The sequence below is a fragment of the Anastrepha ludens genome, chromosome 2, assembly GCF_028408465.1.
Source record: "Anastrepha ludens isolate Willacy chromosome 2, idAnaLude1.1, whole genome shotgun sequence".
Lineage (NCBI taxonomy): Eukaryota > Metazoa > Arthropoda > Insecta > Diptera > Tephritidae > Anastrepha > Anastrepha ludens.
The window spans coordinates 124,920,726-125,209,083 of NC_071498.1; the positions used below are offsets into that span (position 1 = coordinate 124,920,726).

At 38.3% G+C, this 288,358-nt stretch overlaps 1 protein-coding gene and 1 long non-coding RNA gene across 2 annotated transcripts; both read right to left on the reverse strand.

The window, feature by feature from the left end:
• Positions 1–55,488: 55,488 nt before the first annotated feature.
• LOC128855266 (uncharacterized) lies at positions 55,489–214,177 on the reverse strand. Its single transcript, XR_008453705.1, has 3 exons — positions 214,118–214,177; positions 153,385–153,524; positions 55,489–55,767 (listed from the first exon to the last, which is right to left on the reverse strand). It is a non-coding gene; the product is annotated as an uncharacterized LOC128855266 (long non-coding RNA).
• Positions 214,178–278,015: 63,838 nt separating this feature from the next.
• On the reverse strand, positions 278,016–279,038 carry LOC128854846 (piggyBac transposable element-derived protein 3-like). Its single transcript, XM_054089275.1, has one exon. The coding sequence runs from the start codon at positions 279,036–279,038 to the stop codon at positions 278,016–278,018; it is 1,023 nt and encodes a 340-aa protein (XP_053945250.1).
• Positions 279,039–288,358: the final 9,320 nt, after the last annotated feature.

Sequence of the window (288,358 nt, forward strand, 5' to 3'; positions counted from 1 at the left end):
TCAAATCTTTTCAACAGGACAAATGATAATTACTTTATAATAACTCTAAATTAAAAAACCCTAAGCTAAAGACTCGAGCGGCCAGGGTAGCCATTTCATTCTACATGCCTGTGAAAATTAAAATTAATCAAAATAATCAAAAATAACTGAACGAATACCTAATTTTTTTCTCGAGTTTTCAGTAAAAAGGTATTCTAACTAGGTTGCACAAGTTACCATGAGGTTCACCTCCAAGCCGCCAATAAATCTATTCTTATTAGTTCAAGTCCCTATAGTGATCATCACTGATGGTGTCATTCGTTTGTAAATATGTATTAACTCAAACTTCTGAAATAATCATCATTGAAAGATTGGTGAAATATTTCCTCCACTGAACCCTCACCATCACTTTTCAGTCTATCCCAATCGAAATCCACTGAGTTAATGCTTAAATATTTAGTAATTTCGGAAAATGTGTCTACAATTCGATAGCCGACACTCGTTGGGTCGAAACTTCTTTTCTATATCGAGCTCACGACGATATTGCTTTGGCTTCCATATTTCGATATGGACAATTGTGAACCATGTACAATTATACAATTGGCGTTATTTTTTGAAGAATTAATGGAAGAAGGACAAGAGACGCGTCAAATTCTATGGAGCTGCCAGAGTTACGGTAAGTTAAATAAATATTATAGAAATTAACATTTAATTTCCATTTCACAGCAACGCACCAAATACCGGCTGATCAAGGAAGAATTTAGGCCAGTTCCAAATGAAATTAAATTAAGTGAAGGTATGAAAAACATATACACCTCTCTAATCCTGCGACTAACAGCAACACTGGGAATATTAACTGAAATTATTGATATAGAGATGAATATATTCAGACTTCAGATACACAGAGACTCAAAATGGCGGGAAGAAAATCACAAATTGATTCGTAGACACGGAAGCACAGAACATTGTTTCACTTAGCAAATAAGCCTGGTGCTTTTAAGCTGTGAATAATTTTACATTAGTAAGAGCTGGGAAAACAAGAGTATTCGTTTTTTTTATTAAATTTATTGAAGTGAATGCAAACAGCTGACCAACACAAGCAATAGCATATGAAGATGTGCGACGATAAAAGTATTTCAAAAAACCCGCCCTGATGTGGGAAGCATTTAGATTATTTCAGGTCTCATTATTTTTATCCAAAATACGGCTCTTAATAATTATATGTGAAAAATTACATCATTTAAATGGCACCATGAACTGGCCGCCGTAGCCGAATGAGTTGGTGCGTGACTACCAGTCGGAATTCAGAGAGAACGTGGGTTCGAATCTTGGTGAAGCACAAAAAATAAAGAAAAAGTCTTTTCAAACAGGGGTCGCCTCTCGACAGGCAATGACAAAACTCCGAGTGTATTTTTGCCATGAAAAAGCTACTCATAAAAAATATCTGCCATTCGAAGTTGGTTTGAAACTGTAGGTCCCTCCATTTGAGGAACAACATCAAGACGGACGCCGCAAATAAGAGGAGGTTTTTCGGCCAAACACCCACAAAAGATGAACGCGCCAATTTATATATAAAAGGTGCACGTTCACAGCTAAAGTCCATCAAGCAATCGCCGTCGATTTATGAATGTCTAATTGTTAATAACGTCCATATATCGGTGTTGAAGAACGTCCAGATTTTGGTCTTTGGTCTGCCAGTCCTTTTTCAATCCCCGATATAACCAGTTCCTTGAAATTTTTTCACCAACCTTTGAATTGTCGAGTCGACGATTCGAACGATTCTTTGCACCAAAAAAATCACAAAGGATTGTTGTAATTATTGTCATTTAGGCGATACTTTTGAAAAGCCCTTACGTAGATAATCAAAAATGGAACTCGCGATTTTAAAAATATATTCAGATAATATAATCATAAAGGGTCTTTCGAATTTAACTAAATCCTCTGAAGTGTCACTGGCGGGAACCCGACGTCGGCTCACAAAAATTATTTTTCTGTATCGAACAGCATTTTTGTCATCAAAAAAATTAGGAAACCTTCATTTTTTTAACTCTAAGCAAAAATTCCAAATTCCAATAGCAGAGTTATAATTTTCTAAAACTCCGCACAGTGCGACTCAGCGGCTTGCAGCCGCAGCTCTATTAGCTATTTACTCATTCCCTCTGTGTTTCATATGCCAGTTTTGTAGGCATTACAAGTGACAATTAAATGCCAACTACTGGGTTCATTTATGACACCAGTAGCCACAGAGGTTTCAATAGTTATGCATAGTCTAACAACAACAACAAGTTTATAATCACGCCAACATTTGGCTACACTTCTGCAATTTGCTTATTGACCACCGATTTTCTATTTATTTTTTTTCCTGAATTTTTATTTCGACGAATTTCACACAATTGTGGCCGCAGGGCATTTCAATCGAATGCAAATGCACACAGATGTCCACGCACAAGTGAAATGTACCGCGCGCATGTAAGGAAGTAAAAATGTACCTGTTTTTGCCCCACTCAACCTTCGCTTCTAATCAATCAGGAATTGTAGAAAAGTGGAGTATAGGAAAAGTGCTGAAAAAACTACGTTATTCAGCAGCAGCTGAAATAGAAGAAAGAAAAAATCTAAGTGGAAGGTAAAATGTAAAAAGGAACAACCAAATCGGAATACGCAACAAAAATCTGTCTACAACAAAGCGTAAAGCTGCAAAGAACCGTTTGATGGATGCCACTCACTGTCGCCGCCGTTGCCGCTCCTGCTGCTGGCACTTATGTGTAAGTAATCGTACTTGCCATGTAAGTAATTTTAAGACGACGATGATGAATCTGTGGCCGAAATCTGAGTCTCCCAAGAGGCCAAGCAACAGCGCAGCAATTCTCATGTCCCGCAGTCATCTGTGTTGCTGTTTTAATCGTTTACATGTGACACACATGTCCTTGCTACATGTTCACACACATACGGCCATGCATGCATGTATGTGTGTGTTTTGCAGCGTCTTGTCAAATCAAAGCGATTGACAAAGCAGGGAGTGAAAAGACATTTTTTTCTTTTTGCGTTTTTTGCTTGTTTAAATGAGTAAGGACGGGAAAGAGTGATAAGGCGGATGTGAGTAAGAAATGAATGAAAAAAAATAGTGAATCGTTAACAACGTCAATATATGTTGGCTCATCTTTGTACTCGACTCTCGCTTTTCCCATCAACACATCCTGCACACGCAGTCACGGAATTTTTTTTCATGCACATCCTTCCGCTTCAAGCTACAATAATCCACAAATACAACAAAGGCAGCTCATCAAAAAAATTGCAAGTTCAAAGCTTGATTGTGTGAAGCAGCGTTCTAGCACATACACACACACACACTCACAAGGATCCAAGTGCATTTTTTTGGGTTAACCTATACGCCCTGTATAACGTGCGAGGCTAGTTAGTTGCCACAAATGCTGGCTGCCGGCTGTTAGCTGCTTGCAATTGCGGAAAATTCACGGCCGTTTTAGCGCTCGTGGCTTATATCGGTTCTATTTGGTGCCAGTGTGGCTCTTAAGGCTGCTGTAGGCCAGTGACAGCTTATGGCAAGCATGTGAGCGACATGTGGCAATTGCACAAATGGCTTGCTTTAGTAAAGTTCTATGATTTTTTGGATTTTTTTTTATTTTTTTAGAATCTCGGGGTTTTCTTCTTTTGAATTTATTTTTTTTTTTGCCACTTTGTGCTATTTGCACACTTCGAAAGCGTTGCGTAATGACTCAAAGGAATCACAAATTGGTTGGGCTCCTGTTGTGCGGCAAGAATATTTCCTTTTATTTTTCTTTTTTTTGTGTCTTTTTTTTTGTTTTTGCCTGTGCTCACTTCTCAATGTCACCACACGAATTCATTGCTTCCATTTTCCTTGTATGTATTTCACTTTGCCGCTACTTCGATTTATTTTGCATCGCTTTGCTTTGTTTATTGCGCTGTCATATTTTGCAAACGTCATGAAATTTTGATGCTCATCAACAAAGCAACTGCATCAATGATGGAAAAAAGCATCCGGTACAAATCAAGACGAACAAACAAGATGTTATTATGAGAACAGAAAAAATAGAAATGGAATTCAGAAATCGTCAAAACGAGTTGGCAGGAAGAGATAGCAGAAAATACTGCTACTCCTGTTGTTGGTATTGCTACTGTAAAAATAAAAAGCGCCAAGGGCAAAGGAAGACAATCAAGGAAAAGTTGGTTTCGAAGAAATGGCATAAAATCCCTGAAACGGATAAAAATTAGTAGAAGAAGAAGAACAACTTCGCACCACCCCGTCTTGTGCATTTGAATCAACTTTAGGTCAGCAGTGATTGTTATTATTGTTGGCGATAAAGCACACGTGGAGGATGTTATTTAGTCCTGCTTATGAGAAGACCTTTAATAAACGACCTAGGAATTAAATGATGGTCAGCTAGGATTATTTTGCATTTGTGCATCAGCACAGGTCATTGCTCAAGTTTTTCTCTTGCGGTTTCGTTTTCGACCCTGAAAAATTTTGCAGATTTTAATCAAATAAATATCCAGTTTTGTCATGTAAACGTTCAACCTTTCTAAATATTATAGTTCTTACTTGCAATATAAACTACTTGCCGTTACAAGATCCCAAAAGTACTCAGAAATGCTTAGAGGTAGGCAGATTGTCACAGTTGGGTTGAATTTTTCGCCCTTGTTTACGGCACTGGTCTATAAGGAGAGTGGATGCTACTTTATTTACTAGTTGGCCAATGTGACCTGGCGCGTAGGTAGGTAGGTTAGTTTGCAAGAGTACCCTAGGTGCACTACAAGTAGCACTTACGAGCTGTTTTGATACCATAATGTGGACCATTACTTGACGCGTAATTCTAAGCCAATCTATCACCAGTTTAGCGGTTACCAGATTGGTAATCAGAAAACTTTATTTTGTATTTTTACTGACTTATTTGCCTTCCTTTCTGAATAGAAGATAGGGTATCCACAAAATATTCAAATTACCAATTAGTGTTTTTGATTTCATTGTGGAAGTATCATCTTGATTTGTACGTTTATATCCCTAGCTCGAAAACTGTGGAGCAAATGTAGAAGTTACAAGCCTAAGGAAGATCTGGAGAGCTCCATGACTATGCTAACCAGATACTCTATAACATGGAGCCGCTTCTAATCTGATGAACTGGCCCCTTTTGCAGCCGTTCGCTCCGAGACGGAGGCTGAGAACTTCAGGAGCCTTTATAACAAGCATTAATTGTATAAATATATGCCCCTCCGGAGCTACCCTTCTTGTTAGCTCTGACCATGCCTCCTAGGCAGATTAGATGCTTCGCCTTCTGCTATGATTGCTCAGGTTACCAGGGTGTACTACGTGGAGGTGAGAGTAAGAATTGTGGTTATGGAATGCTGAAAGCTACTTCCTCAGTTTTATAACACCTCTCTAAATCGCGAGGGTGTGTCGCTACCAAAATACAGCGAATATGAATCAAACCTGACTTCTAATACGAATTTTAGTTATAATTCAACTCCAGAGCCACCTAGCGGGCAAGGTTCCTCCCTTGCATCCATAAATGCAACAAAGAAATAATCAAGGTAACCGTTCTAAAGTTTTAAGGTTATTATAATTAGAACAGGGATACAACAAGGAAGTTTAGACTATCACGAAAATCGACTTTCGTAACCCCTGCGACGTTTACTTCTTTCAAGAAAGCCCAAATAACCCAATAAAGAGATTCTTCTCTTCACAGACATTTCAAAAAGGGTACTGGAAAAGAATTTGACATTTTCTCTCAGTAATTCTCAGTGAGAGAAGCTTACAGACTTCTAGATATCTCTAGCCATTTTTGACGCTTCCACAGCAAAGCGCTAAACTTCACTATATTCCGTATATTGTGATCTGGAGGTGAGGAAGCAGGCAAAGAAAAGAGTTTGAGATAGGACTGAGTTTGAGAATAGGAAGGACCAGCGGAATCCAGTTCACGCATACAAGTCACACTGAGTTTGCTGGTTTTGCAAGTTGAAGAGTTCGCTAGAGCAGCTACTTACAAAAGATGAACTAATTTGAACCCTTAAAGAGTATGGCTTTCACTTTGGACAGCACTGGTCGAATTAAGAACTTGAAAATTGAAAATTGATATTTGAATAGGTCGAGCCAAGGAGCACCAAGGGATTGTATTTAAAGCTCTGGAAAGTGGGTATATAGTCAAGGATGGAAGGAGAAAAATATCAGAGAAAGAGATAGAAAAGGATAGAGAGACAGAGACTAAAGTAGTTAGTTCGGTGAGAATTTCCCAGATTCTTTGGCAAATCTGTAAATATCCTCCAGTTTTAGAGAACGAATTCTCACTACATCGGAACCCAAAATTCGTAGCCTTGCTTTAGCAAAGGCAGGACACTCACAGGAAAAGTGCTCAGTGCTATCCGCCTCCTCCAAGCATGGCAGGCACACTGTATCTTCAATGATTCCAATGGTGGTCATATGCTGGCCCCATGTGTTGTGTTCTGTTATGATACTGACCTTCAACCAAATGTACTTCCTTCTAAGTTTTAGTAGAAAGTTTGACAGTTTTCTGTTCGGACTTGTCACAAAACACTTTGCAGTTCTGCAAGGTTCTACATCAGACCATCGCTCTTTATGCAGATTGCCTACATAATTACTAATCCAATTCATGATTCCTGTGGAACTGATTCCGATTATTGGCTCTGGCCCTTGTGGGGGAACCGCTGATGCACGGTTGGCCAATATAGCGAAAATTTGGTTTCCATGAACACCGGAGTGTCCTGGAATCCATATAAGTACAAGCATGTTCTGTCTTGAGGTTTGACAGCCTGACTGTCACTGAAAACTCCAATCTGTTTCCCGCTCCATCTCCTCTCGATTATCCATTCGGCTACTTTCAGGATAGCAAAAATTTTCGTTTGGAAAACAGTGGCCATTTCCTCCTTAGCATAGTGATACCTATTACTATCGTTTAAGTGCCATCGAGCTCCAGACCCAATTTCATTCTTAGACCCAGCGTTAAAGAAAATATCCGTCAAACTTCCCTGAGTGCATTCTGGATTGACCCATGGCTATGACATTTCTCTGGCATCAAATTTCCAAATGAAAATATGGGTATCTGGTCGTCTTTAGGTGCCAAAAACAGTGGATACTGCTCAGATAGCAACTTAAAGATTTCTCTGTGTGCCGAAATTCCGTCTTCGTGCCAGAAACCATATTTATGGAGTCTACACATTGCTTTTATTGCTTCCTGTTGTATCTTAAGATCCAGGGGGAGCAGATCAAGCATAGCATTTAGGGCATCGCCAGAGTTTGTACTCGTGGCACCCGTGATGCATAAACATACGCTTCTGTATAGTTCCCGGAGTGTGAATTTAACCATTGTCCGTCGCCACCAGACCACAGAGGCGTAAGTGATGATTGGTCTGATAAGTGCTGTGTACATCCACAGGACCATAGCAGGTTTCAGACCACAGGTTTTACCAAAGGCTTTGCGGCATTGCTGAAAATTCCTTAATGCGCGATTCACCTCCAGTAAAACGTGTGTCTCCCAAGTCAGCTTCTTATCCAAGATTACTCGTAGATATTAGTTTAGAATTTACTGACGCTCCCAAAAAGAAAATATTGCTCCTGGTGAGGCTGTATTAATTCAATGTGACTGTAGGAGCTCCAAATTGCCGTTTGGTAGATTGCGCTAAAGATTTCTAGACAATCTGATTCGCCAAAAGGCCTGGATGGTTTAAGCACTTTTAGGTAAAGGACTGTGGGAATTTTTTTTGCCCATCAAGTGGACCTTCACAAACTTTATTTTAAGAACAGAAATAAAATGTTTTGATTAATTAACTCATGATAGCTGTGATAATCAGGCTGTTTTTTTATTTTTAATTTTATTTAATCTATGAAAATGTTTAACAGTTTCGAGTTCTTAGCCATTTGTGCCTACAATAATATATTGATTCAGATAACACTTCTGTGGGCATTAAAGCTATAGAAAATTTCAAACAAAACGATCTGCAATCATCTCTGCAGCGATCTCTCTGCACTCATTTCCAAGTGAAAAAATGATAAACTTAGGCTTTAGGTGGCTCATAGGTATTCACATAGATCGTAATCTATAGCAGGAGTCCGTCTGTTGAGACAGAATGACGTTTATGTTTAGCGCTCACCATTGATCGAGATGTTTTCTCCAGTAGCATTTTGAAAGGGAATTAGCCAAAAAGGCCACTTCTCTAAAATCCGATTGTCACTCTCTGAGTACGAATCGCTCCCTCGACAATCACTTCTAGGTTTTCCGATCTCCAGCACCAGTGCAGTTTTGCTTGTTAACAGATGTAAATGCGTTTCGTCGGAGGAGATGATTTTGGCTCTTTTTCCATAAAAGCATTGTTTGGGCTACAAACATTGACTTTGGGAAATGAGTTTGCAATAGTTTCCAACGCTGCTCAAGCATAAGTGATTCATTTTATTCCGCGGATTTGAGATACTGACTTACTGTAAAGATTTCAAGTGGCAAAGAGTTGCCACCGTCCAAATAACCACCCTGTACTGTTTAGAGACCTCTTTGCATTGCTCAACACTTGACGTCCATTTTGGTTTCCTCTATATTCATTCTTCCTTCTCCTATTCCTTTGCAAATATAATTTGTCTGGCTAGGTTTGGATGTATGTATTTTTCTTTTCTTCTATTCTCAAGTTTTGCCTTATTTGCCCTTTTTTCCTATATTTGGGTTTTGCTCACCTTATTTGCTTTGCGCTCGTATTTGCAGTCTTTGTTCACTCAGCGCCTAAATGCCCTGTTTTTGTTCTCTTTCTTGTTGGAACTTCTCTTTCTCAAATGCATATTTAACTCACTCATATGATTACGTGGAAGCAGAAATGCTGCAGTAAATATTTGCATAGCCGGAAAAAGTGGCAAATTGTCTCAAATCGGATATCCGTTTTACACATTTGTGAGGCCTGCAAGCAAACAATGGAAATACTGAAGACAATACCAATGATATTGTTGAAGTTGTTTTTCGTCGCCTCGGCAAGAACTTACTTATGCTAGTAATCAGCTCGGCACACTAATGGATGATTGAAACTGCATTTCGCAAAAAGCACTTTGCATTTTGCACTTTTAAGATGTGTGCATTTAAAGCGTAAAAAGTGTGAAAATAATGAAGGTCAGTGAAAAGGAACGACCCACACCACTGCAACTTCAAAGGTGATCCAGGTAGGCTACATAGCAGTTTTTGTATTACAAAGATATTTGTTCAATTAAAAAATTTGTGTCAATGCAATTATTGCAGTATAATTGGATGTAAAATTTACTGTCTCCAATGTCAAAGGATTGCCTCTGCTTATCTATTAAATATTCTGCTATTTACACTCTTTAAACGCGATTTAGGTCGACTTCAAAAAAGAATTCCCACTTCCTTTTTCCTTAACGCTAATGGCAAACTAATTTTTATCGGTAAATTAATTCTCCAGATATTGAAAACTAATTCTGGGAACATTACGGATAATAAAAAAGAAGTTACTGGAGTACAGTGTTGTAGTGCTAAGTTAAATAAAGGTGGGGTTGAGATAGTAGCATACGTCGATTTCTTGGCCCCAATGGTATCGGGACCCTTTACCTCGGACACTCAGTCGCTGGACTGCCAGTTGCGTTCTCAGATTTAACTCTGACAAAACGAAGCTGATCCTCTTTATCAGTTAATATGAACCACCACACTTTAGACTTACCAGATTAAATAACCACGTTCTCCCGCTTTCATCGGAGGTTAGGTATCTGGGAATGATACTTGACTCTAAACTCCATTGGAAGCTACACATTGAAAATTGGATAAAGAAGCGTAGTATTTCTTTTTATTCCTGCAAATCTATGTTCGGCCAAAAATGGAGACTTAATTCAAACGTCGTTCTTTAGATGTACACTTCAACTAAAGTACTATATATATTGGCATCACTGGATCATTTGGAACTTGTCCCAGTGCTGCCGTTAAAGTTGTTTTGCATTTTTTTCCGTCGACTTTCACGTAACTTACATCCCTGCGCAAAGTGCAATCAGATTGAAGGAGGATGCGCATCTGGAGACAATCTCTCAAGGGATATTGGTGGCATTTTTATGCAGCTCACACCATATTTCTCTCAAATTCCTATGATCTCTCTGGAGCTCGAGGGTCATGTCAAGGCAATTTCTTTATCTGCTTGGATTAATACGAAGATGGAATTGGCAGTCAGAATGGTGGTTTTCTCTATAACTGCGAAATACTGGCAGTGTTTTTCAGGCACAAGTATTTGCGATCCTACAGGCAGGCAGAATGCTTAGCAAATGTGGGATCCAGGGAGATATTAACATTTTTTCCTATAGTCAAGCTGCGATCAAGACGCTGACGATACCATTACGCAGATACAAACTGGTCATCTCCTGTAAGGAGGAAATCAAATATCTTGGATGTGCAATGTTTCTCTGATTTGAGTGCCAGGATTTAGGAACTCAGAGGGAAATGAAATTATCATTGTTACCCCTCTGGCTGTTGCTAAAGGGGAATTGCACAACTTATTTCTCAGAAACGCGGGAAGGAAATGGAATTACATAAATAAATACGATGAATTCAATTGATAGCGTTTGTTATCAGTTGTGAGCAAACGCGACCTCAAATTTTCAGATGGCTTTCTTATAAGAAATACCTTCACAAAATTGAAATAACATGAAACGAAAAATTCACACACGTCGATTGTGAGCTTATATTGCGTGAATTCGGTGGATTATTTCTAGTGTCGCAGCTTCAATAAGGTGACCAGAATATTCGGTTAATCTGTGGCCAATAGTAGCATTTTCATGATGAAGAGTCGTCATAATACTTTTAAAGCTTTTGTTTGTTTTACCTGAGGGATTTTTTTCCGAGTTTCTATGTGCACGCAAGACTTCAGACTAGAATTTAAGGTAATGCTTCCAAAGCGAAAGGAATGGTAGTTAAATTTACTATTCAAGGAAGATACCACCGCATTTTGCATCGCTGAATTCAATCTGGGCTCTGACGCCGCATGGGGAATTAGAATGCCATTCTTCGAGCTGAGGACCTCGAGATAGGGGAAGTTTAGCTCAGAAATCATTCACAACAACTATCAGAAGAAGGTAATTTTTTCAGATAGTCAAACAGACACCTTAGCAATAAAGTCACTAAAAAATCGCCAGAAAGTACAAAGAAGAATTAAATGCTTTATTTAGCGCGCACGACAAACATCACTCTCATCTGGGTACCTGGCCATAGGAACATAGAAGGAAATGAAAAAGCTGATGAGCTATCTCGCCTCTACAGTATCAGAAGTAGTAGCAGTGGTCTGCCCCCGAAGCGTCTAAAAAGGGCAGATTTTTTCACAATTTTAGAAGCAGGCTATTGACAGATGGAGCTACAACGATACCTGCGAAATAGCGAAGGAAATGTGGTCAGGTTACAATAAGTCCAGTACTGACGACCTGTTACGAAAGCCAAGAACAGACATGAATAACGGTTAAATTGAAAGAAATAGCAGAAAGAAAATATACGACATATGTAGATTTATAGTCAAATTAGGATGGTTTGAATAAATACCGGCAGTGGTTCTACTAGAAGTGTACTAAATTTCCTCCTTTTGTGCTAATTGAGCCTGGGATATGTCACTCAGACAGCGCCTCTACCAACTAACCAAACAATTAAGACACATTGAACAGGCAGAGCAGTAGAAACGCAAGAGGCTGTCCGTGCTTTTGGGGTAGATAATATCAAACCCTATAAACGAGGATTTAGTTTAAATAAAGTTTAAAGAAGAAAATTAAAAACGGATTACCTTTTTTAAAGCACAAGTAAAAATAATAAAATTTAAGAAGTTACATACGTCCAGCAGCGTCAAAAATGCGCTGAAAGAAAAACTGTTTTTAGACATAACAATTGAAATAAATATAAAAAAAAAAAATTTTACATTGTTTATTAGTACTTAAACTTTATAAAAAAATGTATTTTAATTTTTCTTTACAAAAATTAGTATATAAGAAATTACGTGCGCAAACTACAATGAAAAAAAAATTGATCCACGGTCTGTATCATGCCTCCTTAAAATGTTGATGGATCTGTAAAAAGTAAAAAAATCTTGTAAGATAAAGTTTTAGTTATAGCCTGTCGAGCCGGTTCGAATTTTCTTCGAGAAAATAGTAGTAGGACTCCCCATATCCAATTGTTATTCCAAGTAATCTTTTCATTCTTAATAAACTCTCTGTTCCGTCATTTAAAGTACATAGATCAACATTGGTAGACATTTCAACTACTGTCCGACTACATGAACTACATTTGAGTGCAATCTTCCAAATCTTCAAGTTAAGACTCCCTTAGCTTATCGACCCTACACATAGGTACTCTCATAATGTTTTATGTTCCTATACATAATTTAGAATATCAAAAGAACCGACAGGCTGAAGGCTCCGAAAGTAACGGCTAGCTGCTTAAAAACTTTGTATCTATGGGGAACTTTTACAATCGACTTTCACAAAATACGCCTAAAACTATACATACATCGATTTTTTGAAAATTCTGGACGGATGTAACCCCTTTAAATAATCAAATCAGCGACTTTACCGCAATTTCCTGTTCAAGGAGCTCTGATTTTTACAAAACTCTTTAAGTTTATTCTCAGCAGCCCAAACGTTTTTTCGTTCTAGGGAAACCATCACCTTCTTTGATTTTCAAGGACTCATCCTCAATTACTTTCAGAAAAATTAATTAAGACTTTTTTAGCTGCGAGCTTCATTTTTGTACAGTTGTATTCCCAAATTTCACTGCTAAGAACTGCCACTAAATTAAGTAAATTTAATTAGTTTGCGGCCAAAGTACAAACACAAGGATGATTTGCGAAGCGAAGCGAAAATACGCCGCATAAACCGACACTTTAACAGCTTAGCAAAAGTCAATACGCAGAGAAGGAAGCAGGTGAGGCTAATCAAATTGCAAATTATGCGAAGTATGACAAAGCAGCCCACAACCACAAGCCACTAGCGAAAGGATGTAAGGAATGCGCACTTTGTGTGGCAGCGCGTGAGTACATGGGTAGCTTTGTATGTCTTTGTAAAAGGAGAAAGATAGCGCTGTAGTAGTATTAGTAACATACCAATGACCGGAAAGGTGAATGTAAGTATTTGTGTGAACCACTTGAATTCGGCGAATTGATTAAGAATTCGGATATTACGAGTGTACATTCGCATTAGTATGCGAATAAGGCCTCAAATTTGTTGATTATGGTCAAAGAAGTGTAGGCGTTGAGCGGGAATGGAGCGACGAAGACCGAATTGAGCATTGTGAGCACGCTGAGTGGAATTAAAAGTTAGCTTGAAATGTTCAAGTGCCAATCGATAAGCGCCACAAAGAAAGCAAACATATTCACATACATATGACAAAAACACTATTTGTTGTGGAAGAGCAAATATTCCTTACCATTGGCGGACGGTGAATGAATTGTGGCCAAAGCTTTAGTTTGCTTTGGCTTTAACTTTGCAACGCTAACTTTGACATGTGCACACATATACAAACATATTTTGTGGCTGCTACAAAACCGCCAAAGTAAAACAGTCAAAATACTTGAAAATAAATTTACAATTTGAAACTGAAATAGAAGCGAAGAAATAAGAGTTCACATCGCAAAAAAAAAAGCAGGAATAAAACATAGCTAAAAACACACAGCACAATTTCAAAACTTTGCTAGAGCATAACGAAAAACCCATCAGATTATGATATCAAAATAAGCGTAAGGCGTGGTAGCGTAATGGCAGCAATGGTGGGTATGCGTATGAATCACTCATACGCACTGTATGCCCGTAGAGTGCAAATGTATGCGAATGAAATGATGGCAGCAGGCGTGGGCGGATGAGCAGGCTAGCGACCAGTCCGGGATATTAGAGTAAGTGCATGTCATGCATGGTCGAACACAGAGCAGAGCATTTTCATCACGCTCACAATGGCCAGCGGGTGGTCGCCGCATACAAGGCACCCAAGGCAAAGGTTGCAAGGGAGACAGGGTAGAAGTGAGTGTACAAATCAGAAAAATTCTGCTATGAGCATTTCAAATTTCCAAAGTCGGCAACGATTGTGAAAAAAAATTTACTTAAACTTTTTAGTACTTCATCCTCATAGTTTTTGTTAGCGATATTTTTTGTGTTTTAAGTTTTTTTTTCTTTGTTTTTTTGCAATACGTCTTTTAACGAATTCTTTTTACTCCGTCACTTTTTCATGTACGCAACTAACTTAGAAATTTTCCGACAGAAGAAATTTTTGGAGAATTGAAACTAAGCGAAGATCGAAACGAAGTAAAAACTAACTTTTCCACAAAAGTAGTGCAAGAAAAAAGACAAAAAAGTTCTAGTAAAAAAAAAAAATTATAAAAAAAAAAAATTAAGAACTAAACTAAAACTAAACGAACTGCGTTTGTAGAAACTAAGCACACAGTGAAATATGAAATAAAAGTTGTTTGAAGAGGGAATGTAAAAAAAAAACAAAAAACAAGCAGACCATGCGAGCAAAGAAATGGAAATGGTAGCTGCATGAGGCAAAGTGCAACTCAACAAAGAGTTGCAGGAGGAATTAGAGCGGACAAGAGCTTAGAATTGCAGTGATGGCGTTGAAAGGGTAGACCAGTGGTATTGTTGTCGTTGGAAGTGCTTGCATTGTGGCTGACGACCATTGCAAGTGCCTGGTATTATTTGAGTATTGGCGCAGAGGGCGGCTAAGGTGAGTTAACTGTAGTTGAAGCGGTGATTGCCGACCCATTGTCGACACTCTCCCCTTCCTTCCGCTGTGAATTATAATCAGCAACACAGTCAACTTGCAGCAAAGTTGCAACAACAATAGAAAAAACTGTAGCAGTAGCCACACTACGCACACTACAGCAGCGCATAGTGATTAAAAATGAAAGATTTTTGTATAAAAATTATATAGGGTTATTCAATAGGTGCGCTTCAACTTTTTTCCGATAGAGAGGGCGAAAGACGCATTATTTTTTATTTTTCGCTTGCCATTTGTAAACTTCATTAGTATACATTTCATCATGGAACGCTACACACTTGAGCAACGATTGCAAATCGTGCAAATTTTTTATGAAAATAATCGTTCTGTTGCTGCTACTTTAAGAGCATTACGGCCATTTTATGGTCCATTTAACAAGCCGTCCCGATTTGGGGTTATGTGAAGTCATTGGTCTAAAGTAACAAGCCGGCGACGATTTGTGAGCTCAGAGCCAATATTGAACGCGAAATTGCTGGAATTTCGTCCGATTTATGCAAAAGAGTGGTCGAAAATTGGGTTCAACGATTGGACTTCGTAAAACGTGCACGCGGTGGTCATGCAAAAGAAATCGAATTTCATACTTAAATGTATATATTCAAACTCGATAAAAAAAACAAAAATTAGTTAAAAAAGTCAAACCGTTTGTGTTTTATTCAAAAAAGTTCAAAAGTTGAAGCGCACTTACTGAAAACCCCTATATATAAGTGTAAAGAAATTGGTTAGTATAAAATACAAAGAATTTATTCGTCATTGAATTTTATTTCATTGCCTTCAAAGTAGTTCCCGAAACAGCCTCATGTAGTAATTTGAATGTTGGAAAGAGGAGGGAGAAAGTATTGCCAGTGTCATATCGGCTGAAGATGTTGGTTACTCGATGGTAATTGCTGAGCTCTTGCACATACAATGTTTTAGTCTTTTAAAACAAATCGTTTGTCGTAGTGCATCTATGGGTGTTCTCCACAAATATGGATCTTCTTTTTGACAAATTTGTACACATAAACGCCCCCAACGTCTGATGTTTTCTTTCGTTGTTTTTGAATACTGGCAATCCTTTTAACACGTTGACCTTTTTCCTCGGCTGGCGGAAAGCGATAGTTCTCTAAGTAACCGATAACGTAAAATTATCAGCGATCAATTCCTGTTCCTCTTTCAAGAAGTAACCGGACAAAAAATATCATTTACGGAATTTCGGAGATGATTGATAAATATCCTCACACAGCGAGTAGATGAACAAACATAACTTCGGGGAAAAAATGGTTCAGAAATTATACAAAAGGAAGTGATGGTTCATAAATTCAGGAAATAATGTTCTGGTTGCTATGATCAATTGAAAATTATTTAGGTCTGAGAAAGCCAAAAATTTAACAAAAAAAAATTTGTCATTTTGTTACATGTCCAACAAATTCCTACCACACTTTAACTATACTTTTTTCCTTTCTGTTCGTATTTTCGGTTTATCAGTGAAGTAGTGCTTCGTCACTGAATCTTGCCATCGACCAATCGTTTTTTCGAAAGATACGCTAATCAGAATTTAGAATATTTTATAAAGTATCTGAAAAAATGATCAGTAAAGCAGTAATGACAATAGATTTACGTGATTCTGCTCACATATTTAAGTACATTTAACCTTTTACTATTGTATATTTGTTGAACTTTTATAAAAATATAACACATTGTTTACCAAATAAATCAATGTTTCAAACTTAGTACCTCCAAATATTTAAAAAAATTTAGAATAAAATTTTCAACTTTGTACTTAGCATCCACGCCATTTCTTCTATTGTAGTTTTCAGAATCATATTTTCAACTTCATTAACCAGATGCCTTTTAATATCAACCAGAAGCAGTAACGAGATGAGCAACGGTCGTTCCCAAGGCAGTCGGTTCTACGTTACCGGAACGAACTGGATTTATATACGGCCAAGAACTGTCATTCCAGCAGCATTCCCCGTATTTGTAAGGGTAATATTTATGTTGCTACAACAACAACAACAACAATTGATGATGTAAGTTTTTTAATTTGTATGTTTTTTAACATGAAAAAGCTCCTCATAAAAAATATCTGCCGTTCGGAGTCGGCTTAAAACTGTAGGTCCCTCCATTTGTGGAACAACATCAAGACGCACACCACAAATAGGAGGAGGAGCTCGGTCAAACACCCAGAAATATATATATATGCAAATGCACCAGTAACGATAAGGTTCAAAAAATTTTCATTTTCAAGCCGTTGCAGCAGCTGAGAACACATATTCACTCTCTACTGAAGGTTGGCGACGGAAAGTCTATGCGTAACCCATTTTCCCTGCTTTGAAACCTTTCCCAACTGAACCAGGTGCCTATTCCATGCGAGTAATTTAACCTCTGAGCAATCATATCGACTGTCAAATTTGGCTCAGCTACCACGAGTTCGAGCAAGGCGTCGCAGTTACCACTTCGGAATTTTGAAAACCACTTTTGCGCATTCCTTACACTCACGGTGTCCTCTCCATGAACAGCGTTTATTACTGCAGCAGCAGTTGTTGCATTTTTACCACTTTTACAAAAAAATACAAAATATGCCTCTTATATGCGTTCGAAGATTCCATTTTATTTTTTAACAACCCTTGCTTCTATCCGCGACTAAAATCACTTGTTGAATGTACAATATATCCAAGAAAATATGTATAAATAGTTCCGTTATATTCCGCGAATACTTTTTTGTTTGCAAAAATCGTACAAAAGTGAAATTTTGGGTAAAATACGCACGAACTTATGGACTGACCTGATATTTTCATAAAATATATTCCATAAATTACATTTATGTCCACATTTTGACCACAGTGCGACCGCCAACCTCGTTCTATCCATTCGTTGGTACATGTAAAATGCATTTGCCATTCCTTGCAATAAATCACAAAGTGGAAAAGTGGAAAGTTGAATTGCATAGCAAAAGCAAGTAATTCAAGTCTCGATACCTCGAAAGGATTCACGCTGCTCAACGAACTGTGGGAAATGTGAAAGTTGCGCCAAAAAAAAAAGAAGACATATCTAAATGGTACTTGTGTGTGTGTGTGAAGCTGTGTGCACCCAAAGCTTTGACCGGTGCTGACCGCAGACCGAGATTGAGCTACATTTGGACGGCTTGGCATTGCTGCCGTCCAAGTGAAAGCACAAAAAGCACTTTTTAACTAACTAATACATACAAACAATCACATACATACACACGCATATATGTACATTTACATATGAGCTCCGACATTCGTTTGTGCTAGCGCATACATTCGCTTCAGCCAGCTGTCAGCGCTGCCACAAAGACAATGCGCCACCAACATTTATGAAAATAACAACTCTATTTTAGTTGTGCACCGTTCAGCGGCGCATTTAGATAAAACTGGACAGTAATTTATTGTGAACAAAATTTGTTTGCGCGCTGACCAGTCGAGTGTGTTCGTGTGTTTTCATCTTCTCTGATTCATTTTTTTTTTTTGTCTGCCGAAATTCTGCTGCGTCGAGATAAAGAAGTTTTTCGTGAGTGACTGCGGTTTTTGTGCAGATAATATGGCTTCTTGCCGCTTTTGCGGGCACCAGCCAGCTATCACTGCATCAATGACGTTACCAAAGTTTTGTGTTATAATAAATTTGTTTGGGGCTAAGAGTTCATTGGCAGGATTTTTGAAAATGGTCAGTGAAAGAAAAATGCTATTTGTTTGGCTTTCAAATGCGTGGGTGGTTGAAGTGGATTAGTTAGTGAAAGGACTAAAGTTTTCAGTTTGGTTTGGCATTCTTTTCGTATTTTTAAGGCTTGATTATCAAATATAAACATTTATTTAAAATTCACGAATTGTGAGATGGAGTTCTTCTTGATAAAAGAGGAACGCGTGGTAATGTTTTACAAATGAATGAACTAACAGTTATATAGTCACTTCGCATAACAGCAGAACTTATGGAAAATTATTTTCTGGTGTACACTGAGCTTTGAACCCGGGATTCACAGAATGATAGTCTCACTCAAATCTATTCAGCTGCGACATATTTTTTATATACTCTTACAGTTATAATCCATGGTTCTCAAAAGGCAAATTGTTGGTTGTTACTGCTCGAGTCTAAATGTCTTTACAGATCTTCGCATCATAAAACTTAACGCGCCTTCCTACAGCAAATACGGAAACCATGCGACAAAACGATACAACATCAACATTTGAACCAGTTTTTATTATTTTTCAGTTTTGAGTTTGCATTATTTCTTAATAACAGTCTAATACAAATCCCACCTTAAGCTCATGAGCATCATTGTTGGCGTGATGGTCCAGGTTAAACACTGGTGTCCCTCAATAACTTCGAGTCGGAGTCTTGCGTCTTTGCAGACATCCTACACTTTTTCAGTCCAAAGGTCTTGACCTCGTCGTCAACAGTGTCCCTCCAAGTTTTGCTTGAGCGACGCCTTTTATAAGACACATACAGACAATTCAAGATATATTTAGCAATTTCTTATGGGTCCATCTTCAGAACATGACCAGCCCACTACCAGCAGACATGATAAGTCCAAAATATTTGAAGGACGCCACCCGCTCAAAAGTGTAACTGCCGATCAAAATGGCAAATTTACACACATATGTAACTTTTCCAAAACACAGATATTTTATTCTTGATTCATTTATGCGGAGACCCAAACCTCTAACTGCATTCTCAAGTTTTAGAAAATCCATTTTCAAAGCTGCTGCATTTCTGCATATTAGATCAATGACATCCGCAAATTCTAAATGATTCCGAAGATGTTACCACTAAGGAAGGATCTAAGAATCGTAGCAGGTACCCTATCTGGGCACTGTCTAATAGGAAGAAATGCCAGTAGATTAGGAACACCATCGAATAACTATTGTAGAAACTATCAGGATGGAGAAGAGGTAGAGACAGTCGAACATTTTCTATACGGGGGTTTGGTTCTGTTTAGAAGATGGTTGAAATTTGCCGGTCTCGCTTTTCTGAAAAATATTGTGGACGTTGCGAACCTTCAACTAGCTAGTATAGGCAGCTTTTTAAAGGTCATACAATGACTTAGAGGAGGCCAAGTAGAGCAAGGATAGGACAGTTTTGGTGACCCAAGTGCTTCAAAAAGTTACAGCCACTTCACCTAACCTAATCTACCACTATGGTGCCGTTCAGTGGTATACCGGACATTCGCATAATCTGCTTCAGAGCAAACACGAATAAAGTTGAGGCAAGTGGATCACCTTGATTCATCTCCGTGAGAGTGACCAAAGAGCCGGATAGTTGACTTAAGGTTTTTACGCGGTTTTTGCTTTTTTAAGTCTCATTTTAACCAGTCTAACATGCTTTGGCGGCCGCCGTAGCCGAATGGGTTGGTGCGTGATTACCATTCAGAATCCACAGAGAGAACGTTGGTTCCAGTCTCGGTGAAACCAAAATTAATAAACACATTTTTCTAATAGCGGTCACCCCTCGTCAGGCAATGGCAAACCTCCGAGTGTATTTCTGCCATGACAAAGCTCCTCATAAAAATTATCTGCCGTTCGGAATCGGCTTAAAACTGTAGGTCCCTCCATTTGTGGAACAACATCAAGACACATACCACAAATAGGAGGAAGAGCTCGGCCAAACACCCAAATAGGGTGTACGCGCCAATTATATAATATACAATATATATATATACCTATATATATATACTAGGGATCAAAATAAGAAACTTTGCCGAAGAAACCATACCTCTAAAACGAATTCTGATGTCCCCCAATTTAAAAATATCACCATTTTTGGCCTTTACATAAAAATAAACGTTGTTCAGATCAATACCATCCAATTCCGGCCATAAGAAATTATTAATCATCTCTCGATAGAGCAATCCATTCATTCATAATACCTGTTATTGGAAAACCCTATGCATAAAAGGCGTTACACAGTTTTCGTCCGTCAACAGGATCAAATCATACAGTGATTGAATTTTTACTTTTGGAACGTAAAGAACGTCTAAAAACAGCAACAATACCAGAAATTGTAAAAAAAATACAGGACATCGTATTGAAAAATCATGGAGTGACTGAAAAAGATTTAGCAGAAGCCCTAGGCATCTTATTGAACAGTGTAAGCAATATTTTCACTGAATTATTGGGTTTCAGAAAGCTGTGTGCTCAATGGGGGCCGCATGCGCTGACAATAGAATAAAAACACAATCGAATGCGAATTTCTCAGCAACATTTAGAGCGTTTTCGCAAGAATAAAGTGGATTTTGTGCATCCGTTCATCACTGTCGATATAACCTGGGTCTATTTCCATGATCTTGAATCGAAAAAAGAGGATAAAAATTGGTGTGAACCTACCGAAAAGAGTTCCTGTCCAGAAATCGGCCAAGAAGTTGGCGACATCAGTTTTTGGGGATACGAAAAGATTTTTGTTCAGGGGTACAGTCAAACTAGTAAAACAGTAAATTCTGTATATTTGAGTAACCTTTTCGATCAGCTGAAGTAAAAAATTCATTTTGCAAAAGAAAGAAAATCTTTTTCATCAGGACAACGAACCGAGTCACAAGAGCATTTTGACAACGACTAAAATCCATGAATTAAAGTTCGAATTGTCGGAGCATCCACGGTATTCACCAGATTTGGCCCTTGGCGACTTTCATCTGTTTCGAGACATAAAAAAATGTATGCGTGGAAATTTTTTTTATCAACTGTTGGGGTCACAACAGCTGTGGAAGCGTATTTTGCAACACTTCCAGATCCTATCTTCAGGGTTGGAATTCATAAATTGTAATCTCGTTGGGACAGGTGCATTGATATTGAAATCGACTGTACTGAATAATAAAGTTTATTTCAAACCATAAATTGTTTTTTTCTTATCGAACCGCAAAACTTATTGAACAATCTCGAACATAGTTTTTTTGGCATAATGAATTATCTCGCTTTGCTTGCAGAGAAGTAAGTCTACCGCTGTATCTACTTCTATTTGCACTAAGAATCTGATAAAAAAACAACTTATTTCTCTTCGCGAAAATATTAATTTTTCTCGAACCTTTCATTTTCCGTTGAGAGCACAAAATATTTATTTATTTATCTAAAACATAACTAAACGCCATATTCCTAACCTAATATATAACCAGCACAAGTGTTGCAATATTTAATAAATGCTTGGAAGCTGAGTTTAACAAGGAATACTTGTATACTATCTACCACTACACATGCACCTGAATAGGTAAGTAATAAATATTAGACATCTAAAATGAAGCCAGTTTAATTTTCTCACTTTTCATTAGAAATAAGTTTGCACAATAAATTCAAGTTTATGTGTTGGCATTAAAGCCATTTTTCATCATACGAGTGCATACCTTTGTACATACAACCAATCCAAGAGCAGTGTGTGTGCACTTTCGTTCAACTACACGTAATTTCCGTAAATTGACGCTAACTTAGCGTGTGGTACATACAAAATATCTACGCTAGCCTTATGTTCGTTAGAAGTATTTAAGGCGAAACAACGCTGTACGGAATATGGCAACAGACACTGGTGGTCAAGACAAGTGGATAAAAATAGGCAAGCAGTAAAATACGCATATCTGAAATAAGCAGGAACAGCGACAATGAAATAATATTATAATATATCCGTTTCTCTAATCTGCCATTGCCTGCCGAGGGGTGACCGCTATTAGAGAAAACTTGTTCTTCATTTTGGTGTTTCACCGAGACTCGAACTTACGTTCTCTCTGAAATTCGAATGGTAGTCATGCACCAGCCCATTCGGATACGGCCGGCGGAGAGTACCATATAAGTAGTATTATAAGTAAAGGAAAAATTCAACTAAACATATAGTACACAGGCTTTAATTTATTTTTAAGGGAGCAAAACAATAACACAAATCAGAAATACTGTTCACATAATTTTTTTTTTATTATCCGTTAGATAATTTCGTGGTATTTATTGGGTATGGGACTAAGTTACCGCCCTCGTAAAACAGGTGTCGCTACTGATACTATTTTTGTGTTCGCTCTAGTAATACACTGGTGATTTGAAGATGTATATGAGGTCTCGATCGCTGTAGTTGGCATTCGTCTGAAGCGTAAAGATCCTTTTTTATCTGACGTCAAAAATGTCTGCGTTCGTCCCGAAAAACAGCATTTGTACAAAGTTAAACTTCATTATTTTCTTTTAAAGAAAGTGAAGCTGAAACGTGTCGTATATTGATCAATATTTACGATAATCACGCTCCAGCAGACACAACTTGTAGAGAGTAGTTTCGACGCTTCCAAAGTGGCAATTTTGACATGAGTGATAAAGATCACGAAGGAGCACCGCAAAAATGCGATTTGAAGAGACTCAACTATCACAACAATTGGATAAAGACTCATGTCGAACCCTTGATGATATATCTAGGAAGTTGTATGTTGACAGCTCAACCGTCGGGTAACGTTTGCACGCGATAGGAAAGGTCCAGAAAACAGATTTCTGGGTGCCAGAGGGATATTGAGAGACGTTTGGTGACGTGTGAGAAACTTCTTGAACGGCAGAAAAGAAAAGATTTTCTGCATCGCATCGTCACTGGCGATGTAAGCTGGACCTATTATGATAATCCCAAGCGTCAAAGATGTTGGAGCCTACCAGGTGAACGAGGTCCATCGACAGTGCATCTGGTGGGGTCAGAAAGGCGACATCTATTATGAACTCCTTAAATCATATGAAACCATCACTGGCGATCGTTACCGACTGCAGCTAATGCATTTGAGTCGAGCTCTCAATGAAAAGCGGCCGGAATGGTTAAATCGTTCCAGAAATATTAAATAAGAGGGACTGAATTGGGTAATCTTGCTCCAACCGCCATGTTCCCCAGACATTGCAGCTTCAGATTACCATTTGTTCTGATCAATGCAGTCAACCCTTATTGGATAGCGGTTGAGTTCTTACGAGAGCATCGAAAACTGGCTCAATGAATGAATCAAGTCAAAAGAATTCGAACTGTTCGTCAGAGGTATCCGTATGCTGCCTGAAAGATACTTTACGCTTCCAATGGCACATACGTCACGTAATGTCATGTATTATTTAATTGTTTAAACAATTCGTAACTTTGGCGAAGGAAGGACGGAAACTGATTCCCGTACCCAATATTATGTGATTGTGAAATCCGGTATATGTCTGGCCATTCGATCAGTTCAATTTTTGACTACTTTTTCCAATAAATCTAACCGTATGGTGTCAATGGAGGCTTGAATATTGTGATAAATCAATTTTTAAGTGCGCTAAATGCAAGTGGCGCCATCTTGTTTGAACAAATGCCATCGATATTTAGCTGAACCATTTTTGGAAATGGTTCGATTGAAATAAGGATCGATGATGCCGCTAGTGCCTTATGAAATTCGCGAGCTGATTTATTTATTTTTATTTGTCAAGGTAAATTGCCACCATTGGGAAGCGTAGTTCTGGTTTCAAAGAGTTAAAAATGACTTGCCAAACCTCATTGAATAGAAATGTGAACACAGTTTGCTATTCTCAGCTATCACACCATAGTGTTTCTCAATAAATGCGTTTATCATTATCTGCTCATACATAATCCTCTAATCAGCGTGCTGCATTGGTGCATTCACATATGAGTCTTAAATTTTCTTAAAGGAAAAAAAATCCAGTAATTTGCTGATAAATTGATAATTTTACCACTGTTTATTCTAGTCATTGACGAACTAATTGGTTTTTTCTTTTAAATACCAGTTTCAGAACTAAAATGTTTCCACACTAGTTTCACTTTTCCCAGCAGGATACTTATGATAGGTGAGTATACCCGTATGCGTATGTGCTAAAGTGGGTCGGGGGGCGAAATGGCATATTAATTATAGGCAATAGGAATTTTTTCTATTTTTTTAATGTTACGAAAAAGTTATTGCTAATGCATCAAATCCACGGTACACTGATAAATAATGGAGACATTCTTTTAATTAAATATTCTTGAGGTATTATGAAGCCATAGAGTGTGCTGAGCCGCGTGGAAGAAAGTATATTTCTACAATGTTAGTTATGATTATATCTAAACTGTCCTAATTTATTAGCAAATACTTATCAAGCTTTATGGTGAGTAGCCACACCATCATAGGGAATATATATATAATTGGGTGTTTGGCCGAGCTCCTCCTCCTATTTGTGGTGTGCGTCTTGATGTTGTTCCACAAATGGAGGGATCTACAGTTTCAAGCCGACTCCGAACGGCAGATATTTTTATGAGGAGCTTTTTCAAGGCAGAAATACACTCGGAGGTTTGCCATTGCCTGCCGAGGGGCGACCGCTATCAGAAAAATGTTTTTATTAATTTTGGCTTCACCGAGATTCGAACCTACGTTCTCTCTGAGTTCCGAATGATAGTCACGTACCAACCCATTCGGCTACGGGGCCGCCATCATGGGGAATAGTCCACTATAAAATATTAAGCGTATTCTACGCCGAGCTGAACTTCTACAAAGAAAGTTTTGCAGCTGCTTTTCTTCCTGCTTATATCTTCAGCACCAACTTCTTGGTTCCTAACCTGACAGTCGTAATTATTTACTTGAATCCACTGATGAAAAAATTGCTTTCTACTGCATAAAAGCAGCTATCGCAGCTCAGTGGTTTTTCGCTTCACTAAATTCAAATCCTTCCGGCTTTGATAATCTCAGAAGTATTAAAACGTGGAATGATCCAAGGAGATTTTTAATTGCAATCGTCTCTCAGCGTATATTTCTGTCATGAAAAACTTAGAGCATAAAATACATAAAATGCGCGCCACTTATGAGAAAAAAGTTCAGATGTCCAATTTCAAATACGAAAATAGCTGCAGCCCAAATTTGTTTAATGTTGTCTAACGAATCACAAATGCGAAGAGTTTTTTTTATTAAACTGGCTATTATTAAAAGATATTAAAAAAATTTGACGTTTGTTCCAAACTCCACTGCACAAAGAATAGAGCTCAACCATAAAGTTGAACAAGTAAGTTTATTGAACTACTAGAACTAGAAATAAGAAAAAATTACCTACGGAGGCGAAAAGGGGCACTGCTATCTTCCATGCGTAAAACTTCCTCCTTTGATAATGCTTTAGAGCTGTATTTCCAGTGAAGTACCCAACCAATATATTTCGGTGCTAAAGAACGTTTAATTTATTTATAATATTTAAAGTAATTTATTTAGGTTTCAGACCGAAAAACTTGAAAATTTAACACAATGTAAAAATACTACGTTTAAGTGAAAGGAAACCCCGAAGGAGTTTTCGGCTTGTACTATTGCGAAATTGTGGAAACTTTTTCAGAGCATACATATTACAAATTATAATGTACGGCTTGCCTGCTTAAGAATTTTCGGTTTTTTATCGTTGGTTTTCCTTCAACTTCATTATTGACGAAACAACCCTGGTCGGGTTTTCAAAAGCTGCAGCATATATTGTACCTTAAATTGCGTGCGCTCCCCATGCCCAAAATTCCAAAAAAAATTGAGTATTCATCTGCAACCGTCAATCCGGCGTCAGTCTGCCCCTTCTTCTCTGTGTATGGCACTTTCCAAAGAGTATTTATTGGGATGGATAATTAGCCCGTAATGTGTGACCTGCATATCTCAGTCTGTTGATGAGTATTGTGGTTATTACAGACGGGTGCATATGCAGTGTTTCGAGTTCATGATTGTGGCGCTTCCGCCGTTGGCCTTTATCAATGATTTTCCGCAGAACTCTCCTTTCAACGATCAGCAGCTTCTGTTTACCCGCTTCTCTAAGTGATCAGCTTTAACTACCGTTTAGCAAAGTGGGAATAATAACTGAGCGATACAGTGAAAGATTTACGTTCTACTGTCTAGAAGGCGGCTCTTTAGGTGTTTGCAAAAAGAGGAATAGCAGTGGCTCACCATAAAGAATCTATAACGAACTTCTGCAGAAATTTTGTTATCATAATTATTGCTTACTCCCAGGGGCTTAAATTCCTTGACTACTTCGAAACCGTAATCACCGATTTTGGATACTTAACTCACATTGTGTCTGACAGAGCTCGTAGGAGTTAAATAAAAGTGCTTTAATTTCGGCTTCATGAATTCTAAGCCCACATTTTTTGTTGCTCTTTCTATACTTTCGAGCGCTTGTTTTTCCTTACCCTGCTTCAATAGATTTCGTGTCATGTGAGTGGGTAGTCGTGAAAAAAATCGACCCGCCTTAATATGTCGCTAGCATCGCGCTGCTTGCTTTTTGTGTGATGCAGCGGCATGCAACTTCTTCGGCTGCGTGCGAGAATTCGAAAATATTTTCCATTACTCTATTGCATTCATTCAAGCGTAATGTGAACTCGCGTGTGGCAAGCAACATCAACAATAGCAAAAACGGCAACCACCAGTGGTAGCAATCAACCAGTAGTCACATGAGAAAACAATAAAAACATCAGGTGCAATGTTGGATAATAATTTTGATATTTTAAGTGCATGTTGCATGTAGCGGTTGCATGTTGCTGCATGAATATGATAGGATTTTTACATTCCAGTCAGCTGTGTCTCGCGTTTGGTATGTAGACGAAATGAGAAGAAGTGCTAGAAAGTGCACCGCAAAACAGAAAAAAAGGAAAAACAAAAGTGACACAGATAAGGCGGAAGCTAACGGCACATATCATATATTCGCATATATTATATATGTTTGTGCATATGTGTGTATGCACTAAAAGGTGTCACTATGTGTATTTGTTGGTTTAACATCAGTAATATTTGCGCAAATTGCAGCTTTGTCACAAATGGCATGTGAAAACAGTTGCAATTTGCCACATGGACATCTAACTTGCCACAGGAGTTGTGGTATAGGAGTACCAAAACATTGTCGTAATGAAAAATCAGTGAACTCCCTCTGAGCATTTCGTCGTTCGCTGTTCGGTATCCCGCGTTGTCCACAAAACCCGCCACACAGCTCGTAAGTGTGTGTGCGTGTCTGTGCACGACATATGAAACTAGCAGCTGAGACACATCGGTGGCCAGTGACTTCTGTTTGCTTCCTGGTATCTGACTCTCAAACGTTCGCCGCCTCCAGGGGCCTTTTAAGCGCGCGAGCAAACAAGCCATGGAGACTTGTAAAGCGTTTAATCAAATATTAATGCGTAACCAACCAGCCACCAAACTATTTTGGCCTCACCAGTGCCTTACTTGTGATTTGCCATAAGTTCGGCCGCAGCCAAGAGTCATCAAAACGCTAATCACGTAGGAAAATATATTATTTCCCAACTGTTGCAACTAGTAGTCATTTGTTTTTCAAGCAGTACTCGTTGGCAAGCGGATTACTTTTATTTCCTAGGCATCGTAGTGGGCATTTGAAAAAATCAAGTTACCTCAAAATCAAGCATATCTAATATTGATATCTAATGAAGGCGAAGTAGGATGCGGTAAGAGCGCGTCTGACGGGTAAACTTAACTGGAGGAAGAGATATTCTTTATTTGTAGAAAGAAGTTATAAATTAAACTTTTCCAATTTACCCAATATTATATAATTTGTGTCTTAAACAGCATTATAACAACGAGATTCCTTCTCACTTTGGAAATCAGCTAAAATCATTCCGATTAAGAAATCTAAACGCGACTTCAGACTCATCGCAATACTACCCGTTTTGTCCAAAGTACTTGGGCGTATAAGGCATTCACAAATAAACTCTTTTCTGAGTCGAACTCATCTAATCAATCGCTATCAATTAGGTTTTAGATCCAACAGAAGCTATATAATGGCAATAATTAGAGTATCGGAGGGCATCAGACTCAACATTGATAACGATCGGGTAACTTTATTAATACTTCTGGATCATTCCAAAGCTATTGACTCTGTTTACTATGAACTTCTAGCATTGAAACTTAGCAACTTGTTTAACTGCTCATATAGTAAATAGCATAACATTTAATGAACTAGGTGAAGTCCAAAATAAAAAAAGACTGAGCCAAAATTGAACCGACAGCAGCTTTTTTCTGATAAATTCGAATTTATTTATACAAAATAGTCCTTTCTGGCCTCGATATACTATTTTGCGCGATCTAAAAGCTTTTCGAAAGAGTGTTTCAGGTCATTGACCGAAATCCGGAATGCCCTTCAAGATGTCCAAGCCTCTTGGATGGCCTCTATGGACGCAAAACGTTTTCCTATCATAGCCAAATGAAATTTTCCGAAGAGATAGAAGTTACTGAGAGCCATATCAGGCGCATACGGTGAGTGATTGATGGTTAAAATGAGATTTCTAGTCAAAAAATCAGTCACGAGAGTGGATCGATGAGATGATGAATTATCATGCAATAAGCGCCAACTTCCTCCTTCAGGTATTCAGTACGCATTCGACCAATGGCACGAACTCTTTGAGGACAATTTTTTTGGAATCCTAAAAACAAACGAGCATCGACTTGAAACACCACGTTTTATCACCAGTTACAATGTTGTAAAGGAAGTTCTCGTCTTTTCTCGCCTCTTTAATGAGGTCTTTTGAATGTTGAAATCTGAGCAATTTTTGGTCCTCAGTTAATTTTTGCGGAATGAGACGTGCATAGACCTCTCGTAAGCCCAAATGATCAGTTAAAATGCGATAAATCGATGTTTTGGAGATACTCAACTCCGATTCTATGAATTTCAACGATGATTTCGGTTCATTCTTGATAAATTTGTGAACAATTTCGATAGAGTTTTTGTAGATTACAGATTTTGGACGGCCCGTATGTTCATTGTCATTTATATCCTCACAACTATCTCTGAAACGTGTAAACCACTAAACTTTTTTCATCAGTTTAAATATTTCGGTAAACGTTTTACCAATTTTAAAACAAAAGTTGATATTAGATCTTTGTTCAAAATTCATTTTTGTACCGATGACACAAACATACTGACATTTAAGACGCAATAACTTCGCTTCCATTGAACTGAATGTCACCAAGCTTTCACTGCAAGTCAGCTAGAGATGTAACTTCCAACGCAGTAACTCATTAAAAAGATGGAGCCTTCAAAAGCATTTTCATGAGACCAGTTTGGTTTATTTTGGGCTTCACTTTGTATGTATATACGTATATACTTCAGTAATCGCTCGCAAGTTGTTTGTGCCGGTGACATTGTGTCTAACTACCCATAACTAAAGCAGTATAGTGAAATTGAACAACAATGTTATAAAATTTGTTAACACTGCTAGAAATCTAGTATTCATTTTTAATAGAACTCTTTCGTGGAATAGCCACATTTACTGTGCAATATGCAAGCTCTTAGTATGATTCGTTCATTGTGGGCTATTCAACACTTCAACCCAGTGAAAATTCTAACGATTTTAGCTAAAACATTTCTGCTACCAACCCCATTTAATGTATTGTATGAATTGTATGCCAATCATCAGGTCATTAACACTCGTGAGCCCAAATACCTTGTCGTCAATTCGCTAGATCGGCCCGATGAGTTAACCTGCTTAGTACGAAATGCAGTTGCCTGTGTCTGAACGTCAGTTCTTTGTTTTTGCTGTTCGTCTTAGGAACGAGTCGGAGCACATGTCACTTTAAAAATCAGTTGCCATCAACATGTATACGAGTCTGTTCTTCTAAAGCTTTCATGTTGCTCGCCTCTACTTCGACTTTTTTACAACCTTTTTTTCCTTCTCATAAACCTTTTTTCCTAAAACGCCTTTATTGTTAGTGTTATTTTGAAGTCCAAACATTGTTAAGCCACTTAGGGTTGTGTGCAACAAATAAATAAATATTGTAAATAAAAGAGTAAAATAAATAAATTGCACAGTCTACAGACATATTCAACTTGTTTCCTCATGGAGTCTGTCTGTCAAAGGCTTTTATGGCTGGCATATTAGAATGATTTTAAAACTTCAATTCTGGCGCAACTAACATTATACTATGTTCCCACGGCACGTAATTCACTCTCTAAGTAATTTGCGAAATACTCCGGTACCAAAGTGCTCTCCTTCTTATTTTTTGCTTTTTATTATTATTACACAGGCCGACAAAATTTAACCAACATTCAGACCCAGAAACCAGACTATATATTTCCGAAGGTTTATGATGCGCTGAATCCAAATCTGGCCTCAGAATTGCTCTATTAGTTTGAGTTTTCGAGATATCCTAACCTAAAAGTGCAAAAAACCCCATTTTTGCCCATATTTGAGGTTATGTAGCCTTGCAGATGTTTTCTTTCACCAAAATTAAAGGATGGCATCTTTAAATACAATCCTTCTTTTTTCAAATGGCGTTTTGTTTGCTCAAATATCATTTTTTTTCGCAGAGATATCGCATTTTGAAATTTTCATGTTTCGAAATTTTCCTACACCTGAAAATCGATTAAGATAACATAGACATGATATAGTCGCTTACTAATTTTCTTGGGTTTGAGGGCCTGAAATATATGGATTAATAGTATGTAAATTTGGAGTTTGTGGGAAAGCCTGCTTGCGGTTATGTGGGTTAGCCTGCTCGCGGTATGATAGGGGTGGTTTCTAGGGGTTAGGGCTGTGTGTGACTCGGTACCCAAAGGTTAGATAGTGTAGGGATGTGGTGAGTCAGCACACTTATGGTGTGAGACAAAATTTTAAGAAAAATAAGACTCAATTCAAGAAAATTAGTAATCGAATATATCATGTCTATGTTATCTTAATCGATTTTCAGGTGTAGGAAAATTTCGAAACATGAAAATTTCAAAATGCGATATCTCTGCGAAAAAAAATGATATTTGAGCAAACAAAACGCCATTTGAAAAAAGAAGGATTGTATTTAAAGATGCCATCCTTTAATTTTGGTGAAAGAAAACATCTGCAAGGCTACATAACCTCAAATATGGGCAAAAATGGGGTTTTTTGCACTTTTAGGTTAGGATATCTCGAAAACTCAAACTAATAAATTAATTTTAGTTATCAATCCGAATTTTGCATGGACAGAGAAGCAGATATTAGTTTAAATTATTTCGGATACTTTTCCTTGTAGACTAGTGTTATTTGTGATGTACACAAGTCACTCTCAGTTATTGGCAAAACAAACTCAAGTCGCATGGGCTGAAAATATGCAGGAAAATCAGAGAGATCACGCACTGCGAATTTTCCACCAATTCAACACTAACGAGCAGATTACCGATCCTGCTGGATGACAGCAAACTAAACGAGGGCTCCGTGTTTAAGTACTTGGACTTCATTGTAACAAATACCGGTGAAGTCAGTGAAGACGTGCAGCAAAGGGTATGCTCATCATGGTTAGAATGGAAAGCTTGGATCGGCCATCTAAAAGTCAAAATCTATAAACGGCTGTCAGTCTCATCCAGTTATATGGAGCCGAATGCTTGCCTCTAAAAGAAAACTGGTATGAACGGAAGAAAACTGCAAATAGCTGAAATGAAAATGCAGAGATGGCCATCATCGCGACTCATGCGAAAACTATATTTAAACTTCATCAGCACGCGGCTGTCTGACTCTCTGAACAATTGAGTTCGAGTTATCAAAATATTCTCAAGTTCATGTAAACTTTTCGAAAAAGATCTGTATTTTCTTCTATGCTTTCTAAGCTTTCAGGGATTTATGATAACCTCAGAATTTTTAGATGATGCGGTAACTGCAATAGCTGCCACTGATCCTCTGAGAGGTGGAAGAGTTCCTCAGAAGATATTTTGGTCTCCTCTACAACTCTCTGCAGTGTAGTGTTTAGCAAATTCTTCGATGCATTACATTTTTTCACACTGTCTTGCTGTGCTTTCATTATTAAAATTCAAGGTTTTCTAGTTATTCCACGTTTTTTAACTTTATTTTGGTTCTCTCTTTAATTTCTGTTTGACAGCTAATTTCAATAAATTTCCCATACAAATTAGAAAAGGAAATTTGTTCACAATTCAACGATACCCTTCCTTTCTCAACTATTGTTGGCGCTACTACGCAGTTTGAATTCGATCGCAGCGGTCTTTTGTAGGCAGTGTCTTTGTATTTAGTCTAACCAGTTTTAGTAACACAACCGAAGGGAAATTTATTAGTTGTATTTTGCACAAACTCTTAATAAGAAAAAATAATAAAATATTTGCTTCCCATCAACTGGTTTAATTTCATTCATTTCAGACTGTTCCTCATTTGCAGGAATAGTTTCGGTTTTTAACCAATTAAATATTTCACTCATAGGCGGAAATACTTGTGTGCATACAAGTATGCATATGTGGGTATGTCTGTAGGTAAATTTCTATGTGATGAGTCTTTTTGGGTGGGTTAGTTAACGCATTTAAAGAATTGATATGCACCACATTTGCCGCACTTGTCATCAACCAGACAAATGGAGAATAGTGCTACAAGGCAGGAATGAAAAAAGGCTCTCACAGCAACATTTCATGGGAGGGTTTTAGGGATCACAACGTGTCTCTTTGTTATCTTTTTGATGTTTATTTAACTTTTTTGCATTCTCGGTGGCTGCCATAATCGAATAAGTTGGTATGTGACTACCATTCGCTAGAGCATGGGTTCGAAACTCCGTGCACTAAAACGTCAAATTGTATAATTTTTTTTTCTCATAGAGGTCACAACACGGCAGGCGATGGCAAACCTCCGTGTGTATTTCTGCCATGAAAAAGCTCCTCATGAAAACCCATTTGCTATTAGGAGGAGGCATAAATCTATAATTTGCTCAATTTCTGGAAAAATATTAACACTACGCCACAATAGTAGGAGGAGCTCAGCCAGATACCAAAATAGCTCTTTCTGCAAAAATCCTAGGTGAATACAGGACTCTGCACGTTCTCTTTGTGGGTTAGCTGAGTAAGCTTTCTGACACACTAAAATCACTCTTTTGAGGAGTTCTATGGAAACAACTTTTTCATATATCTTAAGAAGACTCTGTTTCTCTGTGCTTTCTGGCATCCTTTTCGGAACCTCGCGAGGAGGATCAGCGTACTACCTAAGTAGTCCTAATTGTGCACCTTGCGAGCTTCGATCGCTCACTGGGTACAGTCGAGTCATACAAGTCCCCTGTGCCCGATGTTATTAAATGTTGTCCTATTTGTTGTCTGTTCATATCTTTACTGTGGTTGTCTTTGCATTTGCAGGCGTCTCTTCGTTTGCCATTTGCCCTTTGTGACCGTAAAATGGGTGACATTCTAAATGGTGGCAAAAGGCGTTAGAGCATAGTGGGTTGGGGGCACTCAAGAACAATCACCTACTACAATTTTATTACAGAAGTTAGGAAACAATTACACTTAGATACATATGTGTTACATTTGTGAGTATGTGTGTGTGTGTACGTGTGCTTCTGGTGTGAGTACTGTTTGTTCATTTAATAATAAGTGTCAATTTCAAATGAAATTGTCCATAATTTATTCATAGTGATTTTATTTGACAAGTGAATTATTCATTACAAATTATCACTTTGTATTAAAAAAAGAGGAAATATATATGAAAATGGGGAGCTTTCTGGGATTATGTATCAGTTACTTTAAAGAAACAGTTGTCCTAAGCTACATAAAGTTTTAGAATAAATTTCGTATACGCAAATGAAGAAACTAATTAGGAAATGACTCTTAAGGCAAATTGTAGAGAAAACGCTTTCTATTATAAACGAAATACGTAAACCCGACTTGGTGCCCTTGGATAATGTAAAGGTAACGTAATGTACAGGCGGGTTACTCATTTTATGTCAGAGGTCAAAAACAAACATAAGTAGGTAGGCAGAAGTGGCAGTCGGTCTGTAGACCAACTCACTTAGACCGTTGCCGATCCATTGTGATACCATAGTAGCAGATTTTCTGCTACTCCTCTTGAAAACATTTTGCTTCAAATGCAAACCCATTGATCTGGCTGAAACTTATATCCCTAAGGTCATCAGTACCAATCAAGAACGACGAGTCAAAATATCTAAACCCAGTCGCATGTCATGCAGAACTGTTCAAAGAAGCTCTACAAGATGCCTTATTATTCTTGCAGCTTCTACAATAGTCGAAATGAGATACACTCAATCTTTGAGCTTGTCAGCTAAGGAGACAGTGTCCTGTGATGAAAGCAACTAGCATAGAGACTTTTTCCTTGGCCGATTAAATAGCGCCTTTGAGCCACTGGCGTCCTATCCTCGCCAAATGCTTTTTGGAACGTTACATGTCAGACTGTCAACCAATCACGTGTTGGCTGAAGTGACAATTCTACTTGCACGATGGAGCTTGTAAGTTGAGAGGAATATACCAGCAATCTCCTTACCAAAAAGGAGGCGAGTAGCTCACAGGTATGTCATTATGCCCTGATACAAATGAGTGTGGAAACATTTCGTCATCTCGAGAAGAGACGCCCTGCTATTGTGAGTGCAATTAGTTATGGAATGAGTGGCAACCAAGTGATGTAATCGCCACTTGGCTATCAAAACAAAGTTTAGACTTCTCTAAAGGCAGTCTCATTTCTGCCTAACCAGATCGCTACCTCATTAATGACAAGAATTTTAGCTTGATTAGGAAGATGAGCCAAAACGCTTACTTTTGGCTTTTTACAGTATTACAATACTGAAATTTTATTACTACATAATTTATGAAAGTATGGTTTATTCAAACAGTCAACATGGTTGTTTGGACCCAGAGTGAGTGTTATGGCCGAGTGTCTAATATATAAATCTCGCTATTGATTGGATCCCGAAAGTTCCTGGGCCTATAGGAAAAACGCAAATTCTACCAGAAAGTTCCTGAAAGGACAATAACTGCGATCTGGGGAAGAGAAGAAATTATGGAGGGAATACTTCGCGAACTTCTCAAACAGTGACAGCTGCGAATGTCACAGAAAATATCAAGATTCCGATACCCCAATCGTTGACGACACAACTGCTAACCTGCTACCCTACCATGACGAGGTGAGAATAGCGACAACGCGGCTAAAGAACAACAAACGGACTGCTGGCTTCATCAGTTTCTATGTAAAATATGATCGGATGAAAGCATGACTGCCGCCCAATCCACAAGAGGGATTATTGTGCCAATTATTGTGGATTGGACTTCTAAATATCGCGTATAAGGTGAAAGGAGCGTATTTAGTGAAAGGCTAAAGTCGGCCTTCAACCAACTGATTGGACCTTATACATGTGGCTTTAGCCTTGGTAAGTCCACCATCAGATATTCACAATATGCTAAGTCATGTAAAAAACCCATGAAATGAGTTTTTCTCGAAATGAGTTTTTCTCGAAACGATTTTTTTCAATACGGTGACAATGATTTCTCGAAGACTAATGAACCGATTTCAATTTTTTTTTTCAAAATGTTTGTTATCGCATTGGCTATTGTTGTACCTAGCCGATTTTCAAAATTTTGAAAATAACTAAGTTTTTGGGCCTGTTGGAAATCAAAAAAATGGTGAAAAACACACAACGCAATTAAAATCACCACCATTTTGTCAAAAACAAAAAAAAAAAACGGCTACGTACAACGATAGATTAATAAAATTTAGTGTGGATTAACACAATTTTTGGGTTTGGATTTCAGATGATTATTCATTGCTGTATCGCTGCCACCAGATAACGTCAGTTTTTTAACTCGTTACGTTTACTTCCATAAATTTGTCAATTTTTAATATTTGTTAATAAAAATTTACATCAACATAGTTTGATAGATATTTAATAAATTGATTTTTGCCCGATTAGCGAACAATCATTCCTACTTACAAAAAAAAAATTCCCAAAAATCTACTATTTTTAGACTCTGCACAGTGGCGCTCCCCCTGAACACCGATAAAAAAAGTCAGTCTGGAAATCTAACAGAGAACCTCTCTTGGCAACAAATTCTACATTGGACTAAGTAGGCAATTTAGTAGTAAAGTCCTCTCTCGACGAACAATACTACCACTTTATAAGGCTCTCTTCATGCCCGTCCTAACGTATATCGCAGAAGCTTGGACGATGACAAGACCCGATGAAGCGTCCCTTGGAGTGTTTGAGAGAAATATTCTGCGCAAGGTTTTTGAACCTTTTCACATTGGGGACGGCGAATAAGGCAGGCGATGGAACGATGAACTGTATGAGCTTTACGACGACATAGACTTAGCGCAGCAAATAAAAGTCCAGCGGCTTCATTGGCCGGTCATTTAGTCCGAATGGAGACAAAACGCTCCGGCTCTGAAAGTATTCGATGCGGTACCAGCTGGTGGTAGCAGAGGAAAATCAGGTGAAGAAGGACTTGCCTTCACTTGGTGTGTCCATTTGGCACTGGTTAGCACAAGAAAGAAACGACTGGCGCGCTTTGTTAAACTCGGCCAAAATCACGTAAGCGATTATCGCGCCAATTAAGAAGAATAAGAAGAAGAAGAGTTATAGGATAGATCCAAATCCTGTCGCTTTGACGCGATGCTTGATGGAAATTCAAACATGAAATTGAAAATTAACGGATTTAAAAATACAGACAGCTTAAGTCATATAAACGCAGAATTCCCATCAAAGCCTTTTCATAATCCCACTAAAAAGATATTAACCTATAAATAATAATGCGTTATACTTTTTTTTCAAGACGGGCAATTAAAAATTCAATTCGCAAGTGATTGCAACAAACTGTTAAGTTAATCACAACGAGTAGTTGTTACTCAGTAAGCCGTTTGTCAGAGAGTTGCACAAAAACATAACACGCATGAAAACGTCACTAAGTAACGAGTAATAAAGTCGCATGTTCGATGTGAGCCGCTCTAACCCAAATTACATAAATGGCGTAATCAAACTGTCACACAAAGAATAACAAACGTCAATTAAGTGTTTGATCATTAGGGTTTTTATTAATTTTATAAATAAGTTATATAAACTTTAATGGTTTTCTCTTTAATGAAATGACTTACACAAACACGTGCACAAAAAAATATGAACAAATTTACATAAACAAAAAAACCTAAAAATAAATTCATTCGCATAAGCAACGGAGAAGTGGTGAGGATGAGATAATGGCAAATATTTTTTGTATGGATGTGTATGTGCAAAAGTATGAATGTGTGTGAGTGCGCAAAATAGTACAAATACGTAATTAATTGAAAATAAGCAATTATTTATCAGCGCTTTGACATTAATTATTATTTGTTATAACTTCTTGTTGTAATTTTATACATTTATTTAAGAATTTTTTTTTATTTTTTTTTTTATAAATTTTTTTACTTCACAAACATAAATTGGAATTTTTTCAGACACATCTCTGACTCTCTGGCGACAAATTGATTTGCATAAACAGTAATGAAATTTATGCGATTTTCAAATTCAATGCATTCGTACGGCGGATAGGGGAAATACGCTCAGAAAAATCAGGAAATAATTAAGTTGATATATTGTACCGTAAGCCCGATGCAAATTTAATTCACGGTAGCAGAGGAATAAAAAATAAGTGGATGAATGTTTATTTATTCCATAAGTACGTATGCATGTAAAGGGTCTTTCAAGAGTGACGCCGAGATGACTGCAGTGAATAATTCGTAGACGGTACCTTTTTTGTATGGAATTTTTGACATTTGTTAAGTAGGCAGATGCACAGTTTTATATCATACGATTAAAATTGTTGTTATAATATACAACGCGTTAAAATTGTTGAAACCTATCATGAATAAGGGGTGTATTAATTGTCCGAATGGGTCAACAATTCCAAGGGTGGTGAAAAAATTTCAAGTAACTGTTTCTATCGAGGATGGAAAAAGGACTGACAGACCAAAGAAAAGAGAATATTGCTGCTGTAGAGCAAAGTTCTGCTGAATAACCTTTAACATCGGTATCTCGACGTCGTCGATTCTCAACGATTAGACATTCATGAATCGACTGTTTGGCGAATTTTACTTGTAGACGTGCAGCTCATGGTGGACATTTAGATGAGCTAATTTTTCATATATAATAATAATATTAAGAGCCGGATTTTGAATAAAATTAGTGAAAACTGAAAGAATCTGAATTTTTACATATTTTATTTTAAAACAACATCTAAGTGCGTCTTTTGAAATACCCTTTACTTGTTAATTGTCCATCTGGTAGTTATTTTGGCAGCCCCAATTCGCATCTATCTGACACTAATCGCTTCAAATATAAATTTGGTGAATCAGTTTGCGGTAGGAGTGTTGGAATTTTTAAATTTTATTTATTTATTTATATACTTTTAACCACGCAATATTTCATAACACAGTATTCGTATAGACTATTATAAAAATTATATTATATACTTATATATACAAATATAGGGTGGGCCATGTAAAATTTGCTTTTTGAATCGGCTATAAAAAAAAACTTATCAATATTTTTTTCAAACTTTTTTTTTATTTTGAAGATTGAACATTGCCATTTATGAATGAAAAATAATATCGTTCAACTGACTGCCATGACTGGCTTTACAGTAGGCAATTTGATCAACCCAATTTTTAAGCACATTTTCGATTGTTTGGGCTCCAATTTCATGAATGGCAACTTCGATTTCGTGTTTTAAAGCATCAATCGTCTCTGGATGGTTCGCATAGCATTTGTCCTTAACGGCTCCCCACAAAAAATAGTTCAATAGGCTTACATCACAGCTCCGAGGCGGCCAATTGATATCGGAATTCAAAAACGGTAGTCAAAAGTTCGAGTGTAACTTTGGCAGTGTGACAAGTTTCACCGTCCTGTTGAAACCAAATGTCGTCCATGTCATCCTCTTCAATTTTTGGAAACAAAAACTCGTTGAACATGTCACGGTAACGCTCGCCATTTACTGTAACCACGGAAGAAGAAGAAGACTCACCACTTTGGAAATCGGTTTTCAATATTTCCCAATTTTGTTCAAGCGTATAGCGTCCCATTTCGTAAATGTCAAACTTTTAAGTAAATTATGAACACATTTGTCATGTCATTTGTGTTACCATTCTCAAAAAAATAGGTGGTTCAAAAAGCTAACGCTATATGACCCACCCTGTACAAGTAACTAATATTTTGTTAAAGAAAAGTCAATCTAACAGTAAAGGTCCAGCGCTATTCTTTCATAGCTCTTAGAACGGGAGAGTAGAAAACATAAAACGAATAAAAACTTGTTCCAGGAGGAAAAACACCGTCATTGCAACGGCTTCTAATAGGAATATTAAAATCAGTACGCTCAAGTAAATGAGGAAAATCGATTGCACCCCTTAAGAAGTCAAGCATGAGTGTGACCGAAATAATAGTTAACCCACTATCTAACGATTTTAAGTTAGTCAGTAGGCATCTGTTTAGGTTTAGGTTTACGTTTTACTGGCCCGGCCGAAGCTACGCAGAGACCATTTTAGTCCATAGCGATACCAGATCAAAGTTCTATTTAGTGAAAATATGCATCACTCAAGATGCGTGTATTGTTCACGAATTTTAGGAGTCGCTCAATCTCCAGTTCAGGGATAGCTTCTAGCCTTTCAAAGCTGAGAGCACCCAGGTAGCATTGTCTAGTTTTTGTGAGAGCCGGACAGTAGCATAGTAGATGCTCCAGAGTTTCTCTTGTACCCGGCTCATTACATTTTCTGCAAACATCGTTAAGGGTTATATTTAGCTTGTATGCATGTGATGCAACTAGGCCGTGCCCTATTAGTATGCCACCAATAGTTCTGCGTTCCTTCTATCAAATGATATAACCGATGTAGTATACTTGTCATCATATACGTGTTTACATATGATCCTGGAAACCTTGCAATTCGTTAAGCTAAGCCCTTTGCCTTTCTTAGCATGCATTCCCGAATTATTTTTGAATTTTGCGGAGGGGGTTTAAGTAGCTGACTTATTTGATCCCCTGCAAGTCTCGCGCCTTTTTAGCTATTCCATCCACTGTCTCGTTTCCCTAATAAGCAAAACGACAAAATCCATCTTCTATAGGCAAAAAAAATGTTCTTCCAAGCGTTCATCGTTTCAACGTGGCCACCATCCAGCCTTCGTAATGGTTTGGTGGGAAGTGTCTTGTAAAGGCGTTACATCTCTTCATTCATGTGAAAAAGGGGTTAAGGCCGGGGTGAAAGTGTAACAGGATCCGCTCCAGCCAATAAGGCAAAAACCTCCCAACAGTGGCTAAAAAACAATATTCTTTAGTTCATAGCCGCAGAAGATAGGCCTTCTGGAATTCCAAAGCTTTACGGCAAAACAAGGGGCCTGCGGCCAAAGATGTTAACGTTATAAGATAATAATAGTGCCAATGATCACCTACGCCTCTTTGGTCTGGTGGCCAAAAGTAGACCAAATTAAGACTCAGATGACACTTAACAAGGAAAACAGAATAGCCGATCTGGCAAGGGTCAGTGGACACATTCCACTCCAACTTGTAGCCAACCGGTCAGCAGCTAGTGCAGCCCTAAGGCTTCCTGAACTACTATTTTATCTTAAAGAATATTGCATTCTTCAATGCAGGGCATGTAAGACGTCTAGGTTCAATCATGAACTCTTCGTGCTTAACGGTAAGCGACAGGATGGAAATAAAACACCAAGAATACAACAATTAAATATCTTTAAAACAGGTGTGGTTTACTGATGTGTCCAGAATCAGCAGTGGCACAATGCAGCTTAAATTACTTGGGAAGTTATAGATCCAAACCTTCTGATATGAGTTAGGAGTAAAGCAGTTTTAGGACTTGTTAAGAGAGGGGGGTGGAGGGGTCTTTCTTTTGCTTATTTTGGATGACATGGGGGGTAGGGGAGTCTAGATGATGATTACGTCATCAGTAGTTATTTACTTTTTTACACGAATGGCAACCCTCACATTTTCTATGCTTGAAAACGAAACGTATTTTCGGGGATTCCCGCAAATATGCACGCATACGCGATTTGGGGAATTGCCGCGCGCTGTTCACTGTTGTCTAATCATCACTAGTGTCTAAATTTCTTCTGTTAGTGTATTGTTTTGTTCGGATACAACGTATCTCAACATTTGTGTTACCCTTGATTCCATTAGCCAAAGTTTAACGTTTAAATAAGATGTCGTTTCAAATAGACAAATCCAAGTTATACAAAAAATTGTTTGAAAGTTTTAAAAAATCTCATACAAGTACAAAAGTATAAAATGTACAAAAGTTAGTTAACGAAGTGTGGTGAAATTATAAATTACAAGCAAAGTCCGACAAGGAACTAGATATCACTGTATCTAAGAGAATTGAAAAAGAATTGCAAGCGGCAACTAAGAATAAATCCAATCTACTACATTCTTTTTCCAAGGTGAGTGACGAAATCATTTTAGGTACCTATGAGTACTAGAAATATTAGAAATTTATGCGAATTTTGCAATTTCCCTCTGGGGGAAGTTGATACACTTAAGGGGGGAAGCTGGTCTATAGCGCAAAAAATGGGCATATTTTATGAATTTATTTTGACTCAACAAAGGAATCAATCGAAAATCTGTGGAATAGGTTTAATAATATAGCTTCCATGGTACAAATACAAAATTTTTCGTCTGAATTAATTTCAAAATGGCCGCTGTCCAGCAGTTCTCCTAAGGCGCCTTTTTTTCTCCATTGCCGAAGATTTTTTTAGTTTCTATATAACAACAGAAAGAGACGTACGTAGGATTTTTTCGATATTTTATTTTTTCGCGAAATGGTGCACGTTTGAACAAAAAGTTACAATTTTCACTATAAAGAACGACATAAAATTGTTGAATAAAAAAAAAATCTATGTAATATAAATAAAAAATCCTACGTACGTCTCCGGAGAAAGGTATTTTGAATGTATTGTCAAAATTTCGTAAGAATCGGTAAAGATTTGTTCTAGTTATGTCTTCGGCCAGTTTAAAAAAAGTGATTTCGAGAAAAACGCGTTTAAAGTTGTAAGTAGCGTTCGGGGCATACCTGCGAGGCACTGCCGTCGAATGAAAAATTTGGGCATTTAGACATTTTTGCTGGCATCCCTCATTTGGTATATTATTTCTAAGACCCTAAAGCACCTTTTAAGACAAAAAAAATTTTTTCGATTTTTTCAAAATTCTAGACCAGCTTCCCCCCTTAAATGACGGGCTATGGCTTTAAATAATCTTTCAATGCAGTTTTTATTGCATACTTTGTATTTATGTAGCTTAATAAGAGAATCTTTAGCAAAACCAATAGAAAGTTTGTACTTTTAGGCAACGACTACCTGTAAACCTGCAGAAAAAACACAAATTATACAGCCAGCTTCAAATATTAAAAAACAGGAAGAAGAGAAAATAAATCCCGGTAATGAATCACAACAGCAATGTGAAAATAATGAAAATGCAGATAAACAGAGAACACTTTAAGCGACATGATCTCGATGTATTGTTTTTAGCTACCAATGCTCCTGGAAGAAGTGCGTACAACAGAGTAGAGCGCAGAATGGCTCCTCTTAGTCGGGAACTGGCTGGTTTAATATTGCCTCATGACCATTTTGGGTCTCATTTGGATGAACGTGGCGTTACAATTGATGAACATTTAGAAAGATCTAATTTCGAATTTGCAGGAAACGTATTAGCTGAAATATGGAGTTCAATGGAAATTGATGGCTATAATGTTACTGTAAAATATGTTGGGGCAGGTCAACAAGATGTTCCTGATTTTCTAGACATTAAATGGTATGCAGAACATGTGCGTGAAAGTCAATACTTGCTTCAAATTGTAAAATGTAGAAATACAGAATGCTGTCGTCCAAGAAGTGGCCCATTCAGATTACTAGATAACAAGTTTCTTCCACCACCTGTAAAAGTAAAACAAACAGTTGATGACTTGGTTTTGGATGAAGGAGGGCAATTTCTTGATCTTCCAGTCAATTTAGCTCTACGCTTAAGTGCTTCATTCAAAGATTTCCTGCAAATGCCCCACGATTATTTTTGTCCGACGGTAAAATTGATGCTATCAAGTCGAACATGCAAAACGTGTGGTCTTTATCATGCTTCCATCAAGTCACTAAATCGTCACATCGAGAAGATCCACAAAAAAGCAAACACGCACACTGATAGGAAAGTTAGACCTGTAAGAGTCGCTGCTCGTTTAGAGCACCATGATGTTGAATGGCTCGATGAGAACGACGTAGACATTCCAAAATCGGATGAAAGTGAGCAGATTCACAACACTGAGCAGCAATCCAAGCAATCCAATGTCATCGGAAACTTAGAATCATGGATTCGGGTTTCATGGACTGAAGACTGTTAATTTCAATTTAATATGTGTACCAAAAATTTAAATAATAATAATTGTAATAAATCTGCTTACGTAATACTTGAATGGCCCCAAAGCGAAGCATTCCAGGATGTCTGAATGTGCGCTGGGCTTGGGGCCCGCCACGTAAAAGTCGTTCTCCAATGAAAACGACAACAAAGACTCAAAAAAAGTTCACTCAACTAAGATATCAATAACATTAAATGGCATACGAGCATAGTGAGTAATATAGCAGAGACCAGTACTGCCCCCAAAAAGACTAGTTCTATGAAAACGACAACAAAGCCTAAAAAAATGTTCCCTAAGCTAAGATTTCAACACCATTTAATGGCATACGAGCATAGTGAGTAATATATATATATAATATAGTAATATATATAATAATATAGAGACCAGTACTGCCCCCAAAAATACTAGTTCTATGCTGATACTAAACCTTTTCGATATTCAAGTATGTACTGCAAGGTATGCAAATATATTATATCTCAATTCAATCAACCATTTAAAATGTTGAAATTAATAATCGATTTAAAGGCCAACATTTAATATCGAGTCACTAATTAATTACGCAACTTACACAACTTACACAAAAGTAACCCTCAAGCACAGTTATATTTGTACAATTTATTAATTACAAAACATACAAATATACCAGTCAGTTCACTGTAAACACAGCTGAATACACACACGCTTTTGGTGATTTTTATCCTCCAAAAACAAATGTGACTTTATTTCATAGCGAGCGTTGCAGTCGGAGCGATGGAAGTAAATATGTCAGGATATGCTGAATAATCACATACATACAATACATACACATATATATCATTATATGTATGTGTCTGCATGTGTCCGCACTACTTAAGCCGCCGCAGGTTATGTAAATAAACACAAACAGATAAAAAAAACATGTTAGTGAAGATCTGGCGGCACATTCCACACGCGCCGACAGTCAGCAACCCAATCATTAGACGCCAATGAAGCATACAGCTCTGCCAACTACATACAATTTGCCAAGTAGATTGAAAGATAACCGAGTATTTGAGTATCTTTTGTGTATCTTTTGCCACTGAGTCAAGTATCACATTGCCTAGCTGCCTCCTGTGCATACATTTAATACTCGCATACATATACCTACAAATATTTCTAATTTATGCCGCCTTCGTTGTCTGCTCGCTATACTTCGCCCCGCTGGGCATTTCTTGAGAGCTGTTACATAAATACATATGTACATGCATACATACACATAAACAGCCATGTATTAGTACTTCGTCGCGACTCACTATAAGCGAAAAGCCAGCTGGGCGTGTGCGTGACGGGTTGCCTAGGCGTATGGACGTGTGGTCGTGTGGGCGGAGATCTCTGACGTCTGGTAAACCACGCACGTGGTGTCTTAATCCGCCATTATGCTGTGCCTGTGGTTGGAAAAGTTGTGGAGTCTATGATTTTGTTTTTTTTCTTTCTTCAAATTAACTCCTTTCCTTTTATGGCAGCTGTCAGACAATGAAGAATACTCTCATAATCCTTCTAAACGTTTCAGCGGCGCAAAAGTTTCTTTTTTAGTTTGCGCGCCTTAAAATAATTCTATAGTTTTACTGAAGTAAATAAATCAAGTGGAAAATCAAATGGAAAAGTTTTATTAACTACTGCAAAGGTTTCACTAACCAAGGCAACTCCATTTCTAATTACATCTACGTCGCTTCCTTCTTCCTACGCTTCTTTGTGAGGCTTCTCAGCGCTTTTCGTAGCGGCACTACTTCACACAGCGTACCATAGATGATGCCGGTTCGGTTTTTGGCTTATTTTACGTATATGTATGTATGTATGCATGTATTGTTCAGTTATGTAAACTCTTTGTAAAGATTAGTGCACCCGAATAGCACCGCAACAAATAAAGCACATAGAACTTGTGGTGTATATTTACTTTTATCTCATTGTTTGCAATTCCCTTGGGTATAGGTAATAATTTCTGGAACAACATCAAGGCACACACCGCAAATTGGAGAAGGAGCTCACCAGCAAACACCCAGCAAAGGACGTAAGAGCCAATTATATTTATATACACAAGGTGAAGTCCCAAATAAACAAGAGCTAAAATAGAAACGACAGGAGCTTTGTTCTGATAACTTTGAGTTTATGTATTCAAAATGGCGACTATACACTGGCCTCGATACACTGGCTTGCGCGATCTAAACGCTTTTCGGAAGAATGTTTCAGGTCATTTACCTGTCCTTCAGGATGTCGGTAGAAGCCTTTTGGATGGCCTCTATGGACGCAAAATGTTTTCCTCTCATGACCAAATGCAATTTTCCAAATAGGTGGAAGTCAAAGGGAGCCATATCAGTCGAATACGGTGACTGATTGATGGTTAATATGCGATTTCTAGTCAAAAAATCAGTCACAAAGGGAAATCGATGAGATGGTGCATTATCATGCAATAAACACCAGCTTCCTCCTTCGGGGTATTCAGGGTGAATTCGAGGAATGCGATGCAACAAGCGCTTCAAAACGCCAAGATAGGAAATTGCATTGACGGTTTGAGCCATTGGCATGAACTCCTCGTGGACATTTCCCTTGGAATCGCAAAAAAACAATGGGTATCGACTTGATTTCGGACTTTTCCAAACGCGATTTCTTTGGTGGCTGGACTGGGGCCTTCCATTCGGCACTTTGACAATGAGATTCAGGTTCATGTTGGAAATACTACATTTCACCACCAGTTACAATGTTGTAATGCAATGAGGTGTTTCAAATTTTGAATTCTCAGAAATTTTCGACCTCAGTCAACTTGTGCGGAATGAGACGTGCATATACCTCTCGTAAGCGCAAATGATCAGTTAAAATGCGACAAATCGATGTTTTGGATATACTCCGATTCCATGAATTTCAACGATGATTTCGGTTCATTCTTGATAAATTTACGAACGATTTCGATGGAGTTTTTGGTGATTACTCATTTTGGGTATATAAACATACGGGCTTTATTCTCTGAAACGTGTAAACCACTCATGAACTCTGGCACGAGATAGACAATAATCGTCATCGACTTTTTTCATCAATTGAAATGTTTCGGTAAGCGGCTTACCGATTTTAAAACAAAATTTGATATGAGCTCTTTGTTCGAAATTAATTTTTGTACCGATGACACAAACATACTGACACTTTAGACGCAATAAATTCGCTTCCAGCGAACCGAATGTCAATAAACTTTCATTGGAAGTCAGCTAGGGACGTAACTTCCAACGCACAAACTCATTAAAAAGATGGCGCCATCAAGAACATTTTTATGACACCAGTCTTGTTTATTTTGGACATCACCGAGTATATGTACATATTTAGGTAACAATTTTCCAGCATCTGTTTGTATTATTTACGCATGAAAAGTATGCAGTTGCCTGTTGGTAACTACAATTCCATAATTTATTTAACTTAGCAAAGCATTTTGAGAAACCAACTCCAACACAAGTAAGAAAGTAAAAGTCAATGAACGAATAGCATTAAAAAGTTTTCTAAGTTTATTGACTCCTCATTTATCTCAGATAAGATTGGGTAAGCGAAAAAAGGTATACAGATATTTTAGTTATTTGGTTTTATTCTATTGCTCAACACAAAATACAAAAAAGTTTTCACACGTTTCATGGTAAAGCAAAAAAATAAAAAATAAAAATATATATGTATAGAGAATTCGCGCTACTTCACTGTACTAAATAGCTTGTTGGCTACAGCCTGAAGTCTACATGGCATGGAGTCAACCAATTTTTTGTCTATTTTCCGGGTTAATTTGGTACCACTCTTCAAGTATCGCCTTATTAACCCTTCTGTTACATTCAAAAAAACTTACACATGTGATATTCGGGTCACGAAATGACCTCACCTGTGTTTTGCTTAGATATCAGTATAAAAGTTTATAATTTTAATAGAAGTTTTTAAAATTCATTAGTTTTATTGATTATTAAGCTATTATATATACATATTTAAATACATTAGATACATTTTTTTTAATTTGAATGCTCCAAACAATAGGTTTTTGAAACCGTAACCGTTGAACGATGTTGTGGACACACAGGTTTTTTGCAAACCGTGCAGCTTTCGTACGTTTTGCGACGAATTGAGTTAGGGCAAACTGCACAGGTGGCTCGCTGACTAGGTTTTCTTTTTTTCGGAACAGTTCCTACCGAAGTGCTTGGTTGCTCTGCGTCCGCTCTCATATTGCGTACAATATCTGCTGACGGTTGAGTTCTTGGTAGCGTTTTTCTGCGTTCAATTGGTGAATGAACAAGGTCTAAGCCAAGATTTTCGAGGAAAAGTCTACGTTTATATGTATTTGCAGCATTCCGCGAAGGATTAATTTCTGTCCATAATACAAAGGCATTCAACGCTGAGATATCTACGATGTTTGCAAAAATTGCTACAGGCCAACGATTAGTTTGCCTCTTGCATGTATATGTTTCTACAAGTTGAGTATCCACTCCAGATTTTGTAGAGTTGTAGAAGTTGATGATATCTGGCAACTTTTTTGGATGGTTTTCCATAACGCTTTTATCATGGTGCAAGTTACTTAAAACAGTAACCATCTTATATTTTTTGGGTATTTATTGCACAAGGGTAACTGATCCGTTAAAGAAATGTCGACTGCTTAGCACTGGTAGACTCCTTAACTCCAATTTAGTACCACAAACCGATAAAAATCGTTTATTACTCCTTACGGTGCCTACCAAAGTAATTCCTTTCTTCAATAACTCCAGTGCCAAATCCCGAGTAGTAAAAAAGTTGTCGGTTGTAATATTCCGCCCTTCATACCCACTAACGAGATCCAACACAATGCGCTGGCCTTGGTTCCGTTCCGGTGTAGCGGAAGCTGACTCCTACCCTAAATACATTTGGAAATTAAGGCAAAATTTTGTACATACATCCGCAGCTACCCATACTTTCATTCCATATTTGTTGGTTTACTTAACACGTAAACTAAAAAGGTGCATCTGCCCCTAAAAGTAATTAAACGCTCGTCTACTGTATGGAACAAAAAGTAGCGGTAAATTAGCCACCCACGTCTCATGCAAATCGCGAATTGGAGCAAGTTTCTCGTTCATTCCTTGAGCCCTTCGATTGTCTCTGTCATCGAACCTCAAAACACGATTAATTTCAAGAAACCTGCCAAATGACATTGTTGCACGGAATAATGGTCAGCCGTGCACTTCATCCCAGAGGCTTCGAATACTTTCTCCGTGTGAACGATATACTAATGTAAAAAAATACATTTATGTCTTCATTTTAGCCATAAATAAGGAAAATTATATTGATTTGAGTACCCAAATATGCATCGAGTTCTATCTCATCTATTTTTTTAAATCCAGCTCCAATTTTTTTTTCGCCCTCTATATTGCTGAATTGTATTATAATTTGCTTTAGTTGGTACGTAAAGCATTGATCGAATGATTCCTTGATAGTAGAAATACGATGTACTGAATATGCAGTAACTCCCTGTCTTCCGTGGATTATATTTTCTATTCTGGCCCTGCCACTATTGTGCCCAACTGGTTCCATTTACCACTCAATAGCTCTATCCTATATATACTTCATCGTTATCAGAATCTAAATATTCGTCAGAAGATCCTTCTGATTCAAATTGTTCCACTATATAATCTTAATCCCGATCTTCACTACACTCATCAAAATCCTCATCATTGTCAATAATATGCTCTATTTGGCTTTGAGTCAGACGATTTGGCCTCTAAACCAAATTTTCATAAATAAACACACCAATAATAATTAAATATTATAATAAAAATACTTACAGAAGCTTGGAATCTTTCCATTTGTATAAGAATTTAACAAATACAAGCTTTTGCAGCAAATACCTAACCACAAAAGAGGCGCGAAATATACACTTTATATGTAAAACAGCTGAGGGTCACCGAATGACCCGAAGGTGCGCGCACGTAAGTTTTGATGTTACCACCTGTTTATTAAATCAAAATAATTTTGTTTATGCTTTTTCTATTTGTTTTATGTCAATACACAAAGTCATGAAAGGAAATTGTGAAATGTTGTTAATAATAGCAGATATGATGACATTCAACAAAAAAAGGTCATGAAATGACCGAAATGTAACAGAAGGGTTAAGATCCGATTTTTTATGGATGTCATATTTTCTTATATTTGTCTACAAAACTGACCAGTTGACTTGTGCTTAGGGTCGTTGGTAAAAGCGATAGTCTTATTCAATTTTGAATTTTCTAGCGCTTTGAACCAAATTTTCTTCCAGAAGTTTTATATAATCATTTTTGTTCATTTGTATTTTCCTCGTGCCATATAAAATACTTGCCTCATTGTCCAAATAAGTTTACTTTTACCTCGTCTGAAAGAATTACGGTCCTCCAAAATGTTGGGATCCTATTGAGATGGTCACTCACAAACTGCAATCTCTTACTTTTATTCCTTGCATGTACGAATGGTTTATTATGGGCTATTCTATCATTTAAATTTGCTACCCTCAGTATTTTTTCGACCAGTTTCTTGATGACAAGTCTTACCTAAATCCTATTTTGCCGTTTCAGCTAACTTTGGAGCGCTTTTTGCTGAATTTTTCTTCACTTGGCGCACTAACCACTGACCCTCTTTCTCTGTGAAAGTTTTATTTGAAGTCTCTCGTCACTTGCTAACCACACGATTTTCATCCATGAAGCGTTTAATACGGTGCTGAACTTTTGATGAACTTAAATGTACAATTTCAGCTATTTTACGACATTTCTTTTTTGCAATGCTTCAAAACTAACTCACGCTTTTCTATCGAAGTACGCCGTCCCATTGATAAAAAACCAGCGTACATAAAATTTAATATTGCTTTATGTAAAACTTACTCTGGAAGTGAGATTGAAATAAAGCTAAATAAAAAATATGCCTGAGTACTCTGTTTTTCCGTTTTTGCAAAATATTGTGAAATACTCGTAAATTACACCTGACCAGCAATCGAATCTGTATGAAATAAGGTGGTGTGACTGTACGTAAGTTTATACGACTTATTATATATATATGTAATTTGCGCCTACACCCGCTTTTGTGTGTTCGGCCGAGCTGCTCCTCCTATTTGTAGTGTGCGTCCTGATGTTGTTCCACAAATGGAGCGACCTACAGTCTCAAGCAGACTCCGAACGGCAAATATTTTTTATGAGGAGCTTTTTCATGGCAGAAATACACTCAGAGGTTTGCCTTTGCCTGCCGAGGAGCGACCGCTATTAGAAAAAACGTTTTCTTAATTTTAGGTGTTTCACCGAGATTCGAATCTACATTCTCTCTGTGAATCCCGAATGGTAGTCACGCACCAACCCATTCGACTACGGCGGCCGCGACTTATTGCATCTAATAAAAAGTACAGAAATAATGATAAAATTAAATAAATTTGAGTGAAAACGAATGATGCCGCTGGGTTATTAAAAATGTATTTCTACGTGTCTGACTACTTCAAAAATATTTGAGCAAACTGCATCAAATGCATATCAGATTTAGAAGGTCTCAGCTTCACTTGTTGATTCCACCTGCGCCGTTAAGCTTGAGAGAGAAACGACTGGCGCGCTTTGTTAAACACGGCCAAAATTGATTAACCGGGAATGTTGGCAGACCTCGCGCAAGTATACGGAAAATTCTATTAACAATTAGGACCTCAGTGATTCTGTACGTAGCACCAATCTGGGAAAATACAAGGCAATCATGCCTTCAACACGTGCATGTCATATAGAACCTTCCCGCTTTTAGAATGGATAGTACATATCGAACTGTCTCAAATGAGGCAATGGTGCCCATCGACCTTCTCGAGATGAATCGGTTATATAACACAATTGCTCTCTCGAATGAGAGAAATCCGTGAAAGGTAGGTGAACTTTTGAAATGATTCCAAACATTTCGAGGTGGATTGAGCGAGAAATCGATTTCTATATCCAGCATTTGCTTACTGAACGCGGTTGCTTCAAAGCATACCTACACAGGTTCCATCTAGAGAGCGACCCTTACAGCCCGCTGTACCCCGAAGAACACGAAATAACAAGGCATATCCTTTTTCAATTCCCACGGCCCATTAATGAGCGAAATATTCCGGAAATAGTGTTTGATGAAAACATAACTAAGTCAAATTGTATCCCACATTGAATGTGCGAAAACGAAGAAAGCTGGAAACCGATATGTGCAGTGACCGCAAATAACATGAACATCCTTCAATACGCAGAATACCGAGGTAGGTCCGTATCAAGAGCCCGTTAACGAAATGTATTGCAAAAACTCGGACTCGAACAGAACAGACGATTGAGTAATAATGCGTTAATAACGGCGCCCCGAGGTACTACAAAACGGCGAGGTTTTAGGAGAGGTACCGTCAGACATGAGGAGGTTTAGTTGGATTTAAGTCCTACACCATCGCTTCGACTAAAGGCACTCAAAAAAAGTCAGTCCCTGCCATCTGCCTGGTCTGAGCGTTCGCAAGTATATCCGCTTCTGTGCTTATGTAGCTGTGTGTATTTTTTGCTCTTTGTGATACCTTTCCTCATTAAAACAGTCGAATTGAATGAGCAGTCAGATCATTATGACGAGCTTCTCTCTGACAAATGCAATAAATTAAGGATTTTAAATTGCGAGAAATTGGAAAATATTGAACTTCCAATGAATGTGCGCCGCAATCATATTAAAATGGATGAAATGTATGATTAACAGGCGATAGAGGAGCATCAAAAGAGAGCGCACACATACACACACAAAGCAACCTAAAAGCGCACATTCATTGGAGGGACAATCGAATTATGTGCGCTGGGAACCAGGAGGCTGCTGGTCGTCTCCTTGTGACAAAGTCGAAGCTTTTCTTGCATGTTTGTATGCATGTATGTATGTATGTGTGTGTGTACTTGCCTTGATGGCGTGTGGCTACGGGGGTTTCTTTACGCCACATGCAACATAAATGAATTTTACGAGTGGCTTTTATTTTTACGACCCCATTTATATGTGTGCGTGTGTGTGTGTAGGTATACATATATTTAAGTATGTATGTGCTTATGATGATGTGACTTCAACTACAACAACACCAGAAATACTTGTACTATGTACAATATGTGGCAGTCAGCTCACACCTTGCTCCAATAAAGTTAATGAGATACTATCGTCACTGGTAAAAAATATATAAAATGGAAGTAAAAAAAACACGGTGCTTATCACGTGTAGCGGCTGAGTGTATTGTTGTTGTTACTCCTGCGATTGCCATGCGAAGTACGCGACCGCTTTCATTTAATAAAAAAATTATTATTTGACGCTGATTGCTTTTGTTGTTGTTCCATCTTCTTGACATTTTATCTCGCAGATATTTTGTTGAATTTTACAACTTTTCAACGTATTGGCGCTTGCAGAGCAAAAAAGTGTGCGGGAGCATGGAAATAATTGTGCCAAGTGTTTTTAATATTCGCATCACAAAATTACAAAAGCAACGACCGCAGCAAAAATTATGAAAATTATATGGCCAACAACAACAAACTGGTACATATACATACACACAAATCTATTACTGTGGGGAAGATGTAAGGGGATTGACAATTGCCGCTTACAATTGGCTGAAGCCACCGTTGTAACGGTGGTAATATTTGTTGTTCTTTTTAACTACTCGCGGCAACAACAACAAGTACTTTATATTCATAAATCGGCAGTGTTGAGCGGAAAATTTAATATTCCCAAACTTTTAATTTTATGTGAGAACTTTTCGGTATGACAAATTAAAAAAAGATTTATTATAAATTTTTTGACTGAAAATTTGAAAATAAAACTCAACACAATACAATAACTGAATTCAACTTGGGCTCATAAAAATCTGGTATTGCAAATTCGCCCCAGCAAATCATTACCTACAGCAGAAACTCCAAATGTATGAGTATGTAGGGTGTCTAAATAGGATCATAACAATTTGGTATTTAAATATGAACAGAATTTTAAATTTATTGCATAGCTCGGCATTATCGAAACGAAATTATCTAATTCGATTTTTGTAACTGTGAAGTTTACGGGCGAGCAATCTTCGAAAATTATAAATAAGAAAAAATTACTGCGAATACTCTGAGTACATGGCCGCGTTAAAATTGAAGAATGGCAAAATAAAAAAACACAGATTCTTCTTCTCCACGATTGGTGCGATAACCGCTTAAGCGATTTTGATCGATTTTAGCAAATCACGTCAATCGTTTATTTCTCGTCCTAACCGGCGCCAGTTGGACTGAATAAGCGCAGTGAAGAGGTGTTCTTATTTCAGCATTTACTCTACAGCTATGATGCTTTTACGAGGTTAAGGCTTGAACATCTTGGCTTACGGTTTTAATGTACGCCTAAAGAGCTTGTGGTCATATCGGTATTGACTTATACGAGAACATCAGCCAGCCGGCCAAAAATTTATCCGCATTCTCCTTCACAATGTCCTTCTCTGCCTGATCTTTTCAATGCATGGGGGGGACTTTCTCTTCCTCTGCTACCACCAGCTGCTACCGCAATGAATCATTTCAGAGCCGGAGCATTTGTTTCCATTTGGATAGCATGACACATTTCGTATTTGCTCCAACATAAACTATCTTTTGCGCTTAACTGAGGATATATACCGGAGATCGTCATGAACAACTCGACGGATAAGACCTTCAGCAACATTAAGCTCCCTCGGAAGGGCTCTCATTGATTTGGAAGGGTTTTAGTCAATGATTGCTGATGATTGTTGAATCAATTCTGTAGATCGGACAGTCTCAGAACGTTCTTCGATTTTCTTGCGTTTTGCAACAGATTCTACATCGTCGTCTGATACTTCCAATTTACGGCGAACCTTATGAATGAATGAACGGGCACACTTAAGAAAATTAGAGATTTCTAGATCGACGACAATAACTGCATGTATCTTCATTTCTTGAGTTAAGCTGTAGTCTGTCATGTCTTAGCTGAAAATGAGCAAAAAAAAAAAACTCAATAATGGTTGCGCGAAGTTATAACCACATCTTTACATGTCCTCCACTACCGTGCGCTCGCTGTAAATTTCTAAATATTACCCTCAACGTATATTTTTTCACAAACCTTGTTGCTGTTTTGTTTGAGTTTTTTTTTTTTTCTTCTTTAAATAGAGAAAGAAGTCTACATAGCTGTTTTATTATTTCATGTAAAAATTTGTTGACTACTACTTACTGACCTAAAAACCAAACCAAAACCAGTTCTACAAAATTTGATTTGAATAAAAATCACCATGCACATCCAAAAATTCTGTTTGTTGTCCTTTCCGCTGAAGGCATTTAAAAAACAAAAAACTAGTCAGTTGCTTTTCGTACTAAATACTCTTTCATACCCTCATAATAAATCGCCAAAGTATGGGCTTTTCGGCCGCTAGAGTGGTGTTACCCTTTAAAGGCTTAAAATAGTCACTTTTATTTTTCAAATTCGAAATTTTTTTAATTTAACAATTCTGCACTTAATAAAGTCACACACACTGCTGACCTGAACTCCAATGAGTTGCGCCGCAAAAACAACATAAATGGGAAACGTAAAGAGCAGGGAAAAAAATTCACATCATTTACATTTCGTTGAGCTGTCTTAAACCTTGACCCACTACGAGCATGGACAGCAGTGTTTTTCATATGCAAATGGAAAAACTCAAAATCAGCAAGAACTCAATAGAAAACTGAAAATTCTGCGAATAATTAAACTCACCTGCTGCGTCGAGTAGCACACGAGAGAAACTATATTACGGCACACGCAGGCACAAAACCTCAAAGTGAACTGTCAGTCAGCAATAGTATATGTATATGTGCAGAGTATTTGCAATAGCTCACTCCCTACAGGGCGGACGTGTGATTGCGTACGTGTTGGGCCGTCTTTAATGATGCACAGCAGTTGTCGGTCGTTTCCCCAAATCCCTTAGCCGACAAATGATTTGTATTTGGTTCAGAAGTCCTCTGCTTTGTCCTCTCTTTGCTGTTCTTGTTTGCTTGTTAATGGTTCACATCCACCTTCAGGTAGACAGCTTAGGCTCCGTTCATGCGATTGGACATAACTGTAAGTAGAAAAGCAAAATTCAAATGCACTAGTGAGTTGCAATGCAATCTAAGTTCTTTTCTTTATTCATGAGAAATCATTGCAAAATACTCAGCTAAAAATGTGTTGTGCGTTGCACAGATTGTTTACTTTTTTGCAAGCTTAATTAAGCAATAAGCCAGCAGCAATAGACCGATTTAAGAGTGTGCATTGTGTTATGGTGTTTATGGCGGGGGTAGAGGTGCACTTTCAGGCTTGGCTAAATAGCTGTTGAATCTCTTCTCATTCTTATCTCAGATTATGCAACACATAACAGCCCTCTGAGGTAGGCTTTCTATTTGCATACATACACACACAGACACATACATACATACATGTATACATGCCGATAAGCACACTTCACATTGCTGAGATTGTGGCAAACACGTCGAGCGGGATCTGCTCGAATTACCGGCTAAGAGCTTAGATAAGAGACAGACATGAGTGAGATAGGTGCGTGAGGTAGAAAAAAATCATTGCAAGCAAGTGAAAAAGATTCTGAATTTGAGTGTTATCTACCTTTGTATACATGAAGAACATTTGTTGTCATATGAGGCGTCAAATAAGACTCAATTTCCAGCGCTAAGCTTACTTGAAATTTTCTTTCTTTATTTAAGCAGCCCGCAAAAAAAAACTATAGGGCCTCAACGTTGTGAGCAGTAGTGACATCTTTCTTTTTTTTTCTTAATGCTTATTATTATTTTAAGCAAAAGTATACTTATACCTAACAAAAACCATACAAGTACAAATTTAAAATTTTACACAAAACTTAGAAAAACTCCGCAAACTTTTCATTCCAATTCGATGATTCTTATTTACAATTTCTAGAAAGATATTTTTGGTAAGCAGTTTTAAAACTTATTAAATATTACGAGAGTCAATTCTGGTACAGTCAGAGGGACAGACCTACAAGCGCGTATCAACGTGATATTTAGTTAGTGTGATATCATCTCTTGGAATAACACACACCACGTTTCAGCCAGATCGGTATATTTCTTTGCGTTTGGCATTCATTTGAATTGAGGAAGTCGAGTGATTTTCCATTAGCACAACGCGCTTCCCATCAACACGCACGCCTCGGCAGTTGTGGACGCAAAATTATGGAAATAGTGTTCCACCTCGTTTCACATCCCCATATTTCCCAGACTTCGATACCTTGGGCCCCTCGGAACGCTAGGACTACTAGTTGTTCCCTAATTTGACGAAATGGCTGGGGGAAAAAAGATTTTATTCAAACGAGGAGATTATTGCAGAAACGAATTTTAAGACTTGGGCAAATGTTATTATTCGAAAGGGATCAACAAACTAGAATAGCGTTCGACAAAGTTTATAAGTCTACAAGGAGACTATATCGAAAACAAAAAAAAAATTTACTTCAAAAAACTAACTAGTTTTAAATTTTGCACGAATTTTTCGAACGATCCTCTTAGCATAATAAATGCAAATTGGAAGTTACTAAAAAATCATGCTGATTTCTTATAATTTTTTTTCTCAGACGCTGTTGTGCATTACGGAACTCGATGAAAGGAAAAAATTGTCAAAAATTAATGAGAATTTCGATAATTTCTGATAAAATAGTTTAACATTTTTGTGAAAATTTATCAATGAGAATTTCTGATTAAAAAGTTTGAAATTTTTGCAAAAATTCGTCCGATTTTCCCAAATATTGTTCAAAATTTTGAACCTCAGTTAATATGCCTTTTCGTATAAAATTAACTATGTTTTTATAAGAAAATAATTGAAATAAAAGTAAGCATATACGAAATGTTAGGGTGCTATAGATATTTTGCGGGCTGCATATGAAAAGAAAACATTTTTTCTTTTTATTTAGTTAGGCCGAGCTCCTTTCCGTTTTTGCGGTGTGCGTCTTGATGTTTTTCATCAAATGGAGGGACCTACATTTTGTCGCTGTCTCTAAACGGCAGATTGTTTTTTATGAGAAACTTTCTAACTCGGACCCTACCAACTAGTAGTCTCAACTCTTTAGGCAAGCAATGGAAACCCGCCGAGTGTATTTCTGCCAAGAAAGAACTCCTCATAAAAAACATCTGCTTTTTGGGCATACAACTTTTCTTTTGCTTTTTTCATAAGGAAGCATAACTTGGCCCAGGTTAATTTATCCTACCGTCAAAGTAAACACCTTGGAATGTTTCGATGAAACTAAATACCTTGGCGTAGTGTTTGGTGAAAGTGTTTCTTTTAATAGACTCACTTCTTTGTAAGGAGTAAAGCCTCTAAACTTATAGAGCCATATAGTTCTCAAATGTAATTCCTGTCTAATCAGATGCCCATGAATAGGGTGAGCCGTGTTCATAAAGTTTTTCTCAAATTTCCATTTTGTGATTTAAACTTTTCAGATCCCATGCCATTTCTGAAATCTTAAGCCTCTCTATAGCCGCAAATCCGCAAAAGTGTTGTTAGTAACAAGTAAGGACTTATTAGAACGCATTGGATTTAGCCTTGCATTACTAACGTTTGGGTGTAATCCATCCACTTAGCTTAGTTTCTTACATAATTTAAATGTTTAAAGAAAATCATCGAAAATTTAAGATGTAATCGTTATTCGCATATTACTGAACGTTTTGAGCTACATAAAAATTTGATATGAAAAGCAAATATTTTCCGAAAAACTTTTTTAAAAAGTGATTGGGTGTAATACACCCAGTGTTGCACTTTTATGGGTACTTAACATCCATCGTTAGCAAATTAAGGTGTATTTTTATACGCGAATGAAATGAAAGACGACTTGCCATCAAATCTTTTGCCGGCTACAAGTCGTCCGGACCAGATGGCATGTATCCTGTCATGCGGAAAGAAGGCGCAGAGTCAGTGGCATCAGTCTTGAAGAAAATCTTCTCTGCATGCCTGGCACTGGCCTATATACCACGTTCTTGGACAAGCCCCAAAAGCTTTAGACCCATCAGCATGATTTCTTTTATGCTAAAAAGTCTCGAACGACTGGTGAAATTGCGCATACGTCAGAAGTCGGTGAAGGTTCGAATCAGGCTTGAGGTCTTTTGTACTGATGTATGAAGAAGGGACCATCTTGGCTCCTTGACTACACAAGATCTACTCAGATTTCTTTAGAGATCGGATGGACTAAAAGAAAATTAAAAAGGGAATCCGAAAAAAACGGTATTTTTCCTTCCGCGGGTTTAGTGCTGTTTAATATTCGAATTAATATTATATTTAAAGTATTTTGAAATTGTATTGTAGTTGGTCTAAATAAGAGAGTTACTGTTTTTATTGGTTAGCACTTTGAAAGAAGCAGACGACGTTAGTGGAAAACAACAATGATAGTGATGACTGAGGCGAAGAAATATTCAATAATGATGAGTCTGGTACAGAGTCCTATCCCATTGCAGAAGATGGAACTATTTAACTAAATAAATTATTCCCAACTAAACGAACGCCAGTGGAAAATATGATATATACGTAAAATATACGTAAATCGCTTGAAATAATCATCTTCACAAAATGTTGTGAACTTTTCTTTCATTTCTTTCATTTTTTGGGCCTGATTGTGAAATAGACAAATATTAATATTTATTTTAAAGGTACAAGTAAAATAAGAAGATTTCAAATCTGCACTTATCACAAACAAAAATGAAGTGAATGTCTTATTTGTTTTGTTATTCAAGTATCTTGCTGGTCTGCACAAAGCTTTTCCTGTTAATATTCGAAATATAAGGGCATCGAATGGTCTCCGACTAGAAATATTTGCGGTTACAATGAGCTATAACTGTTTGCAACTCTCAAAGAAGAGCGCCTGGAATGGGACGATAGGCATGACAAAGTGATTTTTCTGAATGACAACGCCAGGCCACACGTTGCTAAATCAGTTCAGAAATATTTAGAGGGATTGAATTGGGAAATCTTGCCCCACCCGCCGTACTCCCCAGGCATTGTGCCTTTGGGTTACCATCTGTTCCGATCAATGCAGTCAGCCCTTATTGGAGAGCGGTTCACTCAACGAATGGATCAAGTCAAAAGAACTCGAATTTTTCGTCAGAGGCATCCGTATGCCGCCTGAGAGATGGAGTAAGGTTGTAGCTTCCAATGGCATATACTTCACAATTCATTGTTTAAATAATTCGTAACTTTGGCTAACAAATAACGGAAACTTATTCCCATACCCAATACAAAAACGTTCGCTTTTTATTAATCCTTCCTTGATAAACCATTTTTAAAACTTTCGGTTGGGCACACGGGCTTGGGATATTTTCGTCCTCTTGGAGGATTCTTTTTAATAGTTTATACCCAGAAATCGATAGAAAATTAAATTTTAAGAAAGCTACTTGGAAGCTCAAGCTTTAGTTATAATAGAAATATATTAAATTCACGTCCAAAGTCGAAAAAGCCAATACTCTTCGAAATTGCGTTCCATTTCATGGTAGCAATATGGGAACAAAATACGTCGTTTATGCTATGGAGATTTTAATGCCATAATCAATGCTGTATCGCTTGACTTTCCTTTTGAATCTCTTAAATTATCTCTGTTTTTAATATTATAAATTATTTGCAATCGTTTTAAGTGATTTTGTACTCTATATAGTCTGTGAGTTAGTTAGCTAAACTATAGTCTTAATAAAAATTAAATGAATTAATTCATAGAAAATCAAAGTATATCTGTGTTAAACAGAGCTCCACAAAATTTAATGAATGCAGTCCCAACCGAATGAATCTCCGTCCTACGCTTTCAATTTTAGAAGTCTGATAATTAAGTACTAATAGGACTATGAATAAGTTCGTGCGGTTTTTTTTCGAAATTTGAAACTTTATTGACGTAAAATGGTTACAAATTTAATATTCAAAATATTGTCCATCGCTTACTACTACTTTTTCCCATCTTTCTGGCAATTCACGGATTCCCTTTGTGAAAAATTCGGTCGGTTTTGCCGCAATCCACGAATCGATCCATTTTTTGACTTCATCGTAATTACGGAAGTGCTGGTCAGCCAGGCCATGTTGCATCGATCGGAAGAGATAGTAATCGGATGGCGCAAGGTCTGGACTATACGGCGGGTGGGGTAGGACATCCCATTTGAGCGTTTCTAAGTATGTTTTGACCACTTGTGCAACATGTGGCCGAGCATTGTCATGTTGCAAAATAACTTTGTCGTGTCTATCGGCGTATTGCGGCCGTTTTTCTCGCAGTGCTCGGCTCAAACGCATCAATTGTCGTCGGTAGACATCCCCCGTAATCGTTTCATTCGGTTTCAGTAGCTCATAATACACAACACCCAGCTGGTCCCACCAGATACACAGCATAACCTTCAGGCCATGAATATTCTGCGCCGACGTCGATGTTGAAGCATGGCCAGGGTATCCATACGTTGCCCGACGTTTTGGATTGTCGTAATGGACCCACTTTTCATCGCCAGTCACAATTCGATGCAAAAAACCCTTTCTTTTGTGCCGTTGAAGCAGTTGTTCGCATGCCATAAAACGGCGTTCAACGTCTCTTGGCTTCAATTCATACGGCACCCAATGGCCTACCTTTCGGATCATTCCCATGGCTTTTAAACGTTTGGAAATGGTTGATTGATCAACTCCCAAAGTTTTTGCAACCTCTTCTTGCGTTTGAGCCGGATCTTGATCGAGCAATTCCTCCAATTCGGTATCCATGAACTTTGGCGGCGCACCCTCGCGTTCTTCGTCTTCCAAGCCAAAATCACCACTTTTAAAGCGTGCAAACCACTTCTGGCACGTTCGCTCAGATAGAGCATGCTCACCATAAACTTCCACCAAGATACGATGACTTTCGGCTGCTTTTTTCTTCATATTAAAATAATGAAGAAGAATTCCCCGCAAAAACACATTATTTGGCACGAAATTCGACATTTTCAAGTGTGGTAAAAATATTGTTGTTTACGCTTCAAATAAAAAACTTATACTGACGTTTGTGCCTTACGACAGTAGCTCTCCAATGAATGTTTGGAAATGTGGATCGATGGAATAATAATCAAGTTACGCCATCTGTTGTAAAACCGCACGAACTTATTCATAGTCCTATTATTAATCTCCAATCTGTGTTCAGATATCATTTACTTTGCCATCCTTGTACAATTTTATTTATTAAAACAACAAAAAAATCATTAGTTGGAAAATAATTTGCAAGCCAAAAAGCAACAAAAACGAGTTTTAATGTGCTAAAGTAATAGAATCCTTTCAGGGCTAATGCGTTTCAAACTTCGTGGCATTCTGTGCTAGCACATAAAAATGTGGCAATATTTCTTATGCAATTTATGTGCAGTGTTGGAAGTTAAATGGCGCACGAAATTGCAAAAGCGAAAATTTTTTCCGCTTTGCCTCAAAATTGCCTTGGACTCAATGCAAAGTTTTTATTTGTAGTGCGCCACAAAAAATGTGTGTATGTGCAAATACCTGTGACTACGTATGTGTGTGGTAGTATTTAGAATAAATATGTACGCATAATGAGTGACTACACTAACTACCACTAACTTGCACGCTGCATCACCTTGCGCCAGTTGTACTACACTCACTTGGCCTAATGTCATTCCGGCACCGCAACTCAATTAAATCCATTAGCATTTTTAGCCACAAAATGAGAGGCAACACACAACGGCACACAACTGGCAGAAAAAGTAGATGTATCTCATTCGTGGATGTGTGTGTGTGTTTGTGTTTGCAGTGCACTTCCTTTGGCTAAGGTTAGATGACACATAAAGATGTGTAGCGCCACTAGAAGCTGACTGCCGCCAAAGGGACTGCTGTCGTTAATGTCGCTGCGGCGCTCTATATGCCACTAAGGCGGCAACAGTGTCGCAACAGCGCGAGTAACAATTACTGTGACTATTTGAATTATGCAAATGCAACGCTGTGTTCACCCGACCCCACCGAGCATGTGTGTGTGTGTGCACGCATGTTATGCCAGCGAATGTGTTGCAGCTACAGACAATGTCATCAACGTTTTTACCACTGTGTTGCACCACATGCTTTACATTCTTTCTCCATTCAATGTGTTTGCTTCTTTTTTTTTGTCTTCTGTGTTCTCTGTCTTGAATTTCTTTACCTTTTGCCGCCTGCCTTCGGAGTTGTTTGTCTTGAGCGACAGCGACATCCGCGTGTGTCTTCGTTCGTTTGGTTTCCTAATTTCACTGTTCTTGCTTGGTTTGTGCTGTATGGGTGTGCCGGTTACAATGTGTTCTTGCAACACGCCAACATGTTCGCGAAATCTTAATTACCCTTAGAATTTGCATTTTACGACTCCTTGAATGCATGGCGTTGCTGCGGCATGCGGCATTGCAAGTTGTTCGTAATATTTGCTTTTAATACGCAAGAGGCAGCATTTGGGCGAGTGCATAGAGGCTTTGGTGCTGAATCAGCTTGGCACTTTAACTAGTTTTAGGGAACGTTCGTGTCTTTAAAATATACTTAAAAACTAACAAGCAGTCCATATAAAGGGTGGGACACCCTGTCGTTAGGATCGACCCTCGAACTAAAGAATGGACTCGAAAAATATTCGTTGGGCAACAATCGTTATAACATCAAATTTATTTAAGCTATCAAAACAATTTGGATTTTATTTTTATTGGGTGAACGTGAGTGGACGTGGGTGAACCTGGAGAAAAGTGTCAGAAGGAGGGGGTGGAAGTTTTTGGCTGTGGGTGTACTATGTTAAACAAAGAAATCATATACAAGAAATACTCCTCTCATTAGGCGATCGACATTAGTTCTTGCTACGGTATCTGCTGCTCCCTGCCAATTCAATTTAAATTGCTACTCAATTTTAATTTTTCTTTTTAGTTTTAGCAATTTTCTTTTAACAACTGCCCAATTTTTTCCACTGGGGCAGTTTGGTGGGTTAGGGTTCTTTTGAACAATATTTACCCCGTGATTTTCACACCAGTTCATAGCAGGACGGCTATAGTAATGCTATGCTAAATCCGATCAGAACAGAACTGAACCTTTATGTTGTTTTATGAATGACAACAAACGTTTTTGCAAACACCCCTTCTTACAAATTTTTTGACTTTTAATGCCCATGGTAATGAATATTATTTTCATACTACACTGGCTTGGTTTGGCTTGGGAAACCAAACATTTTTTGGGGCACTTGCACAGAATTTATAGCTTAAAAGCACCTGGAACTCCTACCCTCTTCGTTGTAGTATAAAATCCTGAATCTCTTTAAAGTCTGCTTTGACGTAACTTTTGTCATCCGTAATTACCCAGTCATATTTATGAATATCTTGAGTGTGGTCACTCTTACTTGATTTGTCACTTGAATGGGGTTCCACATGATCGAAAGCTTTCACTTTTACACACTTCTTGGACGTTCTTTCGTAAGAACCGGAGTCAGTTGGAAACACCAAGTGAAATCAAGTCCTTATCCACCTGATTTTTCCAACGCAGAGGAAACCTTCCTCTTACTCTGCTACAACCAGCTGGTACCACATCGAATACTTGCGGAGCTTGTATTCAATTGGACGATATGACTGAGCCAACGAACTCGCTGGATGTTTATTCGCTGCCCCATGTCTATATCGTTGTAAGCCTTATACAGCTCATTATTCCATCTGCGGTACTCGCCGCCGCTAACGTGCAAATGTGCAAAAATCTTCAACAGAATCTTTCTCTCAAACACTCCAAGGAATGCCTCATCGGTTGTTGTCATCGTCCAAGCTTCTGCGCCACACGATTGGAGCTGAATCTTTTTGGGTATTTAGACATTTTGTTGAAGTTTATTGGAACTGCGATATGCTTAATGGAACTTGAGCTACTTATCGGTCCAGGCTTTGCAAAACCCAATAAGTGGGATCAATAGTGTAGCTATAGTTCGAGCATAATCTTGAATTGACGAAACGTAAGCCATGGAATAAACATATGACTGTTATAAGCATCAACCGAAGTCCAATATGTATCTCCCGTTAGGAGGACCAAATCGTTTTTTTTGTGCGACATCTGCCGGCATCACATTGGCTACCTGCGGTCTTCTCTAGCACATTTGGATCACAAGTCAACAATGCTTCCGCTCACGTCAGAGACAGAGAGACGATGGGATTACATTTATTAAAACTCACTGTAAATTCAAATTCCTTCTTCGATCTTCTCCTTCTAGATTAGTGCGATAACCGCTTAAGCCATGTTGACCAAGTTGAACAAAACGTACAAGCCATTTCTGTCTCCAACCACTGTTTTATTATGGGCAAATGGCTTAAAACTGTTTTACGGCCAATCTTTAGTTCCGCGGCAATGCTACGACTACTACCGGTCGACTTCGATTATTTCTGTGATATTATCGACATTATCGATAATTTCTTTAGCATCAAAAATACCTGAATGGGATTCACAATTTTAGCGACTTGAATGAAGCAAACAAAAAACACCAATGCCACCTTGACAACCTGCATAAACTTTACTTTTGATCGATACTTTCCGAGATATCGATCACTACAGCCCTCTACAGAGAAAATAATGGATTTTTTCCTCCCAATTAACTTCTATCCCGAAATTATTCTTTACCCAAGACAGGTAAAGGTATTCAAAATGGACGAAATCGGTTTTTGACCACGCCGATAAAAACGATGAACCAAAAAAGAGAAAAATAAAAGTAAAGCAATTAAAATTTTGAAAAATGGGCGTCAGACACCAACTTTTGGTAAAAGCGCGCATATCGATAACGCCTTAATAAAACTCGCCCACACTTGGTGTGCGTGTTGCTCCTCACCTCAATTATGTTAGATCCGACTTAAATATTATGTTATTTGGATCGGACCATAACCACGTCCATTTCTTATAGGTTGCAAGCCACAATAACTCACTGCTTTTGAGTTTGATTGATTATTAACTGCCAGCCCAAAGTAAATTTTACTAAAACGAGTCGGGTAAGATGCCCTTTTTTTCTTTGTTGACTCCACTCGGAAGTCGTACACGGTTCTGGGCTGTAGGGGTTGCGTCGTCCCATATGATATTGACATCTGCTAGTTCGATCAACATCAACCTTCTCCAAGTGTTCTTTGGCCAACCGTGACCTATGCTCCCTTGCGTGTTCCAGTTCAGTACCATTCTCGTGATGCTATCTGTTGGTTTGTCAAGCGTGTGAGCTATCCATAGCCCCTTTCTGCATTTGATTTTCCTCAGGCTGGGTTCCTCATTCGCTGTGATGTTGCTGATGGAATTGTTTTTCCTAAAATTATTTATCAGTGCAACCTTGAACCAGGATTACTTCTAAAAACCATATTAAGATTTATGCGCTTGTAATTGAACCGATCGCATCAGAAAATACAGCAGCTGATTCGTGAATGTTTCCATGCAAATGCGTTTTTTTTTTTGGTTTTATGTATTAACTTTTTTTGTTTGGTTACTTAGTTGTTGAAAAACACAAGCCAATTTTTCATTCAAGATTCATAAGGAAAAGCTTAAAAGTTTCCACTTCCGATTGCCCGCATTCATGCAGAAAATAACAGTGCATTTGACGCCATTAAAATCAGCCGCACTGCCATTGCACGTCTGCCACCAATTTCGTCTGTGTTGCAAGCACTCCTTTGAGTGCCATGGGTAACCACATCCGCGAAGTTTTCCAGTTCTTAGTCTCGCTGCGTTTGCTGCCGCCGTTGGTGAAGAGTCACTACGATCATGAGAAGGCAATTCTTCACGAAGAGTTTTGCTAGAAATATGGCCATTGTGCAAAATTGTGTTGATAAACTAAGAATATTTATCTGCAACTTCAACTAGAAGAACTACTGCAAGTATGTTTTCCTGTGTTTTTTTCCTTAACTCTATTAGTGTGGTACCTCCAATGCAGCAAACCTCCTAACGCTCTATGAAGAAAGTGTAGGTGTGTATGTTGCTTGCGATTTATGGCTGTTGTTGTGGTTAGTCAATAAAAATTCTCAAACTTTTTCGCGACTCACAAAACTTATGACACTTTATTTGTTGATATTTTATTTCTTTTGTTTCCACGATTTTTCTTACCTATGCAGATACCACAACAGCGGGTTTGAAACATTGTTGATGCCCCTATTTTTAAAGGCCCACTTGACTTCGCGTTTATACCTTGCAACAGTTCACAGTGTGTTTGTGTGTGCCATTAAATTAATATCAGTTCACTTCGGAAAGAATTTATGATTTTGTTTTTCATGGAACTAGGCGACAATACTAGCGTTGCCACATCCGTAGTAACACCTGTATGCTGCAAACAACAAAACTCAAGTAATCCCGATAAAAGCCAAAAGCTAAAAGAACAAAAACCCATGACATGGCGCCTTTTGTCCGTTGCGGTTGCAGCAGTCGATTGTACTGGGGTATCAAAGAGAAAAACAAAATCAGATACAAGAACCAACAAAATGCCAAAAAATAAAAATAAAATATGGCAAGTTGAGAGGCAACCACCAAGCCACAACATTAAGCGCCCACACATCCACATAAACATTTATGCATACATGTGCATCTGTGTTCAGATATTTGTGACATGGCAAAATGACAAAGCTTTGTGCTTTTATGGCAACGGGTGGAGTGTGATTCGTGGCCGCCTAACCGGCAGGTGTTGCTGCTTTAGCCATATTTGCTGCGCATTTATTGCGTAAATATAACTTTATGCGTTTTTTATTGCATAGAATTCCCTCATAAATACAAGTGCAGTCAAGTTTGCCACAAAAATAGAAGTAGCAGGAACGGAAATCTCAAAAATTGTGCGCCAACTTCAGTGGCGCACTCCAATGCACGAGTACTTTGGCAAAGAAGAAGAAATGCTCTTAGCAAGCAAGTCAGAGAAATTGCAACATCGTTAGACAAACAGGCTTAACAACAACAACAAAAATGTCACATATTGTCTTTTGAGCGGCAGCAAGCAGCGGCAAGTTGCAAGCAAGAAGCGTCGCCATTTGTATGAGCGCACATACATACATACACGTGGTGTGCATAGGCATAGATGGAATAACTCTGCGCATGGTAATATTTTTTCACTAGATGGAATAACTCTGCGCATAGTAATATTTTTTCACTCATATACAACTGTTAACTTCTTTCGTTGCTCGCTTTACTTCTAAGTGACATTTAGGAGTGACATTCCTCATTAATTTTAACACCGCTTCGCACCTTCTTTGAGAGTGCACTCCACTGTATAGGCACACACATATACCCACTCATCCAAAAACAGTAAAACTGTCCGAAAAAAGTGCCTTATGAATGTAAACCTATAGATTTTATATGCCAGTGTTGCTGTGATAATAAAGCAGCAGGACCCGATGTAATCTTCGCAGAAATTATAAAGTGAAAAAATGTATTATTCAAAATTAAAATTTTTAATTACTGTGTAAGTCCCACAAGATTGGCTTCAATTAATTTCATCATAACATTGCCAAAGAAATCGACCGACAAAAAATGTAACTTTCTTAAACATAGAAAAATAAAAATTTAAAAATGGAAAGATGGCGAATTCTTTGCAGCTTCTTAGGCGTTCTAGGCGAAAACTTTTTATCTGGTAACTCTGACAAGCTCAAGGGTTGTTTAAAAAATCCGTGAAAAAATAAAAACTACTTAATTGTTTGAGATGAACCTTTTCTTATTTTTTGACTTAGTCCGTTTTAGACATATAATGTTCTTGTTTGTTGATCCCTTCCCTATTAAAGGGTTTGCCCAAGTCTTAAAAATACTCATTCCTTTCTGCAATCACCTTCTTGGTTGAATTAAATATTTTTCCCACCAGCGATTTCTTCAAATTGGGAAACAAATCGTAGTGCGAGCGATCCGAAGGAACCAAGTCTGGAGAATAGGGGAGATGTTAAATAAGTTGGAACCATATTTCAATTAATTTGCGATCAAAACTACTGATACGTGAGCTGGTGCGTTGCTGTGATGGAAAAGGGAAATCACTCGACTTTCTCGATTGAAACGAATGCCAACCACAAAGAAATATACCAACCTGTCTCAAACTTGGAGTGTGTCCTTCCAAGAGATGCTACTAACTAAGAGATGCTAACATTACTGACTCGAGGTAATGCCGAGTCTCACAGCATGCAAACCTCGCGGATAGTGTCCTGTGAAGACAAACACAAAACTCGAGAACTGAGATTTTGTCAACCCCGGAAGATTCTTCGAACGCCTCCGATCCACACGAAGACAAAAACTTTTCTCGACCTTATAAGTTTGTGTACTTTTCAAAATTAAACCGCAAGTGGTTAATCCTCTCGCAATGTCGCTATGACCAGATACCCAGATGAGCTCTATATCAAAGAAGCCAGGCATTCCTTGACCAGTTATTACACAAGTGAGTAGCCAATTAGCTGCTTCTTTGATTTCAGCTACCACTACTCGGAAAACACTACAGTAGTTCAGTAAACTGAACTTGATTCTGAACTTGAGTCTGATGTGGGAGCTCCTGGCAGAATACACCACCGCTAAGCCTTCCATCGAACCTTGAGCCAACTCCTGTCTCCAAATTCTGCACACCGCCCATTCCTCTCTTGATGTTATGAGAGTGGCGAATGTTCCGCTTGGTCTAAGCAAGGCTGTACATTGAGTCGCCGGCAAGGGATGAACCTTAAGTTTCTAATGATACTTCAGTATCCGTAAGTGAGATCCAGCCTGTAGCGAGAGTCCCTCAGTCGAATTACGGCACTTGGAGCGGCAGTTTTGCCTGCTATGTTTACAGGTACTACGTTTAACATTGCAGACCTTTTAACTCTATCTCTAGTTAATTCACCGATGTCATCCTCTTCAGTGAGTTCTACCAGACAAAAAAATTGGCTTTATAAAGGTATTACAGAGCCAAAATACAACTCTGGGTGAGAGGCTCCATGTTTTGCCAATATTGCCTATAGAGGCGATGGCAAAGCCCCGAGTGTATTTCTGCCATGTAAAAGCTCCCCATAAAAATATTTATCGTTTGGAGTCGGCTTGAAACTGTAGGTCCCTCCATTTGTGGAACAACATCAAGGCGCATGCCATAAATAGATCGAGGAGCTCGGCCAAACAGAGTATCTACAAACTTTCCTCTAACAATTACTTCCACATCATCCGCGTAAGCAATCACCCTACACCTCCTTATCACCAGCTCTTTCGGCACTACTCTTATGAAGGGAGTTAAACTATCAAAACCTTTACCCAAAATAAAAGTTAAAAATCCGAGTACAGTGCAAAAATAGATTATTAGGGAACAACTAGGTAATTGACTGACTGATACGTATAAACGCTCACCAAAGGTTAATTCGCAATTACTACTTTGGGCAACGCGTCCCGAGGGAAAGTCTTTGGCCGGAGATAAAAACGAGGTTATGCATTGCGGCAGACCTAATTTAATTTGAGCCGCATCCACAATCATGGTGGGAGGCTCATCATGTCGACAGATTTTTCCTAGACTAGAGCCATCAAAATTCCCTTGCGATGCTACTTCTACTGTATTTTCATCTGCATCGCAATTTACCAAGCTTTTTTTTTTAAGAACACATCGACCGAAGTCACCTTTCATGGTGGTGCTGCTGTGCGAAGGTAATTATGAAGTGTGGCAGATCTCAGAATCTGTCCAAGTGAAGGTAAGGAGTGAAGTTCCTTCACAACCAGCGAATGCAGAGATGCGTTTATTGATTGAAAGGGCATCTAGCTATTTAAAACGCACTTCCACAGCTCACTAGCCCGCATCCACTTAAGTGTCGCTGCACGCAATGCGAGCACTAAAATGTGCTTTATAATAGGTCTATTTATAAGTTCGTGCGGTTTTACAACAGATGGCGTAACTTGATTATTATTCCATCGATCCACATTTCCAAACATTCATTGGAGAGCTACTGTCGTAAGGCACAAACGTCAGTATAAGTTTTTTATTTGAAGCGTAAACAACAATATTTTTACCACACTTGAAAATGTCGAATTTCGTGCCAAATAATGTGTTTTTGCGGGGAATTCTTCTTCATTATTTTAATATGAAGAAAAAAGCAGCCGAAAGTCATCGTATCTTGGTGGAAGTTTATGGTGAGCATGCTCTATCTGAGCGAACGTGCCAGAAGTGGTTTGCACGCTTTAAAAGTGGTGATTTTGGCTTGGAAGACGAAGAACGCGAGGGTGCGCCGCCAAAGTTCATGGATACCGAATTGGAGGAATTGCTCGATCAAGATCCGGCTCAAACGCAAGAAGAGGTTGCAAAAACTTTGGGAGTTGATCAATCAACCATTTCCAAACGTTTAAAAGCCATGGGAATGATCCGAAAGGTAGGCCATTGGGTGCCGTATGAATTGAAGCCAAGAGACGTTGAACGCCGTTTTATGGCATGCGAACAACTGCTTCAACGGCACAAAAGAAAGGGTTTTTTGCATCGAATTGTGACTGGCGATGAAAAGTGGGTCCATTACGACAATCCAAAACGTCGGGCAACGTATGGATACCCTGGCCATGCTTCAACATCGACGTCGGCGCAGAATATTCATGGCCTGAAGGTTATGCTGTGTATCTGGTGGGACCAGCTGGGTGTTGTGTATTATGAGCTACTGAAACCGAATGAAACGATTACGGGGGATGTCTACCGACGACAATTGATGCGTTTGAGCCGAGCACTGCGAGAAAAACGGCCGCAATACGCCGATAGACACGACAAAGTTATTTTGCAACATGACAATGCTCGGCCACATGTTGCACAAGTGGTCAAAACATACTTAGAAACGCTCAAATGGGATGTCCTACCCCACCCGCCGTATAGTCCAGACCTTGCGCCATCCGATTACTATCTCTTCCGATCGATGCAACATGGCCTGGCTGACCAGCACTTCCGTAATTACGATGAAGTCAAAAAATGGATCGATTCGTGGATTGCGGCAAAACCGACCGAATTTTTCACAAAGGGAATCCGTGAATTGCCAGAAAGATGGGAAAAAGTAGTAGTAAGCGATGGACAATATTTTGAATATTAAATTTGTAACCATTTTACGTCAATAAAGTTTCAAATTTCGAAAAAAAAACCGCACGAACTTATTCATAGTCCATTAGTTGCCTCGATGTTTTATTTATGTTTCTTAACTTCAGCATGAGAATTTTATCAAAGTATGAAAATATATCAAAAAAGTTCAGCTCTGGTACATTGCGAGGGTATCTGCTCTACTCCATTCGTTGGTCATGCGTGTGAAAGTGCGTGCGTGTGTATGGGTATGTGCATGTGTCACTCTTTTGCCTGCATTTCATTCTTAATAGTTTATGTTACTTTTTTCTAATTTTTCTTCTCCCTTTTTCACTTTTTTCTCTTCACTTGTCACGTTAGCGAAGTCTCATTGCCTTGGTATGCTTCTCAGCTCATACGCTCGCTCTTAGCCAAGCTTTCCTGCGGTGCCGCCTCTATGCTCAGCTTAATTCTTGGCAGCATCACTTAGCGAATTCTTTACTCCCCGCACTTAATACGCGTCAAATTGCTTGCTTTTTATTGTTGCTCATGCCACAACTTTATTCCATTCGCTTTTCCTTTTTCCCTGGAATTTTCTTGTTCACTTTTGTGCTTTCTTTTTTTTTAACTTTTTTTATCTTGCAGCCATTTTTTCATGTGCTCCATCTTAATTTCTTATTTTTGTATTTAACTCCAACTCGCATAAAGTTTGTTCGTTTCTGCATTTCTGATTTAGTTCAAAAGTTTGACTTAAAAACATTTCTCTCATATGCGCTCTCCGCGCGCTTTCGTTCCTACGGCTTCGCAGTTTGAACGTCACTTACCGCGCCGCAACTTCTGTTTCCTCTGCACGGCCTTTTAAACTGCGTTACATGCGCACACTGCCACATTCTTTATTCACATTCTCCTGCCTGAGCCCACTCCCGCTGACTTTATAAATATATCAAGTGAAATGTTAACGGTTTTATCTCTTCGTGTTTGAGCAAGGGTTTGCTTTTTTTAATCTGATTTTTTTTAAGGTTTTTTAATTTTTTTTTGCTCTTTGTTTCTGTTCTTTTTTTGTTGTGCGCCGCCTTTCCGTTTTGCCGTTTGCTTCTCTCTTACTCTTTCCTCTCTTCAACACACTTACCCTACTATTCATTGCTATAATTTATTTCTGAAAATAATGCCCATTAAAAAGTTCAGCCAACCAAGTCACCCTTCGCCACTCAGTACAGCGCCAGCGCAGCGTGGAGCGTATTCGTTTCGTTATGAATGCTGTCGTGGCAGCGGTCGTAGGAGTCGCCCGGTGCAATGTAGGCAGCGTGTGTTGCATTTTTAATTACATGCCACAAATAATAGTGTAAATTGCGGATGAGCGTTGGACGACGAGCGATGTGTTATGAGCGGTGGCGGTGACTAGCGGGGTCAAGATAATTCACTAAGCTATAATACCGTAAAGTTTCCTTTACATGCTGAGGGATATACAAAGAAATGTGAATTAAAATAAAGTGAAAAAAACTTTACAAATATGGTTTTATTTTACAGATAAAAATACAACTTCAGATAACTTGCTGAGATGCATGAAGTGGACTAGATAAATGTTATAAATAGAAGTAGTAACAAAAGAGAATTCCAGAGTCCCCTTTGGCGTTCTTCTTTCGTCGGCATCTAACTGGAACAGGTGATTTAAGATGTCTGCCTCATGTAATGGATTATGAGGCTGAGACTGGCGTCTTAACTGGAACCATTCCGTCTATATGAAAAGATTTCAAATTTAACTTCATATTACATTCAAAGCATGGAAGGTGTTTCCATTTTCATTCAAATGGAGGTGTAGATAAACAAATTTAAAAGCTAGAACCCTATTAAACTATCAACATAACCATCTATAACCGAACAAAATTTTTTTGAAAATCGTCGAGAGTTAGTAATTTCTGAAGACGGTATCTCTTCGCGGCATAAGTGAACGATTATTTCTTTCTAATAATGAGAAAGGAACCATGGCGTAACTGTGTGTCTTCTCTCCTAATAAACTGATAAGCCGTTTCGGTGACATATTCTGGTCACATGGGTCGCCCGTTCATAGAGGTAGAGTAGGTGGAGCTCTTCAAAAGTAAAGTCCATGAAACGAACCCACTGAACCCACGAAGTCACTGGGTTTCCGCACTAAAAGAAAATATCAGTCGCAAAGTTAATGGAAATCCCACATCCGTTCTACAGCGCTTGGCACGGGGTGCGGAGGTCAGATTCCAAGGCTGTAACTAATGTAACGGTCAAGATTTGGAGGAAGTAATTGGAAGAAAATAAAATCCGCTCTGTTCTTCTTTGAATGAATAATTATTGAAATAAAGTTTTTTGATTAGGAATTCTTTTTTAATTTAGCTTTCCTAATTCTACCCTGTAGTTCAAATTTTCTTCTTTCTGATTGGCGGAATAACCGTTTACACGATTTTGGTCGAGCTAACCGGGGCTAGATGGAAACATCAAGGGGAGCCAAGCCCTTGTCCACATGATCTTACCAACATAGAGGATGCTTTTCCCTTCCTCTGCTACCACCAGCTGATGCCGCATCGAATACTTTCAGAGTCGGAGCGTTTATACTCGCTCGGAAGATATGACCCAGCCAACGTAGCCGCTGGATCTTTATTCGCTGCACTATGTCTATGTCGTCGTTCAAATCACTACTGCTAAACAAAAGTTCTTAGCCCAAAGATAAGATCTGGCAATAACGAAAAGCAATCTCTAAAATGGCAAATAGGAATATTTAGAGATAATCAGATTTCGATACCAGCAAGTCTAAATTAACTTTGGCTTCCCTTAAAAAAATTTTGGTGTTTTGAATTTTAAAAGGAAGAATTTCAGTTCTACATCCATGTTCAAAATAATAGCACCGCAAAATTTTTTTTTCCTTGTTCATTCCACTCGGGAGCATAGAGCCTCGACAAAACTCAGTCCTGCGTTATTTTTGTTAATCTATTTTGCTTTCTGACAGGGTAGGTAATTAGCCTGCCGCTACCAGGCCTAAGTAGTGGGATTGCCCACCTATCGTTGCTTAAGCATAACACCTTCTAACTGTTTAGAGCGCCATCTGTGTTCCATATTTTTCTGCCAGAAGAATGGTTGAGGGCTTCGCTAAATTTGGTGTTTCTGCGCTATTACCGCGATTGTCCACTTCCTCTTGCTGGCGCCACTGATGCAATGTGTAACTGTGTTTTTTTCTTTGTTTTTCGCTAATTTTAGCAGCCACAAATCATGCGCTGACTTTTATGCAGGAGTAAGGATTGGAAAGATACGGTTTTTGGGTTTGAGGAACGAAATTTTTTTTTTCATGCCACTTTTTTCGGCAAGGGTTTGCCTTTGACTGTCGAGGAGCGGGAATATTAAAAAAAACTTGTTCTACCAATTGGTGTTTCATCCCTGGGATTTCTAAACAGAACAGCTGCAACGGATTCGTCTCTACGGTCGTTAGATTATAAAGTTTGGACTATTTTTTTTTCATAAATAGTTAATACCGTGACAAAAAATTACACAATTTTTAAACTTGGCATATTAAAAAAAATGTTTAATTTCATACAAATTTTAAACTTTTTAGTATGAATTTTTTGAAATTTCTGTGTGTACAATTTTGTGACCAGTTATTGTGTTAGTTTAAAGTAACTAAAAGTTCGCGTTGATTTTTTTACAATTTTTAGTTATTGACAGTGTTTTGTATTTTCTTCCATATAACAAATACTCGAAATTGCGTTTGCACGACTTAATGCCTTATGATCAAAGTAACCATCAGCAACATATAATTTTTGGTAAGTTTTCTATTTTTTTTTTTATCTTAGCAAGAAAAAAAGCAAAACAGTTAATGTCTTATTTTCGTTTTCTTTTTCTAGGTGCTGTTTGTTTAGAAAGCCTAAGCTCTTACTTAGAAGCAATTTTTTCAATTGTGACACCATTCACGGCCGCTAAAAGACTAAAGTCCTTCCAACAAAATTTCTCCCTATCTTAACTCGAAATAATATTTCTTTTTTCAAAATCTCCACAAAATATCGCAACATCAGTAAACATCCGCTTTTTCAAATGACCAATTCTCAGTAATGAAAAGTACCAACAGGAGCGTAAAGTACTGCAATTCATCCAATTCTCAACACTTTTCATGACAGCTGCTAATCTCTTCGAATTCCGACGCCATCAACACCACTACACTCCTTCACTTTACAATCGCTATCTCCATCATCATCTCGAGCTTCAGTGTGCGGTTGTATGTGTGTGTGTGTGTGCCTGCGAGCAAACTTTATCTAAGTAAATATTAGCAGCAAAAATTTTAGATTACAAAATCATAGAAAATGCTATAGAAAATACAAATACAAACATTTAGTCGTATTGAAAGTGAAGGAGAAAAAATGTAAGCATTAAAGAGAAAAGAGGGAAGGGAAGGTAGATAGAATGAGAGGCGAGCAGAACAGCGTACAAGTGGAATACTGAATGACAGCATGGAATTGATAAAAATCTAGTAAATAACTGAAATGAATGCGGTCTGACATCCGTTGGGCAACAACATCCCGCCAACAACAGCAACAGCGACAACAACAAAAACAAAAAGAAATATATGCAGTAGCAGTTGCAACATTAACAACAACATCATTCATTCAATAAGTGCTCGGCGCTCCACAGCTTATTCACAAAAGCTGCAATGCCCCTTGTCCTTCCATCGTCCCAGCAACCTAGCGTCCACTTGCCTCGGTCTCTAACGAACGGATGTCATACCTCGCAGCGTATTCGTAACATTTCTGTGACACAAATCCATCGCAATGAATTGGCCAAAGCGAACCTGAAGTTATGTAAACTTGCCACAATGCACAAGTTAAACGTGGGTATGAGCTCGTGAATGCATACATACATACCTACATACACACACATATACATACATACATATGTATATCCATTGTGCCAATTGCTGTTGCTGAAATGAAATCACTCACCGCAATGGACAGCGCAGCAGATGAAAACTCCCAACAACATCGCCCCGATCTCTACCTTTCCGTTGCTTGGCTCTTGGCGTTCATGATGTTCGCTGTGGCTGTTGTTGTTGTTGACACTGCTGTCTCACTGTTTGCAATTGACGTTGTTGTTTAATGCTTTTTAGATGAGAAGCAAACAACAATGGGCAGCAACAAAAACAATGTGGTATTCAAAATAGCTCGAAAGTGAAATGTAGAATTTGGAATGTGGAATGTAACGCTGCAAAAACGTGAGGTAGGAGTAGCACAGCTGCGATAGTTCATATAAACCTATGCACATGTATATGTGTGCATTTGTGTGTATGTACGTATCCCGGTCAACAAAAATCCACTAGGAGTAAATAAATAATTGTAATTTGCCCGAAAACTTTGTTGCTGACATTCAATGTTTTGCTCAACTTTTTGGAAAAATATATTCATTCATATACCACTTTGCTCAAAAAGTTTCCGGTATATGTTCATCGTCATTATTCATAGCACAAAAGCTCATTGCGAGCCTCGTAGCTTCCTCCACAATTCTTCTCCATGCATCTCGGGCCATAGCCAGACTTCGATAGTTGGTCACTCCTATGCTTCTTAGATTGTCCTCAACTTTGTCTCACCATCGCTTCCGCGGCTGTCCTCTTCGCTTTTCAATAAGCATGCGTGAATCTAGAATTTCTTTCATCTATATTATCATTCTCCAAACGTATTCTCGGCATCGGACGCGCTGCTACTTGGCAAATTGCAAAACGTTTACCCCTTTAGGAATTTCTCTGGCTCGCTGTTATATCTGATGCGTTAGAGCCCACGTTTTTCTCGTACTGGACCCAGTATTCTTCTTATTATTCTTATGTCCTATATCCTTAATTGTGTAATTGTATCTGCTTTCAGTGTCCACGCTTCACACCGAAGCGTTGCTACTGGTCGAATATACTATATATATTTTGACTTTCGTTTCCCGAAATATATTCAGTGACTTCAAAAAAAATAAATTTATTGCTCGATAGTGATTTTATCGCCTTCAAAGTACTCCACATCAAATTTGACGCAATCATGCCAGCGTTTGGTCCAGCTCTCGAAACATTTCAGTATATCATCAGAGCCGTCTTCGACTTTTCCATTACTTCTACTTTCGTGTGTTAAAACGCGTTCCCCGAGGAGGTTTTTTGAATCGATCAAACAGAAAAAACCCCTCAGTGAACCATATCAGCAAAATTCGATGTCTGTTGGATGTTGGATGGTATTCATTTCATTCTTGGTCAAAAATTGATGGATGTTAATGACACTGTGCGACGGTGAGTTATCAGTGTGCAAAACGAGTTGGTTGCCACAAATCTTTTCTTTTTTGGTGAATAGCTTCACGTTAACGTCTGACAGGGCGCAAATAATATTCCCTATCAGGTGTCTGACCTTTTGGAAAATATTCCGTTTTAGTCGATAAAACCGGTGAGTCTCGCTTTCTTTTTTACCTGACACCACTCACTCGCCTGATGCCTAGATTTCGTGGCATACTCGAAAATCCACGTCTGCGTTTGATGAATTTCGGGTCGGATTCAGCCTTGGAAATCATGTCTTCGTCGATATGAACGCGGTCCGATTTTTGAATGAAATTCAGGTTTATTGGAACCAACTTTGAAAACTAAAATTCTGAACTACAATGTCCTTTAGGAATCCATGAGCAAAGATCGAATCCTCTGCCATTTTTTTCAAGATTAATTTTTGGATTACTAAGGAACTTTTCTTTAATTTTATTGATGTTTTCGATGTCGAAGACCAGTCACTACTTACGTGATACTCGATGGACTCAAAACCTATTCTGAAGCCTTCATGCCACTCGTAAACACTGAGTGTCATAATCGAAAGACTTTCCCAACACATCTAAGGCTTTTGCACCATTCAATCCAATTTTAAGGCAAAATTGAATACAAACTCGTTGCTACTAATTCAGATTAATTTTTAAAACTGTAGAAAATCGAAAACACGTGCAGAGGTAGATTTACTCAAGCTGACGTAACTTTTACAAATGTCAAACAATGGCAATAAAGTTTTAGTTGGAATATTTATCACAGATGTGGCAACTTAACTAGAAAAAAAAATAGAATTAAATTAATTTGACTTAGAGAGTCACCGGTTGTTAGGATAAATTTTTGATCAAGGTCGTACATACAAACAAAAACAAGTATATTCATGTGAATGCAAAAGAACCTCCACAATTATTGTATATAGACAAATTTTGCTTTGGCCCAATAAACTCGCAAAGTGTATGGAATTTCGTAATTTTAAATGTTTCATTTCGACCCTGATAAAGCAAGCGAATCCGTTAGACTAGGAGTAAATAGAAAGGTTAAGAAATCTGGATTTGGCGTTAAACTATTCATTTATTTATTTTATTTATCAAGCCAATGAATATAATAAATTTTTACAGGCTAAGTAGACATATTTTACGGTTAATAGGCGTTAAAAAAAGGACAAATAAAACATTTATATATCTAAAAATTTCAACAGCCGATCTTTTGAACATGAAGAACTTATCTCAATAAATTTAGAAATTTTATTAAACTTAATTCGGGCTCTAGTAATAGGAGTATCTCGCGCATAAAGACATTTTGATAGATCAACATGGAAAAACTCCGAACTACGAAGAGCTCGGGAAGAAGTATTAAAAAAAATCGTCTCAAGAAGCACGAAACAGTCAACAGAGCCTCGGATCAAATCGAAAATTAAAGACAGAGATAAGATTATTCTCCTGTTCTGCAATAATTTAAAGCTAATCAATAAGCATAGCACTTCATAGGTAGTGAAAGGATCCTAGAGGTGTAAATTACGCCACGCGAATTGTAGCAGGATAAATCGGAGCTTTGACGCCTTACAAAAGCAAGAATGACGTAGGAATTGATGAAAATAAAATTGATGTGCTATAAACAATTATCGACACACTAGCTATTAAAATTATCTAAATCAGTTTGCATCAATTCAAGTTCGAGAAAGCAATTGATTGCCCAATAAATTTTTAACATATTCTACATAATGCAGGAATCTTTCTGACGATTAGCAAGAGCAAATATCATTCATAAATAAAACAAAAAAAGCAGGCCAGAATAATACTTTGCGGAATGCCAGCAAGCAACGAACAACGAACAACTAACATTGTCGACGATTGAGCAAGTAAGACGCGATTCAACTCAAAATGTGTGGAAGCCAAATCAGACTATTTTTTAAATTAAAATTACATAAAAAAACCGATCGAAAGTCTTAGGAAACGGTGTTAACATGGTACCCTGTTTGGAATGCAGCGATACAATCATCCAAAAAGGAAGCTAAATTAGACACTGTCGAGCGAAGGATCCGAAAAGAAGCGTTGCTGCTCCGCACATACCATATTTTTCACAGCAAAAAAACGAAAAAAAAAACGCTGCAAAGAAAGCGTTGGTCGAGCTTCTCCTCTTATTTGTGGCGTCCGTCTTGATGTTGTCTCTGTTTGGCTGTTATTTGTTATGAGGAGCTTTTTCATGGCAGAAATACTTTCGGAAATTTGCCACATTTGCCATTTCGGTGTTTGATGCGCGAAGATTCAAACCTACGCACTTTCAAATGGTAGTAATGCACCAACTCACTCAGCTACGGCGACCGCCATATGAAGGGTTTTTCAATTGGCGCGGGTCGATTTTGGTGACCTGTGGCAGCCATTTTGTTTTGGTGACATCTGTCAAATCTTTCGTTTATTATTCAGTTGTTTATGCCAAATCATCATGGCAAGTTACACGATTGAACAGCACGTTCAAATGATAAAACTTTATTATCAAAATGAGTGTTCATTAACGCAAACTTTGCGCGCATTGCGCCCATTTTTCGGTAGACGTGGTGGCCCTTGAAAGTCGACTCTTCAACGTTTGGTGGCCAAATTTGAGACGACCGGGTCAGTAAATAATCAGCCAACACCCGTACGTTCAAGGAACGCAAGATCAGCCGAGAACATTTCCGCGGTCCGTGAAAGTGTACAGCAGAACCCGAGGCATTCTATTCCTCGCCGTGCTCAAGAACTTGGCCTTTCGCAGACTTCAACTTGGCGAATTTTGCGTCGGGTCTTGGGCCTACGCCCGTACAAGATCCAACTGACCAAGGAGCTCAAAGTTGATAACCATAGACAACGCCGTTTGTTCGCTGACTGGGCTTCGAATCGTTTGGAAGAGAACCCCAGTTTTGGGCGAAAAATCATCTTCAGTGTCGAGGCGCATTTTTGAATGAATGGCTGTGTTAACAAACAAAATTGCCGTATATGGGACGACACCAATCCACACGAGGTTCACCAGGTGATAATGCATCCTCAAAAAGTTACCGTTTGGTGTGGATTTTGGGCCGACGGCGTCATTGGTCCATACTTTTTTGAAAACGACGTTGGTGAGGCGGTCACCGTCAACAGCGAACGCTACACAACGATGATAACCAATTTCTTATGGCCCATATTGAACCATATGGACCTAGACGATATGTGGCAGGACGGCGCTACGTGCCACACAGCAAACGCCATTTTGTTCCATTTCAACATCTACCCGCCCTTATTGAAAAACCCTGTACATAATTTTTATTACCATTCTTGAAAATAGGTGAATTTTTAGGCGTCAATCAAAGTACGTCAAGTTGACGTCAAGTTGACGATTTGTTAATGATTAACTACAGAAGATATTCTAAAGAATCGCACTGCTTGAACAAAAACTGTGTCCCTTCCATACTGGTAGGTCACGGTTACCACAACCAGACTTAATTTCCGTGTATTTCAGAATTTCAAAATAAAAATTAAATTACCTTACGGGGCCCTTGCACTCCAGGACCCACCATTCTAGAAATTCGAAGCATAATTAGTTCTAACCATCGCTAACCATATGATCCCGTAAACTTAGAATTGGATCAGTGAAATTCAAAGAATGCAATGCACAACGGACAAATCTGTTCTTTAATTTTATTTTCGAAACCTGATCTAATATATTAAAAAAACACTGTAAAATTTGTAACAGTTGGTCTCCCTTTCAGGAAGCCATGTTGATCTACAGGGAATCAACGGTTAACTGCAAAATCAATTTTATATTTCGCAAAAAGTTCAAATAATTGTGAAACCCTTGCAATATTATTTTTAATGTAATTAATGATTGTTACTGTCCAGGCTCCTATGAACCCTCCCCGTCCAAGGGATTTATTGAACTGTAATAAAAGAAGGCAGACAATCGCAGAGTAGTTTCCAAAGATACGAAGATACGTAAGAAATACTTGAGACAGACATCTATAAACAAAGATTTAAGTTCTCTGGAAAAAGTAAAAATATTTATAACTATGAGTGATGGAGTTTGATAACTAAACTACTTTTGAAATAAGCTTTCTCAAATGCAATCTAATAATGGATAGCACCTATTAGATCTAACTTTTCAAGAAGATAACAAGTAAATTAAAATACCGATTACTTAGTTAAATTTTTCATATTTTCATTTTCATATTTTTTTCGACCAGCGCATACCTTAAACTATTTAAATTCCAACTGCTTTATGGCCAGCTGGGTGCATCATTACATTCAAATATTATACTCTTGATTACCACGTTACGCCTACAAAATACAAATACCAGACTTTGTTTACAAAGCTGTAAAATAATTATTGTTTACTGTCTGAGCATTGGAGTGACAAAGTACTTATGTACATAAATGGCTTTAAATACGAATACGAAATAATTAAATCGCTTGCCATGAGTTGAAATTTATCAACTTAAATATGAAAGTTTTAAACTACTTAAGGTCAGACAAGGCAATAAACAATGACGTCGCCGAGCCGAGGATTGCAGAGGGCATCTTAGCAACATTACTTTGAGTTTCCGTAACACGTAACTCGTCATAAGATTTCTTGATAAATTTGGCTTGTGTGGTTTTTAGTACACGATTAAATTAGGAAATCAGAAAAGTAAAGGATGATTTTTTAAAGCTATAGGAAAGTTTTTCAAAAAAAAAAACGTTAAATTCAGAAAAATGCATGAAATTTTTATTTAAGTCGATAGTACAGTAGGTACATATAATTTAATGTTTGAAAATATTTCATGTTGACCGCGACTGCGCTTCAAATGGTCCATCCGCTTAGTCCAATTTTGGCATACTCTTTCCAATGTTTCGGCCGGTATCTCACATATAAATGCTTTAATGTTGTCTTCCAATGCGTTAATTGAAGCAGGCTTGTCTGAATAGACATGAGCTTTAACATATCCCCACAACAAATAATCTAAAGGCGTTATATCGCACGATCTGGGTGGCCAATTGACAGGTCCCGAACGTGAAATAAAATGTTCACCGAACTCCCTCTCAAGAAGTCCATTGTTACGCGTGCTGTGTGGCATGTGGCGTCGTCTTGCTGAAACCACATATCATGCAAGTCAAGCTCTTGCATTTTGAGCAAAAAAAAGTTGGATATCATTTCACGGTAGCGCTCACCATTCATAGTTACGTTACGATTCGTAGCATCTTTGAAGAAGTACGGAATGATACCTCCAGCCCATAAACCGCACCAAACTGTGACCTTCTTCTGGCTGATCTTCACTCCAAAATCGACTATTCACAATTCTGCTTATTTATGTACCCTTTGATCCAAAAATGAGCTTCGTCGCTGAACACAATTTTTCGACTTTAAACTTTCTTAACAGAACACGCATTTTTATAATAAAATTCAATGATTTGCAAGCGTTGTTCGTTTATAAGACGATTCATGGTTAAATTATAGACCAAACTGAAGATGTTTGACAGTGAAACAAAACAAGAAACGTGCGTCAGCTGTTTAAACCAACTGTTTAAAAAGATAATAGCTAAAAAATCACACGTTAGTAAGCAAAAGGGGACCGAAGCCCTCCAGCCAGCTATTTAAAATTTACGGTTTGGTGTTTACGGATGGCAGAATTACGGCGCAGTTGCGGCCAAAATATGAAAGGGATTATCTCTAAAAATTAAATTAAATGCCAACCAATTTGAGTTGTTGTTGTTTTGTTTAAATTTAAAGTCCGATACCTCTAAATTGACCATGATCTCTAAAATTACACTAATCTGCATCAATCACATGCAGTCATTTGCTTGAGAAATTCTCTTGTTATCCGGGAGTCTAAATTCAACGTCCGCTATCAAATAATTAGCAAAGTGTTAAGACCTAGACGAAGTGTAGCACATAGCTGCTTACCTTTTCCAAAGAATACTCAGTACATTACCTCTAACTAGTAAATTCTTTATTTATTATTTCAAAAAATATTGAGTGCCTCATTCATCGAGCAGTCCACTAATAAAACTTGTATCTACTTGATTTTTGGCTGTCATAAAACCAACGCATTACTGCACTTCCATCCCTATCTGCACAAAGAAAATACAAAAAAACAGTTATTTATTGTATATGTTCGTTTTCCGACTGCATTTGTGACTTCCAGTTTAAAAATGGCCCAAAGTGCATAAAGATAAATATTCAAAAGCAGTGGTGCACCTCAACGTTATTACCTCAAAAGTCATTTATATTTATTAGCAGACGTCCGAAAATTGTAAATGTGAAAGTACCAAATGCGGCAAATGTGAATTTGTGAATGCACAAAATCGTGCAGCTTTGAGCGTTTGTGTGTGCAACTGCACGAACAGTAGATCTGAAAAAGATGACCAGAGTAACCAAAACTATACGTCAATGCAAGGATGACTTTTCGTGCAAGAGTTAAAGTCTAATTTCGAAAAAATACCAAAAATAGTTATATTATTTTTTAGAATATGCGAGAATTCAAAACTTTCTGCTAAGTCCAGCTTAACCCCAAACTATAGTTCAGGGTGCGTATGGTAGTTGAGGACAAGTTGAGAGTAAATCTAGTTCGAACTCGCATTAAATAAATAAATCCCTAATAGAACCAGTCGAAATTAGCCAGATTCAGAGGGATTGAAGCAAAACTACATTCAAACGTTGGAAAAAAATATCAGCAGTACTAAAGAAAATAGCAGGAGAGAAGGAATTTTATGGAATATTTGGATGGAATGAAATATTTCAAAATGACCATAAAATTTCTTTAAAAACCTAGATACTACGCCATGTCGCACCAAGAACGAGTACTGGGATTTGGGGGAACAAGTACCGTTGCTGAATGCCAAAATAAATACCTTTTGTAAAAAACTAAAAAAAAATTTTTGCCCCAAACAATTTTTTTCTTATAGCCTGTGGCTCGACTAGACTCTTTCAAGTGTTCTTTGGCTGACCGCGACCTTTGCTTCTTTGCAGGTTCCAGTCCAGTGCCATTCTTGTGATGCTATCTGGTGGTTTTCTAAGCGTGTGACCTATCCATTGCCACTTTCTGCGTTTGATTTTCCCTAGGATGGGTTCCTCATTCGCTGGTCTCCACAGCGCGATGCCGCTGATGGAATTGTTGTTCTTAATATTATTTATCAGTGCAACCTTGAACCAAGTTTACTTCTAAAAACCATATTAAGATTTATACGCTCCTCATCTGTTCTGCTCCACTGCCGCATTGTTGCTGTTGGTACTCAGCCAGAATATTCTACAGATGATGCGGTGGCGTTTGTTGACGAAAGTCCTTGTGTTAAAGGTATTGGAGACGAGGCATGTTTCACTTCAGTACAACTGTACATACTTCATACATGAGCTGAATATTCGCAGTTTAGTGCGCTTAGAGATTTACGAAATCGCCCGTATGCCGCCTCCGCTTTCTTTAGCCTTCAGTTGACATCTTCATCTGCAACAGACGGCGTTGTGATAGTGCAGCCGAGGTAGCAGGAGCTTTCGACTCATTTCTGCGAAAAGTGTTGGCTTGGTCAGTAAGGGCGTCCCTTAAGGAGCGTTCGATACAGTGAAGTCTGCCTTGTATGATCGCGGCTGGAATTTTGTAGATGGTGTTCGGCTAGATTGATCCTCGGAAGTTGCCGCATTCGCGCAAATCGCCTTTCTTGGGCAGCTTCACGATGATGCCTTTTGTCCACGACAGAGCCAGCTTTTCATTATCTCAGACGGTGGTGATGTGGAGATGCAGTATTTCCGCTGAAATTCGTGGGTCGGCAATCAGTAGTTCTGACTTTGTTGAGCTTCAGCTTTTTGATTGCATCCTTGATCTTTGCCAGACTGGGACAGGATTTTGCTATTTTGCTGCTGGTTGTTATGCCCCTAAACAGGCAAGTAGGTTTATTTTTGGACGCACTTTTCAAACGACCCTCGTATAATATTTGGAGATATTTACTGCATATGCACTACGTATAAAAACTGTATTCATGTAAACGACCGCAAGTAGCGTCCATACATATTAAGTAACGGAAAACAAAACAGTGTCTATTTTGCGCTAATAATTAGAGACCAGAAACGTTTTCAGTATATATACAGTTATGTGCACATGTGTCTATAAGCGCGCATGTATGCATGTCTATGTGCTCGAGTATCCGAATGGTGATAAATCATGGCAGTAAAACCTACTTGAAAATTCTTTTAATAAACTCTCAATAATTTTCATCATAAATTTCAGCACGCAACGTCGCATCAACACCCTTCCCTTGTTATAACCATAGTTTACAGCACGCCAACAGAATTAGCAGCAACAACAACAAATATTGAAAACATTAATTTCTGCTAACGAAGCCAGCACTAGCAAAGCAAATAGTTTTGAAAGTATCGCATGACTTGAAACGGTTGGCAGGAGAGAGGTTGGCGGTCAACACATTTCCTTTGCCGGTGGCGGGGTACGATAGCACAAAGCGAACAAATAGATGTGTGCTGGTGGAGAAGGTTACTGATGGCTTGCAGCATAATTAGAAGATTTACAATTATCGATTTGAAAAAAAAGCAAAATTGATAAAATATGAAAAATATTTTTTTTTTTTTTAATTTTATCTATGTAGTTTTCATGTTCTCGTTTGCCATCATGTAGCTGTTGTTCCTGTTTTTTGGTTCAAGTGAGAGGAGCATACCAATGCACTCATTCACCAACTCGCCCCGCAAGTAAACATTTTTTAAGTGATTTTCAATTTATGAGAAAACGCTGTGCATTAATTGCAAAGTTGTAACACCGCGGCGAAAGTTGGGCTAGTGTTGAACATGGCTGATTGAGTGTGGGTGCAGTGTTCGAGTTAGTGTTTGTGTTACTTGTTGGCAGCAGTGATGGGCACACGGGGGTATGGGGTTGTGGCAGAGGGAGCTCTTTGATTTTGCTATCGTGCACTTTGAACTTTCTACCGCTAATAAGAAAATCAAAGGCCACAGCAGTAGCAACAACATCGAATTCATCAGTCACTGCAACACCAATAACAGCAACAACAACTGAAGCACAAGCACTAACACGCTACAGCTGAGGCTGTGCAGAAATTGGCTGAGTACTTTGAAGTCTTGGCAAAGTTTTTGTTGCAGCAAATTAAAACAACAAAAATGTGCAAATGGGAAAGTAAACACGCTGTGCCAGGAAGTGAAGAGAAGGGCATAAAGCCAGCGAGTGTGGCAAAAAAGTTCTTTAACAGAAATAAAAAATTAAAGTGCAGTATTTAAAAAAAAAGTAAATAACGAAAAAAAATTATAAAATTTTATATTAAACAAATGCCGTTTGAGTGTTTACGAATGTTAACAGGGAAAAGTGGAAAATACAGAAGCAACTAAAGGTTGCAGCTAACCAGCTATGCCACAGCAACAAAGACCAAGTAGAGCGATCAACTGCTGCCGAGAAGTCAGTACTGAAGGGCTAAAACGAATATACAGTGCTGGGAAAAATAATAGAAACGACTTACTGAGAATTTTATATATATTGTACTAGCGTTGGTTTAGCAGATTTGCTTTGATTTGTAAGGTAAAACTGATAAGGCTGGTTTTGTTGAAAACCAAATAGTTTTGATGCTGGATGTACTACACATTAAGCATAAAATTTTAACGAAAAAAACTAACAAGAAAGCTTTCTAAAAACTGTTGGGAAACGCTAGGATGCAAGAGGGCATTAGAATAAAAGGCTGCCCTTGTGAGGGACCTACTTGGACAAATAATCAAAATTCGTCCGTTGTGATATCAAAACAGAACCAAACTGGTGGAGAAAAGAATTTGAGGGGCTTTGGACTCGAGGTTGATGACCAACAGTGGCTAATTACATTCGTATTAACCGCTTCAAGCTGCTGATGAATTTCCCCAAATGTCTAAATCTTTGCCCGACGAGAGCAGGGCAAATGAGAAGAATGTGCTGAGATGATTCCACCTAATCTTCTAGGCAACTTCTGCAGAAAGGACTTGAAGAAAGAAAGATCTTAGGGAATGATGAGTCTAAAGGTATAATCCAAAGCGAAAGTGATATTCTTCATTGGCCGTTCAAAACTAGCACAAATTCTTTTTAGGCAACATTTTGGAGATGTTTCTTTGTAAAGGCAAAAACATGAAGCACAGAATGAGTTCAGAATAGACTTCGACCAACTGGCTGGTTGTTTTGTTAAAAATGTCGGAGTATAATTTTTTCCGGATTTGATTCCTTATTAATATCCTTTATCTTTGCCGAAACTTAATAAGAAATGTAAAGTAACTTTCAAGAGCTTTCAGAAGCATACTACAGACACCAAGCAGCATTTTTTTCTTTCCTTGGTCACGCTCGTGAGCGTAGGACCTCGATACGACTTTCTGGACTAATTTCATACGGCCATGCCATTTTAAAGGAAACAAAGTTGTGAGATTTTTTCAATTTATTTTGTGTTCAAGAATATAATATTTATTTGAAAATATACACTGATATTTTTTCCAAATATTCATAGAGGCTGTCGAGTAAATTTTTTTGATTACTCTGTTTATTAATATTGTTGAATTTTTTTAAATGTAGTATACAATTATAACGTTTAATTTAAATGGTTTCGCTTCAGGCATGGACAAAAAACTAAAAAACAGCAGAAAAGAATGGCCTTGAAAAATACTACTAATATTAAAAAAAATTAAGCCCGACACAGCATATTTTGTCAATAGAAACTTAAAATTGTATACCAATTCGTTCCAACTTCAGTTTGTCTTTGCCAGCTCTTGATCTCTTGCCTTGGTCTGTCTCTGCTTCGGTTTCGTTGCGGGCTCCAATCGATTGAATTATGGGTGATGCCATTCGACGCTCTTCTTAAAATGTGACTAAGTTTCCTCCGGTTTCTTATAAAGATTTTCGTTCATGTTGAAATTTGGTTTGTGTTAGTTGGATGTGGTATTGGGCCAGAAAGTTAGAAGCCTACGCACAGGCAAGGTTAACAAAAATTTGTAATCGCTATAAGTCTGTGGCTGCACGATTACATATTTCTTTGCCATACAGTAGGGTCGACTTGATATTTGAGTCGAAGACTTGAATTTTGGTGTTACGAGTGAGGACAAAGATTTTTAGACAGCTTTCGGAGAGCAAAAGGCCTGTTTTGCTTTGTTCATGCGACTTATTATGCCTTCTTTTGAGCCTCCGCTTGAAGATAAAATGCTGCCCAAGTAGCAACATAAGCTGACTACTTCGAGCTCAGTACTGTCGATTTCAAATTTTTGAGTTGTGTTCAAGACGAGTTAAGCGCATCACTTTAGCTTTGACGATATTTATTTCCTGGAATGGTTGTATGAAATTATATGACTTTTTTTTTTTTAATTCAAATTTATGTCAGTATATTTTGTTTAAATTTCTCAATATTTGCTTGATATAATATATTTTGACGCAGAAATCAACATAAGCCGTATTCGACTCGACAAGTGTGAGCGAGTGCTGAATAGATGAAGCAACCGGCATAAATAAACATGCATTGGCAGTATTGAAAAAAGGATGCCACAAAATGACATTTGTTGGGGAATCTTTAATTGATTTTTATAAGGAAACTTGCCTAATATTGCGAAAAATGAGAGCTGTCATCGTTAAATAATCCGGTTTATATAAGTTGTACGAGACAAAACCCCCCGAATCTTGCTCAATAACTTTATTGAGGCTTTCACATGCAAAGTTTTCATAAAGCAAGCAGAGACCAAACATAGCAAACAGAGAAGTGGGAAGTCGGCCGTAGTTATTCTTAATTATGATGCCAAATAGTTTTTTGACTACTCTTCAAACCATTCACAATAAAATAAGTGCCGACATGTCCCGACCTGTTAAATTTTTTATTAAAAATTATCACAACTCTGCTTAGTTTAAAGATATTTCGATTCAAAAAAGGTTCATTTTTACTCAAGACGAGCCGCATCTTCTTAATTTTTCCATTTACGCAAATTAAAAGCATCCTGGGAAAGGACGTCCCTGGGCTGTGGGAATAGACTGCACAATTTCGCACTTGGATACTACTTCAGTATGGAATTAAACTGCTTCCACATAACTTAAATTCAAATTTACTATGAATTAATACATGAAAATCACCTTACATTGAATAACGACTTTGAATCTATGTAAAATTAGAAAATCTGAAAAACTTGAAGCTGATCAATTTATATAAAAATTTCAACAAAATAGTCCGCTCCTACACTTGAGGTATGTAGATATGTATTTATGCACACATACACGTACATTTGTATGAATTTAAATATCTATGTATTCAAATTGATGCAGCCAGCCACGAGTGGAAGCCCAATCAGCATGGATGAAGACGTACTGATGAGCTGATATAACTGCAAGCGAGGCAAATGAAGCATCTAAAGCAGCACTCGACGTAAACGGAGCGAAAACATACAAAGGGAGCTTTAAGGGATGGAGGTGGAGGAAAACTTCGAAAGTAGAAGTAAATGCGGAAAAATTCTATCAAAGAAATGAAGAAAAATAAATTGGTAATGAATTGTATATAAAAGCATAAGGAAATTAAGAAAGAATTGCAAAAGGAGCGGTGCATAAATATTCAATGTTGTACAGTGAAAGCACGGAGGTAGATGGAGCGGGACAAGTACGAAAGGAAAAAATCAATATGCAGATTAAAACATATTTAATGAGGATTATGAATTGAGCAATTAAATATGAGCAAAGGGCAAAAGAATGCAGCAGTCAAGTAAAAAAAATTGCATGAAAAAGAAATTTTATGTAAATTGAATAAAACTTGGAATTAATTTTAGAGGAGAGGAATTCTCATAGTGAATAATAAAATACGGTGAACTGTAAATAGATTGATGAGTTGCATGCTACGTTATTTTAAAAGTTCGATGGCTAACACTAAACTGCTAGACTTCGAATTTTAAATTGATATAAAATAACGAAAAAAATTTAATTGGGCAATCTTTGATATTTTTGGTCCTCAAATCGCTTGCCGGCAGCACTTGGGGCAGAGGCAAAGAATTGTTGCTATCGACATTTAAGGCAATTGGCCGGCCGGTTCTAAGCTATGTTTCGCATGTCAGGTCACCTGGAACCAGGAAACACGCATTGGATAAAGCTCTGACATGCCAAAACACTGTGATTCGGACATCGACGGGTTGCCACCTGATGTCCCTAATACGAGTACAGCACCTTCATCACGAGGTCCATATGCTACCTGTACAGGAGCATAACAAGCTGCTCAGTAAGCAATTTTTGTTAGGGTGCTACCGCAAGTTTCACCCTTGCAGACACTTGATTGCCTCCCAGGCACGTCAGGAGACACCTAAAAACTACGCTGACAAGATCCAGGACAAAACTAACAGACATTTACTGGGCCAGACAGTGTTAAGATAGACAATAAACGACATTCATTGGGAAATTGTTACCACCTTCATAAGCTCTTGCCCAGAAAATGCCGTAATTGGATTCCAACCACCACCCATTGCAGATGAAGAGCTCCAGCTTCCCAGTGAGACCCGCGTAGCACTGGCACAATTACGTTCTGGATATCGAAGTAGGTTAAACTCCTAATTATCCAGAATTAACCCTAACATACCAAACATATGTCCGTACGACACTAACCAACTTTTCACATGCCCTTTAAAACCTACTCTCATTTAACACCCCTCTCTCTCTGGACCGAACCTGTCGAAACAGCATGTTTCCTGGGCCTATCTTTAGATGAGCCAGACGAAGACGATCGATGATATACCCTAAACTGACGGAGCTTGTATTACTGCTACAACAACAACAACAATTGTTTTCAATGAATGGAATGGCTGTTCTTCTCTCTTTAGCCCAAATATGGGAGTTTTGATAAATGATGTAACCATTAAGCGAAAAATAGGCCTGACCTCTGAACACCATAAGTTAGCTTGAGCGCGCGATGAACACAACTCTACAACTTGTAAACGTAAATCATTCCATGATGAAATGTGAATATATGAAAAAAATTATGTATTTAGTTTGACAACAGTCAGGCGTGATCTATCAAAAAACCCTGATCACCCTTTACACTTTATATTGTACTTTCGTTTGAAAAAGAGCGAGTGGATTTATATTGCGACAGCTGGTCTCTCAATAAACGGGGTCAAAGCTGATCCTTGTAGTATAAGAACTTGCCGCCAAGAGAGCTCGTAAGCCTCATAGGAGGGATCTCATTTTAGTCACATTCAGCCGGTTACTCTGATTTTAGGATATAATGAAGCCTGAGTGAAGTTAGTAAAGGTTATACAAAAGCAGTACTAAGGTGGATATCGAATCTGCAAGGCTTCAATGACGGATTTGCTGTCGCTGCATATGACATGTTTTTTGCTGGTTTGGGAGGCAAACATTACTGCTTCATGCAGTGCAGCTACTGTGTGTGTGTAGAAGAAGCTATGAGAAGCGCTTTCAAATGCAGGCTAAGTTGGAGGCGTTGCTCGACGTCATTATACACATCGCACAGCTGCTTACATATCTTTTTTACTCTCCTAACACAAGGTTCTCAATTTCAGTTGCGCTTAAAGTGACACTTTTCTTAAATTTTTATGTTTAATTATTCTAATCTAAATACTTCAAATAGAAATATAAAAGTCACAGTCATACAAGCCCAGTAAGCGATCGTATCCCATTAAATCGGGTATCACATTAAAATATTCAGAAATTTGCTGAAAAAAAAGTCTCCTACGAAAGATTTCAAAACCCATTATATCTATTTATGTATCAACATATATTTCCGCAAATGTAGGACAAATAGCGTTTTTACTTCACCTCGCACCTACAAAGCTCATTTCTGTGCGATGCACATTTCCGAATTTTTTTAGCTGAGCTAAGTAGCTCGTTACAGCGATTTTATCTCAGTAAAGATTTATAAAATAAAAATTCACTCACATGCACAAACACAAATCAAATACATATACATACGTAGTATATCTATGAGAAGTTTTTAGCCAATTTTTCTACTAGGCATATATGTGCCTACATACACATATACGCACATATAAATACACACATATGTTTGAGTTGGCGTGCGTGTTTGTGTTTATGTTGTGAAATGGATTAAAAAGCTTTTTATTAACCTTATCAAAGGAGATGGCAAAAACTTATGGGAATCAACGTGGCAAAGGGCAGGATAGAGAAATTCGAAAAGGATGCAGAGGGTGAACAACATTAGCCACAATAGCAAGGCCTCAGCACTGCCCTACTTCGAAGCAGCCACATCTTCGTTGAACCGTTTGTTTGATGAGCGCAACTTTTCCGCTTTCACATAAATAATTTTTGCGCTTTTAAATTATTGTTTGTTGACTTTCTCTTTTACGATGAGGCAGAAAACTTACTTGTCAGCGCGCGTTTCCGTTAAAGCGCGCTTTTCAATCGCAGCGTGGGTGAGTGCCATTTTCATTACGGCTTTTTTATATACGCGCCGTAGTGCAAAACTTTGTGCAAATAACGGTTGATTGCAATAGCCTAATGGTATCGAGATATATATTTTTATATAATATTTTTTTCTCCTCATTACTTACTTCAAGAGCATAGGATCTCTACAAGGCTTCTCTAATGTACGCAGTTAGCTGCTATCGGCTTAGCATTGCCCCAGCTTGTATTTATGGAAGATAAGTCATGCCGAAAAGATCTTTTCCAGATTTTCTTTGGCCGGCTGTGACTTCTGCTTCTTTGGGGATTCCAATCTAGGGCCATTCTTCTGATGCTTTAGGACAGTTTTGAAGATCTTGGCCTATCCAACTCAATTTTTTACGTGTTAGCTGGCGTAAGATGGGCTCTACGTTCATTTTTCTCCAAAGTTCTACGTTACTTATTATGTTGGGCCAGAATATTCCGCATTCAAACTGGATAAAAATGCAAAGTGGATAAGTCTGGTGGTGAACGAGGACAAAACGAAGACAAACAAATCAGCTTATCGACACTCACGTCATTGTTGACAGTTATGATTTCGAGGTTGTAAAAGATTTCGTTAACTTAGGAACCAGCATTAACACCGATGACAAAGTCAGCATAGAAATCCAACGTAGAATCTCCCTTGCCAAAAAGTAATACTTTGGACTAAGTAGGTAACTGAGCAGTAAAGTCCTCTCTCGACGAACAAAATTAACACTCTACAAGGCGCTCATCATGCGCGTCCTAACGTCCATCAGGCCATTGCCTTGTTTTATCTGATGTTGACGCCTGCTTCTGCTCAACTGTCCGCTGCTATATTGCAGCCCAGTTGGCAGAAGCTAATAAAAAAATATAAATTATAATAAATATATTTTTTTCTGCAAAATTTTTTTTATTACTAAATATCTCAATGTTTTTTCGACATAGCTTTAAATTAGAGAATTGCATTTTTTTATTTCAAAGTAGGGAAAATCGGCGATGCTTCCGCAGAATTTCTTATTTAAAATTACAAGTAGAATACTTGTTATACAGTTATATTTTTAAGTAATCAGTTGACCCACCCTAATATAAATACATACAATAGTGCAGAAAATTGTTTTGTAAAATCATCGAACCCTTATTAGAGAAGTTGCTGAGGATATTGGCATCATATTTGTATCATCTACTTCTGTCCTCTGTTTCGGGCAAGATGCGGAAAAACGTTCGGGATTGTCAAAGAAAATGCATGGCCTTTACATCTAAATATTTGACCTGCTCGATTCTCGTCGCTCGTGGGAGACATTCATGCTTTAGCCAAAATAGTCCCGGAATTGGCCCCCTGCGACTTTTGCCTGTTCTCAGAAGAGAAGAAACCAATGAAGGGGCAGATACTTGTAACGGTGGAGGAGATAAATACTGCGTAGCTGGAAGAGCTCAAAGCAATACCAAAGCGCTTTTTCTTCTGAAGTGCTTCGAGAATTGGAAAAAGAGTTGGCACACGTTTATTATATCGAGGGGACTAAATAGATATTTATGAATAAATACTCGACTATATTTTTCTAAATAAATAAAAAGACGTCTTACTTTTTGAATACACCTGGTGAATAGTAAAATTTTAGGCTAATGAGTGTCCGGAGCACCAGACGATTTGACAGAAGAGTGATTTTTGATAGGTTTTCGTGTTTTAACTTAATACGATTTTTGTCTTATGCCGCCAAAAGACATATTATATTGTGCACAGCCTGCTGACGTACCTTATATTTTAAAAATTTTTTAGAACTCTGGCAAATTTAGAGGTTTATAGTTCCAAAATTATATGAACGCATTGCAATATCATCAGGATACTGTACCCTTTTCCCGCCTAGGTTAGGACACTCACAAATAATATGTTCTGAATTGTCAGCGTCCATTTCACAGAATCGGCCGAGGATGGTCTCAGAGAGACCAATTTTGTTTAAGTGATAACACATGTTGCAGTGACCTGTAAACTAACCAGTTCAAAATTTTAGGTCTAGTCTGGTGACCGAAAGTAGATTATCAAAAATTCCTCTACTCGACGTCATTCCGCCAGTTTTTAACGAATTTGTTCTCTACCCACTTTCCGAGAAAATCGTTAATGCAACCTTTTGTAAGTTCACAGAAAGGCTCAAGACCTATTAGAGGCATGTTTGCCCCTTTTTTAGCTAGATGGTTCGCTGTTTCATTGCTCGCATATCCATTATGTCCGGGAACTCGATCTATGTAGTAACACCGTGTTGAAGTTCTCTAACATTTTTAAAATCTTCAAGCAGTCATCTATCATATTTTAAATGATTACAGTGGCAAAAAGGTTTTCAAAGCCGTCTGACTATATGAAAGTATGCAAATATATGCTCCCTTCAATACCCTACACATTTTCTTTTCGGACACTTTTTATGTTGTTATGGTTTTGAAGGTCACCTTTATAACTATTAGTATTGTTGATATTCAGCAGCGCCACTGGTAACTCGTTTCTTGGGTTTTATTCAGTTTTTCCAGAAATCGAAATTCGTAACTAATGCAAGAAGCTCTCACGCTTTGTTTGTTTTCGATTCTCCAAAAATAAATCGGATGTGTGATGAGTTGACATAATATATGGGTGACATCAGCCAGTAACCTTATCAAATACTACAAAGATTCGTTCGGTACCAAAACAATAAAGGATCCAAACAAAAGCGCACAGTACGTATGTAGGTAGGTGAAATGCTAGTGTCACCCTCCAAGGCGCAATAAAGCGCCGTTTGGATAACATCATTTAGGTTGGTGCACTGCCGCAGGCAGTCGAAGAAAGGAGCACCAAGTGACCTCACTCGTCAAACTGCCAGACCAGGACATTTACAAAGAAAATGATTAATAATTTCCATCTTCGAAGGGCCTTTCAGCTTCTGCAATAGGAATTAAATTTAAATTAAATTAAATTAAACCTAGCTTTTCTGCGTGTGTGCCCATCATCCTATGACCACAGCCACGAGTTTAGAAACTAAATGGCGTGGGAATTGGAAATTGTAATGAGGCCTAAGAGTTTTCGAAATACCACCAATTGAATACAATAAAACCAATTTAGCCCACCTCTTCCTGGCAAGTTCATCAGCAACTTCATTTCCCTCTATGTTCCTATGTTCTGGAACACAGATCAGAGAAATATTAACTGCATACACAAGGAATTTGATCTGCTCCTTACAGGAGGTGACCAGTTTGGGTCTGCACCTGAGCCTTGATGGCGGCTTGACTAAGCATGATATATGCCTGTAGGATTGCAAAGACTTCTGTCTGAAAAACACTAAAAGTATTTGGCAAGTTTAAAAAATTATCTACATATTTTCTGAAAATTTAAGAAATTATTAAGAAATTATTTAAGAAGTTATCTATTAAGAAATTATCTATTGGCTGCTTTAGAGGAAATTCCTGCTCTGACTCCCGTTCCATTTTGGAGCCGTCAGTGAAGATAAATATACCATCTTTGGTACAGATTTCCCCGTTACTCGAATCTTGCCTATTTGGAAATCTTGCTCTGGCACGACCCTCAAGCTCCAACTTCTTCTACTAACTTCTTAAAAACACTGCCATGTCCCATGAGCGATTGCATCCAGCGACCACAGTACGTTAGCCTCGAACAGTAATTCTGATTTTAGTAATTCTACTAAAATTATTACCTCAATTTGAATGTCCTTTCATAAATCATAACACTGTGCGACAGTGATTTTATACTTTTATGGAGACCTAGTACAACTTGTAGGTATAGTAAAACTGAGAAAAATGGTATAGGAGAAATTTCCAATACACCCCCAAAATCTCGTTTTATGGCCATAAAACAGTTTTTCAGTAGGTTGATGTGAAGAATCACTCCTAACTTCGCCAATTTCCATCCGATTTCGAATTTGTTTTCTTAGTTCGAAAGAACAAGAACAAGCCTTTTTGACAGTGTGTTGACAATTTTTCTGAAAAGACAACTGACGAGACTGTAGACGGAAGTATTTGGAATTTTTTTATTTTTTCTCTATTTTTTCAACTTTGCCATAACTTTTACGATATTATCCGATTTGGAGGATTTTTTTTAGTACACTACTGTTATAGTAAATTTAATTTTGCATCAAATGAGTTATATTTGACTGTAATTGAATTAAAATTAAAAGAGTTGTGTGAGTTTTAAGATTTTATTTTATTTTTTTTCTAATTTGGTATGTAGGTATAACTTACGCTAAATGGGAATAAGGACGTGTTTTGATGCGTTATTATAGATACGTAATATTTATTGAAGTATATATGTATACATAAGAGTACACTGTACTGCATACAACAGAACTGGTTAGAACTTACGAAAATATCTGACATATTATAGCACTTTTTTTTTTCAATAGAAATATGGAAAAGCTCCCAAGTGTACCAAAGTTCACACTGTACATTGATTAACAAAAGAAGTATAATTTAACCTTATTAAAACGTCAAAGTTTTATTGTTTGTTTCATTGAAATTCAAGAGATATAAATCAAAACGTTGCCACAAAAGTCGAATTTCTCAATATTCTCCGATGATGTGGCATCATCAGCCTTATCATAAACCAGATGATTGTTATTTTTATAAAACGGACGTAAACGGTCATCATTATAAAACTCGAAAGCACATAAAGTATGCTGATGTTGCAACTGTTAAGAACCCTGTAGTCTTGGACGATATGATTGACTCAACTGCAGGAACTGAAGGAAGTTCAATGATGAAGTGCTGATGATGATCAAACTGATAACAATAAACCTGATGGTTCTAAGTCTTCAGACTTGTATCAAATTCAGATTTTCAGGATCTTTCTCGTGATTTACTTCTATCGGGAAGACAATCTGAAACGCTCGCTTCTCGATTTAAACAATGGAATTTAGTTGATGACGACTTCAGATGAATGATGATGATCGAATTTCTTACAGAGAAGTATTCAAAACTGATGAAGAGAATGACAAATGTACCGTACCATACTAAACTCCAAAGGGCCGTTTCCAATGCATTTTTAAGTTTGGAACCAGTTCCGTTGTGTACTGCACCGTACCGCACCGTACCTTACCGTACAATGCTGCACTGCACAATACTCCAATAAATATTATATTTTTATAATGACACTTGTTATCATTTTCATGCTTCGATGCCTACATATCAAATTAGTTAAAAAAAAAAATATAATCTTAAAACTCACACAACTCTATTAATTTTAATTCAATTACAAATAAATATAGCTCATTCGACGCAAAATTAAATTTACTATAACAGTAGTGTACTAAAAAAAATCCTCAATATCGGATAATATCGTAAAAATTATGTCAAAGTTGAAAAAATAGAGAAAAAATAAAAAAATTCCAAATACTTCCGTCTACAGTCTCGTCAGTTGTCATTTCAGAAAAATTGTCAACACACTGTCAAAAAGGCTTGTTTTTGTTCTTTCGAACTAAAAAAACAAATTCGAAATCGGATGGAAATTGGCGAAGTTAGGAGTGATTCTTCACATCAACCTACTGAAAAACGGTTTTATGGCCATAAAATGAGATTTTGGGGGTGTATTGGAAATTTCTCCTATACCATTTTGTTTAGTTTTTCTATAGCCATAAGTTGTGCTAGGTCTCCATAAAAGTATAGATATTAAATTTTTTTTTTTGTCACACAGTGTAATTTTAAATTAAGCTTTATTTATTCAGTAGCCAGAAGGATGATTTGTATTGCTGCACTTAATAAATAATAAATAAAATAAAAGGTATCCCAAAAATGTTGTTTTAAAAACTGCCCAGCAGGAAATGAAGGAGGATGCCCTTATACTGCAATGAATTTGCGATTTTATAAGGCTTACGAAGCCGTTGTTTCATCAGATTGTGGCTTATTTAATAAAGTGGGGGAATCGAGTCGGAGTTTTCCTTTCATTTGTATACGTTTTTAGGATAATTGTGGCAAGGCTGTTGGTAAATGTTTTAAAAAGAGTCTTAAATATTGTAGATAACTAATTAAGAAATGTAAAAGCTATATCATTAAATAATCACCCTAAAATCTAGCTTCAAAAAAGTGTTACTGGCGCGAGCTTTGTCACAAATCCAACTGAAGCTGCTTGCAGTGGAAGTACACCGAACTGTAACACCACTTCACATCTACATATTTAAATAATTCTCTTATATTCACTGTGAAGTTGACGCAAAGTGCGGGGTTGTGACGGAAAATGGCCTAAGGGGGCGAGTAATGGAAGGCAGGAAGTTCTGCTGCTCTGACTGTTTGCATATCATTGACATTATAAGCGTTTGAGAAAATCAACAATAACAAAAAACAGTTAGCTAGCTCTTTACAAGCATAACAGAAAGGCAGAGTACACGTACATATGTTGACATATGTACTCATATCAGTGTGTTTGTTTGTTTGTTTGTATATATAAACACTTGAGCGCTTGATTTTGTTAAAAGAGCAAAAGCCAAGATCTCTGTTCTGTTATTTTTTGCCCCAAGTGCAAACATAAACAAAGCTTGTTCGGCCTCATAACTACATTTCTACATACATTTGCATATTTTACAGACAAGCTAACATGTGAGAATACACAGGCACTGGCTTTTAGGCCTCTCAGCGGCAACTTGGTTTAATATTTTACAAATTTTTGCTTATCTTTCAGTTTGCTACTTTACATTTCTTTATTTTTTTTTGTTTTGCCATAGCTTTTTGCTGCGGAAATGCCAAGTCAAGTTGTACAGTTTATCATCGCTGCTGTTCTGTTTTTTCTCTTTTTTTTGTGTGTTTTTGTTGTTGCGCGCTCTCGGAAATAACTTATGCTGAAATGCTCCAGCCACATCAGCATGACACAATTCGTTGACTTTTCTGTCATTTTGACTTTTTTGTTTGTTTCCAAGTAAGTTTATACATTTTCATGTCTGCGTATGTGTTTGTACTTTTGCCGCCGCGGCGTCATATCCTTTTGCTGACACCACTTTTCATAAATGTGCATTTATCTTTCCTGATTGCGCGTGATTGCCAAACAGATTTGCCATCATTAAATGTGGCAAAGGCATGCTGATAGGGTGGCACTCCGCTTCCATCTCTGAGCATCGTTGGAAAACACAAAAAAAAAAAAAGCGCTGCTTGTTTCGTTTTATTTACTTTGTAATTATACACTTATTGTTTTTGTTTTTAATTACAAGAGTTTTTGTTGTTTTATATCATACTACTATCTTTTAACGCACTCACCTCTACAAGTGTTCTTTACAAATCTCTACATTACTCATACGCCATGTACGACAGTGAGGCAGCATTCAGAGGAGTAGTTGATTTGGGTAGTTCAGGAAATCAAAATTGAAGACCCGCGCACTTAGCAGAGTGTCTCACTTTACTTATAGAAGCGTAGTCATCGTGATAAAATTCACAATGTAAGTTTATGTAGGTCTAAAGAGCGAAACTCACGCAGCTTTAGCAAGACAACGGGTGGCCTATATAATAATAATATTTACACTGAAATCCCTGTTAATTTGCAATTTTTATAATTTTTTTAATTATTATTGTTTTCCATATGTATATATGTATAAGTACATCTCAGCGTCCTCAACAACCGCGCATTTACGTCACCTTTTTCTGACCTGAATTAGAAGCGAAGCGAGTGAGCTCTTCTGATCAAAAAACCTGGAAACGCTTTCATAGCTGAGCATTGACGTTGACACTTATATGTAATTATAAAGCAGAAAAGGGCTTCACTTACTAGGAAATTAGCAACTAACAGAGGATCTCTTTGCCAACAAATCCTTTGGTCTAAGTAGACAACTGAGAAGTTAAGTTGGCTCTCGATAAATAAAAGCCTTTCTATGAATCGCTTTATAGCATACTGCTTTGAAGCTTGGTTGATAAAAAACATACGATCACACGGCATATGGAGTGTTCAAGAAAAACTGGTTCTGCGGCCAAAAATTCAGAGTGCTTTGCGGGTCAATCAATGGGTTGAATGAGCTTAGCATAATAGTAGGGCAGCAAATTTAAAGCAAGCTTCTCTACTGGACAGATCTTGGCGTAGGAATACTTATATAAAAACACTCTAGACATGAAAATATTCACGGAGGCATAGGAAGGTCTTTCTCTTCTTGAAAATTCAAGAAACAAGTCATGAAGGACTTAGCTTCACTTGGCGCCTCTCATTGGTGCCGACTAGGTGGGAGTAAGAGAATATCGGGGTATTTTCTTGAATTCGTCCAAAACTGCTTAGAGGGTTTGCGCACCAATAAGGAAAACTAAGTTGAAGAGATTTTGTTTTAATTACGAGTTTTATTTTTCTACTTTACTCTCCGCTGCGGCCCTGCTAAGTACCGCTAAAGTTAGAAGCAAACTTAATAGTTTTTATGCTCAAAGAAATGCATTCGCTCGTTAAGACTACTTGGGTTTAGTCATCGCTAATTTGTTATGCCGGACAACTTTATCTTTTTTCTTTTTATTTTCGGAAGATATTGACGGTATAAACTATGTGTTTCGGAGTGGTTTCTGGAGCTTAGTCCGATAGTCTTTGTCGGAATAAACTATGTTTTTCGGAATAGCTTTTGGAGCGCAGTCCGATAGCCATCCGAGATATTCATTTTTTTAAGCAAGCTTTTTTTAACATTTTTCCTTTAAGTTTAGGACCATAGAGAGGACACACTTCATAAAAAATTCCTCTTTGTGCTACCATCTATTAGCGATACAAACATGGTATATACTCACGAAAGATATTAGTGTATGCTGAACAAAGGAGTAGTAATCATTTTCCTAAATTTCTTCTAAATAAATAAGTAATAAAAACTTTGCTTTTGAAATTGTCAAAAAGTGGCCACTTGATATGACCTTTTCATATGTTCAATATGTATCAACCATCAGGAAGAATACCCTCTGTGAGAGAGGGTATATGGGCGAAAATTATATGGTCTGAGAATGGAGTCCACGAATGCAAGCTGGTGCACATTTCCTTGGATATTATGAAGTAAATCTTACCGAGGGGGGAACCTCTAATCTTTTCCGCCAACTTTGGTGTAATGACTTATCTGAGGTTTTTTTGTTTTGTTTTCGTTGGTCAATTAAAAAAAAAAATAAATAATTGGCGCGTACACTTCTGTTAGGTGTTTGGCCGAGCTCCTCCTCCTATTTGTGGTGTACGTCTTGATGTTGTTCCACAAATGGAGGGACCTACAGTTTCAAGCCGACTCCGAACGGCAGATATTTTTATGAGGAGCTTTTTCATGGCAGAAATACACTCGGAGGTTTGCCATTGCCTGCCGAGGGGCGACCGCTATTAGAAAAATGTTTTTATTAGTTTTGCTTTCACCGAGATTCGAACCAACGACCTCTCTGTAAATTCCGAATGGTAATCACGCACAAACCCATTCGGCTACGGCGGCCGCCTCGTTGGTCAATTAGATTATTAAAAAAATATTTCTAAACAGGAAGCAACCGCATGCTTTGGTTCTACTGAAAATTTGTAGATAGTAAAAACCTGTCACTAAAGATCATAAAAATTATGAAATATAAGTGATCGAACAAAGACAATCTTAAGAAAGTCCAAATGCGATCTTGAGTCGCAGGCCTTAAAACAATGTGAAAGGCAAAGGAATAGAATACTTATAAGAATAAGCTTTTTGCCAAGCTACTAACATTTCAGAATACTACACCTGTGATTTATATTTATATGCATATGTGATTTCTAAGACTGGTAAAACCGCAGCTCGTGAGTTTTGTGAGTGTCCTTGCCGGACAATGTCCATTGCGCATCCAAGTGTTGCGACTTGGTATTGCCTCGAGACTGTTTTGCAGTAACTGTCTGGAGCATTAGAGGGAATCATCTCAGTACCTTCTTCTCAGCTGTTTTGCTCTCGCTAAGTTGAGATTTAGACCTCTCGGCTATCACTAATTTTTTGCACCTGCGTATATAGCAGATTTCGATATTCCACATCTGATGAATTTTTTCAATAGCTTGCAGCATATTTAATTAGCCATCATTCGATCGCCACCTTTTTTGCTTTTCCCCTCTGTTTTCCTCTGTGTGACATCACAAAGGACTAAGTGAACTCTTGCATGCGATTAAAATACCCTATAAGACCCCTCTAATTTCTAAATACGAATACAAAGAAAACTTAATAGAAATTGCTATAAATTTATACGCCAAAATTCATACGCGTCCCATCTTCCAACCAGAACCCATTATGAGTATATTTTTTGTAGTGACTTCGATGTCACGAGTGGGTTTAAGCTTAAAATATTTCGTAAATTCAGAATGAAATAAAGTAATAAATAATCAAACATAAAAAAAATGTAAATAAATCAGCACGCAATTAAATTATCTACTATTTTTGCAGCAATTCTCATATTTTTTTAAGCTTTTGAAAATAATTATACTATACACAATTTATGGATGCGGTCAGCAACCACAAAAACAAAAAATAAATAGTGTGAGTATTACGGTGTGAAAACACATAAATGTAGTTAGATATTTATTTATAACAGCAAAAGGAATGTTCCTATTTTTTTATTTTTTCATTTATTAATTCTTTAAGTTTTTTTATCTTTGACTACGTAAATATAATACAACATAAACTTTGTTTAATCTCTAAAAGTTATATATTAATTCAAGTTTGATACTTTTCCAACTCCTTTTCTCTGAGGAACGTTTCCCTCGCACTTTCGTTGGACTCTCAACTGTGATAAAATCAATTTGTAGTACGCCTGATAGGTTATTTTCGAACGAAAATATATACATACGACGATATACTTACGTATTAGAGCAATCCACAATTAAGTCCAAACAAACAAACAACCTGGATTAATGGCATTGTTTATTGGCACTTATATATATTTGCCATCTCAATATACAGGTGGCAGGCTCATATGACATAGATAGGACACGGAGTGGGGAGTTCAATCACGTTGACTATTTTTTACAGTATATAATGGTTCTGTGAAAGCTTCACTCAAGTCGAAAGTTCACGTTCCTTCTGCATAAGTGGTGCCGATTCGTTCCTCCGAGTGTGATATGCATTTGACCTGCATAAAGAACGGAAAGGGCTAATTATCTTGACATTGTGCTGAATGGGAAGATATACTGGAGTCTGACAGTTGCAGATGAGGCATTGAAAGCAGCGGCAGCGATGTACTTCTGCTGTAAGTCAATTGGGAGAAAATGGTAAAAGGAACCCGAATAATTCACTCGCTCTATACATCAGTAGTTCGATCAATTATTTACTATGGCATTGTGGTGTGTTGGTGTGCCTTTGAGAAGGATCTGAGTATTAATGAGTTGAAAAATTTCATAGGTTCACATCAGTTCTTATAATCAGTGCAATGACAGTCACGCTATCGAAGGAATGGTATTCGACCCGCAACTTCTTTTCAGTAAATCTGCGGGTTACATATGATGCTAGGGGACAAACACTAGTTATGGTCACGAGAAGATTCTCACCGATATTTCGGAGCTTCCTAGACTGGTAGACTATGCACTATGCTCCCACCACAAAGCTTACGGTCCTCCTTCCCTCCGACTGGAAGAGTGGAAACTGGGCGTAATAAAACAGGGACAGTCTATCCATGGACACACAGATGGCGTAAAGCTCAAGTGTAAGGTAAGCGGAGGTGTTTATACCGATTTTCTGGGGATCTTCTTTAGTTTTCGGCTCCTCTACCATTCCAGTGGTTTTCAGGTTGAACTGTTGGCAACATAATAGTCGTGAGATGGTACAGTACGGCAGGGTACCGGGAAATTGATGTCTACATTTCCACTGATGGTCAGGTGGTAATAAAATGTCTCACAAAGTAATCGATAATCTCGAAAGCACCCTTGAGATGTGGCAAATCTCTAAATGAGGTGGCTGACTAATTTTCCGCAAATGTAACGCGGATAATTGTAGGACCGATGAACTGGCGAGACCCGGCAGCTAACTGACTAATCCGACATTTGTACACCACCACAAATTTGTTAACTAATTATTTATGAGAAGTGTTTAAGAATAACAAATGGAAGATGGCGTAACGAGGTCACTTGCTAAACATAGAGTAGCTTTGCATACTGATTTCTGTTACATTGGGGCGCTGTCTTATAGGCAAATACACTCAAAGACTAGGCATGCAAACACACGACTTCTGCTGAAGTTTTCTAGCGAAGAAGAGGAAGGGATAACCTCGTATATTCTGTGTCACTGTCCTGCTTTATTCAGACGAATGATTGGAAATGTCTTAGCTTTGTGGAAACCAGGTATTTTCTAAAATTTTTCAAAAGTTTCCATAGGTGTTAGGGAGATCAGAACAAGTTCCTCATGTGGCATCATGTGGCTTATGAGCTTTGATGGTTTTAACGGAGCGATGTTCGAGTACCTTTAGAAGTTCGTTGCGGAAGACGTGCAGCTATCTATATAATACCCAATCCAAGGAATAGCGGCTAAGCTTAGCTTGATGCCCTCTTAACATAAGCCACTGATAGGTTAAGTTAGGATAGCCGGGTTGCTTGACAAGACACTGGGTGACCTTAAAGCCTATTGTGATATCTGCATTTGACCTACTAAGTTGCTTAAACCAATTAGATCTTCTTAAGAAGGTAAGTAATGAGAAGTTTTGCAAATTCCCCAGGTATTCGAAGAAAAAATCGCCAACATATTTCTCAACACAGCTTCTTTGAAGTGTAGACCATTCACAGAGGAGGGGGTGTTTTACTTAACTGGAAATGTGCTGTTGGCATAACTTTAGTAGTTAAAGCGCTATATTAGTAGCAACTTGGGAAGCTTGAACCTTTGGGCATGGCTTCCAAAATGTTCCTGGGAATAACCTCTTTAAAAAATTGCGAGAAAAATGCATGAGAGTTTGTCATATTGGGTTAGCTCAATACGAAGTTACATTGCAACCGGGTTCCGGAGTCAAAGAACAACAACGGCTTAAGAAGGGTGTCAAACTTAAATAAGTTGTTTATTAAATATGGAAAGTTAATGGAAAGTCCCACAAATAAGAATGACCTCTAAACCCGGAAAAAGTGCCAAGGAAGAGGAGTCCTATCACCCTACCAGCTTATTGTCCACTTCTTCTAAAGTTATACATAGAATCCTTTTTTCTCAAAATCATGTCGTCCATTTCTAAATCATCAACTTGGCTTCAAAAAGACACGTGCCATCGAACAGGTACACGGGCTCGTAATTAGCGTTCACAAAGCTTTTGAGCAGAAGAAGTATTGCACAGCCGCATTTCTCGACGTATCTCAAGCCTTTGACTACGTTTGTCATAACAGATTTCTTCGCAAAATAGAAGACACTCTACCCATTAATTATTACACTTTTACCAAATCCTTCCTCAAATACCGATATTTCTTTCTTAAGCAAAATGAAGAACCCTCTGAACTCTGCGTAAGTTTAACTGGTGAACTACAAGGCAGTATAATGAGCCCAATCCTAGACTTCCTCTACACGCACAATTTACCAGTTACTGAGGAGACTATCGTCGGAAGTTTTGCACATGCACCCCATTTCTCGCAATTGACTCTAACTCCTAGAAGGCTTCACTTACACTCCAAAAGGTTTTCATAATTTAATTCAATGGCTAAAAGATTAGAAAATAAAACCCAATGAAAAAAAATCAGTTCAAGTGACTTACACTCAATCGAAGCAATTGTCCTCTCATGAAATGCAATAGTGTATTCATACCCCAAAATAATTTTACAAAATATCCTGGTATGCACCTCAACAGCAAGTTTACATGGCAAACTCATATTTTCACTAAACGTAAGGCACTTTGATTAAAATTTCGAAATCTATACTAACTACTATACAAAACACCAAAAATTTCAATGGGTACCGATGTGCACTTAAGCTTCGCGATATGCAGGTAAGACGACAGGTATTGTATTAGTACAGCGTTTTGAGTGCGGTTAGGTTAAATATGTCAAACTTTCCAATGCAAGCGTCAGATTAGAAGGGCCCAAGGGACGAAATACCCTATGACGAGAAAGTACCGGAAGTGTTTAAACAAAACAAAACAGAGTAAAATTTCAGACTAATTTATTTTATATCCTTCAAAATATGACCCGTCTGAAGCAACACCCAATTGCCAACGTTTAACTCAGTTCTCCATGCACCCCTGGTAGGCCGACGAAGGGATGGCCTTCAGCTCCTTCATCGCATTCTCTTTGATCTCCTCTATCGACTGAAATCTCCTTCCATGAAGTGGTAACTTTAACTTGGGTAACAAAAAGAAGTCGCACAGGGTTATATCAAGGGAATACGGTGCTTTCACGATGGTATTTACTTGGTGTTTTGGCTCGGTGTGATGGCGCGTTATCATCATTCAAAATCCAAGAATTGTTTGCCCACATTTCCGGCAGTTTGCAACGTACAGCATCTTGCAAATGATCCAATGGCGCTAAGAAGTGGCAGATGTGTGTCTTACAGTCCTACCAACATAAGGAAAAAACATGGACCAGTTCCCACGTGCGCGGTTCGTTTAAATTAAACATTCTCGGTACTTTTTGAGCATAGGATATAAATAACAATCTTCGTATTACAACTAGAGCTTAGTGATTCAACTTAATTTTTTTTTTTTTTGAAATTGGATTACCTGTAGAAACGCTAAATTTTAACTCAATGCACTGGAGTGAAAAAAAACACAAAATACAGATATATGCGCACGAAATTCATAAGTTGAGAATAAAGAGGTCGCTAATACATACATACACAGTACACGCATATCCACATAGTTCCTATTACTCACTTGCACTGCAGTTAATGGCCAAAGTGATATTTGACTAGCCATAAACGATGTTGTAAGAGTCATCAGAAACACCTGCAACTAGCAAACAGCAACAACAGCAAACACTTAACACGAACGTTAGCAGGCAATTCGTTAGGTAGTGTTGCTTTGTCATTGGCACAAAAACAACAATAAAACCACACACACATCTAAAAACGTATGCTCCATCAGCTACACAAGAGAAGTAACTCATATTTCGTGTTAGTGGAACGATTATGAAGCTGCAATGCTGAAAGCGAGATAGAAGAACAGGAGTAGGCGATGACAATGTGAAAAATCAAAACATAAAACAGTTGAAGAGTGGATACATGCAGAGTGCCTTCAATTTCTTTCGCTTGGCATGTAAGTGTCAGCAGCAGCAGCAGCAGGAGGTGAGAGCGCGGTGGCCTGACGATTGTGGTCAGCAGTCATCAGCATTAAGTGCCACCGACAGTTGCACTAATCAGCCATATATCCCCACACTCTTAAGTTTCACTAACTCACAAACACGCACGCCACTTAACGCCCGCATACACTCACACGCACGCACACACACGCACTTACAAGTACCATCCTCCATACTGCGTTCACTTTCACAAATACGGTTGCATATGACTTACTCGTTGCGGCCACTTAAGTTGTCATTAGGTGCTCAGGCATGAACGGACTGCAAATGACCTTCACACACAACACAGCCCCGTAATAGTGATGGCAGCAACAACAACATTCGAAACATTTTCATAGATAAACATCATGTTAATCTCTTTGGCAAGTGGCGGCGAATGAGTTTTTTGTTTTTGTTTTGGCATTTACTTGTGGCAAATCGCACAAGTTAAGTTCAAACGTAGTGTGCCTATGGGGCGTATACATTACCAGTAAAGTAGCGACCAGCAGGCGGGTGTTCTCACACAAGAAAAGCGATGATGCTGATGGTGCTTCTGATGGTGATAATGGTGATGGCCTCAAGTGCGGTAGTGGCAACGAAGTGAAGTGAAAAGAAATCAACATAAGTAGCACAAGAAGAGGCATTAAGTATCATTATAACAAAAACAACAGCAACAGCAACAACAATAACAATAACAGCAGCAACCACAAATGAATCGAAGAAGGTAAATTGGTGTGCTAGAAACTGTGGAAAGAGTGTGCGAAAAAATCTACTTTCTGCAACTGTCAGTACAACTGAAGTGGATAAGCATTGCTGTTGAGCCTTCCTATGAGTATTTGTATGCATACCTGGGTGTATGAGTGCGCGCACGTTTTTGTGGCCTGGCAAGTCGTTGAAGAGCCTCCAGCAACTATTAATGAAAGTGATTTTCGCCATTCTTGATGCCCTCACTCGCTCACCTCTCAGCCCTTTGCTAGCCAAATCTGCCATTGCTAAGCAGCCGTGCAAACCTCCTACAACTAACACTCTCGCTATGCGTCTACTAAAACTCAACCCAGCCTTTTCGCAAAGTAAGCACAACAAAAAATATAGGAAAATAAGAAATAGTAGAAAAGCAAAGGCGGAGGAGGAGGAGGAGAAGGGTGTGTGCGTCTACATATAAATATGGTTTCGTTTATGACCAAATGAAATAATGCAAATTGCCCTACAAAAAAATATTAGTCGACCCTTGGTACAACTATCAGACCTCGCTTGAAATGAAGTCCTTTGTTAGCCTTTTATTGGAACCGTAAAATGTTTATTACACTACTTCTGCTTGTTTTTATACGTATTTTGTGTACCCCGTGTAACTTGCCACATATGTGAATATGTATGTGTGTGCCGAAAAGCTCTAGAAGTAAATATGTTGCTTGCTTGCACATATGCGCACACATAAATGGATTGCATGACTGGCAATTCGGTGGAGTCTTTCCTTTTGAAAGATCCTGCGTTGTTATTGATGCTTCGTTTGCCATTTTTTGTTTGCATTATTAAGTCTATGATAATGCGTTATAGGCGGGCCTTGTTTTTCCTAGAACTTCGCATGTGTGCAAGTATGTGTGAACTACGCTTGCAAATGTGTTAACCAAGTGTCCCCACGCAGTTGGTTTTTTGCGAAGAGAAAATAAGTGCGTTCACATATGTCTACATAAAATATTTGTTTATATAAAAAATGCAAGAAGTCGGAGGGTTTCCGTCTATATTTTGCTCCCAGTAATGAAAACACAGAAAATTAATATCGAAAATGGACTCATTATTTTTCAAAATATTCCTCTTGGATGCAAACACACTTCCGCATTCGCTTGAACCAATTTTCAAAGCAGCTTTGCCACTCAGAAGTGCATATCTACAAATACATTTTGTCAAAAAAATATTGGGAATTGTTCATTTAAAAACGCGCGTTACACATACAAGTATTTATACCTACTTTTTTTTTTCGCTGGACTATTGATACACCTGTCCTCTATAGCGCCGCAGAGTTTGTACGTGATTTGTCAATTAGCTTGTTTTCGGCAATTAATTATATCAGTCAACCGCAGGTGTGCTCTGCGATTTTCACTATGGATAAAAATATCGAACAAAGAAATTTTCCTGAATGGGATTTTGAGTGCCGAATCGTTAAAAATATTGCAAAAAGCCTATGGCGATTGTGTTTTATCAAATACACGGGTCTACGAGTGGTATAAGGCTCTTGCAGAGGGTTGAAAAGTTGTGGAAGGGTTGCCCCCATTTGGTTGCCCAGCAACATCTTCAGCTGATGAAAACGTCAAAAAAATCAAGGTAATGGTGCTGAAAAAAAAGTGTTGAAAAATGTTGACCCTGCTTTGTTTTTGATGTTTCGGAATGAAAAAAATCACTAGGTGCCAAATCAGGGTTGTGAGGTGGGTAACCCATGAATTTCAACGTTTGAGTGCTCAGAAAATCTCTTGTGCGAGTCCAAACGTGAAAATTCGCATTGCTTTGGGGAAAGATGATTCGTCCTCAGTGGCTGGTAATTATCCTAAAACTTCTGATTTCTGGCAAACAACTGGTTGTGTATCATTCAGCACTGACTGCTCTTAACTGTTCTAGTTGTGAGATGACCAAAAAAAATAGGCTAGTAGCAAAGCTCTCTCTTATCGTACCGCAAAACGTGTTGAAAATCGAGTAATAAAATAAATTAATTAATAAAAAATAGCTTCAATGATTCTATGAAATAGAGAAAAAAGTCCTTAAAAGGGTTGCTGTTGTTGTTGTTGTTGTTGTTGAAGTGGTTGAGGAGCTCTAGTGAAATAATCCTAATTAGTGACCAGCACCGTTTTACTACCACTGTCGTGTGATGATGTCTTTTGTTTTTTTTTTTTTTTGCTCTAAGTCAGAGGTCCAGGTATAGCAGCAAATTCTTTATCTCGATGTCTGAGATCTCATTAATTTGCTGTAAGAAAGCCTTACCGAAGGAGCGAAGTCGTGCCCTAGCTAGCCCGGGACATTCACATAAGTAGTGAAAAGGGCTGTCCTTCTCCCCAAGCTGAGTTTGGGATCTCAGAAAGCACCTAGGTATTTTGCCTGTTGGGTTAACGTAAGACTAACGCCGTTTAGTTTTGGGGGTATCTTGGTTTCCCTAGTGAATAGCGTCAGTTCAGTTTTGCTCAGGTGGCAGTATGTGGCCCAATTGCTGAGTAATACCCTTCAAAAGGGTTTTACTGTTTTCCTTTTTTTGCGCACCCCAAAAAAATTCAAATTTGTACATGGTGGCGCAAAATTATTCACCCTGTCGGAATATTTGTAATTTTTGCGAATGGCGTCGTATGTCGATCACATTTGAGTCTTGTGAAGTAGACAGCTGCAGTTTACAAACATATAAGCAATGAAGTGCGTAAAGGTCAACTTAAAGATTTCCATATCCCAAAATAATTTTTTTTCACAGTTATTCAAAAGCAAAATTGGATGATGTGCAACTATAACGAAATTAAAAATTTACGGAAGTCACTGTAACCGATAAGGCATTTTGAACACCTGTTGATACACAACGACTTCGATAGAAAGCAGACAATTTGTGTTTCAACGATTAGGAATTTGACAGTTACCCGGCAGCTTTGTGGCATGCTTAGTTCGAAAATTTGTTTTCAAGTGTGGTTCACGTGCCTCCCATAACAAAAGATATATTTGATTTGCATATTATTGATATATTTGAAAATACTTCGGATAAGAATTCGATAAGATTCCATTTATGGAACAACTTCAAGACGGACACCACAAATAGGAAGCGGAGCTCGGTCAAACACCTAAAAGAAGTGTACACCTTAATTATTTATTTTATATTTAATTTGGTTAGAACATCCATTGTACAAAATGCAAGTAAAAACACTTTTCTTTACCAAAACAAAGCCAAGAACAATACTAGAACTAAAGGAAGGACTAGACAAGAAGTGGTGTGACATTCAATTGCATTCCAATCTATTTCTAATAAATCCAAGACCTAAGTGATATTATTTTAATTTAAGTGATGGAATGGTATTACACTAATGCGAAAGGGTTTCCTGCATACACTTTTTTATTATAAGTTAAATTAAGAAACGATATAATGTAGAAAAAAATTCCAATAGGAGATTAACTAAATAATTCTCGGTAAATTTACTGATCAGACCTTTCTAAGACTTTTGACAAGGTCAACCACTCAATTTTAATCTTCAACTTGGATGAAATTGAAATATAAAAAAGGTGAGCCAAGAAGCACATAAAGATTGGTGACTCCTAAAACATTCAAGCTAAAAAGTCTATTGTAATCGAAGCTCTGGAAAGTAAAACTTCCATAATTTTCTATTTCACTTCATTTTTTTTTTGTTTCAAATGGATAAGATACGACTTTCATGCTGTAATTAGGTTTTCCTAAGACAGTTTGCATTTTGAGTCCATTGCTCTTCATCTCTTTATTAATGGCATATCTAAATGTTTTAAATTCTGAGAATTTATTTCATTTGCGAATTTCTTTCTTTTTAGGTTTATATGCTAAATGTAATAAAATTTCCTTTCAAATTCAAATCCTTAGAATTTTTTTTTTCTGCTTTGAAAAAATGTTTGTTAAGTAGTTTTTTTATTAGGGGTTTTCAGTAAGAGCGCTTCAACTTTTGAACTTTTTTGAATAAAACACAAACAGTTTGACTTTTTTAACACATTTTTTTTTATAATCGAGTTTGAACATATACATTTAAGTATGAAGTTCGATTTCTTTTGCATGACCACCGCGTGCACGTTTTACGAAGTCCAATCGTTGAACCCAATTTTCGACCACTCTTTTGCATAAATCGGCCGAAATTCCAGCAATTTCGCGTTCAATATTGGCTCTGAGCTCACAAATCGTCGCCGGCTTGTTACTGTAGACCAATGACTTCACATAACTCCAAAACGGGACGGCTTGTTAAATGGACCGTAAAATGGCCGTAATGCTCTTAAAGTAGCAGCAACAGAACGATTATTTTCATAAAAAATTTGCACGATTTGCAATCGTTGCTCAAGTGTGTAGCGTTCCATGATGAAATGTATACTAATAAAATTTACAAATGACAAGCGAAAAATAAAAAATATTGCGTCGTTCGCCCTCCCTATCGGAAAAAAGTTGAAGCGCACCTATTGAATAACCCTATACAATGGACTTGAAAATTCAGAGTATGTACGCTGAAGATACTCGGCGACCATAAATACAGAAGTTGTGCGTTTTGTTATTCTAGCGAAGGCCTCTAATTTTGCACCATTTTCAGCGGGAATGATACTACCCATGTAAACAGAAGTATCTAGCAGCTGTTTGTAGAACGATTTTTCACAGCTTTCGTTTTCTCGCGATTTATTTCCAAAACTGCACTCAATCATGCGTAGATTAGATCGTCACTTTTTTCGTTTCGGTGTGTTTGACGGAGGGAACACAGATATCAGCAGTATATGCAAGGTATTCAATATGCTAATGGAAGTTCCATTAAATACCTCTTCTTTTCCATCAATACAGCTTTTAAGTATATCACACTTTTTATTCAGAAAAATTTAAAGCATTGCCCTTTAGATTGCAACTTTCGAATAGCTCCAAAATCTCGTCGATTTTTTCGCTAATGGTGATGACAATTATTGCTATCACGCCGATCACTGTGCGCTTAGTGCCGGTTTAGTTTCAGTAACAAAGTAATTCCGGAGTAACACATTTTTCGACTTGAATCCCAATCTTCGTGATGGGGCTGCCACCTTAGGTATAGCTTGCGAGGAACATCATTTCCAAGTTCCAATGAAGATAGACGCTGCGATATGGAATTAATGCAGAATGCTTCCTAATAATATAATTATGGGCGTTGTGGATTTTTTGAAGGACTTGCCATACCCCAAAGCTAGATCACCTAAGCACATTATTCCCATCCGCTACTTATTCGGGGCTGCTTATTTGTAAATAAATACTTATTCACAGCTACACTTCATATCTGAAGGCCGTATCACTATTCGCAACCTATGACCCATCCGATAGCTTTCAGCTCAGCTTCCGCAAAACTTCACTATTTCGCAATATCGGTATTGGGTATTTTCTTTCAAATGAAGACAAATTTGTTGAGCATTCGGCGATAAGCCCTTGTTCTGTAGCTCAGTTTTTCATGCAGGACATATTTTTTAACTCAAATGTAAGGATCTTGTGATTTCGTGTGGCTTTTCGTTCTATAAAACGGTAACAAGTGCTAAAAAAATTCAGATACAAACATGAAAATGGCATATGGCAGAATCAGTTGCCAGGACGTTCTTACTTTTTTGTTTTTGCACGGCATTGTGTATAAAATTAATTTTATGTCAGTCCCATTAATTTTTGTGTAGATTAATTTAGGCTTAATTTTTTCAAGTTTTTTAACCTTTTCCCAAGACGATATATAAGCAAACCAAGCTTCTATTTTACCACTACTACTTCGTTTAATTTTTCTCAATACTTCAACTTAAATTTTTCTGTTTCTAGCATCGGTCATCTTCCAGTTGGCAGAAACTGTATATCGTAGTTTCACATGTACATCTCAATTCCATTTGAGGCTCGTAAAAAGCAACAACCTGAAACGAACCACACACCGGCGCCACACACACGCACGCTCCTTCCTTCCTTCCTGGTACTGATATGCGCGTATTGCGCATCATTGTGGAAGCCAAGGCGTGTAAATAAAAACGAATCGAGTGCACACACAATGTGTAACCGCAACAGAAAAAAAACAAAAACAAAAAAAAAAAAAACCACTACCACAACACGACAAATACTTACTTATACTTTGTTGGTTTGCGATACTTCAAAGCGCGACATAAAAATTTGAAAATAAACAAGACTCTGAGGGTGGCCAGGGCTTGCGTAGATTTTATGGTCCCCTATTTGCACCACCAGCTTGGGCTGGCATGACTTGGTGTTTGCGCGCTTTTACACTAAACGAACCAGCTAACTGCAACCACCGCACTAATACAAACATACGCCAGTATTTGGCCTGTGTGGAGGCTAACAAAAAGGCAGCATTCATTAAAAACCAATCTTTCGTTTTATATTTGCGTTCTTGAATGCTACTGTTTAATGCCGGCCGTCAGAAATACCAAAAATTTTAAGTATAAAATTTTAATTTCTAAAGGCGTAGATTATAGATTATTGAATGTGTTTTCTATTAGAACAGCCCCGCTTGCTGTTTTGGTAGCGACTGTTAAATCGGTTAGGCACCACGTTCGTAGAGAGTTCATAGGTACTTAGCTGAAATGGTTGAAGTACCAGTCTGACTCTCCCTAACATCGGCTCTCTAGCCGTTGTGATACTATTTTGAGACCTCCAACTGGCAGACGTCTACAACCAACCAGAGCTATTGATGTAATTTAGGTTGAGCCCAGGGCTGTCGAAGAAAGGAGCACCCACGGAATTTAATCGTTTAGCTGCCAAAATCAATGCTCTCGTTCTCTGAAAAGTCTCTACAGTTTCTGCTATGAGATTTAAATTGTAAACCCAGCTTTTCAGCACAAGTGCCGATCGTTCAATGATCGCAAATCAGAGATACGAGTATGGAAATTAAATGGCGTCGACTCCCCCGAACTTTCTGCGTCACGAGTCTATTGTATCGAAGCCACAGGGTTTTCGAAATAGAATTCGAAAACGTGGACCTCCTCCGTACATCGATTTTTCGAGAAATATGTGTGCAATTCCCTTTTAACAACAGTCAAGGGGGTGCCGTTTTCTGATTAAAAGGCCTCTGAGGCCAATTCAGTCGACGCCTTCCTGGAAAGCTCATCAGAAATTTCATTTCCTCTACGTTCCTATATCCTGGAACCGAGATCAGAGAGGTATTACCTACCCACGCAAGAGATTTACTTCTACAGGATCTACTTCTTAAAAGAGTTCACCAACTTGGATCTGCTCCATGGAATCGTCAGAGCCTTGATCGCAACTTGACTATCGCAAATAATGTTATTATCTCCCTCGCTACCACGTTCTGTAAGCATACTGGATACCTGAATGATCGCAAAGACTTCTGCCTAAAAACATTAGCAGTATTCGTCACTTTAAGGATATACATAAATTGGGTGATTTAGAGAAAACCTCTGCTCCAACTACCGATTCCATTTTGAAGTTGTGTGTGGAGAGAGAAATACCAGCTTCGGTGCAGATTTCTCCCTTATTCGAATCCAGCCTATTTGGAAAGACTGCTTTGGTACGACCCTCAAACTCCAGTGGTGGGTAAAGGGATCTATTCAAAGTTCTGAGAAATGCGGTGTTAAGTGCTCAAAAATTGCTACCATCCTCCTTGAGAGATTGCCTCCAGAGGTCAACTTCCTTTAACCTAATTGCACTTTGAGCAACGGTGGAGATAACGTAGAAGTCGATGGGAAGAAAATGCAAAACGACATTAAGGACAGCACTGGGACAAGCTCTACATGTTCCGCTGATGACAATGCATTCAGTCCCTTCAACCTTTCCCAATTTAGTGAGCTACGTCAAAATTGGCAAAACCACTACGTTTACATCCAAAGAACAACCTGTGGCTTGTGTCCCAATATTTTTCCGAACATAGATTTGCAGTAGTGGATAGCTATACTGGCCTTTTTCACCTGATTTTCAACGTGTAGCTTACAACCGAGTTTGGAGTCAAGTAACACTCCAAAATACTTAACTTCCGATTAAAGTGAGGAGGTTGTAGCGAGATTTATATTTTAGCTGAAAGCAAACACTAAGAGGGTGCCATAAGTACTAATCTCTGGCGTAAACTCAGCAGTATTTATTTAATCGAATATGCTTGATTTTTTAGTGCGATGATTGACGTATTGGGAGTAGTTACTTAACGTTCTTGAGCCACTTCGAGCGCGAGGTCTTATTGATTATTCAGTCATTGAAACTTCTATGGTACGCCAGAACGTTTAAGAAACGCTGCCTACAAAAGTACGCAAAGGAACCCAAGGCAGTCAATTCCTCGCCGTGCAGAATAAGTCGGGCCTTTACTAACTTTAATTTGACGAATTTTGCGTTAAACTTAGATTTACATCCGTACAATGTTTAACTCAATTAGGAGGTAGCAATGGATTGCCATGCACAACGACATTTGTTCGCTGACTCGACTGCGGAGTGTTTGGTAGAGAACCTGCAATTTGGCTGAGGTGCGATGTCGGATGTGTGATTTTATTAATTATAAAAGATAACACCAATCGATACAACGTTCCCTAGGTGGGAATTCACTATCAAAGGCAAATACTATATGTAGATGATTATAACCAATTTTGAAGAAGAAGTTAATACTTTGCTATGTGATTCGAATTCGATCTTCGAATTAGATGTTTATGTAGTGACATTTGATAAATAAGTATTTGAGAGGAAATTAAAAGAGTTAAAAAGATATTTTCAGCGTAGTTTGAGAAGTCAAAATTGGTCAAGATTTTGTTAATTTATTCAAATTTCCCTTACAGCTCGGTGCTCATTACTCAAAACGGTTTCCACATTTTTCCATTCTCAGTTTTCAAACCAGAATTATCGATACTTCTCATGCAGCTAAAAAAACACCCGATACATAGTTATGAAATAACATTTGGAGGTTTGGTATTTATTAACTGGTATTCAAACAATTGTTAGGTGGAGTGGTGCTCGATTATTGCTTTTCTTGGAAAAAATAGTGTTATAAAAAATTCATCAAATCAGACCAGGTTAAAAAGTTTTGCATATCTTCTAGTATAGAAACTGGGCATATCTTTCTGATAATAATTTTTTTAGTTATAAAACATACATATATATATATATATATATATACAATATAATTGGCGCGTATACCCTTTTTGGGTGTGCGTCTTGATGTTGTTCCACAAATGAAGGGACCTACAGTTTAGAGCCAATTCTGAACGGCAGATATTTTTTATGAGACGCTTTTCCATGGCAGAAATGCACTCGGAGGTTTGCCATTGCCTGCCGAGGGGCGACCGCTATTAGAAATAACTTTTTCTTTTTTTTTTTTGATCTTTCAACGAGATTCGAACCGACGTTCTCTCTCTGAATTCCGAATGGTAGTCACGCACCAACCCATTCGGCCACGGCGGCCGCCTTAATATAAAACATAAACAAATCAAATTTAAAAAAAAAACAAATCAGGTAATATTTTACATTTCACCCACTAAACAAATCGATGTGGCAGCTGGCCAATCTATGTCATTTTTTTCGTCTTCTTTTTAAGTGAGACCTGATCTCGATACTATGGCCACAGCTTAATTCAGGACGTTACACAGTGCGGCAGCATCTTTTGACTCTCAAGTTTCGAACTTTTGCGTACGCTCTATTTTACTGATTTTGTGTTTTTCTATTCTCCTGGTCGCTTTGATTACCATACGTTTCTATGTTTTATGATTCTGTCGCAAGCCACTTTTTAATGGCGAACCATAAACTCCCTGCGACATTATTCGCTTCACCTACTTTGCTAGGCTCTACGCACACTCACACACGTTCTTTTGGTACCTTTCGTAACTAACGGTTTACAGTTCTTAACGTTGCCCTGTAACAACCTGAAGCACTTCAACGGAGTGGAGCATTAAAACGAGGCATTGATATTTGAGTTTGGGCAGCGTCAATAGTGCCGCATATATTCGCATAACGAATAAAAATCATTAGTAAAAAGAATAAATGCAAGAGAAAATATTGAAGAGCTTGGAAAAAGAAAAAAAGAAATAAGCCAAAAGGCGATTATGGACAAATTGTTTGGGATGAGTAAAAGTAAACTTTGCGACATTAAAGTACTCTAAATTGATTCCATGAATATTCTTGGCTGCAGCTTTGTGCTTACCTACGAATTTGTGTAATAAATATAAACAAAAAGCCGAAATTTGCACTCGCACACAAACACTCAAACTTCCAAGGCAAGCGAACAAATCGAAAAGGAGAACCCAGTAGAAATAATAAAACTGGCAATAGCGGCAATGAGATGACAACACGAGGGACTAAAGTAGATTTGCGGAATATAATTAAGACGCCATTGACTTTTTTCTTCAATTTGTATGCCACGCGGAAAGCAAACACATTTTAACAATTTTAAAATTCTTCGAAACGGAATTCGAATAAGGCCACCCACTCACCGACTTGCTGAGCTGAGTTTGTAGTATTCAATGTAAAGACTAATCTACAGGGTGGTCCAAGCACTAGCATTATTTCGTTCAACATTGAAATCTTTTTCCTGCTGAATAATGTGGAAGTATATTAGGTAAATCCATAACTCGTATCAACTAAGCAGTGCGCCTAGCGAAAAGAAGTTTTGCCCGAAATGAAACAAGAAATCTTGTGGAAAAAGTTAGAGCGTCTGGCTTTTTCTGCGGACGGCGATCAGTAATGAGCAACCCAGTACACGAACCGAGAGCAGAAACCCCCTGAAACGTAGTAAGTGTAACTCTTAAATGCTCGTCTCACTTTGCAATTACTGGAGCGATCAGATCATGTCTAACGGGGGATTTCAACATGATCATTTTATAAAATAAGCCGATTCTCAGAGTGCCCTGACACTGAAAGAGCTGGCACTCTGGAAAGAGCTGAAGTTTTGGACATATGTACACTAATTCAGCGAGACGAAAATTATCAGTACATTGGATTACATCTGTCTAATGAATATCTTCGAAAGAAAATCTAAGACTTTGTTTCCCACTACAGAGGAGTGGATGGAGGTACTAAGATATTAGCTGTCCAGGCAGCTTTGGAAAACACTAAGTGAGATATGGAACAGTGAGTCTCAAGACGAACTCAAACAGCCAATAAGTCGATATCGAGGAACGATATTACAACTTTCCAATGCCCCATTGGCCACAAAGTACTGAAGGCTTTTCATAACGCATAAGCCCCAATACGCCATTAGGAGAGGAACGCCGGTAACTGGTGTATCTAAAAGGCAAAACGCGGTTCCACCTTGATGAAATGCTTTTGAGTCTTTGACTTTGTGGCTTAGTAGTCACGGGGTGGAATCAGCCGAGAATGGACGAAGTGTTAGTGGTAGCATACCCAACATACCACTAGGGGTTTACTAAACCATTCTAGACAAACTGTGAATCTCGAAGCAGCTGGAAGAAAATATGTATTTGAGTAATGTAAGTAAGACGAAGGTGGCTCAAGATTGGCTAATAGCAAGCCTTCCTAACTAGCCGCTCGATTTGTGATCCCTCTCAAGCATGCTCTGCAGTCGTCTTGACTATAACGTGCTTACTGCAATTAAATAAAATATTAACGCAAAGCTTTATAGTACTGAGAACGCTCCGAAAACTATCATCATGGAGTTAAGGGGTAACACCACTGTAGAAATTTCAAAAAATTGATTTTTTTTTTATAAGCTTAAAAAATTCTTTGAACCTTTTAAAATATAGAACAAAAAGTTTTATACGTTACCGAAGTTTATTTCATAAATATTTTAAGCTTTAAACCAAGCGTTAGTGACTGCTACCTAACGACTTCTCCAAATTTCCAAACTTTAAACGCGTTTTTCTCAAAACACGTTTTGTGAAATTGGCACGCAGCATAACTCAAACAATGTTAAATATTTTTATTCAGGTTTTTCACTACGTCTATATAATAACCTTCTTAAGAGAAGAGCGTAGGGGATTTTCGATAGATTAATTTAAACGATTGTTATAATTATTTAAGTGCCGTTTTTTTTAGTCCAAAATAGAGTTTTTTCTTTCAAATGCTTGCTAATTCCACAAAAATAAATATTTTTTAAATCCCCTACGTGTTTCTCTAGCTATTCTTATCTAGATTAAGAAAAAAAAATGTTTCTTTGTTCCAGATTAAAATTTGCACCCTCTGTGCTACGTGCCGCGGAGCTCCTTCAAGAGAAACCACATAACAAAAATGTCTCCAATGCCGCCATTTTGTAAAATTTTTCGATCAAACTTTGTAGTTTTGTATTTTAGTATATAAGTAATAACTTCCCAAAACAGAGTGATTGTTTTCCCTTTCCTTCTATACAAAAAAATTCTTTAAAAATCGTGTTTATTTTACGCGTGTACAGTAGTGTTACCCCTTAAGACCACAATGGATAAAGAAAAATCGGCTAATGTACATTCTGTCGAAAAAATATCGGGAATTGTTCATTTAAAAATCGCGCATTACACAACAGAGTATGTCTAAATTTTTTTTGGTGGAATGTTGGTACAACTCTCCTCTATAGCGTCGCAGAGTTTGAGCGTGATTTGTCAATTAGCTTGTTTTTGGCATTTAATTACAATATATCAGTCAACCGCAGGTGTGCTCTGCGATTTTCACTATGGATAAAAATATCGAACAAAAAATTAGTCTTAAATTTTGTGTTTTGAACGGGATTTCGCCTATGACGGGTGTGCTTTATCACACACATGAAAAATACGGGTCTACGAGTGGTATAAGACTTTTGCAGATGGCAGAGAAGTCGTGGAAGATTTGCCCCTATTTCGTCGCCAATCAACGTCTTCAGCGGATGAAAACGTTAACAAAATCAAGGAAATGGTGCTGGACAACCATCATTTAAGTTCGACGGAGGTAGCTCGTGACCTTAGCGTGTCTCACGAATCAATTCGTAACCTTTCACACCATCAATTAGGCATGAGACGCGTGGCTACTCGACTCGTTCCAAGAGAGTCGAACTTCTTTCTTTTCCAACGTTTATCCAGCGCATCATAACATATGACGAGACGTGGGCAAATGAGTTTGACTTGCGGCTGAATGGTGCTATCCATATGAGCCGAAACCCGAAAAACCACGTCAGAGTCGGTCAAAAGGGAAAGTCATGGTACTCGTTTTCTTTGATTATAATGATGCTGTGCACTCGGAATCCCTTCTAAACGGTTCTACGATAAATAGAGAATATTATTTGGAGAGAATATACGTAGGAAACGGCCCAGTTTGTGGAAAGAAAACTCAAAGATCTTGCACTATCATAACGAATCGCCTCAAAAGGTTCATATTGTAAACACTTTTTTGATTGAAAACTCGATAAATATCATCGAACACCCACCGTATTCACCGGATTTAGCCTCTGTGACATTTTCCTTTTCCCAAAACTTAAATTGCCACTCTGCGGACGCCGCTTTCGAGTCGATAGAGGCCATTAAGGAGAATTTGCTGAAGAAGCTGAAGATGATCTCTTCGAACGCGTTTAAAAGGTGCTTTGATAACTGGACTAATCGTTGGCATATATATATTGCTTCGAATGTAGCCCGACCCCTCGGGATGTATCGGTAGTTGTAATTGAAGACCCAAACGCGGGTAGAGTTTTGGCGCGATTTGGAATTGCCTTACATACCGATGCTAGACCCAAAAGCATAATGGAAACACAGGCCTCGTCTCACCAAGGTGGCTAGTGTGCCCATTCTACACTGCCAAATAGTACTGTAAATTCTTTTGGCGTTTCGGGGCGTTGATCACCACATTAATTGGGCCCACTATGCTTTTGAGTTCTGTGTGTCTGTTCCAAGACCGACGATGGTAGTAGTCAACGCAAAACACAGCGAACGTTGCATTATGTTGTGTGACCCACAGGATTAGTTTTGAACGCCATCTCAATTACGGAAGTCAAATTAAAATCAAAGTATTCAAAATTTGACGCCATTGTTTCTACTGCACTTTGATTATATTTGAATTTATTCGACAAAGGGAAAACATGTAAGTTAAAAGCAAATCTAGTGAATACTTAGAATATGCAGAAAAATCATGCAGACCACTCCCGGGTCAATGACGATCGGAGTCTTTCGCCACTTGCGTAGACTTCTTTACACAAAATTATGGTCCAATGATTTTGTGTATATAAAGAAAATTATACGGATTTATTCTTTTCCACTTCCATTGATAAGAGAAAACGCCTTATGTGCGAAGTCCAGCGAAAGGTCGCTATTTGCAAGGGCAGTGGTGTACATATATAGTCTAAATCAAGGTGGATTTAATAAGGTGACAGCATTCACCCAGCTGAATTTTTCGCCGTAGGTATGGCTTACGTCAAAATGATATGCTTTGTTTGTATGTATTGGTATGTTTACATTCGTATGTTTACATTTGCTTGCTGATTTTGACATGATGCTTGCACCAAACGCAACAACAAATACATGTAGGGTTTTACTTATATGTGTTTGCTGTCACCTGTAATAAATTCGCCTTGGTCTAAATCGAGACGGTTGTCATATGAGAAAACTGCAAACCTAATGAGAATTTCAGCACCAAAGCAATTTTTTTTATACTTCTAAAAACCGACTAACCGATTTTTTCACACGGCGCTGAAAAGCACATTTCCTGTCTTAATTGAAATTTTCAAAAATTGGGCGAAATAGTGAGAGACTACAGAAATTGTGTAAGACTACAATAAAGACATTTAGCAGGCTTTTTTTTGACAGCCAACAGGTTGGAGTAATATTATTTCACCTAACTTTCGTTAGAGGTTAGCTTAGCTTTTCCTTTTCCTCTTATTTTGCGATCTGTGATACAAATTCTCATTTTCGGCGTTAACTGCTGACTTTTTTCATTTCCCACAAAATACTTGTGTTTGGACCACCCTGTATAAGAGTGAGAATGACTGGTATGAAACTTGTATTTGCTATGAATAGGATGAGGTGAACTGTAAATAGGTTGACAGCTTATTATTTTGCGCATTTAAATCAGTACATTAAGTAAGACAGCCGACTGTCCAGCGTTTTAGTCAAAGAGAGTGTCGCAGATTGGTATTGTGAAGGGAATTCTTAAATGCCTTACTTGCCGACGGTATATGGGGAAATTAAAAATAGCAGAGAAAAATAGCACAAACCATTGCATGTTCACCCGAACCCTCTTACTAATGTAATCGCACACAAAAGCGGCATATTAAAGCTAGAATGAAGAGATCATCCCGCATTTGATGAAGATACATAAATATGTACATATGTACGTAGATCAAAAAGATTCCATTCATAAGGCTAACAAGAAGCTAAAGTTTACGTATACGTGATTCAGTACATAAAACCGTGAATTTATAAAAAAAATTAACTTAATCGAGCCGCCAGTTGTTTAAAAAATATGTTGAATAGCTTAAGTTCAGTCAGGATAAAAAAAGTAAGTTGGTAATCAAGGCTAAACTGTATATCCTTCCCTTTAGAAGAGCAACAAATTTGCTCCTAAACCTGGATAGGGAGAACTTGTGAACTTCCTCAGGGTACTTTATCTGACATTGAAGTTTTCGATATTATTTCAGCAAACTAGGATTAGTTGGAACAAGTGGGTACAGTTTTCACAAACTGGATAAAGAAACTACAGAGAACTTTCTCTATGAATGTGTAGCTCTCGCAAGGCGAAGATTCGAGCTATAACTCCATTGGTGATATGGAACAAAAAGCCTAAAGAGGTACTCAAATCGATGCGAAGCCTCCAATTATAGGTTTGCGATCAAGGGCAATATACAACATCGCTGGTCGCAGTACCTTTTTAGCCCAATATGAGTAATAACAAAAATATAAGCTACTACCGATTAACGAACACTTGCCAAGTAGTGAAAACAAAAAAAGTTTCTTGAATCCAGCATTGCATTGCTTTTCAAAGCGTCCTACCTGAAAGTATGCCAAATGGTTCGACCTCGCCATAAGACGTGCAAAACACAAGCAGCCTACTCAGCTAAAAGTGCTTTGTAATTCCATTGAGTTTCAAAACATTGCGTCCAAACTATGCAGAATATAATAAAAAATATACCTATCAGAAGATTTATAATTTTATAAATGTCATCGTACGTCAATTATATTTGACACTTGAGAAGTGAGCAACTGCAATATACAAACCGACAAGTTATAGAACGCGTAATTATCATTTTTTTGTATGTAAAAGGCGATTTTCAAATTTTATCTTTTTAAACAATTGGTTTAAACAGCGTTTCGTGTTTTGTTGTACTGTCAAACATCTTCAGTTTTGTTTATAATTTAACCTTGAATCGTCTTACAAACGAACAACGCTTGCAAATCATTGAATTTTATTATAAAAATGCGTGTTCTGTTAAGAAAGTTTAATATCCCCTTTTTTATCAAAAAATTGGATCAATTTTGGATCAATGGGTCGATTTTGGAGTGAAGATCAGCCAGAAGAATTGCAAGAGCTACCAATGTATCCAGAAAAGGTCACAGTTTGGTGAGATTTATGGGCTGGAGGTATCATTGAACCGTACTTCTTCAAAGATGCTGCGAATCGTAATGTAACTGTGAGGGGTGAGCGCTACCGTGAAATGATATCCAACTTTTTTTTGCCCAAAATGCAAGAGCTTGACTTGCATAACATATGGTTTCAGCAAGACGGTGCCACATGCCACACAGCACGCGTGTCAATGGACTTGTTGAGAGGCGAGTTCGCTGAACATTTTATTTCACGTTCGGGACCTGTCAATTGGCCACCCAGATCATACGATATAACGCCTTTAGATTATTTTTTGTGGGGCTATGTTAAAGCTCATGTCTATTCAGACAGCATTGGAAGACAACATTAAAGCATTTATATGTGATATACCGGCCGAAACATTGGAAAGAGTATGCCAAAATTGGACTAAGCGGATGGACCATTTGAAACGCAGTCGCGGTCAGCATTTGCATGAAATAATCTTCAAACATTAAATTATATGGACTCTACTATCGCTTTAAATAAAAATTTCATGAATTTTTCTGAATTTTACGTGTATTTTTTTGAGAAGCTTTCCTATAGCTCTTCAAAAATCACCCTTTAGTAACAAATTTGTTTAAAAACAGAATTGGATGATTAATTTTGCGCCACCTTATACTTGTCACTTGTGAGCTAAATGGCTGTAAGCAAAGTCGCTGGATCATCGCTAAATTGTTCTTGCTTTCCCATACAAATTTTTCACTTGGCGAGCAGCGGAATTCTCTAGCGAGTGGAGAATTGGTGAATCGAAAACGGCAAATGTATGTGGCAGAAGGCTTTTCGTGGTTTAGTTTCTGTTTCTCCTTTGCTAGTGTAAGTTAATATAAAAAAAATTTTAAATGAACAAATGTATTGATAAGTGAACATTCAAGCTGGACAGTTCCCTCAAGCTCAGAAATTACGCGTTTGCATTCTAAAGAAAACATATATTTTTTCGAGTAAATTAAGCTAAGTCCAGCAACAGCTACATTAACACAAATTTGTACTTTAAATTTCCTAAGTTAAATTAGGCTTTGAAAGCTATCACCAACTGTCACCTGCTATCATCTTTCTTCTTATTAAATTTTGTTCAATTGTATTTCATTGTTCCTTTGTTTGAAAGAGATTCATTACATTCGCTGACCCTTGGCATTATGCAAGCTTACCTACGAAAAATAGTTCATATCATCACTATTATTGACAAACAAAAACACAATTTCTCCCAACTAGAAATTTCCGAATGAAATCAAATTCCTTCATTTCGACAAAACAAACAGTCACTTGCAACATACAAACATTTGTAATCTGGTATGTGCCTGTGGAAATCCAGCACCAAACAAACTGCTTTAAGCTGGCATGCGAAATTTTACAATGATAAAATCCAACATTTTCTACAACCCAACCGAGTACACATACATAAATACTCATAGATATGCCTGGGCACTACTCGCATTCAGCCATTTGTCCATTCAACCTTTTAAACACTTGTCCAACACAATCGTCCTTTTTCCGAAAACTGACAGTTCTCCACTTTTCATTTTGTTGGCCATCAATCGATTCTTGGGCGCAAATAAAGATATCTGTATTAGTGGCATTGTACGAGTATGTGTGCGTATATTTGTTAGGTGAAGATGTTCTGCTCCTTTCAGCACCATCTACTACGTGCAACTTATTAAATTCACAAACGAATATTACCTCTGATCCCTTTCAATTATCTGCACGTCAAAAGGATACGAGTGTAACTGAACACTGATTTGAATTTAATTTAAACTTATGGGAGTACAAAAACGAATACAACTGTTAAAAGTGAACGAGATGGTGAAAATGAGAATAGAAGTGTAAAATAGATTCGTATAGCTTAATACACAGAGAAAAATAATCGAAAGAATAGAAGGTATTAGAGACGGCGGTAAGGCCACACGAGGTCCTAATCTGCTATGTACAATGTCTTAAAAGATATTGTGTTCTGAGAAAAAGTGTCTGAAACTGGACTTAGGAATCAAATTCAAGCAAACAAACTCTGCTTCATTTCCTGATTTCATAAGTTGAGCTAAAAACTAGAACAGCTACTAACGACAGGTGAATTAGTCTGGGTATCTAATCAAAGAGCATTCAGTATAGTCTCCTGAACATCAATTCATTTGTTCCAAAGAGATTCCAATTTATGAATTCCATCCCTAAAGTGAGAATCTGGAAGAGCCGAGAAATACTATTCTACAGCTGTTATGGCATCGTCATCTGATGACAAACGCTTTCCACGTATGAATTTTTTAGGAAGTCGCAAATAGATGGAAGTCGCTAGGGGCCAAATCTGGAGAATACAATGGATGGTCCAAAAATTCTAACTTTAGTTCAAAGATTTAAAAAATAATCATTTTTTTCTTTTGCAAACTGGGTCTTCTTTCACGAACTTATTCCCTTAGCTGATCTATTTATTTTGTTGTTTAAACAATAATGTAAGTAGTCTGCAAGTAGTACCCAAACAAAACTTTTTACACATATAAAAAAACTGACGAACACGAACTCGTTTCGGAACCGAAGAACTAGGTTTACACCATTCTCTAGCCTCTTGTTTTGATGAATGATGGTGATAGACCCTAGTCTTATCCATAATGATGAATTGGTGCCCGAAACCCACTTTACCCTTTCAAAAACCCTCTAAATGTTGCTGAGAAACTCGCATTCGAATGTGTTTTTGTTTCATTATTGGCAAATGCGACACCGAGTATACACAGGTTTCTGAAACCCAATATTTCAGTCAAAATATTGCTAACACTATCCAATGGGATGCCTAGGGCTTCTGCTAAATCTCCTTCAGTCACTCGACGATTTTCCCATACGTTATCTTGTATTTTTCTATGATTTCTGGTGGTGTTGCTGTTTTTAGATGTCCCTGACGTGGAACGTCTTCACGGCTTGTACAACCGCATTGAAATACCGCAACCCATCTTTCTCTTGATGACAAAGAGTCCTTATACAAGTTAATTTACCCGGTCACGGTTGTTTTAAAAAAAAACAATTTTTATCCGGTGAACGGTCTTTATTTGTTGAAACTTAATTTACAACTGACTTAAAAATTATTCTTAGTTCTAATACTAAAGCTAAGCCCGTGTGCCAGCAACGTGACCCATTCTTTGCTGAATAGGCGTTTCCCACGGAAACGCCAATCGCTGCTCTGGTATCTCTTCAAAAGCGTTGCGCGTGTGGAGTGTTGGGTTACCGTCATACTTTGGTTGAGGTGTGTGAACTGTTGCATTAGTTAAAACGTTGCGCATGTGGGGTGTTGGGTTACTATCATATTTTGGTTGAGGTGTGTGAACTGTTGCGTTAGCTCCTCCCTCCTCAAGTGCGGACGTCCCTGTTCGCATCTCCGTAGATTCAGGAGTACCAAGGGCGTTTGGTTTATTACAATTCCTTTGAAAGTCCTTCGGCTTTCTTTTTCCGGAAATTTTAAGTGCGATTAGTATGACAGCTATTATTATGGATATTGTGAGTGCTGTATTGGAGGTTAAACCCACTTTATTGATTTTGTTGATCGTCTCCAGCTTCTTCAAATTTTGTATTTGGAGACCTTTCATCATCTGCAAGGATAATATTTCTTCGAATGGCGTCTTCGGGTTTCGTTTTTGTAGAACAGGTGGAAGAGGTTGTAAATTACTCATTTCATGTACGTAGCATTTTTTGTTTTGCACGTTGATAGTGGAGTTGTGGTGTTGGATTATAAATGTTCCATTCAGTTCTATTGATTTGCCATCTATTTCGATTAAACCATTATAATTGTTCAAAAATAGTATTCCGGGTTGTACTTCTTCTAGGTTGCTAATGTGGTCAGCGTTGATAAGCGTGCAATTTGGGCGTCTACTATTTATAAGATTACTAATACAGCTATTATTATTTATTTCTATAAAATCTTTTTCATTACAAATTGTTATTTTATTATATGCTCTACATTCCTTTTTTAGTCCGTATATTTTCGTTTTACATTTTATTATTTTTTCATAATCAATTTTATTAATTTTATTTTCCTTTTTTACTCCTTTGAGTATTATTTTTTCACAAGTTTCTTTATTAGTAGTAGGTAAGCTTAGAATATAAATTATAGAAGTGCCATTTGAGGCTATTCTAATATCGGTAAATTCTAGTTCTTCTTCAATATTAATGTAAGGTATTTCTTCTTTTCCAATAATTTTTTCAATTGTGCTTATTTCTAGATTCGACAATATAAATGAATTAACAATATTTGATTTTGCCCAATGTAAGGCGTATTCAATATTAATAAGCTCTTCCTTAATTAATTGTAATTTATATTTAATTTTAAGACCTAGTTCTAATTTTACATTTTCATTATTTTTTAAGCTTTTAAGTATTTCATTTGTGTTATTACTTGCTTCATTTATTTTATCTAAACATTTTTTGTTTATTATTACTTGTCTATCGTTATTTTCTAGTAGATTTCCAATATTTTTATTAATTATTTCTAAGTCATGGTGGTCTGGGTTACCAGCAATCCATTTCCATGCTGTGCCTATAAAATCTAATGAACGTTTAGTTTTAATTCGAGGGGTGAGTTTTGAAAGAAGTGTGCGAATTTGGATTATCTCGTGGTTAAGGAAAGGATGTAATGGATGGTTGATTTGGATATTTTGTGCGATAGTATTTTCAAGTTCTTTCGTTAAGTTGTCGTACTGTCTCGTGTCTATTATATGAATAATTTTAAATGTTCCTTCCTGTATTCTTGCTGTTCCGTCCTTCAAGGTTATAAGCTGTGCGTTCGTATAATCTAGGATTTGTGTTTCTGCGTAAGCCATGGCGGCAAGGGTACTGTAAAAAGGTTGTAATTATGGACCTATAGTTATTTATCTAATTTTTAAATTTGTATCGTTGGCCTATGGCATTTATAACGATTTTTCTTATTATCTAATGATCGAACGCCTATGGCATTTTACTCGATTTTTCCTATTATCTAATGATCGAACGCCTATGGCATTTTACTCGATTTTTCCTATTATCTAATGATCGAACGCCTATGGCATTTTACTCGATTTTTCCTATTATCTAATGATCGAACGCCTATGGCATTTTACTCGATTTTCTTATTCACTAAAGATTACATTAATTATTTTCAAATTGAATCTAATCATATTAAAATTCCTTTGATTTTAATTGTATCAAAATTAATTCAATTTAATAGAACTAAATTTGGTTTCATTTCTTGAAATTAATTTAATTCGATGGATGGGAATTTAAATTAATATGAAGAAATTCAGTTCAAGCTTTAATTTTCTATAATTAAAATATATTTTTTTCTTTGTCCTTTTCTTTTTCTTTTTCTTTTTTTTTTTTCCTGTTTTTTTTTCTTTTGGTGATTTTTCTTCTTGTTATGAAGCCTGGTGAACCAAGTACGCTTTGGGTGGTAAGGCTAACTTCTAATATTACTTTTGTGAACAGTTCGGCCTGATTGGGTTTTGACTGTAGTCCTATTATTTTCTGCAACTATTTCCTTCTTGTATCTTGATGATAGTTTAGAGCCTAATCTTTTATTTATTTTGACAAATATCTCTTCACCTACGGAGTAATCTTTCGTTTTTTTTCTGTTTTTATTGTGATAGCCAAGGTCCTTTATTTGCTTCTTTGTAAGTAATTCTATATTTTGTTGTCTATGTCTTTCTAACTCTTGGGGGTCTGTGGTAACTCTGGTACCGAAAAATGTTTCTAAGGGTTTTTTCTTGGTGGTTGAATGAATTGTCGAGTTGTATTCTTTAACAGATTTAAAAAGTAGTTCTTCGAAAGTCAGACTATTGTTGTCGGATTTTAAGCATCTCATAATTTCAGAGAGAGTAGAGTGAAATCTCTCCACTTGTCCGTTTGTCGTGCTAGCGTAAGGCGGTGTAACATATACTTCGATGTTCATTTGATCCTTCAATAGTGATGAAATTGAGGCGGAGTTCAGTGATTTCTCATTGTCAATTACAACAAGTTTGGGAATTCCAAATGCAATCATTAGCTCACGTATTGGATCCTTTATGTGCTCTACTGCTCGGGATGGGATTATTTTTACTTGTGCGTATTTGGAATATTTGTCAACAGAAGTGAGAATGAACCTTTTTTCTGTGGAGTAAATGTCTATATGGACGATTTCTCCAGGGTTTTGTGGAATCGGGGTGGCTTGGATTTCTGGCTTTGGGGGGTGTCTATCGTATTTTTGCTGAAGGCAAGTTGAGCACTGTTTGACCTTTTTCTCTATTTTGGAGTTCATGCTAGGGAAATAGTATTTTTTTAGAATTTGAGTTTTATTCTCACGGCTATTTCTATGAGCTCGTTGGTGCTCAGTTAGTATTATTTCTTCTTGTTCGGTTTCGTTTGTGATATCCTGTAATAAAGTTTGTGTAAAACGGATTTTAATGTTTCTGAAATGTAGTGGATACATTTCTTGAATTTTACCCATAATATTTTCTGTTGTGTAGAGTCCGTTAACAAGAGCTGGGTCTAAACGTTGTTTAAAAATGTCTATTAAGTCCTGGGTGGAATAGTGAGTTTTGGTTATAGTATGTCTGTGAAAACTGGGGAAAGGCAGTTCAAAAGTGTAGTTGTTTTCATGTCCGATTAATAAAAATAACTGATTCTTAAATGCGTTTATTGGGGCTTCTGTAGCAGGTATGAGGATATGAGCAGAGCTTTCGTCACTATGGTCGGTTGTCGTGAGGGTATTTACCTCAGATTTAGGTGGTCTTGAAAGAGCGTCTGCAACGACATTAGTTTTGCCAGGTTTATAGTAGATTTCATAGTTATACTCTTCTAAAATGCATTTCCATCTTTTCATTTTTGCGTTATGATTTTTATTGCTTAAAGCAAACGTAAGGGGTTGGTGGTCGGTGTAAATTATTACTTTGGCTGAACCGTAGAGATAATTCCGTAGCGTGTTCAATGCCCAAATTATCGCCAACATTTCCTTCTCATTGGCGGCGTAATTCTCTTCTGTCTTTGATAAGGATCTAGATATGAACGTAATAGGTTTACCGGATTGTTCTAAAACAGCACCTAACGCGTAGTTTGATGCGTCGGTTGTCAGATGGAATTCCTTTTTGAAATCTGGGTATGTGAGTATAACTTCCTCAGATATTAATGAAGTTTTAATTTGGTGGAAAGCTTGCTTGGCATTATTATTCAGCGTGATTAACTTTTTACTGGAGCTAGTTTTTGAAGCTCGTCCGTCTTCTCCTCTAAGGAGTGAAGTCAGTGGTCTTGCTAATTTAGCGTAGTCTCGTATAAATCGTCGGTAGTAACCTGATAATCCAAGAAATGATCTCAGATCTTTCAACGTCCTGGGGTAAGGGAAATCCTGGATGGCTTTTACTTTATTAGGATTTGTCTTAATACCACTACGTGATATTACTACTCCTAGAAACTCTACTTCGTCCTTAAAAAATTCACACTTATCCAACTGTACTTTCATTCGAGCGTTTTCGAGTGTTCGGAAAATGGTTTCTAAGTTCTCTAAGTGGCTACGTTCGTCCTTACCAAGTACTATTATGTCGTCTATATAGACATAACAGATTTTTCCAATGTGATCCCTAAGTATGTCATCAAGGGCACGCTGGAAAATGGCTGGTGCATTTTTCAAGCCGAATGGGAGTCTTGTAAATTCATACTTCCCATTATTGACTGAAAAAGCTGTCTTTTCCATGTCGGATTCCTTCAAAGGAATTTGGTGGAAGCCGCTTTTGAGGTCGAGAACAGAGAAAAATTGGCTACTTCCTAGTTGCGAGATTATTTCATTTATTTCAGGTATAGGGTATTTGTCCGCTACTGTCACTGCGTTCAATTTTCGGTAATCGATAACAAGTCTATATTTTTTCTGTCCGGAGGCGTCTAGTTTTTTGGGTACTACCCAAATAGGTGAATTGTATGCAGATCTTGATCGTCTAATGATTCCATCTCTTAGTAAGGTTTCAATCTCTTGGGTTACAAAGTCTCTCATAGCTAAAGGATAGGGATAATATTTGGAATAAATTGGGCTGTCCGAAAGAGTTTTAATTTCCCCAACTACTGTGGTGGTATAGGTAAGCTTTGCATTGGGTTCCGAAAATAATTTGGAATATTTTCTTGTTAAATAATTTATGTCATTTTTCTGCTGCAATGTCATGTGTTCAGTCCTAATATCAATTTTATTAACGTCCGCTGAGAATTTTTGTTTAATTTTAATAACTGTATTGTTACCAATTTTTAGTGTATTATCGTGGATATTTATAATAGCAGACAAGTCTCTTAGACTATCGTTACCAAGAATTCCGTGGAAAGAATTTAATGTTGGGAGTAGGAAGAATTTTAAATTTGTATCATTTTTCCCGAAAAGATTTACCAAGGTGTGATGGGTGATTTCTATTTTTCCGGCTATGGAGTTTGCGAAGAAGGGTTGTTCATTAAGAAGAGGCTTTAAAACAAGATTTGGCTGAATATAATTCTTACTAGAACCAGTATCTAGTAATATCTTAATGATTTTTCCGTTCTTCGTCCGACACTCTATGTACGGTAACGAAGAACACGTCATTCTAAAAAATGTATATCCGTAAAGTCAGCTGAGGTTTCATGTTCCTGAGACAACTGCGGATTATATCCATGATTCAATGCCGTCTCATATTCGTCCATTGTAGGTATACATTCTTGTTCGTATCCTTCCTGTTGGACTTCCTATTGTTGCCGTTCACTTTCAATATGAAAGTTCCTCTGAAACTTGTATGGTATTTGATGAGAAGTGTTGGATGGCCTCTTTTCAGCTGGTTTACTTGGTCCTGGTCTATTCATGTAATTAATTGCCTTAGATTGCATGGAACGATCAATTTCCATGGGTTCCGGTCTCGGTAATGGTTTTGGAGCTATTGGGCGAGGGGGTGTGAATGTATTTCTGACCTGAGGGTAAGGTTGAGAAAGCCATGGTTGAGTTGGCGGTTGAAAGGATGTAGGATACTGTTGAGAAGTTCGTTGTGTATTCCAACCAAATTGAACAGGAGAAGTCCTTTGGTAGTACTGTGACATATTTCTGGGTGCTAGAGGTGGAGGGGTTTGTTGTGGGTAATATGGTCGAGGAACATGGTAGGATGCTCGCGTATTTAGAGGCATATTCCTTTGTCCATTTAACTTTACAGGTGTTGGAGGTGCCTGTCTGTTTGACCTATTATGAGGGGAAAAGTTTACTTGGTTTTCGAGGATTTCACATAGATGAAGTGAATGTGGGAGGTCCTTTGGTTCCTTTACCGCTAGAAGCCTTGGCATATCGCCGTTGAGTCCATTTATGAAGGCATCTCGAGCTTTTTCTCTATACATGTTCGTTAAGACTCTTATAGCTTCTGGGCTCTCCTCCATACAAGATATTTTATTCAATATCAAGGACAGGTGGGAATAAACTAGTTGATAAAAATCCCGAATCTGTAAACGTCCCTGAACCAAACTACAAAGTTGGTACTCGAGAGTTTTTAGATCTCGTTTATCAGCATAGTGCCAAGTTAAACAGGAGCGAATAGCCGTCCAATTTAATGGAATATTGTAAGATTCCAAAACTTCGCCTGCATGACCTACAATTTTGTTCCTTATTGTCATAAGTATCCCGAAATATCTCGGAGTCCCCTGATACTGACCATAGTACTCTAAAAGTCTCTCTATACTTTTTTTCCAGGAGCTAAACTCACTTGGATTTCCTGAAAATTCTCTTATTGTCCTAGCTATTTCTGGGACACGGTCCGAATCTGTGGTTCCTTGTGCAACTACGGGTTCGTCCCTCAAATTAAGGAATTCATAGTTAGGGTTCACTATATTGTTCACTAGCTTCTGTCCTTCACTTTCAAAAATATTTTTTACTACCCTACGGATTGTCTCTTCTAATCCTGTCATTGCACTGCTGCTGGCCGCGGTGCCAGTGTTCAGCACGGAAGGTCGGAGTATCGAGGATATGTTGTCGTCAGGCATTTTGGATTTCTTTTTTTTAAATAAAATTTCTCTTGATTTTTTTTTTTTTCACTTTTTGTTTAGTTGCGTTAATTTTCTTACAAAATTTCTCTTTTTAGAATTTTTTCCTTATATAAAGTTTCTCTTGATTTTTTCTTCGCTTTTGTTGCGTTAATTTTCTTACAAAATTTCTCTTTTTGGAATTTTTTTCTTATATAAAATTTCTCTTGATTTTTTCTTCACTTTTTGTTTAACTACATTGATTTTCTTAAAAAATTTCTCTTTTTGGAATTTTTTTTTCTTATATGAAATTTCTCTTGATTTTTCTTCACTTGTTGTTTAACTACATTGATTTTCTTAAACTTACAAACTATATTAAACTTAAAGACTTACACAAATAAATAGATCTCCATCCTGTGAGGTGACGGGCAGGACTTATCCGTTTTGTTCTGAGGGTTCTTCCCGCGATGACTCCGGGTCCTGTATCCGCACACGCTTTGTGTCCACCGACTGAAGCGTTCCTCCAGGTTGTGGCTGCCCAGTCGCCTACTGCTATTTTTGGTGCTGAAGTGTTGAAGATTGTTCCGCCACTGCTTGAGGGGCCTTTAGAACTGTATTCTTTTTTTCACTCGCGTCGAAGGATATTCCGCCACTACTTAGGGGCCTTGGAATTTTTCTTCGTTTTAGCACTTGCGACTGGGCCCCACGTTGGGCGCCAGTTAATTTACCCGGTCACGGTTGTTTTAAAAAAAAACAATTTTTATCCGGTGAACGGTCTTTATTTGTTGAAACTTAATTTACAACTGACTTAAAAATTATTCTTAGTTCTAATACTAAAGCTAAGCCCGTGTGCCAGCAACGTGACCCATTCTTTGCTGAATAGGCGTTTCCCACGGAAACGCCAATCGCTGCTCTGGTATCTCTTCAAAAGCGTTGCGCGTGTGGAGTGTTGGGTTACCGTCATACTTTGGTTGAGGTGTGTGAACTGTTGCATTAGTTAAAACGTTGCGCATGTGGGGTGTTGGGTTACTATCATATTTTGGTTGAGGTGTGTGAACTGTTGCGTTAGCTTACACTTTTAACATTCGTTCCTAAATTTTCTTTGCTTTTAAACCTTAAAATAATAAAAATTCTATCACTGCACGATACCTGATTTTTTCCATTGTAGAAAGTACTGTGATATGTCAGTACTAAATGCTTATAAACAAAGAATGAAATGACTGATTGAAACGAAACTTCACATATGTTCATAGAAGAGTGTAAAAACATAACATATCGAAAAAAATGTAGGTTAGTATCAGCAACCTTGTAATGTCTTTATATGCTAAGAACTACTTTTCCGGTAACTGAACAGTGACGAACTGTCGCAGAACCCTAAACGATATGACAGAGCAGTTCGCTTTTAAGCAGGTATTGTTTAATGCGAGGCAACAAGAAGACAGATGAGTTGGAAACATTTTGGAATTCTGGTAGTTCTTACTGGTAGAAGATTCGCATTCATTTGGTATAATAAAACATTTTACTCTAACCTATGTAAGCTGACAGACTATTTAACTGGTACCTAAGTCTATACTAAAGAAACACGGTATGCTGATATCTTAAGTACAAGGTGAAGTCCAAAATAAACAAAACTGTCGTCATAAAATATTTTTTGATGCTACCATCTTTTTGATGAGTTAGTGCGTTGGAAGCTACATCCCTAGCTGAGTGAGTGAAAGCTTGGTGACATTCGGTTCAGTGGAAGCGAAGTTATTGCGTCTAAAGTGTCAGTATGTTTGTGTCATCGGTACCAAAATGAGTTTCGAACAACGAGCTAATATCAAATTTTGTTTTAAAATCGGTAAAACGTTTACTAAAATATTTGAATTGATGAAAAAAGTTGATGGCAATAATTGTATATCTCGTGCCAGAGTTCATGAGTGGTTTACACGTTTCAGAGATGGTTGTGAGCACATAATTGAGAATGAACATACGTGCCGCCCAAAAGCAATAGTTTCCGAAAACTTCATCGAAATTTTCGTATATTTATTAAAAATGAACCGAAATCACTGTGCACGTTTCATTCCGCACAAGTTAACTGAGGATAAAAAATTACTCAGAATTCAACATGCGAAACAACTCATCGAAGAGGCGAGATAAGACGAGAACTTCCTTTACAGCATTGCAACTGGTGACGAAACCTGGAGTTTTTAACATGAACCTGAAACTAAGCCTCAAAGTGCCGATTGGAAGGCCCCAGACAAGCCACCACCCAAAAAATCGCGTTTGGAGAGGTCAGAAATGAAGTCGATGCTCATTTGTTTTTACAATTTCAAGAGAATTGTCCCCAAGGAGTTGCGCGTTTTGGAGCGTTTGTTGCATCGGACTCATCGAACTCGCCCTGAATACCGCGAAGGAGGAAGCGGGCGGTTATTGCATGATAACGCACCATCTCATCGATCCGCTCTTGCCATTGATTTTTTGACTAAAAATCTCATTTTAGCCATCAATCGCTCACCGTATTCGCCTGATATGGCTTCCTGTGACTCCACATATTCGGAAAATTGTATTTGGCCATGAAAGGAAAACGTTTTACGTCCATAGAAGCCATCTAAAAGGCTTGTTCTGACATCCTGAAGGACATTCCGGTCAATGACCTGAAACACTTTTTCGAAAAGCTTTCAGATCGCGCAAAACAGTACATCGAGGCTAGAGGGGACTATTTTGAATAAATAAACTCAAAGTTATCAGAACAAAGCTCTTGTCGTTTCTATTTTAGTTCAATCTTGCTTATTTTCAACTTCATCTTGAATATTGCTCTTGAACCAACTCAAAAATAATGTTTCTTCACTAACCTGGCTGGAATAGGTGTAGCAGAAATATAAATATTAGACAAATAGTTTGAGAAGACAGTCTTTTAATTGGTTATACCATTTAACTGACCACTATTTTATGCTGGATATATATAATTGACGCATACCTCAACCCTTCGGTGTTTGGCTTAGTTTCTTCGTTAATTTGTGGTACGCGTTTTGACGATATTCAGCAAATGGAGGGATCTAGAGCGACTGTTAGGCAAGGCAAATGGTTATTACACTTGTAAGTGGCGCCTTAGTGACAAAAATAAAGTTGCGGCGTTTTCAGTACCGCGCAGGGAGTGACAGTTTATACAAAAACAAAAAAACCGTGCTTATGTTGCTTTCCGCAAAAGATTTATTTATCATAATATTAGTCATTTAAGTGGGATCTTTCGCGCTTACCTTGCGCAGAATTCATGCAGAATCCATTTTAGCCTTCTCGCGGTGTTCGGCAATAAAGGCTAAAAGTTCCTCCGTCAGATTCTCTAATTTGACGTCCTGTAGTCTTTCTAGGATTTTGAAAACTGATCGCTTGTTGTTGTTGCACCTTTCTGAAGCACTAATATGCTTTCGGGAGTAGTTACTATCCACGGTAGTGATTATGTTAGAAGGATGAGAACCAGTAACCATTGACTGAACCAGTAACCATTGACTGAACCACGATGCCACCGACATTGTTAGAGGTGTTACTGCTTACGGAGTTCACATGTCAATTGTAGTGATAGATCCAGCTTGTCTTTTGGCAGGGCAGCCGTTGAATGTCATTACCAAATTGTCTTGAGATAGGGTTGGGATTATTAATTTGGTGGGAGTAATAATCCTCGCTGCCATAGGCGCGGTCCCTGAAGGGACGAAAGAAATCTAGGCCCTGGATTAGCCATAGGCTTCACACCGCGCTGTATGTGTTTGACCTTTCCTGCCGCAAGACCTGAACTTCACGAAAAATTGGGTCTTACTTTGATTATGCTTTTATTATCCGAAGCTTTTGTTCATTTAGTATTTCTTAATCGGGAAAGCTGAAACGTCGACCATGGCAGTACCCTCTAAAAACAGTAAAAAATAAAAATTAAGAAATGTTTGGTGTTCCGTATACGCAAAGTAGTCATCGAAGCTGAGCCAACCTAATGGAAATTATTTACTCCACTGCTTCCACCGCTGCCTGAGGCGAATATTATGCTAATTCCTTCAAGTTGTGCATGTTCGGTCTCAGGGCCACGAAGTCTCACGCTGAGCTAATATTTTTTCACTGTGTACCATCACCAAACGGTCGATAAGTGAAACATATACATATATAAAAGCTCTAGTACTCAAAACCTCATCAGCACACTCACTCACACATGCACGCATACATTCTTACATACCTCATCGATATATTTATTGCTTGATAACGAATGGGCTTGTAATAGAAATCGTCGGCAAGCCTTCAACATCACTTTCGATCGAAAGGTAAATTTAAGTCATAAAATTCTAACCTGACCAGGAGGTTAATGCAGCAAGGTCGCTACCACAATCAAATCCATGACAAACGAATACTTAATTTGTGCGTAAGCCTACCTACACCGACAGGTATGTACGCATACACATATACTTACAAATAATTTCATCTGCTTATTCGTTAATACAAACATTTGGTCACTAATACACATCTCGATCTACCTCGGGTATTAAGTAAAATATTCTACTTGACATGTAATTCCAAAATTTTTATAGCCATGAATGAATCATCAAAGGAAAGTGTGTATGCCGCTTCAAGATATCAGGATTTGGACATCAAGCAACAATAACAATGTTACCATCACTGTGCGACTTAAAGGCCGAGACCAACAGCACGGACTGATGAAGAGTAACAGGCTGCAATCGAGAAGGCAGGCAGAGCAGGAAGGCAGCAGTCAGTCAGTCAGTCAGTCAGGCAGTCAATCAGTCAGCACAACATGTTGTCAGCAATAAAAGTAGCAACAACACGTACCACAAACAGCAATAAATAAGACATCATTTAGTCTCGTCAGTTGATACAAAATTTCATACTTAATATCAACACAAGCAGTGCATGAAAAATAGAATTATATGCCCAGTGCGTCCTTGTGATGGCACTGAGCGATGTGTCAGTCATTTAGTGTGTCAGTCAATCACGTAGAGTCTGTGCAAAGAACCAAACAGGTCGGTAGACTGTCATGCAGCCAGCTGAGACTGATGTCAGACAGACCGAAATCAACATCAAAATGACAGCCAATGTGGCTAACAAGTTGGTTTGTATGACTGAGAGCTAACATGACTAGGTGTACTTGATGTGTTTGTGTGTCGGTGATGGAGTGAGCGTGTGAATATGAGTGCACATTTCGAATCTTGAAAAATCTATAAATCGAAATCAGGCAGCAGTCTTCCTATTGGCTTCATAAGCCAACACACACACACACACACACACTCAAGTAATCATATTTCAAAAGCTACTTAATTTTTGGAAAATATTACAAACAAATATTATGGAGATTGTCGGCTGTCTATTTTGTAATTATTGCTTGTGTGCGTTATTGCTTATTTCTCTCTTTGTGTGCGTGGAAGTACATCAAACCACAAACCGTAAATGGAAAAAACATCGCCAACACAAATAAAGGCTTGTTGCAAGCAGCAATCAGCAGTAAAACAGAAAGTAGAAGTGCGCTTTGCGTTATTACTTGCTTGCTAGGCTACGGAGAATTTCATTAGTCTTCTACAGATAAATCTAGTTTAATGAGCTAAAAACGAGCAGTACAGCGCATCTCTCGAACATCCAAATATAACTTTATTTTCGCGGAAGGCAGCATTAGCTTCGTTCAATCGGGAGCACGAAGTCGGTATAATTCTCAAGTTATAGGGAAAGAATATGTAATCCACGGAAACCGTTCTTATTAAAATACTTTTTATTCCTTTCAAGGAATGTGCGCACTTTCTGGTTAGTTTTGCTGAAGTAGTGCTTCATAGAATTCAATGAGGATAGAACAGCAAGAAAAATAATTTCCATGCAGAGAAAACGCAGAAATTGTTGAATTCTGATTAAAAATTTTCTGGGCGGCGCAAAGGTAAAGGGTATTTCAAAAGTCGCACCCTAATGTTGTTTGAAAAAAAAAAAAAATTCAATTAGAATCTCTCAGGTTTCACTATTTTTTTGGTTTTCAAAATAGAGCTCTTAACAATCATATTTGAGAAATGGCATCATTTAAATGTCCACTGTGAGCACATCTGTACTCTTTCATACGAGGAGTCAAATTTTGAAGGATTCGCGCTCACACTATACCGCATTGAGTTCAGCAATATCGATCCAAATATTGTGTTTCAGCTTTGGAATCGTTGTTGGCTTATTCATGTCTAATGAATTTAGGTCTCATCATATAGATGACCAGTTTATGTCACCATTACTTACTTCCTATGTCGGTTTTTGCCGAATCTAAAGCAGTGCGCCATCTACCTCAGTTTGCTGCTTGCTGGCGCCAGTTGGTGGTACTGAGTGCAGTCAGGTTATGTTCCACTTAATCTCTCCAACAAATATCAGGTCTACCTCTTCCTTGTCGTCTACCAGTCGGTTCCCTCTCGAAGGAGCAAGAGCAGCCGCTGTATTTTATTACGCTTCACTTTGTCCACATCTCAGTATAGCTCATACAGCTCGCTGTTCCATCGTATACTGACGCGAAGAAAACCAAAGATGTTTCGGGGAATTTTTCTCTCAAACACTCCTAGTGCCCTCTCATCAATTACCGTCAAAGTTCAAGTTCTTGCACGATATTCAAGAATGGGGATGATTGGCGAATAAGGTATCATTCACATAACACTCGATTGCTTCACCTGATGAGAAATTTCAAGGCATCAAATGCGTAGTGAATTGGCGCTTTATTATTGTATGTCTTGCATCTCGAAAATCGATAATCGTTTTTTTTATGTAATAAATTATTCTCAATTTTTGGCATTGAAGCGCAACTCATGCGTAAATAATTTGCAATGTCTTCTCGGCCACTTTGAAAATGTTTAAATCTCATACAAAACATTTATGCACAATAAATATTATTCAACTCTCTCAATAAGCTTCTGTCGTACTTCGTTTGCTTACTTCACTTCCTATTGCAAAACCTAATATTTAGTAGAAAAATTGTAACGTTTTGGCCATACTAATTAATACACCTAATCGTTCGAATGAGGCGACAATACAAAGGTTGGTGAAAAAATGTCAAGAAACTGGGTTCATCGAGGAGAGACGACTGGCAGAGTAAAGACTAAAAACTCGACGTTTTGTTGAGAAAATTACTGTTGTAGCATAAAATTTTGCTAAATAACCTTAAGCATTGGGTTATGGACGTTTTGAACAATTAGGCATTCATGAAAAGACTTTTTTGTGGATTTTACCTGTAAACCAGTGAAAGAATATACATTTTTAAAGGTTTTTTTGTTTTTTTTTCCTTTATGTTTTTTTTTTTTGTTTTGTGAATGAAACTACGAAAAATCACAAAATCTAACAAATCACTTAATTAAAGAGACGAGAAATTCAAAAGTGTAAACTAACAAGCATTTGTCAATTATGGATATGTGAAAACTAAATTTTCCTTTTTTGGCACACAGACTACACTGCGCTTTAGACAAAAGGATATACACAAATAGTTTGTGCACTTTCAAACTTTCAATTAAAGCTATGTAAATATTTTGAAGAATACAAGCAAAAATAAAAGCTAACAAGCGAAGTATTGATAACAATAAATATTGTAACACTCTAATTGTAAAAATAGCCGCAAGCATGGCAAAATTTAATAAAAGTGTGTGCGTGACTAGTAATTCTATGGCCAGCAGGAAAAACTTGAAGTTACAAAACAAAATTTTGATTCGAAAATTTTATAATAGTAACATTTCAGCGTAAACAAAGTAATCGGGTATAGAATATAAAGCAGCAACTTCGTGGGCGAATAGCAAGTGACTTGAAGAATCATCTTAGATTACTTGATTTCCTTCGTCCAGCAAAGTCTTGGGCAAAGAACCACTTTTTTTTATTTTTTTTATAATATAGCACCAATAAGATAGTAAGGCATAGCCGAGTAAAGTGAACATATATAGAATTAATTGGTTATTAGCAACTTTTCTTAGCGGATCCCATACCCATAGATAAAAGAAATACAGATACAAATTGGTTGAGAATATAGGTGTTAAAAAAGGAGCTCTTCAAGTGGGAGAGGGGGATTTTTTCTTTTCTATCTAGTCTGTTAGGTAATTTGCACTATAAATTATTAAAATAAATAAATAAATTCTCATCAAGCTTGAAGCAACAGCAACAGTTTACTAGCAAAAGATACAAAAACTTAGATATCTTTACCGACTGTTTACATGGAAGGAGCATACAGCGAGCCCCATCGAAAACCTCTGAAGGTGAAAAATAAAAAATGTTTAAAAAAGTAAGAAGATTAATTAGATTTATACACCTTTTTTATAGGGAAAGATCATAGGGAGTCCCATTAAAAATATCTTAAGGCAAAAAGCAAAAAAGAGTTTTCGAATAGATTCCAGCCTACCAATGTAGATTTTAAATTAGCATTGGTATTCAAAAACAAATAATAATAATTGGCGCATACACTTTTAGGTATTCGACAGAGCTCCTCCTCCTATTTGTGGTATGTGTCTTAATGTTGTTCCACAAATGGAGTAACCTACTGTTTTAAGCCGAATCCTAATCGCAAATGTTTTTTATGAAGCGTTTTTTCATGGCAGAAATACACTCACAGGCTTACCATTGGCTGTCGAATGCGACCGCTGTTTGAAAAAACTGTTTGCATTATTTTGCTGTTTCATGCATGGATATTTGAACTTACGCTTCACCGAATGTTAGTCACGTCCAACCCACTCGGCTACGGCCGCCGCCTGGTTGGTCTTACTAAAGTTATAAATAACGATTTAGTGACGTACCCGTTAGAGTTAGAAAGGGTTATACGGACAAATCACACACCGAGGAAGCTGCACAGGTAGGTATCTGCGGACCGAGGAAAAGATACTCGGAAGTACTGGGTAAATATACAAGAGAAAAAAAAATGCAGTGGCTTTAGCCTTAAAAGCAACTATAACAGCAGATTCCAAGCTATGCTTACTAATAGCCAGGCAGCAATCAATGCTCTCAACCCTTTCCGGGTTACATCAAAACTCGTGTTGGAATGTGTTGGTAAGCTGAATAGTTAGAGCTCATTGTAATTACAGGGAATATAATGGAAAATAATTTGGCCCTTTGTAGCATAGGAAAGGGTAACTTCTACTCTCTTATTCAGCCAGTAGAGGAAATGCAAAGAAGATCTTCCGGGTTTATCAATGAGAGGTAGGTTTAACATAAACCCATTTACAGATTGTATGGAATTAGGGCTACCTTTCCAAGCGGGTTGGATTGGAAGGAGGAAAGAGTATACACTAGGCCGGGTCGATTTGTTGGAAGGCAAAAAAATCGCCCATTGCTCTGCGAAAATCATATTCTAGGGATCAAAATAAGAAGCTTTACCGAAGGAACCATGCCTCTAAAACGAATTCTGATGTCCCCCAATTTGGGTGTAACTTTTTAGTTTCTTTTCTCATGTAAAGGCCAAAAATGGTGATATTTTGAAATGATTGTATGGGGAACCCCCCAGGGGAGTTCCAGGGGGTGTGCCACTGGCATGGGTGGATCGGCCGTCCAAAGTTAGTGGGGGTCGGTCATACATTTGGACTCGATTGGAGCACTCTAAATGCGTCAAAGTGGGATTTTTCGTTCCACCCAAATTGGGGGACATCAGAATTCGTTTTAGAGGTATGGTTCCTTCGGCAAAGTTTCTTATTTTGATTCTTGGAATACGATTTTCACAGAGCAATGAGCGATTTTTAAATCGACCCGCCCTAGTATACACGTACATAGGTACCTCTGATTTCCCCGACGGATCTAATATAGAATCTAGAGTTAGAGCAGGGATTTTGTCTAGATCAGGCAATATTTCAGTCCCTTTTAAGCTGCCAAAGTAAGCAAAAATCTTGCAGGCATGCAAAATGCTCAGGGATTACTGTTGGGAGGAAGACATAAATATCCTTTTCCATAGTGCAACTGCGATTAAGGCCCTGTCGCCACCATGTTGCAGCTCTCTTCCGGTCATTTTCTGTAAGAAGTTTCGGCGTGCAGGAATCATTTCTCTTATTAGAGTTCCAGGACATAGGAAGATAAAGGAAATTAAATTTCCAATGAGCTTGCCAGAAAAGAGTTGATAGAATCGGTTTCAGTTGTCCCCATCACAGACATCGGTGTCCCCTTGGCAGTTGCACAATTTCTTTATTAAAAAAGCGTAAGACAGATGGAGTTCTATCTTATCCCGTGATATATCAAAAACACTTTGGCCTCAGTATGACATAAGCGGGGCGCTTAAAGTGCTGGCGCTTCATAAAAATCGATTTACTCTTCGGTGGCAGCATAAAACTGTAAGCCCCTCCATTTGTGGATCAACACCACGACGCCCGCCGCAAATAGAAGGGGAGCTCGGCGACAAATCCAGTACAAGGTGTAGCCGCCATATATGTACTATATATAAGTGCGTTTCCAGCATCATTAAGGGTGGCCTTAAAATGAATGCTAAAGTGAAATTTTAGATTATTCGTGTGACAAGTAGCGGTTATCTGAACTCTCAGTCTATCAGACGAGAAGTATGGATTAATTAAAACTTCCCAGTGCATCACGTTTCAAAACTTAAGAGCTTCCAGCATTGACAAAAACAAGTAATTTTCACTAGTCCAGGCTCAGAAATCACTAAAGGAATAACATTTCGGAAAAGGTAGCAGAGTACCTGCTGCCTTTTTTTTAATTAATAACGGCAAACATTATATTGCAGCCACATAAACTCAAAACTCACGACAACATCGTCACTGGCCATATACAAAACCAATAACAACAAGAGCAGTTAGCAAGTTTCGCCTAATAAATGGCCGCCGGCGCTGTTGTGTGCCAATCCAGGGAAGTAACTATGTTCTGGTGGCAGTTATTTAGTTATAAACCCATAAAATTTCATGCAGCAAAGGCAAGAGTAGGTACCTCGAAGCGCTTAGATAGCAGATAGTGAAGGTGGCCGAACAAAGCCAGCTGCAACAACGGATGATGCCCGCACCTGATAACAGCAGCACAACGACTAGCTTAGCGAGGAGTTGAAATATAACGTCAAAGTGGGCGAGTACATTCCTACATACATATACATATACATAGTAATGGACAATGGAAAGTAACCAAGGCAAGATTTCAAGTTTCTCATGTTTCCGTTTAATAAATTTTATGTCATCGCACTTTTGAGAGCACTGAAACGGGTGCAAACTGGAGTATGATGGTGGCAACATGGTTGCGCCCTAAAATCCAAGGAATGAAATGACATAAAATCTCCACTAATCCTGCTTGTACGATCCAACATTCAACGGCCAAATGAACTGAAAGGGAACAGAAGAGCACAAGTTAGGGACGCCTACATTCTACTGTCATCTATCAATGCTGCTGTCAGTTATGGAGTTACCAGATTTGCGTTTGCTCTATCACTTTTGCCTCGCCCGAACTGGCTATGTCTCAATAGTTGTGTGTTTCACTTGGATATACATATATTTTTTTTTTGTTGACTACTCAACAGTGTAGTTGCTTGTCAGCTTTCCTGTCTGGGTATCTTAAGCTGCCCGGCCGGCTAGCTGGCTGTCTGACAGTCGGGTCGACTGGTGAACTGCCTATAGCAAATACAATATGTTTTTGCAATGCAGCACATGCCACATTTATGGTCGTCGCCCTATAATACAGAAGGAGAACTAGCCATGTGCTCGTTGAAATTATAGGCAGTGGTTTCAAGCGAATCACGTCGTAAAAAGCTGAAATATGTTTGTTGCGAAAGCATGAGTGACAGCCAAAAACAAGCTTAATATATGACGCTTCAGATAGCAGCGCGAGTGCGCTTTTTCACTCGCCCCATTCCAACAAAACAAGGCGCTTTTTTTCCCATCCCTATAAGTGGTTCACTTGAACTTTTTGAGTTTATGATTTTGCTGGTGATATGCGAGATGCGTTATTAACAAATTTTTATGTAAGTTGTTGATGAGGCATAAAGAAGTAAAGAGTGAAACCAAAATGCATAGGGGAGGTTATGCAGCGTCGTATAAAAAATTCTAAATTGGGAGTGACGAAAGATCTGGGGCGAGTGCTCATTAGTGGTGGGTAATGAAGAACAGGAAGTATTTTGATAAGCCATAGAGAACGGGGTACGACTGCAGAGTTCTGGGTGGCTCGACAAACGAGTGCTGTATTTGTCACTGAATCGCTTAGCTCTTCCCGTACTGAAGTTATCATCGTTTTGTTGCGTATTAGCTCGTTGCTAGAGTAAATCGGGTATCCGCAATATCTTTGCTTGAGACCTCTCTATGATATTAATGTTCGTTTTCCCCTTAGCTGAATGCCGTTAGTCCAAACGGATTTAGTTACGGCTTTGTACAGAAGCAGTTTGTTTTCTAAAGGCAGCATTGAAATGTGTCACCCAAAATACTGTTGTGACTAGTAGACATAATAACGGTATACTCATCATAAATTGCAGTCTGAACTATTCTTGAGAGTGGTCGATCCGCAGTAAATATTGTGTACAATTAGGGGCCAAGAACACTTCCTTGTGGGACACCTGCAGGGATCGTAGCCAAATCCGTGAATTGGTTTCTCAATTTGATTTGGAAGTACCCGTTATTAAGCGTAACTCCTCTTAGTAACTGTGCGGCAATTTTTGCTCTAACTTATACAGTAAATCGGGATGCCAAATCGAATGCCTGTAAACCATCGAGGAAAGCCGTAGTACAACAATTTGTTTCTTCTAAAGCCTTGCGTGTGGTGTTATAGATTCGGTGAACTTGTTCCGTTGATGCGTGCTCTTGGCGAAAGCCAAACTAATGACCGGGTATTATTAATTGGCTAAAGTCGCGCCAAAAAAAACGTTTGAAACTTCAAGCTTTCAAAAACTTTTGATAACGTTGGGAAAAGACCAATCTGTCTGCAAGAAGGAACAGCTTCTAATGGTTTACTAGGCTTGGAGATTAGGATAATTTTAGCGATATTGAAGTGATTTGGAACATAACTGATTTGTAGAATGTTGTTGAAGAGCTGCGTGATATATTTTAAGCTTACGTCAGAGCTTTGGATCTACTAAAGTAAAGAGGCGTGTATAGGCGTATATAGAGGAAAACAGTAGCAAAATCTACATGGAAGTGAAACTCCGCTTTCCATAAAATCCACTCTAAAGTATTTAAAAATCTTAGCTAATTTTGCGAATTAGTATTACGCAGATTAGATAAGCTCTCATTATAAGGTTTACCCAAGGAACTCAATCCAGGCCCAAACAACGATTAGCAATTGCACAGAAGATAAGCAATCCACTATTTCTGGGAAGTTACAGCAATGGCAGACAATATTTCACGCTCAGTCTCAATTTGGCCTTCAGAGCTTAGTGCCTTATGAAAACCGCCGACTGGTTAGGCATACCCTTCCAGTTCTTTTAAAAGATAGTTGAAGACAATTTAGCGCAATAAAAAGGCAACAATCGAAGTAAATAGGACTCAATCAGACCCTGTAGGATTTTGGACTATTCTCTGCAATTAGATGAGAGTTCCATGACCTCACCAGTTATGACGGTCTTGTATTAGGTATTGCATTACCACGAATATTACTGCACCCCCTATAAACTAACGTAACTCTGTATCATAAATTAAATTTGTGACTCACTCCTAGTGCTGCCTTACAATCTAAGATGTCGCTATGACAGAGTTACCAGCATTTATTGCTCTATGTGTGTTCGAAAAGATTGTGGTTTTGAGATTGCACCTACTTTAGCAGCCTTTCACTTAGCAATGGTTTGTTAAGGCTGCTTACCTTATAGATTTGTTGCTTGATATTAATGCCCGTTGAGTAGGTTTTCCCCTCTTATTTACAGTTCTTACGGCTCATGCTATTGCCGTTTAATTATAGTCACGCCAAGAGGGAAAAAAACATATATATCAGTATATAATTTTCAAAGTTACTATGCGGTATATCTTATAGTACAGTAATCTCAGTACGAGGCGACCAGTTTTGTAATTATTACATAGGTGTTTAAAATTAATTGCCTTCCTATTTCATAAGTTATTTGAGAGATCCCCGCCTTTTGCACCCAAGTCACAAATTCCACTGGTCCAGTTCAAGCGTTTCCTTTCAACATAATCCATAATTAATACTTACTTTCACGCAAAACTACCGAGATAGACCTCTTTGTTCTATGGCCTCTAAAGATGCATTCGAACTCATTTATGTCGAAGAAAGTAGCCAACGAAAATTGTTCTTTGTTGAGAGCAACCGCTACTTTGTGCACGAGGATAATATATAATATTAAATAAAATAAAATATAAGGTGTTCCGACCAAATAAGGAGCCTTTCCCTGTTCATCACCATGTAACGAAAGCGCATTCTGTCATCACATAAATGAGCACACACAATTTGCTGAGAAATTTGTATCTTCTCTTGCAATTAACTTGGGTGTCAGGAGGCACTAGACAAGTGATGGCAAGTCACAGAAACCACTGAAGAGAAAAAGTGTTTGCTCGAAGAAATATTTGTTAAGTTCCTAACATTTCTTAATCTCCTAATATTTTCTTAAATTATCTCAAAGTGATATTGAATAATGTCGAGTAGATTTTGCAAGAGACTTTAGAGATACATCTAGGCGGCACTTTTGAAACACCCTTTGTATATTCGTATATAATTGGTGAAAAACTTTTTCTGTTTCGTACCCGGTGTTTCGATGAACGTTCATAATTTGAGGAATGCGGGAAGAGAGAGTCGGGATTGGAGGAGGATTGCTGATCAAGCTTACACAACAACTCATTAGGCTACGTCGGCCGCTTGGGAAGTGGTGAGTTCATTTATCAGACTATAAGGGAAAGCGAAAGCTCCTGTCTCAGAAAGAGCGCACAAGCATTTTAATACGCAATGGTACCTTACACCATTGGGCAAGCAAAAAAAATAGAATACCTAAGCAGTTTAATAAGGCCAATTGCAGGCCCCAGCTATTTTGAAGACTTCACGTTAATTCAGCAGTTCCTCTCCGGGCAGTCTGCACCAAAATGACTTTGAACATGATTTAGTTTTCTACCTACTACTCCCAACTATGATACCAAGGATAGTGGTGGCTATTCACTCACTAAAGGCAACTAAATAAAAGTTTCAAAAAATATATTGATTAAAAAGTTAAGTTACTCTAATCATTTGGACATTCACTCACAATATTGCAAAAGCCAATGGCATTCTAACTTGACTTATTGTTTGACTTGATATCCTCTATTAAAGTTTTTCACAACTTCGGCGAACAACAGTGCGTATGAGTGATATTTTTTGTGAAGTGTTTGATATTTGTCTACGTATAGCTTTTGAGTATTTTCTCAATTATTCTATCGCTTAATATTTATTAATGAGAAACGTAGCACTCAGCAGAGGAGAGGAACTAGAGAACGGTGCAGCTGTTGAAGCAAGAAAACGAGCACGAAAGAAGTCTGGGGCAGAACATGGAAGAAAAGGAGTGCAAAAGTAATTTGCAAGTAGGAGAAGCATGAAAGTGAGAGTGACGCTTTCGCAAGTCTAAACTTATTTAGTAAAATTCTGTAACGAATACGAAGTGACAAGCTGAAACTAAAATCTATGGCCACGCAATATTTTTGGCAAAGTGCCAAACCAGATGAGTTGAACATTTTAAGAGCGATTCAATGATCAGCGGAAATCTAATTACCGAAAAGTTCAAAGTCCAGCTTATCGATCAACAAATTTTGGCAAACTAGCGCTCATGCCTTAATTAAAAGTCATGCATCTGAGTTTAAAATGCATGAGGGCAAAATACCAATATGAAATTCACGCCTATCGTGCGAACAATTTCTTTCATGACCAAAATATTTTCAATACGCGATTTACACACCTCATATTGTAAAGGGTATTTTGTTAGCTAAGTATTCAAGAAGATGCCAAAATGTCAATTCGTTGTCCCTCTCAATTTACTACGTTAGGTCCTTAGAACACTTGCAAAATTTTACGCAAAGATCTTGGCTTGCGTGCCTATAAAATAAAGTTCGTGCAAGAATGGAAGCCAAATGACCGTTGTTTGCGTCGCCTTTTTACTGATTTGGATTATTTCATGGAAAGAACAGTCAAAACGGATTGATCAAATGGGACATATAACTCGTAGCCGCGGTGGATATATACCGGATATCATATTCAAAAAATAAATGCCATAAGATTATATTCTCTTCCTCTTGATTAGCGCGATAGCCGCTTATACGATTTTGGCAAGAGCGCCAGTCATTTTTCTCGCAGTAAACGGCGGTATTAGCAAGCACCAAGAAATTATCTACTAGATTATAATACAAAAATTTTAATTCCAACACTATATCTGTTTTGCAGCTCAAGCTCTTCAAAAACACCCGTTTCTTTCACCACGCAAACTATAGAAAAAAGAAGAAAGGAAAATGAATGCTTCAAAAAGAAAAATATTTCTGATCGCACTGACAATTTGAGCTACGAAAAAGCTGGTCAGGTGAAACGTATTAAGAGAAATAATAACAAGGAAAAAAGCAGAAAAATTGCTAGTGTAAAAAGGAAACTGTTGTTGTGCTGTCCACATCCATATGCAGACGCATCTATTCCCTCCGGTTCAACTTTTCGCAGAAGTACATGAGAATGCAGGATATTCATCTTGAGATGAACGAAAAAAATTAAAAAGAACCAAAACTCATAGCAAAAGTGATGGAATGAAGGCAACAAAAGAGATAAAATAATTGAAAATATTTTAGTTATTTCTTAAAGGAAATAAATTAAAATATAGGCTCAGTTGAAATTGACTAGAATAATTGAATTCATTTTAAAACCTTTTCTTTGAAGTCATGATTCATGTAGCAAATCGTTAATTTATTCCATGCAGAGATGTTGAAGGGTTGAAGTCGCTTTTGGAGGGAAAATTTTGTTTTTGAATAACTTTTCTATAAAAAAAATAAGAAAATAAACTGTTTCGAGTGAATTTGCTCAATGTAACGCACTTATCAGTTTGTAAACTGCAGCTGTCTGGTTTGCACGTGTCAAATATGATTGACATACGTCTTCCGAAAGGGTGATTAATCTTGCGCCACCTTGTCTAAGGAGCTCTGTACAACACGCGTGCGAGATGCGGGTGTGATACTTGAACACCTCAAATAAGCTGTAGATCCTGTCGGTCTACAAGTTAGCCATGTAAGCCAATCAATCATAGATGAAATTCGGAGCACACATTTCATTTAACGATATGGAAAGAACACTGTAAGGAAAGAACAAAGAACTAGATCCCTCATCCATCTAACTTGGCCTTCCACTAGTATAGTTGTTGGCATCAGGCACTACCTAATAATAACAGATGGGAAATGTATGGGATTCCCTTCTTGTAACTTCTGACGCAGCTGTAGCGAGGAGGAACGCCTCCTCTATTACTGCCCCAATCTTGCTAAAATGCGATACTGCCTTCTGACCTCATACTTTCTTGGATGTCTAGTAAATGTGAAATCGGCAGTCATTCACAGTATTTTATCGGTTATCTGAGAGACGAAGAAGTTTCACCACAATGGGAATTAAAGGAGGACTTGAATCAAAACTAGTGGCGTCATAGATGCCCTCCAGTACTAAGTGCGCTCCCTTTACACCGTCATGAATGGTAGCAACCACCGTAAGCTAACCTACAAGGTACAGCCTGCGCTACAAATAGGACTCAAACTACTCCGGAAAAATTGATTGAAAACAAGGGGAAGCACATCTTTTAATAAATACTTTATACGAAGCTTCATCGAAAATCAATGTAAATGTAATAATACTGAGATGAAATAATAGTTAGAAACTGTTAGATTAGTATTCGTGGAGCAGCCTGATACAAACCCGCGTCGATTTAGAAAATTAAACCCAACTGAGGAAAAGTTATAATTTCTTGTTCCAGTACTTATTACAGTATAAAGTAAATATTTAGCAGCTGCTAGTATAAATGATAAATTGAAAATATTATTTTCAACTGCATAAGTCGCATACGATCGCGATAAACATTTGGTGAAATATTGCGGCTGCGAATAGACCTTGAACTCTAAGAAACATTTACAATTACTCCAACTCACCTGTATGAAATTTAACTGATGAAATCTTGGTTTGATTCTCTACTCAGGATTGTTAGTGCTTATTGTTATTGAAGTCCCAGGAAATGAGTCGCCGCTAAGGCGGCCGCGGGCAGTTATGTGTAGCACAGTTGATACTGAATCTGTAAAGAAAGTAGATAATAAAGTGTTTAATATTTTCCAGTATCCAAAAGTAGATATTTAGACACATCGAAACGGCAAAGTATTTATGCGAGACAGATATAAAGAAGGATGGCAAATGGAGGGCAAATGAGAACTAGTGTACATTTCGGATGGTATGCGTGTGTGTCGAAAAATTGGGACTATTTGTGCGAGAAACCCTGTGTGGCTTCAATTGACTACATAGTTTTATGTGAATGCGTATATTTATAATTACTCAGATACTGGATTCCAGTTCAAGGCAATATGCCAGATCAACTGAGAGTACGAATAGCTATTCTAGAAAATAATAATATTATAGCTAGAAAGCCTAACCTGATTCTTAATTGTGATGAATCGGGTAACGAAATGTAACGAATTGGGCTTTCGAAGACTTTCGCAGCAGCAAACCTAAATGTAGATAGAGCTCTAGCTCCATGTCAGCTTGAAATCGAGTAGTATTGTAATGAAGCGCAGGATTCAAAGCTTGTGATCTAAAGCTCGAAAATGTAGGGTATTTTCAAGAATTTTTTTACAATCAAAAAATGAAAAAGATAATTGAATTTGTTAGCTTTTTTATTTAACTTCTTTTACATACAAAAATGAAAAAAAAATTTTAATTTTAATAATTTTAAAAAGGACGCTGAAATTGACTGAACGGTATTGCCGATTTTGACTCTTCTATTTATGATATTTAAAATACAAAAACCAAAAAAATTATTAATCAGTAAAACTGCAGCTAGGTGCCGAACTAAAATAAAAAATAAATTTAAAAAATGGCGCGGGTTTGAATTTCACACTCTAAAGAACAGGTTTTTTACAGTTTTTTTAATCTGAAGAGTAGTTAAAATAATAATATCGAAATACTAGGAATATCCTTCCAAAAATTTTACACTATATTCTTAAAAGCCTATATTTTGGAAATATCAAAAAAAAAAAACGATTTTTGGAAAATTCTAGACCACTGGGACTCTTTAACAGAGGTTTCGTGGTAAATGTTAGTTCAATACATCATTAGCTATGGAGCTCTACTCTTATGAACTCAATCAGTTATGACCTTTAGAATAAAAGTTCCAAAGAAAAAAATTATGTTTGATATTTATTTTATTAAAAAAAAAATTCTTATTAAAAGTTGACTTTTATTCTTCAGTCAAATAGTAACAGCTTAAACCTGACTTTTGTTTTTTTTCGACAAAAATAAAAGGCTTTGCTACAGTCTGTGTCAGAATAAAAGAACCGGCCTTTCCCTTTTCTTGTAACTTCAATATATATTTCTTTCTGCTTTTTGCTGCATAATAGTTCCACTCAAGGGCTACGACGCCAGTGTTAACTCTGGTTAGTGTCCTTTGAAACTTTCCCGTAAACGCAACCAAACAAAAATGAGTGAGAAGTACGCGCAGCGTTTTGAGGCTGTATTTTTATGCACGCATTCGAAAGGGCAGAAATTATCTTACGTCGCGGATGCATAAGTACATAATTAAAAAATCTAAAAAGTTTGTTGTGATGTGGAATCAGTAGCATAAGGTATACAAAAATGTTGATGATTTTTCCGAGCGCGGCTTTAAGCGAGTGATGACAAAAAAACATAATAAAATGATCGTCCATTTTTAGGCGGGACCCTTCTTTGCGACTACGCCAAGCATTATCAGTTCTTGCTAAAAGGGAATAGATGTGAGTACTAACACCATCAAACGTCGACTGAAGGAGGCGAACATATCCTACCGTCCCACATAATCAAAACCTCTGCTCTCAGAAAACACATAGAGAAGCAATAAAACAAGTAAATGGCGTTACAGTAATGGATTGGCCTTCCCGGCCCCCAGACGCCAACCCCATTTAAAATATGTGGTGAATTATGAAAATGCATCTTGTCGGAAGGCCAGTCCACGATTTAAAGCAGCTCGTGCGTCAAACTTCGCTACGCAGAAAAGCTGGGTCAAAGCTTGCCGAGAAGATGCCAGGCTATACTCGACAACGATGAAGACTACACGTTTTATTGAGTAATTGCGACTCGTAGTTTTGTATATAATTTCATGTAAAAAAATTTTAAATACATCTTTTATACTTCATGAATAATCGCGGTTCTTTTTTATGAACTAAAAATAAATAACAAAAAATCCGTCAGTCCAATTTAAGTAATTAGGATAAAGTACCAATCGATGCGCCTAGATCCCTACATTTAACTAAAAAGTAGATGCAAATTTTTATAGAATACCCCTACAACAATATTTTGTGTATTATTGTACTTTTTTACTTTTGACTTGCCTTTTTAACAGACTTAAGTCGAGTATAGTGATTGGTGCCCTTTAAAAAATGCTAAATATTGCCGTTTTCATTATATTTTTAAAGGTCATCCTTAACGGGAATAAAAAAAAAAAAAAAATAATAATTGGCGCGTACACTTCTGTTAGGTGTTTGGCCGAGCTCCTCCTCCTATTTGTGGTGTGCGTCTTGATGTTGTTCCACAAATGGAGGGACCTACAGTTTCAAGCCGACTCCGAACGGCAGATATTTTTATGAGGAGCTTTTTCATGGCAGAAATACACTCGTAGATTTGACACTGCCTGCCGAGGGGCGACCGCTATTAGAAAAATGTTTTTAGTAATTTTGCTTTCACCGAGATTCGAACCAACGACCTCCCTGTGAATTCCGAATGGTAATCACGCACCAACCCATTCGGCTACGGCGGCCGCCTTAGCGGGAATACGACTCGATATTAGAAACAGGAGTATTCGTTTAGATGCTATGTGCATATTTCCGTGCCTGATCGGCCCGTTTGTTCTTAAGAACGTCGGTAGAAGTCGCTTGGTTGACCTGTACTTCTATAATCCGGTTTCCTCACATTCGAAAGAGATTTTTTCCAAATACCAAATCTGGCGAATACGAAGAGTGTTCAGATGTTTAAAAATAATTTTAAAAAAATTTTATTCAAAAATGTGTCCACCTGCAAATACGTTAATTTAGTGGCCTTAAGAATTCATTCTTCATGCCAAAAATTTTATTCAGAATTTCTGTGTACCCTTGCTGAATTCAGGCACAGTTTTGATGGAATTTTCATTGAACCGCTTTCGGTTGGTCAACTTGTTGCTTAGACCTATAGCGGAGAAGATGAATGAGAGCATTATAATTTTTTTATTATATAAGTTTTGAATTTTTTTGTAATTTTTTTTTTACTTTTCTCCTATTTATTTGTTTTTTTATAAACTATTATTCATAGTTTGGCCAAAACCATGAAAGTCCAACTTTCGAACTTTTTTCAAAATTTTTTGTAGCAGCATTCAATAAATTTGGGTCTTAATTTTAAAATTTTAAATTCTTATCTGTAGTAAAATTTTGAGTAGTATGCAGTTTTATAGTCCATTGAGTTTCGGTACAATAATATTGAAGTTTTAAGCGACTAAAATATCTCCTAATCAAAAATTTGTTTCATGGCAGCTCATGCGTTTGTTTTCTTATAAGTGCAATGTATAAACACAGCAGTTAAATATTTTTGGTTTTTTGCAAATGGTCTTCCGCATTTTGTTCCACAAGAAAATCATTTTTATATGGCATGGAGTACAAGAGTTAGTCAGAGAAAAAGAGTGTCTAAAATCAAAGCGAATTTTTAGCTGCTTAAAACTTTATTTTTTTTATTGAAATTTCATGAGACATATTATTGCATAGCCGAAAATATTTTAAGGGCACAAGTTAAGACGTTGAAATTTTGTATGAAAATTTGCTGAAGTTTTCGAAAATTTTAAAATAAATTCATTTGTATAACTTCGGTTAAGAAATTAGGATTACTAATAAAAAAGAAACCACCAAAAAATTCTAGAAAACCTTGAAAAAATACAAAAATTATCATAAACTTTGTTATGCGCGTAACTGTATGTAAGTGCAACATATTTTGAATAGCCCAGCCTAATTCATTTCAAGAATAAAAGCCTGTTTGAAATCCCTGTAAAATTGTACGGCCCACCTGCTTGATTTGTTGTTGAAAACTGAAAAGGGTACTTGGCTTTCTTTAATAAAGTACGGTTTCAAGTTACTTCCCCCGCTTGAGGTATTGGGACTACACTGCATATACGCAATCACACGCAGTGGTTTTTTTTTTTTTTCTAAAAAGAATGAACGAATGCGATTAGTGCCGAATTTGGCTATTTTTGAAAAGAAAAGCAAGATAAGCTAAAATTTTTATTGGGACGAATTTTTTTGTACGTTAAAGATCAACTGTATAATTTGGCAAAATTAACAAAAATGCTAATTTTGGGTTTCCTTAAGTTGAGGAAATCTTTTCACATGAGATGCGCGTTCCGCTTCGAAAACTTTAATTACCAGCTTATTCGCAAAAGCCATGGTGGAATGTGTAGTTATCAGTAACAACTCAAATATTTTGATTAAGATTTAAAATAAGTTTATTACACAAAATTTTTGCCACTTAAGATGTCATTTTCTCTAAATGAAACCCAAAATGTTGACAAGTTTTTTTGACTTATTTATATATGTTTTTAGTTTCGCTTATTTTTTCATAAAAATATAATTTATTCTATAGTAAATATCAAACCAATCGAAGTCTCAAACTTTGTACAAGATTTATGGAAATTCGAAAAATTTCCATTAAAATTTCTAACTTTTTAAACAAAATTAAAAAAGGAATATATCAAGTATGCAGGATTATAGTAAGCTTGTTTAGAATGGCTCAAATGACGTTGCTTTTTTTTTTTGTTTAGAGAAAAAAATTGTGAAAAATCAACCATAATTCTGAGCTGTTTGAAACTCGCACTTTATTACACTAAAATTCAATGCGTACCCGAATAATTTTTTAAAAATCTTAAAAATCTTTTTGGAATTTCGTTGGAAATTTATCGAGTTTTTATAAACCTTGCAAGAAATTTTAAACTTGAATTATGGTATTGTTTATAAGATGAAGCATATTTTTATAAAAAAATAATTTAAACTAAAAACTAAACACATAAATTGTCAAAATGTTTCTACTAATTTTTGTATGACTACGACTACTTTTGTTGAGTGCCAGTCAGTAAAGGTGACTTGGGAAATACCAATGACCATTCTAGTTTTCGATACAAGCAAGCATTCAGTGCTCCTCACTTTTGCTCGAACGCAACACATCTAGAGCAAGTCAGTTGCACGAAAATCAACCAAGCCCAGCTGAGCAAAAGCACAGGTATGCTACAATTGTGGCAAGCCATACATAAGCCACGTCACTACTGTCATATAGCAATGTTGCTGTCCAAGCAATTTTAGCTCAAATTGACTTTGCCCTTACATGAACGCTGCCACTTGCAGTACAACGCAGAAATAGCACTGAGAAGAATAGAAAATAAGAACATGTGGAGAATGCATACGAAGTAAAGTATGTGGCATAAGCAAAAGAGATATTGCAGAAAAGGCCAACGGTGGTAGCGTGAAATGGAGCAGATCGAAATTCGACTCGAGTTGTGTGTGTGTGTCTGCAAGTATTAAGATGTACAAATAGCGTAAAATGTGTGCTCGTCCGTTTAGCAGTTCGCTTTGTATGCAACTATTTCATGTGTGAAATGGACCTCGCACAGACACACACGCACACACACATGCACATTTCAACTGAAACACTTACACGACTTACCATTTTCCGCATTGTTGACTCACAAAAGCTAACACCAACTACAACTAAAGCTATATTGTATTACAGACTCATTGAAAGCAAACTGAAAAAAAGAAGATTTTTCAAATGATAGCCTCGGCGATTTAGTTTTTGCTTTTGCTTTGCTCAGATATGAGAGGCGGAGTGCACAACTCAAGCGGCTAGCGATTGTCATTACATGCCACTGCACACACAACGCACTTTAATGCTTTTCATGTGTTCTTTTCTCAACCCGAAGCGGCTTATGTCAAATGCAACGGCCTCATTTTGGCAGAAAAAGAGCACAAGAAAAGTACGCACAGATTAAATTTATCACACCTTTAGAACAAGTAGTTCGATGAGTACAAACTTTCTTGTTCTTCACTTGGCATTTTATGGTTGAAAAAAATGCTCGCAAGTGAAGAAATAACTCTTCTTACTTTTGTTTTAGTCATTGAATTGAAAATTCAATTTTTACGCCTACGCAAAGATAAGTGAATAGTAAATACTCTGTCGGTGGACCTGATTCACATGGCAGCCCCTAAGACACTTAGGGTTAACATAATACATCCATTTTTTATCGCCAGTAACGATGCGATGCAGAAAATCTTTTCTTGTCTGCCATTCAAGAAACATCTGACACGTCACCAAACGTCTTTCGATATCCCTCTCCTTCAATTGATGTGGCACCCAGTTGCTTGCTTTCTGGACCATTCCCATCACGTGCAAACGTTTACCGACGGCTGATCTGTCAACATCCAACTCTTTAGACATATCATCATGAGTATCTTCGAGTTTTTTCGGAGCCTTTTTGATATATTTATCACTCATGTCGAAATTGCCACTTTGGAAGCATCGAAAACACTCTTTACAAGTTGTATTTAATGGCGCGTGATTACCGTAAATGTTAATCAATATACGACTCGTTTCAGCTGCATGACGTCCCGCAAATGCTGTTTTTTCGCGACGAAAGTAGACATTTTTGACATCAGACAAAAAATGATATTTACGCTTCAAACGAACGGCAACTAGTGCTACCGAGACGTCACATACTCGTATGCACTTTCAAATCATCGGTATGTTACTAGAGCGAACTCAAAAATAGTATCAGCAGCGACATCTCTTTTGCGAGAGTGGAAACTTATTTCCATAAAAGCAAAAAATTGTTGTGTAATTTATGATTAGCTCGAGGATTTGGATGGAAGGCAAAGTGATTGATGTATTACTGTGTATTACTGATTTTTCGATTTTTTAATGTATTGTTGAAACTTTCAGGTCACAATGTAAAATCTCTATGCTTACAAACCAAGGCGCATTGGCACACGTATGCAGCACCTTAGACTGAAATCTTTGCAGGATTTTCAAGTTCGATTTTGAACTAAGTAGGTCCATATTGGTTTGAGTGTGAGCTTGGTGTATAAGCACTTTAGAGTCTAGAGTTAACAACAATCTTTGGCCAAGTAACTAATACAATGAGCGTAGTTTAAGTCTGATTTGCTTCCGATTTAAAAACATGTGAGATCACCATGTAAGACGCCTGTCTAGCAGAATACCTAAGTACTTAGTATTATTTGTTTGGGGGAATTGCGTTTTGTTTAAAGTTACAGGATGGTTAGATCCGTTGGGAAGGGTAAAAGTTATTTCCGTGGATTTTCTTTCGCTTCCTTTAATACGCCATTTTTTTCAACCAGGAGCAGACATTGTCGAGGTGTACTTGTACTTTAAAAGAAGCAGGTGATGCATTATTACTCTTACCCATTACAATGCAGTATCATCTGCATATGTGGCGGTGCATGTGTTCGTCCCTGTTGTACAACTGCTTTTATTGCATAGAGGTCGGTGGCTTCGTCGTTCACTTTGATAAGAAAATACCTCTTCTGAAGATATGATTTTAAGATGATTCAGTGGGAGGCTCGTTCTAAGCTTATTGAATAGGCCGTTATGTCAGACCATATCAAAAGACTCCTAATTTTACATAATTTTTCCTTTACAGAAAGTAAATAAAAGGATTTGAGAGCCAATACAATTGCTTTAAATTTTTTCCAAAATATTGACTCAAAAGAATATTGTAATCCGCTCCAGCTCCATTTATATGTAAATTGGCACTACAGCCCACACGACAAATGGGAGATGTAGTCAGCCAAGTACTTATTAAAATAAAATACACTCCGATTATGTAAATTATTTTAAAAAATTCATTTAAGCTGTGGATTTAAGATCAGTTTTTCTTAAATTTTAAATGGTTATATTTCATGGAGTGCTTAAATGATTTGTTATTGAGTTTTTACTCATATCGAAAAAAGTTGTGTTCCATGGTGAGTCCCGAGACGAGCCTCGGATATCCGAGATTAATTTAAAAATATTGCCAAATTTAAGGATACAAAATGTTTCGCCAAAAGTTATGTCTTAAGGCGAGTCCCGATTGGTCTAGACACATACCCAAATTCCAGAATCAGAATTTTTCCCCAAAAGTTATGTTCCAAGGTGAATTCTGAGACGAGCACCGGAATTCCGGCATTACTTTCAAAATATTTCAAAATTCCAGAATCAAATTTTTTCGCCAAAAGTTATGTGTATCCTGAAACGAATCCCGGGATTTCTTTAAAAATATCCCGAAATTACGGGATCAAAACTTTTAGCTCAAAGTTATGTCTCAAAGTGAGTACCGAGAGAAAACTCAGAATCCCGGGACTCAACAAGACGCTCAATCGCCCCATCGCAAACTGATGCAGCCGCTCTTGGAGTAATCGGGAGAAAGAAATATCCGAAAATGTTTGGTCCTTTTCCTTTTGGCTATAACTACTACCACCGAATGAACCAAGAGTTGCATAAGTGCTTGCGCTGGCTGGGCCACGTCGGCCCACACATGGCAAGTTATAGAACAACGACATGAGTTAAGGCCTTGCCTACGATGGAAGGACTAAGTCGAAGGAGTCCTATCATCGCTTAGCGTAACGAATTGGAGAAGAGGCGCCCTAAGCAGAGAGGCCTGGCGAGACCTATTGCAGTCGGCCTTAATCCGGTAACGGATTGTGATCCCTCATTAGGCAATATAGGTAATTAGTAAATAGAAAACTTCGCTGAGTCAGCATGACAGTAAACACCGTGAAAAATTTCAGCGTTGACATCCAGTGGAGAAGCCAAACGTACCACTTTGAATTAAATAGGTAGACAAGTGAATAGTTAAGTCCTCACTCGACGAACAGAAGCCATGCTTTATAAGACTCTCAACTTGTCTAATCTGATGTGTTGAGCAGAGAAATGTTAGGACCCTTGGACACAAATTTAAAATTTGTTTGTTGGAATAGCATACAGGAGAGGGGAATGGAAAAGGAAAATGGAAGGAACCAGGTAGGTGGACCAGAAAGAAAGAAGGGGCTTAGACTAGGCGGTGACGACTAACAGTGGCGTTTTACGTTTGTATTAACCGCTTCAAGCTACTGATGATTTTCTCCAGGCGTGTGACATTTGAAGCCGCAATAAGCGCCGGTGTAGCGAAAAAGTAAGAGCCCAGATGTCTTAACTTTTGCCCGACGAGAGCAGGACAACTGAGGAGAAGGTGCTGAGATGATTCCGCGTTCAGACAGCTTCTGCAGAATGGACTTGTCCGGAAAGGATACCTACCAAATTCGATAGCTGCAGCTTTGTTAGCCTTAGAAGTTCTCTCGCGCACCACCGGATCTCGGCTTTGCATGTTTGCGCACTTCCAGCGCTTGCTTAGTTAAGGCAAAGCTCATATTTCCAGTAGCAGACTACAGGTTCTGAAGGGGGCTCCAATCCTCTCATATTGCTATGAAGCCGTATCCAGGGTCCCCTGCCTAGCCAGCTCATCGGCCATGCAATTTCCCTCTATGCCGCTGTGGCCGGGAACCAAAATGAGCCTAATATCGAAGTATTCCTATTCAATCGAGAAAGAAATCAGATCTTCCCCGACTAATTTGGAACGTAAAAACAACGACCCCAAAGCCCTTATTGCCGCTTGACTGTCGAAATAGATATTTACGCCCTTTACAGGAATAACAGAAGCGAGCAACCAATCCACAGCTTCCTTAATTGCGGCTACTTCCGCTTGGAAAACACTACAGTGGTCCGGAAGCCTAAATTTGAGTCTGAGAATGGCTCGCGTTGGTCCCAGAGAATACCAAAAATGTAAGATCGATGGGTTGAATGAGCTTTACGGCGACACAGACAAAGTGCAGCGGATAAAGATCGTAGGGATATGCTGGCGAGGACATGTTGCCCGAATCGCCACAGAGACTCGAGTTCTGATAATGAGGGCAGGAGAAAAGTTGAGAAGATCAAGTGTGGAAGAACTTTTTTTACTTCTGGCTTCCAATTAACAAGCATTGAATAATAATAAGCGCAGTAGCCGGTAGCCAAAGCAGCTTGTCTTTAATAGTCACAATAATTTCTTTGGCGGTCAATAAAAATAATAATAATTACAAGCTCATTTTGTTGATTTGAGCGGAAATCGTTTAAGTGGTTACTATGCTAATAAGGAAGAATAAGAACGCTGCTTATTACAATTAAATAATTGGTCACCGGGTATGAAACAAGAAATTAATAGAAAAGCTTTTTCTAAAAGCGGTCGCCCCTGGGCAGGCATACCAAACCTCCGGGCATATTTCTGCCATGAAAAGCTACAGTTCGCAGGCGGCATAAAACTGTAGGTTTCCCATTTGTGGAAAAGCGTTGAGAAACGAACTACAACATTTGATGAAAACAACCAGCAAAGGATGTAAGCGCCAATTATAAATACATACATATTCATATGTGCATATATACATACACACATACATACGCACAATTGGCGGCTGCCTTCTTTGCTGGGTGTTTGGCAGAGCACTTCCTTCTAGTGGTGCTTGGAAAGAACACTACTAGGGATATTTAAAATTCTTAACATTTTTTACCAAAAAATTCTAAGACTCATTTGAGCTCATTTGAAAAGTTGGCTAAATGTTTTACGAGTTCACTTAAATGCTACTTTAATTTCCGCTTAACTCGAGCATTTTCCATTAAAAGGATAAAGCACTCACGCTCACGCAAAGATAAAGACACAATTACAATTGGCAGGCTGTGATATTAAACTTTGCCCTAAGCAAATCCAACAGGTTATGGACTTTTAATGGGTAATACTTTTGAAGATTTTTAAATACTTAACTTTGTACTTAGCGCTCTTTGGGCTTAAAAGTAGCAACAGTTGAAGCAGATAATTGCCCTTTTCGCGGCATTGCTTTTCCCACTCCACTCACTCTAACTTTATTGCCTCTACAATGCTTTTAAGCGCCTTATTTTGCGTAGCCTCTTAAAATGAAATGAAAGCTATTTGCATTTAAGTTTTTGTTTTGGCGTTTCCTCTCTGTTCTGTTGTTTAATTTCGCGCCTCCTTCATATGTTTACACCTGCCACGAAAAGTAAATTCAAATAAACCATAAATTTCCATTAACGCTCTGTAAATGCCACATTAAATTGGCTGATGACTGGCGGCTGGGCGGTTAGCGGCTGAAGGAGCAGCAAATGGTGATTGTGGCGCTTCGATGCTATCGTTCGGACAGCTACAGCTGCTGCTGCTGCTATTGTGGCAAAGCAATTTCCGATGTAATTTATGTGACCTTTTCAAACTCACTTCACATGCTGATTATGCTTAGTACTCTAACCACTACCGCGAAGCAGCACTCAAAGACGCATAATGTCGGCCTTAATGTCTAAGTTTGTTGTCACTTTTCATTTGTTTTTCTTCGCAACTTGCCATCACTCCGCCTACTGCGTTTCGCCACATTTGTCTTTACTCTACTGCCATTTTTGGCTTTCGCAATTTGAGTGCCTGCCTGTGTGTGTGTGTGGGTATCTATTATTTATCCATATCAATTACGCAATGCGTTTAGCCATTTAATCTGCATACGGATTGTCACTGAACAGGATGGAAGAGGTAGTGAAGGGTGCCCGCTTGGCATCTACAACACAAGAAGAGCCACACTCGAGAAAGTAATGAATTCGAGTCGAAAACAATGTTCGCAGCAGCTGGTTAATGTCAGCTTTTTAGCTGCAAGTGCAAAAAACGCGGCATTTGGAATGAAAAAGTAAAATGAAAATGAAATAGAAATGAAAAAGTCGCACATCGCTTTTCAACAAGCAATCTTCACACATACCAAGAAGCAAGCAAATACACCGTTACACAGTTGACGGTTTTCACCTGTGGCAAGTATGAATATAGTGGCAAGCGTGCAATAAGATAAGTGTGTTTTCTCTTTTTTTGTGTTGGATTCTATTTTTGTATTTTTGTTTTTTTTTTGTTTACTTGCTCGACAGTGTCCGTCCTGCAAACGAAACAAAAAGTAATCGAAAAGTTCGTAACTTTAAATTGAAGTGAAAACGATGATGATGACGGCGCAGACGACTTGATGTGCGGGCGTGCGTGTGTATGTGTGTGCGAGTGTATGTGCTGCATGTTAGCATTCTAGCTCTGTGAGTGTCTAAAGTGTGTTGGCAGCCCAATTCGAATAGCAGGCATAAGTACTATGCGCACTTGACAAATTGGTGTGAGGCAAAAGTTTGGGCGAGTTTTTGAATTTCTGTAATATTTCGCTGGTATTGCTTGCCTTCTCCGCCACGTAAGCACTCGTCACGCTCCGCTTGTGGCAACAATTTGCTGTATGCCACTTCTTCTCCAGTTTCGCTATAGTTTTGTTTCATTGGAAACTTGCAATTGAGCTTTGTCTTAAACACGTATTTCAGGCGATTTTTCGGAGGCCGCCATGCCGCGGGCCACACGCCACACTCCATCCTCCGGCGCTCACCACTATAAGCCTACAGCTCGAACAGTGCTCAAAAAGTTGTCAACACACTATTGGTCCCTTGCTGCGCACTCTGTGCCATGGGTTCGTTTTCTTTCCTCATCGCCTATTGAATTTCCAATATACAGGTCCAGCGTGAAAGCTATCGGCTGAAAAGTCCAACAACTGCCTTGCAATCCGCTTACATTCACTCACTCAACAGCTGTAGCAATAGGTACTTATACATATATACATACATACATACATACAAACAACAATTTAGTCAGTACTGGCAAAACGCAAAAAACTTCTCGCAACTTAGTCTCCATCCATTTGCGTCAATTGTTGTTGCTTTATTCAATTACAAGCACGTTGCGAGCAACCAGAGTGGCATAAGATTGAGTTTGCACACATACATATATATGTATGTATATGTGGGGCACATGTGAATGTGTGTGAATGCAAGCAGTTGTATATGTGCTAGTGTGTATGCTTGAGCGAACAGTCAAACTGGCACTTGTGTGTAATGGCATTTAAAGGGCCCAAAAACTCGTAAAACTGCGTCTTCACACATACACAAATGGCCACATAGTTACGTTGGAATAGTCAACCAAAGCAACGGACTTCTCAGGTACTCCCATAGCCAGTCAGTCGGTAACTTAGTCTGCTAGTTTGCCTGCAGAGTGAGCCCGCATGCTGTATGCCGCACGCCGCAGCAACAGCAATCGAAATCAAGTGAGCCAGGTGGTCCTTGCGAAAATTTCGCCCATTATTACTGAAGCATTTATGCTGCAGAAACTTTCGAAATCCACTTGAAGAACAACATAGCGAAATTTCATCGCCGCACTAACGCTTCAACACACAGCAATCACTAGACACACACACACACACACATTCTTGAAGGCGAGAAGGGCTTAAAGTGCTCAGGTAAAAATCAGTATAAGAAACACACCTACATATGTATGTCTGTATTAGGGATGCCAATATTGGCGGAAAATGTTGATCCCGATATTCTGGGCTATTTTAATGATAATCACGGGATCACGAAATTCACCGAAAGGCATACTACTTCAATAACTGAATGCATTTAAATATCATCTTCGTCATATTTTCACACTACAGTGTCAACTGTGACACTGTGTGAGCTTTGCACTGCTGCACGTGGGAGGGCGCATCTCGATCACTTGCGTATTTTTTCCAGTTCCTTATCCCAAGTTATTTGATGCCCTCCTCCAGTTTGTCGGCCCATCTTGTTCTCGGTCTTCCTCTTGCTCTAGTGTTGAACACTTTGGATTCTACATACATTTGATCCATCCATCTTCACTGTTGCGTTTTGATGAATCGTATAACATTTACGGCTTTTATAAGCAGGTCTAGTTCGTCGTTCCACTTTATACGCCACTCGCCGTGATCTTTGATTGCTCCAAAAATGTTTCTCAATATTCTTCGATCGAAGGTTTGCAATTCTGCTTTGACTTCTGTAATCAGCGTCCACGATTCAGCTCCTGTATACTGGTCTAATGAACGTTTTGTACGGAATCAATTTGCTTTGTCTGTTTAGTTTCGATTTGAAGAGCTGCGTAAGTGATACGTGCGATCTATAGCTGCTTGGATTCTCCCACTGACGGTGATTCTGCCATAAATGTCTCTACTCAGTTTGAAGCCTAAATAGGTAAAGGATTCCACGTTTTCATAGGAAAAATCGCTAAATTTTCAGTTTGTCTGATGTTGGCTTATTTTGTCTGGGCATCATCATTTAAATATGACATAAAATAAAAACGTTTCAAATTTAAGGACCTTGCCTTTATTAGAGAATCTGAAGAGCTCGGCTTGTTTTCTTTTTAAAATATTTGTACCCTGCTTATGAAATTACCGACGAAACACTAATTAAAATTTCCGTAAAGGCTACACTTATGTTATAAAAAACAACTATCATGCTCTTATTATATATATGAATATCCTAAGATCAAGAAATACGACTGGCATTTTTGAGGAATCACTTCTTCGAGAATGTCGATAGTCTAGCCCAGATATGTCTAGCCCTTAAGCGGAACAGCGATCTCCCACATGTATGCACTGATATAGCTGAACTACTGGATGGTCCATATAATAATTGTTTACTCATATGTTGACTTTACAGCTCTTCTCTGCTGGAAATCTTTTGACGGAAAGTCAGTATCATGCCTCTGCAATACGAAGTGAGTCACCTTGCGCTTGAACAATGCAAACTTCACCCGCAGTCAAAATCCTCTTTTCTGACGAAGCGCACTTGTATCTCGGTGGCTATGTTAGCAAGTAAAACAGCTGCATCTGGGGATCGGGAAGCCCGCACATGATTGCAAAGAGGCGGTGCAACGTCAGATAGTGACAGTTTTGTCCGGATTTCGGAGCCGCGGATTAGTTCGAATTTTCTTTTAAAACCATATTCGTCAACGGTGAGCGCCACGAAGACATGTTAAATGATTTTTTGTATCCGCAAATTGAAGACATAGACACAGACAATCTTCCTCATAAGTATCAATATACTGAGTGGTCCATATAATGATTTTTTAATCATATCTTATTTTTACGGCACTTGTCCGCCGAATATCTTGGCATGCCTTCTCGAAACGAAATGGATCACCTTACACTTGAGCAGTGTTGGAAATATTGCAAACTTATTTGCGAAGTCAATGTTTTGTAACCCAAGCCAGGCCTTTATTGAAAATACGTAAAAATTGTCCTTTCTGATGAAGGGAACTTTCATCTCGAAGGCTATTTAAACATCAAAACTGTCAGATTTGGGTATCGAAAAATCCATGCATCGGGAGCGAAAGTATCCTCACAGAGTGACAGTTTGGAGTGTACTCGTATTTAAGAGCGGGGTTATCATTGGCCGATTTTTCTTTAAAAATGTTGCTAAACGTGCAATTTCGATCAATTGCGGTTACTACAAAGAAGTGACAAATACTTTATGTTATCAAAAATTTAAGACATTAAACGATCTTTGGTTCCAGCAGAATGGCTTGCTATACCACACAGCCTAATCCACAATCGCTCATTTACGCGTCAAGTTCAGCAACTCCATTATCGGTCGTCTCGGAAATCTCACCGAAAAATATCACTGCTGCGATTTTACACCAATAGACTCTTTTTATTTATTCATACAATACTCAGCATTTTATTTATATTTATTCATATCTAAATGTAGTCTATGACAATACGAGTTTATTAGAAGCTATATGAAAATAAAAAGCTTATTACTTAATGCACTAAAGATTACAAATTACAAAAACTGAGGATACTAATAAGATTTCAGAGTTTTAGCAAATTCATATTTCGCTAAAGCAAAATCAACGCGAGATCTTAATTAATTCACTGAGTGCACATGGAATTGAGGCATTACTTGAATACTCAGCTTTCCATTTAGCAACTTAATACACGTAGTCTGTTTTGGGGAATATTAAAATTGATACGGTCTAATAAAAAAGGGGAATCTGAAAAACTATTAATAACATTAAATATAAAGAATAGTGAGAGTAAAGTTCTTCTAGTTTCTAAGGTCTTAAGGCTTATTAGAAGCAAGCGAGAATTATAAGAAGGCGTAGGCTTAGGAAAATCCAAAAATCGCAAAACAAAAGACCTTCTGAACACGATCGATACGATTAATAGAATTACTGTGGAGTGGTCTTCAAATCCCAAATTAGAATGTACGGAAGACGTGTAAAGCAGTTTAAGTGTATACGGATCAGAGAACTATGCACAACTCCGCCTAACAAAGCCTAGTGCTTAATAAGATTTCCTAACAATATGGTCAATATGACTACTAAATTTGAAATTCGATGCAAAAATAATGCCAAGATCTTTTGTATCATCAACGGATTCTAACCGTACCGAGTCAACAAAATATTACGAATTTTTGAAAAAGTAATTTTGAGGAATTGCTCAATATTCAAAGAACAGTAATTTTTAGTACAGCAGAGATGCAATTTATCAATATCGGATTGAAATTTATGCATGCCGTTTAGATCTTTTATGAAAGCAAAAAATTTAAATCATCTGCATAGAGCAAAAAATTAGCGTAAGGAAAAAAACAACCTGCATCGTTAATAAATAGAGCAAGTAGTAAAAGGACCTAAAATAAGTACTCTGAGGAGCCCCGGAAGAAGCTAAGAAAGGTATAAAAGTTGTGACATCAATCGCTTCTTATAGAGGTGGGCTTTAATGCATTGAAGGAAAATCGAATGAAATCCAAAGCAAGCTAATTTACTAATTAAGATAAAAAGAGACATAATATCAAAAGCTTTTGAGAAATCTGATTTTTGTGTAAAATTTGAAGGATCGATGTTATGCGAACAATTTATTGCCGATTCAGGTCAAGGCGAATATCAAGAAGCCATTCAAGAGAAAGAACCAGAAGCCTTCACGAAGGTTAATGGAACGTGCTACTGCAAAGCTAGCCGAGGCATTGTTGATCTTTCGCTTTTTGTTAATTTCTTTTTTTTTTTTCAATTTTTAAAAGAAACCGTTTTAAACACCACTTATGGTACCCGTTCACGCCCGCCTAGCAAAAAATATCGCCCGCGCTCATTTAGTAGTCTTTTTTTGTGCCTCAACTCAACACCATCATCTAAATTGGTAGAGCTCTACAAATCACTAGTAACTTTGGAAGCAATAATTAATAAAAAAAAGTATAATTAAAAAAAAAATAACGAAAAGCAGAGAGATAAAAAAAATCTTTAAGTCTCAACACTTGTCGGTTTAACTGTCGAAGGTTAGACACCAGCCATTTGAAGAGAGTGTTCCTTATCTCCACCATTACAAAATATTTCAAATTGATCTATGAGTGCATCAGTTAAATTATATGTATATTTTTTGAATTTATGAAATTTGCGTAGATTCAGTCAATAAATTATGCAATTTTTCTTCAAAAATCTGTGCCTCATTTATATTAGTGACACCATGTATACGAGCGCATACACCTAAATTTTCTTCACAAAACGATTTAGACTGTCATTTTAGAAGCGTAGTTTCAAGCTACTTCTTAGTTGTAATCAAAGATGACATTGTACGAGCTCTTAAGATTAATTAGAAAACTGATGTTACCTATTATGTCCGACTGACTGTAGGAGGCTGGTTGGACTGATGACGTTCCACTTTCTTTGGGCAAAGCACATCGAAAAGGTGCGCTTCTCAGACAGTGCCACCCAGCATGTTGAGAAGAGGATGAGACTATGGACCACTTTCTGTGCATCTGCCCCGTCTTCTCTCGAATCAGGCTTGAGGTCTTTGGCACTGATGTGTTAAGAAGCGACCACCTGGGCTCCTTGACACCACAAGACCTACTCAGATTTCTTTGGAACTTGGGTAGATTTAAAGAAAATTAAAAAGGGAAGCCGAGTGCAGTGTCTGAGTATGCTGTACTTGTACACTAAATGAAAAATCGTCTGACATAATCGTTCAACGCTGTTCAACTCTTTCAATTTCTTTAAACTAAAATAAGTTAATAAGAAACTGAAAAACCTTGACTTTAATCAAATTTTGTAACAAACATTTTTTTAATTTTCACGATTCGGTACTGAACACACGGAACGGGATTAGCATCCCTAATGTGTGCATTTATATGCAAGTATCAATCTATGTGAAATGCATATATGCTTGTATGCGTGCCTGCCAGTTAGATATATGGTACTCGTATTAAGCTTCGAGTTGCGACAGACAGTTTTAACCGTAAATATGTTGTACGTAAGGGAGTGTTTCTATCGCTGCTTGTAGAAGAAGAAGTGAGCCAAATGGGGCTGTTGAAGTACTTCTTCCTTAACAAATAATTTATTTTTCTTCCAACGTGTATGATACTTTAACAATTTATACTCAAGTGTATTATAGGCAACTATCTAAATTCGTGTGAAACAAGTAATGGTTCTCTGTAGTGTTGTGAGAAAATTTTCATATTTCAACCACATTCCGGCAAAGTGAATGTAGAATACTCAAGAAGGTAATACTATTAACCAAGAGAAAAAATAAAGTCTTATTGAGATCCTTTCTTTAAACCCCCTTCTCATTTAAAATGTTGTGATTTATTATACATTTTTGTTAAGTCATTATTGTAAGTTAAATTTCTTATCGATATCGCTAGTATGCCAACTATCACTGCAATATAAAATATGCACAAGAACAATAACTTAAGGGGTTACATAAGTCCAGAATTTTGAAATAATCGATTTCTTTTTGGATATTTCTAAAGTATGGTATCTCAAGAATATACTGTGAAATTTTCATACGGGTATTCCCAACATTATAGCTTCTACAGCTTATTAACTAGGTAGAGAACGTTCCGCGCGCTCCTGTACCTCAAACTTTGAACTCGTTTTTGTCGAAACTACTTTTTTCGCCAAGGTCTGCATGATAACTCATACAGTTTTTAATATTTTTTGATGCGGCGTTTTTTTAATATTTGAAAGTGTTTTCTCTATAGATTGAATTTTTGAAGTTTTCATTCAAAAAATTTATAAACATAATTAAAGTGTGAAATGTATGACGTAAAACGCATTTTTTTTTAAATGCCGTAAATTGCAAAATTTTTCGAAATTTCAAAATCTGGCTCGACAGACTTCAATTTTATTTTACAAGAATTTTTTTACTTTTTACAGATCCATCAACATTGTAAGGAGAAATGATGCAGACCATGGAGCAACTTTTTTTTTCATTGCACTTTGGGTCACGTGGTTTTTTATATACTAATTTTTGTAAAGGAAAATTAAAATACATTTTTTTAATATATAAAGTTTAAGTACCAATAAACAATGTGTAAAAATTTTGTATGTGTATTTCAATTGTTATGTCTTTTAAAAACAGTATTTTTTTAGGGCATGTTTGGCTCTGCTGGACGTATGTAACCTCTTAATAGTGAGTAGAAGGGATCACCTAGTCAAGAATTCAAAGAAAAAAAATATTATTGTTATAGTGCAGAAGCTGTCTTGAAAGTCGCTTCAGCTATTTCAAAACTTATTGTTTGAAACAATTTGCAATCACTTCAACAGACCTTTAATCATACTTTCGATTCTGGTCGGTACCCACAAGATTGGGTAAAATCCCCCTTTATCACATTACCAAAGAAAGGCAACACAAAGAAGATTGATGAATTCAGACCTTTAAGCCACATAAACCACTCCCTTAAAATTTTCTTAAAAATAATTCATAACAGAATCTACAAAAATATATGAAGAAGCCACTAGAAGTTCACAATTTAATTTCAACAATGGTATGGATACTCGTGAGCTCTGTTCATTTTGAATGTTTTTATTAAGAATTGCAAAGATGTGCAAAAAGATGTATTCCTACCCTATGACCTGAAAGTACCGGGAATTTTTAAATATATTAAAGCAAAACAGAGTTAAATTTCAGGCAAATTTATTTTATATCCTTCAAAATATGAAGCGACACACGTGTGCCAACGTTTAACCCAGTCCTCCATGCACCCCTGGTAGACCGACGAAGGGATGACCTTCAGCTCCTTCGTTACATTCTCTTTCATCTCCTCTATCGATTGAAATTTCCTTCCACGAAGTGGTAACTTCAACTTGGGAAACAAAAAGAAGTCACACGGGGCCACATCAGGTGAATACGGTGCTTTCACGATGGTATTTACTTGGTGTTTGGTCAAATAATCCAGCACAATTTGGGCTCGGTGCCATGACAGACACTAATGATCTGATGTCTCTAAAAAGTGGCAGATGTGTTTCTTACAGTCCTACTAGCTTAAGAAAAAAAATATAGACCGGTTCCTACGTGCGCAGTTCGTTTAAATTAAACATTCCCGGTACTTTTTGATCATAGGGTATAATGACATCGTTGCGGACATGGAAATACGGATAGACAGAGGTGGAGTAATCTAGCCACTTGTAAAGAATGCAGATAAGTACGCAAGATTCGTACTAGCCCTGTCTCTAAAGGAACATTTAAATATATAGCTCCGTCTGGTACCACTAAGGACCAATAGGCTTATGCTATGGCTTTCATCCAGCCAATCCAACCTAACCTAACTTATACATATGCCCCCGTTTTTTAATCAGCAATCCTCTTTCAATATCAGCAGCGAGTATAAATCTGCAAAAGTCGCCAGTCCAGTCGCCTGAATAGATCTCCTTTTTATTAATAATGCAGGCATAAAGGGGTATGTGTACTTTCCGTATGCATTACAAATTGCATCTTTCTCTATGACAAACCCAGCTGTTCTTCAACAACAGTCGCAGATATGGTTGAGGCTACCTCAAAGAGACGTCGTATCTCGTTTTCTTGTGGCTTGACAAAATTCCGGGGTCGCCCAATCCCATAATAGAACCAGTTTCTCGTAGTGTCGGTAAATTCCTATAAAACACTTACGTCAGGTACTTAACAAATATGTATTATACCGTAGCATGTAGTCATCAGCTACCCTCTTGAATGAAGATTCAGCGATTCCGCCAGTTAGGTGATGTCATACAAAGATAGACATCAGCAAAGGGGAAAGGCGAAAACGCCAGCCAAGTGGCTGCAAATGTGAATAATGCTTCTGCATTTGATATCTACTGTAATCATGCGTAATTTTAGCTTTGTCAACAGCTGTTCGATAATTTTGATGCCAAAAATGCAGAACGCTCTGGAAAGCGCTTTTTCGAAATTCCTGATAAAGTAGTGGAAATCGATGAGTCATGTTAGTACTTTTTCGATTGTCTGCTAAATATCCAGCATTAACACCGATAATACTTTAGCCTTGAAATATACCGGAGAAACTCTCTTGCTAACTTTGGACTAAGTAGGCAATTTAGTAGTGAAGTCCCCTCCCGACGACCAAAACTAACATTCTATAAGACTCTCATTATGCCCGTCCTACCGTGTGACGCATAAGTTTGGACGATGACAACATCCCATCACGTGTTCTTTGGAGAGTTTGAGAGGAAAATTCTGCGGTAGATTTTTTTACTTTAGCACTTTGGCGACGGCAAGTATTGTAGGCCAATGAGCTGTATGAGCTTTTCGACGACATAGCCATAGTGCAGCGAATAAAGACCCAGTACTTCGTCATGCCATACAAATGGATACATATGCACCGCCTCCGATGGTATTCAATTTTCTATACCTGTTGGTGATGGCAGAGGAGGAAGGATAAGTTATAAAAAAACCAAGGAGAAGAAGAACAAGAGCATATTAGAAAGCTATTTTCAAATAATACCCATAGTACAGCCTTCATATGTAGTCACCTTTTACATCAGCTTAAATTTTTTAACTTTGAACTCGTGCGAAATCACTTTCGCTTCCTTTTATACACTTCATATAAATCTTAGCTATTTTCTAAATTTCTCTTTTTCACCTTATATTCGCCAAACAAGTTTCACTCTCATCTCCTCTTACACCCATCAAAATGTTTTCAAGGTACCCTTAACTGCTAGCTGATTGCAATTTTCGCCAATTGTATTAGACTTTGTGGGTATTTTAATAACTTTAATGTCATGCAATCAAGCAACACATGCACGCGTATGCGCTTTGTTGCCAGCAAATTCAATTTAGTTGTCTTTAATATATTCAAACTACTAAAGCGTTCTTGTCATGCTTGTTGGCCTTGCCGCCATTCTCTTCCGTACCTAATGCTCTGCATCATACAATGCGAAATTCTTTGTAACTCAAAACTCTTGAATGCTGGTGCACTCAGTTCCCATATTCGCGTTGCCCTGTGCGCGCTACGCCGAGCGCATATTGCTGCCGAGACGTTGAATGGCATGCAAGTGCGGCATGCCTTCACAATACATGCACATATGAGCACTACAAGTACTACCGTTACTCATTCACTCATACGATACCCTTGCTGAATATGCAAGCATGTATGTATGTATGTATGCGCATGAATGCGCATATAAGCTTTGGTTACGTATACGCCGTGGCGAGCTGGCTCAACCAAATCTAGGTGTCACCTCTGCATGCCGCGCTCGACTGTCGGTTGTTTGTTTGTGTTTTTGCTGTGCTTTGTGCAAATATTGGCTTATTTTGTATGCTGTATGGAGCGTGGCGTAACCGAAATCAATAAATCAAAACCAGCAGCTTTAGGCGGTAGGCGGCAGGCGGCAGGCAGCTGGCGGCTGACACTCAATATCAATAGTGGCATACATGAAACGACCAAGTGGCTGAGTTGTTGGTTGTATGCTTTTACCACCCAGCATTTATATCGCCTTGGTGGCTACGTTAGCTCCATGAGCTGGTGAGTGTAAGACTCGCTACTCGGTTGGTTGGCTAACTGGCTTATCATATATAGAATCAATGCAGATGTTGGTGTGTGTGGGTGTGCGTTGCTGTGTATATGTGCGCGTCTGCTTGCGGTAATTCTATATCTATATAAGCATAATTGCTTGTGTGTATGCGGGCACATTCTAGCGAAAGTGCTTTTGTACATGCCCAGCTTCTCATATTATGATGCATGCAGCATGCTGCACTATTGACAATACCACAACACAACACAGCATAGACACAATAAACAAACCATTCCTCAATCAACCTAACTAACCAAGCAATGAGCGCCGAGGGCAAGGACGCATTCCAATGCGCTTCGGTGTGTGAAGTGAACTGCATTAATGGTGAGGTGAAGATGCAGGTGGGTGGGCGGTTGGCGTATGCTTTCGTTTGCTCCAGCAGACCTTACATGTGCTTATTTGCATTTGCATACTTGTATTTTGAGTGGTAGTTGTGCCGTTATCGTTATTTGTATAGGTGTTAGTATGATATTTGCATTGTTGGTATTTATTTTGGTATTAGTACTGATATTGTATTAGTTTCTGGAACTCATATTAATATACGTACGTACATACATACATACATACCCGCCACTTCACTTTGCCATTATTGTCTATTAAATCCAGGTCAGTGGCTAAACTCGGTCATTTGGAGGTTGGTGCCGTATAGTATTAGAGGCAGCTTCTTGAAGATCTAATAAAGGTGTCAGGACATTTGCTGGTTTGTCGACCGAACACCAATTTGACAGCTGATGTTCACACAAATTAGCATTGATTATGCGGCCAAGCATAAAGCAGCATCTGCTGGTGAATGTACAATGGTCATATGCCAGAAATTTGTGTTGGTAGGACACACTTAGAATGCGATTTTTGTTTCATACAATAAATAAATATTATCTCAAGGAGCATTATTATTGTTGTTAAGGCAGCGTTTCAAATAAATCTTGGAAAGACTGTGGAAAGAGAATTTTCAAAAATCATCAATTCTTTCTCGACTATTAACAGCCCGTGAAAAATTTCCTGCATGTCCAAATATCGCTTTCTTCTTTTTGCTTCCACACGAGCGCGGCAAAAGCTCACCAAGCGTTGGCTTCTCTTGCTTACAAGTGGCACATAGAAACGGTAACTGAAGTCAATTCTTGCTTTACTTGGTGCATGTATAGTCTCAATACTTTTAACTATTCGTACGAAATGACTTATTTCGCGGTGCATTCTTCTTGGCTTCTCTATTTCTAAGCCACTATAAAGCTCATACAGCTTATTATTTTATTACCTGCAATATTTGGTGTCACTAAATTAAACAGTTTCGTAAATCTTCTGCAGAATCTTTTGCCCGGGATCTTCAAGGCGCTTTATTGACTACTGGCATCATCTTTGTATTTGCGCTAAACCAGACGATGCGCATAGTGATGCACTTACATACTTACAAATTATTCTTTAATAAGTGAGTGAGCTTGATGGAAATCACAATAGGTTATGAGCCTGCGTGTTGTCTCATAGTGGACAATCACTTATGTATGTACATAGTATTGCAAAACTTGTTGGATTTCAAAACTGGCATTACACTTACACATAAATACAAATTTGTAATAGCAAGAACTTTACGAAATGCAACTTTTACGGATCCATCAGTTTTGTAGTAGATTTTTGTTATTTTAATGCGATTTCGATCGAAATTGAACTTACCTGTACACGTCAAAAAATCGAATGGTCATGATATTAAACTTTGACCGCATTGAAAAACAATTTTCTTGTTCAGGACTACTTTTTAAGTTTTTTTGAACGAGCAGAAAGCTTCGAAAGCTTTTACCTGGCAGTGTTGGACTATAAACCGAACTAAACTTCCTACTGTCCAAGTATTGACACCCCCCCCCCCTACTAGAGTTAAGTAAATCGTCAGAAGAGGGCTCAGCACTAGGCTCTACGACAGTTACTCTTCACTTGCAGTCCGTGACATGTACTTTAATCTTCCCACAGTTTTCTTTATTTTCAGAAGAAACCACCCAAGTTGGACTCACGAGGGCTCCCATCGTACTTGCTTGACTTAAGGGGGTATTCTGGTATAGTCGTCTTAATTTTAGGTATTTTTAAAACTAAAGTAAAAAAAAAAACTAAAAACATTTTTACTATCGATTTTCTTATGTATGACATGATTCCAACCCTTGTAGTGATCTAAAACAAAAAAATTAAAAAAATTCTTCATTAATTCGGATGTCGCTATCAGATTACGCCAAATGAAAAAAAAATCGCAAAATGGAAAAATGAAAAAAAATGTTTACCTCTTTGTTTACCTTTTTAAATTTTTAAAAAAATACTTCAAACTTAAATTTTTCAAAATCCGAGGCATGCGCGATAGACAGATGTAAAATAAAAACTTATTATCAAACTTCAATGCGATCGGTCAAGTCAAAAAATTTCAGGGTGGTTTTGTATGTGTTTATCACCCCCAGTGCGCAAAGTCTATAAAAGGCATCGGATAGTCCTCTATACCTATATGTACTTTAACCACCAGGGATTTTTTCCCATACTTCTTCTTTTTGATTAGCGCGAGAACAGTTTACGCGAATTTGCACAATTTTGACGCTTTGTGAGTTATATTTTCGGCATGTGGGCCAAAACTAAGCCGGTCTTCAATTATAACAGCCAGGTATTTGAACAGAAAAACCGATTTAAATTCATGTGTGCCTATGCTGAAAGCGAGAATATCTTACGCAAACTTAAGAAGACCGCTTTGTTTTCTGCAACCTAGTATCGTTAGTCTGTTACGGTTGTAATAGCAATGCTTGCTTTGGATTCAATATCGCTCTGCACTACAATTAGCAGAGCCATATCATTCGCAAAACCAATCACGTATACATCTGTGGGGAATGTTGAAAAACTCTAGAAAATTATAATTGTCGACAGTTGAGCAGCTACCGAGACGCAAGTTTGCTGACTGTTTATTTGATGATGTCCGATTTCATCCCCGATTCTCTCCAGACCTATGCACTTCACTTTTAATCCAGTTTAGAAAAGACAAAACTTGTGGCATGGCTGATGCAAATATCGCCCTCATAAGCCAACAATAGTAGATTTATAAAAAACATTATAGTATCAGGTGTTCAGAGCGAACGGGAATTTAGACGATGTTGTACTTAAAAATACTACGAGCTTAAGTCACCTGCATTTCCTCGATGCGTGTCCGTGATTACTGAATAAAATATTTACTGGGTTTTCCACGGCGGCTTTGATAATCTGAAGAGGTAGTGCTATAGCTGGCTGAATATTTGGCCGAATTTTGAAATAATATATCAGTAGGTACTCACGTGAAATATTTCAACCAAAGTAATACAATCTTAGTTTACTAACATAATTAAGCTATTTTAGAGCTATTAGTCCGATGTTTATTTACATTCAATGTTGAATGCCTATTTTTACCAAGAACTCAACTCCGGTTTTGAGCTCTGTTAAGCCTTTGAAATACTAAAAATTTACACCGCAATGGAGTTAACTCCAAAATATGTATTTTACTTGTATTTAAACTATGCTGCCTTATAATAAAAACTACATAAAAAATAAAATAAAAGATTGGCGCATACACTCCTGTTAGGTGTTTGGCAGATCTCTTGCTCCCACTTGATGTTGTTCCACAAAGAAGGAACCTACAGTTTTAAGGCGACTCCCAACGGCAAATTAATTTTATGAGTAGCTTTTTCATGGCAGAAATATACTCGGAGGTTTGCCATTTCCCGCCGAGGGGCGACCGCTATTAGAAAAAAAGTGTTCTATCATATTTATATTTCATTTCATGCTAAATGGCGTTCACACCTTTTGCTTTTCTATGGCAGAAGTTTACTCGGAGGCCTGCCATTGGCTACCCAGGACGACCGCTACACATCACAATATTTCAACCAAGCCCAGTTCCCTTATAAAACCAAAGATAGAACCGGTTTGGGCTGAGCGTATGTGCCTTTTTAGGTGAAAAACCACAACGAGATATCTACTTTTTCTTCCCAATGTGGCATCGTTTTGTGTTGAGGTTTCGAAGATGTGTTGAGGTTTCTGGGGATTCGTCGCAAAAAATAAGAGAATTCGGTTGACCAAATCTCGAATTCGTACAGATGGCTGCACAATCTACAATGACCTGTGAGAATATCAGCGAAACAGAGAGTTTGTATACACATAGTTACTATGTGTCAGAATACTTTGGCTATAACGTGACAACAGGGAATATCATTCTTAAATAAAAGGTTGGAAAGCGTGGAAAGAGGGGTATTTCTCTAGTTAACGTCGAAGCTTATAGTTGATAGAAGTATTTGGTTTCGTATTTACGTGCCTTTCGAAAGAAGCTCTTTTAGTGGCATCAAGGAAATTACTGCAATTTGTCTGCGAAGATTTGTTTTCTCGCTTTCAGAGTGACGGCAGAGATTAGATAAGTTGAGCTGCTCGAAATAAGACCTGGGAGTTCGAGTGCTATCCAGAAACCCACAAACAAAGCGACCCCATGAAAGCGAGTGAAGTTAATGCTAACGGCTCTTTTCGATAGCACCGGTATAATTCATAAAATACTTTTGCTGGACAGATCATGACTGCAGAGGTCTATGTTGGCGTCCTAAAGTGGCTGCGGGCACAAATTTTGTGTGTGTGTGGCCAGATCTCACCGAAAATAGCTGAATTTTGCATTACAATACGTCATATCTCTCATTGTTCGCTGTGAAAAAGTATATCGCAACCTGCGACTTTTTCTTGTTGCTGAAAATGAAGGTGCATCTCAAGGGTAACTCATCATAGGGAGCGAATAAGACAATATCCGCGATCCTGAATGGGTCAACATCGGAGGGATCTTAAAAACGAAAGGAATTATTTACACTTGGAATTATTACGTACACTTGACGTGAGAGTATTTTGAAGTTTATGATAAATTTTGGTCACAACTTAATTTTTCTACATTTTGTTGAGGAATTCCAATAACTTAATTGTGTCACCTCGTTGGATTATGGATCTGGTGGCAACTGAGAATATTCTAAAACAATAGTTTTTATGTTATAATGATTATCACCGTTAGCATAATATTTTCTGTATGGCCAGCAAGTTGAGTTTCATTCACTCAGAGAGAGAATTTAGGATATTATGGACTTTCACACAGCATCATTTGCTTCAGAATTTGAGCAGAGAAATGTGAGGTTTAACTGTGAAAAATCGAGTTCTGCAGTCAACAGGCTTTACACTCTTTTATTTTCCTAAACCTAAAAAGGGCATTGAAGCGTTTACATTTTTTTTTTTTTGGTGTTAATAGTTCAGAATTGATTTTCGCCTCGCAGATAATTAACTTTTAACGACACGTTTTTTATGCAATAAATTTAGGGTATCTAAAAAAAAAACCACTTCGTATTATTAATAACTTGACATTTTTCACAAATTTGCACAAACATTAATTGTGATTTATCATCTAGCACCACTAATACGCCATCGTATCGTTCTACTCGTAGCACATTGAGATAAAAACCAAGTGTAAAAAAATTATTCCTAATTGGCAGTGCGGCCAATTAACCAACCTCTAACTTTGTAATTGTTCAAGCAAATAAAAATTCTGACTTCAAGAAATAATTAATTCGTCCTTTTTACTTTTCTTCCGCTTCTTCTTCCACATTGAATGGGCTTCAGTTCCTTACTTGTCCTCAATTTTCTTAGCTGTGCTCTGATAATCACATTGGACTACGATTAATGACCTCTTATTACTTTTTGGAAAATTTCTCATTTTTCATGCAGGCCTTTCAATGCTGAATAAACAGAGAAAGAAAAAGGCAGCAAGCGAGTAAGAAACCCCTTTATCTACTCATTCGATCATTGAAATACATTTATCTTTTTGCTAGTTTATGCTGTTTCATCTTTCAGACCAATTATTTCTTTAGATATCAGCGATTCGATTACTCTCAGTTTCACACATACACACTCATGTACGCGCGCACATATTAGCGAAGGAAAAATGCCATATAAGATGCTTCAGAACGAGAGTGGGAGTGCACAATTACCTGATATTGTGAAAGCGTTTTTGAATTTCCTTTTTTTGTTTTTTACATTCCTTCTAGATGCCATTTTTCTTGTTTGTGCTCCATTTTTTGTAATTATCCAACCAGCTGATATATGTCGAAAGTAAAAAAAAATAGTGGACCGTCGAAAAACGAACTTCGTTTTGCGTTGCCATATTCTCGAATTTCACAGCATTCAGCATGCGGAAATACTTCGACTTTGCCAGTTAGTTGAAAACTTGAATGGACAGCCAAGTGCTCAAGTCAAGCTCATTCACATACACGCACTCACTTTACATATAAAACTGTAGATTTATGCCTTGTAGGGAAGGGAGCTTGTGAATAGCTTAAATGGGTTTTTTCAATTATTTTTGACCACTAATTGATTTTACATGTAACTTAATTGTGTTTTGTAGTTTAGTGTAGGCGTCAATCAATCAATCATTCCTTTTGCAGTGCTTACTCAGGAATCAATTAGCGCGTTGTTGCACTTCACAAGAATGATAATCAAATTCGTACGCAACCGAACCATGTTGCCTTTTTTCATAATCACACTCAAATCATAAATCTGTTAGTTACCACCTCACATACCTATCTCAGAAATATAACGGGATGACCGCTTCCGTCAGTAAAAAATTTTTTGTTTACATTTTGCAGAATTGAGGATCTGAGGATCAACAATTTGATAGCGGATATCAAAATTAGAGCTCCGTTAGATAAAATGAATACTTTAGAAATGCAAAAGACTCCCTCGGAGAGGCAGATACGTTCACGCATTGGTACCAGCGCCGTTGACGGAATTAGTATCACCAGCCCATGAAAGTGAAGCTATATCAGCAGCCTCGATTCTGTAACGATTTTTTGGCAACTTCGTACTTCTTCACTTCCTAAAGGTAATGTTATCCAAATTCGTAAAAGAAAAATTCAATGTATAGGGCTGTAATTCAGAGGCGATGTATTGTAAGTAAATACATGACGACTCAAAATGAATCACCTTATCTTAAGACTCATCGTTTTTGCAAATTATGCCGTACATCGATCATATATAACTGCAGCTGTCAGAGTACAAATAGATAAGCACTGAAGCCCAAAATAAAAATTTTCTTCACTCAAAATAATTTTTTTTTATACTTAGTAAAAATTCTATTCAAACCACAACAAAACCGAATGATTAATTTTGCATTGTCTATCAGTTGGAGCCCAAAGCCGGCAAGTAATGAAATTAAAATTTGAAAAAGTCGCACCAAGAAGCACTGAGAAATTTGGCAACTCCTACAATACTCAGGCTAAAAACCCCATTTGAAGCTCTGAAAAGTAAAAGGGTAGATAGTTCAGGAGGAAAGGAGAGAGGTGACAGAAGAAACAAGATAGGATAGAATAGAGACATTGAGTTGGCTATGGTAGACCAGTGAGTGTTTTCCTGATCCTTCGCCGAATCTGAAAATATCCTCCAGTTTGAGAGAGCGAATATTTCTCATTCTCATGACATCGGAACCAAAAATTCGCAGCCTTTCTCTAAGGCAGGACACTCACTAAAAAATGTTTCGTGCTATCCGCCTCCTCTAAGCAAGATAGGCAAATCGAGTCCTAATAGGAGTAATAATAATCGCAAACCAGCACAATTTGAAGCTCAAAAAGTCGGCTCAAATATTCCCAAAAATTTAAAAGAAATTAAGAAATGATTGCTGAAGGTACTTAAAATTTGTTACTCGGTAGTTTTTGATTTTATTTTCCCTGTATTTATAGCTTTCCTTTGAGATACCTGAAAATTACCCTTTCGACGGCGATTTTGACTGCTTACTCATAACAGCCGATAAAACGTCATCGTACTTTTATTTGAGGATTTGTTTGAATCACAAGGCTTACGCCAACAAATCTAGGACTCCAGCTCAATTGCAAGCCAACACAAGGCGAATTTTCTATCTCACGGGGGCCATTTGGGCTATATTAACTCCAAGAAGTAGATGAAACAAATCTCCCTTAGTGGGTTATCCAAATTTTTAGTATTTATTTCTCAGCAACAAATGCTTATACTTCCCATGAATAATCGCCAAATTTCACTAAGATTTATTAAGAAGAGCGAAAGACAGCGTGTTTAACAGTGTTTGTCATATTCGTTCTGTTCTTAGCAGTTTCATCTAATAATAATCAAAATACTCAGATTTTTCTGCTTCCTTTTTCTTTCTTTATTTCTTGCTTTACTTCGTCGATTTTGGCCGAGTTTAACAAAGCCCACCAGTCGTTCCTTTTTTGTGCTACCTGAGACATACTAAGTGAAGTCAAGTCTTACTCCACTTGATCTCTGCAACGCAAAGGAGTTCTACCTTCTTCGCTACCACCAGCTAGTACCGCATCAAATACTTTCAAAGCCGGAGAGGGTGATATGCCCTGCCGGTATGGCACTATGTCTCTGTTGCCGTAAAGCTCAGACATCTCATTATTCTATCGTCTGCAAAATACGCCGTCGCCGACGCGCACAACTTCAAAAGCCATCCCCATAATCTTTCTTTCGAACACTCCAAGATGTTGTCATCGTTCGAGCTTCTGTGCTATTTCACTCCCCTATAAGATACTAAAGAAATGTTTTTTTGTTATATATAATAAAAGACATAGCCACAATTACCTACTTAGTTCAAAGCACATTTTGTTTATAAGAGATTTTCTCAACTGAATTTTAAAGCTAACTTTTTATGTTAGGAGAAGAGATACTTCATTTTGCCTTCATTTACCTCCGGAAACACTTATCTGGCTTATCTATTCAGATTAAAACAGGTAGAACAGCGTCGTTGTTAGAGCCAATGATGTCGATAAAATCAGCATACACCAGAAATTGCACGCTAATTGTAGAAGATTGTTTCAGCTCGGTTCAGTTTTGTAGTTCCTAGCTGCCAGTATTGCTTAACGTCATCTTCTACATTAGTTTTGCGGGGATACAAAATTTAGATATCGCGGCATGCAGGCAAATGCGGCTTCCAAATCGAGAAAGAGGTAGTGTGTCGATTCTCCTTTCATAGGTCCTTTCCCAGACTTGTGGTATAGTGAATATCTAGTCAAATGTGGATTTTTCAAATCTAATCCATACTGCTAAAGTCCAATTATTTGGTTGAGAGTGGGCTTTAGTCATTGACATATTTAGATAGTTAGTAGCATCCCCCTTCTTATATAATACATAGGGCAGAGTATATTTAAATTTCAGTCGTCAAGTATACATAGAAAATGATGCCTGCAGCTAATCAGCTCCCCGCTGACGCTTGAATATCTCACCGGGCCGATTTTTGCGTCGACTCCCGCATTTTTGCTGTGCCTTAGCCGCATTACCGTATACACACTTCAACTTGGTCGGACAGCGGAACGACAGTCCTACCGTCAACAATTGATTGATCGGGATCTTAGCATTATTTGTGGCATGTGCAGTTGTCACTATTCAGCAAGCTTGATTGGTATTCCATCCATAACTTAGGTATGCTCTCCTAAGCGATTTGGCGATTTGGTGCCTTCTAGAAATTTCTATGATTTACCTCTTTTTCTTCTATTCAATACCGAAAATTGATTTTGATATTAAGCAAGTGATCCGAAATCATCCCCGCAATAGTTGCTCAAACTACTATCCAGCTTTTGCACTCTACTGATGCATGAATAAGCCAGGTTTTTCGTATCTTATGCAAATTCCAATCAAGACTTAACTCATCAGGACTTTCATCGCTATAGTTGTGAGTCCATGGCCTATCCTCCATCAGTAAGAGTGATCTGGCAACAACGAAATATCTGCACAGGATTTACTGATCCTACAGGGTGCTCTTAAATTAATTCACACACATACATGCATGTAAGCAAATATATGTATTTATCTGCTGATAGATGTCGGAGTTTATGCCAAAAATAACAGGAAAAATCTCCCGTAACCGTACACCGAAAGAAGAAAAGCAAACGGAAGAAAAATTAAATTACACTTAAAGCGAAAATCAAAAAGTCGAGCAAGAGAAACTGGCAGGCAACGAACAACGAATAGTGAACCATGAACAGTGACCAGTGAACGGGGCTTCAGTGCAGAGTGGGGAGACACAAAGTGGCAGTGGCAACTGAAAAAATAAGGACTTTATTTATGTGGAAGATGAAAAGGACGAAATTAAATTGGACATTTATCAAGAGATTTATTGATTCCTGACTGGTCGTCCGCCCTGCTTCCGGACCATACACCAATCACCCCTTCCAACAGCCAACCGCTTCACTACCTGCTTACGAGTCAATGCGAGCTGCAGGCTAGAGTGGGGACGGCAAACGTAGCATTGCTGCCTGCTTGAGTGCTGGGATATTGCACGAAGGGTATGCCAATGTTGCAAGCTGCTTTAAGTTAGTACAAAAATGTACACTCCACTGGCGGGTGGTGCTTGTCAGTTGGCAGCTGACGGAGCGGGGGCACACAGCATGCGGAAGGCATCATTGCGCCAATAATGCGGGCAATTAAAATAATTCAAAGTTTTTTGTCTGTATGTATGCCGTACACGTATATTTCCCTTTTTTCGTGACTTATTGCCGGCCCAGAGAGAGAGATAAAAGGAGAAATGTGAAAAATTCCTAACGCTGCGAGTGAAGAGTGACTGCCAATTGCTCAACTTATTTGGTACAATGGCAATTGTTTTATGGTATTGTGAGAAACTTTTTGACTTTTTTGGCGTAACGAATTCCAAAGAATAATTGTAGTACCATTTATAATTGCATTTCTGTTTGTTGTTTTCGTTGATTCTCGCTCAGGGCTATATTAGTGCCAGAAATTATAGCTAATATGCTCACATTAAGCGCATACCTTCTATATGTATGTGTATGTGCGTGTGAGTGGGTAAACGACTGGTAAAAGTAATATACCAATAGGAATTTTTAAATGGATATCAAATCTATATAAGCTTAGGTAGTTAGATCAATAAACTTATGCACCAAGTGATCTTTATTACACCAAGTCTTATCTTGCCTAAAACAGACTGATATTCAATATCAATACTGGCTTGCGCACTTACTTAGATGGCAACTACAACCAATGGTCAGTCTTGGCTGCTACCAAAATGTTGCGCCAATCGCCTCTGTCCTGCACGCGTTGACACCAGTTAGAAATACCAGGGGCAATCAGGTCGTCGTCGATTTGATCTTTCCAATGTAGAGGAGGACGACGTGTTCTTTGACAGGAGCATCTCGAAAAGATCACCCTTGTTGGTGGAAGGTTACTGTCCATTCGCTTAACGTGACCTAGCCAATGCAGCCGCTTAATTAAATTAATACGTCGATGTCGGCGTACAGCCCGTACAGATCGTGGTTCCATCTTATAAGGTATGAATGGTGATTCGGGCAAATTGGGTCATAGAATCTGCGAATAATTTTTCTCTCAAAATCTCCTAATAATCGTCAATCGGTATTCGTCAATATCCAGAACTCAGCTCCTTACAGTAAACCCGGGATGCTGAACGATGGATAGAGCATTTTTTCGTGTGTCAAGAGAGTGCGTCAATTGCCTACCCAGCCCACAGTAGCACCTGTGGAACTCGTAATCGTCAATCGCAGCCTGCTCCATATTAGACGCGTAGACTTTTTGGTTGTTGACGCAAGGCACTTTTTCTTGCCCTCGTTTACTGCAATTTCCTAGTCGACGGGATTTTTTTTAAGTCGCGAGAAAGTTGCACTGACTGCCCGCTGACTAGTGTCATTAATGTCGATATCATCAGCGTAAGCGAGGTACATGACAATTTGATAGCAAATAGTGCCGAAGATGTTGGCGACGCGAATAATTTTCGTCATCAAGTTGAAAACGTCGCATGATAAGGAATCATCTCCTCTGAAACCTCACTTCGTTTCAAATTGTTCTCAGTGCGCTGGCGGTGTTTGTTAGGGTCATCCTGCAAAGCCAAATGAGCTTTGCATTAATGCGAAATTCAGACAAGGCGGCATACGATTGTCAGGCAGCTTTGTTGTTCTTAAAACGGTCCATAGCTCTCAAAATCTTGTCATAATCGGCCAGTGGAATATCAACACTATCATCAGAAACAGCACAACTCGGACCAACTTCTCCATTTTGTCTATCAATGTGCAATTTCGAATGACTACTGCATACGATTTGAAGCTGTATTCCCATGTACATACCCTATAGGTCCAAAAATGTTACCCGAATCTGCAGCAAAATATTTGAGGAAGTCGAAGACTTTCATAGATAAATGGATTCAGCGGTATACCGAAGTTAAAAATGTTGACGGTTTCTCCGAACAAGGCCAAAAAAATATACTTCTCCCAAGCAAGATTAGCAGATTATTGATTTGTTTGTGACAAAGCCGAACTTATCGTTGCGTGAAGCTGAGGCAGTTTTGTGGAGAAGTGGTACTAATGTATCCAAAGACACGATTCGACGATGCTTACGTGCGAAGATCTCAAATTCTGGAACACATTGAAAAAAAACCGTTGCTCAATTATCACATATTGAAAAACGACTTGCATGGGCTAAGACAAATTAAGAACAGAGTTGGACAAGCGTAATATTTACACATAAATCTTCCGTTTGAACCAATAGTTGCATACGTCGATGCTGGTGTATTGCTGACAATAGACAATTCCAATGAAATGTTAAACATCCAGTTAAAGTTCATTTTGAAGCAGCTTCGCCGGAAAATTATTTAGCCGTTTATTTGTGTTTGCTGCCAATTTGAATGCAGTTTTGATGAATAACATTTACCAAAAAGCATCACTGACATTAGATGCAAAAATATTTGGTGGACATAGCCAACCTTGAATTTTACAAGAGAACAACAATCTCAAATATCAAAGCTGAAAGAGTATAGAGTGGAAGCAGCAAAATGTGACTGAAATGTTGTATTGGCGTTTACAGTCGCCTAATGCTAGTTGGTTTGAATCGAATTGGTCACACAGTTGCATGTGATGGCGATCACATGTTGGTTATCATTTATTAAATATTTCCTCATACTTGTTCCTAAAATTTTTGTATGCGTCTTGCAAGGAATAACCTCAACTGTATGTCGCAGATGCATTTTCGTGCCAATCTCTCTATGATGGAACAATTTTTCAAAGTTATCCATTGCCTAACAGATTTCGCCTTTCCAGCCGGGCACGCCAGTGCGACTGTTGCGTATACGCCAACGCGCACAAGGTGAATTACGAGAGCATTAGACGCACATGTAAACAAAATGAGATGCACAAGCTAGCAAGCGTACGAATGCTATACCTTAAAATGATGAGACATTAAACTAAGCACATAAATTAAACAGCCGATGGATTGCGTTTGGGTGTTCGAGTATTCGGATGTGTGGGAAAACATGAGTGGCAGTAGCTGTGGCTGTGACTGTTGGGCAAAGAAGTACACAGTTAACTTAGAGCAGTCAGCGGCAATGAACCAAAACAGCAGCGACTGCTAAAGAAAACACAGCTGAAGCAATATTGTTAGCAGGCAGTTGTATTTAGAAGTGGAGGTGTTTGAAATCGTTTGAAACCCTTGTAATTACGGTGCCATTAGAAAAACAGTCTAACAAAAACAATTATAAAGCTTTTTATCACCTGACGAAATGTAATTACGAACACACACTCGCATAAACAATAATAAGAAAAGGCAGCAAAGCGGCAAAGCGAAAAGTCGGTATGCAAAAAACAGCAACAAGAAATTAAATCGGCTTAATTTCTCACAAGCCGCATTTAAGTGGGAATTAGAATTTTATATGTTGCCTAGTAGGGTCACGCTTCTCCGCACGAAACATTTTGCCTGGGAATTTTACCTTCTTTTTAACTGCTAAAAGATAAGCGTATAATGGAAGCAAAGGGTAGCATAAACAAATAACCCACTCAGTCATCAGCAATCGCTAGCCATTTATAAATTTTCGCTGCAGGTTCGCAAGCGCCACTCAAAGCCTTACAGCTGAATTGAAATGCTGAATTAAAATACCGAAATATTTCAAATACTTTCATCGACTATCAATCAGGTAAAGTAACAGCAATTATTTCCAATACATTGCAGCTCTAACCCTTTTCAATCGTGGAACTGTGGGAGACTCACGTGAATTTCCAACCATAAAAAGTGGTGAAGAATTTAATATTTTTAGTGGTGCGTATGATTTGTGTACAGAACTCGAAGGAGTTCTATAAATATTGTTTAACAGCACGATTTTTCTAATGACAGAATAATATTGTCCAGCAGCAAATCTGTGTAAAAGCATTTATTTTTCAAATATCCAATATAAGAGAGACTTAGTTCGGTTCCGAACAAGTTTTACAGACCCAACAGTCTGAATTGAAAAAAATAATTAGTTCTTTGCGTGATGTGAAGGTTTCTTAGTCATCTACATAGAATGGGTTGGATGTAATTATTCTACTAGAAAATAACAAAGAGCTTACATTTACTCATTCACATATTTGCACAATAACTATAACTTTTTTTTTCTTTACTTTTATGTGGAACTCTTACATGAGCAGCCATTTACCTTAACCTTACCAAATTTTAGATTCATTTTGTGGCAATAAAGTTGAGTTGGAATATAATTTCGAAGAAACGCCCCCGCGATTTCGCTCCAGACTTCCTCTTGAAAGAAAGCTGAAGGGGAGGCGTTTCGACTCCATCGAAGCGATCCAAAAAACTGTGACAGCCGAATTGAACGCGATTCCGGCGGATGAGTTTAAAAAATGTTTCCTGCCGTGGAAGGACCGCTAGCAGCGGCGTATTGACGCTCAAAGGTCCTATTTTGAAGAATATTAGTTGTGTAAGCCAAAAGGTTTAATAAAACTGCTTTTAAAAAATAGGGCCCATTACTTTTCAATCAAACCCTGTACTCATAGCGTCTACCGAAGAGCCAATGGCCAATGACACAAGCCACGACCTTCGAGTTGTTCTCTCTTGAGAGGTTCAGCAATTCTCCTGGCCTTTTCTTATCTATTTGTATCCAATTTAGCTAAGCTGTAACACAAGTATTTTCTTCTCTTCATGATCTATTGGATTCCTGGAGAATATTATTTTTTATCTTTAATTTGCAAGTTGCCACAGGAATTCCAACATTGCTCCTGTTTTAAAGCAGTGGATCACTAGAACCCTTTCTGGGTAGATCATCGGCTTCACAATTTCCTTAAATATCTTTATATTCCGGAGCCCATATTAGTTCGACCTTGAAGATCAAGGTCTCCAATTCTAGCAATTGTACCTTCCTGTTTGGGAAGCCACTTGAGTAGATCTGAATCTTCTTACCAAAGATGATTTTATTCGAGTAGGCAGGCAAAGTTTAGAGTACAGATAACTAATTTCGATAAAAATTGTGTTACCAATTTCAGCATGTTGTTCAATTGTACGGCACTCCATGATTAAATATGAAGACTTAATTATTTATTGTATTTCAACCCAATTTTTACACGCCGGTTTGTACTCGGGGTGTACTAACGATGATCTTGAGCTCTACCGAAGGATTTATAATCTTTAAAAATGGCGTCGTGCGACAATCTTATTTAACACTTGTGAACTAGACAGCTGCAGTATACAAACAGATAAGCAATGGAGCGCCTAAAGGTCTAAATAAAGATTTCCATCACATCTTTTTAATTAGAAAAAAAGTTTAAAAAAACTTGTAGTAGATCATTCGTTTTTTCAGTAATCTAAGCAATAAGTTTCAATAAAAATGTTCAAAACTATAATACATACTAAAGTTTATTAAATAAAAAAAAAAAATTGTAAAATCTCAATCAAGGCAATAATTAACCTCTGATAAGAAATTTTCACGTGCAGTATATTCAAATGGTGTAAAAATTAAAAAAAAAATTATTGCAACTAAAACAGTCCCACTGTGCACAAACAATGGCTGTTGTTGGCGGCGTTAAAATTATTCCCATAATTTGTTACTTAATCTATATTCCGGTTGAACACTGCTAGGCCCAAAGGTCGGCCAAATGCCGGGCGCATGAATAATGAATGCGAATAACAGAAATAATTTACTTTAAATTCGTGAAATTTAGAATGGTGAGGGTAAGGAATGGTTAAGTGCTTCGAGCAACTTGCTGACCTAAACTAAAGTGAGTGAATTATTGGCTAAACGAGTTTGAGTGGGCAGATGTTATAAATATTTTGTAATAAAAATTTAAAATATATATATTAAACTAAGTAATCTCCTACAAACATAAACAAACTCACAAACTACGCGTTTGCTTGCCAGTTTCTGCAACAGCACGAAAAGTTAATTGTTGCCCACTACAGGTCACTGAAAGCACTTCGAAACAAGAAAAGGCGGCTAGCAGCACACAACTGATGCACAAACATACATGCATGCCCTCATAATTCGTACGTAAATAATAAATAAAATTCGCACACCTCACATGGCTAACAAACGATAAAACAACAACAACAGAGATGGCAAAATACAGAGCAAAGATCGAGGCGTACGAATGCTGGGGGAAGATTTGGAGCACGCAAGCATTTTAAATGTTCGCTCAAGTGGAAAAACAAAGCATATTAATTGCAGGTTCAAAACGGGAATCAGCTACACTGAACGCGCACACACATATGCCCACTTACGTTAGCAACAAAAAGTTCGAGACTGTAGAACTCGCAGAGGCGGAAAGGTACGAACGAGCAGGAGGAAACAAAGAAACAAAAAATTTAAGGCAGACTCAAAAGTTTAAATTTCCTACCATTCTTGCAGACAAATTTACAAAGACCGCCTCAAACACACCCATAAGCACACTCTTTACCCAACACATGTACATGTACATGTGTGTGAACTCGCAGTTATTATGAGCTGCCTATTCAGTAGCTCGGTTCTAGTAGTAGTAGTAGCCTTACTGCGCTCGACTTTGACAGTTGAACTCTAATCAATGGCAGCCGACCAACCACACCGCCTAACTTGGCTTGGTGGAATTGGCTGCATCCGAAGTTTGACAGAACCTTCTTGCCTGCCTCAAACTTAAAAATACACAGGGATACAAGTACATACGAGGGGAAGTGAAAAAGTACGCGGAGCGAAGAGCAAAAGTGTTGCGAAATTATATAAGGAAATATGTTTACTTTTCTTATTCAAATATACTTTTCGGATCCTTCAATAGGTTTGTTTTCTTTCATCAAAAAAATTCTTTGCTGAGGCTCTTAGAAATCAACGACTCCGGTTAAACATGTTTATTAATTTTTTTTTTTTTTTCGTTTCTATCCTGTAAAAAACACTTGGAAATTGAGCGAATTTCGTGAAAAGCAGCAACTCAAATTGTCTTAAGTTTATAGAACCGATTTGAGTTGAAAGTTAAAAAAGAGACTCTTGCGTATGACCCGCTGGATAGTACTTGGGTAATTCCAGCTAAATATCAAACTGCCCGACACAAACCTAAGATCTAGTCACAGCAATTTAAGTTTACTTGAATTTTTCCTTGCAATTTTATGCTTTCAAAGCAATCTGCATTTTAGTTGTTGCCGCGCTTATTTGCCCATTATCTGGGTGTGTCTGCCTATTAGGCAGCCCCATTATAACAGAAATCAAAGTGCGAAGGCTATGCTTATTTTGGTTTAACAGATATTTTGTGCGTTAAGCATTCAGAATCAGCTACACTTTTTGGGCAATTCTAAAGGTAGTTTCATTACGCCATCTTTCATTCACTGCTCTCACAAATTCCTCAAAAATAAATAGCTTAGAAGTGTGCCTATATCATTGTCTGTGTACTGATCAGTCAACTTGGTGACGAGTCTCGTTAGTTCATCGGCCCTGTAGTTCCACTCAATGTCGCAATGTCCATGATACCTTTGGGTGAAATGACTCAGCCATCTCGTTAAGATATATGCGGCATTTCATAGCGGTTCAGCTGGGAAGTTGTCGACTGATTTATGAGGGATTTTATCGCTGCACGACTATCAGTGAATATGTAGTTATCATTTCCCGGTATCGTACAATACGGTACCAGTGCGACGGGTTTTATTATTGGCATCAGCTCAGCCTGAAAAATACTACCGTAGTGGGGAAACCGAGAACTACAAGAGGTATCCAGATGTTCGTAATATACACATACACCCACCCTATCCCCGAGCCATCGGTATATACATGGACAGATCCATCCTGTGTTACATAGTGACAGCGGTAAGAGCAGACGATTGAATTTCTGAGGTGCTACCTTGGCCGGGAAATGGAGTTTGAGCTTAGATTGGCCTCCACGATATCTTGAGTGCATGATTTATAGATATTAAAAAGCGCTTAACTCGTAGCAGATTTAACCATGCCCCTAACACAGCTACTCCAAATAAATTTGTCGACTTTCTGAAAGTCACTGTGTGACAAACTTAATAATAAATCGATTTTTTGAAGAAGTGCGAAATCTGCGACCAGCCGATGGGTCAAAGACGCAATTCGATTCCCGATTCACTCATTTCGTTTGGCTTTTTTTAGAATTCACCAAATTATTCATACGCTTAATGACAGTTATTGTAAGTGTTGCTAGGTAACAGAAGGAAACCTGTACTAAATTGCGGGGTTGTTTATTCACTATACAAAAGACCGTGCCAAATATCTTCAAATTAATTAGGAGGAAATTGTTTGCTAAAGATTCATCTATTTTCCCTCGTTTTTGGAAATAAATAAATATTTTTTTAAAACTCTAACCCTGGACTACTGAATGGTTGGTTAAGCGTTTCGTATCCGGACTTGTGCAGGACAGGCACAGCAATATGACTCTTGGGAATGGAAGCATTGATGCAAAAGAATTAAATGGTGAATCCATTTTTCCCCTCCTTTTTTCAACAACGGCAATTTGTGGTTTCTCTAAAACTGTGGCTTGGTATTAGCATATAATAAATAGGTACAGTAGATACCTACGACTGAGTATTTCGGTTTTCAGTTATTACCACATGTCCTACTCTACTCCGCCAGTTCATTCGATTGTAGGGCAACATGAATGCATCCCTCAGATTCATAGTGATCATAATTTTATCTCCGATCACAAATCGTTTGGTTAAAGCCTTGAACTAACATCATTAACGTACAAGCAAAACAAAATATTTATTCAAAACATTTTTAAAACTGAAGGTCTCAGACACTTCAGCTGAGATAACGTTCACTGTACATGTAAAGGATATTTCAAAAGACTCGTTTAGATGTTGTTTTAAAATAAAACATGTAAAAAAGTAGATTCCTTCAGGTTTCACTATTTTCATTCAAAATATGGCTCTTAACAATTGTATGTGGAAATTTCCATAAATTAAGTGCCCACCATATCTATGCGCACGTCTATAGGGAATATCCGCCAAACAGCCGATTCCTCAATGTTGGGAATCGATTACGTCCAGATATCGATGCGGAATGTTGTGCGCTACAGCAGCAAAGTTATCAATGGGAAGCCCAGTTTTTAGGCTGGCCGTTCCTTTTTTATGCTCGGGAGAACCATCTTGCAGGCAGCATACGGATTCCTCCTACGAAAAATTCGAGTTCTTTTGACTTCATCCATTCATTCAGCCAGTTTGCGATGCTCTCGTAATAAGTGAACCCCTCTCCAATAAGGTCTGACTGCATTGACCGCAATAAATGACAATCCGAAGGTGTAATATCTGGGGAATTTGGCGGATGCTGCAAGATTTCCCTATTCAGTCAATCTAAATACGTCTGGACCGATTTAGCAACTTGTGGGCTGCCGTTGTCGTGCAGGAAAATCAGTTTGTCATGTCTACCGTCCCATTCCGGTCGATTTTCTTTGAGAGCTCGATACAAACGCATCAGCTGCAGTCGATAAGGGTCACCAGTGATGGCTTCAGATGATTTAAGAAGTTCATAATAGATGATACTCTTCTGATCCCACCAGATGCACAACATAACCTTTGAAGCATGAATTTTTTTTTTCGCTGTCAATGGACCTGGTTCACCTGGCAGGCTCCAACATTTTCGACGCTTAGGGTATCATAATAGATGCGCTTTTCATCGCCAGTGATGATGCGATGCGGAAGCTTTTCTTTTCTAATGTGCAATAAGCATCTCACACGTCTCCAAACGTCTCTCGATTGAGAGGGATCCTTCAATTGATGGGACACCCAGTTACCTGCTTTCTGGACCGTTCCCATCGCCTGCAAACGTTTACCGACGGTTGATCTGTCAACATCTAACTCTTTAGACATTTCATCAAGGGTTCGAGCAGTTAAATATTTTCGAATATTTTCGCGAACTTTATCACTCACCTCGAAATTGTCACTTTGGAAGCGTCGAAACCACTCTTTAGAAGTTGTATTTGATGGAGCGTGATTACCTTAAATATTGATCAATTTACAACACGTTTCAGCTTCACTTTTCTTTAAAAGGTAATAATGAAGCATAACTTCTTGCAAATGCTGTTTTTTCAGGATGAACGTAGACATTTTTGATGTCAGATAAAAAAGGATATTCACGCTTCAAACGAATGTTAACTACTGCGATCGAGACCCCACATATACACCTTCAAATCATCAGTATACTACGAACACAAAAATAGTATCAGCAGCGACACCTCTTTTACGAGGGCGGAAAATTATTCCCATACCCAATATCATTTGACTTTTCATACTCACAGTGAGTTTTGAACCCGAGGAGACCAGAAATCTGGCGCGTTGCTTGAGTAGACTATGTATATCATTCATAAAGGTATATGAGGTTTTTCTTTGCTTAGCAAAGAAGTCGATGGGCACGTAAAAAATGCTCCTCGTGGCAATAAAAATGACCATTTATTATGTGCATCAACATGCACCGGGAACAGGTAGAATTGACTGATGAGGTTCGTATACATCTATAAGATGTATGTACATATATTGCGGAATGACATTTTCCATTGCGTTAGCGTACCTTCCACTAGTTTGTTTTTTTTGGCTTTACCAATTGCCTTGCCTCCCTGAAGATATCCCAAAAATTATAGAACAGATTTGTCTAAACTATAATTGGTATTTAAAGCTATACTGAATGGCTAAGTAGTGCTAAGAAATCATCAATGTTAACCGCAAACTTATTGACCTTCCCTAGTAACACATACCCACATCACTCTCAGCCTATGAGCTCCGTTTGCCTTTGGTATGTCTTTCAGTTACTTTTTACTTGTTTTCAGCTGCTTCAGAGTGCATTGAAGCGGCACTAATATGCTTCTCGTGTAGTTGGCACATCGTCAGAGTTTGCTGAGTATACCAATTCGTAGGAACTATACATCGTTTGGGCGTAAATTGAAAAAAAGAAAATACATAAAAGCCGAGAAGCTCTTTCCTTTATTTGCGTATGGTTGCGTTGCTCGCTGGCCGCTTGACTTTGCATTTTACGTTTTGCATTCCACCATCCACATAGGCACATACATGCAAACACACACCCTCACGGCAAATGCCTCTCAAACGTTGTTGTAAGCAGCAGGTCCTTTTGTTAACAATTCGATTGCTGTTACTCGTTGGCAATGAGCGTGACCACCGGTTGCTCTTAATCAACACCGACTAGGGCAAGCAGCTGGCAGAACTGGTTTTGTATTGAAATTTGTGCCATTATTATCTAATGGAGTGCTATGAGGTTGGGAACATTTCGCTTTCAATACTTGCGTTCGCACGCTTGTTCCACACTCTATGTAGGTAATCTTAAAGACTTTATTAAATTTTGACAGCACTTGAGTGATCTCATTATTCAAAGTACAAGTTTATTTCTCACAGCTGTCATGCAATGTTCGGAGTCGGTACAAATTTTCTCCCTCTAAAGCCCATCAGGCTGTCCATCACAATGATAAGGAAGACCCATCGAGCTAAAATGGCGGGAAGTGAAAATGAAATGAAATGAAAATACTTTGAAGTGGAGAACACGTGTTCTCCCTCAAAGTCAAATATATGGGAAAAATACCTACTTTGCGTTTAGCGTAAACTTTTTGTATCAGTATAAAGAATGGTAAATTGAAAGCTGTCATGTGTCAGTCAACATTTTTAACAGTAGATGAATTTTATTATTCCGTTTCAGTAATTAATTTTACTACCGAAAATTATAGGGAACGCTGAATGCATAGAAATTGTAAAACTCTAGCACGAAAATCCAGAGATGAGAATTTTGCACCGAGTCTCATAAATATTCTATAAGATTTTCCATATAATTTTTTATAGGAGAGTACAATTGTTGGGGTAAGATTCTGGTATCACCGGCCTTAACAACCACGCTGTTAGTTCTGTCTTTTCTAAACTGGATAAAAATTAAAGCGAATGGGTCTGGTGGTGAACCAGAACAAAACGAAGTACCGGAAAACAAACAGTTGGCGCCCTTGCATGTCGGCCCCCACGTCACTGTTGAAAGTTATGATTTCGAGGTTGTAAAAGACTTCGTTTATTTAGGAACCAGCATTAACACCGATAACAATGTCAGCCTTGAAATCCAACGTAGAATCTCTCTTGCCAACAAGTGCTACTTTGGACTAAGTAGGCAATTTAAAGTAAAGTTCTCTCTCCACGAAAAAAACTCACACTGTATAAGATTATCATCATTCCCGTCCTAATGTATGGCGCAGAAGCTTGGACGATGACACTATCGGATAGGGAGTCCCTCAGAGTGTTTGTGAGAAGGATTCTGCGAACGATTTTTGGACCTTTGTGCATTGCTGATGGCGAGTATACTAAGCGATGAAACAATGAGCTATACGAGCTTTACGACGACAACAATAGTGCAGCGAATAAAGATTAAGCGGCTACGCTGGCTGGGTCATGTCGTCTGAATAGATACAAGCGCTCCGGCTCTAAAAGTATTCGATGCGGTACCCCTTGGAGATAGCAGAGGAAGAGAAAGTTCTTCTCAGCATTGGGAAGATCAGGTGGAGTAGGACTTGGCTTCACTTGATGAGTCCAAGTGGCTCCGGTTAGCATGAGAAAGAAACGACTCGCTTTGTTAAGCTCGACCAAAACTGCGTAAGTGGTTATCGCGCCGATCAAGAAGAAAAAGTATTAAATACATTGAAAGCAGATACAATTACACGATCAAGCACATTTGGAGGAAGGATACCGGATACCAGATGAAAGAATACCTCGCAAAGTTTTGGATGCAGGCATGTGTACTGAAATGCGACGTGAGCGACCGCAAAAAAGATAGTTAGACGACGCTGAGGACGTTCTAAGAAGCATAGGAGCAACCAACTACCGTAGTCTGCCTATGGATTGAGATGCATGGAGGAAAATTGTGAAGGAAGCTGATGAGGTGATGAATTAAATATAACTAACCTTTTCTCAAAAAACAAAAATAAATAAAAAAATTCGAGTAAAGTGTTACCGTTTGTGGCATTCATATCTGTGATGATCTGGCATGTACCACTCCAAACGGCGATTAGATTACCGACAAAGTTAGTTTTAGTTGTCTTTCTAAAGTCTCTTGAATCTGAGTAGACTTTTATACACATCACCTCTTGAACTCAATCGAATCAACAAAAAATCTTAACTTCGAGAGAAGCAAATGCCTCGATCGTGGCCCAATTACTTTTGAGTATCTTTTCCACCTTCTGATTTTCAAGTGCCTATGTTATGCAACTACTTATGAATTTGAGCGGTAAAAGCTCCATGAGACTGACATTAGTAAATAAAGCCAAAAACATTTGATAAATAAATGTTCCAATTATGACTCTTCACTTGCACTTACTTACTTATGCTAACTTCGCTAACCCCTTCTTTTTCATTTATTTAAACAAAACGCAAATAGTTCCCTAACAGCATCCTTCGCCTCGCTTTCTGTCTCTCTGTCCCGAGGTTTATTACAAAACCAAAACTGTGATGTTGACATATTAAGCTAGACGCTTAAGTTCTACTCGCTACACCCAAAGTCAACTGCGTGGCGATGTGGCGGCGACTGTGTGGAATTGAAATTGCAAGTTGAAGTTGAAAGTATGCTCTACTAAAGACCTATGTACGGGGAACCTAACAAAAATTCGGTAAGTCTATGGTATTTTTTCATTTTTTCTTTTTAATTTTAAAATGTCATTACTTTTCCTATAGTCATATGCTGTTTCACTTAAATATTTTTCTGTGGAGAACGAGCCTCGAGAAGGATAGCCCGAATCTTCGACCGCCGAGATATATGTGGCCACAAGGAAGCGAAAAATTGATGGATACCTACAAGTGATACAGCAAATGAAATGTAGTGAATACTTTGGCAGTATCGCGAATATGCACAATGACTTGCAATACACATAGAAATCTGCTCGATGGGTTCTACGAATTTTGAGTGAGAATCAAAAAGAAGCTAGTGTAAATTTTGCTCGAGAGTTTTTAAGAAATATGGCATTGAAGAAATTCGTTCTTCGCCATATTCTCCAGACCTGGTGCCGTGTGATTTTTGGATATTTCCAATAATGGAAAAACAATTGAAGAAAAGTCTTTGGTAGCAGTGAAGGGAGGCTTCAAAATCGTAATTTTGAGGACTGTTTCCAAGAGTATATTTACAGATTTAAAGAATGTATTGAAATTAATGGTGATAATGTGGAGAAGAAAATATTGGCTACTGTCTGATATACCACCTGTTGTCAGAGCGGATCCCAGAGAGAGATTAATGGCTACACCGACGAATCCACAACCATTGATTGAAGCGGATCTAGATGGTACTAAGACGAAGACACTAAGTACTGCTATGCTACAGGATAGATGACTACAGTATTCATAACGGAAGTCATGCACACTTAAATGTAGGATACTGGGTAATTGAGAAAAAGTTTCGGGGTGGTTGTGTTGGACTTTGCAGTAACAGTCAATCTGCACTAAAAGCCCTTGCAATCCACGCTGTTCTTCAAAATTATTCAACAAATATTGTCTTACTTGGGTGCCTGGACATTGTGGTATTACAAGAAACTGGCTAACGAAGGCTCTACAAACATATCACTAGGCCCTGAACCCTTTCTAGGTGTGAATTCTGCATCGATTCAACTATGTATTGACGACTTCATGAGGTCTACCCATGTTGTCTTAGTTGGACTCCTACAAAGCAGCCAAATGCTTTGCGAAAGAACCAAATAGGAAATTAGCGATTTTTTCCTAAACTTAGTAGGAACAGCCTGAGAGTACAGGGCACAATGTCTGTGGTCAGCATATGGCTACCATTTGAATCAGGTACGACCCAATATGCCTATCTTGTCGTAAGAATGAGGACACTGCAGAGCATTTTCTCAGTTGCTGTCCGGAGTTTTCTAGAATCAGTATGGATAAAGATCTCTTAAGATGCATCATTGAATCCAAAAGATTCGCAGAAGAATGACCTTAAAACAAATTTTTCCGTCTTACCATCCACACTGTATCTTCCCTGCCTCTCTATTCCTTCCACTTTAGTCTATTCGGGTGTAGTACAGTGGTCTTCCGGATTGAGTGCTTGGGCTTATCCAACCACCCACAAATGTAATCTAATCTAATATGGAGAAGATAAAAGATAATGAAGATTAAAACTAATAGAATTCTAGAAATTCGTCGTTTTTTTTTCAATTCAATTCACCGAACTTTTGTTAGTCCCGCCGTGTGTATAGCAAACACATGATTATATATGTTTGTATATAATGCAGCAGCATTTGGAGCAAACGAGAGTGAGTCTTAAAGCATGAGTTGTAGTTGGGGTTGTTGGTGGTGTCGTTAGCTCACTGCTTTCAGTTTTTCTTTGTACTGCTGCTGTTGCTATTTATGCGTAGTGGAGCAAGCCGTATGTGACAAGCTGTGATGCGAAGAACTGGAGCAGCAGCTCCTTTAATTAAAGTTGAAAAATGAAAAGCTTTTATGCGAACTACTGCCAGAAGCGTCTCCACACACAAACATTCACACACACACACATATGGAAGCACTTTCCGCAGCTGTATTAAATTTTGTGAGCCGGCTGAGAAGTATATAAGTAGGCGCATAAACTTAGAAAAAAATTACGGTGCATATTTGGAAACAAAAATCCATTTAGAAAATTAACGAAGAGGACCAAGTAGTTTGTGCCGCTGCTGCTGCTGCTTTTTCCGCTGCTTCTGCTGCTGGTGATGCCAATGCCATAACAACAACAACTAAATTATATTGTAAAGGCATGCAAAAATGTGAAAACGCAAATGCTCCACACACACACACACACATGAATATTCACTTCCATGAACTCCTATACAATTGCACGCTGCCAACAATGAAGAATGGACAACAGAGACTTCAGTAGGGTGCATAAAAGAAGAGGGGAAGCACAATGAGTGTGTGGCAAGTAGAGGACTCAACTTTGGGTAAGAACTTTCCGGCGATTTTTAGGAGTATGCCACGCATTGTCTATGCCTGTGCGCGTAAATATATGAGCTGACCCTGCTGGGCACGCGCCCAAAAGCCTGCTACATTTAATACAGATTACCAAACACACACACATTTACAGGTAATGTGCAACAATGATGCAAAGTGCAAGGTGCAAGCCAAGCGGCGGTGCACGAGTGTGAGCATGTGGCAGCAGCGGTGAAAAAACTACCATAAACGCGCAAGTAGAAACGGAGCAGTGTGATTTTTTTTGCTTTTTAATTTTAAATGCAGGTCGCGTTGGGATATTTCTTTGTGTCGCCTGGATCCTCGAGTTGCAACCCCACTCGAACGCTATTTCAACGAGCAGCGAGCAAAGGGAGGCGAAGGTGAGTTGAGTGCTAATGGCACAAAGTAAAGGTGTGAATTTTGGAGTCACATTACACACACATGAACATACGCATATATGCGAGTATATACAAATATATAAAAGATTAAAGATATCTGGCCGAGTGCCACAAGTATCTGAATTTGGGCCTGGAAATGTTATAGTGATTGGATTCGCGAATGATTTTGACCTGCGAGGCTATTGGACGATATACGTGCCTTTCCCTCACAAAGTAATGTAGTTCAAGCTACCCCAAGAGGACCAGTAAATAATTAACGAGCCTGGCTGAAAAACGAGAGCAGTCCCTATATCCGGACGAAAGAAAATTAAACGAGATAGGTGATTATCTCGTCCCAATAGAGCTTTCAATAAAATAACTGTACATAGTAAATTACCGAAAACTCGCCTTCAAAGGTGTTACGTACAGAAAAAACATTCGACTACAGTCGCAGCGTTATCCGGAATAATGCTCCAAGCGGCGAAGCAGACAGCTGTTGGCTATAAGGAAAGAAACACTCTACGTTGAACTTACTGGGCCACTTTGTGGTATTGACATTGCAGGAAATTGTGAGGCGAATGCGCTGGCTAGACAGGGACCTGTTAACTACTTGCGATCTGTTCCTGGAAAAGTGGATTACGCGTCAACTAAGCGAACGCTGGGCGAAATACTTCTAACAAAATCTTTGCTCTCAAATTTCATGGATGCCCTTACAGGACATTGGCCACGAGGTGTTCATGCTATCAAACTCTGCATTACTTCGAGTCCAAGTTACATGGAAAGTTAAGGTGAAATGACCTCATCATCTTCTCTCTAACTGCGTTGCGTTCACACGACTAAGATTAAGTATCTTGGCTCTCATCTCTTTGCTAGCAGACATTGATATCAAAAACCGGATGAACTTCATCAGTAGTACGAAGCGGCCAACACCACCGTAAATCAGTCATCATTTCGTCGTGTTCACCAAATGCACATTCTTTGCCCACTTATCCTCCTTTCTGCCGTTCCAGCCTTCTTATATCCTTTATAATGGTATCACAAAGGAAGAATGTCCAAGTATGGACAACCATTTCAACCTAACCTAACTTAAACTATTTGGCCAATAATAAATTCGCATGCGCCATACCATTTGAGTGCAAACTCAACGTCTTGACTTTGCGCCCTCCGAGTATACAGCAAGTTTGGAACTGTGTCGAAGAATACTGCATATGAAACGGACACTCCATCTCTTAAGTTTAAATGTAAGTGGTATCAAAGATTTTAGACTGGACATTGTTTGGGGAGGACGAGTCTGGAGAAGTATGGCCAAAATCACCGAAGGAAGCAGCACTGAAGCGGGTGATTTTGGGTCTTATTTCTATAAGTACCTTGGTTAAAAAGCGGGTCGGTTATCAAGCAAAATGCGTCCGGTATGTTTACGCAGATTTACGATCAGCAGCAAACACACCAGCATCCGAGAATGGCAAGAGAAATGGGGAAGCTTTTCAAACGGCTGATGCACCATACGTAGTCGATTGAGAGAAGACATAGCGAAATTAATTTTTAACTTACCCATATTTGAGCGGCCATAGATGTCTTAAATCCTCTCCCAACAAATCCCAGCATGAGAGGCAACCACTTTGCGACTACGGCGGAAACTGGAATAACTCGAACGAATGTCATACTTATTTGAGTGCCGTGCTTTATGGCAAATAGGAGCAGAATTTGAGGAATTTTCAGAGTATGCTGATTTCAGGAAGTCTCAGGATAATAGCGCGCTGCCATAGCGCCAATTGCAAAGAAAAAATGTATAAATACAGGCATTCGCATCCAAATAACAGCGGCACAGCTGCTATAACTTTATGGTTGAATTTATAATATTATATTTAAAAAGCTTGCAACACCAAGTGGCGTTTAAGTCTGGAATTTTTTTTTAATGAAAAACATACTTCCACAGGCAACTACAAGAAATAACAGCAACAAAATGTCAACATCAACTGCGCATAAATATGCAAGTGTGTGCGTATGTGTGAGCCCCTTTCAACAACGCTTGAGTTCCTCGGTAGCCGCCAACGCCGACAGCACTAAGCGCTGCAGAGCCGCACTAGCGAAGTATTTGCCCTGAGAGGCAAGTACATAAAACGGCGCATGTGTGAACGTGTATGTGAGCGTGTCTATGAAACCGTTGCCTATACAAGTTGCAAGTTGCATTTTAATTTAATGGTGCACTCAAATTTACCCACTACTTCGTTGCACACATGCACACACACACACGCGCACTTGCACTTGTACAAATACCGACACCGACACCGAGGCACTCACAAATCCAATCTTGCAACGCCCTCTCCAGTCCTTAGCCACTTCAGCCGCAAGCCACAATCACACACAGCCACAAATGGCATGAATATAATTTTTTTGTAAGTAACTCGTTGTGGCAACAATGGCCAACATATGTGGCAATATAGCGGCAACTTACAATTTTCCACTGTCGTCATTAACATACACACATACATGCATACGCGTGCATAAAAATAACACACTTACAACTGCGAATATATGCAAGTGCAACAAAGCAAATGAATTGGGCGTGTTTGGAGGGGAACTACAGCAGCGGGTGGCGGAGGTGGGAGTGGAGGTGAAGCAGTCGACAGTGCCATTTCAAGCAAAGCGCGACTCTGGCACAATGACACAGCGGCAGGGCTTATTGTTGGTATAACTTGCAGAACACATCAGCTTCTTGCCCCTTTTGGCCACTTCAGCGCCGAGTGTCAACCGAAATTTACATACGCAATTTTATCGTCGTCCTTTCTGTTGCTGCTCTTGCTGCGGTGATGCTGAAAAAACGCGCATAAAATAATAAAAATATGTCAAAAAGGAAAAGAAATTTAAATTTGAATTTAAAAAGCGATTCTTTCGCAGCAACAACAACAGCGGAGCGTATGCATGACGTAACATAAAGGACACATGCAATGCATAAGGATTAGGGTATGTGAATGACTTTGTGTATATGTATGTATGTGTGGGCGTGTGTGAGTACGCTCGCGCACTGGCTTTTCTCATTGTGTGCCAACATAACGTGCCATGCCTGTTGGCCACTCCATTTCCACTTTCATTCAGTCATAAACTGCACTTCCTTATGCGACTATAAAAATCAAACACAAATAGCTGGCAGGCAAAATTTACTGCGGTTGTCACTACAGAAGCTAAATGCGCTATTATATGCATACATATGTACATACACTCCTCTTATTATACTAAGCACACTTGCAAGGTTAAAACAACAAAATGACTTGTTTCTGAATTTTTTATTTTTATTTTTTGTTTTTCAAATATCTTCTGATTTTTATAAATCAATATTTCCCGATTAAAAAAATGTTCAAGCAAATTACAGCCAATTTTCTAGAGCTCACAAAAGAAAGCGGCATTTTATGCTGGGTAAAAAATCGAAAATCTACCAGATATTCAGAATACGATAAGACTTGGAAAATAACCATCGAAGAAGAAGCGAACACACAATCTTTGTGTCGATTTTAAAGCTGACTTCGACAGCATGACTAGGCGAGATGGCGTTGTAAGGACCACTCCGACCCGTGTGATACCAAAGATGGTTTCTGTCAAAGTGACTCGCTGTAGTGTGACTTCGTTAACAAGATTCTGGAAAAGAACCCGCCTTATCATTGATATCATCGACCTTAACAACCGCGCTGATAGGTCTGCCTTTTCCAAACTGCATAGTAAAGCAAAGCGAAAAGACCTCGTGCTGAAGGAAGACAAAACAAAGTACCTGCGGTCATCAAACAAACAGTCCTCGCACTCACGTATCCGCCTCCATAGGAGACTTCGGAAGCTTGGACGACGACAATATCGGATAAGGCGTCCCTGGGAGTGTTTGAGAGAAGGATGTTGCGGAAGATTTTTGGACCTTTGCACATTGGCGATGACGAATATCGAAGGCGACGGACCAATGAGCTGTATAAGCAATACGACGACAGCGATAGTGCAGCGAATAAAGTTACAAATGCTGTGGCTCGAAAAAGTATTCGATGCGGTATCACCTGGTGATAGCAAATGAAGAGAAGTTCCTAATTGGCATTGGAGAGATCAGGTGAAGAAGGACTTAGCTTCACTTGGTAGTTCAACTGGCGCCGGTGAGCACGAGAAAGGAACGACTGGCGCACTTTGTTAAACTCAACCAAAATTACTTAGGCGTCAATCAAGAACAAGAATGGATCGTAGCTCGTATGACAAATTATCTTCAACGAGAAAACCGATTTAGCAAACTCACACGGGCATTCAAGTAAGCAGTCCATTTTTCGGTTCCGATTTCGGTTGAAAAGAGTTAGGTATGAGGACCTCAATATTATTGCTTTTGATGGATGTACTTTGCGAGGAAATAAATAAAGAATTGAAGTATTTTGTTATTATAAAGCATAAAGGAAAGTTTAGCTGCTGAGTGGAGGTTTGAACATTGTGACCATGCGTGTGTAGATAATAAATATTCATACTTGCCTACTCTAATAAATGGCAATGGAAATGTAATTAATTCTCTAACAAATTAAGAGCCTGAACCCGCAATTTTCATCTGGTTACTGGATGTCCGCTTGCTGGACTAAAGAAAATAACTATTGTTTATAAACTTAATCTGATTTCCGGCCGCCGTAGCCGAATGGTTTGAGGCTTTGGTAGTGCGCAGGTTCAAAAAAAAAAACAATGTGCTCTTCGGAGGCCCCTTGTCAGCCCCTCCTTTTATGGAAAACTACCAAAACGTACACCACAAATATGAGAAGAAGCTCGGTAGTAACACTCAATTTGATGTGAAAACCAAACAAGGAATCTGATTTGAATCGATATTAAAGACATGATACATTTCAGGTAAATTTATGATATAAAAGAATATTAGAACTACGTGTGCTGGAGCACTTATTCAACTGACTGAACTATTCACACATGTCGGCTGGATAAAAGTTATAGTCGGACAAAAGAAAACATACCGTCCAGAATTTGAATACGCTTTTTTTATTCCAAATTCTTTTACCAAGGCCCTCATTGGGCGAAATCTAATCAGACTTCTCAATACCAGACCTTAACTTCAAGAAAGAGTTTACGATATGTTTTCCACCTACAGTGAAATGGAGAAAATGGAAGGTATTTGGTAGATTCGATATTGAAATCTACACTGATGGTTCTAAGATGAACTGTGTGAGCCGCTGAACTTATCCAAATGAATTAGAATCTTGACTATGGCAGCGTGTTCTAGGCAGAATTATTAGTAATAAAAGACGCATGCAATTTACTAAAACTCTACAAAGAAATTCGTGCAAGAGCCATCTTTTCAGACAGCTTCTCCAAACTAGGTTTCAGCGTACAAAGGTATTAGAATTGCTTGGTCATTGGACTCAAATTACTCTGATATGGGTACCCAGTTCACAACTATGCTTTAGCTGAAAGGGAGTTTAAACAATTAATTTAATTTACTACAACTAATTATGTGAACGTCTAGGACTAGCAAGAGCAAAACTTCGCTCTTTCCCACAGCAAACCAATAAAATGACAGACATAGACATAAAAACTGGTCTGTTATACCTGGATCTCACGAAATGGAATGACTCAAAGACTGTACTTCTGAGTTACCATTCCAGTGTATGGAAGCGGGAAACTGTTCAAGGGGCTATTCATGAGGCTATGCAAGATAACTCCTCCTTTACTTAGGTTTAGGGCCAGATGTACAAGATGAAGCCCAAAATAAACAAGACTGAGCTAAAACATAAACGAAAGGAGCTTTCTTCTGATAAATTCGAGCTTTCCGAAAGAGTGTTTCAGGTTATTGACCGGAATGCCCGTGAGGATGGCGGTACAAGCCTTTTGGATGGTCTCTACGGACGCAAAACGTTTTCCTTTCATGGCCAAATGCAACTTTCCGAAAAGGTAGAAGTAACATGGAGCCATAACAGATGAATACGGTGAGGGATTGATGGTTAAAATGAGATGTATAGTCAAAAAATCAGTTACAAGAGTGGATCGATGAGATGGTGCATTATCATGCAGTAAGCCCCAGCTTCCTCCTTTGTGGTATTCAGGGCGAATTCGATGAATGCGATGCAACAAATGCTTCAAAATTCCAAGATGTAATAGAAAATTGCATTGAAGGTTTGGCCAATTGGTACGAACTACTTGTGGCCAAGTCCCTTGGAATCTTAAAATCAAATAAACAGCACTTGATTTTTGACTTCTCAAAAACGCGATTTTTGGGGTAGGGGCTCGTCTGGGGCCTTCCATTCGGCACTTTGAAGCTTAGTTTCCGCTTCATGTTTTAAACACCACATTTCATCACCAGTTACAATGTCGAAAAAAAAGTTCTCGTCTCTTCTCTCCTCTTTATTGAGGCCTTTCGAATGTTGAATTCTGAGCAATTTTTGGTCCTCAGTTAACTTGTGCGGAATGAAACGTGCACAGACCTTTCGTAAGCCCAAATGATCGGTTAAAATGCAATAAATCGATGTTTTGAAGATATTCAACTCCGAGTCCATGAATTTCAATGATGATTTCGATTCGTTTTTGAAAAATTTCGATGGAGTTTTCGGTGATTACTGGTTTTGAGCGGCCCCCTATGTTCATTGTCATTTATGTCTTCACAACCATCTCTGAAACGTGTAAACCACTGAGGAACTCTGGCACGAGATAATCATCGCCATAAACTTTTTTCGTCAATTCAAATATTTCGGTGAACGTTTTACCGATTTTAAAACAAAATTCGATACTAACTCTTTGTTCGAAACTCATTTTGTACCGATGACACAAACATACTGACACTTTAGGTGCAATAACTTCGCTTCCACTGAACCGAATGTCACCAAGCTTTCACTGGAAGTCGGCTAGAGTCGTAACTTCCAACGCACTAACTTATTTAAAAGATGGCGCGATTAGAAACATTTATTATGACGCCAATCTTGCTTATTTTGGACTTCGCCTTGCAGTTTTAAGTTTTTTTTTAGATTTAGAAGTTAAAATGATAATACAAAACCGTTTTGGCAGATAATTTTACACATTTATTTTTTGATTATGATATCCGGCATATGTCAGCCGCGGCTACGTGTTACATGGTTCTTTCGATCACTAAAATTGTTGACTACTTTTTCCGTTAAATCTTCTGGCGTTAGAAGATTCATGGTGGCTTGTCAAACCTCACAGAACAGAATTGTCTCCATAGCTTGCCATTCTCAGCTATCGAACCATAGTCATCGACATCGATAGTTCTCATACAGCTGGGTGCCTCTCTCCGAGCCAATTGTCAAGCCATCTAGATTTCAACACATTCAATCCACAAAAATGATTCACTACTTTGCTGCTTAAAAATATTTACATATACTACTCAGGTAAGCAAGTGCGGGGTTACCGACTTCCATTTCCACTTCAATAAGCTGACAATTCACTCGTATTCAAGCACATAAATGGGTGAGTGTGCTACTGCAATTCCTTGCAAGCATTCCAGTTCGTCTACATGCATGGTGAGCAAAAGCACTTTTATCCATACATACCTACAGCAATACATACATACCTGTAATATGTACATGTCATGTAACTTTATAAAATACTTAAATCATGAAATGGAAAATACTTACACAAAATATATATGTACACATGTACGTATGCATTTATCCAAGTATTCCTTATTTTGGATGAGTGTGCATGTGAAGGCATTTGCATAAGAAAAATATGAAAAGCGCACTCAAAATTTTGTAACGGATTTATAGAAATTTCTCATAGTAAAATTTAATACATATCATCAAACTTAACTATTCACTTACATAATCTTACATTTGCAGAAGAAATGCTGTATTACACAATCCGGCTTTGCTTCCATGAATTTTTCATATTCTTCATGATTGAACTCTTCAACATGGCTCGATTTCAATAAATCATAAAGACATGTCATATAACGAGTATTAACATAACCAATTTAAAGTGAACACATACAAATAGAAGTACATATACGAGTATAATCTTTGGCATAGAGGTAAGTGAAGTATTTGAGCGAAAAGCCTTTTTGTTTTCCTGCTGAAAGAGTTGCAAAATTGGATTCTCAGCGTTACACAAGAAAGCAATTCATGTTTAAAAAGTTGTACTTTTTGTGGTAACTTAAAAATTTAATTATTTGCGAGAGACTGCATGCAGGCGAAAGAATTCAATGGACCTCTCAAGCTTGGTGCATGACTATTATTTGGAAGAAATGGCAGACTAAAATCTCCATGCAGAAAATGATGGAAAGTTTTTCTGTAATAACAGCAGGCAATAGCGAACTTCTGAGTGTATTTCTACCATGAAAAAAGTCTTATGGGTAGAACTATTCATGGTTTTTATTTTTCAAAGATAGTCCCTCTCAAAAGTTGGTCGCAACTACGCAATAATCATCACCATAACCATCAGTGAATACCAATTTTGAATGAGGACTGGAGGACTTTAGTAATGTTGGCTTCCAATAACACAATCGAAGCGGGTTTATCAACCAAGCATTTAGACCTTGCATACCCACACAAACAAAAGTCCAAATGTGTGATAATAGACAGTCTTGGTGGCCAATCGACTGGTCCGAGGCGAGAGATAAATTGCTAACAGTAACGACGACTCAGTAAATCCATTGTTTCACTGGCTGTGTGGCACGTAGCGTCGTCTTGTTGGAACCAAGTATGGTTGTGAGATGTTGTCAAAAAGACTATTCATTGTTACATTGGCGCCAGCCTCGTCATTGAAGAAATAGAAATACCAAAGGAATGTTTTTAATTGATCTAATGGCTGTTCTTGAATTGCTTCGGGTTGATCTTCAGCCCAAATATGACGAGTTGGCTTATTGAAGTAGTCATTACCCCACAAATGGACTCATCTCATCGGGTCCCAAAAGATAAATTTTCGGCAAGTTTTTCAACAGCGACTACTAGCGACGGAAATTATGACACTTTGGAAGATCGGCCGACTTCAAATCTTAGATTAGCTGTATTTTATATGCTTTCAACCCAAAATTTTTGCGTAAAATCGCCCAAGTAGTACCACAAGATAGGCCAAGTTGTTAAGATTGGCATCGAATCGATTAATGCGGGTCTTCGGCAAATCCGGGTCAGGTCGGGCTCAGCATGGTATCATTCAATCATATAAAATTATCCTCAATTTTTCTGTTGGTTTGCTGAATAGGGCGTTCTGTAGGACGGTTATGTCCTCCAAAAGTTGGCTTGAGCGCGCAATGAACACTTCACATAACGTCGATTGTCGTAATCCCATTGTACGATTTGTAAACGTTGTTGAGACGTAGGCTTCCCGTGATGAAATATCAATGAACATTGAAAAAAATTATGTATTTAGTTTGACAATAGTGACGCCGGAACATCAAAAAAGTGCACAAAGTCATTTTGAATGAACGATAAGTGAAGTTGTGTGAGTTAGCAGCCTTTATATTGCATGACAATTTGGCTATGAGAAAGTTCTGTTCAAAGTGGGTGCCGCGCTTGCTCTCTTTCAAGATAACGCACCGCGTCACAAGCCAATCGAAGCAATAGCAAAACTACAAGAATTGAATTTCCACATCCATCTTTTTGGACAAATTTGGCTTCCAGCAACTACTGGCTGTGTGTAGACCTAAAAAATGCTCGGCGGTAAGAAATTTTGCTCGTTGCTTGAGGAGGGTACCGCTGAAACTGAGACCTATTTTGAACCTAAAGGTAAATCATTCTACAAAAGTGGTATTGAAAAGTTAGAGCGGCGTCCAAAATAACTACGATGTTCTTTATGAAAATTAAGTTGATGAATAAAGCTAATTTCAAAAAAAAAATGGACTGTCCTTCAATATCAATGACGGGTAGCATTAATCTTAACCGATTTAATACTGCATGAATGAAATTAGCACAATTTTAGAATCGTCACAGTAATTCTATAACGCCATTCTTGATTCAGTTACCATCATCACTAATCGAGGAAAGTTCTCCAATGAAACATGCAGATATTGTAGCGAGGAAACTGAAACCGTTGAAGATGTGCTCAGCCCTAATGCCTACGCGGCACAAAGACCTGATTAAACATGTTTTAGCAGAGCAATTTAATACTTCAAGTGCTTAGACAAAAACTACAAATTATTGAAACTTTTTGAGGCCAGTTTCAGGTCGCAGTGCTAGATATCCACTCCATTATAAAGAGTGGTTTCAAGGGCGATGTTGAATATGAACCACACCTAAACGTCAAGATCTTTTCTGAATTTTATTTGACATTTTTCAATTTCAGACTAACTCAATTTGAATCATGGAAAGATACACAATCGAGCAACGCGTTTTTCAGGCTTATTATGAAAACGGGCGCTCAAATCAAAATGCATTTCAAAGAAAATCATCTTCAGTGATGAGGCACATTTTCACCACAGTGGATTCGTCAATAAGCAGAATTGCCGCATTTGAGCGAATGATAATCCAAGAGTGAGTGCCGTTTTCACAATGCACGCACAAAGAGTGACTGTTTGATGCGGTTTATAGGCCGGCGGCATCATTGGGCCGTATTTTTCCAAAATGAGGCCGGTCAGGCAATTATTGTGAATAGTGTTCGCTATCGTGAGATAATAACGAACTTTTTATGGCCCGAATTGAAAGATATGGATGTGGACGATATGTGGTATAAACAGGACGCTGCCACTTGTCACACAGCTAACAAAACAATGGCTCTTTTGCGCGAAAATTTGATGACCGAATAATCTTACGTCGCGGCGATGTCAATTGGCCGCCAAGATCATGTGATTTGACACCGTTGGACTTCTTTCTTTGGGGTTATTTGAAAGAAAAGGTGTACGTCGATAAGCCAGCAACAATTCAAGAGCTAAAGGATGAGATAATTCGGCACATTAATGTCATAGAACCTCAATTACGCCTCAACGTCTTCGAAAATTTGGACCATCGGATGGAGGTGTGCCGCCGGGGCGCGTCGGTCATTTGGCCAATATTTTGTTCCATACGTAATTGAGCCATACCAATATTGTCATAATAAAGAGAAATGACAATAATTTCCTAAAAAAATTTACTTTATTCAAAATCAACATCGGCCCTTAAAACCTTAACCACTCTTTATAATAGATTCGACGTAAATATTATATAGAAGTCACGTCCACTTTTTATATGTCAAAACTAAATTTCCATTGTCCCTTTTAAGTTCCAAGCTATAACTATCAATGGCTATGAGTTCAATTGACACCAAAAATTAAATATTTAAATGTGGGCGGATATATTAGCCGAAAGCATTGGGAGCTAAATCTTTTTATAACTTTTAGCAATAGTAAATAAATAAATAAATAAAGTCGGTTCGGACTGAATTTAGCACTTCCTTACCATTTAATTGTGTTTTGCTTTATTTTTCTGCTGTATCCAGCAAAAGAAAATTTAGTAAAGTGAAATTCTTACTTACCAAAACGATTTACAAACGCAACGAACCTTTATGCCATATTTTCCAGCACGCAATCTTTCTGCAATTAAAAGTAAATATATGATTACTTTTTTCTGCTTCTCCTTTCTAACGATAGAAAATATTTCATTGGAATATTTAATGAAATACTAAAAATGCAAATTTCCATTAAAGGAACCACTTCCCTGAGCTTTATTCCTCTGAGCATAATCAACCACCCTTCCAACTTCTCACTCTGCCTCTGTAACTTACTCACTCTGTGGCTTCCCTGCTCATAAATAAATTCCATTTGAAGGACCGAGATTTTCAGTAAGAATTCAAAGTCATCCATTTCCTTCCCAAAATATCTTCACGCCAATGCCATTCGCGCGTATTTATGAATCCACAAAAAAACACAACAATTGCAGTCAGTAAAACACAATTGCAAAATCAACATAAGGAAGCAAAAGAAAATTTGCTAAAAACGTAGAATTTTTCTTAATTTTTTTCTGTTTTTTGTTTTTGTTTCGTACTCTATCACTCGCTTACCCGCACACACTATTCAACGCTTAACAGTTTGGCGCATTGGAATTTATGAAGGGAATATCACAAAATCAAATTCAAATTCAATGCACAACTCAAATTGCCATTGAAGTGGTGGTGAATAAGTAAGAAGGGATAAAGGATGAGAAGCGTGAGCGGAATGCTCCTAGAAGCAATCGCATAATAAAGCAATGCGCCAGCTCAAGTTAAATTTAGCGCAATAATGAGAATGAATTTGCATGCAGCGGCAATAGCTTCGAAAAATCCCAACTCCCCACAGATCTGCTTCAACATCTTTTCCCACTTCAGCATCCTTCTACTCAACAACTGAGATATCTTAATGCATTCATATTCCAGCAGCTATCAAAAACAAGTACGAAATAGCCAGCAAACGGACGGTAAAAGAGAAGCGTAAAAAAATTAAGCCAAAATTTAAGATTCATATCCTGAAGCAACCTCTTCACCTGAAAATGTGAAAATACGCCTAGTGAATTCCCTGAGAGTAGGCTGTGTGGTTACCGAGTACACTTTGCAACGTATTGAGAGTGTGTTCGTACATAGGATCCTGGTATAAAGAGCCAAAGTGTCAGATGAGTATAAATGAAAAAGTGAAATCTCAATAGATGAGTAAAGCGAGGCGAGAAAAGGGGTTAAGATTTCTTGTTTGGAGTTCACAAAAAAGGATTTTCACTGCTTTAGAGTGTCCTAAATAATTCATTTTCTTAGTAAAAGAAGTAAAGCAAAAAACGTGGAGGAAGGTGAAAGTGAAAAATAAATCACCTCTCCACCACTTCTATGCTGAGCTACAAATTCTTATACCCAATTATGAAATTCATAGGGTTATTTACACTTCATTGAATAACATAAGGAATTTATGGACAAATTTTGCCAATCTATGTGCGATTTTTAATGAAAATATAAATGAGACTCCTACTTCACAGAGCTTGAGAATTAAAAAAAAAAAAATCAACAATATTGTGATTAAATTTCGTGAAATTTTGATGTCAATTGAAACTTGTCAATTTCAACAGACTCAAAAATTCCGTTGACTTCTAACAATTTTGTTTTACAAAACCATAAAAGTCAACTTTTCAAGCCTTGCAAAAATTAAAAAAAAATCCATAAAGTGTTCGTCAATTTCACATTTTTTTATCAGAAGTTTTAAAAAAATTTCGGCTATGCAGTTGACCAACTGAATTTTTGTCTAATAAAATGCCAATTTCAAGGCATTTTTGTCATATTATTTTTTAAACTACATAAATCCAAGTTTCAAACTCTGTGTAAATTAAAACATTTCAATAAAATTTTCACATTTTTTAATCAGAATTTCTAGAAAAATTTCGGGTATACACTTTTGAAGCCAATTGAATTTTGGTCTAATAAATTCGTGATTCGCGTTGATTTTTAACATTTTTTTTACAAAGCTATCTAATTCTGTGCAAATTAAAAAACTTGAATAACATTTTCGTAAAATTTTCCATCAGAATTTCTAGAAAATTTCCAGGTATAATCTTTTGAAGCCAATGCTGGTCCAATAAAATGCTGATTTCAAGTGACTCAAAAGTCAGATTGATTTTTAACAATTTTTTTTTTTTAACTTTATTTTTTAAACCATGTAAATACAATTTATAAACTCTGTGCAAATTAAAAAAAAAATTGAGAAAATTTTACAAAATTTAATCAGAATTTCTAGAAAAAGTATGCAGTTTGGTAGCCGATGGACCAACAAAAGCCAATTTCAAGGGGCTTGATTGATTTTTAACGATTTTTGTTTTTTACAAAAACCATCGAAATCCAATTTTCAAACTATGTGCAAACTAAAAAAAAAAAAATTGAAGAAAATTGTATCAAAACTTCACAACTTTTAATCAGAATTTTTGGAAAAAATGTTTTGTAGGCACTTGAATTTAGGGCTAATATAGTGACATCATTTGTAGTAGTTCAAAAACCGCGTTGATTCTTTGTTTTTGTTTTTTACAGACGGCCTTGTACACTTCTTCTGCATCTTCTTAGCTTCACAATCCCTGCTGGATCATAGCTTCATCACCAATTTTTCCCCACTATATTCCATTCACGGCTTCACCTCGCCGGTTGCGTACGTTCATATGCTTGAGATCTGATTTGATAAATTTCTTCAGTTTCATTGCTGTAGCGAATGCGGTAAGTGGCGTCTACTGTTTTAACCGGACCATATATTTTCCTTACGACGCACTTTTCGAACCACATCTACACTTCCTTCGTATAAAGAATGCTCGACATATTTTTATATCGAAGAAAAATCCCCAAAAAATGTTGGCAAAAAGTCAGCATCGTAGCTCGACGGAACGAAATGTATCACTTCAATCTTGTGGAGACCAAACGAAAATGTTGTGTAGGCCAAACGGTGCATTTATTGAAAATAAGTCCAAATCATATTTTCTGACGAAGTTCATTTGTATATCGGTGGCTATGTTAACGAGTAAAAATTATGTATATTTTTTTATGGGCCAATTTTTCTTTAAAAACACCATTTGGGTCAACGATGTGCGCTACAGGGGCAAACGACTATTTGAGTCCCCCAAGCAAAAATATATACTTCATTTCAGGAGGATGGCGTGCCATGTTACATAGTTCATCGCAAAATCATTTCTTTTTGCGTCAAAATCGGAAATCGTGCTACCAGCTGTCTCAGCGATATAAATTGTCCACCGCGAAGCTGCTATTGGACGTACTTAGACTTTTTTTGTAAAGTGTCATGAAGTATCGATATCATGCAGAAATTCATTAACGATTTAGGCTCTTAAGGTGGTTACTCAGTAAGTTATTTATAAGATAAGGGCGGAAACCGTCACCAAGGTATTGAAAAACCAGATTACTAAGCTGCGCTACCGCAAAGCCAGGCGAGGCATCGTCATTACTTAAACAATAGAAATGATTGATCTTTCGGATAAACCATTAATATATCAAAGAAAATTCAGTTCTGCTAATTTTTTTGACCATCCTGTTTAAGCTTTTATTCTTTTCCGACAAATTCGCAAAAATTGCATAGTTTGATCTTAGACACAGCTGAATCTTATTGGATTCACCAAAATATTGTAGTAGAACTGCAGAAATCACCTCCTGGATAATACGACTCATTGACCACCGGAGTACGCTCTTCCTTTAAGAGTATAATGCGCATTGGGTATAAAAAATTGAATTGCGCTCAAATCTGAATTCTTAACTTGTTTAACTAAAATTTTAGAAGCGAAAATATTTTTCCCTCCAGGCGACGCAGAAAAATTCCATTACAAAATCTTTTCCATTTATTTTCAACTTCCGTTTCTCACACACTTTCTGACCTTTTTTTTGCAGACAGTTGCATGCAAATGAGTTCGTGGCGACGATCCGCTCGGATTATTATTTTATGCCAAGTTCATAAAACAGTATAAAGTGAAAAACGAATTTGTGACTTATTTACCGCTCTGCGGGGCTGAAGAGCGGCGAGAATGAACCGAATTCGCGCGCGAGCCCTAAAAAGTACTTAACTTGTTAATAAGAAAATGCAATTCCTCACACCATGTGCTATGAAATTATTTAAAAATAAGTATTTCGAAAAATAAAATAAAGAAAAAACGATACAAATTTAGAAAAAGTATAAAAATATAAGCAACAGATTTTCTACTGCGGTCAACGCAAAAGCATTCGCAGAAAGCAACCGAATTGAAATGAAAATAAAATTACATTTATGCTGTGTGTGCTCATGGGCGTGGCAATTGAAATACGCTACAAATGTTTTGTTCTTGTCACTTTCTCTGGTCCTGCTGCTCACCTGTTTATGGCGCATTTATGCGCGCTTTAGCTATAAAAATTGACGAACTGTAAAAGCGGCAAATGTGGCGGCAATGATGGCAACACAGCAATTGACTTTCAAGCGTCACGAAAATTTACATGCAACACAAACCTGCACACAATGCTCTAACTTGTTTGCCTCAGTGAGTGTGTATGTATGGTGGGTGTATTTCTCACCTGTCGCACCTTCTTTCTACAGTACAAGCGTAAGATGCTAGCAAATATTTGTATGTCTGTACGTACATGCTTTCTCTGTGACGGGTACTTGTGAGTGTAAATTTTTTTGCACAGACTCGTGACTGCCACATTTTAATTGAATTGCTCGTTTACTTTGTCAGTTGTTCAGTAGTCCCTTCGGCTAGCTGTTCGGTCTCGCTCTGCTGATTAGGAGGTGCGAATTTATGTTCCATTCCTTTGGCACTCGTCAATTTTTTCTGCTTTCACTTTAGCGTCTTAGCGTTCCCTTACTTTCAAGTTTCCTTACTAAATATCTTTCGCTTACGCGTGTGGCAAACAGTAACATTTTAATGATGCATTTTATTGTAATTGCAAAATTTTCCGCCACACTGTCAAAAACCGTGTGGAAGGGGAGGTGAAAATGGAATAGGAAATAGGAGAAATAATTATATGGCGCACACTTAGTACCTTGGGGATTTATTATGATCCTTACTTTGAGGTTGCGGGGTTGGCAATCACAGTTTTATGCCACAAATTTAACAATTTACGGTTCTTTTAAGTACTGCAAAGAAATAAGGAGCATCTTTTACTCGTCATGTAAATGCCAACATATTCAGGTTGTTTGCTACGACTTGATACAATTTCTGAGTTTAAAATTATGTAATTGTACAAGCGTTGTGCGCTGGGCAAGAGACTCGCCACGTAAAACACCAATAAAAAGTAAAAAAAGCCTTGAATGAGACGCCAGCTTTTGCCCACTTTTTGATGATCACTACAGCAAATGTTTTACGAACTATGATTTAAGTGCATGCACCTGTAATTTTCATAGAGAAGATGGTTCTGTCCGGCGAGCTGACACCCTCGTTAAAGGAAGTGTTGATACTAACGCCATTTAAGAGATGTGCTGCATGGTTCAAAGCAAAAAATCCATTGACAAGTTGAACATACTTGAGTCACCTACTACAGCTGCCATGGGGCAGAGCCTTTCACACCAAGTACTTTCATTTCGCCATAATGAGCATCACAGTGAGATTATGCAACATCTCGCTAACTGATCGCAACCCCAATGAACGTGAAGGACAATTCAACCAATTATCGTTTCTATGAGCGCCCAAAATGTATCTATGAACACTGCTCCCGCCATGGCATAAAAATCGTGCTTAACGACTTCATTACTAGGGTATACAAGGAAGTGTATTTCTGGTGCTACAGTCAGACAATTAAATCTACACGGAAAACGTAAATCCAAGATGAAAGACAAGCTTTCTGCGATTTAGATGTGCGTGTAAGTACAATGGATGGACCCTAGATGCAAGATCCAAGAAGTTAAGATCCCATTTTAAATAATCATTAATATTCTACGGGGCGGAAAGAACTATTGTTATGACCAAGAAAACCACGTTGTCGTATAAACAAAAGAAGCTGCAAGCAGATGTGACGCAAACCATGTGGTATCATTACCGGTGGTTGAGAAAGGAAGAGAGACAAACAATCTAAATTAAAAGCGAGAGGACGAGAGGCTGCCGAGCAATTGTGTCTTACAAAATTTGACGGAATGTTTCATGAGAAACTTTGACCTCAATTTCAGGATTTATTGTCAAAATCTGACGGTTACTACTTGTGTTACTTTTCTCAACAAAATACGTTTGGCACGGTAAAATATTTCCTGTTGTCTTTCACTTGCAAAATTTTGGCTCTAGCCCATTCTCATTTACCGACTTACTATGTTATAAATAGTTCTTCTTCTTGATTGGCGCGATAACATCTTACCTGATTTCGGCCGAGTTTAACAAAGCGCGCCAGTCGTTTCTTTCTCACACCAAGTGAAGCCAAGTCCGTCTCCACTTAAACTTTCCAATTTTCGCTTTCCAGAGCCGAAGCGTTTGTATCCATTCGGACGGCATGGCCTTGACAACGAAGCTGCTGGATCTTTATTTGCTGCGCTATGTATATGCCGTCGTAAAGCTCATGCAGCTCATCGTTCCATCGCCGGCAATACTCCCCGTCGCCAACGTTCAAAAGTCCAGAAATCTTCCACTGAATCTTTCTCGCGTACACTCCAAGTGGCGCTTCATTGGATATTGTCATCGTTCAAGCTTCTGCACCATACATTAGTACAGGCATGATGAGAGACTAGAGTTTTAGTTTTGTTCGTCAAGGGAGAACTTAATTATTCAATTGACTATTTAGTCCAAAGTAGCACTTGTTGGCAAAAGAGATTCTACGTTGGATTTCAAGTCTGACATTGTTATCGGTGTTAATGCTGGTTCCTAGATATAATTCAGACATCGCGGTATAGAGGCAACTCTTTTTCGTACTGTCGAATGCAGCTCTAAAATGGACAAAAATATGGTGTGTTTTGATTTTCCTTTCATGGGTCTTTTGCACGACTTGACGTATTGTGAATATCGGCTCGGTTGTCGATTTTCCAGGTCTAAATCAACACTGATAACGTTCAATCAGTTGATTGATGGGGGCTTCAATCTTTCACACAATACGCTCGCTAGAACCTAGTACGGGATATTTAGAAGACTAATCCTATACTAACCTGCGGTAATTGAACTGATTGCAGAGTCTCCCTTTTTATAGATTGGAGGTGATACATGCACCTTACCGGCTCTACGCCGTCATGTTTAAATAGCTCAACCGGCTTCCAGCGACTCTCGCGACTTTGTTGTTCATTAGCCGCGATATTGCTTTTTTCGCCTCGCCATAGTCGAGTAGCGGCAGACCCATTGTCATCGATTAGGGTATTTAACAGGTTCGAGAAGTGTTCCAGATCACCATCTTTGTACTTATAGGAAAATGCCCCGGACTTGAAACCTTTTCAAGCCGCCGAACTCTCTGGTAGAATTTTTTGGCGTTTTTCCTATTGTCCCGCATCTCAAGCTCCTCTCACTCATGTGTTTCGGCCTTTCGTTTCTTCCTTCTGATAATACGTCTCTCATCGTTTTTTAGCTCCCTGTAGCGATCCCACAACGCACGATCCCGGCGTGGGTCTATAGGCAGCTTGACAGTTTCTTGACAAGCTGTATGTGACAGGCATGATAAAGTCTCCAGACGAAAGATGCATATTCCATTTTAGATCCAACAACGAATATATACACAGGCATTGCGAAATTAAAGATTTTACAACGGTGTGATTAATTTTCTATGTAACCATACTACTACATACATAAATATATGGTAAAACCTCCCTTCCAATTGAGCTTTCACCTGAATTTAGTTGCTCTATTTCAGTACTCAGTTTCCTTCTTCTTATCTTGTTACTTAAAGTGATACCCCACTTCAGACATTTTACTCGCTTTAACTCAAAAAATCAGCGCAAATTAAGTACGCCTCATGGCATCTGTCAGTCTGAAGATATGCCATGAGTATGCCACACATGCCACAAGTCCAAACTACATAAATTCAATCCAATTTAACTTTATAAAATTCACTTGATTCCACTTTCTTGCACGTCGCACTTGCCACTTTAGGAATTCTCTTCTTCATGTCGGGTAGTTCCATATGTTGCAAGTTACAACAAGCCAACCCTTGCAAAAGTTGAACGATTCAACTAACTTTATGTGCTCACCTCACCAAACCATACCACAGCGCACCTTGCCGCATGTCAGCCCATCCCACCATTTGCAGTTGCACCGTCGTTTATAATATTGCACGCACATGCGACAACGTTGCAGTGGCGATAAAATGCCACTAAGTAATGCAACTACAACAATAGCACATACAACGATAATATTATCAGCTGTAAGTGCGTCAGCAACGAGCTGTCATATCGGTGGATTTCATTAGAGATGATGCAATGTGATGGCAATCAACGCTATGTTGCTGTTGCAGTGGCAAGTGCAAGTGTACTGCCATTGCTGTAGCCATTTTATCGCTTACTCCATCGCCGGAAACCAGCACAAGTAGCAACAATCAACTGTCACAAGCCACTTTCACTATTGCAACACCTGCACTGTATTTCAAACGAAGAACCCTCTTTGCAGCGACGTTCGTTAGTTACGTGCTGCATGACGCAGCGAAAGATATTGCAACAAAATGGTGCTGCACATGCATGCTTGCGCATATGTAAGTATGTATGCATGTAAGTATGTGTTTATAAATTTAGTGAAGTCGCAAGTTGCAATCGGCACTCATTTTTTTATTTCATTTTTTGGCGCAAGCAATCAAGCATAAACGCCCCATGTGGCAAGCAGCCAAACAAAACCACATCGACCTCAAATTTGATGTATTGCTATATACTGTGTACATGTGTAAGTGTGTGTTTATGTATGCACGCATGAGGGTGGCTGGTGCAATGATAAATAGAGTGCGCAACGAGTTAGTGCAGTGGAAAGTGCATGCATGGCATGGGACCACAGTAGCATGCCACAAATTGTTGTAAGAGCAGCGTAAATGCTTTGAAACAGCTTGGACGGCAAATAAAACGAAATGTAGCAGAAAACAGTGGCTGCGCAGCAACAAAAAATCGGCAACAAAGACAAAGTAAGAGCAAGAAGAAGAAGAAGACGAAGCATAAGGCGAACGCCGCACGAAAGATAGCTCGCAAGCGTCTTACTCATATTTATGCTTGATTTGTTTGGGTATTTGTATGCTAATGTGGCAACTTTGAATAAGTCAAGTGGTGTTTGTGGTATGCGCAATATTGCAAGCATCCCAAGGCGGTGAAGTTTGCTACACGTCGCGAGTATGTATGTATGAGTACTGCAAATATTGCGTGGCAAGGTGCAAAGTTTTTGCTTCATTTCTTTCCGATTTGTTATTATTATTTTTAATTTTTTTTTTCGCTGGCAGCCAAATTTATTTGCGCATATTTCGTGGCAAGGTTGCACCACATGCACAGCTCGAAGCTTGTAATCTGCCGTAAATTTTGCAACGTGCCACAAGCAGCAGCAGCCACCACCACGAAGCCATAAAGTTGGCGGAAAGCGCGAATAGCGAGGGGCGGGAGTTGACGTGTGTGCGGAGAGTCAGTTGCCGTAAGTGCACTTTAGACATCGCAGAGTTGCTAGCGTTTTCGCCAAACGCAATTCACTCGCTCGCTCGCTCACTTATTAAAGATATTTATTGCCCTTTTGTTGCATAACAAAACGAGTTACAGTTTCGCTTACTTCGCGTCACTCCCCGCACGTTGTCACTATTATTATTGTGTTTTTTTTTTTGTTTTTCTTTTTTGCACCAAACTCCGCAAATTGTTGGCCTCGTGCTGCATTCACACTTGCAACACCGCATTCGTTTTTATTTATTGCCAGCTTTGTTCTCAGCGTTCATGTGTTGGCTGTGCAAAGCAAACAGTTTGCGGTTGGCAGCGTTGGCGTAGTATGGCGACTCTGCCTCGAATCCCACAGCGGCTACACGTAATTCAGAGCTCACCTTCTGACACTCCGCATGTGTATTTTTTTACAAAACTTATTTGTTGTTTTCATTATTATCTTAGCGTTGTGGCTTTTTTTTTATATCGGTGCAATTGGATGTCGCATAGCTCCGTCACTGCGTCGCCACTGCGCTTATTGCTAAAAAATTATTGCTGACTATGCATTTTGAGCTCAAAAGCTCAATCATTCGCTTGTTCTCTTTCCTTGGCTAGCAGTATTTCTATATCTCTCCCTCTCTCTCTCTCTCCCTTTCCATCTCTCTCTCTCATTCTATCCCTCTCTCTCATCGTTTGTTCCTTGTTCTGTCACGCTTTACTTCTTCTTGCCGCCGCTGCTGACCCAAATTTTTGCCAAATTGGATAAATTTTTCGCATTTTCGCTTGTCCTTTGCCTGGCGCACCATTGTTGCCTGCATGCCAGCACTGAGCGTCGCTATCTATTGCATCGACGATCGCCTTACGGAGCTGCACAGTGTCTCAAAGTATCGCCAGCTGCTTCTACAAACATTAATTACACTAATTTACGTGAAAAAAAGTACATCGTAAAAAATATGTTTTTTATAATAATTTGGCGTTGCTGAACATTTGCATGTTTCATTTCTTTTCTCAAAGAAACCCTTTTAAAATAAAGATGAAAATGTGTTTTAGGTCATTTTGCAGTTACAATATCGCTCCAGAAAAACGAATAAAACAAAACTTTCATGACAGTCGAAAGTTATATTCTGCCTCTTCGCACCGATATATCCTCTGCGAAAATCGAAAGAGGATTTTTCGAGTTACCGGCGTCCAAACTCATAAACAAAAATGTTTAATTTTAATTTGTATTAATTTTTTTAGTGGATAAATTTTGTGAAAAAGTCAATGCGACGCCAGTGAAATTTTCAAAATTTTTTTGTATTACAATCTATTTGTTTTATTGACCTAGTAGCTTCTCATTTTTATAAAGTCAATATCGATTATGTTCGATTTCGCTTTATTTAAATCGATACAAATGGCGAATAATCAAAAATAATAAAAATTGTTCGAGATTTTTTTTATATAATCTTTCAATATTGCATTCCATTTATTACCATTGATCTTTCCTTATTACCAAGAAAAGTTTGCTGTGTTTAGAAAAACCCTTTCTGGCACTATACAGCTCTTACCATACAGAACGCGGTATCGCTATCGATATTCTTACTCTTTGGACGTCTAACAAACCTGGAATCGGCAGCTAACCACAGTGTTTTAATTATTTATTATTGTCTTATTATTTTATTTATTATTATTATTTATTTTGTATTTTATCGTTTATAGAAGAGACGAAGTAATTTCACCGCATTGGGAATTAAAAGGGGAACTTGAGCCCAAATTCGTAGTATCACAATTGGCCTCCAGGCCTAAGTGGGGCCTCTTTACATCCTTATGTAGAGCGGCAACCATCGTAAACTAACCATAGAGGAACCCCCAAATTCTGAGAATGTCCATTGAAATCGATAAATCCTACCAAAATGCACCATAGCCCCCGATCTTCATTTAAGAAAGGACTCCGGTCATAAACATTTCTGCGAAAATATTCTCGAAAGTGTGCTCGAGAGTCTAGGAATTTAAGCTCATTTCATACTGAGCGATTCCATGTTAAGTGATTCTAGTATTTGAAAAAGTACCTCCAATTCTTCTTGAAATCGGTTATTGGGTGTATAGGGGGTGAACTAAGAAATATGAAATCATTTTCAATGTACTCTATGCACAATATTTGGGTAAAGCGTTTTCTGAAGTGATTTTTGTTATTAATAAAAAAAAAAAAAAAACTTACAACTTGTTTTCTCTTTTTATTTCACTACACTTTAAGTCGAGAAGCGACCACCGGCAAACATTACCAATTTTGTTGATAGTCAACCAGCGATCAAGGCACAGACCTCAGCGCATATAAACTCAAGATATGTTTAAGAACTCAGGAGATCCCTCTCGTTTATTCAACAACACAACACTACACTTTGTTGGGATCCCGGCGATCCTGAAGTTGAGGGAAATGAAAGAGCAGATGAGTATGCAAGGAAAGACTCTGGGCTTGACCTTCAGCGGGTGGTAGAGGACATATACATTCCCTTAAACCAAGTGTACACTGCGATTAACTTAAGCGTAGTCGCGAAAACCAACGGAAGGTGGTCTCTGACAAGGTCTGCTCTAACTGAAACTGAATCTTAAAAGGATAAAATTTCTGATTGGATTCAACAGACGAATGACCAGCGTCCTCACAAGTGTTCTGACCGGTCATTGCACTACCGCCACTATAGTCAGTAGAATGGGTGTACCTCACAGGGACTTCTGTAGGAGTTGCGAAGATGAAGAAAAAATTGAGTCGGTTGAGAAACGATGACGCAGAGAAATCGATGCTAAAAGTTGTTCAGCAACACTTTGTGCGACAGCAACAATATTCTCCACAGAACGTCCAGTTTTTGGTCTCCCATTTCTTTTTCTGTCCTCGACAGAACCAGAATTTTTTTATATTATAGCTATTTTATATTATAGTGCACATAAAGCTGGCGTCGATTGTATGGATCAAATGTTCACACATTTCACATCAAAATGACCAAGAAGTCGATGGACCTTTGCTTTCTTTTGCAACATGTTGGATGTCATGGCATTGGCAGCGTTTTGTATTTGCAAGGAAGTCGATGGGCTTAGAAAATGTGATGCTAGGCGACTTTATCGTTGCAAACATCGAAAATCGTAAGAATAATCAAAGCATTATTTCCCAATTTACTACTCGTTTGACTGTGGAATAATTTTTCAACAAAAAAATAAATATCCCTGTGAATAATGTAGTTAATCAACCAACCGGTGCCGGTACACTCGCAGCGAAAAGAGGTTGTCGTCTTTGTTTACAAGGGGGCGATAAAGTTCGTCGAAAAACTATTTTTTATTGTACTGCATGCATGAATCCAGTATGTCAACAGCACTCAAATGTCTCATATACATGCTTTGCTTGCCTTTCCCCGAACCCATAATAAAGATCATTTCATATTTTATCATAAATTTTATTGCTATCGCATTTTGTTTCTTCAACTTTCTTCGGAATAAGTCAAAATAAAGAATAAAAAAAAAACGAACAAAAAAGGTGTTTCTTTACAAACCGAAATATTCTCAGCCAATATTTTTTCTTCTGTAGGTAGCTCAATGCATGCCAAAACCAATGAGAAAGGTAAGAAATTTTAAATATATACCAGCGATGCTTATAAATGATCGCGCATTTGCCATATATTCACATAAAAATGCATGTAAAGTATAGGGTTCTACCTAGACCCCAGGTGTACAACCGAAGGTTTAAAAAGTGGTGTACAACGGAGGGTTAAAGGAACATCTGAAATTGTGAAAATTACAAACCTTCCAGGGATTAAGTTGCAATGTCCCAGTTGTTAATAAAAAAAAAATAGTTAAACAGCTTAGGGCGAGATTTTTCATAAAAAATCATTCAAAAAGAAATTTTATTACAAAAAATTGTTGCTTAAAAATATATTTAGTGCTAAAAAATTAAAAAATATACAATATATATTACAAATATGTTAAAAGACACCGAATATATTTGATTTTAAAAAGCTCTGCATATACCAAATTTTACAACATCTGAAATTATAAACCTTGTAGGGACTACGTTGCATTGTCTCAGTTGTTATATTAATAAAAACAAAAATAGTAAGAAACCAATATAATAAAAAACAAAATTTGTAAAATATTTTAGGAGGAGATTTCTCAATAATAAAAAAAAAATAAAAATTAAATAAAAAATTATTATTTTCAAAAAAAAAACCGTGTTTAAAAAGTAAGTTTTATCTCAAAATATTTAAAAAAAAATTTATAATAAAAATCTTTAAAGTGGCCGAAAATATTTCACTTTAAAAAACATCATCACTTAAAAGCAACATTTCAAAATTATCTGAGAACTATATTATAAAATTATTTTCACTTTACTTTTTATTACACCTAAGCGTACGAATGAACCAATTTTTTTAAAACTTACGACAACGCTCAAAATATCTAGACGACTTGACATGGAATCGCTCTACTATTTACTACATTATTCAACTTCTGGCACTTCAGTCACACTGTGCATCGCTTCTGTTTCGTTGCTTTCCTACATATGTATGTTTACAGCGATATCTGCTTCTCCAGCAAGCCGTCACAATTCACACAATTGTTAGCTATCTTGTTTTTGTTATATTCCTTTTTTATACGAAGTGCTGTTACTGATTTGTCTCCTTTGTTGCTATTGTAGTCACTACTTTCATTGCCGTACTATGTATTGCGTTGCATTTTATTTATTTCAACAATTTTCGTAATTTTTCTCCGAATCAGCTAAATTTTTTTTATTTTACTCTTCCTTCCTACTCTCCTTCACTGTGGTCCTCGTTGTTGTTGTTGGAAGCAATTTTGTCATTGTCACGCATGCTGTTTATTTTTTGTTGTGCTTATTGTGGCCGAAGTTTCTTTTGCTTCTCTTTCACCTCTGCTATTTGGCTTTTGTGGTCGCTATAAAGGATATGAGTTGTCACTTTAAAAGCGTCGACTTTCAGTTTTAATCCTCCCTTACTGCATTCCCTGCCATTTCCTGCTTTGGTTTTTCGTCTATCTCTGAAATTGAATCGCATTTTGCAAAAGCGCAACCACAAAACAATAACAATACCAACAAAATAAAAAACGGGGGAAAAAACGTTGCACTTTTAAGCTCGCCTCATACATGCACACACGCAAGCGGAAGCAGTAAAATTAGGAAAAAGTGTTCACAAACGAGCGCCAATACGCTCACCTTTGCCTCCCGCTCTCAGCCTACCTCTTCTACACTTTTCGTTTTTCCATTCCATTATGCTTTCGGGCATTTCGTTCGTCCAAAAGAGGTAGCCAATGTGCAAACGACTATATATCAGAGGGCAACACAGCCTGCTAGCTGGCGGGGTTTTACAACTGTCCGCCTTGCGAATTTTTCATTTCCTTTTCCTCTGCATTACTGCCCACAACTCCCTTTTAGCCTGCTAACGAGCGCTAGCTTGCTTTTTTCAGCTGTTTTCTACCCTCAAGCTCGGCACCTCAATCACCCATTCTAAGTCGCTACACAATCGCTATGTTTCATAGACAAAGTAATAGTCAGCACAACGGCGTCATTGCCGGAATCGTCTCGCCTTAAGCGTTTTAATCATGATTTACGTGTCGCGACAAGCGGTAAATATAAATGGAATTTTTAAATGTAATCTGATTTAATTATGCACCCCAATCATCTCCTAGCCAACAGTTGTGTTATGGAATGTTTATTTTGCTCAAGAAGAGCTGTTGCTTTTGTTGTTCCACGTAAATGCGTTGGGAAATTATATCATGGCTGTTGGTCTAAGAAGCTTTTCTATATTACAACAGCACAGGTTTAGTGTATGCGAATTTTCATTGATTCCAGATAGCGGCCAAGGTGGGTGGAAGCTAGAGCTAATATAAAATCATTTTGCATTGAGAATAAACCCTTTGCTTGAAATATGGTCACCATTGAGTGCGATTCACACGGAGGACATATATACTCGTACGAATGAACCAATTGGCGCGTACACCCTTTTTGGCTGTTTGGCTAAGCTCCTCCTCCTATTTGTGGTGTGCGTCTTGATGTTGTTCCACAAATGGAGGGACCTACAGTCTTAAGCCGCCTCCGAACGGCAAATATTTTGATGAGGAGCTTTTTCATGGCAGAAATACACTCGGAGGTTTGCCATTGCTTGCCGGGGGCGACCGCTATTAGAAAAATGTTTTCTTAATTTTGATGTTTCACCGAGATACGAAGCTCCGTTGTCTCTGTGAATTCCGAATGGTAATCACGCGCCAACCCATTCGGGTACGGCGGCCGCTGGGGAACATAAGTCACCAAAATTATAAAAAGTGCCCCAAAAAGGTCAAGGTGTTTGTAATTTCAATACAAAATCACATTGTCCACCCGAAGGATTTTTCAAGAGTTTTGGCATGGGAATTATCTATGGAATATAATCTAAGTAAATGATCGCATCCTGAAATGATCGTATTGCCTTATTCGCATAGTTAGACCTTTCGTTTCAAACATCTCTAAAAAAATACAGTAGTCCGTATGAAATCCCTGATTCTCACGACAGCGGTGCAAGTTAACGATATTCTTTAATGTCCTCCATGAAACTCTCTCATTTTCGGTAGTTAGATTTTAAAACTTCTATTATATGCGCTACCAATTTTCAGCCCGTTACTCCAAGCATAACAAAAACCACTCTATCCAGAAGAAATATAAATCCACACAAATCCCTAGTGCTTCCTCACAGTGTGAACTGTTTGAGTCCGGTCCTAGAAAGTCAAACTGAAAACGTCGCCACTCATAACAAAACTCTTATTTAAAGCACTTCATTGGCTTTAGAAGACCATAAAATACCCAGTAACGCTGTAAGGGATTCGCGTCTCTTGTCTCTTAAGATCAGTGGCGCGCTACACCCGAACAACTTCAACACGAGCGGATAGCAAGCAGGCGAAAAAACATGGGTTTTACGGTGCACTAGATAGGACTACTTTACTGGAGCGGCAGCCTTTGATCGGGAAAAACCCGAGTCATTCTAAAGGGTGTTCTTTTTAGAGGTTAGGTTTTCAAGATGAAATAAAACGTATATAATTTAATTTTATGGCCAAGAATTTAGCTTTATTATAAAGATAAGGGTTTGCCATTATGTTTTAAAAATGATTTCGGGCAAGTGGCCGCCGCGGCTGGCTCGAATAAATTCCTGCCGAGAGGCCCAATTTTCGACCACTTTTTGCAGCAATTGGGGCCGTATGTCAGCAATAACGCGCCGAATATTCTCTTCCAAGACGTTAATCGTATCGGGCTTATCTGCGTAGACAAGCGACTTCACATAGCCCCACAAGAAATAGTCCAGCGGTGTTATATCGCACGATCTTGGAGGCCACGCCACAGGTCCACGGCGCGAGATAATGCGCTCACCAAAAGTTTCCTTCAATAAATCGGTTGTTGCGTTGGCTGTATGGCATGTAGCGCCGTCTTGTTGGAACCAAAGGTCGTCTACATCAACATCGTCCAATTAAGGCATGAAAAAGTCATTAATCATGGCTCTATAGCGCTCTCCATTGACTGTAACATTATGGCCGGCTTCATTTTTAAAGAAATATGGACCAATGATTCCCTCTGCCCATAGAGCACACCAAACAGTGACTTTTTGAGGATGTAACGGCGTCTCAGCAATGGCTTGTGGATTATGTTCACTCCAAATGCGACAATTTTGCTTATTGACATACCCATTCAACCAAAAGTGAGCTTCATCGCTGAACAAAATTTTCTTGTGAAAATCGGGATCGGTGGCCATCTCGTTTTGGGCCCAAATTTGCACGATTTGCAAACGTTGTTCAGGTGTAAGTCTATTGATTATGAAATGGCAAACCAAACTGAGCATAAATCAAGTGACAGCTGTCAAAAAGACCATCTACGAAAAAAGTAGTGCCAACTTGAAAACCTAACCTCTAAAAAAAACACCCTTAGTAACGTAAAACAAGCTGCTACAGCTACAATTACTGCACCAGACAGTATACAGACAAACGTTAAACGACATTTATCGGGAGAACCTTACCACCTCTCTAAACTTCCGACCCCCGAATGCCGTTATCGGAATCCAACCACCACCTAATGCAGACTAAGAACTTCAGCTGCCTCGCGAGACCCGCGGGACTTTTGTGTTCTGGATTTTGTATTAGAAGCGACCCAGTTATACTCAATATATATCTAGGATATGAAGTCACACCGAATGACAGTAAGCGCCTATTAACATGCCCTATCAAACATACTCACCTAAACATCGCTCTCCCTATAGACCCAACCTGTTGAAATAGCACGTTTTCTGGGCCTACCGTTAGACGAGCTAGACGAGTACGACCGGTGACTGCAATGAACTAACAGAGTTTAGTGAGCTGCTACAACAATAATAACAAGGCTCTACATCTCCTTTGGAGGCAAAAATTTCTCAGAAACTTCGATATCTTTCTTTATAGGATGGATCGGTGTTGCTCTTCTATAGATCTGATGGGATCCTCATTCAACTTCTTTCCACCGAAGAAGGATTGGGCGAGATTTTTAGCTTGAATCCAATAACAAATCAATTTTTCACTTATTGTTTGAGGTTGGATGGTTCTTGTTAGAAGAGGAATATTTAAAAGAAGAGGTACCATCCATCTTGAATTTAGGCTGCCGGAATATTGAAATGTAAATATAATATTTAAAACTGAGTTTGGAGTTATTAAAGCAGCAGTCTTCTAACTTTTTTTTAGTTAAATACCTTTTTAAAGATCATCAAGATAATTTGTATAATTTTGATAATAATTTTCATATTATTACTAATATTGAAAAAAATGCGATGAATTTGCTAGGCGGGGCACACGCATTTGATTTTTTCGAGAGTTAAGATAGTAAACTGCGCGCAGATTTTGTGCATATGTAAAAGGTCGTTATGACTTAGAAGGAGGTCGATGGATCTTAAGCTCTAACCGCAGCTCTAGATAATGGAGGGAATGTTAAACTATCAGTATTCGATAATAATCCAAGACTAGACATTATTGCAACACCCTGCTGAGGTAACTTTTTGGAAGAAGTGTTTCTCAAACCGACTAAAAATGTCTACAGCTCTTCTTTTTTTTCGCTTATCTCTCCATTTATATAAATAAATATTCTTGATGATGCTCCACACGTGGAGAGTCCAATGAATCTAAGCCGTATGTGAAGTACATAGGAAATCTGGCAGATCATCGACTAGCTTATGTTACCACTTGGAATACGCTAGAAGCAAAGCTGCGGTGGTAACGGTAGCACTGGCCAGAATAATGGCAAATATCGACGAACCAAGGCAGCAGACAAGACAGGTACTGGCAGGAGTGGTAAGGTCTGTCCTTCTCTATGGCGCAACAGTTTAATAGGTTTCACTTAAAAGAGCTACATATGTGCAGAAAGTATAAATTCCACGTACCGTTTTTACACTCTTAGCAAACTGCTCTGCTTTCATAGCGGTCTCGGAAGATTTGGCGCTCACCATAGCTGGCATATGTCCACTTGACCCGGTAGCGCAAGAGATATGTGCAACTAAAGACATAAGGCGCAACAAAAACCAATGCGATCTCAATGAACACTTAAAAATGGTAAAACAACTAGGTCAGTATCAGATAACAGATGGATAACCGCCTCATCTCGAAAGTGGAAGAGTGGCTTGAAAAAAAGCACGAAGAGGTTGATTACTACATTACCCAAATTCTTAGTGGTCATTTATACTTTCATCGCTTTGGGCATGAAGAGACTTCATACTGAGAGCATTGCGAGCCAGAAATCGAGGAGGATGCGGAACTTGTGATTTTCGAGGGTCGTCGTTTCAGAATACCTAGGAAAACACTAGAAGGTAAACTCGGCTGCGGTGACACGCCCGATAATCTAGAGCCACTGCCGCGGAAGAGCAACGCCGAACAATGTACAGCATGTGACTGCCGAAATAATGCAGAAGCTTCGGTACAGCGAGCAGGCAAGACGAAGACGCGAAGGGCAAGAAAGCGATCTCTCATCAAATAACAGTAGGTGGTAACAAGCAGATTATACTTTTGACGTAATGGACGTTCAGTGTAGTGCTCAAACCGTCTCCTGACAGTAGTATTTATGCATCGGTATTTATGCAAAAACAACAGCCCAGAACCGCGTACAATGGAAGAGTCTTCTCGAGGTCCTATGCTCCCGAATGAAGTGAACAAGGATATATTCGTAAAAAAACAGTATGTATCATTTTAGCGTATTGTATATGCCTCACTCGTTTGCCACAAAAATAATACACCAGAGTAACCAAAAAATATTCATGATCAAATCACTCTCTACCAACTGATAAGTGACACTAAAAAAAATTGGAAGTACAATGAGAAAAAGCGAAATGAAAATGTGATGCGACAATTCCCTTATTTGTCATGACGCCATTCAATTACGCAGAACAAAAAACGCCAATCCAACTGCTGGCAAACAGCTGACAGCGAGTGCACACTCACACACTTACATAAAATAACATAACTACAAATGCAAACTCAAAGTTCGAAGATGCTTTTTGGCAGAAGCGGCAAATCGAAAAACGTCAGCTAGAGGCAAATAAATTACAACCAACAGTAACTGTGAATTTTCGTATGAAGAGGGAGAGAACTGTGGCAGACGTCCAAGTAAAAAAACAGACATTTGGCGCAAGAAATGTGCACTGTTTTTGTAGCGGCACACACTAAATGTTTACATGTGTTTTCAATTCCACTTTTTCTACAACTGAATATGGGTATGGCCAAGTGTCTAAACATATAATGGCAACAGTGACCCTGTGGAAAAAATTTGCCGCTAGAGAAGAGAGTTCCTACTAGACTAGTATTGTTTTGTCCATAGTGAAACACTGCATTATTCAGTTGGCTAGCAGCGGCATTTTACATTAGTACTAAACAAAAAACTGCATGGCGCAAAATTAATCGTCTATTTTTTTTTAAAAACTGTTTTCTGAGAAAAAATCTTTTTGAGTGATGGAATTTTTGTTTACCTTTAGGCAATCCATTGCTTGTCTATTTTAATACTCCAGTCAAAAGTGTGAAATATCTCTGACTTATGGCACCATTTCCAAATATGATACATCTTCCGCTAAGGATGATTAATTTTGCACCACCTTGTATAAGGAAAAATATGACCTCTCGCTTTTTACGCCGACTGTGGCATCATATGCTGAATTTAACCTTCGTTATAGTATATTGATGGCATGTTGAGTCGGGCTAGAAGATATTCTGATTGTTCTAAACTTTAACTCAGACTAAATTTTTTAATAATTTTTTAATAAAATTAGAGTTTTTCTCGTTTTTTTATACTCAGAAGTCTTTGCGATTCTTCAGGAATGCAAAATGCTTAGGGAACGTGTGAGCGAGGCAGATATTAACATGTTCTCCGATAGTCAAACCGCGATCAAGTATCTGACGATGCCCTGGGGCAGATTCAAACTAGTCAACACCTATAAGGAGGAGATCAATTCTCTTGCATGTGCAGGTAACATTTCTCTGACGTGGGTTCCAGTATCTGATACTATTTAACAGGAGACATAAAACATCTGCTCGTAAACACATATTTCTAGGAGGGAAACCACTTAGAGTAACAGAAAAGGCGAAATATCTAGGACTTCTACTGGATAGGAAGTTGAATTGGGGGCTCACAGTCACAGATAGAGGCTAATTGGAAAGAAATGGAGATTGGAGCCCAGAATGATATACTGGCTGTACACAGCAGTGGTTAGGCCTATTCTGTACTATGGTATTGTAATATGGTGGAATGCCCTTGAAAAGAGTGTGAACATCAAATATCTGGAAATGGTTCAAAGACTAGCATCTGTTTTCATAACTGGCGCGATTTCAAACACACCACGACATTAAAATTCCTTCCGTTAGATCTGCACGCAAAATATATCGCGCATAGTGCGACAATGAAGCAGAACACTCTAATTAATTTGACAGCTAAGAGCTACGGTCGCGGCAAAATACTGGCTGGCACTTCGGAGATTCCCGGATTGGTAGACTGTGCACTCCCGCCTAAAAACGGCATTACAACGTTCACGACCCTCTTAGCATCAAGGGAAGAATGGAAACGGGACGATGTAAAACAGGGCTAGTCTATCCATGTATACACAGATGGCTTAAAGCTCGAGGGCAGGGTGGGGGTGGTGTATACTCCGAGCATCTGGGGATCTCCTTCAATTTTCGGCTCCCCAACTACTGCAGGGTATTTCAGGCTGAACTGATGGCAACAATGAAAGTCGTGACACGGGTACCGTGTGATGCGATATCTGGAAATGACATCTACATTAAGTCTGAGCAAAAGCTTAGTTTTTTATGTGTTATATATAAGGTTCATTCGGTCGCAATTCAATCATAAAATTGATAAATTGAAATAGAATCGTTTAAAGCCTAAATAGTTCAAAATTTTTTGCCACTCGCATTCCAGGATAAAAACAAAATAATAAGGCAATGCTGCCAGACCCAACCAAAGTAGCTGCGGGTGTCAGACAAGCATGCATCCTTTCTCCTTTACTGTTTCTGATTGTAGTTTACGAAATTTTACACAATTCCTTTGACAAAAATCCCCGAGTAGGTATTATATGGGATCACCTTACCGTTGAGCATATAAACGACTTAGATCGTGCTGACGATATCGTTCTTTTTCTCAAGAAAACAGTCTCATCTGCAATCCAAACTGATTGAATTTAAGGTACGGTCAAAAAATAAATATTAAGAAAACGGAATCAATTAATATAAATACTACTCCGCCTAATAATTTTGCCATTGCTGGCTAATAGATTGAAGAAGTTGAAGAATCCACGCATCCGGGTGGCTAAACTATTGCAAACGGTGGCGCTTTTGCTGATATAACAGCAGGATTAAACAAAGCAAATCAACATTTGCGATGCTCAAAAATATATGGTATCTACCCCAAGCAGCTTACGGAGTAAACGAAAATTCGCATTTTTATTTCTTACAATACATCAAATCGGTCTTATTGTATGGTTGTGAATCTTGACCAACATCAGAGGAGATTGCGTTTAAACTGCAATCTATGCCTTCGCACTATAATACCCATTTGGTGGCTAGAAAACTAGATAGTGAATGCTGAATTGCAGAGAAGGTGCAATCAAGTTACAATTGACGTCGAAATCCGTAAGAAGAAGTGGACAAGGCTTGAAGACACCGTCAGAAAATCGGCTCCAGAAATACCGATTGCTTGGAGTAGAATCCACAAGGGTATATAAGTAGACGCAGGGGTAGACCAAGAGGATCCTGCATGACGCAATAACTCGAAACAACCTCACCAGGACTCAGTTGAGCAAAAATAGAAATAAGTGGAAGGGATTAACTTTGGCGCTTAATTAATCAGCGCTTGAGAAAACTATAATAATAATAATATTATCGTCAGGACCTCCTCACGAAAACGTCAATATTCCACCTTGGCGACCAATGCAACAGCGAAAAACGATACATTTTGTTTATCAGTCTTTCATAGATAAAATTGATCGAACATTAATTCGGAGCTACTTATAAAATGATGCAAGAGTGTGCCACATCTGATTTATTGAAGTTAGTTTTAGTTCCGAATTATCGGAAAGAGTGCGAAGCGGAGAGGAATAAAAAGCTCCTGGGTTATTTCTGTGCAGAAATTATTGAATGATTATGTAGAAAAACGAAGTAAAGCGAACATCATCATTTCTGAAAGCAATTCAAAAACCAGTAAAGGTCCTCCAGAAAGTATAAATCGGTAATTTTTTTCAAGAAGTCAAGTAAGTAAACATGATTTCAAACTGACAACTGAAAACAAAGAATAATGGAATTATGTACATAATTAAGTCACAAACTTACGTCTAACTAAACTAAAAGGCAGAGTTCAATAGTACAGAAAATTCTTTCTTTGAAACTAAGGAATCTAGCAAGTTAGAATTGGAGATCTCATTGAAATCACGAAGTGCACGTTCAGTAGGAGCATTACGAGCATAATTTGTTTTTGGATCAAAAGAAGAGCGTTACGAAGAATTCTTTTCAATTTTACTTCAGAAGGGTCAGTCGTACTTCGTAATCTATTAGATATATTGTATTTCATGAAGCATCAACTCTACTTCAAAGAGCGTAAAATGTGCTTCAAAATATATTAGATATGTGAACTTCAAAAGGCATTTAAAAATAGTTACAAGATAATGTTATATCTGAAATAATATATATTTAATGATTTCCGAAGTATATCTGATTTTGTATTTAAAATGATCTAGTCACAGTTTTAAATTCCCTATAAACTCACCAGCTCTATACTGGTGCATTTTCCACTAGGGTTGGTTCAACTGTGTTTATCATACGCATTCATGAGTACGCGTATGTGTATGTGCGGTGTTGCACTTTGTCAAATTGAAACCAATTGGCCGTAGAGTTAAGTGAATTTATGAGCAATGGCTATGGGCACTAATATTCCGAGCTTGAGCACACACAAACAAAAGCAAGAGCAGTAACTAAAGCTACTAAGGGAAAGTAGCCAAAAATTATTAGCGATATTAGCAGCCAGTTATTCTACTAGGGTTTGCTCATTTTCATTTCCTGAATTTTTAGTTTTTCTTTCAACTTTCCAAGGACTATTTATGGCTGAACGTGCCGTTGCGTGAAACTTACGGATTTTCGAGTGCAATAAGTTGTTTTGTAAACTCTTACAGTTTGTGGTACAAATATTTTCAAAGCAGAATCAGAGAATCAAAGCACCATTTCATGCGGTTCGGAAGAGCTTGCGTACTTTTAGGACAACACTCACAATAAATATGCTTTTGGAAGGTAGCTCCCAAACACTTGAAGATCGCACGAGGTGACTCAGTAGTCGCATAATCTATAAATTATTCCGCTATTCCATGCATATTCTTCACAATGAAATTCAAATATTGAATAAGAAAAGAAGACTAATTCACAATAATCATCATTATGCGAGGTATAAGAACTCGCCGCCCATTTATACTTGGGGACCACTCCTATGAGAATACCTCAAGTCAAGCTACCACCCAGAGCTGTAAACTCTGAACGCTTTATCGAAAACTTATGATTTTTACTGAGACAGTGGACCCACAGCACAACATGTCCGCAAATCTGCTGGAGCATTGTTAACCCTCTGAAAGAAAGTGGTTGGAATCTTCTTTCCCTGATGGTGCTAAGCATCTTATGTATATTTCCCTGATTATACTAATGGCATCACATTTACTGTTACAAATGAAGCTAGTGAAACCCATTATTATGAACTACTACCGCCGGACGCTAACATCTTTGATGCTGAATTGGACGACATAATTTCAGCATTCAATATTGTAAAATGCTAACAAACGATTTTAATATGCGCCAATAGCCAATCACTGTAGCCAATGCTGCAAGACACATTTGAAGGGGGAGGTAGGCCCAATGCATCATATTCAAAAAATGTTAAGATGCGGGCCAAACTCAACTACTGCTTGAATGAACCGATGCTTTGTACGACCCATAACGCAACCATTACCATTTGACAAAGAGTCCCCAGCCAATGTGTAACTTTTGCATTGCGAATCGCTTATTCACACGTCACCTGCGGCTATATTTTATGAACTGCAACATTTGAGACCCAATCAATATTCTCTGATGCTCATATCACTTCTGAAGCAAATATTATAAAAATATTAAATTTTCTTAAAGGTATAGATATCTTTCAACTTATTTAGACTTATAATCTATATTTACAATCATTGGCTAGGCCAATAGCTCTTATAGCTGCAGCGATTACATTCGATTAATCTATAATTTTAGTTATATTTTAATAAATAAAAAATAATTATGTTTTTAAAAAGTCAAAAAATATATATATAATATAATATAAGATATACTAATCTGCGCGCTATCTCTATGCTCGGCTAGGTTAAATTAGGTTCGGCAGCTGCATCGCACATAAGAACAGGGATGCCACTTAGACGACGAAATAAATCTAAAACTCACGTCATAAAACTAATATAGCTCACTATTTTACAATTCAAGTAGAAACTGGTGACTAAAACTAGAGTACCTTGCGCATGTACAGATAGGGCAATCGGAAGACTATACTAATATTGTAGTAGATGGGTCGAGGTTAGCTATACGTTGGGATGAAATTAAACGGCATATCCGGGTATTACGAGAAATAAGAAACCTACAAACCGCAATTCATGCAGAATTGCAGCCAATTCTGAAATTAAATTCAGACGATTGGGTTGCTGAAGCTTGAGAAAATTCCGGCTTAGTACTAATCTCAACTGGTTTTACGTATAAGGAAAATAAACAAATTATAAACGTGTTTCTTTAGGCTTCAACATAAAATTTCAATCGAGCTTCCTTCCAAAAGAGTCTGGAGAAAGTGTAGATACGAAAGGGTTCACTATTAATTATAATCTACCAATATAAATATGGGTGCATAGAGAAAGTGGCATATTTCATTCTGCGAAGTACCTGCTGCCTCTCTCTTTCCTACCGAGCCCGTCTAGAATCATTCAGACAGCAGTAAAGGGAGCTTGAGAAGGAGTAAAAAGAGCATCAAAAAATTTGTCAAAAAGCTAATCATGACTCTTCAAAGAAATATTTCGGAATGATGAAAGATCAAGGGTCAATGTTGTGTTAGACGACCGATGCAAGAAATATACGGTAATGCATTCCGTGTGGAATTCCTAGTCTCTTATCGGATGCCTTCTTAAGTGGCGGATAGGGGAATGCTCGGCAGTTATGCAGGATAGGTAGGAAATAAAATTCCACCCGCGAACTGGGATACCGCATAATGGGCGGTAGAAAAAGCGTCTGACTCGGAACGAGCGACTTAAGCAGCTGTTCTCGCCAGCTATACCAGAGATAGCTAAGACTCTATTACTTCTGAATCGAATACTCTTACTGAAACTATCAGACAGTGCTATAGCAACTAATTACTATTATTATTAATGACTTCAAAGCAGAGGCACTCCATTGTCAATTCGGACAGCCAATAGACAACTACACTTGCAATTCGAAAAAATTATGAAATCACTACTGATAGAATATGAATCCCCAAGATTAGATTACCAGACATGTCCTTTTGTAGAGTAGAATCAATGCAATAAAATCAAATAAAGATCCTTTCTTTCTATGTCATTGCATACGACTGGATGCTATTTCACCAGCTCTGAAAGTTTTCCATATGCCAACTACGGGTCTTTGCTCCAACTTGAAACTCTAGGAATTGATGAGGATAATGATGACCAACTGCAGGTGAAAAGGGAAGTGTTGAAGTACTTAGCTGCCCTTAGGGCTTCAAATTGGTATCGGTTAACACGTGAAAACTGCCAAAGAATCTTATCAAAGACAAACTTGGAAGACCCTGAAAATAAACAAATGTAAAATATATTCCTCCACGTACTTGCACTCCGCCCAAACTTACATATATGAGGAACTTTTATATTATTAGAGCAACAACAACAGACCTCTGTTACATATATCTAATTGCGGCTTTTATTTCAATTTGGGCTTTAAGTACCAAAGTTTTCCTGCAAATAGAGAAACATTTGTCACTTTTGATGACAAAGTGAGATTTCTGAGGGACCACCGCTTCTTATAATTTTGGTGTCTTTGTCTGCAGCGGAAATCTAAAAGAATAGCTACAACCGGAATTTCATACACAAAAACATTGGACTAGCGTGGCAACCATTAAAATTGATTGCTCAACTCTAAAGAAATTTTTCTTATAGAGAGAATATTTGAAATCAAATTTGCTTTTATTGCATATTTTTATTTAAGCAACATTTTTCAAAAGGTTCAAAATCCCAGGGAAACTAATATGGTTAATAATGATGACCCTAGGGAACTCTGAGTACAAAATCATAACACAGAGCAACAAATCTGAAGCCCCTCCCATACAGATTCGCGTAAGGCAAGGCGACTCTTCAACAATTTCTAACTTAATTTGTGCCGTGCGATAGATGAGGTAGGCAATGCCAAAAGGATTGGGCATATACAAGGTGGCGTAAAATTAGTTACCCTATCGGAAGATTTATAACTTTCGAAAATGGTGTCATATGTCAATCATATTTGAAGCTCGTAAACTAAAAAGTCACTCAAAACAATGTTTTCATATTTAGTAAAAATGTTTTTGAAAAACAAAATTAGGTGATTAATTTGCGCCACCTTGTGCTAAAAGGAAACAATTATATGCATATGTCGACGATTTTGCGATGATCAGTAAAAATAAAAGTGCAATAAGAAGCAACCTTTTGCAAAATTGAAACAGCGGCATCAAAAAGTTCACCAAAAATTAGCAGCGAAAAAGCCAAACACATGCTAATCTCTTGAATAAAAATCAAACACTCACTAAAAGAAGATAATGCTGGAAAACACATTCACAAATCTGGCCTGCAAGCTAACAGCAGATAATACGACGAACCAATTTAATTAACCCATAGATCATACGCGTGACATACAAAACTCATCAAAGTAAAATTCCTTAACAGACCCTGCAGGCTGGCACTATATAAAGCACTCGTACAAAAAACCGGTCTTTTTGCGCTATAGAGAAGAAAAAGTGAAGTGTTGAAGTGAAAAAAACAAGGCAAGACTTTTGAAAGAAAAAATCTCCGGATTATATTTGACGTGGTCAGAATAGTTCAAGACAAATTGCGAAAACAATGGAAAAATAAACTGAAGGAATTAATCAAAAGCAAAAACGTAGTACATTGCATCATAGCGTAACGAATAACATGGCTAGGTCAAGTTATGAGAATGGACAGTTCAAGAGTTGTATGGAAAACACTGGAGATGAAGGCATATCCCAACTAAGCTGGAGGAAAACGAAGATGGATATGGATAGATGAAGGGCAAGAAGCAACTAAAACTAAAAAACTGGCAGGAGAAATCAATGGCCCGCCTACTACTGGAGCTGGAGTGTTTGTATCCATTCGGGCGACATGATTTAGCCAGCGGAGTTGCTTATTGTTCGATCGCCTGCAGTACTCGTTTTCGCCAACGTGCAAAGGTATAAAAGTCTTCCCAGAATCTTGCCCTCAAACACTTCAAGAAGAAATGTATATATTATATGGATACCGCAGTTGTGATTTAGCCACCGTAGTCGAATGGGTTGGTACATGACTACCACTCGGGAGTGCATAGGTTCGAATGTCGAATGCTAGAAAAGATTTTTCTAATAGCGGTCGCCTTTCAACAGGCAATGGCAAACGTCCGAGTGTATTTCTGCGATAATCATGAAAAACAACTTGCCGTTCGGAATCGGCTTAAAACTGTGCGTCCCTCCATTTGCGCAACAACATCAAGAGGCACATCACAAACAGCAGGAAGAGCTTGGTCAAACACCCAATTAAGGACGTAAGCGACAATTATTTAAAAATATATATAAATAAAACAAGTGATTAAGGCGAAATTATTGAGTGCTTTTGGATGAAATTCTGAAGTGAAGTTTTATGAAAATTAGCCTTCTTCTGTGAAGAAGTTCATGCGTCTGAGACAGCTATTTATGGCTAGTTGAAGTAATAAGCTGGCAGAAAACCAACAAAGAAATAATTGTTTATTACTACTAAGTATTCAGTGAGCTACTTTTCGTTTTCCACATAATATTTGCGCTTGCTTCCATGTTTGTCTTTTATATATCTCTTTTCAATTTAAAGACGCAAATGAATAAACTTTTTCACTTTTTTCTATGCCTAAATAGCAACACAAATATCAATACCAATCCAAGTGCAAACAAGATTGTGAATCGAAATTCCCAATTAAATTTTATACAAAAATAAACTGCACAATTTCCGAAAAGCAAAACATTTACCCAAAACTATTCCGACTATTTCCGCTCTTTCAAAAGCACATTTCGAACAAAAAATAAAATTTATAAGAATCGAAATCAATAGTATCAAACATGTCCCCTAGTACGAAAAGCTAAACAAATAAGAAATAAAAATAGCAAAAAAAAGAAAAAAAAATCGAAAAACTCACCAGAATACTTAAGAGTAGAAAAATAAGCGCAAACGACGTTTAGGAAGTAAAGTAGCGATGTTCAAGTTACATTAAAGGCAACAAACGGTCTGCTCACCAGATCGAACTGCGGTCGCCTTGCACCACTACTTGCCCATAAACATACTCATACATTGAATACCACAGTGGCTGTTTCCGTTTTCGCCCTACAATGTGACCAAACAAGGCGGACATGAGGTTAAATGAGGGCCATTTGTACGCAATTCAAGACCCGTGCTCGGCACAAGCACAACCACACAAGCCCAAGCTAACTTGCATACATGCCTTCGCATATTTGTAAATCTCTTTTATTCTTTCCTTCTTTTGAGATCCTTTGGCCAGCCATGAATGCTCCGAATTGGGTGAATTGGCTTAGGCTTGGCGCCCACATTGAAGAAGCGCGCTCAACTATAATATTTTGCCATCAATATGTTGCCTTTCAATTTTCCACGCTATGCGCCCATAAGTAGGACATTCACAGGACATATGCAGCACACGCACAAACACACTCAAGAGTTTACTGTTTGTTTGTATGCGCAATTTCTGCGAACTTGTTCGCAAATAACTTAAGTGTACGAAAACAAATTCTTAAATACGAAATTATGCGAAGTTTGTTCACAAAATGTCGCAAAACAAAATAAACATACACGCACACACACACACGCACATGCATGTGCACACACAAGAAAAGGAGAAAGCATAATACAAATAAGGAAAAAGGACCTTCGGAGTTTGACTTTTTTTATTTATTCTTGTTTTTTTTTTTTTGTTTTGTAAACATTTTTTTCCTTTAAGCGACAGTTGCGGAGGGAAGTTGTCACACAGAAAAGCAATTGGATTTATACGTATGCAGGAAATCAGTTCAGTAATGTGCATGTGTGCGCACATACTCGTTTAGTTTACATGTAAGTATGTTTTTTTTTTTTTTTTTTTTTTTTTTTTTTTTTTTTTTATGGAGGTGGCACAAAGCATTGAAAGCCGAAAAGTGTGAGACTTGCCTTTCGGCTCACCCACTAAAAACCCACCCCAGCTCCGTTTCCCTCCCGCGGGACAACCGTTAAGTAGTACTTCACGGAAGGGGGAGCGGCCTATTGCCTCTTCATGAAGATCTGCGCTGTTGTTCAGCGCTACGCAGTTTGGAGATTACTATTTTTGCCATATTACATACAGCGGACCAATATTCTTCGGACTCTATCATAATATCGACTAGGTTATCAGCCGTAATTGGCTTCCCCACCCTAGTGCTTAGTTCCCCCCTTTCTAACGCAAATCGCGGACAGACAAACAAAACATGTTCTGCGTCTTCTGCAGTTGGTGCACAATGAGAACAGTACGGGTCGTCTTCGTGCTTAAACCTGTATAAGTAGGATTTGAAGCACCCATGTCCTGTCAGTATTTGGGTCAGGTAGTAATCTAACTGTCCATGTTCACGGTTAATCCATTTGGAAATAATGGGAATCAAACGGTACGTCCAACGTCCGTTGGGAGACGAGCTCCATTTTTCCTGCCATAAACGCTGGCTGCGCTCCCTTGCTATCCTGCGTATTGTCTGTCGTTCTGAAGTAGCTTTGTTTTGGTAAACTTCAGCGTACTCTTTTGCCATTAAATTTATTGGGAGTAGACCTGCTATGACCATAATGGCGTCTTCCGATACCGTGCGGAACGCGCAGCACACTCTGAGGGGCACTCAATCGGTACACCGATTTCATACACTTCACATACGAGCTGTAGTTTGTGGCTTCCGCCCATGCCGGAGCTGCGTACAGCAAAATCGATGAGACCACAGTATTAAGAAGTCTCCTGCTGTTTTGCCTAGGGCCTCTGATATTCATCATTAGTCGTGTTAGCGCAGTTACTGCTTCTGCCGCCCTGCTGCTCGCGTACACCAAGTGATCTTTGAAATTGAGCCTACGGTCAATTATTACGCCCAGGTACTTAATGAATGGCTTCGATTCTATACCATGGTCGCCCACCATTATATTAGCTGACTCCACAATCTTCCTGCTGCTAATTAGTACGACTTCAGTTTTATGGTCCGCAAGAGTTAGACCACTGTTACATAACCATCTCTTTACCATGCCGACAGCCCGGTTACATGTTTCTTCGGCTCGACGGAGTGTTTTGGCCACGACCACAACAGCTATGTCGTCAGCAAATCCAATGATTTGCGACCCTAGAGGCAGACTGAGGCGCAAGACTCCATCGTACATGACGTTCCAAAGTAAGGGTCCCAGGACTGAGCCTTGTGGAACTCCGCCAGTTATTTTGTGCTCTTTTACCCCAGCATCGGTTTTATAGCGCAGTGTTCTGTCGGAAAGGTAACTGGCGACAATCCTGCGAATGTACCTTGGAACGTGGAAATTATCAAGGGCGATCAGAATTTTGCTCCAATTCGCCGTATTGAAGGCGTTCTTGACGTCTAGTGTCGCAATTAGGCAATACCCTTGCTACCGTTTAGCCATCGAGTACCTTCAATTGCCTTCTGCGCAATGGTCTTGACTGCAGACACAGCATCTGTTGTTGAACGGGCTTTCCGGAATCCGAATTGTCGGGGTGATAGACCGCCTACATCCTCTATAGCAGCCTCCAGACGGACTGCAATCAGTCGTTCCAGGATTTTTCCTGCAGTGTCGAGCATGCACAGGGGGCGGTAGCCTGTAGGGTCTTCCGCAGGCTTGGATCCTTTTGGTATTAAAACCAGTTTCTGCAACTTCCACTGGGTTGGAAATGTACCTTCCTTTAGGCATGTATTGTAGAGATCTACAAAAATGTCGGTACGACTTTGGATAGCAACTTTTAAGGCCTCGTTGGGGATTCCATCCGGTCCGGGAGCTTTATTATTTTTAATCCGTTTTATGACCATAAGGAGTTCTTCTTTGTTGGTTAGCTGCAAATTTTGGTCGCCTTCACAGGATCCTACCAATTCGTGGTCTCTTGTAGTGTCTTGGACGGGGAACAGAGTTTCTACTACATTACGCAGTGTAGTTGGGCATGTTGTTGGGAGTGGCTTAAAGACTTTGAGCTTTTTCATAACAAGCCTGTAACCGAGGCCCCAAGGGTCGTTATCGGCATCGTCGCATAGCTGCAGGAAACACCGGCGTTTACTGTTTTTGATTGCCTTTTTTAGGGCCTTCCTTCATTGCTTATATTGGAGCTGGTTTTCTTGAAAACTGTCCGTACCCCTAGATCGTTGGTAGATTCGCCTTGCTCTTAAACATTCGCTGCGCAGTTCTGCAATGTCTGCTGTCCACCAGTAGACAGGTTCGCTGTTGCGCTTATTGGGCCTCGTTTTGGACATGGCTGCGTCGCATGCCTCTGTTAGGTGTCTCATGGTTTGTTTTGTTTTCTCAGATGCATCCCCTCCGAGAGTTACATCTGCCAGCATGATTTCGATAATCTCAGCCTCCATTGTTTTAATTTTGTACCGCGTGTCGTAGTTATTTGAGAACCTTTCTTCGCCGTGCTTCCTTATTTCACAGATTATTGCGAGGTGATCGCTCCGAGTGTAATGCTGGCTGACGAACCATTTCGTGTCGCGAACAAGACTAGAACTCACGAAGGTAAGGTCGATTATAGACCCCATTCCCGCCTTTTGATACGTCTGTTGACTTCCTGTGTTCATCAAGGCTATATCTAGCATAGCGAACGCTTCCAGCAGGGCTTGCCCTCTAGGGCTTGTCCGTGGGCATCCCCAGTTAACAGCCCAAGCGTTGAAATCACCGGCTACGATAACAGGTCTATGCTCCTTTACATCCTGGGCGAGGTTCTCCAGGATGCCTGTTGCTTCCAGCAGAGTTAAGCTGGGTGGTAGATAACAGCTGTAAATGTATGTGCCTTCAACGCGTGCACGTACGAATCCGCGGGCTGCATTCACGCTCATCAGTTGGGATCTATTTACTCCACAGTTCCAAATCGTTGACTTGCCTGTTGTGTCAGAGGCCCAGCCGTTACCTTTTTTGTGTTTATAGGGCTCACTAAGTATAGCAACATCTATTTTGTGTTCCCGTATGGTCTGCTCGAGTAGGTCCTGGGCGCTTTCACAGTGGTTGAGATTTAGTTGCAAGATCTTCATTTCTGCCGAATATCTTTAAGAGCTCTCAGATATTGAGGGCACTTACTGCTGGTCATCGCATGCGCCGTATCACTTGCCTTTTCCTTCTTGCACATTATACAGCTTGCTGTTTGTGTGCAGTTTTTGGCTTGGTGGTCCTTATTGCCACATTTGAAGCAGGTGTTTGTAAGGTCAGCTGTGCTTTTACAGCTTACTGCCACATGCCCATATTCCATGCATTTAAAGCATCTTTTTGGCTCGATCTTCTCCCGTATGCGACAAATTACGAGGCCTATACGGATTTTATTAGCTTCCACCAGTTTGGTAGCGATTTCCGGTGTTACCTTTAACGTCGCCGTTTGTGTTCCTCCATAAGCTTTTCGCAGACCCAGGATGGCTGAGATAGGTACCTCTAGCTGTTGAAATTGTTTTACTACCGCTTCGTGGACTTCTTCCTTTGTCGTGATTTCATCAAGGTCACGAATTTCGACCTGCCTCAGCTCCGTAAGCGCCCTGACATCTACAGTTTCCCCTAAGGCCGCCTTAACAGCTTCATGGACCTTCGAGGTATTTGGGTCTGATGATTTTTCTAGCAGCAGCAGTAACTCTCCTTTGGCTGTTTTCTTTACTCCTTGTATATTATTGCTAAGCTCCTTAAGACTTGGCTCTGTCTTAACGCGCTTCAGGATTTCGGCATATGAGATGCTACCAGCGCTTTTGACTACAATAGCGTCCTTACGTGGTGGTCTTCTCCGTCTGCGATTGTTTTTGGCGTCGCTATTTTCCGTCTTCTTATCGTCTCGCTTTAGAGTATTCTGCGTAGACCCCTTTTGGTTCTTCTTCGATTTAACCAATTGCCATTTTTCCGTGCTTGTTTGCTCATTCGTTGTAACCGGCGTATTCTTTAGGACTTCAACCCGGCTAGTTTTGCTTCTTTTGGCTGAGCTTACGGCGGCGTTAACAATTGCCCTCTTTGGCGTGCAATCCGTTGTGCGCTTGATCAGAGGTGATGTTTGCGTCCCTTTGTCTTGAATGACAGGTTTCGCCTCATTCGTCCCTCTTGGTGCCTGGTTCATCGGGGTAAAGACAGATCTTCCTAGTTTCTTATGGAGATCCGCTATATTCGCTATCAGATCCCTCATTGGCTGGTTGATGTTTCGCTTTGGAAGCTCCATCATTTCCGCTAACTCCTTGACTTTATCGCCAATTGCTTGGTGAATTTCTTCAGCCGTCATCGCCTTCACGAAACCGAAGTGCTGCATACACGGTGACGCCGATCTAGTCCTTCCTGTATCTGGTGGCGAGTGCGTCAGCCTTGAACTCCTTTGGAAAGGGTTCTTAAGGAAGTCCCCACAGCCATTATTGCCATCTGCAATAGCTGTTGTGATTTTTGCTGATACTTCAGCCTCTTCTGTCGTTTGTAGTTTTGTATTATTTGTATTCATTTTGTGTGGGCCCCAACTTCTAAGTCGTTATCCATATTCCGATGCGTAGTCACCATTGACGATTCCATGGTTGTCTTTGCATGCAGGGAGGCCATGCTAGGGTTGACAAAGGCTCCTTATGGGAGCTTAAGTTCAGAGCCGAATCAGTGTTAACTAGGAATATTACATCTAGACCTACGCCGACACTTAATGGCGACACATGTAAGTATGTGTATATATGCATGTGCGTGTGGTTGGTTACTTAAACCAAACCTATATTTCATTCTTCTGAGACGCTATGGGTTCCTCTGGTAAGGGTGCATGCGAGCGTCTCACCACGGGGAAGGACATTGACTATTATAGCTTACTTGCTGGGTGGAATAACAATGTGGTCAAGTGATGTGGAAGTCAAGCTAAATAAAATAAATTACTTGATTCTTTTGCGATTTAATTTCATTAAAGTCAAAGCTGGCAAACGTAGTGAGAATCAATCAAATTATTTGTTAAATGAGTTAAAGGCAACTACTTGGGTTGTACTTCATTAATGTGGATGGATGGCGGGTAACTTGAGTGGAAAAACAATTTCACAAACCCCAATCCAACAACTAGGGTATGAAATGTAGCATAGAATGCAATAAAAAAAGCATGTCAACGTTGGTTGTGTTTGTTCATATTATTTCTAGAAAGCTCATATATTCAGTACTGAAATATGATCGTACACGACGCCACAGCTGTGGGTAGAAGAACATAAGACGCAGATTTAAATAAAGGGTATTTCAAAACTGACGCCTATATGTCAGCAGTAATGATAATTTCTAGACGGTACCTTTTTTGTTTCATCTTTGAAAATTACTAATGTGACAGATTTACAATTTTCCATGATAGAAGAATGTGTTAAAGTCATTGAAATTTGTTATGCGAATGGCTGATATTTAAGAACAACTTACCGCAAAATTCGTTTTTTTTTCTTTGGCAGAAATAATCATTCGAATAAGTCGTCAATACAAAGGTTGCTTTGAAGAAACTGGTTATGTAGAAGATAGAAAAAGAATTAGCAGACCCAAAAACTAGAAGTTCGGTTGAGAATATTGCTGCTTTATCGGAAGTTGTTACCAAACAACTTCCAATGAAACTACTATTTAGCGGATTTTACCTGTGCAGCTCATGGTGGACATTTAAATTATGTAATTTTTCTTTTACAATTTTTAAGAACCGTACGTTGAGCTCAAAGCCCTACTCAAAGATTTGTGAGCCCTAAAATAATCTTCATTTCAACATACTTTATTTAAAAACTACACTAAAGCAAGTTTTTTGAAATACCCTTTCAAAGAATATAAATAGATTGCGCAAGTAGAAGAAAGCAAACAGCTTTAACGAAAAAACTTGTTTAATAAAACAAAAAGTTACTAAATATTCAACAGAATCAGCGCAAGAAATAAAATTATTTTTATTACGTTCCAAGCTAAAAAATACTAATAAAAAATAGCAAAAATTCTTAACCTGCACAAACAAAAAAAAGTGTTTTTAAATACGTGAAACAAAAAAATATTTAACAATTTTGTATTTCATGCAGCCAGTCTGTGTGGGTTACAATGGTGGGCAGCCGCCGTAGATGAATGGATTGGTACGTGACTTCGGAATTCAGAGAGAAAATAGATTCGAATCTCGGGGAAACACCAAAATTAAGAAAACGTTTTTTCTAATAGCAATCGCCCCTCGGCAGGCAATGGTAAACTTCCGAGTGTATTTCTGCCATGAAAAAGCGCCTCATAAAAAATATCTACAGTTCGGAGTCGGCTTGAAACTGTAGGCCCCTCCATTTGTGGAACAACATCAAGACGCATGCCATAAATAGAAGGAAGAGCTCGGCCAAACGCTCTAATTAAATATATACAGGCTCCGGCACTCGAAGTGTAACCAATTCAAAAGGCCATAAATTTAGTTTGGAAAATTACTCACTAAAAAATGTGTGAAAATAATACAAAATTAAGAATAAATTTACTTTTTCTCGATGTGACCACATTTTGCCTCGACTATGGCCTTGAGACAGTCCACAAACGAATTGCAAGCTGCTCGAATGTGACTTGCAAGTATTTTGGTCCACGCGTGGACAATGGCTTTTTCAGCTCCTCGAGACTGGTGAATCTCTTAGTTCGGAACTCTCTCTCTCTCTCTCTCTTCAAAATGGCCCAAACAGAATAATCCATCGGATCCAAGTCTGGTGAATTCGAGAGCCATTTCGTGGACGTTAAGAAGTTCGGAACGGTGGTTTTTAGCCATTCTTGGTTCACTCGAGCTTTGTGAGACTGTGCGGAGTCCTATTGAAACATCCATGATCTACCACCGAAACGTTCGTCTGCCCCCGGCTTCAAAGCAACCGCTAGAATACTTTCCCGATAATATTTCGCATTTACCTTGACGCCAGGCTCAATGAACACGTTTAAGAGCGCCCCTCTGTGGTTACAGCGGCCCAAACCATTACATGTGGCGCATGCAGCCTCCTCGCGGCCAATCGATGACTCAAATTCTCGTATGAACAGTCGGTCAAATAAACCCTATCGTTTTGGAAATGCTCAATTTGAAAAATTGTCTCCTCAGAAAACACAATGTTCAAAAATTTACCGCTTTCGGCCAAGCGAAACAACTCCTTCGCTCTCTCAAGTCTGACTTCTTGCTGCTTTGGTGTGAGATCATGCGTCTTTTGGATCTTGTAAGGCTTGACTTTGAGATCATTTCTCAGTATGCGGCGGATGCTATGGTCCGATATTTCCAATTCTTTCGCCATTTGATTGGCACTTCGTCGGGGATTTCACTCAAGTCGCTTCTTCACTTTTTGAACCATTTCACGTGACGTTGCATTCTTTTTATGACCACCTGCACGACGGTTCGCGATGCTACCAGTATCATTGTAACGAGTAGTGGTGCGATAAACAAAAACTTTAAGGTACTCGAGCTTACGAACAATCGCTGGTTGTGATATTCCAGCCAAATATAATGCATTCACTCTATGACTTTTGAAATCCAATACTGAGTTACTCTTTTCGCGTTTGCTCGCGGAAAAATGCTTCTTGTACATAATACTCTGGACTGTGATTAGCCCAACTAACAGACAGCTGACGCCCGTGTCTGAAGTTGGACTGCAAATAATTAGGTGAATATTTAAATATAAGTACGAGTATATACTCGTAACATTAGCACGTAAATTATTGAAAATTTATAGCTGAAGATATAGATTAATTTCAAATACATAAGTAAATGGCTGAATTATTCGAAACCGCTCAAAGCCATCGGATTGATAAAAAAAAAGCAATGACTTTAGTACGAATTGATGCCGTGGGTCTTTTAAATGTAATTTTACAATATTCGATGTGATTCTGTTTGAAACCATGTTTTTCTAACTAGCCTTCCCAGTGCCTCAAATTGAATGGTTGTTTTGGAATTATGATATAAGTTAATTATTTCCCATATTTTTAAATTCCACAAAAGAAATTTTATGTTAGATTTTGCACTTGTGCTCGCATTATCTACGATTGAACTAAAATAGTGAGAAAATTTGAGCCATAGGCAACATGGAAAAAAATGTTATTAATTTTGAAGCGAATGCTCTTAATATTTTTATATGGAGAAATGCATAAGACAACCGGCCAAAAAATGATAAAAAATCAGCGTAATTTTTGAGGCAGTGTGAACTTGCACTTTGTAATATCAGAATCCAATAAGCTATAAAATTGCATACTCAAAAGTTTTCAAAAAATTCTAATTAAAAAGGTGTTAGAGCTTGAATTTATGTGAATTTTGAAGCAGGGTCAACTACATTTTCATAAAAAAAATTACTACAAATGACTACAATGACTACAAATGACTGGTACAGTTATTTAATGAAGTGTATATGCACATTATTCTATTTAAAAGATTTTCGATTCCAGCTCACTCGGTGGCCACACATTAAAATTCCGTTTGGTGTTTTGATTTCTGATAAAATAATCAGCCGAAACCATGGGTGCCCCTTGCATCATTCATTCACTTTGTGAGTAAGTTAAGTTACTATTTTGACCTATTATATTTTTATTGCTTATCAGCAAAAGATATCAAGTAAGAAACCAAACTGGCCATCATACGGGGTAACCCACTTAAGCTACTAAACTTACTTTCCAATTCAATTTACAACTAAACTGTTTACTTTTGTTAGCCTATTTTGCAACGCCAAATTCCAATGCTCCTTTTGCATAAGCGAACCTTCAATTAAGCTTTGACATGGAATTTTTTAACTATTCAGGCACTTGACTGATCTAAATTGCCGCATGCTGCTCCTCTGACTTTTACGCCAACTAACCGCTAGTGAGCGATTTAAAAACCAACTTCCCGAGGCAAATATAAACAAAATTAGTTAGAGCAAAAAATTGCGCGCTGTCCAACGTCCAGCAAAACGCCTATTCTTAGTCGTACATCCACAGTAAACGCAGTCAATGGACAAGCAGCGTACAAAGCCCTTGCCCGTACACAGGTCTGTCAATTGGATAGGCGTCCAGCTTGCTTGCTCTTCATTTACGCCTTAGCACACACCCACCACAGCGCGTGAGATATATGTATAAGTATGTCTTCGATTCCCCTGTAGGAAAAACTTAAGCTGGTGTGCCAAAGTCGGTAGTTTAGAACTACTCTTAAGTAGCAGAGTTCTATTAATAGGACTATGAATAAGTTCGTGCGGTTTTTTTCGAAATTTGAAACTTTATTGACGTAAAATGGTTACAAATTTAATATTCAAAATATTGTCCATCGCTTACTACTACTTTTTCCCATCTTTCTGGCAATTCACGGATTCCCTTTGTGAAAAATTCGGTCGGTTTTGCCGCAATCCACGAATCGATCCATTTTTTGACTTCATCGTAATTACGGAAGTGCTGGTCAGCCAGGCCATGTTGCATCGATCGGAAGAGATAGTAATCGGATGGCGCAAGGTCTGGACTATACGGCGGGTGGGGTAGGACATCCCATTTGAGCGTTTCTAAGTATGTTTTGACCACTTGTGCAACATGTGGCCGAGCATTGTCATGTTGCAAAATAACTTTGTCGTGTCTATCGGCGTATTGCGGCCGTTTTTCTCGCAGTGCTCGGCTCAAACGCATCAATTGTCGTCGGTAGACATCCCCCGTAATCGTTTCATTCGGTTTCAGTAGCTCATAATACACAACACCCAGCTGGTCCCACCAGATACACAGCATAACCTTCAGGCCATGAATATTCTGCGCCGACGTCGATGTTGAAGCATGGCCAGGGTATCCATACGTTGCCCGACGTTTTGGATTGTCGTAATGGACCCACTTTTCATCGCCAGTCACAATTCGATGCAAAAAACCCTTTCTTTTGTGCCGTTGAAGCAGTTGTTCGCATGCCATAAAACGGCGTTCAACGTCTCTTGGCTTCAATTCATACGGCACCCAATGGCCTACCTTTCGGATCATTCCCATGGCTTTTAAACGTTTGGAAATGGTTGATTGATCAACTCCCAAAGTTTTTGCAACCTCTTCTTGCGTTTGAGCCGGATCTTGATCGAGCAATTCCTCCAATTCGGTATCCATGAACTTTGGCGGCGCACCCTCGCGTTCTTCGTCTTCCAAGCCAAAATCACCACTTTTAAAGCGTGCAAACCACTTCTGGCACGTTCGCTCAGATAGAGCATGCTCACCATAAACTTCCACCAAGATACGATGACTTTCGGCTGCTTTTTTCTTCATATTAAAATAATGAAGAAGAATTCCCCGCAAAAACACATTATTTGGCACGAAATTCGACATTTTCAAGTGTGGTAAAAATATTGTTGTTTACGCTTCAAATAAAAAACTTATACTGACGTTTGTGCCTTACGACAGTAGCTCTCCAATGAATGTTTGGAAATGTGGATCGATGGAATAATAATCAAGTTACGCCATCTGTTGTAAAACCGCACGAACTTATAAATAGACCTATTAATTACAAAACTCTTCGCTATTTGGATGGCGGGAAGCGGCTGCTACTTTTCGAATGAACTCGTATGTGTACTCCGAACAAATCACCACTTTGACTCCTAAGCCAAACATTCACTTACTTACATAATTGGCCGTAACAACCCTTTACCGTGTTGCAGCCTGCCGAAGAATATTTAGCTAGGTGTTTCTGTTTTCCGCAGACCTCTCCCAGTTTCTTAAGCCAAGAGAAGCCAGGTCATCTTCAATTTGTTCCTTCCACCGGACAACAGGGCGTCCTTCGCGACGTTAGTTAGTAGCATCTCTTGGACCGTTGACCCTCGATTATCGTCTCAGACCCCTTATTGGCTAGAACAGTTCTTTTGCTACGGACGTCATGACCCAGCGCCTTAGTCGCTGCAGTGATTCGCTTGACTATGTCAATATCTCCGTAAAGCTCATACAGCTCAGGGTTCATTCGAATGCGGTAGCCGTCAACTACGCGAGTAGGGCATTTTGCCCTTAATTTGCCTTGGAAAACTCCAAGAGTGGTTATATCTGATTGTTTGATTGTCCAGGTTTGAGCGCGATAGAGAAGCATTGGGATGATGAGTGTCTTATAGAGTGTTGTTTTCGTTAGAAGAGATAGGGCTTTGGCAAGAGTTGTCCTCCGCTTGATAAGCTGACATCAATGTTGCAGGTAATAGCGGAGCCAAGATATATGAAATTCTTGCCCACATCGAATTTATGGTTGTTAACTTCGGTCTGTGGTTCCATACGCCGCGACTCCCTGTTGGGTAACCGCACATAGCAGATACTTTTTATGAGTTTCTTTTTCAACACGAGAAGTGATTCTAGGCATCGCAATATTTTGTGTTGTCTCTTATGTCAAATTTAGCACCAGCACTGAATTAATATAAAATGGATGCAGTGGCGGATAATAGAAAGTTTCTATGGTATCGCCGCGTAAAAGTCATCATCTACTTATTTATTTGGAAAAGTGAGGAATGGCGAATTCCACCCATTGCAGTAACAATTCGCAAACAGATAAATACATAGATCGTTTGAAAAGTCCGCACAAAGTCAGAGAGGTGGCACTTCTGACACGTATCGAGGTTATGTTAAGTTAGTAGCATCTTTTGGAAGAACACATAGCAAGTTTCAGCCAGATCGGCTCATTTTTTGTATTTGGTATTCGTTTAAATTGAGGAGGTCAAGCGGTTCTTCTTCTCAATGACTACAACGCACCAAATCACGCCTCACCAGAAATTAATGGAAATAGGATTCGAACCCGTTTCAAATCCCCCCTATTATCCAGACTTGGCTTCCTCTGGCCCTAATTGGAGTCCCATATTCCACTACTATTCGTTCCCCAAACCAAAATACTGGCTGGCGCAAAAAAAAAAATATTTAAACGAGGAGGCAGAAACGAATGGCTATTTTTCAGACTTAGACAAATCCTATTATTCGGAAGGGATCGGCAAACTAGAAAAACGTTGGACGAAGTGTAAGCGGTCGCGATTATCTAGAGATCGAAAATTTAGGGTATTTTGAGGAATTTTTTTTAGATTAAAAAAAAAATTAAAAACGATATTTAAACTTTTTAGTCTTTTTATTTAATTTCTTTTACATACAAATATGAAAAAAAAACTGTTTTTTTTTTATTTTAATAGTGTTAAAAATGGCGCTGAAGTGGACCCTCCTGGAAAATTGGACCTGATCGGTGTTGTCCATTTTTGCTCTTTCAATTATCTGAAACACAAAAACCAAAACTAGTATTCATCACTACGACTATAGCTATGTCCCGTACTAGAATAACAAAGAAAAAGAAAAAAATTTGACAAAATGGCGCGGTTTTGAATTTGACCCTCTAAAAATCGGATTTTTTTCACTTTTGAATCGAAAAATTAGGAAATAATTAAAATAATAATGCAATTCTAGTACGGGCGATAGCCATTGATGTTGTGAACCACGTATTCAAATTTCAGATGATTCGGTTGATTAGTTATTGTTTTTTTGGACAGCACCTGGCCGAAAAGGGTAGTTTCGAGATAATTGAGTTTAATCTGACTCTACCTGCTAAAACGGTTGTAGAATCGAAAATACTGGAATATCCTTTGAAAAATTTGAGAGTATACTCTTAAAAGCCTATACTTTTGAAATATAAAAACAAATATCAAAAAATTCTAGACCACCGGGACCCTTTGAGAAGAAACTATATCAGAAAATAAGAAAGGTTTACCGAAAAAAATTAAGTGGTTTTTATTTTTGCACTGACTTCTCAAACGATTCTCGTATGCAAACCTGCAAAACATATACAACGCGCTTTGGAGCGAAAATATTCTTCAGCAGATAACAAATGCAAGCATATTCTAAGAGGCATTTCGAAATATTCTGACATTCGCATATAAATTTGATAAATTTTTTATATTTTTACTATCCAGAGTTGCATGTTTTTAATACTGCCTCAAAAGTGCTCCAGCTCTACACTGGTGGTTTTTCCTACAGGGTAATTTCCTTGCACACCCACACAAACTCAGTGTCACATCCCTGACTGAACACTCTCTCACACAAACTTGCCTATGTATAGTAGTATGTCAATAAAAGTTCACGAAGTCTATGCGGCCTGACAGTCTATCGAAATTTCATCTTTACTCGCCTGCTCGCTCATTCGAGAAAACAAAGACACAGGGTTCAAAAACAACAACAGCACCAGTAATGACAAAGCATGAAGCAAAGCTAGAAGTACATATATTTACTTACAAAAAAATCAGCATAAAAATGTGGACAAAAGAAAAATAAAAAGAATCACTTCATTTCACAGCTTTTTATTTCCTCTCTTCCCCATTCCTAGCCTGCCCAACAAGCGTAATAACGAATCAGCCAGTCAGCCAGCCATCGGGCAATGAGTAAAGCCTGTCTATTCATCTTCTAGTCGCCAACGTCATTCGTCCCGTTTTTTTTACTGTTTGTGTTTTTGTTCTTGTCCGTTTATGCGCTTCTTACACATCCGCTCTAGAATGTCCTGCGCTCGTGCTGAAGTGATGGTGCTGCCCCTGGATACACACTGTGTCTTCCTCTTCCTACCTATTTGCCATTTTGTTTTTTTGTTTGCTCTATTGAATTTTTTGTATTGTTCATATTTTCTTTTGTTATTGTTGTCCGTTTTTTTTTTTTTTGCGTTTTTGGGTTCTTGTCTTTTGCTGAAGCGTCGCCATACTCTGTTGTGGCATGCATTCGTTTGTGTTTGTGCCCCCATTATGCTAATTGAACAATAAAAAATGTTTTACGACAGTGCTTTATTTTTCTCATATCAATCCCGCCTCGACCCGCCAATACACGACTTCACAGCCAAGCCACTGCCACTGCCACGGACATTGCTACCGCGCCATTGTCTCTGGTATAATAATTCGGCATAAATGTAAATAAAAGTAAGCATCCCGGATTTCGTTTGTTGGCACTTAACTGTGATGCACTTTAACGGTACTTTACTGTACTCGTCGTATTCTGCACTGTGCTACAGTCAGTCAGTGACGCTGTGCTTCATCATAGAGCTTTGGCCACTGGTATGCGGACCGTCGTCGAAGGGGTCGTGGAATTGGTAATGGATGGGCGGGAGAGATGAGTGACTATGGCAGTGTTTCTATTTTGTTCGCCTATTTTTTTATTATTTGGTTTTGTGGTTTTATTTGCTTTGCATTGAAGGGAGCAAAATTTGTGGCCAATTTCGCAAATTTATGTTTGTTGACATGGCAAACATTATTTAAACGAGAAACTTCCTTTGTGATCATGGCAAACGTTATTGTTGGCATACTCTTAAAAGAATAAAAAATAATTGAGTAAATAGACTGGGGAAATGTGTGAATACTTTAGTACAATACATACATACATAGGTTGTTTGGTTGGTACATACATAAGCACTTTTGTTTACATATATACATATGTAAGGCGAAGTTACAAGAAACGAAGCTGGGGATGAAAGAATGAGCTGGGAGAGTTGCAGTTATGCACTGGGGCTTAAGTGCGTAATGAAAATTTTCGAACTATTTTTGGTTAAAATTGGGTAATCTAGCCCCAATTTTACTGCATGAAATATAAATATTCGAAGTCTTTCAGATACACGCACATATATAGGCCTTAAGATCAGGAGAATAAGACGGCTGCCGTATCCGAATGGGTTGGCGCGTAACCTCCATTCGGAAGCGCAAGGGCTTGACAGTTTTTTATGGTGGACGCCCCTCGACAGACAATGGAAAATCACGAGTATTTTTGGACGATGTAATTGCAGCTTAAAGCCTAACTATCTACATAAAACCTTGGAGTTAACCTTGGAGTTGATCACAGTAGACACAAGCGAGCCAAGTCTGCTGCCATTCCAACTGCGCAAATCTCAGTTTGGAAAACACTGCAGTGATTGGGATGCTTATAAGACTTCCTAAGGCATCCCATCTTTACGTCTACTTTAAGTGTATTACGTTTGGAGCTGAAGCACTTACGCCGTTCTTCTTTTTCGATAGTGATATTGAACCTTTTTGCCGCTTTAAAAACCGGGGTCTCATAGCTCATAGTGACTATTTTGATCCGGTTTATTGAGCTATGTTCATAATTTCTGTTTGAGAGTTCGTTTAGGACCTTCAGTCTTCCTGCAGATTTCGCTGCAAGGTTTTCTGCAAAAACATCTGCCGGTGGTAGGTCTGGTATGTTTTCAAGGACCGCCAATGGAGTCGCTCTTAGCGTTCCTATAATGCTCAAAGCAGCTAGTCGGTGAACCTTTGTCATAGGTGTATTGTAAGAAAATTTTCTAGCCACGGTTCACAACACCAAAGTACGATAGAAAATTACTGGTCTGTATAACACCAATTCATCAAAGAGGAGGATAAGCTCCAGATTGACCCCAGCATTCTTTTACATACGCAAAAGGCGCTATTGGCATTTTTCACCCTTTTCTCCATATTTCGATTCCACAGTAGCTCGCTGCCTAGTACTACCGCAAGGTGCTTTTAGTGCCGCAGCGCCGTTTAGTACTGCGGGCAGCCGCCGTGATATCTTATACGACCTCAGAGTATTTGTTGTTGTCGATGATGCTACGGCATTTGCCCGTTACTAGTATGGCAATGTCATTCGGTTATGCTATTCGCTGGAGGGCTTCCACATCAAATTTCTTTAGGATCCCGTTAGCCACAAGTAGCCATGGCAGCGGAGATAGCCCACCTCCTTGAAGAGTGCCCACTACGCGGACCAACCTAGCTAGATCCATTCCGCTCCAGTCCTTTTGCGACCTAATAGGTTTCTGATCCACATATGAATATCAGGTTATATACCTAGTGTCTATAAGCTATTCATTAAATCCTTCTTGGAATCGTTGTCAAACGCCCCTGAATATCGGGAAATGTTCCTCGAGCCAGCATTAACAACCTATAACAAAGGTAGCCTCGAAATTCAACGGAAAATCTCTCCCACCAACAAGTGCTAATTTGGACTAAGTATGCTACTGAGTAGTAAAGTCTTCTCTCGACAAACGAAACTAACACTCTACAAGGCTCTCATCATGCCTGTCTTATCGTATGTCGCAGAAGCTTGGACGATGACAACATCCGATGAAGCAACGCTTAGAGTGTTTGAGAGGGGAAGATTCTGCGTAAGGATTTTAGACTTTTGCACATTGCCATGGCAAGTATAGCAGGCGATAGAACAATGAGCTATATGAGCTTTATTATGACATAGACACAGCGCAGCGAATAAAGATCCAGCGGCTACGCTGGCTGGGCCATGATGTCCAAATAGGAACAAACACTCCGGCTCTGAAAGTATTCGATACGGTACCAGCTGGTGGTAGCAGAGGAAGTCTTCTTTGCATTGGAAAGGTCAGGTGGAGAAGGGCTTGGTTTCACTTGGTTTGTCAAACTTGCACCGGTTAGCCCGAAAAAAAAGCTTTGTTAAACTCACCCAAAATCCGTTAAGCGGTTGTCGCGTCAATCAAGAAGAAGGTGCAACGAAACTGGGACGTCTCAGAAAGAAATAAGATGAGGCATTGTAATGGCAAGGTCCGTGATTCTTAAAGATGTGCATGGTCACTTCTGCTAAAAAATAAATAAATAATTGGCGCGTAAACTTCTGTTAGGTGTTTGGCTGAGCTCCTCCTCCCCTTTGTGGGGGTCGTCTTGATGTTTTTTCACAAAAGGAGAGACCTATAGTTTTAAGTCGACACCGAACGGCGGCTGGCTTTTATGAGGAGCAGAAATTCACTTGGGGGTTTGCCATTATCTGCTGAGGGGCGACCGCTATTAGAAAAAACCTTTTCTATTCTTCAGCTCAGGTATATCAAACGTAGAAAAGCATCGTATTTGGGTCTATTCACTGATATTGGCATTACGGTCCGGGGTGGAACATTGCCTCCTCTACAATACGTCTCCATTCTTCCCGAAAGCCCGCTTTTGTTCTGTGTTTTGAGATTCTCATCTTGCGTATGTCATCTTCTACGTCTTGAAACCATCATCGGCCTCATCACCGGCTTCTCCTTTTCGCTCCTTCAGGATTTGCTTAAAAATCTTTTTTGGTCGCTCTTTCGCTGCTCATTCTTACGGCGTGTCCATGCTACCGTAATATTTCTGACTTTATAAGCCGCGTTATATTGGGTAGTCGAAAAAGTCTTTTCGTATTTTGTCAATAGATGTCATATCATACGGTGTTAGAAAGGTGGCATTTTAAGCTTCATTTAACCAACAAAAAAATTAAATTCGGAGAAGTTGAAAAAAAGTTATAGCTGTTCACAAATGAGTGAAAATAATGAAGAAATTCGCTATATTTTGAAATTTTTGTATAAAAAAGGGAAGAATGCCACAAGCCACCAATGAAATTTATGAAGTTTACGGAGACGATGCTGTATCAGTTCGTGTGGCACAACAATGGTTCGCTCGCCTCCGTTCTGAAAATTTCGATGTGAAAGATGTACCTCGCTCCGGTCGACCTATCGTTAAATAAGTCAATAAAATTATGGAAAATATTGACCAGGACCGTCACATAAGCTGCCATGACATCGTCAAGGCACTAAACATTCATCATCAAATGGTTTTGAACCATTTAAAAAAAGGCTGGTTACAGAAAGAGGCTTAATGTTTGGGTACCACATGAATTGTCTGTGAAAAATTTAATGGACCGAATTAACGTCTGCGATTCTTTGCTGAAACGAAATGAAATCGAACCATTTCTGAAGCGAATGGTAACAGGAAACGAAAAGTGGATCAAATACGACAATAATGTGAGAAAAATATCATGGTTCAAGGGTGGTGAAGCTCAACAAATGGTCGCAAAGCCAGGATTGACGCCTCGAAAGGTTATGATGTGTGTTTGGTGGGATAAGAAAGGAATCATCCACTATGAGCTGCTCCAGCCTACTCGAACGATTGATTCTACACTTTACTGTCAACAACTGATGAGATTGAAGCAAGCAATCGAAAAAAATGGCCAGAACTGATCAACAGAAAGGGTGTCGTCTTCCATCAGGACAACGCTAGGCCACACACATTTTTGATGACTCGGCAAAAACTGGAAGAGCTTGGCTGGGAAGTTTTGATGCATCCACCATATAGCCCTGACCTTGCACCATCGGGCTACCATTTGTTTCGGTCAATGCAGGACTCCCCTAATGGAGTAAAGTTGGCTTCAAGAGAAGCCTGTGAAAATTACTTGTCGCAGTTTTTCGCCGAGAAACCACAAAAGTTTTACACTGATGGAATAATGTCTCTAGAAGAAAAATAGCAAAAGGAGGTCGACCAAAATGGTACATATTTGGTTTAATAAAGTTCATTATAAATATAAAAAAAAATGAGTTGAAGTTTGATTAGAAATACAAAAAGACTTTTTCGACTACCCAATATTTCGTCCCGCGAATAAAACACGTATCTGGGTCATATTCTGCGAAAACCGAAATATGAACTGCTACAACTAATACTCGTAGTGCAGGGCAAGATCGAAGTAAGGAGAAATAACGGATGTAAGCAGTTTTCTTAGGTGAGGAGCTTAGGGCAGTGGACCGGCCGGTATACAGCGTGTGAGTCACCTCTTGAAAGCAGGTAGAGACCGCGAGTATTTAAAAAAAAAAAAATCATCATATAAAAATATTTTTTCAATTCTACAATCGCTTACATTCAAATGCCAATAGCAAATTAAGAGGAAGATAATTGCTCCACTTAAGCCTTCTCCCGCCTGAAGAAGCGTAATTTTTGCTAGCCTGAAGGAAAAATTTACTGTCCAATTGCTTTCTCAATCCAAAGCAGTCCTGCTAGGTCTCGATGCTATATCCATAATGTTTCGAATCATCATCATCATCATGTATAGCACTACACCTCGTTGTGAGCTTTGGCTTCTCGAAAATAGATATTTATATAAATTAAATCTTAATTATTCTAATTGAGCGAATTTAAGTGAATTTTATACAAGAAGAAAATAATAATAATTCTTAGTCGCCCGCAAAGCTGCTTTTATTCCTAATTAAGCGGTTAATGGAAGTACAAACTCCATAAATATCTAACTTTCGTTTTTGCAACATAAAAGCCAGTAGCTCAAAGTAAAGCCCACCGCAAGTATTTACTTTGCGCAATTTTTTCTTTAATCCCTCCATTGACCTCTTTTTGGTATTCTCCCTCGGCGCATTTCATTTATGAAGTACAAAACTAAAATATATTTCCAAGTGTTTACCGCTGCGCAAAGAAATACCATTGCTTTGACTTGTTTCGCAATTACCGTTGCAACAGCAACCGCATCACACTTTACTTTGCAGACGCACTCTGCCACGCCGTAGCCATAGCATGCCACAATCACCACAACGTGCCAATGCAAATTTCTAACTCGTAAATAGTGAATTGCGAACCGCAGCGGAACTATTCTACCTCCTCAATGTGCCACTGCAGGGGCAGGCGCTAGCGCAGTGTTTGAGGCATGGGGTTGGCCAAGAGATGAAGCTGAAGTGCAACCGCTAAAGTGCAATTTAATTTCTCCAGCAATTTTCATAATCCAAGTCAACAAATTGTTTCTGATTTGGAGTTTGTGAGGGAAAATCAGCTGGGTAGCAGCAATAAGGCGCCTCAATATATGCAACGCTATGCATATTGAGGAAGACAATTTAAGTGCTGTACAAAATCTACCATTTAGTTGCGCTGCACTCATTCACATAGAGCCGCATGGGCGTGGCAATCGTCTGCAATGCGTGCAGCTGCTGTAGGTAGCCTGGCACTTTTAAAAGCAACTTCCACCTGCGGTTTGAATGCCCTGATGAACGTCACGCAGTGTAACAGTCTGCACAGCCGTCAGCACTGTCATGTTGCAACCAAGTTGGATTGGCGCAAAAGTTTGTGCTGCATTGCTGCATAATAATCCCGACAGTGGTAGATCTTCAGGGCTCGTTAGAGCGCAAAATCTAGCCTAAGTTTTGAGTTATTCCCAATGCAGGGCAACAAATAGAGCGACGTGTTTGAGGTAGGGAGGCAAAAGTTGATGCAACTTGCAAATGCAGCAACGCCGCTCATAATGGGAGCTATTAAAATTGGGAAGGATAATTGAGAAGCTTGTGAAATGTATTAGTTAGAGTGACAAGAGTCTGAAACTCACTAAGCGGCAGTAGACGCGCCATTCCAACAGTTAAGCAGACGCTAATGCGCAAGTGTATTGTACTGGGGAAAAGTGTCGATGATGAAGAAGAAGGAAAGTGAAAAAGAAGCAACCGTGTGCAGCTGAATATTGTTGTTGTAATAAATAATATGCAATATCGACGAAGTCGAGTGCCGACAGCCTTTGGCTGTTGTAAAAATGTTCATCGATTTTTCTTGCTCCAACATACGCGCTTACACACGTACATATGAGTTGGAAAATCGTATAAAAAGTGCGCCCTGGAGTTAAGTTAGCGCACGAAAAATAAACTTTAAAGCAGCAAGACCCGAGCGATTTCATTTTTAATACATAACGAAAACCTCAGCACCGCAGCTGTAGCGTGGCGCGCGCGCTAGGCCGCACACACTGTAATGCACTTTGAAGCAACCTTACTTGTGTACCAAATGCGGTGTTGCATGTTGCATAATTAAAATTGCAGTCTAAGCCAAAAGTGATGCGGCGCAGGCAACTTAGTTTTTGAGCGATATAGCTTTGCTTGTCTTATCCCTTGGAGTTATATTTTAAAAATTGCCTGCCGCTACTTGCCATTTACCCATTTACGCTTTGCAGTTTTGAACACTTAACAGCAGCATAACGCACGCGGCCGGGCAGCGCGGTGCCTATACATACATATATGTATAAAAAAATACCTTGTTAAGTCCGCGCCTCCAACTGCCACAGCGTTACGTTGATTGTGATTGTTTCTGCGCGCTGAGCGTAATTCGTTTTATGCCGGCGGCGATACTTAGGTGCACAAGTACTTAAATAGCGTGCAACATGCCACACGCACTCACATCTATATGGCGCAATGCTGAGTTTTAGTCTTACAACACTTAATTTTAGTACTCGTCTTGAAGTTGTTGGTTTTGTTTTTCCTTTTTTTTTACCTCCGGCAGTTGTGCGCCATTTGCAGCAAGTGTGGCAATCACGATGCTGTGCATGCCATTCGTTATTCGACAGACGACATGCAGACGATGCGCCTAACTGTTGTCACAACGGCAACGACACTTCAAGTTAATGAAAACGGTACTTAGCCGCTGTTGTTATTGTTTCTGCGACTGCTGTCATTAGTGCTGTGCGTTGCGTTGCACGGTGTTTTTCCTTGGTTTTCTTCGTTTCAAATTTTTTTTATGTTTTTATGTTTACAGGCACACCAGATACACTCTACATAGCCACTTTGGCTGTTGTCTGGCCGCTGATGAAATGGCGGTGACTCAAATAGTTGCAAAATGAAGAAAGCCTACACAACAAAAGCGGTAACTTAGTTGCTGCTCCTTATTCCTATCTCTTTTGAAAGTTTTTTGTTTTTGCCATTGCATTTCTCACAGCAGCCACCGCCACCGCAGGCACTGTAGTCGTTTATTTGCGGGCAATGAAGCGCACTCTAACGACACGCAGAAACAAAAACGATACAGCCAACCACCCGCTGCGCGTCAAGTGTCGCAAATTTCCGAGATAATTCGCACTTGGGCAGGAGGCGGGGTCTGAGGAAAAGCGCAGTAGGAAGCGCTGATTCTTGAAAGGATTACAAATGAATTTAGGCAGTCATTCGTTGAATGTCTCACCCGTGTGCTTCGCTGATGGCTGGCAGTAGCAAACGATGTAACTGACTACGATAAGTGGAGAAAGCGTATCGCTACGTCGTATGAGCGCACGAAGCAAAATATAGAAAGGATGAATGGATATGGTTGACAAAAGGCTGATGAGATCCTATTGTACAGCTTAAGTACACACACACACTTGTACATATCGATGGAGCGCATACGCGTGTGTGAGCGGATATTTTTGGCGCATTGATACTGTGCATGGATGGGTATAAGGCGCGAATATGTGACGGTTGCACGAGGTTTTGAGTAAATGACGTAAATGATGTAATAGACGGATTAAAAGCCGGGAAGATAATAGCTCTGCTATCTAGGATATATAAGGTTGAGTGGGTTTTGTGATTGGGAGGCAATACACAGAGGAATAACAACACTAGTAGTCAGAACTTCTGTTAGAAAAGTACTCGAAATTTTTCAATGAACCCGAAAGAGTTAAATTATATTACTTTAAAATGAGTTTACCCTGTGAAAGTTGACTTACATTACTTCTACAAAATATTAATTAAATAAACCGAAGCTAGAAGTTGGATTCAAAGATGAACTGAACAGTTTCTGAGATATAGCTAAACATAAGTTTTTTGTGTGCCCAAATAGTGAATTTATTAAATTATCTTTATCTGCTGACGAAAATTCTGTACGAATTTAGGATAATAAAATTTTCAATAAAAAAATTTGTGTTTCGCTCTTCAATTAGACTTTCGATATGCGAACTACTAAACTAACCAAACAAAAATTAACAGCCCTGAGTTTTTTTCTGTAAATCCTTTCTCGTTTTTTTAGGTTTCATGTTTGTATATTTCCAGTTGTTTTTCGGTTTCTGGCCAAATGCTGCAAGTCAGAAACTTTTCTGTGTTATTTTTGTATCCACTTATGCCCAAGAGTAGTACAACATTTTTCACATAATGGTTTTGTGTAAAAGTATAAAGTAATGAATAAATTTGTATAAACCAAAAAAGGTTTAAAGTTTGGCATTCAAAATGGGTGAACTTGGAGTGTTCACTCCTACCTGCTATGTTTCCGTAATTTTCAAATATAAAAAAGTGTAATATTTCTGTTTTTATGAAGAAACCAAGAGAATAACTACGAATAGTGCCGAGCCCACTTTTGCCTGTATCTTGATAATGGCATCATAAAATCGCCATAACTTGGTATATGTTTTGCTCCTCACTTCATTTAAATCTGACTTATCTTTGATAATCTGACCTATAGTTTTACACCGACTCCGAAAGGTAGATATTTTTTATGAGGAGTTTCTTAATGACAGAAGTACTCGCACTTTCGGAGGCTTATGCCTTGCCTTCCGAGGAGCGACCGCTATTAAAAAAACTGTTTTTATCATTTGGAGTTTCATGCGCACGGATTCGAGCATGCGCACTTATTGAATGGTAGCCACGCACCAACTCATTCGGCTACGTGATCGCCGTCTTTCCTTGCAAAGACCAAATTTCCGTCTATCCATTTGAAGCTTGTAACTCACACATTTTTTATAAGTTGGTTTGATGCCAAAAATGAATAGATAGCCCAAATAAGATGTTTCTAAAGGTCGTTCAAATCTAAATTTAGTCCTCCCTAATTGTTGATATTTTTTTTAATTTCTTAAAGAAAACAGTCAACGCAGCCTTAATTCAGGATCAATTTTGTGGTGTTATTTCGGTTTTGACACCTCAAAAAAGTGACATTCGAATGCATTACTTTTCGATTCGATGACTCGTGTCCCGAATCGGCAAAGTTGGCCTCAATAGCATTTTGGATGTAATAGAATAATTGTTAAGCGACAGTAATGCAAAGAAAAATAGAACCCTTCGCGCAATTAGCTCTTCAATTCACCTCAGCCCCGATCATCGTAAACAATATTTCGAAATGATGCAGGAGAGATAGCAATGCCATGGTGGAAAATACTAAAAGTGAGCTCTGAGCTAAAAGTGAAAATCTGCTACCGTTATTCGGCTCTGAGCGAATTTGATAGAATCGGCTCACGGGATGACGTCACTTGGAGTGTGTTTACAAACAAACTGAGATTGTCTTATTGATATACGAAAAAAAATGAACCAATGACACTTCGTTGTCGTCTAAGCAACAACTGATTGGACAAGTGTGCGATATGTGTGGCATTATCGTGCAAATTTCTTTCCTTATGTTGCTTCGTTGCTATTGAACAACGACTGATTGGACGAGTGCGTGAATACATGTGAAATTATCGTGCCGAATTCGGCTGCCGAGTCCCCAAGTGACGTGGCAGCCAAACTTTCCATCACTAATCTAATCACTAAACCCTATTCTATCATCTTTGTCTCAATGTTAGCTTATTATCTGATTATCTTACTGATTACAAAGGCTGATTTTCGAGCACAATTTTCTTGGTCTACTCAATGTTTTCGACAATCGCACAGAAGACAGGTGAGGGAGGCTAATTATCAAGCAGAGAACGACCCGGTTATATAACTGTATATAATTTGTATGATTTCAACATTTTTAAGATCCATAGATTGCTGGTGATAGATTCAAAGCATCTGCAGAAGCTCTTTTAAATATTAATTTCATTTAGATCAGAGTATATATCGACTACGATTTAAAAACCTAACAACAGCCAACCTAAACGAAAAAAAGCACAATTATAATTTTGACAGTATTTCCAAGACGATACGTCTAAATAAATAAAATAGGTACTTTTTGAACAGAAATTTACAAAGGTGAGAACTTCAACAGTAAATTAGCAGGATAATGAATCGATTTGATAAAGAGATTTAAAATTTTCAAGTACTCGCTCTCTCATTGCATCGTATTGAGTTCAGCAATCCCGAACCGAATGTAGTGTTTTAGCTCTGGAATCTTTGTTGGCTTATTCACATAGACTTTACTTTTCAAAAAACCTCAGTCAGGTATGCCAGTCATTTTTCTATCCACGACAGAACTAGTTTTTCATTTTTTTTCACCAACCTTTAAGTTGTCGATTCACTCGGATGATTATTTCCACCAAAAAAATTACGAATTTTCCCATAAGTTGTTGTTTTTCTTCTTATCAACCATTTTTATAATAAAATTGCACTTCTGTCTACTTGACAAATCTCAAAAATAACATAACAACAAGATTAGGTTAGGTTGAAATACCTTCACGAAAATCAAAAACTCGTAATTCGGGATATTATTGTAAAGGAACTGAGAAGACTAGGCAGAAAGGAAAGAGGTAAGGGAGAAGGGTGGATGGATGTGTATTTATCGATAATTACCGAATAGTCATTGAGTTATGGTGTTGTTAGCCGCTTCGTACTGCTGATGAAACTCATCGGGATTTTAATATCAAATCCTGTTATATCAGCAGGCGTAACAAAGAAATGAGAGCCAGGAGATACTTTCATTTTAGATGTTTTCCCCTCTCCTCCTAACAAAAAGGGCTCGAAGTAATGGAGTCTCATAGAATGTATACCTCGCGGGCAGTGTCCTGTCGAGCAGTCGAGAAATTTGAGAGCTGACATTCAGGCGATCCCTCGAACGCCTCCATTACACTCGTAGCGTAAAAGATTACGCGGCCTTACAAGTTTGTGTAAGTTATTCTAAATTTTTTATAAATTTTCAAATTTGTATATAGAAAAAAATGCAACTTATATACTTTTCTTTAACATATTGAAGATTTTTTAATGCGCCGTGTTTGCAAATCGAATGAAGCTTTGAAGTCAACGAAAAGATGGGGTTGGTGTGTGTCGAGGAGCTACCTATATGCCGCGATGTCTGCATTTGGTATCCCCTTAAAACTAATACGGCTATGGAAGATGACGTTGCTCAACAACAGCAGCGCCCTCAGAATTCGGATCTCTCCGAGCCGTTTGATACCAAACGAGGTTCCAGACAGGGTGACTCGCTGTAGTGTGACTTCTTCCACCTGATGTTGCAGAGGATCATACGAGCCGCAGAATTTAATCGATCAGGCACCATTTTTTTATAAGAGTGCACAATTTTTGGCGTATGCCGATGATATTGACATCAAACAGTTGGGTTTACCAGTCTTGCTAACAAGTGCTACTTTAGACTGAATAGGCAACCGAGTAGTAAAGTCCTCGACGAACAAAACTAACTCTCTATCATGCCCGTCCTAATGTATGGCGCAGAAGCGTGAACAATGATAACATCCCATGAAGCGACTCTTGGAGTGTTTGAGAAAAAGTTCTTGAGGAAGATTTTTAGGCCTTTGTCCGTTGGCGGCGGCGAATATCGCAGGTCGATGGACCGATGAGCTGTATGAGCTTTATGACGACATAAATATAGCGCAGCGAATACAGAGCCAGCGGCTACGTTGGCTGAGTCATGTCGTCCGAATGGATACAAACGCCCCGATTTGAAAGTATTTGATGCGGTACCAGCTGGTGGTAGCAGAAGAAGAGGAAGGTTTCCTCTGCATTGGAAAAATCAGGTGGAGAAGGACTTGCCTTCACATAGTGTTTCCAACTGGCACCGGTTAGCACGAGAAAGAAAGGACTGGCGTATTTTATTAAACTCGACCAAAATCGCGTAAGCTGTTAACGCGCGAATTAAGAAAAAGATAAGTTTGCAACTAGGAATACCAAAAACGCCTTCTGTTCTTTTTTCGTTATTGGCAGGTACAATCGAAAAAAATGTTTGTTCGTCGTTCCAACTTTCAAAAAAAGGGTTAGCTCGAAAAAAAATGAATTAATTATAAATGGACTATAAATGGACTAATTGAATTGGAATATGAATAAGTTCGTGCGGTTTTTTTTCGAAATTTGAAACTTTATTGACGTAAAATGGTTACAAATTTAATATTCAAAATATTGTCCATCGCTTACTACTACTTTTTCCCATCTTTCTGGCAATTCACGGATTCCCTTTGTGAAAAATTCGGTCGGTTTTGCCGCAATCCACGAATCGATCCATTTTTTGACTTCATCGTAATTACGGAAGTGCTGGTCAGCCAGGCCATGTTGCATCGATCGGAAGAGATAGTAATCGGATGGCGCAAGGTCTGGACTATACGGCGGGTGGGGTAGGACATCCCATTTGAGCGTTTCTAAGTATGTTTTGACCACTTGTGCAACATGTGGCCGAGCATTGTCATGTTGCAAAATAACTTTGTCGTGTCTATCGGCGTATTGCGGCCGTTTTTCTCGCAGTGCTCGGCTCAAACGCATCAATTGTCGTCGGTAGACATCCCCCGTAATCGTTTCATTCGGTTTCAGTAGCTCATAATACACAACACCCAGCTGGTCCCACCAGATACACAGCATAACCTTCAGGCCATGAATATTCTGCGCCGACGTCGATGTTGAAGCATGGCCAGGGTATCCATACGTTGCCCGACGTTTTGGATTGTCGTAATGGACCCACTTTTCATCGCCAGTCACAATTCGATGCAAAAAACCCTTTCTTTTGTGCCGTTGAAGCAGTTGTTCGCATGCCATAAAACGGCGTTCAACGTCTCTTGGCTTCAATTCATACGGCACCCAATGGCCTACCTTTCGGATCATTCCCATGGCTTTTAAACGTTTGGAAATGGTTGATTGATCAACTCCCAAAGTTTTTGCAACCTCTTCTTGCGTTTGAGCCGGATCTTGATCGAGCAATTCCTCCAATTCGGTATCCATGAACTTTGGCGGCGCACCCTCGCGTTCTTCGTCTTCCAAGCCAAAATCACCACTTTTAAAGCGTGCAAACCACTTCTGGCACGTTCGCTCAGATAGAGCATGCTCACCATAAACTTCCACCAAGATACGATGACTTTCGGCTGCTTTTTTCTTCATATTAAAATAATGAAGAAGAATTCCCCGCAAAAACACATTATTTGGCACGAAATTCGACATTTTCAAGTGTGGTAAAAATATTGTTGTTTACGCTTCAAATAAAAAACTTATACTGACGTTTGTGCCTTACGACAGTAGCTCTCCAATGAATGTTTGGAAATGTGGATCGATGGAATAATAATCAAGTTACGCCATCTGTTGTAAAACCGCACGAACTTATTCATAGTCCTATTATACCGCTGCAGCATACACAATGAAAGGCTGTTTTCAGAATTGCGATTATTTTGATTGCTCCGCTGGAACAAGATTCCGAAACATGATTATTTTTTCGACCCTTCAGTTAAATGAGCTCGGCTTAAAAATTTGAATTCAGCCGTTGACAAAGAGACAGAGCCAAATACGCTTTCTCAAGGACCATTTACAAATTTAGGGTTCAATCCAGTCCAATTGTTTGTTTTGTGTTGACGAAATAATTTGTCATACTGTCAAGCTAATTGTTGCCTAATCGGCATAGCAAAAATTGCTGAAATAAATTGTGGCAACTAACACATCGATAAAGGAAGAACCAATGACAATGACTGAGAATATTTGGTCATCCTTTGCATTTATGTAAATACTCACCGATATCTGAATAAAATACCACAATGCAATCACGCGCCTCGTGCCCATCGTGCAACAAATTGAGATGCTGAATTAATTCAGCGCGGAGTGGCACAAGTATGACAGCGTATATTTAAATTTTCGCACAACAAATCCAATTTGGCAGCCGCAACGGCAATAAATCAAATTTTATCTGTCACCACAGCTTTGCGAGAGGGGGACGGGGAGCGATGATAGTAGTAGGAAATGTGCTCGTTTAAGCGTATGAGAGATAGAGCGATATAGAGGCAGATAGAGAAATACGCACCAGGTGTGGGGTTAAGTGAGACTTGGTTGCTGCAGGCATTTGTACGTCGCGGGATGCGATAGCAAATTTTTTATCTCTTCACTTAAAATAACAAATCAAATCAAATTAAAACATTTAAATTTTGGTTGCTTATTATTCATGACGCGCAACGCGTACACCATGCCACCACATTCCCCATGTTGCGTGCGTCGTACATGTCGTCAGCTGGTTGGGCCTTTAATGCCGAGCAGCGATTACTTGCCAGCGTTGCTGGCATGGCGAGTGTTGGCAGGCAACACGTCGCCAATTTTTACGCTCGTTTATTGCTTTGCACAGAATTATAATCTTTGCATGCAGATTTTTTGCCCCGATAATTCCAGCAAAAGCCGAATATAAAGACGGAATTTTTGTGAGCTACCACACACACGCACACACTCACATCCATTCACTCACGCGCGCATACACACATACACACACACGCTTAGTCAGCATCAAAGCTTTGTGAAAATCCTCGAAACGAATTCTCCCGCCGCTGAAAATACAGAACGTGCCACACATATTTGAAGCCGAGGCGAGCATAACTTGCCTACCTGCCAGCCACAAAGTGCCACGCTTCATCATAAACACATCAGCACAACGTGAGATGGTGGGCCAAGGGAGCAAACTGTGGAAGCCATAATGCAGCGGCGCGATAGCCTTGCGTAATGGTCGCTTTGTATTGCCACAGCGCTACATAGCCATTTGACCTTAGTGCTTCAATGCCACATGCAGCAATAAAAAAAGCAACCGAATTGCTGATGCTCGCGTTGTGGTGGCGCGTAGTTTCTCGTGATGACTGTCTCAGGCACTTTGACTCTTTCTCTTCGTGATGTATTCATCTGTTGTTGCTGCCACGACGACTTCTGCTGCCTGTCAGTGAGCCACAGCAGCAGCAGTAGCGGCAGCGGCAACATCAGCAATGACATTTTTATTAAAACATTTTTACAGTTGCGCCTTTGTATTTGTATTCTTTTTGCATGCCACTCACTGCTGTTGCTGGTTACCACTTGCTACTTGCTACTTGCCACTAGCGCTTGTTTGTGGCACTCACGGCTATGGCGATCTGAACTTTTGATAGCAGTTTGCGGCTGGTGTTGTTGTTGTGCGAGAAATTTTCATTTTTCATTTTCAGTTGATGGCCAGTTGGCATTTTTCACTCTCCTCATTTCCAAAGTCCAGTCTGGTTTTTGTTCCGTCCTCATCTGCTCGCTTTTGTTGTTGCTGCTATTTTTGCACTTTTGTAGTTGCGCTCCACATTTGTGCCACAACAAATGAATATGTCGAGTTAAGTGCTCCTTTGTGGGCATTTTGCAGCATTTTTACATTTTCTGACATTTTTATGCGTCGATTGAATTTTTTATTTTCATTTTATTTTATTTATTTATTTTTTCTTTTTGCATTCTCGCTTTATTTTATTTCGGGTAAAACTGAACGCGTAAATACGTACATTCTTTTCATTGACTTTTCATATATATATATATAAGAGGTATTCATACTGGGGACGCCAGTCTCGATTTAACGAAATCGTGTTTTTTAAGTAACGAAAATTTTTTGGTATGAGTCCTGGAATAATATGTATATCCTTTTTGTAAGGCAAATCAGTACTTTATGTAGGAGTTATTATGTCCTTGCATTAGTATAGAAAGATCCTACCTCATATTTTTACCAAATCGAGTTTTAACCTTCACTAAAAAAAGTATTTGCTCCTAACGCGATTTTGGCTGATTTTAAGACAAAGCGCCAGTCATTTCTTCCGCGAGCTAACCGATGACACTTAGACACACCAAGTGAAGCTAAGTCCTTCTTCGCCTGTTCTTTCCACCCAGTGGATGCCTTCCTCTTCCTCTGCTACCACAGGCCGAAGCGTTTGTATCCATTCCGACGAATCCGCTGGATCTTTATTCGCTCCACTAGGTAGCTCGTGGTTTCATTATCGCTAATAAATGCACCACAAAATTATTCTTTTAAATTTATTAAAAATAATCACGAAGCCGTCTGAGCTTTTATTAAGCCTAAAAATACACTTCAAGTATAAGCAAAAATGGCAACTACGCTGAAGAAACGGGAGATATTTTCGTTGCACTTTTTAGACCTAACTTTATTAGGCTCGTTTAGATTCCTAGTTACAGTTACATAGCGGAATACTGCTGGGCAGATAAGCCAGATAGCTGGGCATAACAACGATTAAAGATGAGGGATTAAGAGCTGTAATTGCTTCTGGAACGTCATCCTCCATTACAAATAAAGACGACAAAGAGAAATCCGAAAAGTTTCAATAGTCTAGATCGATATCTGAATCGCATACACGAATTGGTTAGGTATGGTTTATTGGATGCCTATTAGGGCGGGTCGATTTAAAAACCGCTCAGTGCTCTGTGAAAATCATATTCTAGGGATCAAAATAAGAAACTTTGCCGAAGGAATCATACCTCTAAAACCAACTCTGATGTCCCCAATTTGGGTCGAACTTCTTAGTTTCTTTTCTATAACTCCTTAAATTAATTTTTTCATTTACATTTGTTCTGACTAAATAAATTTCTTAAGAGAAAAAATAGATATTATTATAAATAAATAATAAATATTATTATAAATAAATAAAACTAAAGAAAAAACATAGCCATTTAGCTGATTTTTTCATGTAAAGGCCAAAAATGGTGATACTTTTAAATTGGGGGACATCAGAATTCGTTTTAGAGGTAGAGTTCCTTCGGCAAAGTTTCTTAGTTTCATCTCTAGAATACGATTTTCACAGAGCACTGAGCGGTTTTTAAATCGACCCGCCCTAATAGGCATCCAATAAACCATACCTAACCAATTCGTGTATGCGATTCAGATATCGATCTAGACTATTGAAACTTTTCGGATTTCTCTTTGTCGTCTTTATTTGTAATGGAGGATGACGTTCCAGAAGCAATTGCAACTCTTAATCCCTCATCTTTAACCGTTGCTTTTGGTCTACCGTCTGTTCTTCTCAAAAAAGCCATTAATGTTAATACTCAAAAACTCGCTCTCTGCTGGTCTTCAATATTTAGAAGTGAGAAATCTGAATCTAATATGAAATTGTTAAAAATTTCGAAATTATTTGATGCTTAGGTTTTTTGTTATACCTAGCCTTAAAAGCCCAAATCAACATGGAAGGTCAACGGTGCTAGTGGAAGGTATACAGTTAGTAACATAAATAAGTATACAGGAGCCTGATTTATGAAATTGTTTGACGTTAACGCTTTCCTTAATATGTAATCAAAATATTTTACACATGGTAATTGTGTAATGGGATAAGCTTTCATATGCGCTTTAATTTAGCTGTAAATTTTAGGTACCGTTATCCACGCTTTGCTTTGTCTTCGATGCCAGCGAAATTTATGTCACAAAACTTAGTATACAGCAAACGATTGTTCAGTTAGCATAACATTTATTTTTACATATTGATTAAAAAAGTTAAAGCTATTAACAGGAAATAATTAAAGTGAGTATAAAAATGTAGACAAGTACGTTTTGTATTAATTTTTGCGACATTTTTAGTAATGGCACCAAGAGGAAAAGAGCTTTCTGATGATTTAAAAAAACTGACTATAATATAGCGTTTTTCAATAGGTGCGCTTCAACTTTTTCCGATAGAGAGGGCGAACAACGCAATATTTTTTATTTTGCCCTTGTCATTTGTAAACTTCATTAGTATACATTTCATCATGGAACGCTACACACTTGAGCAACGATTGCAAATCGTGCAAATTTTTTATGAAAATAATCGTTCTGTTGCTGCTACTTTAAGAGCATTACGGCCATTTTACGGTCCATTTAACAAGCCGTCCCGTTTTGGGGTTATGTGAAGTCATTGGTCTACAGTAACAAGCCGGCGACGATTTGTGAGCTCAGAGCCAATATTGAACGCGAAATTGCTGGAATTTCGGCCGATTTATGCAAAAGAGTGGTTGAAAATTGGGTTCAACGATTGGACTTCGTAAAACGTGCACGCGGTGGTCATGCAAAAGAAATCGAATTTCATACTTAAATGTATATGTTCAAACTCGATAATAAAAAAAAAATTAGTTAAAAAAGTCAAACCGTTTGTGTTTTATTCAAAAAAAAAAGTTGAAGCGCTCTTACTGAAAAACTGAAATCACAGCGAACATAAATCATTGCAAGAAATCGGTCGTTTGATAGATAGGAGTTTTTCTACAGTTCAAAAGATTGTGAATAAATATAAAAGTTCGGGAAGCACCACTAATAAAGAGCGTTGTGGGCGTCCGCCGCTCTTAAGTCCCAGAGAAAAAAGCTTAGTCGTACGAAAAATCAGGACAAACCCCAAAATAAGTGCCCCCAAATTGAAATCTGAAGTTGAAAATGAGACTGGAAAACAATTTAGTACCCAAACTATTTGCCGGGTTTTGCATAGTGCTGGCTATCATGGGCGAAATGTTAGGAAAAAGCCCTTCGTGAGTAGTGCCGGATTTCATTCGGAAAAGTTCATGAAAAATATAACCAAACGTTTTGGAACCAAGTCATATTTTCTGATGAGTGTAAGTTCAGTATCTGTGGGTCTGATGGAACACTTAAAGCGGAAAATATGTAAACATCCGATTAGAAATAAGGAACAGCTCAAAAACGTCCTTCAAGAGGAATGGAATAAAATACCACCAGCTGTAACTGAAAACTTGGTGAAATCAATGCCATCACGACTTAAAGCGATTGTAAAGTCTAATGGTTATCCTACGAAATACTAGGATTTGATTTTAATTATGTTTTTGATTTCACAATTTAACCCTCTGGTGCATAGGAAAGATTTTTTATAATAAAATTATGTTTTGTACTAATTAGAGGCCATAAAACATAAATATAATATTATTTTTATTTGCACGACCCGAATTCGCTCTGTGGCCCTGGAAATTAGCACCCCGCCTCTGGACGGTCTTATGCAGGTAGCTTAAAAAAAATTACTAAAAATACAATACCACTTAAACAAGTAAACAGAAAACGTTTATTTATAAAAATTTAAGTAATATATAAAATAGTATACAAATTGTTAAGTTTGGTTCAAAGTCTAAGAAGAACGAATATATGTTCATATACATTTACTTAGAAATAACTTCCCACCATATCTTCAAAAATGTCCTTTATTCAGCATGAAATTCCTTAAAACATAATTTTTTGACAGACATGCAAAGTGGTATGTTGCATTTTTCGCAATAAACTTGAGTCTCCGATTTACATGGCTTGTTACGACATTGACGTTTACTACTTTTATCGCAGAAATTTGGCCAATGATAGAGACAATCATACCTTATATTGGGTGGTGGTAGGTACAGTAACTTGCTTCCCTTTGGTACTTCTTCGGCTTGTTTTTCTGCAGTAGTGGGGCGACCAAATTTTTTCGTTTCCGATATGAGCAGGAGAGTTTCGGCGATTTCTTCCCGAAATCGTGGAAGCTCGACACGCTGACGTTTTTCACGATTGATACGATGGTATAAAACGTAAGCATTCACTATTGCCAAGTCGATAACATGGTGAAATATACGAGATGGCCATTTACGAGTCTTCATGCGAATTTTGTAGTGACCAATTAGACTGTCCATCAAGTCCACTCCGCCCATGTGCCGGTTGTATTCTTTGACAATGTTTGGACAGCTTACATATTCATACTGTTTTCTATTGCGGTTATAGCGACGGGACAATGTGTTCCGGTCGCTCGGATTATTCGAGTTAAATGGCTGCACACCTGCATACGTTGACGCTAAACGAACTGGTTTGCTGTCCTTCCAAACAACAGTAGAAATATCTACTCCAAATGCGGTGGCAACGAAATCCTCCAAATATCCACGAGGAGCTTTTTTCACCACTAGCTGTTCATCGGCAGATAGTTTACAGTTTTTCACACGGTTGGCTCGAAAAGTTCCAAGCGAATAAATTCCACGGGAAAGAGAAAGATCAGATACAGAAATGTTGTTTGCTGTTTCTTGTAGAAAGGAATCATTTTGATTGGGGACCACAAAATCTGGGTCATTCACGTCGTTGTCACTATCGAAATCATCGCCTTCAATTTCCTCATCACTGTTTTCGCAAAAGTCCATAAAGTCGTTGAACTCCTCATCTGACATCTTCGACAAGTCGTATTTGCGTTTGCGTCCCCACCGCGACATTTTTCTAGTGATAAAAAATATAAATCAGCATAATATGTGAACTTGAAGTTCAAAATAACTGAACATTTTTTTTGAACGCACTGCATACGGCCTCCTGTAGACGGTTGCAGCGTGAAGCACACAGTGGCACAATGTACATAAAAAAAAAACTTGGAGAGCACTTTATCTCACTCTACACTTCTCAATCTACTTACCAAATATTTTTTAAACTCAATATTCCAATAGGGCACTTCTTAGGAAGTCTCACAAAAACACCTTCTCAAAAAAATACTTTTTTCGGTTATTTGATCACTTCTTTTAATTCCACTTGCAAAATTTTTGTAATATGAGCACATGCAGCTTTTACGATCAAGGGTAAACTGAAGAATATGAATCGTGTAAGCTGCATGACAAACAAAAAAGCACTTTGTGTTTTTAGTTTATTTTTTTTTTGCTTTTAAGTGTTGCCCGCCTGTAGGCGGTTATATGCACTAGAGGGTTAATAATATGATGAACTGTATACTTACTTTTGAGACATAAATTTTTATAAAGTTTAATATAAAAAGCTATAATTTTGTTCCTTTTTAAAATTTTGTCATTATTTGGATTAAATATGATTTCTGTATTTCATTCATTTTGTTCTCTTTTTTGTTTTTCACAATTTTGTTATAACTTAGGTTGTTTGAGAATCGATTGGGGGAAAATGCATCCGGTCTATATTTACTTCTGTTACTAACTGTATGTACTTCGTCAAATTTTGGACTTATGGATGGTTTTAAGGCTGTCTAGCAAGTAGGTGTCATTTGCAAGAACTTTTCGGTGACTTTTAATAGTATAACAGACGATGAAGACTTTAACAGTATACAAATTTTACGTGGTAAAATTGAGGATTTTATTCCACTTTCCTAGCTTAGACAGCTTAACTGGTATTACCTACACAATTGCCTGGAACAATGCGTCAATTGATAACGCGATATCGAGGCATCTTTGCATATCAGTGGGATCAGTATAGTCAGAAAGATATAGACTGGTCTGGAAAATTTACTAATAGCGAAAAAAAGAAGAAGAAAAACTAACGAAACAAATTGTTTACCTTTAATAGCTGTTTTGTCGAAAGTTTCTAGACCTATACGGTCGCCGGTTGGTGCCCGATTACCATACGGAAGTCTGTAGGTGGCATGAAACAGCAAAAAAAAAAGTTTTTTCTAACAGAGGTTGCCACTCGGCAGGCATTGGCAAACCTCCGAGTGTATTTCTGCCATGAAAAAACTGTACATAAAAAATATCTGCCTTTCGGAGTCAGCTAGAAACTGTATTCTTTGTTCAATGGTTTAGAAATATTTGTTAATCGTACGAAGCTTTTGCAAGAGAAGCCACATTGTGAAATATTCTAGGGAACATATAATATTTATAGAATATTTGACTCCTAACTACTTTTTAAAGAACATTTTAAGTACTTCTTAAATAAAAGTTCAAAAAGACCTACTATGAGAGGCAAAAATGATGAGGGGCAATGAGTTGTTGAGCTAACAATGATGATGATGATGTAGAGGAAAACAAACGTGCACTCATCACATAGTTTTTAACAAATATTTCTAAACTAAAAAAAAATTATGAAACTGCCTACATATCAGAAATTTTTTCTATGTCAATTTGATGAGAAAAGCTATTTTAATTTTTTCATTTTGCCATTTAGACTTAAATTCTCTGTGTGCGAATTACATGAAATTTTTAATTCCACTGAACATTGATGCGCTTAAACGGTTAGAATTGTAAAGCAAATTAATACAGTTATTTTAAACTTTTTCGATCTCTGTTTAAGTATAATGGCGTCTAAGTACAATATACGCTTATATATATATATTTATATTTTTTATTTTATATTTTTTATTTTATTTTTTCTTTCTTCCCCCTCTATGCGGTCATGGGGATCAGAAGGTTAAGTAATTTTTTCTCTCTCCAAATGTATCAATTTTTTATGTTACATAACCCGTAACTAGTTGGATTCATTTAAAATTTACCCACCTATTGACTTCCGAAAATGTGCATTTTAAAGCGGCGCGCTTGCAACAGATTAAATATTGAAGCTTGCATGCAATTATTTTTGCCACATTTTCAGTATTTGCCACCGCATATAAATTTGAATTAGGCGGATTTTGTATTTAATATTTGTTGCTATTGCTGTTGTTTTGTTGTGTGTTATGCCACACAAATCCGCAATTTCTACAATAATTCTGCAGCAACGTCGATACATAGAAGCTGCGCCGACGCACACGCCACCCACAAGTCAAAGCCGAAACCAAAACCAAAACAGAGCCAAAGTCAAAGCGGCAACGTCAATTATTTATTTATATCGCCCGTTTGCATTGCTGCACAATTGGCTGGCGCTGCCCCCCTTCCACCTCCGTTGACAGCGTATGTGGCACGCTACATTGTGTGAGGTTGTAAACCGCAAACACGCACCACGCGGCGGTATTTGAAATGTGGCGAGCGCGTGCGTATTCTTGCACGAGCACGTATGTAAATATATGTGTGTGGATTACTGTTGCATGCGTCCAGTATTGCAACAATGTAATTACTTGCAGCAATACTTGTCCAGTGCATGTTTTTGTACATTAAATCTTATGCAAACTACTTTAGTTATTCTATTATACCCCACAGTGAATCGGGCAAGCTTAGAGCTCATGCTGAGCAGCTTTTAAGGGGAGCTGACTGGTTCTCGCTCCTTTGCCTATTGCTTTATTGTCTACTTTTGCGCTGTGATGTTGTAGAAGTAGGAATGGACATTTGCTGCAGGAATTTAGAATGTCTTTTAAACTGGTTGCATCTTTGACAGGTCATGGCAATTAATTTTTGAGATAGAAAAAATAACTGACTTCGACCGAATAGCATATCTGGGCTATATTCATGAGGGATTACCTTAAATTCTCAGACAACAACTTATACAATGCGTTCAGAAAGCAATTGGTTCACAGTTTCTCCGCTGTTAGTACCAGAAACTAAACTGTGACAAAAGGTATTTCATAACGGGTGTTCAAAATAACGTACCTTTTAAAGCCGTTTTTTTATTTCTTATCTGTTTCAGCTTCAACAAAAAATCTCTAACACCGCAAAATATTATGAGAAAGGGAAACAATTCAAGTAAAATGAAACCCTCATAAAAACCATGACAGTTCGGTGTCGACTTACAAATGGGATACACATTTTTGTGTAAGAACATAAAGACTCCCACCACAAGCTGAGCGTCGAAGAGTATCGTATGCGATGAAATAATGAGCTGTATGAGCTTTTCGATGACATCGACATAGTGCAGCGAATAAATACCCAGTCACTAGTGGATACAAACACTCCGGCTGTGAAAGTATTCGATGCGGAATGAGCTGGTGGAAGCAGAAGAAGATCTTGTTTGCGTTGGAAAGATTAAGTGAAGAAGGATTTGACTTCCCTTGATGCATCCAACTGGCGCCGGTTAGCACGAGAGAGAGAGAGAGAGAGAGAGACGGCTGTCAACCCTTATTAAACTCAACCTGATGGGTTCTAAGCTTGAACATCAGGAAGTGGTAGAGGACATGAGCATTGCTCTAAACGTAATATACACTGAGACTTGATCGTAATCGGGAAGGGGATCGTAGTTAAGGGATGAAAATCTTAGGGCCACCTAGAGTCTTGTCTTAGACAAGCAACCTGGCTAAGGTATAAGGGAGGCATAGTAGACAATTTGACAATTTAAATTATGACACTCTTACGACACATGGCACACAGCCTTTATTAGGTGTTGGGCCGACCTGTTTCTGATATTTATGGTGTGAGCTGTGAAATGTGAAGGAGCTAAAAATTGTATGCCACCTTCTGGACGGCAAAAGTTTTTCCATGGCAAAATATCGCTCAGAGGTCTTCCATGGCCAGCCGAAGGGCAACCGCTATTGGAAAAAAACTTATTTTCTATAATTTCATGCCCACAATGGGCTACGAAAACGAAGCAACCGAATGATAGTCAACCACAAAACTGCATTTTATTAATATTCTTTATGAGTATCCTCCGAACCGAATTGAATCAAATAAAGACACCTATTATTTGAAATAACTTTTCGACTTTGCTTCATGACAGATGTCGCTCCTCACGGCATAAGCAGCGATGTGGTTCGCAATTGTCCAAATAACACTAGTTCTAGTTCAGGAATCTGTTTCACTAGTACAACTTTTCCCTGCATAGTGTGCATTGATGTGTGTGAATGCGATTGCTTATTTTTTTATCCTTCACCGCGGGCTGCAGCGGTTGGTTTTGCGCCAATGAGCAGATTAGCGCCATATTGTATTGCAATTGTCGATTGTGCATCACTTTTGCGCAGCAACTGACATAGCTAAAGAAATAAACAAACAAACAAACAGATAAACAATCAGGTGTGCTGGCAAATCGCCGTACAGCAGGTCAAAAGTCAAATGCCAACGGGTTGTGATTTTAATTAATTTTACACATACACTCTTTTCGAAAACAAATATACATTTGAGTACATATTTGCTCATATTTTCGCACACATGCAAATGCATTCAGGACATACATACACACATATAAAATATATTAATTTAAGCATTTGCATTCATGACATGCAACAACAACAGAAATGTATGGCGTGAATTAATTATCCAGTGATAATTCAGGATTTATTACCAAATGTGCTGTAGAATGTAACAAAAAAAGTGTACGAATGCATTTAACTGCAATTTTGGGAAAGTATACAAATTTTAAGAAGGAATTTCCTCTCTCATAAAATTAATTGTAAATCGAAATGCTTACTTCGTCTACTTATAGACATCAATTGCTTCGAGGTGGTAAATAAACCTAAGGTAAAGAAAGTAAAGGGTGGGCCATATAGCGTTTGCTTTTTGAACCGCCTTTTTTTTTGAGAATGGTAACACAAATGACATGTCAAATGTGTTCATAATTTACTTAAAGGTTTGACATTTACGAAATGGGACGCTATACGCTTAAACAAAATTGGGAAATATTGAAAACCTATTTCCAAAGTGGTGAGTCTTCTTCTTCTTTTCTGATGAAGCTCATTTTCACATCGGTGGCTACGTAAATAAGCAAAATTGTCGGATTTGAGGCTCAGAAAATCCACACGTTACTGTAGAGAAGCAAATGCATCCACAACGAGCCACTGTTTGGTGCGGTTTTTGGTCTGGCAGCATCAGCGGGCCATTTTTTTCGAAAATGAGCGAGGAGCCGCGGTCACGTAGCCCCAAAGGAAAAAGTCACAAGGTGTTAAATCACAAGATCTCGGAGCCCAATTAGGATCCCCTCTTCGAAAGATAGGTTAGGTTAGGTTAGCCTGGTTGGCAATAAGCCACGCATAGACCGTTTGGTCCCTAGCGATACCAGATGGAGACCGACCTCTATGAATACCTAAAGTAGACATCATGTAGGATGTCAGCGCTTCTGGCGAATCTAAGTAGAGCTGGGAGCTCCGCTTTTGAGATGTCCTCCAGACCCTCAAACAGTGGGGCTCCCAGGCATCTTAGTTGCGTTTTTAATAACGCACAGAAGGTGTTCTAAAGTTTCCTAAACATCCTCTCTGCATTTCCTGCATTTGTCCGTATTAGCAATCCCTATCTTGTACGCATGTGCAGCCTATAGATTATGAGCTGTTAGCATACCTATGATAGTTCTGCATTCCTTTCGCGAGAGCGTAAGTACGAATTGAGTCAGTTTTTTGTCGTTAGTTCTACACATAACTTTTGCTGTTTTGTATGTGGTCAGATTAGTCCACCTAGCTTCCACTCGCCTTTTCACGTGGTCGTCCATTTCGTTGTATATTGTGTTTAGCGGTTTTGGTATGTCATTCTCTTGCTCAAAAGGTAGTCTAACAGCACTTTTTGCTATCTCATCTACTATTTCGTTCCCCATAATGCCTTTGTGACCAAGTACCCAATAGATATGCAGCATACTGTTTGCGGCTAGCCTTTCTATGGCCTCCCTGCTCCGTCGAACATTTTTGGACTTAATACAATATGAGCTTAATGCTATTGTTGCTGCTTGGCTGTCCACGTATATATTAATTGTTAAGTTCTTTTTTGTTCTAGAGTAGGCTAGCTCCGCGGCTTTCCCCACAGCAAAAACTTCCGCTTGGAAAATACTGCTGTGGTCTTGCAACTTTATTATCCCTAGTTTTGATCAGTAAATACCCGCTCTCTGGCTAAAGTTTTAGAGCCGTCTGTTCAGTTGTGAAAAGTCCTATGGCCAGACTTCATGCCTTTGTGCCGTCCCTCCTCTTCAATTGTAGTGCGAAACCTTCTCTCCCAATTAAAGTACGGAGTCATGTAGTCTTCGAGAGACAACACGGTCCGGAAGCTTTTTCCGTAAAAGATCAATGGTTTCATTGTTTGTGTCGCACGTAGTGCCGTTTTGTTGAAAATAAACGTTGCCCAGATCAATACCCCTTCATAAAATACTGTCCGAAAAAAGTCTACTTTTGGGTACACACATGAGATAGACCTATATATTCTGAAAGCAAGGCTAAAAAAAAATACCCGTGTCTAGCCCTTCAATTTTGATGTAATACTTGAACCCCAGCTGCACATCGAAAATCGATTTAAAAGGCCAAAAATGAGGTCTCAAGCCGCGTGTCGCACTCTGGATATATAACTTAGCGGTTTTGTAAATTTTGACATATGGTCGTTTAGTTTGGTAGGCAGCTCTTCGGAAGAGCTTACTTCCGTTGTTCTTCAAGTTCGATACATTGCTGCTCAGAGCGCTATAAGGTTGAAGGAGGTTGACCCGTGGATGCAATCTCCTGTCGGGCATGTTAGCAATTTGACGCAGATTTCTTCTTCCTTCTCTGTACGACGAGCAGATCTCTCTGTCCGCAAACTAGGTTTTGAATGTTGTGTTAGGCCTAGCTTTCCAAGCAGGCTGGATTGGAAGGGGGGTGGAGATTCTGCACGGCCATACGTACCTCTGGAGTTGAAGTGGGAGTTTGTCTAAATTAACCAATATTTCAATCGCCTTTAAACTGCCGAAAACTGGTAGTATTTTTCAAGCTGACGTCCTCGTCGAACGAGCAGGCCTGCAAAATGCTTAGGAATCGCTGTTGGGAGAAAGACATACAAGGTAAAGTCCAAAATAAACAAGACTGGCGTCATCAAAATGTTTTTGATGGCGCCATCTTCTTAATAAGTTAGTGCGCTGAAAGTTACATCTCTAGCTGACTTCCAGTGAAAGCTTGGTGGCATTCGATTAAGTGGAAGCGAAGTATTGCGTCTAAAGTGTCAGTATGTTTGTGTCATCGGTACAAACTGAGTTTCGAACAAAGAGGTAATATCAAATTTTGTTTTAAAATCGGTAAAACGTTTACCGAAACATTTGAATTGATGAAAAAAGTTTATCCCGATGATTGTCTATCTCGTGCCAGAGTTCATGAGTGGTTTACCCGTTTCAGAGATGGTTCTAAGGACATAAATGACAATGAACCTACGGCCCGCTTAAAATCAGTAATCACCGAAAACTCCATCGAAATTGTTCGTAATTTTGTTAAAAAAATTAACAGAAATCATCGTTTGAATCGGAGATGAATATCTCCAAAACAGCGATTTATCGCATTTCACCTCATTTTTCAGGCTTACGAAAGGTCTGTGCACGTTTCATTCCGCACAAGTTAACTAAGTACCAAAAATTGCTCGGAATTCAACATTCGAAAGACCCTCTTTAAAGAGGCGAGAAAAGACGAGAACTTCCTTTACAACATTGTAACTGTTGATGAAACGTAGTGTTTCAAACATGAATCTAAAACTAAGCGTCAACGTGCCGAATGGAAGGTCCCAGACGGGCCACCACCAAAAAAATTGTGTTTAGAGAAGTCAAAAATCAAATCGATCGAATTAGTTTTACGATTCCAAGGGAATTGTCCACAAGGAGTTCGTGCTAATGGGCCAAACCGTCAATGCAATTTTCTAATATATCTTGGCGTTTTCATGCGTTTGTTGCATCGCATCGAACTCGCCCTAAATACCGCGAAGGAGGAAGTGGGCGCTTATTGCATGGTAACGCACCTTATCATCGATCCACTTTGTGAATAATTTTTTCACTTGAAATCGCATTTGAACCATCAATCCCTCACCTTATTCACCTGTTATGGCTCCCTGTGACTTCTACCTATTCGGAAAATTGCATATGGACATGAAAGGAAAACGTTTTGCGTCCGTAGAGGCCATCTAAAAGACTTTTACCGACATCCCGAAGGACATTCCGGTCAATGACCTGAAACACTCTTTCGAAAAGCTTTTAGATCGCGCAAAACAGTGTATCGAGGCCAGAGGGAACTATTTTGAATAAATAAACTCGAAGTTATCAGAACAAAGCTCCTATAGTTTCCATTTTAGGTCAGTATTGTTTATTTTGGACTTCACCTTGCATAAATGGAAAAATCGATTGAGCTACCAACTCGGGAATATCTGACGCAGCTTTAACACTTTTTTTGTTTTTGTTTTTTTTCTTGTTTTTGCATAGTTATGAGGTTCTAGTTTATTTTTGTAGTTGTATCGAAATTCAAATAATTCAAGCATTCGTTATATGGAATAAAATGCACAACATACACAACTGCATACTAAGAATATTTCAGAAAATTCTGCGAAAAATGGTTAGAATTTTAATGAAAACTTGTTGAATTTTTAACTTTTTAATTCACATGCATAAAGATTGAAACTTGGATTTATATGGTTTTTGTACATATATAATATATTTTTATACAAAATTATGAGAATTAGATAAGCAAAACGTAAATTCCCAAAACTTCAATAAATCCCTGTGTTATTTTATATATATTTATTAGTTACTCGGAAACATTACAAAAAAGGATGACCATTTGTTAAACCTTCATTTAATTATACGTCAATATTTATTACTCTATTTATTTTGTGGCAAACCAAGAGTTTTTGTCGTCTATTTGGGTATTAGCAAAAAATACGGAAGAGAAAAAAATATTACAATTTTTGTAAATATTATGAAACAAAAATCAGTCGCGCGTTTGAGAGTACAGCAGTTTTAATTAAAGAATTCAAAATTCCGCAAAATAAATATGCATACATAGATTTTAATACAATAAATGATTTCAAATAAACCCAAAACCGAAACATTCAACAACAAAAAACCGAAACAAAAAAATGCAGCTAAAATGCTTCGTTCACCAGTGGCGCTTAATCAAAAGTTATTTACCGAAAAGTTCAAAATTCGTCAGGGCTAAAATAAATTAAATAAATGCAACAAAAGCCGCTGAGCTATGGCAAAGCACAAAAAAAAAGAAGAAAACAGAAATGTACAATATAATAAAAGAAAATGCCAAAAA

Bases quoted from the DNA above. Each gene is read 5' to 3' on its own strand.
- LOC128854846 (XM_054089275.1), bottom strand. From the start codon at position 279,038: ATGTCGCGGTGGGGACGCAAACGCAAATACGACTTGTCGAAGATGTCA.